Source organism: Lasioglossum baleicum, chromosome 6 (genome assembly GCF_051020765.1).
Source record: "Lasioglossum baleicum chromosome 6, iyLasBale1, whole genome shotgun sequence".
NCBI lineage: Eukaryota > Metazoa > Arthropoda > Insecta > Hymenoptera > Halictidae > Lasioglossum > Lasioglossum baleicum.
The window spans coordinates 1,034,012-1,322,369 of record NC_134934.1 but is presented as its reverse complement, the minus strand read 5'-3'; the positions used below and the strand labels follow the sequence as shown (position 1 = coordinate 1,322,369).

Here is a 288,358-nt window from a genome sequence, read left to right as displayed (position 1 = left end):
GGTTGAAGCAACTTCTGAGCCGATGATTACGAGGCCTCTTAACCACGCTCGTGAAATTGTAAAGTTGGCGGTGCGCTTTCTACCAGCGTTAACCTGCGGATTTCAATGAGCGAGGACCACCGTAGCAGCAGAGTGTGAAAATCGTGATAATTAGGGTCGCGATCCTCCATCTTCTCTTTCTCCTTCTCGCCGCGTTTATTTTCTTCGTCCCTTTTCCTCTTTGCGAGGGTAGGTACTCGGTTTCGTAGAGAGCGGAGGAGAGAAAGTTTAAAATCGAGGAAGTCACGAATGTGCGCGCAGGAATATTTTCGGGAGGTCTCGGAGTTAATTTGACGGCTGCGAGCCCTTTGGGGATGCCCATTGTTGCAAGTTGGAGTCGCGACAGTACACATTTCGCTCCTGGCCCATGGTGCTTCTGCTCTCCTTTTTACAAAGTGTTTCTTGCCGAAAGAGTTTCCTCTATTTTCTGCCCGGGGAATGTAAACTTTACAATATCAGCGGAACGCAACCGACAAAAAACTTGCAGTATTGTCTTCTATAAACACAGCCGAAAAGCACAGAGAACTTTTACGGGTGCATACCGCCTCCGTGATTTTTTATGCGTCTCATCGCAGCTGTTACGTCTCGCGAAAAACTAGCACGCTGTTTAGCAATTTATTCTTCGATTGTTGCACATGACTCGGTAAAATAGATTCTCGTACATATATGTGTATATACAGCCTGACGTTGTATAAATACCAGTATAGGATCGATGGATAATTAGCCGCAACTTCTTTTGTCCTCGCTTCTTGCAGCTTCAACCCTTCTCCGCGTTCTGGTCCATTAAACTGCTCTAATTAAGGCTCGCTTGGAACACACCGGCGCCCTAATGAACCGAATTCACGTAATTAATCGTAATGGCGTATTGTCACTTGCGACAGACATTGATAACTTCAATTATCGTGGTGGCTCTCTGAAATCCCTAAAAATTTGTCCACCAGTGCAGACAGAAATCAGCAATATTATTTGTCTGATTATGACTTCCATGTTGGCTTGTCGAAATGTCAATATGTTACTATCTATAGAAAATTAATGACACACCTGTCTGATGAATTATATGTATAATCCCAGAGGAAGACTGTGCATTTTTGTGCATTCGTCGGGCACACAAATGTTTCAAATACAAAGTAATGTGTATGTTAACATGAATTTGTTTGCAGTACTATAATATACTATGTTAATATCTATTCTGAAAATACGTTAAAATTGTATAGGAGAAAGAAGCTAATGATATTGATATGTGAAACCTGTTCGCAGGGGACGAATAAACGCATTCCGGGAGAGAACGTACACCGTGGACAAATCGTACGTTCCGCGTCGAAATTCACCGAAGGCTCGTTATAGATGGCGCGATCCAGCCGAAAGTGTTTTAATTTCGAAGCGTTTCCTTGCGAAGGCCATTGAGTACGCCATTATGATAGTCCAATTACGAGATATTGCCTCTTCGAGTTGAAGTGTTTGAGCAGCGCTGCCCGCAGTGGTTCAATAGCCACTCGAGGTAAGCTGAAGACCCTTTCACCGGTTGGAGTCCTGTCCAATCGTGAGTTATGAAACGCTAAATTTCCTAATTAATTTGCCGACGGTCGCCGCCTCTTCGGGGCCGATGCATGCCCGTCCAATTTCTTTGAAATTCGCGTGACGGCAAAATTAAACTGTTGCGAAACGATTAAAATCCGAGGTGACTGCGTAGCAATGTTTCTGTAGAATTCCCTTTAGGACCAGTAATCCTTTCAGTAAATCTGAAAGTTCCCGAGCGGAAAACAGAGTTTCATGTCATTTTATATACTTTGTATAACATGCACTTGTTTTGTGGCTACCTCGGAAAATTTCATGAAAGATAAGTACAATTAAGAATTAGGTACAGGGTGTATAAAAAGTAATGGTCAGCCGTTCTAGGGGTGAATCTACATCTCTGGATCGGTGAACATTTGTTGGTAAAATCAGTCTCACTCAGTAAAATAAGTCTCCGTACACCCTTTAAAAGAGAATAACTTTTTTGTAATTATACCAATGCGAATCATAAATATGAGGTTGCAAAATGTGAAAGAATACCTTCCATCCATTGTTATACATAAGAATATTAATCCTACATTATAAAATACGAATGTCAAGTATAGGTATGTACTTACAAATTTTTCAGAATCTTCTGTTCGCGTAGTTCAGTACCGTTTGTAGTGTCCAGTGATTGTGTAGAGAAGTGTGGTGTTTTGTTGTGCGTCATCGTTAATAAGACGTATTCGCGCTTATGGCAGTGCCCTGTTAATCCGTCGGAGGACTATTTGTTTGCGACATGTGGCTTCTTTCAAACCTTTTTTCTTCTCGATGAGTAGAAGGTATTGATGTAAAGACAAACTTTAACAACAATTTTCTACAAAAATCAAATTTTTACAAATGTCCACCGATCCAGAGGTGTAGATTCACCCCTAAGACGGATTACCATTACTTTTTAACTTCCCGATTTTATAGGGAAGTTATTGTAATGACCCCGAAAATCGAAAATCGATTTTTTAGCAGATCTTCACGTTTCATGGTCATTGCAGTCATTCTAGACTATTTTAAGCAAAATGTTCGTGTGTGTGTGTGTGTGTGTGTGTGTGTGTGTGTGCGTATGTCTGTTTCTATGGTATCAAATTTTTCGTTAACGTTTTCTGAAAAAGTAACAACGCGATCAGAATGATGAATGATGCAATCGATGTGCCCCGTCGTAACTTAGAGCTGATTAGATTTTGGTCCATATTGGTCAAGTAGTTTTTTAGATTTTTAGTTTTTTTCGAACGGAGTTGATTCTACAATGCAATTTATACGAGAGAATGGAAAGTTTCCACCGAAGAAACAAACGTAATTACACAAAAAATTTTTTTTTTCATTTTTCTTAAATTAAAAAAAATTTTTTTAATTTAAAAAAAAATTTTTTTTTTGTACCTTACGCTAATGTTTCCGCTTACAATAATCGAAAATTATCCCAATGCAAGAGTGAGTTAATCATCTCTACTCCCGAGAATACATTTTCAAAGAATATCGATGAAAGTACAAAAAAAATTTATATTACAATCTTTAAAAAAACAATCAGTTCAAAACGAATTATTAACTGAGATTAAATTGAAAATTAATATAAACAATATGATAATTATTAATAACATTAATGTTGAAAACGGATTGGTTAATGGAGCACACATGCGGAATATTAAAATTTATTACTTTTCAAGAAAATACTAAAATTCCGTCTATATTGTGGTTAGATTTTCAATTGGCCAGAGTAGGAGTGAAAGTAAGAACTCGTTATCGTGATTATATGAAAAATGCAAATATTCATCAAAATTTGCCACCAATAATAAAAATATCGAATCAAGTAAATATGTCGAGTGAGGAAAAATATCAAATCACACGTAGTCAATTTCCAGTGGTTCCTGCTGAAGCGATTACGATTCATAAAAGTCAGGGACAAACATACGAGAAAAGTATGTTTGAATTTTAAAACATCAGAAAAACGAACTTTACACATGTTGTATGTAGCACTGAGCAGAGTTTCAAAATTGAGCGGTTTATATATTTTGGGACAATTTAAATTAACAGTATCGAAGAAAACCAAGGTCAATACTGCTAACCCGGATAATGAGGAGTCGTATCGTTTGCGAAAAACTATAATAATTAAGACAATTTATTTTGCAACATCAGTACGCTATAACAAGGAACCAAGCGAGCAACGAGTCTACGATGTTCGTTTAAGGCGACGCCATATAGCAAACATCTTGATAAGTAGAAAACTATTGAATTTCCCTGAAAACGTATAATCTTCTTAAAACGTACTAAAAATAATGATAATAATATACTGCAACTAACGAATCGGGAAGTTCTTTGTGTGGCTCGTGGAGAGTCACACACCAAATCAAAAAAACATTAATAGCTATAGGTACTACTAGCCATGCGTACCACTAACCCTTTCGCAAGAGCAGTCCTATCCGCGAGCTCGCGAAGCGAGCGAGCAAAAACAACCCTACTCGCGAGCGAGCGAAGCGAGCGAGCAACAATAACCCTCTAGTTATACTTTTTATACACTCTGTACAATTAAGAATTAAATAGATGAAAAATTTGTCCAAGGATTACTTCGTCATCACTAGTTAAAATGTGAAGAACATTTATTTGACCATTGCCCAAGTGGCTTTACAGTTGAATAATAGCAAAATAATATAATAAGTGGTAGATTTAGTGTTAATCCGTCGATACAGCAGAATTTAATCTGGGGAGGAAATCGACGAAATTGAAAGTCACAAAGGCCTAGAGGTCGTCGAGAAATCCTTAGACTCGGGATCAGAGCATTCCGCAGGAGTAGAGAGTCGAAGAAGCAACAGAATTCAATTACAAAACCTTGAAACACGAGTGGACGTATTCTTGGAACTTGAAGAACGCCACGTATTTCGATGGGGAAAACGTCGAGGTGGATAACGTCGCAAAAGCTTCCGAGACAATCATGGATCACGAGTGCCTCTCCTACAATTTCGTGCGTCACTTTCAATTTCGAATCGGAAACGAGACAATCCCCGCATCGTCGCGCGCATAGTCGTAATTCCGAAATCACGACTCTCGCATTCGGCTGAAGAAATCGCGAGGTTTTCTCGAGAAAAAGGAGACAATGAATTCTAGTTGTAGGAACGAGTTTGACGTCACCGGAGCAACCTGGACAAGAGACATAATTTATTCCAGAATCGTTTAACCTCGCCTGACTTGTTATTACTATTCGCGCCGACTCGCAACGCGGCGCGGCGACCGGAAAAATTAATTTTTCGAAGGCCGAGCTCTTCGCCTCCGGTAAGTAATTATTGAACAATTTCTTGAGCTACATTTAAACGTTTCGCTGCATCGAATGCGACGAACCCGTTAAAGATCGTTCTCTCTTAATGAAAATCGGAATTATACGATTCATCGGGGACAATTTCTGTCTTCGCGGAATCTATAATACGCCGAAGAGTTTTGCAATTATTATTACAGAGGAGGGTGCAATGGGAAGTGGCCAAGGAAATCTTTTCGTTGAAAAGAAAGGTGCGAATCGAAGTTCCCCGTGACTCGAAAGCATTTTCTGGCTTTCGGTTCTTTAATATAATTGAAGGGGAAGCTATCACCGTGAACCCGTGTTTTTTACGACGGGATTCATGGTCGCCCGGTAAAAGCAGCGCGCCATTGTTCGCCGCGGAAACCGGAACTTTCATAATCAGGATGCACAAGCGAGCAATGCCGGAAATTGGCGATAAATACGGTCCGCGAAAGGCCGGGTACCGAAGAAACAGCCCGGATAAAATTACTTGCGCACGCAGCACGCGTAAGAAGCGAGACGGAATGCGCGGAATTCAATCGCGATCGCAGATTGCAACACCTGCTTTTATTGCAGGGACGGGGACAAATTGCGTTCCGCCCGGAAAGCAATGATCCTCTTCGCGGGAACTAGAACGACCAGCGTCTGCGTGTGATCAAATTGCGAGTACGAAGAACGCGACACCGCGCGCCAAACGGAACCGGTCAGAAGTACTCCCGAATCTAAATAGAAAAATATTTTTATTTCGAACTGCTCTAGCCAAGCGCACGCGCTGCTTTATCGAGTCACAAAACTGAACGGAAGTGCCGGACAGATGTAGTAACGAAAAAAACTCGGGACATTTTGCAAGGCTTTGTGCGTCGCGCCAATGTTTCGATGCGTATGATTCGCGCGTAAATAGGTATGCATCCTGGGCCGTGCCTGGCTCGGTGAAATTTTTTGGTGCCATTATTCAGTGCTATTATTTTTATACAAAAATAAAAAATACCTGTACCACATGACTAATACACTTGGTTCTTTATTCATTGTTTGAAAGTGGGAAAACTTCGTTTGTTAAATTGAAAAACTGACCCTTGCCTTGGGGCCATCCATTTTTATTATCAGGAATGCAGTTCATGCTTGGGAGCTTTAAATCGTGAAAATTCTTGTCAAACACAGGCGGTGCTGAATACAATTTACACGACTTCCGTTTACAGCGTGTAAAAATAATATTTCGGAAACATATTTTCAAATATCGATTCATTAAACCACAGATGCAATAAAAACGGTCTTCGGTCTGTATTTCAATGCTGTATGCAGACCTTTATGGTTTCACAAACAAGTTTATTGGATATAAAAATATAAATGATTGTCTATCATTTCGAATTTTTGTCGAAGCTGTTTGAAAAATGGTAGAATGAAACGCATAGCTCGAGGTCATTCATCTATTAAATTACACAAAATGCAAAACATTTTTCGATATACTTCAATATGATTCAATGTTATATGATGTCACGTAGACAATAATGCATAAGACACACAATATGAAACAAAAATTTGTCTATAATATTGCGTTGGCAAGAAAGTAATTTCCGTATGTTAACGTGAAATAGAGAGGCCAATTTTTTTTATTCAAGCAATCAATTTTAACGAATAAGATATTTTCCCTTTTGTTCGATGAGCTTTTGCCAAAAAGAATAAATAAGAAAATATTTTATTGATTAAAGCTCATCGCTTGAATAAAGAAATTCGGTTTTTTATTTCACCTTAAAATACCGAAATTACTTTCTTGCCAACCCAATACTACATCAAGCCGGAATATATTATACAAGCAAGAAGTTTTTCGGTTTTACACCGTCTAGTTTTCCTGGGATAAATTCTTGAAGAGAACTTATCTCTGCTACGATTTGCTGGGAAGACGCCCGTAAAAGACTTTTTCATTATTGTTTTAAAAAAGATAGTTTGCTGGCAGTTCAGGCTTGGAAATACAAGCAGCGAGCGCGTTAAGCACGTCAGTTATGAGCCCGCAAGTTCTTAACGAAGAATAATCGAATCAAGGATTCCCAGGCAACGTCTAAAGTTCATCGTTCTCGAATTCAAAATCCTCGAGAGATTACACACCGCGACCGCGCAGCCCCTTTAAACGTCGTCCCCTTTCTTTCCCCTATCAACCCCTCGAACCCGATGACGTACCCGTACGTCACAGTTGACGCCTTCGGAGCATCATCCCCGGATATCCGTTCTTCCGTTTCTTGCGGCCACGCCGTTAACTTTTCGAGGGTGATTATTACGGGGCTCGTCGCCCGTAGGCGACTTCGTGTTTTACCGCGTGCTCCCATAAACAAACGGACCGTGTTTATGTTGGAAATGTCGAGGGGTTGCTCTCGCCATGTACACAGGCTTGTTAAACTCCGTTTCGATTTACACGGGTATTACGCCGGCGGTGCGCGCAGATTTCAATGAAATTTAGTAGGTTTGCGGAGAACTAAGAAAACAGACGATGAATGATTGATGGCGGCGCCTACCGCTTTGATCTGCTAGCCTGCCTCTCCGGCTCCCGGCCCGTTTAAACGCGAAACACGTTTCGACGTTCTACAATTTAATTTAATTCTTCTACAATATCTTCCCCTTTACTTTTCATCTCGATCTCGATCTTTCACTTTTCGCAACATAATAAGAAAGAGAAAAATCCCGGTTGCAATTTTACAGTAATTTTGTTCGTACTCACTGAGGCTTGTTCACTGATAGGTTCGGATAGTCGAGGTTTTACTGCATCGTAGATTAAACAAGAATACATGAATCAAACGTGTCGTGTTTAGACTCATTGTGATCAGAAAACTGTCGCCGATATGTTGGTACAAGTTCCACAAAAAAATAATTCTAATTAGTCTTAACATGAAATTGGTACTGTTTCACCGACATCATACTGTTCTACTAGGAAGTAAGAGATCAAGTAACAGCGCCTGTATACACGATACCGGTGACATTTCGGTCCGGAAGTTTCCCCACAAATCGAGACTGTATTTCCACGTAAACAAGGATATCGTGTCAGATTTTTCTCAGCGCCGCATTGCGCCGAGTCCCCGAGGTTTACGAGTAATCCATCGGATCTGGAAGGCGACGAAATCAGCCTCGCCCGGCCCGGGGCGTTATGCGCGCGACGTGATTAATTAATCGCGAATGTCGTATCGAAATTTCCGAAATTGCCGGATGCAGTTTGCGTTCCGGCGGGGAGCACCTGGCGTTGTGAGTCCGCGTCGATCAACACGGAAGGGAAGTTGAAGGGTTTCGGCAAGTCGAAGGAGGCAGTCGGCGCGGCGCGGTGCGTCGCAGCAACGCGGAGCGACTCGACGTGGCTGCAGCTACGAGAATCCGGGCAGGCACGCTTAAATATTAACAGTGTACTCAACGGATACATTAGTAACGCGGGAACAACTTGTATACACACGTAGCGGAGCCAACGCTATGCGGGAGCGCTCGGATGGGCCGGGAAGGGGATGCATGGGGGATGAACGGGGGTTGGAACCGAGGTTGAACGCGCGGGATCTATTCGGTTTTACTTAACGTCTAGACGGCAGTCTGCAGCCGGTAGGCGGTCCGTTGAACGCCTTGTGACGGTCCCGGCTAACAAGAAACGTCAAAGGACCTCTCGACACGGCTTAGAAGCCGCTTTGTGCACGCTATCGGAAACGTATACGGCACAAATCGACGAACAACGCGCCGAGTAATCACGACCTTCTTTACCGCCCTATTTCACCCCCGAGCCGCCCTTGCGCGCCAACCAAATCGAAATTAAAAATTCGTAGACGCTCCACGGATTTCATCGACGCGGCGACTCGATTGATCTCCGGTCACTGGACAAAGAAACTCGAGGCCAACCTCTGTTCTCCTTCTTTTTCTCTAGCGACGCGAATCTCTTGTTTCCTTGGTCGGAATCGCGATATTGCAAATGCCAGGGAGATTGTTCTTCTTTTGACGTGAAGGACGCCAGAAATCGGCACTCTGACCGGTGGAAGAGGCATCGGCGATTTGGGGTGCGCACCCCCTAAGCATTCGAGACAAGGTGCGACACGTTTGAGCGTGATCTGTACCACTACCCTCCGTTTCTTTGGTGATCCCTGGAATCTGTAAATTGGAGAGGATTTGCGATCGGTTCCCTTTGTGCGGACGCTCTTCAGAGGAATCGTATAGAGAAACGGTTTTGAAAAGAGTATTACTATTTCATATATTTTGTGTAAAATGTGACTTTTCAAAAGTACGATATTTTATGAATTTTTCTGGTATCGGTAAAAATGATATTTATTTTTTAAATTCTATTTTTAGTCGTACAGATCCGAGAAGAATGACACGGATAAGTCTACAACGAACATAAAAGCGATTAATCCTTTATCAGTTAAACCCCTAACAGATGTACACTTTTTCATACCCGAGCCTGTGGGATCACAAAAACGTGCGGAATTTTCCCAATAAAAAGTCAAATTTTGCATGTACATCTCATTACTATTTTCACCAACGCCTCCGAATAAATTAACCAAACCAGTTCTACAGAATAAATATACATTCCAGAAACAACCTCTTCAATTTTTATCGACCTACGAAGATTTAAAAAAAGGAAATAAATTCGTTCTAACGGAGTAACAAAAGATCGCGGTGACGCTGTCATCTACACAGTATTAAAAAATAAATCCTTTCCGTTGTTCTACTCGAAAACGGGCGGAACACGATGTGCGCAATGCGGAGAGCGTCAAAACACACGAAACAAAGAATCGAGTCTACAACGCGAACGACCGTGCTCTTGCCGGTGAACGCGTGAAAATCGTGTTGCGAAACAGATGCGCTTTAAGGGATTTAAAAAAAAAATCCGTGCCTTCGATAAACATCGATACGAGGGGCAAAAATTGAATTTGCACGTTGCGGGTGACAGCGTTCGAAGCCGCGGGCGATTGTCCGCAGAACGTGGCGCATCGTCATTCACGCGGTGGCAAAATCCAGGGTTGTGTGGCAGCAGGCGTGCGGGGGTGGATCGAGAGAGAGAGAGAGAGAGAGAGAGAGAGAGAGAGGCACGGAGCAGCCTCGCAGAAAATGCCGACAAATTGCACGCAATCCTTGAATTATACAGAGGGCTTTGCATGCAGCGTACACAAGTTTCGCCGGCTACATAATTCAGTTATCATAAGCTATGCCGCTTAAGTTACAGCCACGCCAGATGTCTAAAATTGTGGTGCACGCGTGTGTATTTCGCGGCGGGCCATACACCCCCGTGCCGCGCCGGCGACGTTTCAGCTGGGGCCGCGTAATAAAACAAGCAGCCGCGCGCAGAGAATAAAATCATTGCTCCCTTTCCAAACGACACTAATTACAAGACACGAGTTTATCCTTAATCAGGCGGACGCGACGCGCGCGCCCGTTCAGACCACCCCGTTCCTACCCGGCCCAGTTTCATAATGGACATCTTTTCATCGTGCCGAAATATGAAACGCTTATGGACAGCTGGACAGCCGACGCGGTCCGCTCAGCCATTACTTTGGTTTTTCTGCCTCGTATAATTTCGTCTTCCCGCGACCCGGCTCGTTTTATCTTGTAATTAGTTTCGTGCGCTGCACACGACTACGTGCGGCCGTAATTTCGACAAAATTGACGCATAGAAATTTCCTAAATGAAAGCCTTCATTCATAAATATAGTAATCCTTAATCCTTAGTACATTGTTAAAGGCACGAGACCAAAGAACTCCTGTTGCTGCAAGAACCTTTTGCCCATCAAATCGAGTAGACCTTAATTTCCTTTCACGGTAACAGCAATTCAAGAAAAAACTACTCCACGATGGTGCATCAATCCGACTAAAACAGAGACAGTTTCTGTAAGAAACCCATGACAAATAGGGTGCAGGTCCGAAAAGCCGGGTGTCGACTCGGCAAGAAAAGAAAAGAAACAGGGGGAATTACCTAAAACGTAGCCAGACCGTGGCGAGCTCGTCGCGCCGCTCCGCTCCGCCACCGCGCCGCCGCGCCGGTGCGGTGTCGCGTCGGACTCGTCGCGATCAACTCAATTACGTTAACACACCTTCCCGTCCTTTCCAGGGGACTGCACCTGTTCCAGACCATACTTGTCTGGCGGCGTGACCCCATCCCGGGGAATATTCGGATCCAAAAGGCGGCGGAGCGACGCGCTGGCGTGTTCCTTGCAGCGGGTTCCTCGCCAAATGAGATTAAACCGGGCCGGACTGTATGTAATGCGGGTAGACGCGTCGTCGTTGCCAATAGCGGCCACGTTTTCCGGAGCGGAGAGCAGCTTCTAGGGCTCCGAGGGCCGGGGGCCACCAACGTATAAAAGTGGAAAAGATTAAAACGAGGGCGGCGGAGCCAGCTAACACGCGGGAGGGGCCGAGCTTAACGAGAGACGAACGGTTGTTTCGCGGCGCAGTCACGCAGGTACCGGGTCCGCGTTATTAATGAAATCAATACCCGTGTAACGGGTAACGATCGGCCCGCGACCTAGGCCGGTTGAAATTATTAATCCCCCTTCGTTTCTCTTTTCCACCGGGGCGGCCGATCAACTGGCAATTAGCGGAAATTCGTTCTGAACGCGTAGACGGTGGAAAAAGGCGTCGGCGACATGGTACTCAAGCGAAAACGGTCTGCGGGCTCAAAGTAACCTCGGAAAACTAATCGTTCTGTGTGGATTGGTGGTAAAGGTACGTGTCCATCTGAAAGTAAAACTATCGCGAGTTACTCTCGAGAGTCGAATTCGTCAGTGTACACGGTATTGACACTGCCAGCGGAGAGCCGCACCAAAATCTCTCGGAGAGCGAACAGTGAGTTTAAACTTCGCAAATATGTAGACACGTTCAATTTTTTCCTCGGCGAGCAACTATCAGCTACACGAACGCAATTCGTGTGACATGTACCTTAAGTTGACTTTGCATGTGTGCATAAAACATGCGTAAAGTACACTCCGGCACAAAAAGATAGCACACATCGTCTATTTTTCCTCATGTGGTACATTAAACTGAAGAAAATGAATATTTTAATATGTCAACATATTCTGACATGGCTGTACGTACAATGTACTGAATATCATCCACAATATTTGGTTCAATAGAATTTTCGAAATGGATACGTAAATATTGGGGCCTCCAAGCGGGACAAAATGATAGTAAAAATAGCAGTTTTACCTTTGTCAGTTGTGCAGAAGTTATTGAAGAGCAAATATTCATTGCAAAGAAAAATTGATAAAGTGGGTACTAGCTTCTTTCGTGCTTATTTAATAAAAGATCATACAAAAGAACATATATACATAATAACAGAATTATTAACGAACGTTAATAATTCTACTTCATTCAATAAAAATAGATAAGTTAATGAAGTTTCGTTTCATTTCATTCATATATGTTAAGAAAGACACACTAAAAATATGTGTATAAAAAATTGAATTTCTAATGTTTAATAAATAGAAATTAATTAATTTTGAAGTGTGCTATCTTTTCGTCCCGGAGTGTATACTGTAACAGTGAAAAGCCGGGTTCTTAACGTAAAACGTACCACCGCTGGCCAAATGATCGATTACGTGTTTTTCGTTGCACGATTATTGAACCCTATATGGTGATTGGGGTTCACTCCACTCGCAGAAACTATGAATTGCGTCATACAGCGACGTCCCGGCAAACTTCCAGAGGAATTAGTTCAGCTTGCGGCACCATAATGGCGCGTACGTGTCCTGGGATTCTTGCTTGACGTTTGTTCCACCGTGGTCTGGACTGGATGCGGGTTGCTGAGAACAATTGGAGGACTTCGCGCGTAGCGACAGTAACATACGAGCGAAGACAGGTTAATTGAGATCGATGGGGATGTGGACTTCTAAGTAATACTACTGTCCCGTTCAGGAATGTAAAAGTCGACCGTGAAACCCACAGAGAAATAGATTATAGAAAGCTCAAGCGCGAGCAAATATCTAAAAATTTAAATACTTACAAATCGATAAATACGTTTCTACAAATTGTGGGTAGCAACATGAGAATCAAGGTTGCAAACGTATGAATGGACTGTTCTGTAGAGTAAAATGGGGTCGAAAATTTTGGAGAAGGACAATCTTAACTCTTTTGAGGTTAGAACTTCTCGTGTGTCATCTACGGAGAGTTGACTATGCTGACCCGTGCAGAATCCCACCCCCTAGAGCGCAAGTAATTAAATAGAAATTTGCGCCGCCAATGGATCATTCCGCAAAGTGCAAGGGGACCGAAAGTTTACGCGCGAAAGGAAACAATGTATCACTCGTGTTGTCTGTTCAAATTTGAGGTCGGAGGGTGATAAATCACGGGCGGGAAGTGAACAACGTTTGAAACTATTGGTTGACTCGAGGTGGCGAATCGGGAGACCGGCTCGGCGCGGCGCGTCCAAATCCGTTCTTAGCTGTTCCATAAATTAATAAACGATCACCGATTTATTAGCGGCGGTCCGGCTGATTTGTGGGGACGCGTATGTAAGCAACGCCGATTCAGCAAACATCAGAGCGTGCGAATGATTAACTAAGCCTGGCACGGCGGGGGTGTCATGCAAATAAGCATTATGTATTCCTAGTTCATTGGGGGCCGATCATTAATATTTGTGTCCCCTGGCTCTTCTCTCTGTCTCCCCCCTTGTCTACCCCTTCCGCGTCGCCCCCAAACCTCCACCCGCAATATGTGGCTTTCAGAGGCACGTATGTTATTACCGATTGTTAATGTGCGGGGCATTATTTAAACGTGTGCATTCCCCGTCGCTCGCTGAAATCGATACAGACGAGTCGTTGTCGACGTCGATAGCTTCAGATTACCGTGAATCGATTTATACATTTGCTGCCCGCCTAGCCGAGATTTCCGAGTCGGATCTGGAACCCTCGCAGCTGACGTCGAACGCGACCAGATTGGATTATTCTGCTGCTGGAAAAAATCATAGGACCAATTAATCCTATCAGAACCCCTGATACTCCACCTAATACTATTTGAAAAATATTTAAATGTTAATAGGCCTCGGTGGTATTAAAAATACCATGGGTCTTCATCCCCTTCAACCCTTTGAACTCGAATGGCAACCCTAAAACATCACTAAAAATTCCATACCATTTTTAATCCTTTACATTTTTCACCTTCCAACGTCATTCAAGGTCATTTAGTGCCGTTCAGAATTTAACTTAGATGGAAGCACGTCCACCTAGATAACGTTTGTGACCACCATAAGAGATCTAATAAATTGCTAAACATGTAAGTGTGGTATAAACAGTATACATACTATACATCAACTGAAACTTGTAAATTCGTTGAAAACTTCTGGTTTCAGGGGTCCAAAGGGCAAATAGTCGAGTTCCAAGTATACACACGTTGATTCACCTGTATTAGTTTAGCTTAGTTTAATTAATAAATGTGTCAACTTGTTTATCAACTACTCCACTAATGAAGAACAACAATAAACACGTTGTTATCTTCATTTTCGACCAGAAAGAGATAACAGCGGAGTCCGTAGTCGATGAAAGCATTTACTGGCGACGTCATTCGGCATTAAATGATAATTTCACGCTAAATTATATTAGCCGACGCTCGACGAGAAAAATACACAGGAGATTTGATTCCTGTTTGCAGAAACAACACCAAAAATATCGTTGCCGGATAATTTCGTATAACCAGACGCATACCCGCCTCTCCTACCGCCCCACCTGCCCCCGTCCTCTTTAATTTGCGATAATTCATCCTCTACGCGGAAAAATCGGAAAGGCTGCATGTTATATTAATGCATTGTTTGCCGAACAACGGGAATATCAATTAATTTTGTACGGACGGCACGGAACGTACGCGAAATTATCGTTCTCTGTACATTATCCGTGATTCGCTCTGCCGGAAAGCAATCAGAAATAAATCCTTATATACCGGAGAACGTTCAATTAATTATTTACAATTATTAACTTCGTGTATACAGAAGGACGTATATGTCGATTCCTGATCGATCTTTAGACTTGGCCGTAATGGCTCCCATCCAATCTCAATCTCCTCCCAACAGCATTCAACTTCTTACCGACTTAACAAGCATCGAAAATTTGCAAAACACCGTCATACCGAACCCGTACATCTTTCAACCACCAGTTTTACAACAAAATTTAAAAAGAAAGACTACGTTTCGAGCTCGGGAACATTTACGAATTTAGTTGATAAAAATTCTATAAAATCAAAGACTTTGTGAACCTTTCTGTAAATTACTTTCCTCTTCGGCAGTGACATTCCTAGAAACCGTAAATATACCAATCAAAAACCGCCGCCTCTTTTAATGCTCCGCAAAGAAGCAAACAATCGAATGTCGTGAACGTGGCATTATACTAAACTGCGAAGTCGAGGCCGCGCGCAAAAACATACGATACGCGGTCGCGAGCGGAACACAAAGGCGTAACAGAAGCCGGTATATAATTCACGCTGGATCGGCAAAAAGAGCGAAAGACTTTTCTTATCGCGAATTACACGTTTAGCGTCCGCGACCGGGCCCATAAAACGGAAACAGCAGCTCGATAAATAAAAAGGGCAACGATAACGATCGCAAAGCACCGGGTTGCAGCCCGGGGGACCGGGTAGAAAAATACCCGCGATTTGCACGCAATCGGCTATGCACGGGGTCCTCCGCCTCTGCTACTGGCCTCTGCCCGTAACATTCAAAACAAACAGCGAAGAAACAAGGAATCCGACCGAGTATACATATAACAAACACCAAAATCCGACTGTTTCGTTGGTCGAAAAGAGAGCGAGAAGGACAGAGAGATCGGTGGCCGATTGATACGCTTTTTCGAGCAACAAATATATCCGAGAGCAGCGCGCACCGGCCGTAATGGCCGTCGAGAGAGCGAAGCAGAAAAAAAGTCGCGCGTTTTTCAATTACCATCACAAAGGGATTAAAAGGCGGGGAGGGGAAGTGTTTACGACGAAATGTATGCGAAACGACCGGTCGAATTTGTCTCGCTGTAAAAAATTCCGGGGCGTTTTACTTAACAATTATTTCGATTGCGCCGACAACCGGCCTCGCTCGCCCGGCCCACCGGGGCACCGGTAATTGCTTTATTTATCCAGGAGGAAGTCGCGCACGTGCGCCCTCATCCGTAAGTGTAGAATTTTAATTGGCCTTGGACCATCCAATTAATTCTATTCCGATGTTTGCAGAGCAGGCGCGCGCCGCGAATTGTCGACCGCGCCGATTCCCCCTACGACACACGTGGAAATTAGCCTCCGATCGACGTTTGATCGATCATTATTCCTGTTTGCATTCTCCGGCCATCGATTCCCACCCCCGACGAGAAATCGATTCCTTCGGGCATCCAGATCGTTTAGAAATCTGTCTAAAACACTATCTATCTACGATTAACCCTTTGCAGTCGGAGCTATTTTAACTTGAAAATTAAACATTTCTTCTGACCTAGAATAATTCCATCGTGTACAATTTTTTTCATTTTATGGATATGAAATTATTATAATACTTCATATAACACTAAAATGTGTAGTAATTGATTAGATATCAACATATTTAATAATGTAAACAATATTGTGGATAATGGTACAGCAATTTTTAGTGATGACTCAGAGTGCTGGACGTTAATCGGAATTGGTTTCTGTGTTTCTCGTCTATGTGCCGACTCGTGTGAACTTCTGCGCATTCTTTGAAGGGAGGAACTTTAATGAGATTCGCCATTATTCCTTATGGGGGTAGACTGCTTTTTCCAGGATTGCAAGGGTGCGGGTTCGCCTTCTTATTTCTCGATAACACAAACACGGAGGTTTTCAGTAGTAAAAAACGCTAGAGATACAAGACCGATCTATTTTTTCGTTTATGAAGCGTAATTTACAATATTCGAAAGCGTAATTTGCATTATTCGGAAGCATACAAATGAATATTTTCATAGTTACATGCTGCCGAATAATGCAAATTACTACGCCTCGTAAACGAAAAAATAGGACTTTTGAGGGAGATAGAACATGATTAAACATTCATAATGTATTAATATCGGATATATCATTGTATTCGGGAAAGTCTACAGAATCTTTTGCTGCAAAGGACAATTCAATATCTTTTATAATAACATCACAATATTTGTTTAAAGTTGAAAAATACGTTTTTTTCTTCGAAGTCATGTTTCTCAAAAAATGTGCGTCTAGGAGAAAACTTAAGGGCAGATTCGGAATCAGCGCGTAAAACTCTATAAGAACCACCCAGCAGTAATTGTGGAACAAAGCTGTTGGACAGTGTAATTAAATCACTATTCTTCTTCACCATGTCTTATCGTTTTGACGCACTGGTTTTTCATGTAAACAGATATAACTCATAAGACACAACGTAAATAATAGCAGTTACTTCGTATGTTACTACAGAGGATACTCTTGTATACAGATCTATATGTATACAAAATCTTTGTAAGTACACATCATTGGTATTGAGGGATATTAGAAATCTAGAGGTGTCTTATCGTTTTGCGCGGAGTGTAGATCGATCTTTTATCCAGCGTTTTGTATTATCGAGAAATGAGAAACGAGTCTGCCACCTTATAGTCGTTCGGAGCCGCGAGCTCTATTAATTAGTATCAGCCAGGTCCGGTCGGTTTCGGTTATCGATCTTTGTCGGTAAACAGGCTGTCATACCTAAACAAATCGAATAAATTGAATCATCGGCAATAAACAATTCAGCGAGATCAGTTGTGTCGCTACGGCACATTACCGTTGAACGGTACGCATAATATTTAGCCGGACGGGCGAGCTAATACAAAATTAACATTCACCGGCGTATATGTATACGTTATATGTATCCGTGAAACGACCGCTGAACAATTCGTGCCGGAAACCGCGGTCTGATTCACCGCCGGTTTCTTTTCTAAACGTCGCGCCGTCTGCGGCTCCGGGAGGGAGATTAAAAAACCATGCACAAATTCCAACAAAGCCCGGTAATTATTGACTCCGCGTAATCTCTACGACGGTTCTGCCCAGGGGGAGGGGCAGGGAGAAGGAGGATAAAGTAGGAAGGAAGGAAGGAAGGAAGGGGTCGAGCGATCAAAAGAACTGGCCGGAAAACGGAGGAACGCTCGGTTAAGTAAATCTTTTAGCTCTCCGTAGGAGCCGCAAGTATTCCGTTGTGGAGCCGTGATTTTCTCCGCGAGAGGCTGAAAATAAAAGGAGCCGCCGTCTATACATATAGTTGTACCCCGAGAAGATGGCGCGTAGAACTCATGAGGAAAGAAGAGAGGAAAAAGGGGGGTTTTGGCGGCTAGTAGCGCGTTGGGGGGTGAAAGTGGAGGAAGAAGAAGAAGAAACAGCCGAGAAATACGTGACTTTTGCTGCCGCGGGAAGACGCAACGATTTAAGTAGGACAATTTTCGCGTTCTGTTAATGGTAGGTGAAGGCTCGACTGGCTGCCTGGCTTGGCTGACTGGTTGGCTGGCTCGAGGCAGCAAGAATACCCCGAAGGAAAGTTGCGTAAAACGAGCTCGCACGGTAATGGCCAACATCGCCGTGGAAAGCTGAAGGCACACGAGTGGGTGGGCTTTTGATGTGGTCGCCTCAATGGGACTCCACATACGTCACTCGAAGTCTCGTTTACCGTGGCGCATCCCACGAGAAACGGAGCTTACCTGGCCCGGGCCACTTTGATGCTACTCCCTGCTAGCGGGTTTGTTAGGGCCGGACCACTCGTTTGATGTGGCCGGCGATATATTTGCCGTGAAATTGAACGCGCGAGCCACCGGTCTGGTGTCTTCGCGCTTTTTCCGCGAGGAAGAAGCGCCGCGGGATTACCCGGTTGTTTAGGGGCCAACAGGATATCGCGCGAGAAGCCGGCGAGATTGCCTCAGAAACGGAAATTAAATGGAACGCCGCGCACCAGAGAGACTCTTAAACGGCGACTTATTGTTACCGTTATTTAGGAAGATACTTCTAGCTGGCCGGGCCCGCGGATTGCCACCACTCGAGATCTCGCTCGAAAGCATCGTTTGGTAGTCCTCTCGGTGAGCAAGCGCCGGAGATTCGACAGCTAAACGGAGCCAACTGCGTGCTTAACTCTTTCATCGTTTCCGGGAATCGTGGGTCAAATTGGGGTCTGTTCGTTTCAAGGATTTCACTGCATTGTTGTACAGCTTCTTCCCTCTACCTGGAAGATGTGTTTCAATTCTTTCGTGAAACTGCATGATGGAATGAAATTACGCAAATGAAATTGAATGTACAATATGGAACTCAATATGAACACATATATTATTTATCATTCAGCGTACCGCGCGTTTCCTATAAATTCGAAAACAAATATGTTCCTGGAACGACAATAAACATGTTCCTGACAGTATTTGGTGTTAATAACAATATTTTACTTACACTGATGTGTAATATGGTATAAGAAACACATAAGGCATATCCGGGAGAAGTTCGAACATCCAGGAGTTCAAGAAATAAATTGTCTTATAATTTTCCTGTTTATAACACAACACACGTACAGGTCTGTAACCACATAAAAATCTTATCTACAATTACTTTAAACGAACTTCTTCCATGGCGTGAAGGAACTATCCTCGCAGTGAAAATACAGAGCCGGGGATCACGGAAAGCGAATCAAACTCGTAAAAATTCGGCCGCGTTCGTTCCCGATGATCGGCGGGTAAACGGTAAAAACGGTAAAAAAAGGTGCAACGAGGTTTAATTGACAGCTCTAACTCTCTCCAGATTAAAGGGGAGGTAGGCCAGTTTAAAAAATTACGCGAGAAATTTCTCGCTCCCGGTAGAATTACAGGGGCGATGTGATCCGCTTTCTGGAAAACGGGTCGGCACAGCACGCCAGGACGACTTTTGGAACGCGAACCAGCTCGTAATTTGAAAGAAACAATAATCGTTATCGTGCATCCGGCGAGGCTAATGGTGGGCGTTTTTATGCTGGCCGATCGACCGCTGGCGCCGTGAAATGAAATACTCGCAGCCCAGCCGCGATCCAGAAAAGGCGTCGCGATCGCGATAAACGCGGGAAGGAAGTTCCGCTCGCGGAACGGTTTCCGTTATACATGTCTCATCCGCCAGGTGTGCCGTCTGTTATCTGGGGAACTGTGTCGTTGACACCGATTCGGAGTCGTTTGGCAACCGGAGGCTATTTTTCAAATAAAATCTGAGAAACCCAAGATAAAAGATAGAAAAGTTAAAGATAAGATCGGAACGTTAATCCACGCAATGTATGAAGATCTGCTCAAATTCAGTGACGGTTTCTTCATTAGCATTAACTAGGGTGACTCTTATTTACTCCTATCAACAATTTTTGTCATAATTTCTTTTACGGCACCCCCCAGAGTTGTTCCAAATAATTAAAAAACATCTGTGCAAAGTTTGAGTGCACACTGACAACGGAAAAACGTGTCCCAAGGCGCTTAAATTAAAATAATTAATTTGAGTGGGAGAGAGAGAGGGAGAATATAAAAAAATATTTAGAGATCTCAGTGTAATGCGATTTATGCGAACCGACGCGGAACATTTTGGTTTCATAGGTGGGAACACAAGTTCCTATATCGTGACGGGAAAACAAGGTACAATTGTGAACAAAGCCCAGTTGACATCCATTTTAGATAATATGAACACTCCATTAATTCAACGATAGGTGCTGTGTAATATTGGTGTAGTCGGAATTGTTGCCACTATCGCGGATAACATAGTATTTAGTATACATATGTATGTATATCGAGGCGGGAGGGAAAGAGACCATTGTGTCGGCTCCTTTTACCAAATCTCGACCGATTGCATGCACGCCGAGAACAGACACATAACAAAATACCATTTGCCTGGGTAACCACGGAGATATCGAATTCCCGCAAAAATAATACATGCCAGGGGAAGCTGCGCTCCCTGTTATTATTGAATTATAAACCGCTTTTCCTATACGCCACGCACAATATTGCAGTACATACATATATTGTAACAGAATAATACCACTGGCAAGAATAACAGTTAATATTAGCCGGCGTTTCTACGCGCAATCTGCGTTCGTTCCCAGATGTAACATGCTCCGAATTTGCCGAAACACTTTGGGGACTGTCGGCACGGTGGTGGTCAGAGACTGCAATTTCGATTCATCAAATTCGTTGCAGGACGTAATTCGAAAACAAATCTGCTCTTTCGCGTCAGCCTGTTCAGTATGTTTCGTTGCCAGAAAAAGGAGCTGAAACATCTAAAATTCTAAACGATGTACCTGTACAAAATTCGAGACCTGGCCGTCACGTTGAAAAAATGAAAGCACTAGACCATACTTTCGTTGCTCATTCTCGACTCTAACGATATTGGTTATCGTTTTCCGATTCCGGCGCTATTTTTCCAAAGCGCCATCCGTATCCTGCAAAGTACCATTAAGCATACAACGATTAATCATCGTGGAAACTCGGAACTCGATTCTGACCAGTCTATTGTGCGATTACAATCGAATCTGAAAGTCATCCGAATTATCCACGCGATGCTCGCTCGTGTGGGGGCCGAGGGGGGCCCACGGGCCAAGCGGAAATGGCCCCCAACGAAGACAAAAACACCGCCGTAGAACGTTTTCGGCACTGCGGGGCCATTGGACGCGGGCCGCCGCGGTTCCGGGCTATTAGCCATCGAAGGGGGAGACATTCATAATAAAAAGCCATAAACCACGTCGCGTCGCGCAGGGGATGAGAAATGCCGTTGCAACACGACCGGGGAACGGAACGGAACCTGCCGGGGGGGAAGGGCGGCGCGGACGGACAATGGCGTCGAGGGGCGAGACACCGGGGGCCTTAACTGCGAGGTGGTGACACAGGTATAATAATCCGAACCGGTTGGTTACCCCCGTCGTCTGTTAAGTGGCCACAGATGGCTGAACCCACCACCTAGCGTCGTTTAGAGGCCATGATTCACGCGCGGCGAACTTTCCGGCGGACCTAATTAAGCGGAACCACTTGCGTACACGCGATCAACCGGCGATAGCCGCTTCCGGTGTCTCGGGACACCCGTCACGACGAAAATGTGTCCTTTTAGAAATCCACACGCACCTACGTGCCCCCCTGTGATAGGATCGATTGTGCGAACGTCACCGTTTCGTTGCCTGTCTTTGATTGTGGTGAGAAAAAAGTGTGTCTTGAGTTTACGGCAATGGCTGAACGTGATGGCGCATTTTAGTGGCGACAGTGGGTGTCTCTGACAGGTAGACACCTGTACCGATCGCTATTCAGGCACCTGTAGCTGAGGAAGCTTCAGGTAACTGATTTTTGCGGATAATTGAGGGATGCGAGCGTGGGAATTCCTCAGGTTGTTTCTTTCACCATTTGACTCGGATTTGGCTATTTTATGCTTTACAAAAGAGTGACTATTTTACACTATTCTATAAAAATAAGGAGAATGCGTCTATGGAAATATTCCGAAGATTAATTTTATGAGACCTCTGTAATTAGAAAAGGAAAAAAAGGACTAAAAAGTATAAAATAATTTAAATAAAAATAAATTTTTTAAAAAATATGTGTTTGAACAACGGACTAAAAAGTATAAAATAATTTTTCCTAGCCCCGTACAGGTTCCTAACCCCATACAGATTCCTAACCCCATACAGATAGTCCTGAAAATTTGTGATTGTGAATTTTTAATAGCTATGAAAATACTTGTGAGATTTAAAACGAAACGTGGGGCGCATGCAATACATACATAATTGATGCATGAATAGTTCACCCAAGTCACTAACAATTTTATGGCACTGCAAAAGCTATGAACTGTTGTGTGAGTTTTCTCAACGGCGCGGTAGCTACTCTCTACACTCCTTACTATTATCTTGCGCCCCACGTTTTTTAACCGACTTCGAAAAAGGAGAAGGTTACTCAATTCGATCTGTATGTGCCTATTTTTTTCGCTTTTTTTCTATGTATGTTCACCGATTACTCCGAGATGGATGGACCAATCAGGACGAAGCCTCCTGCATTGTGTAGGGTGTGTCTCCCGATTGGTCCCTTGAAAACAAATTTTGCATTTTTTTCATTCTTTGCACATTCATTCTGTTCTACAAATTCTGCTTGTTCCACTAAGAAGTGTGAAATAAAAAAATTTTATAAAAAAAATTAAACCGACTTGGAAAAAACGCACTGAAGAAATGCACTAGAATTATATTAATACACACGAACTTTTTAAATATAACACAATCTTTTCGGAGACGGCGCAAAATTAAAAATTTTCCAAATGACAGATGTTAACTTGGAAATCAATAGGTGGGAAGGAAAGATACATTAATACGTGAAAGCATGTAAAAGAATTTAAGAATTTTCGTAATTTCCAGTGTCGAAAATTTTCAATTTGGCGCCGCCTCCGAAAAGATTGTATTGTATTTAAGTTCGTGTGTATTTTCACACATAAATTAAATGAAAATTATTTCATACTTTTTAAAGCATTTTTTGAGTGCGTTTTTTCGAAGTCGGTTTAATTTTTTTCGTTTTAAATCTTACAAGTATTCAGGTGAATTTCAGTAAATTTTCAGGACTATCTATATGGAGTTAGGAACCTGTACGGGGCTAGGAAAAATTATTTTATACTTTTTACTCAGTTTTAAAAACGTGGTATATTAAAAATTTTTTTTATTCAAATAATTGTTTTCATGGGTAAAACAATCTAGTTAGACGAAGCGTTTCTTGAAAATACACGACAATAGCACGGCACGTGATAGTGCATCCAAACGGTGCCTCTATTGATCATTATTTAGGGACCTGTACCTGAGAAAGCATGTAAGTAAGCTATTTCCAGTGAGAGTAGAAAAACACGATTACCTGACTGGCTTTAGGTCGTATGTTTCATTATTTCACATGGATTTAGAACCTCGGTAGGTGATCTTCTTTGAACCGTGTTCCTTAGAAATGTGCAAACAGTTGCGAAAAGGTTTTACAGGGTTTTAAAGGGGATTTACAATAGAAAGAAGGCAAAGAGAAAGAAGAATGTAGGTAAATGAAAAATGCAAGGCGCACCGTTGTGCGGAACAACGGTAGAAGTTCGTACTCTTCATGGAATAGAAAATTTAGTAAGATAAAGCGTTTCTTGGAGGTAGGCAACAATGGCTGCGCGTGATGGCGCATTTAGATTGCAGAGATGGGGGCCCTAGCAGGTAAATACCTGTAGCAATCATTATTCAGGAACCTGTAATCGCGCAAGAATCGAATCCGGTGATTTCTGCTTACAACGAAAAAACACGATTATGCAAATACATACACGGAACGTTGCAACTTTGGAAACCATGGTTCGGTTGGAAATTCTTTAGAAAATACAATACAAAAGTTGCGGCAAGAAATCCGGTTTCGAAATATCAATGGTCGCCGCAAATTCTGATTTGGAAAATCGAGGGAGGAAGGGAGAGCGTGTAGCGGAGGTAAATGAAAAATGCAACTGGAATCATAACGCGGAACAGGGGGCAGAAGTTCATATTTTCAGCGGAGCGGATATCGACTGGCGAAATTGAGAAAAATCAGGGGATTGCGTTCGCCGGCGGAAGTTTATTCCGTTAGTACATATTGAACGAGGTACCGCGCGTTATGCAAATGATACTACGGTCTCTGTTACTGCGGGATTTAATTGTATCGCGTAATAATGCGCTTTGTTTAAAACGAGAAGCTATCGGCGTACATATTTCGTTGGGAATCCGGCGGTATACCCGGGCAACACAGTTTACCGCGCGATAATTCTGAAGTGTATAAGCTCTCGCGATATAACTAGTATCGATCAATTAAAGCAACGAGTGACACTTAAATATTCCGAGCCGTAATCGGGCCGAGGCGGACTCCATTTCTCGTAATGAGAATTTAATAGCTCGACCGGATTCGTTCGCAGGCCGCGGTTTCGCGCCGGCGTTTGCCACCACGAGGACGATAGCGTGAACAATCGGTACAACGAAGGTAGGCGAGCGTAACGCGAACAGTCCCAGTGGCCACATTAAATCCGAATCTTGCGATTCTTCGAGGCTCCCGTACCTCGCAAATTACGATAAAAGAAAGAAACCGGTCGACCAGGAACAATTTAACGTTTGGCAGCGGAGGAGGAGAAAAAAGACGACCGAGAAGCGAAAGGAGGCACGGACGACTCCGCGACGCGTTCCATAAATATTCATAAGGTCCTGGTTACCGAATAAATGGCGGACAAATGGCCGGGCGTGTCCGCGATACGCGAAACCGGTCCTCGTTTAAACTCTATTTGTTAAAGTGTCCCCTTCTCTGTAGAATATATCGACTGGCCAGCAGATCTCCTTGTTTTTTCCAACGTCCTCCGCCGGACATATTTGTTCCTCCGCTAATCGTGGTTTTCGACTGCAATTTTTCGCAACTTGCATGCTTCTGCGCCAATTTTTTAAATTTGGACTCATGATTCGAAGGTTCGAGTACTAAAAATCATACTTGTAGAAAGAAGCCCTTTTAAAGTGATCTATTCTCACACTGTGTCACACTATGTTATTGGAACGAAGCGAATTTATTACAGGACGCAAAGAGTTAATGAAACCAGTGAAGGATCGCCGATCTCCTTTCCATTTGGATTCACCCTAAGCGTGTGGTACGTGCGTCGAATGCCTCGTACGTATTCAAATATAGAAGATACTGATACCAGAATATATTTTTTTCATCGTGAAAGTGGAGCGAGCCTATATCAACGGCGCCGAAATCGCAGAGTTCCACATCGTTCCGCCCTTCGGAACGAATACAGGACTCAGAGGGAAACTGGTCCCTTGACCGAACGCGAGACGTGAGCGAAATCATAAAACGGTCGGCCATTTTCGAATATTAGGCCCGTGCCGAGGGGAATCCTTGGTCGGATTCCGAATGGCTCAATTCGCGAAACAGTTGTCCGAAATGCAAACGATTCGATTTCGTCGCGGTGTCCCTCGATTTTCTTTCCTGATCTCTCGTCATTAGCATAATATTTTCGATTCTGCGAGGATTTTCTATGGATATCGTAGAAACCTTATCTGCGACGGTTCACCCTGGCCGTGGCTTCAGTGTTCGAGGAGATACGTCGAAAATAATGGCGAAGGGAACTCCGATCGAGCCTCATCAACGGGTAGAGCGCGAAAGACGTGGAAGTGGCGCGCACCGTTCCTCGTTTCCGACGATAATAACCGTGTAAAGCGACGCAACTGACCGTCCCACCTCTTATTTCCACTTATCACGTTATCTTCTTTCCCATTACACGTTCTTTCCGCGCCACGTCCTATTGTTATTGTCGCTACTTAACGCCGCGTCTCGGCAGTCAGTCGGCCAGCCTGCTGTTTCCGCTACTTTGCCTCGTAGTTTCCACCCTTGAAATTGCGCTTTTATTGGTCGACGAAATTCGATGTCGTTCCGTGCTCGCCTTCGCACATCCCTGTCTTACCTTTTCGTTAACGCTCCTCGTTCGCTTGCTCTCAGGTGATCGAGAATTTCGGAAATTAGACGAGAGACCCCACTCTCGCTAGATGCTTCCCCTATACCGTGAGCTAATGCTGCTGCATTAATGAGGAAAAGAAGGTATCGACACGCTGCTGCACCTTCGTGAAACAATGGAATTACCGTAATAATACCAAACTGCATTCAATTTGCTGCACTCGGTTTGTTATAATTCTACGAAACTGTAACGTCTCCCAGTTACGCTCTTTTCCTCGTGCGCGAGGTAATGAATTTACACTATGTTCAGGAATTTTTCCGATATTTTATTTCATTGATTGAAAGTAAGCATCATTGTAAACAGCATATTCTGCTTGCTTAAAAATACACCTAGTGACAAGACTGGAGACGAAATTACCCAAAATCCGACAATTCAGTGGCACATCCGAACCAGACGTAGTCTCGGAACGTCCGCAGAGCATCACAGCGTCCCGAAATTGCCGAGTTTGCGTAAAGGCCGATTTGTGTTATCCCCACAGAGACGGAACTGTTCCGTTCAGTATAATAATACTTGAATAATACCGTTTTTGTTTAATCTCCGATATGCGTCTGTGCTGACACGATCGCATAGTCTAAACGCCTACATCTCACCGTTCCGCGTCTGTGCGGCAAATATGTATAAATCGACCTTAATTCGGACAGTTAGCGATCGCGATACAAATTTGCAGGTTTAATTTCCCGGATAAATGTGGCCATTACGGGCCGCTGAAAAATGGTTCGGTTCACGGACGACTGATCCATTGTCGAGGGACGTCCAGCGAAGCAGGAGTCGGTACGCTTATTACATAAATGGAGCCGAAGAAAGGAGCAACGTAACGGGAGCCCGGCAATATGGAATATGGACTGTGCGCTCGTTTCGTTTTTGAGCCATTCGCGTTTACTATAATAGCGAGAGGGTAAAAGGTGGTGGTTGTTGCGCACCCTATGGGACCCCAACGAGCGTCTTCCCCATTTATGTGTCAGTGATTCGCATCGGTAAATCGCGGCGATTCGTTCCGCACATGTGTCCAGATCTAATGTCCCCGGGACCGTGAAAGCTGCTTAACGCGATGATCGATACCCAGGCCCGGACGCGAAATCCGTGGAACGCGATGCATCATCACGGTGCCGACGGAATTTGGCACGCGAGGAATAAGTTGATCCACAAGCGGCGACAGGAACTGTTTCACGGAAACGGGCATCCTCGGACGTCCGGGGGTAAAACGGAACAATGCCTCCTAGAATTTTAAAAGCGAAAAGGAGAAGCCTCCGGGGCCGAGCCCCCATTTTCTCCGTTCTCGCGTGCCTCGTGAATTCTTTAACCGGCGCGGCGTGGGAGCTAATTAACAGACCCTCCAGCCCTGCGAAACTATACCGAGACGCTGGGAAACTTGTAGAAGTAATTAATAGGCTGCATCGAGCCGGAAGGCCGAGACTTTGGTTCTATTTTAGCGCAGGCTTTCCCGGAGACCGCCAACGCCGGATTTATGACACGGACATGTTCAGTGGCACTGCATTCAGCTGAACGCTGCGCTGCTGAACGGTAGGGCTGCGCAGATTGTTTAGATATTGTGTCCCATAAATTACCGGTACTTCCGCAGGTGCAGTTATTTTGGAAAGCTTTACTTTCCCATGGAATCGGAAAGCTCTGAGTTGCTTGGTGAGAGAGGCTGGTGATTAGGTACTTAAGAATGTTAGACTGAACGCGGGTTGCTAAGATTTATTGGGTTGCTGGTTAGAAAGTATTAGATTATATAAACTGCAATAAACCGCAGTGTATATGTATAAATGAATCAAGGAAGTTTATTCAGAAGCGAGAATGAACAAGCAGACAACGGTTTTCTAAACAAACTGAAATTGAACCGATCGTTTCTTGCGTGGGATAATAGATTCATTTTGTTTCTCATGTACCAAATACATTTCAACAAAAAGCAATAAAAGACGTTCAAAAGACAGTCTGAACACTGTATTTTTATTACATTCTGCAGTAGCAATATATGAAAGATTGGAGAAGGAGTGTCCAGCTGGTCAGAGAATTACGAAGTTTAGAATGATCGATATAATTTAATTGTTTTTTATCGTGGGGAACTGGCATCGAGGTGTTATCGACAGAGAAACCACGCGTTTACGCAAAACAGAATCGTATCACGGCAGTCTGCGGCCAGCCTGAAAATAATTCACATCCCTTGGGAGCCCTCCGCTAAAATTACCACGCCCGGCCGAAGTATTAAACTTGTTAAGATATTTAGAGCCCTATGGAGATTCGCCGTGAATTATGGCGTCGGGCACGCGAAGGCCTGCGTAAAATTTCAAGACTGCCACGGAACTTGATAAAAAACTTGCCGTTTCATGGAACGACGGGGCCGCGCCTAACTCGGAAAATGACGGTCACGCGAGGGATTCCCCGTTTCGTTATTTAGAAACGAGAGACCACGGACACCTGGAAAATTGAGACGCTCCGCTGGGCATTGATAAACTTACTATACACGTTTAAGTCGATCGGAAAAATACAGACATTTCTACAGATCGACGGAAACCTTTGAAATCTTTGTGAACTACATTCGGTTCACAAGAGTGCAAATGCTTGGTAATCCTCGAGGAGGTTGTAAGAACCTCTAAAGGATCACCGAACACCGGAGTCAACGTGACACAAATTGCACAGAGTGCAACGGAGCTGGGTGACGCGTCAGTCGACTCCGAGCAAATGAAATGCAAATAATAATACGAATAAATGGAAATCCGCCGGAAATGTCTTCAGCCGGTCTAAGTGGAACAATCTCTCCGCAACTTCCAGCGAACTAGCTGCAGAGGATGCGTTAAGAGGCTTGCTTCGAGTAGTAGGCAAGGAGAGGACGTGGTCGGGGAACAGGAAGAGTGAAACAAATTTTCATAATGTCGAACGCAACCAGATTTTCCGGCAGTGTTCAAGCGACGCGTTCGCGACGGAGGATGCTTCCTGAAGCATTAATCGACGTTCCACAGGGTAAAAATATGTTTAAACGGAACGACAAAAATCTTGAATTTTTAATTCGGGGAAGGAATTAAATTACCGATCTCTCGCGGCGAAACTGAATCGTATTCGAGGAAGAATCATGGTTTTGTAAAAGGAAACAGGATATTCGATGGAAATTCACCGCCAGAAAACCTGGTAATGATAAGGGTGGAAAACGCCGTGGAAGAGGTAAAACGAAGCTTGGCAGAGAGAATTTACAGCCGATCAAAGATTTCGCGATACAGGGCGTGAAAATGGGCAACGTGAATGAAATTGAATAATCTAATAACGTCTAGAGGACGAAAATAAAATGTACTTTCACTGGGGTAGAGAGGGACGGAGATGTGTGGTACGGGGTAAACTACATCGCAACGGGTATTTCCTTTTTTTTATCGACGCGCGTTCTTCCTGTGCACGCTTATAGGGAGCCTGCGTTCGACTAACCGAGGGAACGGTCCAATAAGAATCGAACGAGTTAGGAGAAGCAAATTGAAAAATTTAATAGCGTATCGGGAACGACCATGATACTGCCGTCTCCGGCTCGGAATCCTGTTTTGCGGAATGTTCTGTTGCGCCGCGGCTGGTTTCTAGACGTCGGCGAGCGAGCCACAAGAAGAATAATGAAAATTGAATATGCAGTAACTTTATAATTATCCTCTGTCATACACAGGACGCCCTGCAAGAGAGTAGTCTCGCATCAAGCCCATCCTGTTTAAACGTCCACCGAGGAGATGTTCTCCGCGCCGAGTTGTTATCCCTTTCCTCCATTCTCCCGTATTATTTTCTGCTAACAAGTAGCATTTTCTTCGAATCTCAAATCCCAAGGTGCGCATATTCATGGGCTTGATGTATCTGACCGTGTCGGCGAGGCACAACATAACCCGGTGCGTATCTCGAGACAAACTGTCATCCGGTTAAATGAAAAATCAAGAATCGATACTGCTCGGGAATCGCAAAAGCCTTCGATAAATGCAGCATACGATATATTCTATTAAAATTGACTATCACGAGTGGGATTCCAATAGCTTTGTAGTACAAGATAGTATCTGTGATACCATAGAAGACCATATACATTCGCTGCACCGACGAAGAGCTGTTGCATTGAAGCACGGGAAACGTTAAATTACCACAGCCGTAGGCGAACAGACAAAGGTGTACGTTTGTTCGCTCAAGCAATATCAATGGACAATATCAATTGCAACTCGTGGACCCACACAAACCAAATGAAGAATCATCGTATTGCAGACTGGTGAATCGGCTATTCCCTTCAAACATCAGATGCATCGCATGGTGCCGTGCTTCAAAAGCTTTTTCAGCGAGATCCGATTACAAATTTCGAGTTTACAGGTATTTCTGTTCAAGAGGTAAGTTAAACGGAATATAGAAGCTATGGATCAGGCAGTGAAAAAGGAAACACAGATCGTATTTTATGGATATGAAGTTGATATAATATCTCATACAATACGTAAATGATAATTTATTTATGACAAAAATGAGCAAAATACTTAAGGACATCAACGTATTAGTTTAAGCTTAATAGGATGATTAAAAGAAGAATACAATTTTTATTTGACTCCTGTGTCCTGCAATCAATGCGAACATTTCTTATTTTGCATAAAGATCCGCAGTCTATTAATAATGTAAAAAATATTGTGAATAATGGTACAGCAATTTTTAGTGGTGAGTCTGAGTCACCCCTCGACTGCTAAGGGTTAATGGAAGTCACTTTGCGCACAGGAAGTGTGATGAGCGACGCAACTGACCTAATAACCGTTCGACGGTCCCGTTAACTTGTATTTCGATCGAACGCATACCGTCGTTGTCAGAAGGAAGCATGATTACAGCACTGAGAGACACGCGGACGAAGGGTGAAGTGTGGAGACGAGAAAGACAGAGAGCCGAGGAAACCGCACGGGTCGCAGGTCGCGGGTAAGCGGTAAGTTTCTAACGAGAAGCATTAGCGGAGTGGACGAGGCGACATCAAATATGTAGATAGCGCTACGGGGAATTTCTCCGGAGAACAAAGTTGCTACAACGAAGCCCGGCCTCTCGGAAATAGAAGGAGGTTGGATCCCGAAGAGGCGCGGTCTGGCTCGGGCTCGGTCTCGGGCTCATGCTCGGGCTCGAGGTCTGTAGTCTGTAGTCGGGGGTAGAACGCAGGACGCGGGTCTTGTGCCTCGTCCTTGGAAGGCAGCTCGCGGCATCAGACTCCCTTGTGGTGCGCGTTTTCCCACCCTCTCTTCCACCCTCCGTACGTCGGATAATAATGGGGAAAGGCTGCCGAGGGTCCCGCACCGCCTAGCTGCAGCCGAGCACGAATTAAGTCTGCGGAAACGACGCCGCGTCTGGAATTGATTAACCTTCGCGCCGCGCGGCCCGACGAGCGTAGCTGTGCGTTTGGCACGTTGCGGATCGTGTCGATTACCGAGCCGTCTTCCACGGGGGCTAAAAGAATTCGGGGGTGGAGCAAACCTGCGGGATCCTCATTCCCCATGGAGGCTCCCTCTTCGATTTTTCTTCCACAGTCATATCTAATCCTAGCTCGTTAATACCAATTTCTCCGGTTTTATTTCGTCGAGCTGCCTCAGGAAAATATGGCGCAAGAGAGCTGGTTTAACCCTTTGCCGACAGTGTTGAATAGTAGGTTGAGGTCTTCTAATATCGAACGCATGGCGGGTGAAAAAGTGGATTGTTTAAAAATATTTTTATTCGATTGTAGAACATTTAAACTATATTCTCGAAAACATCTACCTCCTTGCAGTAGCGTTTATCATATTTCCGTGATGTTAGTGCAGAAAATTGTCTCCACATAAACGTTTTTAAAGGGAAAAGCACCGAAAAATGAAACAAATATTGCCCAATCACCGGCCAGGGTTGAACAAGTCGACTCGTATGGAGGATTGAAAGCTGCAGCAGGATTCCAGGTGATATTCGTCGCCCCGCCCCCTTCCAATAACTTCACCAGAGCAAACGCGTAACGAGATACATCGACGCAAAAATGATCCCGGTGTAACGTTAGTCGCGCGCATCCACGGCTAAAAAGCACGAGGGCGATTTCAATTCCATTCAATTGTCCATAAAACGGATCGGCGTACCGTGGCGTCCACCGGACGAATCATTTCCCCGTGCATTACGCAAATATTTCGTTGCGAAGTGTCATCGTTGAGCGGACACTATTAATTAACCAGCTCAACGCGGCAACTTTCCTCTTTAACGCTAAACCTGCCAATCATTAGGAGCACATGTCGCATTATAAAAATTACTTACAGATTAATTACCATAAAATATAAAAATATACGGTAAGACCACAAAGTGCATCATCGTTGAATATCGTATAAAACTTTGGTTATAGACATAGTAATTAGAAAAGGTGATCACGATTTCGATGAATCGCGACCATGCATTTTTAATCTGATTTATTCGCGTTGCCCCGCGCTATATAAATTACGGGAAATGAATTTGTTTCGCGACGGAGGATTGAAGGCAGTGACGTTATTTGGAAACTTTAATTAAAACTGCTGTAAGATCCAACCCCCCGCGAGCCGGCAACACCCTTTCAACTTCCGCTTTTTAATCATCCCTCCGCGCATCGGAGCGTGTACGTTAACATTCACCGACTTCAGAAATTTCTGCCGGGCTTTAGAATCCAGTCGGTGCGTCATTAAATTAACCTGTAGTGCCCGGAGCAGTATTTTATTACCGCGCGATCTTTGTGATTCACCGTGTGACCCAATTACTGCGATTTCATTAGCACAAGCGCGCGACGAAAAAGAGAACACCGCGATCTACGGGCGTCTCTTAAGATTAACTTTTCCGCTTCGAATTCCGTTTCCTATTAACCCGCCGGTTAGCTGCGTGCACTTTTACGCGGGAAACCGGAACAAATAGAATTTCACGAAGAGTCAGGGATGGTTCAACGTTCGCAGGGTTGAAATCTCGACGGTCGCGAGATTCACCTCCGCGCTCGCGTGCACGCGCGGTCCCGCGAAACCAAATTCCACGTTTTCAACCGCCACTATAAATTCCGAATGTCATTTCCTAGCTGGTGCGGTGGTGTGTCCCCGCGAACGAAAAGTTGCTCTCTGTTTAAAGGGTTAATCTAGCCCCGGTGCCAGCGGCGAGAAGTAATCATGAAAGAGAGATAGAATAACAGAACAGGAGGACCCGGGGCTTCCATTAATCAACCGGTTAGCGAATGATAATGGCGATTATTTCCCGGGGACGACTTACAATCAGGCCACGAACGTCGCAGCCCGTTACGCCAGTATTACTAACCGGGGAATAACGTCTAATCCAAAGTTGCCGGACCAGATAGCGGAATTAGTTAATATGTAAAGCAGCCGCGGCCGGAAATTCCGTGGATTCCCGGTGTCGCCGGGGCTCTCTGCCACCCGTTTCACAAGACCCTCCACTTTTCCCGTGATTTTGTTTGCATTTTAACGTTGATTCCCCTCCCCACCCCTGCCCTCGTTCCCGAACATCGCGGTCGTTAAAAATGAAACCTAGTTACCTGGGCAAACGTTACACCACCAGTATTTAACTATACATTAATCCGCGGACTGTTTCTCGGCCTGCTGCCCGCATCGACGACACGTTTTGTTCTTTTTTTTTTGCTACAGTATAAACTGCAGAATGTAAACGTTTCAACTATCACCTTTTCAACCCTCTCAATCCCCTGTATGCTGTCTAGTATACTAAAAGTTATTGTGGCTGACTAAACGACTTCGGGTAAACGATGTCCCAGGTACTTGCATCGATAAAAGTCGCAATAACCACGATAAATCTCGATTTTCCAGTTTTGTATCGTTGAATAATTTATTTCGATTTCCCGGCACATTTTTTTGCCCGTTAATGAGGCGATCAAAGTATTAATTAACAATTGCAACAGAGATTACTATTAAAATTTGATTATACCGACCGGTATTTGTCTGTAACTTGTTATATATTAATTTGAAATAGCTCGGATGAAAATCCAATAATTCGAACAATACGGAAACGCGCGGCAAAGTATACACTCGCTGGAAATTGTCCCGGAATATCGAATTACCGTGCTAAAATGTTCGTCGCCGTTCTAGATGTTTTCACTGCGGCGCGTCTGATTTGTATACAGCTTTCAATATCTTTCTTGCTTGAATTCCAAAGAGATTCAGGCGACCATAATCGGCGGTGATCATTGTTGTATTGTTTCATTATTTTATAATTTGCCATTTAGTTAAAACCGCATCATTTGTTGACTGAGAAAATGTTCTGGTGCATAATGAACTTTTGCGGACAAGTTAGATATATTATTAACCCCTTGCCCTACGATTTGTTTTACGGTTTCAACGACGGTTTACGGTTTCTAATTTCCTAGAATTGGAGAAAATTTATATCTATTGCTTGCCCCCTACATGTTTTCCAATAACTATACATTAACGAAACCAAAACACAATTTCACATCTCGGATTTAATGGAAATTAATAACATATACTGGGTGGTCCGTTTAAGTAAGGCAACCTAAATATCTCTTCAGGTTATTGCGATGCAAAAAATATTTGTTACGTAATGTGCATGGTGTCAATGGACCAAATATCCGGTAAGAATATTTTTTTCCGAAGGTCATTGTTTTCGGAGTAATCAAGGTAATCGATGTTTCTTGATGCATAACTACATTTTTTTTATTGCATCTTGTAACTGATCGAAAAATACATTCAGATATGCATAATAACATGACATTGACCTTGATCTGAAGGTAAAACTTTAATTTTCGAAGATGAAGATCGTTTCAAGGTCGTGTTGTCATAAATATCTGAATATATTTTTCGATCAGTTACACGATGCAATAAAAAAAAGTAGTTATGTATGAAAAAACATAGATGACCTTGATAACCTGAACAGATATTTAGGTGGCCTTATTTAAACGGACCACCCTGTATATTTATTAGACTCTGTTCAGAATCTTCATCACGAGGCTGACACGATATTGTAGGGTAAGGGGTTAAATCGATTATACAATGCATAGAGGACACATACATTGAAACAGGTCTAAGGAGACAGCGTTCTCTGTCGATCTTGCTTTCGCTGTCAGAGGGAGGCTAATGAAGGAACCTGGTAAATCTTATCTTTAAAGATCGGCATCGCGCGTCCCGGGAACCTTTTTAGAGCGAAACGGTGTCGTCGGAGCGTCGATGGAGGGTCGCCAGTATTTTTATACGAGCTCGTAATGTTTTCATAAAAACAGCCTCCGCAGGGCTTGCTTAGCTTACCAGTGGGGTGAAGGGCAGCGGCGGTCTTCACGAAGGGCAACGGTCAGTGACACGTATCCGCCATCAGAGGAAGTTGTCCCTCGAAAACGATCCGGCGCGGAAAACTCGGTCGAACGACGCGCGAGAATTCCCTCGCTCGCAGGTCGCCTCACAATTAGCGCGAATTCGCACGGGCGAACGTGAAAAGTGTTCACGTAGGGTGTCGAAACGCGGAAGGGCTGCGGAGAGAAGGGTGGCGTCACACGGGGGGTAGAAATGGCTCGGAGATAGAGAGAGTGAGAAAGCAAGAGAAAGGGAAAGGGATAGGGCAAGTGGCTGGTACCACGCGCTGAATCAAACTAAGCGTAACGTTTTGGGGTTACGCGAGGGGTGAAGTGTAACGAGAGTAAAGCAAGGGGAGCGAAAGGGCCGGGAAGGGACGCGGGAGGGATGGAACATGGAATCGGTGAAGTATGGTAGCCAGAAAAGGGATGCTCCTCTCAGCAGATTCCCCCATAAGACGGGGCAAAGCCACGGGGGTGAAAAGCAGATAGGAAAGAGGGCCGAACAGGAGGAAGACACGGCGAAGGGAGACTTTCGCCGGATCTTCGCCACGTCGTCAACCTGTGCGTTCCCTTGGCCGAATCGCGTGCAGCCTTGAAACGAAACCCGACACGTCAGCCGCGCCTCCACTTAACGGAATGGAATTTGTCAACGCGTCCTTCCCCGGCGGCCGTCGAATAAAATTCAAATGGGACGAGGGTCAGCGGATCGAGCGGTCGGCGACGCTTTCGCCGTGTTTTTCGCCGATGTTGACGCCCACCCCCGCGCCACATTCCCTGTCTCCTTAATGACTAATTTTCTCAAAGAGCTCTTATCCCGACAACTCTTCGTAATCCTCGAGGGCTGCAGGAAACGGAGGCCATTACGGTAGTCGCGAGTAATTGCTACTTGTTTAACCGTTCAATGGTAAATAATAATTCACCGATTTAAAGCGCCGGCGTACTTAATGGCATTAATAGAGATATTATGATTTCGTCCAAGGAGATCCAGCGCCACCGCCGCGCCGGCGCGCCGACCATGAAACCGGAACTATAATCCCAGGTTTCTTTTCTGTTAGGACAAGTCGGTAATTAGTTGTCATGCTTCATTAAATATCGCGGAATAAGTTGTACAGGCGTTCCACCGGCAAAAAGGTTGCATTAGCAACGGGAGAGATTTTCCTGTGGACGAGGGGATAAGGGGGACGGGAAACGTTAATATGGAAATAGCACGAATTCCTGACAGGTTTCCTTTTAAGCAGCGAAATCATTTTTCAAGTATTATTTTTTATAATTAAATGCTCGGCTACATCGGCCGGATTAAAGGCTCTCTTCTTTGTGCGATAATAGCTTTGGAAAATGACGTCGAGCTCTCTCCCAGTTATCTACAGGATTCTGTTGAGGGTTCTTCCGGGAACAGAAATTTTAATTAGTAGCTAGACGTCTTTACGTCGAAGCAACCGGGCGGACTATTAATTTCCATCGCCCCCTTCTCCCGCGCACAACAGACCTTTAACCTTTCGTTCTCGGCAAACAAAACCCGTCACTCCTCGACTCGGGGGAAACGGAACGGGCCGGGCCGAGGCGGCGCGGCGCGGAACGCGCCTTATTTTTTCCTGCACGCAGCCCAATATGATAATTTATGAAAGCCTGCTCGCCCCGAATCCATGAATTACCATTCGAATATCGTAAAACATAATCCGTCGCGTGTCGTCGGAGTTTCCTCGGCGAATTTATCGCGCGCTTACAAACCGAACGGATAATTTATTTGATCCCATCGTCCGCGCTAATCGCTCGCGACCGCGCTCGCCGGCGCGGCGCGGCGCGGCGCGTACACGCGTTCCTCCGGACCGGAATAAAAGAGAGAATGAACTTTTACAACTTGGGGGAACATCGTTAAAGTTCTCCCATTAAAAAGGTCCAGAATAATTGACCAGTTAAAAATCCTCGGACGGCTATTAACCGTGGAAGCTAATACAACCATGATAATTAATCTCGCTGCGAACGGAGCACAGACCGAGGAAACCAGAGAGGAAGAAGGAGGATAGGGGCGGGTAAGGAAACTCGGTCGCGGCGCACGGTCGAACAATATTTTTCAGATCATTTTCGACTTTCCGCGATCACTTCTTCTCCTTCTTCTTCATGTTCGTTCTTCTGCTGCTTCTTTCTCGTCTCTCTCTGCATTCTCTCCCCTCTCGGTTCCTGGTACAAGCATCACCGGAGCTTTTCCTCCGGGAAAGATCGATCCGAATATTCCATAGAATCCTCTATATCCGTAGACGGTAAACTACTTTCGACTCTTTTTGCCCCGGTGAAAGAAAGAAGAAGCTGGAGTTCAGCCGGCCGGAGGAGTCCAGGAAGCCGCATTCAAACCGTGGAATATATATATCCCCGCAGCTCTTTGGCATCGGGAAAACTAACGAGGGGGCATTCCAGGACTTGGCTTAAGGAAGTTTATTTTCTTAATACTGGGGCCGTGCATCAGTCTTCCGGCCGGAATCGCTGGCCCGGCATTCACCGGATTCATTACGTGGCAAGCATTCAGGGGCCATTTGATTTCTCTCCGCGACGCGGGTTGAAACTTCCACCTCCTCCACCCTACGAGACTATTCTAGAAAGGTTTTAACAGTATCGAATCCTTTATACAATTTTTCCAGGGCTGTCGACCGCGAGAACCTCCTTCGAGTAATTTTATACGAGCTGGAAACGATCCCCGCCTGCTACTACCATGCGCTGAAAGTCGACGGAAGATACCCAGAAAACTTACGATATCGTTCGAATAAATTCTCGCCGAGATCCATCTTTTATGGGGCTCTGGATCTCCGGGAAATCGATCGCAATTGCCGAGGGATTTTTCGCGAATCGCAGCGGGACTTTCGAATGGCTGTGGCCACCTTAAACTGGCTCAAGGACGATCTGCCATATCTCAAAGATCAGCTTAAGTACACCGGTGAACCAAAAAATGGGTCAGACGTATCTCTTCATTTTAAAGACAACTGTTTTGCATGAAGCGAACGAGACAGACTGCTGTGAGATGTTTTCTCATAAACCGTAGTTTCTCATTTTTACCACGCTTATAGTAGATTGCCGAGTTGTCGTTGTTGTTGTCGATGTTGTCGTTGTCGTTGTTGTATGCGTCAAATCTTGAAATCGAATTTTAAACCACTTCCCGATGAGCTAGAGACTTGAAACTTTAAACATACCTCAAAACTGCATCAAAATGCAATATTAAAAAACAAATTTTAAGAAAAACTGTGCGTCTAGGAGAAAAAAAATTTGAATATTAACCGTCACACCTCGCCCCGCGACTTTCGCTAGTAGGTCATCACGTTCAGCGATCCCCACTCCGCGCGCCAGCGCTCCCTACTCCACTACGTTAAAATGCACTAAAAAGGAGAAAATAATTTTTTGAGACATTGGTGACTATAAATAAAAGCGTGGAGCGTCCACGGATATTACGTCAATATAGTTTAGCGCTCCACGCTTTTATTTATAGTTCTCCTTTTTAGTGGATTTTAATATAAGCGTAGTTTTTATAAAAAGTTTTTTTATATATTTCTTTTAGCTTCCCAGTTTCATCTGTAGAACATTAAATAACTCTCTCCTTTTCCACCGAATTGAACACACGACTACCAGTGAAATTGAGTGTCTCTATTATCCGATTACGTTTCTCAGGCAAACAGTTTAACGTAAAGCGACGCTTCGAATTTATTGTACACATGCACGAGGATTTAACGCCTACGTCCGATTAGTTTGTATAACCGGGGCTCCACAATAGTTCGAATTAATGCGAGATCAGGAATAAAGGCAAGCCAAACAAAGGCAGCGGTCCTATTCAATTTAAATTGCCATTTCATCGAGCACATAGGAGAACTCTCGAGCAATAGTTACATCGACTCGGTGGAAATGACGGAAAAGGGAGCGGTGGCGCGGCTCCAATGACTCGGCCGTGCAATTATACCGTCTCTAAGCGTGACCTCGATTCCAGGTGCGTTTTTCCAGCGGGTAACACGGCAGGTCCGTTCCGCAGCCGCTGCGCGCGGGGATTTCGTTAAGTTTTAACGATCGCCAAGTGTAACATCGCGTTCTCCATTCCTCCGTTAACGATCGTTAAGATGAATCGGCCGGCTCGCAATAACCGGCCAGGTGATTTGCGCCATCCGTTCGCCGCCGGCATTGTCAGTCGCTCGCTGACAGAGAGAAAGAGAGGCCGGGTCGTTCGCGGGGATATCCGCGGCCCCTAATGAAAACTGTATTCGCTTTTTGTCCGTGAACGGGGCGCGAATCGCGAAGCGCCTTTGTGCCGTTTGGCCTCGTTCCGAGAGCGAACGCCTCGCGATCATTTTCCACTTCCGGTTTCGGATGGTGAGCGAGAAGAGAGGAGAGGAGAGGGTTCTGCCCTCCTCCATTGGATTATTCCGTGAGAGCCGGCCGCTGACGGGGCGAATTTCAACGATTTAGACGACTTGAAAGTTCGAAATGGAAACGCGGACGCCTGCGGTCGCTCGCCGCTGCAACTAAAATTTCATCCGATCGGGGGCAAATGCTATTCACCGCCGGAAGAAGGGTAATTCCGTTCCTGTGATAACCGTCCCCCGAAGGCCCGCCGACCGACAGCCGCGGTCACATTCGAGCCGATCCTTTTATTTCGGCATCCGCCTAAGCAGTAATTAATTTCCCGGAGTGTCGGATTTGTTTCCACCAGAACCCGGCGATCCCGGGAAACCTCCGGTAAACGTCCTTGGCCAGCGGTGTAATTCGATTCAGCGCAGCGACGCGAACGTCGCCTTTTGATACTCGAAACCGAGGAACAACGCGGCCTCCGGTTTTTAGCGAGTAGTCGAATCGATGAATGCCCGGCATTTAATACGATCGTTCGCGGACAGATTCGCGACACGATCGTGATAGATGTGTCCGTGGTATGCACGAGCTTGGAAAACCATCCACGAATACCGTCTCGAGGTGTTTGGGTAGAGTGACGTCGACGTTGTCCGCTCCATTTAACGCTCGCCTTATTGACCTTATGCTTAATATTAACGAGGCGACGCGGCCGACCGACCGGACCCGCTCTCTGGTATACACACACGCGGAATACAGAGAAACGTCGTAACTAGCCGAAGGCCGTTAACCTCCTCATTTGCAGCGCTTTGATCCGACCCTACTTTCCACTACCATCCACCGAACCCGACCACCCCTACACCCCACAAGAGCTCGAGGGATGCCAGCAACCATCGGCCCCTCGCGCGCGCGATCCGATCGATCCTCGAAATGTCCCTCTATTTCATCCTAGCTAATGCGACCGTGTGTGCCGGCAACCCGCCGCGACACGTTATAAAACGGATTCGGCCGAACGGGGATCGATTTGCATAAATAATTGGGCACATATCATCAAGACACACCCCATACCCCCTCCTCCAGCACCCGCTCAGAGCTGCCCGCCCTACGAAACCCTGACTAATTAGTACACTGTTCCCAGGGAGTGCGGCCGCATCAAGGTGATTACCAGCGATGTACGAGCGGCTCCGAAACGTCCTGGCCTAAGCGGATCAGCATCTACACGCGGAGATGAAATTCTGTGTTCGATGCATCTCATGATCGCCGGGATGTCCGCTGGTCCAGATTTTCAGGGACCGAAGAAATCGGCTGAGGTTGCCTGATAATGATGGACGCTGGGGTGAATTGGCTCTGCAAAAGTCTCCCTTCGGCATTTGGGGCAAATCCATTTTTATTCGACACATAAGCTGTGGATCTTGGAATGGGAATTGTGAAATCGGTATTTTGTAGTATGGAAAATTTAGAGACAATTTCTTTTGTTACAACACACATTTTTGAACATTCAATCACAATCATTAAACGATTCATGTAAAGTTCATCGATATACAAATGTAAATAAGAAGTACCTAGTCTCAACATTCGATTCACGAATGTCTAGCAATGTACGTGGGATAAAACGGCGCATTAACAATTAATTTCTCAGTAATACTGCGACAGATGTTCCGCAATTAATTACGTTGGCAGATAACAAAAGTTTCTACGGTACGGTTGCCGGACCGCGTTCCATGCAAACGGTATTTACAATTGCAGAGTTCTTTCGCAATTAAGCGAACGCGAAAAAGGTACTCGCCGTCTTCGCCGGACTATTCGGCGATGGCTCGTTTGTACGCGACACACCGACCCATTTACCGGAGCAGTCGTTGAATTGTTCGAGGGAACGAACGCTACCTTACGACCCTATGTTTATTTCATTCGAAACTGGGGCTCGCAATAATATGGCCCGCGGAGAAATGGCCCCCTTCCGTTTTCCCGGGGCGTCGCGCGACGTGGAGGCGTATAGAAAAGAAGAACGGGAATAAATGTGGGCTGCGAGGAACAGCCGCAAAATACTGCTTTCACCGCTTAATCCGACCGAGGCTTTCTAGTCGTCAACCGACCTTCCGTAGTTTGCAATTGAAAAACAGCCCTGCCTGCGCTGCGTGGCCTACCACGTGAAATTACCAAGAAGCTCGCGTGGCCCGGTCTCGTTTAGAGGATTTTCTCCTGGACGAGCGTGCCCCTTGTGAGCTTCAACCCTTTGGAATCGAGCCTTTGGGGCTCAGACTTCTAAAGGTTCTCCGAGCCAGAACGTTCTGACCAGTAAGGCATCCCTTGTTACGGTACAGAGCGGGGAAACCTTGTTCCCACAGAAATATCTGATCTGTGTGTGTCTCCATAAAGTTTAAAATATTCTTGCTATTTCACCGGGAGGAAATAGCATCGAATATATAGAAGATAGCATTAGAGTTGATTGACATCGTCGATAAGGTTAATATGATATGTTGAAAACTGGAGCAAAACAAGCCAAATGGAGATGGTATTTTTGTACAATTCTGACGCTGTCAGATGACTGAAAGCTGGGTTTACATCGGTCCAGTAGCATTTCAGTTCACTAGGTCGTAACTAGGATAATGAAAACGGTGTCACAAAAGGGACAAAAGTGGAAGAGGAAGCACATTGATTTTAATCAATCAAGTCGCTAATAATATGTTCACTGAAAGCAGCGTTCCAAATTCGGGATCGAAACGATTCCGTAATTAATACGCGCCTTTCAAGACACGAGGAGCGAATCAAGCCAAAAGCAAAATGCGATGGGAGTCCTTCAATCATCTTATACGATGACTGAAAATAGATGGAATAATTTTCCGTCCGTATGTATGATCGTAATACCCTGTTCGATGCTTCCGCAGCCACGGACATAGCGACACACAGCCTCGGAACATTGACGTCACCGGTATCGAGAACGAATCAAAGTAATTGGACCAATCGAGTTCGTATCTCCATCGAAATTCCGATCAGCGGGTCCAGCCTATCAAAGGTGAATCGTCGATACACATCGTCGCCGCGGTGGTCGCGCTTTGATTAATTAAAAAGAAGAACACCGCAATGGAAACACACGCGAATTACAGGCCGGGACGCGCGCAGTTTCCATCTCGCGCAACGGAGAGTTCCATTTAACGAGGCCGCGAGCTGTTTCGTGGAAGGCATTTCTCTGGCCAGGCAGGCCTATAAAAAATACAAATGAAGCCCGCCACACCGGCGGTCTATTCCCCGCGAAGAAATATGCACTGCCTCTTTCGGTTGGCTATCATCCGGGGGTGGCAGAACCGTCCCTAGAAGTCGCGGGACCCGGGACAAACCAAACTTCACTGAAAATCGACGTTCACTTCATGAAATTAAAGAAACACTGAACTATAACAGAAAATTTCTGAACTCCTGCAACTTCGTGTAAAATTGCTCATTTTGAAGGGTGAATCAATTATTTTCACATTCCCGAGTTCTGTCTTCTCGAAGTCACTCTTCTGTTACAAGTTTCTGATTCGGCGGAGTTAAAAACATTTCTTTGCACCTCCATTTTAATGGGATCTGATAAAGGTAGTATGCAATTTTCAGGAGGTCAATGTTAAGGGAAGAGTTTCATTCAAAAGATGACATTGAAATGGATGTGGAAAAAAATTGTTTAATCTCTGTGGAGTGATTTTTTCTCGAAAGTAAGCAACGATATGTTCAGGGCCCGGGACAAGTGCCCCGTTTGTTCAGCACTAAGGGCGGTACTGTGGGGTGGCGTTCGTTCCATTTGAGGGTCCGTTACCGCGCGCGAACACCTAGAACCCCCTATAAATCCCGTAATCCAGCGTGTCACGTTACGAATACGAATCCTCTCGAGCGACGCGCAGCGCCGCGACGCCTCGTCGTCCTGCGAGCCGCTCCGCGAGAAAGATTGCGCTTTTTTTATATTAGAGGGGGATCCAGGCACCCGCTGGAATCCCGACCTTACGCGTAACGTAACGCAGACAAATTACGGGCTACGACCATCCCCGTAACACCCCCGTAACACCCCCGTGGCACGTCTGCACGTGCACCGGACCGCTCCATAATTGCCGTTCTGTGTGCATACGTGTGCCGCGATAGGGTGATCACCCCCACCGGCAAAATAAAACGAATAGCTTTTAGCTTATTTATGACGCCATTTTTGGGATTGCTCGCTTAAACTTGCGGTCTATGATTTCCAACACGTGCTGGCCGAAGGGGCCGAATCGACTACGTTTAATGGCAGCCTGTTTGTTTACGAGTAATCGTGCGGTCGGGGACATTTTTAACTTTGAATATTTCAGGCCTTTACCTCCATTCAAGCTTTTTCAATATTTTCTTTCAGATACAGGTTGTTTCAAGTGTAAACGAGCATTTCTAACATCGAATAAGGATATAATTATACATCCATACAAAGTCGTGTCACCATGCTGCAATTCTAAACGTTCAAACTCTTCCCTAAAATCATGATTTTAGAAATGCATATACATATATCACTCTTACTGCGCATGGGGAGTATATTTTTGTAAAATATTAACCACCGGCGCAGCAGCTTAATTACAGGTACGACGGGAAGTTCAGCAGAGCGCGCATTACTCCATAGAAGATATTACAGCGGCGCGTTCTCTAGCAGCCATTCTAAATTTCTGGCTGCATCTTAAACCACCCCCGGCGCGCATTCCGCAACACCGAAACGACCGTGCAGAACCCGCCGGACGGAAGTATAAATAATAGAACCACACCGAGCCACGTCCAAGTTTATTTCCCCGTCAGGGATCACCTCCCTTTCGACCGGGCGACCCACCAATTATGGGGCCCGGTTTGTACGTGTGCACACACGTGAACGCACCACGAGAGTTTACCGGGCCACCCCTCGCGATGCTTCTTCCTTCCCTGTGACGTGTAATACACTTTTATGTCGCGTGCAAGAGGGGCTGCGACCCCCGTGTACCCGTGTGCCCGTATCCACCCCCGATTTGATACGCTCCAGCCTTCGGGAAATCGCCGAGTCGTTGCCTCGCCCAGATTTTTCCACCCCTTCGTCCCAACGAAAAATCTCTTCTCGCAGCAAGGAAAACTTTCCCACCCTTATTCCACCCTCTGTGATGGACACCCGCGGGAAGCTCGTAAACGACGATTTCACGGTAACGGGTCAACGGTGACCAAACCTCTTTCCCTGGGATTAGGTGAAACTCGTTAGGACAACCAATTATTTTGCAGTACAGAAATATGCAGCAATTTCTAACCTTTCCGGCATATACAGGTCTTGAATATTAAAATCGATGCAGAAAGGACGACGCAGCTCGGACCGTTTTAATATCGGAATATTCAACGGTGCTGTAGCGAACGATTAATATTATGCTTGCAGCTTGACAATCATTACCACCCCCATGTACACGCGAATTTTAGGTCACGTCGCCTCCCAGAAGTCTGCGTAATTTTATTTCGTCACCGTCTGTCCTGGTGGGCTTGACTCTGCGAAGAATTGATATAGAGAGAGATCGTGTTCCTTACTTGGTGACTCGGTGAGTGGAGTAAGAAGCTCATGGTGAAGATGTTCCTTGTTCAATTTTTAACTAGATATTGGAGTTCTTCGTTAGAACAATTAATAGACATGTTTAAAGTGAAATGTAATTTATTATTGATTCTTTACGAAGGTATTCGTTGTCGGATAGATGACCTTTCCGTTAATTATAGTTGACGATGCTTTGGCCCATTTGCAGCTTCGTTTATAAATTTTTCCAAACGTGGTGTCGATGTCACTTCTTCTAGACACGTCAATCTCCCCGTCATTCTTAATGGAACCGTCACAAATTCGAATCGCCAGAAACAGGATGATGAAATGACGATTCTGACACTCGGTCAAAATAAACCCGGGCATCGCGGTTCAAGTGTAAAATATTAAAACGGGTCTGAGCGTTGACAGGGAACAAGGTGAAGCTGCAAAACCTGTGGAGAAATGGACATACAGTATCAATAAATATTTTATTTGTACTTCTACAATTTCTTTCTTCTTCAAATGTCACAGATAATTTTTCGACGTTATTTTAGGACATGCTTGTCGGTCTTAAAAGTGTTCCCGCGATTGTTGTGAGATCCTCGGGGGTGTCGTGTCCAGGCTTGCCATATACCGCGCGTGCCAGGCCCCTTACCGCTGCGCCCCTCGCCACGCTACTACGCTGAGCTCGCCCCACTCTTCCCACTACACTGACGCGTACCGCGTGGAGCAAGCTAAGTTAACGGTACGCGTCAGTGTTAGTGGGAAGAGTGGGGCGGGCTCAGCGTAGTAGCGTGGCGAGGTGGGGCCTGGTACCGCGCGGAATATGGCAAGCCTGGTCGTGTCTCAGGAAACGAAATGGTACTACGTTTTTTTACGTGTGTGTGTGTGTACCGACATAGATTTCTTGGATAACTTTTCCAAGTGTAAACGACGATCCTAAGTAAACAACGGTGCTAAGCGGGAAATTGTTGTATTGTACTAATGCTATTCCATACCTAAGGATGATACATCGAGTATCAAACCCCAATTTAAACACCCTAATAGGGTAAGGTTGCTCAAGTCGTACCACTTGAATTTTGAACGAACTACGGCGACAACAGCACATACAACGGCAACCAAATATGCATCCGAGTCAACCAAGTTGCTTTACGTATTATTGTCTGCCATAAACCAGCCTCATTATAAATCCTGTCATCAAGTAAGTTTATTTCAATTTTCTTATAATTTTCTGCATATGTTTGGTAGTTAATCTTGCAAGTAAATTATTGATAAAATTATGTTCCTTATTAAATTTAAATTCAGTAGAATTTACATAATCGGTTGGTTCGAAACGAAATCGTATTAATTTTATTCAATGCTTCGTTATGTTTACTTCTTTTTAACTTGCGCCGTGTCTTAAGTCGTACCCATATGAGATTCCTAAGTCGTACTACCTGGTCAGTCGAAATAACGTCAACGCAGAATAAAGAAAACAAAAAATGCGGCAAATAAAAGGAACGCAGTAATTAATAAACAGGAACGTGGTAAGTTTTTAAAGATTTAGTTTATTTTACGTGAAAGCATATAGATGTTCTAGTTTCGTTATAATAAATAACAACAATATTAACACAAGTGTTTTGAACAACACATTTAATTTCTATTTATTTGATAAATCCTAAGTTTTATACGGTTTTTTTCTTAAGGGGTACGACTTGAGCAACCTTACCCTACCTTAATTTCTTTGTAGCGCGATCGACCGCCCAAGGGGGATTCCCCTAGTAGTGAGGATAAAAGAGTCACATCATCCGCATACCCGAGAGTCACATCAATCGCGGGAACGCTGTAAACAGCTTCCACTTTCACAGGTTTTTGAAGGGTCGGATGTTTCTAATAATATCCAAAATGGCGTATAAAACCTCAGTGGTATTTTCTTCTTTACGTTGATGAAAGAGATTGCAGAGGCTGTAAACATTTGAAAGCAAATGTCACAGCAAATTCTTCCGGAGCTTTCTTGAGACGTATTATTCCGTCGGTCTTGAAAGGGTCGGAATAAGTACCTCAACCTGTCAAGTAAGAGAAAGCAATTAGAGAACAGAAATCCTATTATATATCTTGCGTCGGCCGAGTGCCCGGGAGAGGGGCCGACTGATTCCCGGCGTAGTACAGTGAATAATACGAACCTAATTCGCTTCAAAACGGCCCGTAAAGGTCAGGCGGAGAGTAATTCTGCGCGCGATTCCGTATAAACAATATCGGGACTGCTCATTAGCATGATGTCTACTTAACGAAACTCTGGTATTTAACGTACTGGATGGGTAATCCGAGGGAGAGGGAGGGATGCCGTTGCAATGACCCAATTACTGCACTCGTAAAGTGCAACGGCGCGAAACGTGAGCCACATGAAAGCCGTGAACACCTGGAAACTTCGTTAGTCCCAGTCTTTCGACACGTTAAGGGGCTACGAATTCGGCCGTTCTTCCGTTGTCTCGTTCGTAATTAGTTGAGCCCCCATAATGCACGGGGATACTTGAAATATTCCGACCGGGAAATAATTATTTGTCAGATTGTTGAATTAGTCTCGGCTTCAGAAACTCGCTAATGGCGACCAGCCGACTAGACTGGCCGAAACGAAAATGCCGGACGCGTACGCCGAACGAAAATTTAATTAAATCCACCGTAAGGCTGCAGCGTTTCGGCATTTGAATCCGATCGCATTAATTCGATCGAGCAACCGGACTCTCTAAGTAATTTAATCAATACCGCCAGACTGCCCGCATTTGTATAGCCGTGAACAATTTCGGTCTTCTTCTTTATCGCTACAATGCTTTTTCGTTCGAGCTTGGCTTGGCTTTAATACTATTTCCACATTTTCATTGATAGTATTTGAATCACCTTGGTAGGCGATATTCAGACTGTACAGCTTTATGCAATGTTTTAAGGTCCAAATTGAAAGGAAGAACTTTCATTTGTGCACAACGTAAATGCATAAAGTATGTATTGTGACAAGTTGACAGAAATGAGTAAGTTGGACCGACTTCCCGACGATCCGAACTAAAATCGATTACAGAACAGAGGATGGGAAACTTTCAAGGAATCGGAAGACTGCTTTCGCAGAAGCGTTGCGCTATTTCCGGAGCCACCCCCGCAGGTTCCCTGCAATTAGCTTGTGACGCAGATCTCCGGTTGGGAGCGTCTCTGAGTGACGCACGTGGACGCGGTCCGGTCCATTCCACGTGTGGCCACCTCCATCGGCCGGGACCCATCGGCGTTTTCCGAAATTACGCCAATAACCTGTCCGATATAATGTCCAACTTCGTCGTATTAATTAACCGGGGCAACAACGCCTGGGAACCGTGACTCGGTCTGCGAAGGTACATAGAATCTCGATTGAATTACCAAACGCCGATACCCGGGCTGGTCCGATGAATAATGCACGAGCTGATATTTCATCCAACAACAAACGCCGTTATTCCGTCGTTATTCTTGCCGTCTGGCTGGCTGTTTCACCGGGGACCGGGGCCCGTGGCTTTTCAAGTCTCCACCCTAGTGTGCCGTGGGAGAGACACGGGGCCCCATAGCCCACCCCCTTGGTACAATCGAATTGAAATCGACAGATCGCAGACACCCCTGAAGAGGAGGCGTGCACTGCGGATTACGCGACGAAATTTATGTTTTTCGCGAAGCCTCGCGTGCCCCGCGTGCCCTGAACGATAACTTTCTTGAACGCGTGAGCCATGTGCTGGCTTTGTGGCCCTGGCTTATCATATTTGTACACATCCCTCTGCTAAGCCTGACAAATGGGCCAACAGGCTACTCGTTATTGCCGAGTCCGTCTTTATCGGACCGAAGCGCGTTTTAAAGATGGCGGGCTTGATAGGACTGCAAGATTCGGGGTGAGAACGTTGTACGAGAGCGGGCGGGATTAACTGTTCAAGGTCGGTTTTCCCATGGTTCCGGGACATCTGGAAGATGAGAGATAGGGGTAGTTTTTAGTGGCCTTGGGGAATGGGAGGTTTAACGAGGTTGGAGCCGCTGGGTCGACATTTGAGGAAAGGGGATGATGAGGAGCAGTCTGCGGAGTTGCATGAACATAAAAATTGTCTGCGACCCAAATAAAAGTGTCATTCTTTCTTTGATCATTTCGACAAGATCAAAACTATACGATTGGACATATAAAAAAAGTTGAAAATTTTTGGTCCCCCCAAAGCGAAGTTTAATCTGACCAAATAATGACAACAAGTCTGTGACACGTGTCACGTCCAGTGATTCAGCCGTTAATAATAATATAATTGATAAAATCAATCATGTATAATTCATGACACATATTTTCTGAATTTCTTTTCATGCTTGCTCTAATAATTATGTACGAGAAACAAAATATCAAATATTATAATTGATAATTAATGTCGATAATGTTTATCTTCAATTAAAATCTTTCAAATTAAACTTCAAATCTTTAACACGTCCACCTCAGGACGTAACACACGCGATGATACACCTGCGGACAGCGCATTGTATCAAAGCAGCTTCACTTGCGTATAATAGACGGATATCTCGCTGGAAAGCTATGAGCCACCGAAATAGCGGAACTGTCGATGTCACCTGCTGGTCGCTGATCGTGTTTCGCGGCTGATGTGATATCAATAAAACGTGACGGTTCGTTTGGTAAATTATAGACACTCGGCGGCGGCAGTGGTAACGGATGTCGTTGAAATTTTCACCGCAGCCGCGGCTGGTAATAAGATATAACGATGTATAATGCAACCCCCTAATGAACCGGCGCGTTTGTTAATTAAAGTATCGTGCGAGCGCGCGAGCGCGGGCACGTTAAACGCGAGACTTGTTTGTCCGCGGGACGATGATTTTCATTCTGTCTATTCTAGGGTGAAAGATTACTTTTATCAGAGGCGCGGCTATTTCCAGCGATAAAAGGGCTTTAGTCTGGAAAGCAGGCGGCTTATTTTAGCGTTAATGTGGTTCCTATCGATTTCCGTGCCAGGCGGCCGCGACGCGGAAGTTACGGCCGTTATTTTTATCGATGCCAGCGGAATTACGTGACTGACCATACCGTCGCGTCGGTTTGCTCACCTATTCGTCCAGTTTGGTGTCTATCGATCCGCTGATGGGAAGAAGATCGTGCCAATGTCGGCGCTAATTACTGCGGAACTGGCTACTAAGTTATTTAGCTTACACGTGCCGCCGTGGGGAGCCCGTATCTGCTCCTGTCCGCTGGGATGGACTCGAATAAAGATGGACTCTGATTGTGAGTAACTGCACCCTGATGCATTCCGAGGAACGCTGAAAAGCAAGTTTATCCGCTTCCTAAATAATCATCGAAACTGCACGAACGATTTCTCCGATGAAATCGTTGCTCGTTAATTAAAGGGGAAAAATACTGTATCAATAAAAATAGGTATACTTTCAAAATTTTTGCCAAGCAAGAATTGCGAGTAAAAATATTTTTTATTCATTAAACATTTAAAATCCGCCATGTAACGCCTAGTAAAACATTTTCAACCGAATTTAACCATTCGTGATTAAAATATCTAGAATCGTAGTCGCGATTTTTATGAAATATTAGCATCATTAAATAATTCCTTTTGGAACACGAAAAATGCTCCAGAAGTCCAGGAGAGCGACCGATAACTTTCGTAGGATCAACGACAGCGATACAGCTCGCGATATTACTGGTTATCGAGCGTGTACTCGGAAACGCAACGAAATTTCGTGGCAGGGACTACAAATCCTCTTCTTTCGAGAAGCAACTGGAACCAGGTTGACAACGAGGTAACCCGACGACGCCCGACGAATACCTGGGTGGCTCGAGCTTCCGGCAGATCCTGCAAACCTCGAAATTGCCTACTTTCAACCATCTTCCCCCTGGAGGAGACGAATGGAGGACCGTAACGGAGCAGACAGCCGGACTAATACCGCCCGCTTTACCGTCTCGGTGGAACTCGTCCTAATGGAAACCCGGGACACACGGAATCCCAGCTTTGACTAATTTATTTGTCGATGGTCCGGCGACTCGTGCACGCGGACACGACGGTTGGCCGAGTCTTTGTCTTAACGATCAGATGCTCGGTTGATTCCGACTAATTTCAGAGGCGGTGTCTCATCCCCGCGACGAGGATGTTGCATCAAATTTGAGACCTTTTGCTTACACTTGATTTCAGACAAATCTGCAAAGTACCCCATTCTGTAGATTTTACATTTGACTCCAGAGAAATTTGCAAGATACTTAATTTCGTGCATCGAATCAAAGTTATTTTTAATGCTGTTTGAGTGTACTGCTTAATTTAAGAAAAAAGTTATGGTAGGAAGTAGTTGAATTTGGATTGGCTAACATGTCAGACCTGGTTCATAATTTGTAGTTCATTAGTACCGCAAACAACACGGCAAACATTTCAGCATAACGTTTTGTAAAATGAACTAGTGGAGGCACGGTAATCGATAAAGTGATATATGATAACTTTGTAATTGTGTTTGCAGAGTTATTTGCAATCTCCAATGGTGGAAAATTATGGGTAACACTAAAGTATTTATTTTAATCAAGAGCTCCGACAACGATATACAATACTTCTGCACACAGCACAACATCAGGTGGACTGTGATTACAAATTATAATTATGAAACAGCCTCTCTAAAGATATCACTTCTGTAAGGTGGAGTGGGGTAAGTTTTGCAAAGTTGGACTTTAAACTGATGTATTTTCAGTTTGGTATGTAAAAACTTAACGTTCTTGGTATCAAACTCTTGCCACAGTTATTACTGATGAATTAGTATTACGTAGGATTCTAATTTTGCTTGAAAATTATCATTTTGATAGGATATTGTACAAAGTGTCAACCAGGACGCATTGGCCCCGAAAATGAGGCAAGTCCGTCTCTGAGAGTTAAAAATGCTTTCGAACCTTGTTTCAAGTGCTACGGGACAAGACAAGAATTATTATAAAGACTGCTACAAAATGTTTTTTATTGCATTAAATACATTGTTCAGTTTTATAGTTACCAATACAGTACGGACTTACCCCACCGTGATAGTACGGACGTGCCCCGTGTAGTAATATTTACGGGGCAAGTGCATCTTAGTGTTTTTCTCAATACATTTTAAAAAATACAATAAAAACGATTTATTTAATGTAAACCTACATCAGTATTCGTTGTACTTACCTAAAATAACAATACAGAATATGTTAATAACTTGTAAACTATTGCACGTTCAGGATATCCTCAAAGTTGTACGTGTACCTCGCACGTGACTGTTTGGCAACTTAAATCAACAGAATTTTATTCTTAGGCGACATCTGTGTCGAATAGTTCATGCTAACTTATACTACATTAATAAATACAAGCTAGAGAAATTTCGATCATATTAGAATAAAAATAACCAATTAACGGACTTGTTCTGTAGACGGACTTACCCACTCCACCTTACATCATTTTAAACATGGCTTTTATTATAAAAGTAATTTGACTATTTCCAAGTAAACTGCGATATTGTGGACGTCGCGACCACAAAATAGGGGTTGCTAGTCAACAATCTTGAAAAAAATGGACGAAAATCGAGTTGACCATGGAAGAATCGTGGATCCATTAGGTCTGTGTCAGAATGGTTCCCTGGTGGGCCGGTGTACGCCAATCATTTCATCCGGCAGCGTCATCCCTCTGCCACCCCCTTTGATCCTGACAGTGGCTGATACACTCGGGCAGATAGCCCCGATTCCCTTAACGCGGTCAGGATCGTGGGGGTTGAGTGTTCTCCGACGGCATCGGTCAGACGATGATGCCGCGGGATCATTCACGGGCTGCGTGATTGATAAAGCGCGGCGAGGTTTGATAAACACGAGCGTTAAGCGTGCGCCAGCGCCGGCGATAAATCAGAAATGTTTTCGAGAGGCGGAGAAGAGAGAGAAAGCGAGAGAAGAGCTGCGGGAACGACGCGGATATCGGTGTTTTCGCGTGTTTCCTGTTTCTCCACGGTTTTATTGGGCGCCGATTCGCCGGCACGGCGGCGCACCGCTCTTCGACGTAATTGCTGTGAGAAATGGAAGATGCACGGCGAGATGCACCCTCGAACGATAAGCATCGAAAGCTTTCGCTTTTTCCACCTTGTTTACAATTGTCGACAATAAGCTTGTACTGTGATTAGAACGATCTCCACGGACAGTTAAGCTCTCGCTGTTATGAAGATTGCGAAATGCCAGCCTCGTACCAGGGTTAATATTTTATAGAGTTTGAATTTTCGGTCTATGTGCAGAGCATTCTATTTGTTCGGTACTTGCGAAAACTGTGTCGGATTGACGCGAGAGCGGGGCGAGGGTTAAAATTGTTCGGAAAATGTGAATCCGATGCAGTTTTACCGATCTTTAACCGGGAGTATGAATATTAAATGCGAGTTTGGAAGCCGGTGTCCGCGATTACGCCGGATCCTACTCGAGGCAGCTCGGGTTCTCGATTTCAACGATCTTTCGGGCCGGCGCGGTGCGGCGGCGGCGCGGCGTCGCTAAGCTTCCGGCAATTTCGCTCGATTATTCCGCGCGGCGTGTGTCTGGCAGGTGACGGTGCGAATTGTTCCGGCGTCGAAGGCGTTTTTTCCGTCGGCGCGGCGCGGCGTGGAGGGACAAAAACATTCGCCGGTGTTTTCATTAAATCGTTGCCGTTCCGCTCGACAAAAATTGAGCTCTTCGGCCAGCTGTTCGGCCCTCGTGTTGTAACAACCCGTTCGCTCGCGAGCACGGGCTCGCGTTAATTGTGAGCGGTGCTGGCCCCGTCGGACAGGGGAGAAAAAGTGTGCCAGCGGCGCACGAGAAACAAAATCGTTTTCATTTCACGCGCTAATAAAACTCGTATCATATATTCGTGTTAACGAATCGGTGAACGCCGTCTGCGGGAAATTGCCGTCGATACGGTTACAATCGATACCGAGGAAAATATCGGAGGAAAAACACTTTTCCGATGCAGCCGGCTGATACGCGTGTACGTGTGCTCGCGCTCCGCTCCGATCCGTCGAGGGACCGAGACCCGCTAAAATCTTTAACGCTTGTTACATTTTTTACGACCTAACACAATGAAAACGCAGATGAAAGGAACGGTACGAGACTCGAAAATCCGCCGGGGAAACAAGGAGGGTGGATCCTTGAATATCGCGGGTATGGAGGAAAACCTTACAATATTATTAATTCAAGTTTCCTTCGGTATCAGCATCTTGCGGTTGAATTTGAAGAATATGCTCCTGATCCTTCGGGAGGGAAGACTTCGAAGGGGGTTGCTACCCCATGGGTTGTAAATGCGGGATTCCTTTCAACTACATCTTAATGAATGCCAGCCAGTGCTTCCTCGTTAGGGATTCCATCCAAACAGACACTGTTCCGGCTAGTTTTCAGTCGTTATATTTAATGATTCGGGCGGAACATAATGTTCCTGCGTTTTTTAATTCCTTAGCCAGGGAAAAAGTTCCAGACACTAAGAGTCATGTAATGTTAATGACACAGATTCAATACTCGGAATTGTTCAACTTTATACCACTTTCTCCTTATTTTCTCACTTTCTTCTTATTTTGCCACGATTCAACGAGATATTTGATGGTTCTATCACCTCCAAACTTGCATACGAATCACAATCCAGAAATAACATAGCGAGATATTGTCGCCTTACCTGGCGACGCGAAGCACAGAGTTCTTTGCAAGACCGTGTACATCGGGGGTGGCCAACCTTCGGCATACCATGCCCAAATGTTAACAACGAGATCAGATGCGCCATACAACTCAAGCACTTTTTCTACCTTCTTACGTTCATTGTTGCGGTTGGAAAATAGGAATAGGGGTAGGATCTGCTTCGGTTAGGGGAAGAAAAGAGATAATTCAAACACGCAACTAAATTAATTAACTTAAGCCAGTTAAAAAGACACACATCCATTGGAGCACCAATCTACAATAGTGAGAAATGATCTTTTGGACGAGAAGGCGATCGCTGTCATGAACACCCCAATTCCCATCCTTATAATTGTAAACTGTCAAACAATTGCGACGAATTGATGAGTAAGAAGGCTGTATAAATTCAACTGAGAGCTCCCAGGTGTTGAAAATATGAAGATGGATTCAGTTATGGCGCCTACTTCAAAAGAAGAAGTATAGGCGCAAAGATCCAATGCGCCACTTGTAATCATCCAATGCGCCACAGGTTGGCCACTCCTGGTGTACCTAGTTACAGATGCCTAATTCCGCGTCCACAAAGAACGAGATGTAACAAACGAAGAGGGGTTCAGAGCAGAAGAGTATCGCTTCATTAATATCCATAATTGGTTCTGAAGCGACCGCAGGGTCCGCGCGAATGGCACAATGAAAATTCAAAGCCGCGTCGCCGAGCGCAACAAAGTACAACGCGGTGCAACACGACGGCTCGCAGATTCATATGGCCGTACAATACCCGGTCGAATGAGAATTTAATTAATATAATGCATCCGGATCAGGACGAAGATATCCCGTTGGCGGCGGATACGACGCCTGCGGCCGGGTTTTCGATCGGACGAACGAGATGGATCCTCCGGTTCGGGCTCGTGTAAGTCTATAAATCTGGGGGTATGCGACTATGCACCACACGCATCTTCAGCGTACGGGCATCGTGCCGGTGCGGCGTTTCTATGTACCACGTTTATCCCAGATTAACTACACGCTGCGGGGCTTGCTGCTTCTGCTGTCGATCCGACCGGAGCGGCGGAACTCGCCGCGTGTTATGTGTGTCTGCAGCCCCGTGTGTTCCCTTGCGAAAAAAAAACCAACAGCGAAAAGAAAGAGGACCAGCTTCAGACGCGAATGGTGCGGAGGAGAAGGAAAAGGCGCATCGATACGCCTGTTGATGCTCGATGCAACGGTGATACGCGTACACGCCGCGCCACTCTCTTTGTCCACAGCGTTTCCCTTTCGAGCGTGTGTTACGGTTCCCTACCCGATGAAACGCCGAGTTACCAAGCAGACTCGCTACCGAGGGTTATTGATACGCTTTCAGCGGACAGAAAGCAGCCTCTCCGCGTCTTTTCAACCACCAAGGATCGGCGCGGCGCCGATGGGATGGAAAAGTGACGGCCCCAGGTCGAATTCGAAGAGTTTTCCGAGATGGATCGCGTTTTGCGTGGCTGGTAGCGAGGTGGAAATTGTTCGGGATGATTCTTCAGGCCTGTGAATACTGGTGGATGTTCATTTTTAAAGATATGAATTGGTTGATGCTGTTTGCTCGATTAGAGAAACGCGGCAACTTTTCCTACCGGAAACATGCTCAACACTTTGAGCATTACTGAGGGTGACTCGATTGTCAATAAGTTGAGTCAGGGAATAAGAGGCTCTCGTATTGAGTTTGCCAGTCTACTAATCAACACAGCAAGTATAGGATCACTCACGCATGATGTACATAATAGTAAACATGCTCATCCAAATACCAGCCAGAAGGAGATCAATCCATTAGCCTTGAACGAAAATATCGATCGACATGGCACATAATTAAATTTAGTATACAGGGTGATCCGTTTAAATAAGGCCACCTAAATATCTAATTATCAAGGTAATCGATGTTTTTTAATACGTAACTACATTTTTTTTAATTCCATCGTGTAACTGATCGAAAAATACATTCAGATATTTATGATAAGATGACCTTGAAATGACCTTAATCTTAAAAAATTTTTACCTTCAGATCAAGGTCAATGTCATATTATGCATACATATCTGAATATATTTTTCGATCAGTTACACGATGTAATAAAAAATAAATGTAGTTATGTGTTTTGATACATAATGTGATGTTCTTTGAAACATCGATGACCTTAATAACTCCGAAAATATGACCTTCGGAAAAAAATATTCTTGCCAGATATTTGGTCCATTGACACCATGCATATTACGTAACAAATATTCTTTGCATCACAATAACCTGAAGGGATATTTAGGTGGCCTTGCTTAAACGGACCGCCCTGTATAATTCCCGACAAAGTGTATAAAATTAACTTGACTATCTTTATATTATTACATTATTACACAATAAATATATAATATATTATTACAATAAATCGTGAAATTGTAAAAATCACACGACGCGAGATGTGAAAAGAGCTTGTACACTGTTGCAACGAGAAAAAGCCTTCACAATGTTGGAAGCACCGCGGACAATCTCCAACTTCTGATCCCGTATTCCCAAAAGAGACGCTTCCCATTTGTAAGATCGTGCTGGCGGTTTCATTTTCTCTTATCCGCTTAATTTTTCATCCGCTCTAACGAATACCGCACGCGCCCCTAAATAATTCAGACGGTCCCGGACAAGCCGGTGCACCGCGAATTATTAAAATTTTCCAGATTAGGCGAGTTCCACGGGTGACCGCGCTGTCGAGAGCAATAGGCGGAAACGTCCCGGTCGAAAAGAGGAACGGGGACGAATGCGGAGCGCGGAAGATTTGTGGCCGGGGCGGCGATATTTATTACGGGCAGCCGAGTCATCTGTAAACATAAAATAACCAGGTGCATCGTGTGCACCGTGTGCAGTTCTCGGTCCCTATTGCAGCGCGCGCGTCGCGTCTGGCCGAACTTCAATTTCCTTTGAGCCGCGTGGCCGGGGCCGGTCCCGGGAATTTGTCAAAATGAAATATCCAAATCCCCGTGTATATTAAAATATTCCCCGGAACCACGAAGATGGTAGCCGCGTTACACGGCATTAGTGCTTTGATATCGCGCGGCCGAATGCGACTCGCGTTCGCACGCCTAACCCTTTTACGCGAAACCAGACGTGCGGCCCGTCTGCATGTCGCTACGAACGAGAACGGATAATGGCGACGCACTTTCATTTAGCTAGCCGTTTCATGAGCGGCGGACTATCCCGAACTGTTATATTTTCGCGCAGCAACGCATTCTTGTCCCCATTTAATTGCTACCTCCCATGTTTTGTGTCGTTTCGGGCATCTGCGCTGTTTAGCCAACTAGTATAAAGACGAGTCTTGTCGGCGAATTTTAGAGAGCTCTGCGAACCGTCGAGTCGCATCGCGTTAAATGAGGTGTTCGTTCTGTTCTGCGATTGAGTTGGAAACTAAGAAATAAACAAACGACACGTCGGTTGAAAAATCAACCCTTAAGAAGATTATTGTATACAGGGCCGTTCGTATAATAGCATCTTTTGGGCCCTGTACAAACATGTACCTCACTCATCTGCCTTCAAAGTACAAGTATTGTAGAAGTTCTGTAACTGTGCTTTGTGAAGCTGGCCATGGTGTTCTCTTTTGTTGCAGACTATGTCTCTGAGAAGAGAATTACCGATGAGATTATTCCATTCCGTCTGGTCCCAGAGTGGACAGATCCCGTGTAGAACGAGCTCAGCACCACTGCCTGAATGATGAAACACCGTAATGAAGAATTCCGTGAGAAGTTCGTGGAAGTAGCATATCAAAGAAGCACGGATCATAAATATTTCACACAAAGACCGGGACATCGCGAGGTATATGTAATATCGGAATGATGTATGTCGCATTCACGTGTAATATATGCTCTTACATCGACCTTAAACGGTATATTTGCTTAAACTATTCGTAGACTTTACGCCTTTACGCCATGCGTCACGACGGAAACATTTTCTACGCCGATGAACGATGCTGAGGAACTGCTGTAGGAAAACCATGCTCTGCGTGGAAACAGTCTGATTTAGTCTGATTAATACTCTCTGGTGGCAATGGATAAATGTAGGAACACACTACTATCACGTCACGTAAAAACAAGTGAAAAATCAAGTAATTTCATCCCCTTCAAGGAAGTACATTTTTGGCACATCCTGTATATATATTATTATTTCTTCTGCATGTAACGTGATAGTAGTGTATTCGAACTCATTTATGCTTGGCCGGAAAATGAACATAATCGCGTTCGAAAATATTTCCAATCGGTGCCTGAATTCTTAATAATAAAGCTACGAGTGCAACGCGCTGCACTTTCGGCGACAATTGTACTATCTAACTTTCATTAACCGATAATATAAATACTCCTACGACTTCGATAACAATATCAATAACGTGTGTATGTCTCTAAACGATCCTCTATCATGGCACGTTGCTACGGAATAATGTAACGCCGTCGACGATTAACTGCTACCGGAAACAAACGGGGCTGATACAATTAACGGACTAAATAGGTTCGCTAGCGTGACGCGGCAATACTGTGCAAATACCTGAGTATATAATCGTCTGGTTTCTCCGTGCCGGGAGACATCGTGCAGTCCGGGGACTGCTTGACTCATCGTAGACGACAGATAACGCGGCGAACACGCCAATGATAGCCGTAACAGGCAGCAATGAGGAATAATTAAACGCGTTAAAAATTCATTAAACGACTACGCCCACGCGGCGGGAGGCGAAACGCGTTCGGGCCGTGCCTTATCTCCGTCGGGGCGTCGAACACAGGATATACGACGGAATTATCGGGTTCTTCGGCGCGCAGTCGACGGGGGTGGCTGAACAATGAGTCGTCGACCCGACGGACGAGTCAATTTTACGGGGAATTGATCTACGGCCTCGCCCGTTTTAAACCGTGCGGCAGAAACACAGCGATTGCCTTTTTTCCGTTTTCTTCTCCTCCTCATTCTTTTTCTCTCTTGCTTACGAAGTTTTCACGCGTTTCAATGCTTTCGAGGTCGACGAATAGTCGCTTCGGGAACTCCTGAAAGCTTCCCCGACCACCCACGCCGTCGTTCCTTCTGCATTGAACGCGTCCCGATGCATCCAGTACCGTCCTAAGATGGCGAATCCAGCGCGTCCTGTTTCAGCTGCGGCTTCCCGATGTTCTCCGCCTCCCACACTGTGTCCGGAAGTTTCGTTCCCAAAGTTTCCGGGAATATCAGAGACAGCAGTCCCGCGGACAGGCCCATACAGCCGAAAAGAATAAGCGGCAGTGCCGGCATGATTTGTGCCTGCGCATCAAACGAACTGCGTTAGAAAAGGGGAAGAGGACATTGCCTCCTCGAGCGAGGCGCGGGCAAGGAGTCTCGCGAGAATCGCGATTTTTCATCCAAGCAGGATGAAGTTAACCCGAGATATTTCCTGCGATGACACTTCTCTCGGTGCCATCCTTCGCGAGACCCTCCGTCTCTAACATTTTTGTTTGATTGTCTTATAACGGCGGACACAATTTGTCGAATTAAAGTATGAAACGAAAATAAATGAGAACGAGTGGAGGACATTTTGTGCAATCAGATTTGTTAGATTAAAATAGATAAAGCACACATAAAGTACCAGTTTCCAATAATGGGTAAATCGAGCTGAGATGAAAAGCTTTTGGATAAAGTCTAACGTGTCAGTTTCGAATAATGGGTATATCGAGCTGGAACTAACAGGTTAATGTTTTGCGAAAAGGCAGAGGGACGTTTCGTAAAGTTTTCGGTGTGCGACGCTCTTTGATGTTTGAAATACAGCCTCGAGCAACAAGCGGTTACTGTTCCTATTGGCTCTACGATGTAGACTCTTGTGGTGGCCGACTTACCAAAAGAGGAGTTTGCGGTGACAATATTGACCCCATGCGGCCGGTCATGCTGCAAATTCCAAGAAGGGAGTGTCTCATGTTCGTGGGGAACAGCTCCGCCGTGTAAATGTAAACCGTGGAAAAGGACATCGTGATGCACCATTTCCCTCCCATGTACAAAATCAGAGGGATGAAGCTCCAGGAGCCTGGAAAGACAAATCACCGCCATCTTTCACCATGTACATCCTACCCGCAAAGATCGTTTGAACGTCCCGTAACAGTTTAATGCGATTAAACGTTGAGTAAATAATGGAATACTTTTAATCGATATTTACCTGAGGGCACGAATTGTATCGCGAGGCAGAAGACCCCGCTCAATAGGAACGACGAGGACAAAGTGATCTTGCGACCCACGTAATCGGTCATGAACCAAGTCAGGAAATAGGCTGGGATCTCAACGATGGCGACTAGTATGAAATTCGTGTATTTGTCGCCTGCAAAGGCCACCGAGTTTAACGACAAGCCGTAGTAGACGAAAGTGTTCGTCAGCCAGCAGAACGAACAGGCCAACAACCTCGTCATCATCACAGAGCTGCCCAGAATCTGCATGTACGGACTCTTCTTCTCCGAGGCTAATTGCTCCGTCTGAAAGAGCGATCGATCATCTATCTTTAGAATTTTTATGAATTAAAATAGCTGACATTCTAAGAGATAACTGATCGATATTATCGCACCTTCTCGGTCTTCACCATGTTCAACTCCTTGAACTCTCCGATCGCCTCGTCGGTGATACGCAGCCCATTCAGGCGCGCCATTTTCCGATAGATGCTCTCGACCTTATCCTGCCTCCCGTTGGCCAGTAGCCACCTTGAAAACGGGGCATCATCAGGTGTATTGTGTACGTTTTTCTACGTTTATTTCGAAGGGGGATACGAGTATAGAGTAACTATACACCGATCATAACCTACGAGCGTACAATAGAAAATCACGTTTTTGCGAAAACTCTGCTGTATCCTAAATACTATGCAGCTCGGCGAACGGGGAACGATTTCGTATCGAGCCGGCTGTTAATTAGAGCCGTCGACCCAATCAACGGGAATACACCGGTGACGTCAAAGAGCCGGTTAATTGGCCGGATGTCGCGGTAACAACGACGACTTCGCCAGTCGTTACGGGGAGTGGATCGTTTTGAGATCGTTAACGAGGCCCGCGGGCAATGGGAATTAAATAGTCGCCGTGGAAATTACCTGACTGATTCCGGGATCAAGAAGGGCATCAAGAAGGCGAGCAACGCCGGCCCGTACACCAGCCGCAGGATCAGGCGCCAGGATCTCGTCCACATCGCGATCAATCCCAGCAACACTTCACCAACCGCGAACAGGCAGCTGGTAATCGTGCTGGCTAAAACTCGGCCCTTCACTCCGGCCATTTCCATACCTGAAAATCAACGCGATTCCTCCGCATTAACACCTCCGTAAACAGTCTTCGAACAAACTTTTCTAAAATGAAACTTTTTTATGAGAAATGCTAATGTTTAATAGGTCCAGACTACAAGATGCAGTTGCAGTGTGTTTCTTTAGCTAGATAAGAAGTCTGCCGGTCCACCATCTTGTCAGAGACAATCACTTCAGTACTTTGAATGACGATTATGCAATAATTGCAAGCGAAAATCGTTCTGTAAGCGAACAATTAAATCAAGAACAAGTGAATTTAGTGACACGTGGCGGCTCAGAATAGTAAGGGAATATATCTACATATTTCCCTGTATTTATATGTATAGTATGAAGGATTGGTCCGCTATCTTGTCGGTCTCAAGGAGGCAGTTCTTTAACCAATATCGGACGAAAAACTTCCCGCCGGTTAATGATTGAAAGGGGAATAAGGAAATAGTGCCGCAGGTGATCCTAATGGGGATGATTTGCAATAGGAGTTGGCTCGGTGTTTTTCGATATCGAGGCGCAGCCGGCTCGTGTGCGGGTCGACACGTGAAACATGGCCGTTATTTATATCAACATTATTCACGTCGAACATCTTCCCTTACTTTGCTTCGTTATTAACTCACCTAAAATAAATCCAGCGCTGTAGATACCAGCCCCGACAGTCGCGTCGATAAATTCGCACGCGAGGAACATCCAATAATTCACGGAGAAGGAATGTATCAGGCCGCTGATTCCGCTCAGGAACGTGGTGAGCGTCAAAATCGTACGTCTACCGTATCTGGAAAATAACACCCGACGGATGAATAAACAGCCGGTGTTCGTCGGCATTGGCACGCCTCGTTTTTATTGCTCGAGAGTGAGTGAGTGAGTGAGTGAGAGAAAGAAAGAGTCTCACTGACGTGTGACAGACTATCGACAACGTAGTTCGATCCGTCAACGAACACCGAGAAAAGTATTCTCCGCTCCCGGGAGAAGATACTTTTTACGGATGGTGCCTGTGGGAATTGTTTTAAAACGAATCGTTAATGTCCTCCGCGATCTCGAGTCGGCTCCCAACAATTTGTAACTTTGAAGGATCGTCACGGAGCTCACGGGGCTCGTCGAAAAGTACAATCTCGAGCACCAGCCGAATCCGAATTGGAAATTGTAGGCCACCAGCAGGAAAGTTTATTCCGGGTAAGCTCGCCGAGCTTCCTCGGGACCAAGTTTATTACTCGCGGAAGCGCTGGCTTCCACGAGTGTGTTTCCAGTGTACGACCACGTCGGTTTCGAGCTACGGTTTGTACAATTTTTAGCTGGCAACTGCGAGCTCGCTGTTGGAACAAAGGCTAGACTCCGTTTGCGACATGGTCACTTTCGTTTTTTAGTTTGATCAGCTTCGGTGACGCATTCATCTTGCACACGGTCATCAGATTGTTTGGTTACAGTTTAGAAGTGAGTGTTATTGAACGCACTGCTGCACGATTCAGGTGGTTATAGTCAAGTATAAGATGCGCAATAATATTTTGAATGTGATTAAAACCAGCTGTGTTCTTGCTGCAAGAATAATCAAGGGAGACAATCATTGAGGCATGATCTATGCGGATCTTGCATGAAAATTTCTTTTTCCAACCGGAAGGCTTTTTGTGTATACTTAAGGCTAGAACTACTGAGCTCAAAACGAGACCGATGTATATTCCTTTACTAGAATAATTTGAATCAGTGTTTTCCACTATTTCTACAACGGTTCGAAGCGTCTCCAGGGTGGATGAAGACTGCGCCTGGCTTCAGGGACCATTTCATCGATCGAACGTTGTTAGCAACCAGATCCGGAGGAGGAATCCCATTTCCTGGACCGCGATCCTTGCCCGGGCAAGACTAATTAAGAGCCCCGGTCCGTTCCGGTGATTATTTCTCACCTGTCGGACACGTATCCGGCGAAGATCAGTCCGACGAATTGGCCGACGTTATTTATCGTGCCTACCAACGTGAGCTTCCATCGGTTCGCGTCACAGGTCAGACCCCACTGTAACACCGTGGAAACAAAGGAAAAGCATGAGTCACCTGCTGTAACCAGTCCACCTGTAGCCTCTGCAAACAGGATCCTCCGTGGAATACGATCTTACCTCGCTGAGTATCGTGTTCTCCGACGGATCGTAGACCCACGAGTCGCATTTACGAGTCACGTTGCTGAAAGACTGATTGGTGCACTGGCCGGTATGGTTTTTGACCGCGTAACGAGCACACTTCGACATCTCCGAGATGTCCGGCACCGAATCGACGACCCATGGCACGTCGAACCTGGTGTTGTTCGCATCTTCGCACTCTGGCACCAGACACCTGTGCACAAGATTATTCATTAAGCTGTGTTCGCGTTAAGGTAGCAAGGAACTTTTTGTCGACCTTTGTTGCTCAGTGTTCCTAATCGTTTGCCACGGACACTAACTTGTAGAGGTGTTTTATCCATGTTGAAGCAACAGATTCAATAGGTCGTCATTAATTTACCAACGTTTTTTTCCAATTTGTATAAACGCATAAACCTCACAGTCTAATGACTTACTAACAGATAAACGACACCTTTAAGACTCTGTACGCTTGATAAATGCGGACCTAGAACATCTGCTTCAAGGTATCGATCCTATTGTACCAATAATGGGAATACAGACTGGAGACTGTCTTTCCCTCATCTTTACCGCTCCCAGACAACAAGCGACGTTTCTTACTGGCCAAACATAGGAACATCAACAATTGCTAGTTGTTTTACTTCAGTATGGACATCTCTCTATAGACGCATCTCGCCGCCACCGTCTCGGTTGTGTTTAAGCCGATTAATAGGCTGTTGGTCGTTAACGACGGAAAATAAGCCGATTAATAAATTGCCGGTGGGCGAGCTATTGATTGATGCATTAAATTTTCTCGCGTCAGGTCGCCCCATGAATTCGGGCCAGTGCTTATACCAATGCTCGCAGAGTACCTTTAATATGCATGAGCAAGACCGGGTGCCGACATTATGACGTAACTATCGAACTGTGTTAATGTTTTCATCGAGATGCTCTTGAATACTGTTCCCCGGGAACTCGTGCCTTCAAACTTTTACCAGAAAAGAATTTCCTACTGCGTGAAGCACAGCGTTGGCGAGGCATGGATTTTTGAAACCGCGTTAAATAAGTAACTCAAGATTCCATAGTGGCACGTAACTATGGCCACAGCAATAAAGCAATTACTTTTACGAGCCATCGATCACACAATCGACCGTCCGATCAGCACGGTCTGTGCGGCGCGGCGCGGCGCGCGCGCTCGATCCCGCCTCGTACATCTTGGCTAGATCGTGATCGATCGTGTTCAAAGCGAGGAACCATTGTTTGTAAGCATCTCGTGTACGTACAAGCGAAATCGCGGACAAAGGAGCGGATGCTCACGGCAGATTACGAAAAGTGGCAGACTAATCAGCATGCCATCTAAAAAAACCGACGTTACCTGTATTTAACTTCGCCGGCTGTGAACACGTAAGCAAGCGTGAATCCTGCTGACAAGAACAGAGGCAAGCTGATTATCGAGAACATGATCATTTGATAGTATCCGAAACGATCCACGTCCTGCTTCCCGCTCTGGTCTCCCTTCTCCCCTACAAAAGACAGATTTCCGACGATCACCGATAAGCGAGATATTCCCAGGCGCGAGGGTAATCCTATTCATCGTACATAATAACGGGTCCGGGGGAAGCAAACGAGGGGGGAGGCCACGAAAAAAAGGCGAGAACGAGAGGGAAGAGAGCGAGATAAAAATGGAAAAACGGACGATGGAAGTGGGCGGGTCGCGGGGAAACCGATCGAGCTCGATAAAGTCGAAATTGGGTCGATCGTAAAACTCTTAATCCACCGATCAGATTCCGCCGGTGGAAATTGAAGCCCTCCCCGTTGACACGCGATATTTTACCCGTCGCGAAAAATAGAAGCGGTTAGGCCGCGAACGCGAACGGTTTCGATCTTCGCGTGCACGTAATCGTGATCGATAATTTCCTCCTAAATCACGCGCCCATTTTACGACCGGCCATCCGCCAGGTAATTACACCGGCGGGCATCAATTTCCCGTATCCGTCATCGCCGAAACGAAGATTCTCTTTCTACCTCCCCAGGGGAGGGGCTGCTCTTGCTGCAGTTTCAGCTTGCTACCGCGGCATTGTCACGTTTCGGCTCACCGGCGGGATTAACTTCCCTATAATCGGATCGAAGTCAATTACTCGCTCAAGGACACTTTCCCCATCGGCTCGAGCTAGACCAGGTTTTGATTTCGTCGACGTCCGTGGATTATTTTCGACCCCCCTGATGCACGTGATTGGAGAAACCCGGGGTCGAGAGCTAGTTTGAATCTAGGGGTGTTCATTTTTTCATCGGTCACGTGAGACTTTGACGTAATTGACTGGTGAAGTGAAGATTAATTCTTGATTTGATTACCTGCATGCTGGGAACAGATAGAGGGTTGATTTGACGTGCTTTAATTTAATGGTGTGGCAACAAAGTTTTTCCTTCTGTGATGGATTCTTCAATTTTGCAGTTGACTTTGCTTTGATTTTATTAAATTTGTGTTAAATTAATACAGAGATTTTTCTGTAAACGAAGAGATCGTGTTCGCGCTTTTGAGCTTTCGAAGAGCTTTTAGAACATTCTCACTTAATAAGCTATCTGTGAACGTTCGTTTTCAGTTATGTATTTCTTCATGCAAAATAGTTCACTGAAAGCTACCAATTTTTGTTCGAAGTAACAACTGACTACATACTTAAGTTCGTCCTCCATTATCCTATCAAGCAAAATAGCACGGTGAAACCTGGCAATTTTTGTTCTCAGCAACGGCCTCTTATGCCGATGAGAAAAACACGAACACTGACAATTGTATATAATGGAATTTTAATTTCATTGCTGCACCAAGGAAAAACTTTGTTGCCAGTCTAATAGAGCACATGATCCTCTTCGTATAGAATGAAGCATGTCTACGTCCCCAAATAGATCCCACGATCATTTTAATCAGAAGTTCCCTCCAGAGAAAACACCAGATGTACAAATTAATTCGTGCCACTCACAGTTAACCCCTTGCACTATAACATCGGAGTCAGACTTGTGATGAGGATTTCGAACAGAATCCAATAACATGTTACTTATTTCCGTTAAACTAAAATAAAATTCTATTTTGTTGTAGTGGATATACAGCCTTTGGAGAATATACAGAGATATGATATACATAAGCTTTCTTTTCTTCTAGGTACTTAATCTCTCTGTCTCTATATATAATAATATAATAATATAATATACAGGGTGTTCGATTGAAAACTTTCCAGCCGAATATCTCGGAAAGTATGAAAGATATTAAAAAAGTGTAAAACGCGTGTCCAAGGATTTCGAGGGGGAAAGAGGGGGCCAGTATCAGCTTTTTATTTGGGTGGCGTTTTCTAGGTCATTTGAAGGTCAACTTTGTTTTTTCAAATGGAAACCTATATTTTTTATTATGGGACCTTATGGTACGTAAAAAGACCAACAATTTTCTTAGGATACTTTTTCTTATCCGCACACTAATTTCGGAGATATTTAAAGAGAAGTAGATAACAATTTTTTGTTAAATGAAGATCTTTTGTACTTCCAACATGATGGTGCTCCCCCGCATTACACGTTACCAGTTCGCCAGTGGTTAAACAATCGATTCCCACTAAGATGGATCGGTAGAAGAGGTGTTATTGAGTGGCCACCAAGATCACCAGATCTAACTCCAGTCGACTTCTTTTTGTGGGGACACTTAAAGTCTGTTGTTTATAAAACACAACCAGAAAGCGTCAACGATTTGCGTCGCAGAATTGTACAGGAATGTAGAGCTATTCCAACAGATATCTTCAAAAATGTTCGTTCAGAATTTGAGAATCGTCTGTATTATTGTTTAGAAAACAACGGAGAAAATTTTGAAAATTTGTTATAGTTATAAAGACATTATAACTTTTTCGCAGTATAAGTATGACTTGCTCTACTTCTCTTTAAATATCTCCGAAACTAGTGAGCGGATAAAAAAAGTTTCCTACGAAAATTGCTGGCACTTTTACGTACAGTAAGATTCCATAATAAAATATATCGGTTTCCATTTGAAAAAACAAAGTTGACCTTCAAATCACCTTGAAGAAGCCACTCAAATAAAAAGCTGATACTGATACCCCCTCCTTCCCCTACGAAATCATTGGACACGAGTTTTACACTTTGTTTATATCTTTCATACTTTTCGAGATATTCGGCTGAAAAGTTGGCAAATGAACACCCTGTATACATATAATAAAATCGTGTCTGCCTGTCTATTTGTGACGGCATCAACTGAGAACAGCTGAACGTAGAAAGCTGCGGTTTAGACGCAGCGTTTCTTCGAGAAGGTTTAGGAGAAATCCGCATTCGAAAAAGTCCATTCGTTCAAAAGTTGTGACGTCATTAGTGACCAGAGACAACTTTTTCGCCCCCTTTTGGACACGTTTCTACTTATAACTATTTGTTATTGCACATGGACGAAGTCGCAGATACAGCTAGTTACTAATAAATGAAGCAAGTGCCACGAATGAATCAGTACACCTAACAATTCACTCGAGCTGATTAAAACGTTCGGCGAAGGCCTAATCATTCGCGATTGGCTCATCACGTTCATTATTCAAACAAGTTTGCCGGGTGTCCGCGTTTCTCTGACCCGAGCCCGGAGAAAACGGAAACCGCTCGCCCCCGTCCCACGGGGGCGCGTCTCGCGGCGATATCGGCACCGGTGATTAGCTCGAGTTACGGCTAATCAACGGGCTTGTGGGTGTACATCGCATTTAGTTTAAGCAAATGGTACCGGTTTGAAAATGTCGAGGATGGGTTGGAGGAACGCGCGTGGATTATCCGAGGTAATCACCGCGGTTGCATACCTCTGGCGCCATCCTTGGGCTTCGGTGCGGTGGTGGCCGGAGCATCGTCGCTCGAGCAGAAAAGCTTCATGCTGTCCTCCTCGTCGCCCCTGAGGCTGCGGACATAGAGATTTGAAAATTATGCCGGTTCACGGGCGACCACACCTCGTTGATCAGGGTAGAATCGCCGTTCGATCCTTTGCACGCGGAAACCGCTCGGCATTACATAAGTCGACATTACGGGTTGTCTCGCGCTTTTACTGGACGAAAGTCGGTGAACAGGCTCGAACCTATCCGAGACCGGTTTCGCTTTCTCAAAACCGGTGTCGCGAGCGGAAGTCGCTTGGATGACCGACCGCCGCGGCGGAAGTTCGCGATACGAACGCGGAATAATCAGTGACACGGCGGGCAGAGTGCAACGATAACAAGGCCTGGCCTGCATCGGACGCGTGACTGCGCCGTGATCGCGAACGATTCGCGACTAATGCCGATTTTCCGGCTCCGATCGGTCACGGTCGATTCGCCGGCGAGAAACCGCGAGCCGATTGTCGACGTTGACGCGTTGTGTCGTGTCCCGGCGCGGCGTGACGCATTTGTTATGATATAATTGATGCCGTCGCTAGACAGCTCGATCCGCGGCATGCGACAATCCGCGACAGCCGGAAATGCACAGCTCTGGTCTGTTTTCGATCCGGATTTCAGGGTCCGCTGCAGGCGTCGCGTCGCGGAGAAAGACGTCGGAAGTACTTCTGCGGACGTCGCCGGCCTTCTGTCGCGAATGCCATTGACTTTCTAGTACGAGGAGACTCATTCAGAAAGTGTGGCACGTCGAGCACGATTTTCTTATGCGAACCGCGCGCGAGGATTCACGAGGTCCCACCATCCGTTTGGTATCTTCGCGCGATGACGAGACCAGCTGCCCTTCGACTTATTTCACGATGAGGACATACGGCTAACTGGTGAGTGCTAGACTTACGAACCTTGGTTCTACTCTGCAATTTAAAGAGACACCAGAACTTCTCTTGTTTAAAAAATGTTCTGAATTTCATGTAACGCAATAATTGCATGAAAATGTGATGAGCTTAGATTGGTTGGAGCAGGTCCTTTCAGAAAATAGACAGCAATTATATAATTCTGTACCTCTTATTGACACGCTGGTAACGTCGCAGTAGATTTGCAATTATTATTTACAAGAAAAAGAGTCTGTATGTGTCGATGTCTGATGTTTCGCTGCTGTCGCACTCGTGTCTCCGAAAGAAAGAATTCAATGAACGTATTCCTCTTCCGAAAACCGGGATTCTACTGAGACCGCAACAATGCTGAAGACGTTTTGCGTTTCAACCACAGGTAAATCAACAGGAAACAGGCTGAGAACCCGAGCACACGTCGCCGTAAATCGTAGCTTTATTATAATTTATCGCTGTTCCCGGTCTCCTTCCGTTTCCCACCGCGAATAGACAGCGGCGATTAGCGTAGGTACGCGAACGATTCGTGCCCGACCAGAGTCTGTACCGCTAGAAAATCCCGGTGTTCTTGCTCGTTTACTAATTTCTGGTCTCTAGCATAGTCCCAGCTTCTCCGTAACCATTATACTCTAACCGAGAGAGAGAGAGAGAGAGAGAGAGAGAGAGACGTGCGGACGTAACATGATAATTTCTGGTGATACGAGACGCTGCTGGCCAAGTGTGTAAAAATGCCAGAAATCGAGTACAGAGAACCGGATGATGGCGATAGTGCAGCTTCCATCGTACTTCGTCCTTCGCGTGCAATTTCTCGAGGCCCAGTGCCCGGCAAATTAACATACATTAACGTTTTAAGCAGACTCCCCCGCTTAGGGAATTTTAGTTCCTCGATAAATACGCGGACAGTGTCTTGTTACCGAAATGTTCTCCTGTTCTACGTTCGTTAACTTGGATAACGAGGATGGCCAACGACATTCGTGACGTGATATGTGTACAGTAGCGAGCATATTAACACTGGCACGGCCATCGGTGGGTCTTTTTAGACTCAGGTACATCCATACTAATGATTAAGTGAAAATTATTATTTAATTTGTATATTCCGTAATGTATAAAGTGATTCTAGGATCTGGGACAAGTTCTGCTCTTTTTTAAATAAAAACTTTTTCAAAATTCGAGAGAACGATTGTAACACCATCTTGATCGATGCTCTTGCCAAAAATATACGAAAACATCGAAGAAGACACACAGCATCGAAACCACGATTCAGACACGTGAACAGGTCACAGAAACGGTTCCAGGAAAACGTCGACGGAACAGGAAGACGGTCGCGCAAAACTCGGAAGAATGTTAAATGTGCCAAACCGTGAGACTGATGTACAGGGTGTTCACGCTATTACCAGCCAGCGCTTTTCTTGTAAATAGTAGTGCTGATTTTATATGCAACACAATGGTGTATGTAACTTTTTTGTGTTTATACTATTTTGTTAGACATGCAGGTGACCTTCAATTTTTTTAATGGAATGAGGTATCTTTTAATACATCAATATAAAAAAGTACTAACCTATGTATGTCGAAAAATTAGTTGCTCAGGAGATATTTCAATTTAAATAATTGTAAAACACCATTACTGTCTATATATTTACTAGTGTAACGTCTTAGTACGACAGATATAAACTACTAACTTTTCGACATACATAGGTCAGTACTTTTTTATAACGAATGTGCAGCTGCATCGATTGATGTATTAAAAAATACCTCATTCCATTTAAAAAAATGAAGGTGACCTTCATATCTCTTAAAAAAATTACTTAAAAACAAATATTATTTTGTTATCGCATGAGCCCCATTTTACCATTCAACTTTGTCCTGCAGACATTTTATGTATCTTTAAAAACAACAGAGATATTTGAGGTGGCAACGTTAAGTGACTCACCCTGTATTATACGAGAATGAAGGAACGAAATTCTTTCAACCGCGTCTTACACATCCTCCGTCGAAGTGGTGTCTCGGTCGAACGGGGACATCGATGAAAATGTTACAAACCAAGCGAAGCTAAGGAGGCGGCGAACAATTACAATTGAATAGGATTGTCCACCTTGAAACGCGATCCAGTTTAAGTGATCAATTGCTACTATCAAGTTAAACGGCGGCGTCTAATCGCGTGGCTTCTTAATTCGCCACGTAGAATCCGAGGCTGGCCGGTGTTTCTCGTTCGAACCGGACAAACGATTGTCCTCTGAACCGCGGGTCGGACCTTTGATCGACGGTGCCGCGATCCCGGGGCGGGATTGCAGACGGATTAATCATGATTACGGTTACGCGGGCATTAATCGGACCCGTGGAGCAGCGTCGCCGCACCAGGGAGTCATTCACCTGAGTCTGGCCGGGCAAACGAGCGACGGGGATATCGGTTCTCCGCGACCACTTCCGGTCACCTGACGGTGGGGTCACCTGGCGAGGTCCACGCACGGCTCACTAGTACCTCCGTCGGAAACTGCACTCACGGGACCACTACGTCCGAAACACCGTGGTCCTGACGGAATCAGACGCGCGAACAGGTGTCTACGAGGTGGCTACACCATCTTCGAACCACAAACTGGATGACGAACTTGCTGATTCTTGAGAGCGAGAGAGAGAGAGAGAGAGATCGAACACTAGCACTGTTTACCAAAGAATCACGAACTGACGACGCGTGCCACGCAGATACATGACCGTCGCCGACCTGTTGCCTTCCTGCTGCAGCAACTGTCTTTGAAGGTAAACGTATGCCAACACTACGCTATCCTCGATGACCAAGGGAAGCGTGGGGGAAGCAAAACAAACGGAGGGGGTAGGGTCGGTCCTTCTTAAGTTCCGGACCCGACCATCGACTGACACTCGCTCGACCGGCCGCGCAGATGACTCTCAGACCCGCCATTTCGAATCGAACGCTAAATCTAATACGTTTATAGATCTATATTACATGATACCTTATTATTTAATCGTTTTTAAAAGTCACTGGTTCACAGCCGAGGATTTCTTAATATTCACTCCGGATGACGCACATACGAGTTTTTACATTCTTCGCAATACTGTCGTAAAATATGTAGATATAGGAAACGTTACAAATGCTCCCGTTTCTGTTGAGATATGTCATAATTAAACTTCGGATTTTATGCATTTCTGACAAAAATGGACACGTACGATTTAAAGCAGTGGACATGTTAAAAATATTCAAGGACATCAAGGTATTAGTTTCAGTTTAATAGGATCATTAAAAGAAGAATACAATTTTTATCTAACTCCTGTGCTCTGCAATCAATGCGAACATTTTTTATTTTGCATAAAGATCGGCAGTCTAGTTTTAATACATGCTTCAAGAGTTAGTCGCATTAATTGGTTTTTCGTAACATAACTGTTACTTCGCGAAGTACGACTAATTAGTCCTCACGTGCGTCGGAAAGGACCCGTTGCGAACGTGTCAACACTATTTCTAACGCGGTTTTATTTTGTACCTATTTTGACTTAGTTTTTTCATATAAAATCACCTCCTTTTCGATAGTACCACTGGTTTACCGATCATCCTGTATATTCGAAGAAACAGATTGATCGAATAATTTTAATTCTGTAAGTTGAAATAAAGTGGCCGGACTTGAACGAAAAATAGAGGACAATTGTTTCCACTTGTGAACCATCCTCTGAAATATTGCGCAAAATGATAGCGTAAACTCAGCGCATTCTATGAACGGCTTCACTTAATCTAGTGCGGCTAATTTATTATTAATGAGGCGTTTTAAAATTTAAACGCGAAATACAGCAAATATTGCGAATGGCCGATGGCGAACGATTATGATAAAATGATGCAGCGAAGCTAAATGATCCACGAAATTTTGTTCTCTTCCGAAGTGGAATTGAGTGTTAATAATTCTTATTTTCGCTCGGATATTCGCAGGAATAATAATTATTAAAACAAGGCATTTGAATAACGCGGCGCGAGTATGCCGATACAAAGATTCGCGTCAGCCTTTAAACAAGTAGTGAACTTCGACTTCACGAATGAATATCGGCATTCTTCTGCGCTGTAGAAAAAAATTGTTTAATGCTGATTTCATGGAGATTAATTCGCCACGAAAGTGGCGGTTTAGGAATAGACTAGACGTGTCATTGAACATTGCGCTATGACATTTCAAGCGCGCGAAACATGCAGTTTTCGAAGTGATCTCAATTTTCTTCGACCATTAGCTAGATGCGTGTTATCTCGCGTCTGACCATGATCGAGTCTCGACAGTGATTTAGCCTATATCCACCGATTCCTGGAAGACCTGTTCTTAGTCCGTATTCGTTTAAAGTTTTCTTCGCGCGCGCGCTCCGCAAGTATGTCAATGCTGCAACGCGACGTGCAATTGCTATACATGGGATGTGAGTCAAGAATCGGAAGATTTGGAGCCGTAGGCTTTGTAAACCATTCGTTGACATTCTCGATTAGTATTCCAGATGTACAAACGAGTACGAATTTGTAATGATTCAACATCCTTATTGGCGGAGCCAATATTTGCTCCGATCTTTGGAAAATTTTTCCGAATCTCCCGCAGCGTTTAACAGAGTACGACTCTGGTAAAACATTTTCTGAAGAAAATTTTTTAACAACTACGATAAATCTAAGCTTTTATGATCTCATTCAGCAATCAGCGTGATAGTAGTCTGAAGAGCAAAGCTGTAGTTTTTCAGAGCGTTTATTTGTGACGCAGGAAATTAGAAAATTGCGAAAAATGACCGCTGCCGGGGTAATTGGAGAACATTGGACAGATTACAGGGTATTAGCATAAATATACGATGCGGAAGTTAAATTTTCTGTTTTTTCTTTTCCAATTACCAAAAATGAAAATTAAATTCTCCGGTGCAAAGTCAAACGAGCTACAATTAGCCGGATGAAAAGCGTTTTTCAGTAACCGTTTCCATCGGCACGGCAAAAATTTCATCGATACCGGGACGATTGCGTTACGTAAAAATATTATCGAGGCGTGCCTCACGGTTTACCGGGTTTGCTGAATATTTACTAAAATTCCGCGTTTCGAGCGTAACATTTGCAACGACTGAATGAGCGTTCGCCTAACAAGGCGGTGATCAATCCCGGCAACGAGCATTATTTATTGCCGCTCCTTAACTATGTGCTCGTTGCGCGAACTATCGCGATAGTTAAGACACTTTATTATTGTTACAGCATTTATTCCTCTTGTCCTGTTGCGATCCGCCCGAAAAGAATGCGTGGAATCCCCGCGATTGATGAGTCGCTTTGTAATCTTCGCCTCGTTGCATAATTTCTTCGGGAGAAACATTATTCTATCCAATGCAACACATTCCTTTCACCGGTGACGTTCACTTCGTGCTCTCCGAGTTCTTTTACTTCAATTTGATCAAGGTCAGTCCACATTTTTCCTCAATCAATCGAAAGCAATTAAAAACACATTTTTCATTCATTTGAAAATCGTTTCGAATTACGGTAAGGTATTTTGATTGACTGCCTTCAGTGATCTTTGGCGATCAATGAGAGAAGATTTTCTTTGCGAATTTTATCGAACCGTGCTCGATAGTTCGAAAGACCTGGAAACAAAGCGGGCGAACGCGTTGTTGGCGAACTGTTGGCCCGATAAAACTTCAGTAATAGTGCTCTAAAAATACTGATCGGCGAAGTATAACGGCCTCGAGTCAGCGCATCGCGAGTTATAACGTCCTGCCTGCAACACGGATTCGAGTTTCGTTTCCGATTTTCCGCCGAAACCGGCGGCCGTTTCATTATGCCCGATTGGCTGAAGCAGATTTCCCGTGAAACGCAACAGATAACGCCATACAGTCTAGATAAGACGGGCGAACGTAATACGGCGTATAACACGCGCGTATTTTGTCTCGTTCGGTTCATCGAAAACAACCAGGGAAAAATCAAATAAAACTGGTTTACACCGGCTTAGACCGGATACCACAGCTTAGTTGCAACTAGCGCTGGTTTATTGTTCCATGGCGTATATATACGTGACTGGCTGATACGGAAAAGTTGGTCTCGCGTGATCGAACGATAGGAAAGTGCCATTTCCATCGCTCCGATCGGCCAAAATAATCCGAGGAACCTATTCCTAGAGATTCCAACAATTTGTACCAATTTGAACTGTATGCACACGTTAGTCTCGTTTGCGGTTGGAAACACTGCTTTATCGTTTCGGCGAGTCATCCCACTGGATAATTTCGTATTACTTTAATACGCGAGATGAAAATGTTATCTGCTTCCTGTAATGACAGATTGAAACTTCCTCGCGCCGAATATTTCAGTGACTCATTCGAGCCTGTTCAAATAAGCAACTCTTTCATTATCTTTGCATGACTGCCGACTATGGATTACTCCATTTCGCGTCACTCGGAAGCTGTGCATTATTCACTTCGTTTTATCCATAGGATTCCATTTTCGATTCTAGATGATGGTATTACGGCAGAACAGATATTCAAACAATTTTACAATAGATTCTCCAATAGAATCGCATTAGAATAAATCATAGAACATCGAATGATCGCGATCTATTTTACGTACGTTTTATTAAATCGGAGATAATCGTATCGATCTGTCAATAAACCGCCGGTCAGCCGGAAGTAAAACTTGTTGTACATTTGAAATGCGCACGATTTAAAAATCCGGTTGCATATGCTATCGATACGCAACGTTGGCTTCAAGTTACAGATACACTGGTTTTTTATTTATCGTGATGACTGCATGTTCGTAATCTCGATACTCCGATACTCGCGGATACTTCTCGCGGAGATAATTGAAAAATAGGACAAAAATGGACCTTGAGGCTTCGCGTTGCTCTTTTTTTTGTCGCGTGGTCGAGAGGCCTCTCAGACAAACAGCACGGAATCGTGTTATGTAAATATCTGAATGGATACAAGTGATAACTAGCGTATAAAAAGCACTCGACCGAGCGATATGTATCATTCGGATCGGAACACCTTCGCGTCTTATTAAAGATTCGTCTAATCGCCGATAACCGTTTCGTAATTAGTGCTCTTCGCTCGAGCGTGAATTCGCGCTCGCTTCCTGACGTCGATGTATTTTGTTAGTAAATTATCTCTTAACTCAATTATCGTGCCAATTATCTCTAAACTGCGGTTTTTTTACCTCGAACGTGAACGTTCGAGCATCGTTACTTCCATTATGTTAAATCGTGAATTAACTCCGTGTTTCTACACTATATTTCCTGCGATGGAACAGAATATACATACACATACTCGCGTTACTTATATAATTTTCATTGTTTTCGACTGTCCTTTTCTATCAAACGAAAATTCTCGAGCCGGTGGGCTCTCCTATTGTTCTAAGCGCAAGGACTCCGCAATATAATGTGTGCGACATCGTTTAATTGCGAGTTTTCCGAGTCCCCCGTATCAAACAGGAATCTGTTAGGATCGGATTGTGAAACGGCACGCTAGAATATTTAATATAGCACGTACATGAGAGTGCGCGCGAGTCATTGATGCTTGATTCAACTCCGAATAAACGGGTGGACAGGCATTTTCGTGATCGAGAGCAGTGACAATAGAGAAGTCGAAAATCAAGGGGAAGAAATTGTTTGTCGTCGGACAACGGAGAAGAACAGAATGTAAGGAGGTCGGCAATTGTTCGCTGCGCAAATGTTTGTCCACTGTTCCCGGTCGTCGAATTAAATAACTCCCGTGACTCGAATGAAAAAGCGAGTCCCAGCCAGAAGTGGAAGAAAAATAATACAGACGATATAGTGGACGTTATCGTGGCCATTGAAGAGCTGCCCTCATTATGCGAAACGACGAGCTGTTTGCACGACGATAAACCACATTTGTTGGAGATTTACACGGACTCGAAGACCGTTCTATTAATCGTTCCACGATGATTGCTTTCCAGAATATAAGCTTCCTTTTTTCTGTACAAACAGGCCTATCTTCCACTTAAACAATGATGATTCATCTTCGAAAACACCGTCCGATTATTCAGACGTCGCACAGTAGTCTATTTGTCCTGAAAAAGTGGAAAAACTATTTTAGCGTTGTTTATACGCTTAAGGTTATGATATATCGTTGGATTCGTCTTAAGATCATCTACAACATTATGAAATCGAAAAACATTTTAGCATTTGAAAAATCAAATTCACCTCAATTTTTTGTAAAAAAATTTTTTTCCAACTTTCATATATTGAAATTTGTAGACGTCGGAATACTGTTCCTCTTTTGTTCGAAACCTTTTTTCCTCAGATCATCGAGAACCCATGAAAAAACGTGGCGATAGTGGAATATTTTAACTGTCACTTTCAAGCCTTATAACTTGAAAAATATTTAAGGGTCGTGATGTTCTGTAAGTTACAAACTATAACTTTGAGTATCGCGCATCCAATTATTAAACCTGCTGGTTGGTTTGTGTTTAACACATTATCCGACGGCGATTATTTCCTCATTTTTCGTAAGGATTTTTCATACATTCTAAAAATGTATACAATGTTCCCTTGTGTTAATAACCTCGGCAAATTGTTATAACGTGTTAGCCAGTTAATTTACTGCGCTCTTTTATCAACGAGAGCGAAGAGCAACGAGGGTAATGCACGGAAATCATCGGAAACGGGTGTTTATAAATAAAAACGCGCCTCGCGACGGCCAAAGATTCTCAATAGCGATGAAACTAACTTCATCCTGCCGGTTATTCAGTTTGCCCGGTCTCACCCCACCGGACGAAAATTAATCTAAGCGAACAAAAGCCGTGACGGCGGCGCAGAGACTTTGTACCGACGCGGGTAAGTTAGTCACGTATCGAGGCTGCCACGAACTTGGTATTTCTGAGCGTGATTCGCATTCGTACACATTCTAGGGGCCTTGCGATTTTTCACGGCCCCGCGATGCATCGAGTAAGTAACGGTGAGGACGCTGCGCTGGCGGGGGGCTCAGGATTCGATAATCATTCAGCTGTTAGGCTCGGGGACGTTGAAATTCTGTAAAAACCATCCTGACGTAATAGATTGAGTCTGTTTATTCTTATTACTAGATTTTGAACTTCAATACACCGCACTTTATATAAATGAATCAACGAAATTTATTCAGAAGCGAGAAAGGCACAAGCAAAACACATCGTTACAGTTTGAAAGGAACTCGTCAAGTGAGGGACGATCCCATGAACAAGCAGACAACGGTTTTATAAACAAACTGAAATTGAACCGATCGTTCCTTGTGCGAGATAATAGATTCATTTTGTTTCTCATGTGCGAAATACGTTTCAACAATTACTATCCATTTACTGTAACAAGGGCGCGAAGAAGAAAATTATTGACGAGAAAGATTTGTATCATGAAAAAATAATAAACAAATTATAAAAAATATGTAAGGGTGCGTAGAAAGAAAGGAAAATTATTGGTCATGAGCGTTCGTGTCGCAGGGGGGGAAACCACCAGAAATACACAAATAAGAAAGAATAGATGTATATGTAGAAAACAAGAGAAATTGTTAATATTTGGATCGTACAAAATATAAGTCAAACTGTTTACACACGTGTTAAACTCGACAGTACATATCGACAGATGAGTAGACATTATTGGCGTTGCTGAAGATTCGATTGTTCCAATCGAGTGATTCACGCGGGAAACGATATGCAAATTTCTGGATGCTATATTAATATTAAATTCCTCGATGATTGATGAATACGGACAAGGTTTGAGTACTTCGCTGTCAAATAAACAGTCAAACATTGTACATACGTCTATTTTACACACGTTTTGCGCACGCACGCACGCAATGCTGATAAATCTGAACTAAATATCCAAGTATGTAAAAGGAGTTAAATGTTCTTTCTGACCAACACAGGCCTGCTAACCAAGCACTAAACAAATCTCGATTAGTATCGTAGCCAAATTTCGAGGCTCCGTGAATTTGCTTTGCCATTATACCTCGCTGACTAATCCTAGCAACTGTTTAACGCTGTCTCAAACCCGACCTTCGAATTGTTTGCGGAATTTTAAAGCCTGTTTGTGGGTCTTGGGATTCGTGTTCTCATAACCATAGCAATTAGCGCAACGGTTTCTCGCACCACCGAACGAAATGTCCGACAACTGCGAGCGTGATCGATGATTCAGTCGGCATGAGAACTATGACGAGTCTCCGGAGGCGAGACGACGATTCGAATGCCTAGGGTGAAAGGAACAGTAATTTCCGGGAATACCCGAAGCCGTGTACTTTCAGTAAAATCATTTGCCGCTCTGTTACAAAATAGTAATCGATTATTAATCCAAGTTTCGCCAGCCCCAACTAACACGTCATAGGATTCTGATTCTGCGAAATGGAATCGATTGAGAAATTACTGTCAGTAGATGCAAATTTAGATAAGACGGCGCGCGTAAGAGTTCATTGAGGAGTTAATCGATCATTCGTTCAGCAAGAGTCAAGATGCTTCTTCTTAGATATGTAAAGTGCTGATCAGTAGAACAATTTCTTCTGCAAGATTTTACGTTCTGTGTCACGGTACATTTTATTTTTGAATTTGTGCCCGTAATTATGAAAGTGATCCAAGTCAAAATTTAAAAACAAATGAGTTTATCAATTATTTCACATCACGTTATTTCAAACTAAATTAATTCAATGTAAGTTTTACGATATTGTCAAAAAAGAACCGTAAGATAGTGCTTGTTATTTCAACATTATGTATAGATATTTAAATATCTCGAAACAGAAAATATTTGACTCAGACCACTTTCATAATTATGAGCACATTTATCATCTCCAATGAAAGTGGTCAATTTACGAACTGGATAGACAGAGAAGCTTTACGAAATGATTTATTAGTTTACGGTAAGATGATGGCCGTGCACCCCCCGAACTCACAAATAAGTACAAGAGATTAAAAACAAACAGTGCTTCACGAAGAAGACCAATTCGATATCCTCGATATTATCCGCGCGTCTGTGTTTCACTGCGACACCATCCCGCGCCATTACTGTCTTATCCTCATTACGCGTGTCGCTGTCTTCCGTTCGCCGAACACTTTACGCCATCAAGGAACTCTAATGAACCCGCGCCCCTCGACACCCTCCGCTTTAATTGCTTTTTAACGTTCGACAGTACTGTAAGTTCGAGAACAACGTTCGTCGCAACCGAGCTGCTAATAAAATCTTTCATAATGAAATATTTAAAAAACGATTGTTTATTGCCATGTTAAGTGGACGACACCGGGAACGAGCGTAAAACGACACGCCACTAATGGAAACGGCTTTTTAATGTTTTTCGTGTCCGGGGCGCGGCGCATTCGGAAGTAAATAAAATGAAAATTAACAGCGCGATCAAGGGGGCGCGCTTGTGAAATATTAGAGGATCGTTAAAAGTTTAAAAGCGGGCAGTGTTCGAGATGCTCTTCCGTGACCGGTCATTACAGATAAATAAAATAAATACGCGGAATTTGAACGGAACAGCGCAGCGGTGGGGTTCGTGATCGATAAAGGGTCCAGGAGTTATGCGGGAACGATCGGTCCACCATTTTCTTTGGGGTCGTCTACGATCCATCGGAGGGATTCTGCGGTGCATCGCAACATAATCCTCGCCAATTATTTTCTTGCCCCGTTCATTCGCTCATCCCCCGGGCTCGCGCGCGCGCGCTCGCTCGCTCGCTATAATTACTAATTCACAGTATCGCGATCGCTCGTCGAAAAAAAGAACGGCTCGGTCGTTAGTCGCAGACCGATCTCGAGCTACGTCGGATAAAGACATCGACCGGCACACGAACCGGCGCGGCGGCGCATAATACTCTTTTTGCCCGGGAGTCGTCCTGGTAACGCTTTATTAGCGTCGCGTGGTCGATTAAGCGCTTATGTGTACACGTATCGCGAGCTCGTGTTTTATAAAAGAGAAAACCAACTGAGAGATAAAAAGGAACACGCAGCCGCGGCGAGCTCCGTCTGTGACGGCTGATAAGTATTCACTCACGCGCGCGCGCTCGTCGATCATGCCGCATATGTATAGTACAACGGCCCCATTATGCGATCTACGATCGAAGATTTAACACTAAACCTACCAAGCACTAAAAACAAATTTATCGAATTTATTTGGATTTCGTGCGATTTTAATCATAATGTGTGCTTAAATATTGAATCGTGAATAATCTGAAAAATTTTCAGTGGAAACCTTTTCATAAATTCACTAATTGTAAAATAGAAAATCTCAAAACGGTCATTTGACCGGTAATGATAGGTTTAGTGTTAAGTGTTAAGGCTCGAATATTTTACGCCCTTTGATTGATGCTCTTCTCCCGTTCCACGAGAAAAACAATTAACCCTCGAATGCTCTACTTTTTGATTTTGATACTGTCTAATTTCGTATTCGTCTCTGATCTTCTTGCTCTTTTATACATTATGCATCAACTTCAGATGGAAAGAAAGAAAGCACAGCATCGTGATCTCTCGTCAACAGCTCCCGATAAAGATCTACGCGATCAATTGACGAGTTGGAGAATATTCTCGCGATCCGATCATGATCGTCACGTGCGCGCTATCGTTTCGTAAGCTTTTATGCTATTTACATATTTAATATCGAGCAACATTTTGTCGCCTCGTGTTGCCTTCTTTTTCTTTTACTCGGTAAAAAAAGAAGAAAACAACAAGAGGCGACAAAAAGTTTCTCGATGTTGCTTCAGTGTAGAAGTAGCTTAACATTCGCCCAACACACCGATCTTACAAGTGTCTGAAGTAAACAGCTATAAAAAGACAGAAAAACAATTCTTTCACGCTTCTTTGTGAAAAACATCGTTAAATAATCTGATAAAGAAGCAATACTTTTTATGTTGCAGTATTCGATTACAGCGAATAAGTCGAAGATTCATGCATTTGTGATTGTAAGACAAAGAATTACTTTCTCTCTTGCCAGAGTATAAATATAATTCGGAATTTCTTCACAGGCGGTCACAGAGATTACATAGTACGGTGTTGAAATTGCAAGTTACCGAGGATCTACAACCTGAACAGCACAGGAGCAAGGAGAATACCCGGGATTGTTTGTAATAATATCTACATTCATACGGATTGTACGTGCTCGGCAACTCACGATCTCTGCGCTGTATCTGCTGATCTGCGTATGCCTAATGAATCGCGAAAGGTGCGAAGCAAGTTCGAATTCCGGGGTTCGCGCGACTTGAACGCAAGGTCCGCGAACTCGCGCGACAACCAGCAGACTTTCGCGAGTCGTGGAATCTGGGGCCCGATGAAAAACTCGTCGTTACGAATTACTTACATTCGAGAGCCCATTCTAGACCCCATGATGTCGCCGTGCCGCTGCCGCCGTACAGAAACTCTTTTTCTCTAATGCACTCTCGGTGCAGGGCGAGTCGTAGCGAGATGTGGCGAGTCAAGGCGAGTCGAGACTGATGGGACCCGTTAAAGCGGAAAAATGTTCCCCTCCGTGGATGCCGTCGAAGCCGGTGTCGACGACTCGCCTCGGCTCCGGGCCACTCTCCTTTGTCCTATATTCACAGCTCCGCGGAGAGCTTCGGAGACACTCGAAAGTTTGTCGGTGCTTAGTCACACGAACTGCACAAGTTTCTGCTCCCGCGCTAAGTAGGAGGAGGACTGATGTGTGCAACCGGGCGGTGAACGACGAAAAGCTGGGGGAGAGACGAGGCCGTCGTCGTCGGCCAACGCGACGTCTCCAACGCGGGTTTTTCTCGGCTCTTCTCCTTATCTGGATTATCATTAAAGTTCGGCTCGACCACTGGCCGTCCCGACGAGCCGAGACACCAACCGCGATTGCCAATTTTTCGTTTTCGCCTATCCTCGCACCCGGACCATCTCCTTCCTCTTCTTCTTCATCTTCTTCTGCGAGGACGTCATATAGCTACCGTTCCTCTTCCTCTCACTCCCTCTCCCTGTTTGGCTCTTTCACTCTTTCTACCTCTCTCTCTCTCTCTTCCTTCCCTCACCGCCTCCTTGAAAATCGGGACAGATAACGACCGCCGATTTGGTACACGCGGTCCCGCCACCGAGCTGATAAACAGCCCGGCGCGACCACGATCAGAACTGATTAATCACTCTTTTCGACACCGCGAACTACACCCGCGATCCAGCCAGCCTGATAACGATGACGGACTGCAATCCTAACGATCCACCGACGAGCATCCTTTAGCATGCTTGTCTACGAGCACTCTATTAACGGCTGATATGCGGCTCGATCGCATACAATACGGTATTCTCGGTTCGATAACCGACACCTCGACAGCTCATGGTAAATAATAGAATGTGAACAACGCTAAACAATTTCACGATCGCGGGCAGATGTGTTCCCGCGTTTGATATCGATCTGCCGGAATCGACAAATCATTGATTCTTCTGGCGCTCCGCCGTGTGTTCGTTGAACATCCTGCGTCAACTACCGTTGAGACGGTCGTTGACAAATAGACTACGAATTTAATACATTTGCGATGAAAATCAACCCTTCGCGGGCAAATACCGGTTTATCGTAGTAAAAGAATTGTTATTCTCAATTAACACCAAACAGATTTTTCCTAACTTTAACACTAACATTTAACTCTTCGGTAGATAATCTTGATTTATTTAAAAAATGTGTGTATATTAAATTATCAGTACAATAGGGAAAGGTCCGGAAAGAAGTAATAAGTGAAACACGGAAAATAAAGATATTTGTAGCATTTTGTAATGGATGCATCAGAAGGATGCAACATTTTACTTTTACATGAGGGACTATTTCGGGAATTTTTAATTGTAGGTCATTGCCTCTGCACGAAACTGACTTATCAGTACAGACAAGATTATAGCTCAGGATGGCGACACGATTTACTAATCGAATCATCTTATCATCCAATCAATTGTCAAACATTTTTATAATCTGATCGCGATTGATTTATAATTGTTCATATATTTGTTTAGGAAGGTGTTGCAATAATTTATTAAAATTACATACCTTCATTTTCTTACAGAATTAAGAAAAATACGTCACAGAAAAATTTTACAAGGAAGATAACCGGTATCAATAAATAAATATTACGTATTATTTTTTTTTTCTAAATACTAAACAATCGTGTATCTAACACCGTGTGCTTTTAAAAAACCGCGCTCTTTTATTTTAGTTCGTTAACGAGTCGCTGTAGGGCGCAACGAGAAAAAGAAACACTGATGTTTCTTATCTACAATGGTAGAGCTTTCATGGTTTATGGGATGAATAATGGTTCATTGTGTCGCGCGTCAACGGTGTTGATTAATTTTTCGTAGTACGATTACATCGCGATTATTTCGTTCGATTTTAAATGAAAATAATGATCGTATAGTGCCGTTGATCGGTCCCGTGAAAAATATTCGGTCCACAATGCCTTGACGAAAAGCGCATCAACGCCGGACCAAGTTGCATCTATTTCATAAACAAGTTGTCTTCCGTTTGACAGGGCTTCCCTAAACAAAAATATCGAGAAAACGTACCAGAATGTCTGCCACGGAAACTACTGTGATTTTCGCGAAACTGGAAGCACTGAAGGACATCAAGTATAAACATTTAACCTTTTTTATTCTAAAAGTTTGTAGAGTTAACCCTCACGTGATCTAATAAAATAAGATCCGCAGTCTAAGAATTACGAATTGCAATGAGCACAGAATTTCTAGAACAATATGATAACTTAAAAAACACACATGGTCTCTTTGCACATTTAATAATTACATCCTGAGGGGAATTCAATATCTGTATCATAAATTGATAAGTGTATCTCTATGCTACCTTATCATGAAGAAGGAAATATCTAATAATTGTCCGTAACTTGTGTTTGTTTAGGTCGAAGACCCTCCAGCTGGAAAAAATGAAACAAAGGATCCTACAAGAAGTGGAACAGACTGAACAAGAAGAGAAATGCTTGTTGGAATACAAACAGGAAATGGACCTCCTTATGCAAGAGAAAATGGCACATGTAGAGGAATTACGGCAAATACATGCTGACATTAATGCGGTAAGATTAGATATAGATCTGTCGATGTACTTGAGGAAATGAAAGGTATAATTGTTTATATAACTGTTCCAGATGGAGGCTGTAATTAAGCAGGCAGAAGAAGCCAGAAACAAAGCCAGGGAGACTGCAAAATTGATTCATAATAATGATTATCAACCCTTGAAACACGACATCGACCGTATGCGCAGAGAATTCCTTGGACTGGAAAGGTTACCAGAACTATACGAAACAGAATCGGATCTTATTTCGCCAGAGTAAGTATATTAATCTCCTAAATGTTACTTAAGGAAGGAGCTTGATACGGAATATTGAAACCTTGTGATTTTTTTCTTGTGGAACACTGTTTTGAATTATAGTATAGTAATTTTTAGTGGGGCCTTGGTAGAGACAGTCGAATGGAAAGGGTTAAAGTTGGTAAACCAGGCTTCCCCCTTAAGACGATATGCAACCTTGAAAGTCTAAATGAAATGAATTTCTTTTCAAGAACAATATTATCTAAAGTTAGACATTTATGGTGTAGATGGTTTGTTCGCAGTTACTTTGACCGTCCTATGCAAAAGGCTGAATGGAGAGTGGAAGTGCGGGGTGAAGATCTGTTACCTCCACTCACTTTACACCATCCTGGTCATCCAGGTGGTTCCACACCTTTCCTTGCCCCTCAACCCCTTCAAGGTCCAAGTAAACCAGAACCAAGACCATTACCCCCAGCACCAGGTCCACCTGCTGCAACATTCAGGTACCTCTGGTATATCTCAATTTTATATTATATTTTTATCTAACAAAGCATGCAAATACTAATCCCTACTGTAAAGTAATACACGAATCACTTCTGTCAAAAAATCGCAACAGTTCTTATTAGACTGCGGATTTTATGCATTTATAGTAAAAATGACCTACTAAAATTATTAAAGAAAGTAAGAAATTCATAAGCGGCTCCTAATTCGTACAATAGATGCCGACAATTTTTATTGCACAAAAATCCGCAGTCTAGTTCTTATCAATTGGGAACAACGATACATAACAGAAATACATAAATGCAGTACAACGTACTCCTTCTTCCTCTATATTTCCTCTTTTTGTTTCCAGGCAACAACCACCTCCAATGAAATCGTGTTTATCGTGCCATCAACAAATTCATAGAAACGCCCCAATTTGTCCCCTTTGTAAAGCTAAATCTCGATCCCGCAATCCTAAAAAACCAAAGAAGAAAGACTAACTGTAAAGTGTAAGTGTTATTTAAGTAAGGTGTCAGCATTCGTGTCGTTTAGTTTTAAGGGTATACGTTAACAATTCTTTCCGTTCGTAATTTCTAACAATTCCGCAATCGCGTATGTAATTTACGACTTCGTTTTGTAGCTCTTTCCATGAATCTTTATTCGTATTTCTTTTTTACAATATTTATATAAGCAGTGTAGACAAATACAAGTGATAAACAATTGAAACTTTCAATAATAGATATTAATAAACTGAGTACGTTTTGTGACCTTTTTTTTAATGTGTGCTTCAAAATTCTTATGATCACTGGAAACAATCAAAATATAACACTCCTGCTTTTTTATATATATTTTTCTCTCGAGATTGTTCAATGTGCACACATTGCACATCATATTTCAATTTCGGCAAGAGGAATATGCATAGATTGTTTTAACAACAAAATATCCTATTAAGTAAAATTCATTGCAATTGTTTGCTAGCATGGCTGAACAATAACTCTGTAGAAGCTCATTCCATTTTGATAAGTACATTCGAGCACGAATGTTTAATGGAAGTCATTTGAATTCTTTTACATTTGATATTAATAAATTCGTGTAAATATCAGTCTTTACTGTTACAAGTATTTTTCTAGACTTTAAGGCAAGGGTATGAGCAACTTTCATATAATTATCTACATAATATTCATAACATACGTAGCCCTTTTAATATGTTCAAAAAGCTAAAAAATCTTTTGTACTTATTATATCAATATCATACCATAATCCCTCTAAAACGCGACAATCTCATTTCATTTCGGTATACGATGCTAACATAAATAAGAATTTCTCATCATTTATCTAAAACCTTTCGTCATCCTCTCCATACACCTCCATTCATTTTACATTTATTTGTTAATAGTTTTTTTACATATTCATCCTTGCGAGATATGTATGAAAAAACGTGTAAATATTCATAAAAAATATCGTATTTCGTATAGTATCAGTATTTTTCACCAACAATTGCAGTCACGCATAAATCCTTATATACATTATATATATGTATTTAAAAAAGATAAAATTGCACAAAAAAATATATGACTAATGCTACACCTTCTCACATTCCGCGTTTATATTAATTCTTTCAATATCGTTCGTTGCTCGAGCATCATTAGATTTAAGATGCACCAATGGAATTTCTGCATCACGTTTCGTTTCATCTTTTGAAGTAAGTTTAGGAGGTACTAAACGCTTGTCCACGATTTGTAACCACAACATAGATAATATTAACATTAGACCAGTGACACCAAAAGTATGGTACGTTCCATAACGTGTGTAAATCACGCTAACAAATACTGGACCTAAAACACGAGATGCGCATCCCGCACCTGTCATAAAACCCATCCAAACACCTTGTGGTCGTGGTCCTAATACTTTACTGAAGATCGTTTGTATTAAGGTAACCCCCAACGGGTAGCCTATGGTGGTGAAACCATAGCCAATAAAAAATTGTGTGACTGTGAGTTGAGGTGTGTAAAGACACCACTCTTGAGTACTAGGGCACCCTAAGGCTTCTGTTGCATTGATATCTGTTGTACCATTATCGAATACTGTAACATTAATAAAAATTCATGGAAAATTATTTTATATGAGAACTTGAATTTTTAATTTCGCACTTACGTGGTTCGTACGCGATTGGCGGTGGATCCGGTCCCCACGGGATGTATAATATCCTCCCAATTATCATCAAGAAAAATCCACCCCACAGCATCACCTTGCGTTCATTGAATCTAATAACATTCAAATAATAGATGAAACATGTCGCTTACAAAATGTTCAGTTTCTATAAAATATCCATACCTTTTACACAGTGGTTCGATCATAACAAATGTAATGCAAGATACAATAGCACCAACGCTCATTAATAGACCCATATAATACAAAGACTCTTTCTTTGACCAACCAAATTGATCCATAGTTAAGGAAGTACCCAGCCTAATAAGAAGGTAAACAAATGTTGAACAAAATAAAGAAAACGGAAAATGGAAATGGAAAGGATCATTATACTAACGTTTCGAGAAGGACGAAATTAAATACCAAGACGAAGAATGCACAAATTAATGTCCAATTCGCTAGATAATCAGGTTTTACAGACTTCAATGTTTCCTCTTCTGCGGTTTATGCAACGACCATTCGGTTAGTTGACTAGAATCTATTTCTACTTACAGTATATACGCTACTTAATTAAAGTAATTTTTACCTGTCGATCTTCCTTGAGATTTCATAGCTTCGCGTAAGGCAATCCTATGCTCCTTAAAATTCCATGGAAGAAACAATGAAAAATTAAGAATTCCCATTATCACATTTATCCAACCAGTCATAGTATACATATTAAAAGGTATATTTATAAAATAGAAACCATGTTCGCCAAGAGGTGTGACTGCGGCTTGCAATCCGGGACCTACCACAAATCCCAGTACCTAATAAATGAGATTATACGATCAATCGCATAGAACTATGCACAAAGTACTACAAACAAAATACTAGTAAGTTACATTACCTGTGCAAGAGATACCATAGAAACCGCATGTGTTCTTTCTACAAATTTTGTAGCTGCAGAAAGGTAAGACCTTGCTGCTGCAATATTGGCTACAAATAAAATAATGGTATATTTAATTGTAATATATGAAATGTTAAATTTCTAGCATAAACCAAGTTACTGCTCAATTCTAGTTTTTGTATGTTAATCTCTAGACACATTAATTTGCATGAGCTTCCACGGTCTAAGTATAAAGCACAATGTGCACAGTAATTATAATATCAGAACTAAAGAAAATATTAACCAGAACTAACTCCGACCAAGAATCTAGCAGCTATCATGTACATTTTCTTATCGCCTGGCAATATTTCAAGGACACTGTACAATCCTGATGCAAATGTAAAAAGAGCTAGCGTTGTTAAAAGAGGTAATCTTATAGAACCCCTTTTATCTCCCCACCATCCTACAAAGGGGGAAAATAACATTTGCGCCAAAGGATTTGCTGCAACAACATATCCCATAAACTCTTTGCCTGCATTTTTGTCCAACTGCAATGCAAATACATCATTACATATAATAATATGTGAATCAAGTTTGATATGGCTCCAGTCGTGGATCAGCATGATATTCGGTGTAGTACAGTCATGCGTAGCTTAACAAGTGTAGCACTAAAAGTTTCTCATTATTGTCTTGGAAACCACAAAGTTCTCCCACTACTTCAAGTATCATGTTAATCGATGACCAGAGCCGTAAACCAGGACAATAAAAGGGTATATATACTTTATCAAGATATGGCCATACTCCAGTCAATATAATACTGAATCCAAGAGACATAAGGAACATAGTAAAATAAATTGCATTGATACTCCTCCATCGTTCCTTTCTCTCAGCGACAGTTTCTAGATCATCATCCGTAGGAACAGTGGACCTATAATGTTATATATAATTACCTTAAAGTTATAAAAATGTATATGCATAGCAATATTTTTGTTTTGTCGTACCTTTTAGCACGTAATTTCTTGATCCAATCCATTAAAAATAATCATACAAAGCTTATATGCTTAATAAAATATATTGTATTTATTTTAATTATAAATTTTAATGTCTTTATATTAACATTAGTGTATCCTAGTGATAGTGCAGTAAGTCTAAAAGAAGGAAGAACAAAGTACAACTTCTTAATATAGCACATTGAAAACAAATTCCATGAATCTGTATATTTCATATTGTATAATTTATTCTATATTACAGGTACTTGCCAACTTGTGATGTATAAACCAGCCATGCTGCGATTGTCTCCTGTGAGTTCGAGTATGAGTGTCTTTTTGGTTTATTACATTCTGATCTCTTTCCTTGCGTGATTTTAAAAAATTCACTAAATAGACTTTACGAGCGTGTAGACTGTTGATTATAATACAACGAGTACGATTGCTCTGTGACACATTAATCGCGAAATATGTATCTATATAAAATCAAATTTGAGCCACTTTTCTAACAGCTTTGTATTTACACAGAAAGATAGAAGATATTGCAAAATTATACTCACCACTGAGAAAATACGTTACTACAAGACTTGGTTCAATTGAGATAAATAAGTGTGAATGAGCTAGTCAGATGTATTGCAAACAAAATTTATTTGAACGCAGCATTTTACAACTGATAAATATCTTCAAAAGTCCGCGCACATGCATGCCTTGCCAATTAATGATTGCACGAACTCTGCGTCACTGAGAATATTTACTGTGTTTATCCATAACACACTCGTGCATGTTTAATTATGAATAGCAGCCCGTGATAGCAGCACAGCATTGATCACTCATTACATATATAAACGCAATTCTCAATTGACGTAGCCCGTAGCCTGCGTGCACGAGCTGTAAATACACTCTTCGATCCGTTCACTTTGAGCGGCCACTGCTTTATTTCACCGAAACAAAACTTCGATTACGCGAATTCATCGGGGGACAAACAATTTATTATAAACGGATAATCTATCCAATTCTCTCCCCACTATCTATGATTTTTCGTTCGCGTTCAGTTCAGATATGTGAATTCTATCAAACATTTACTGATATAGCAATACGATTCGAACCTTCCGACTTTCGAGACGGGTTTGTGGAAATATGAATAACTTTGTGTTATTTAACGAATTAATTATACGTTCACTTGGGCGTCAATACGTTTTAACTTATGTAAACTGTTTTACCAGCTTTTATACATTCATTGGAAAAAGTATATATGTACATATGTAAATATAAGTACATCTCTTTCTGTAAATAAATTGTAATCGCGCTCCACTAAAATAATCTTTGTTCAGGCCAAACGGTACAGCAGAAACGCCTTCTGTCTTTGTTCCATCGAATTTAATTATACACCGGACGGAGACAAAAGATATACGTTTCAACAGACAAAAGAAACACATGTTTCCTGTCCACATTGCAACAGCTGATTATCTCATGTCGTAGTTGTGTTTACTCATGTGTGTACACAACTATTTATTAATGCTCATGTATTTATATCTGCTGTCTTGCAAAAATATCTAAACCGGGTCGTGTGACATAAAATGTCGAATTTCTTATTGGTCGTTCAAGCAATTAATTGTGTATTGTCAATTAAAAAGGTAATCCGATATTTCATACAACACGTTCGAATATTTCATTTGCACTTATGCTTTTCGTCATTTTAAGTACTCGTGATCGAAAGAAACATCCTTATTGATATGTAGCTAGATAATTTCAATTACAATTAGATAAATGATCACAAAAAACAAATACATTAAATCTAGACACAACGGACAATAAAATTATATTAATATTTTCAAATGACAAGATATGTTGGTGTTGTCACAAACATTTTATTTTACAGTTTTGTATAATGTGTCAGTCTATGTACAAAATAAAACGCAGCCGTTCGATGAAACGATTGTTAATATTGTTTATAACGACGTTGTCTTTTCTCGTATCTACCCCATCCATCTTTGTTTCTATCATTATTACGTCTATCCCAAGAATTATTCCGTCTTCCATGGCCTTGATTTTGTGACCAATCATCCTGTGATCTTCGAGGTTTATTGTGCCAAGGATCCATAATTGGTGGGGTTATCAATTCCATATTTTTAACTTTTATAAACTCACTATCTTCTTCTGTAAATCGATTTTCAAATTCATTCTCACATTCTTCCAAAAATTTCTTTTGTTCTTCTGATATATTTATGCTTCCCATGCTTGGTTCCATTATTATACTCGTTATAACACTGATAGAATGTGTAAACAATGACTGCAAGCTTCTTATCTCCCTTGTGTTTAATTAAATAATTTTATTCGTGTGTCATATCCATCTGAAATTATAAATAAAAGAAGTTTTAATAAATTTGAACTAAAATCACCTCTTATGAACGTATATTAAAAACAATACCGATTTCTTCCTGTGTAGACCAAGTTGAACAATGTCAAGAATTTTTTAACCACAAAAAATAATATAGCTTCCTGAATTAATATCCTTGCTGAATAGGAAGACGTTGCATATACTATTATCAATAATGCGTAATGAATACTGTGAGCATTACATATTTTGAATAAACATTAATGGCATACCATAATGTCAACTATGTCAACCATTTTCTCACATGAAATACATCAATTCTTGTAACCAATGAGATATGTACATACTTAGACATTTTTTAAGTATGTACTTATAAATGTGATTAAATAATAAAATACATACAGAAATTTATAAAATGTTTACATGTGTTGTTCAGTTAAGAAAGTTTACATTAAAATCCACATTAACCAAATATAAACAGAAATGAATAACAAAAAATAGAGGGAGCTATGAGCTATCTCTTATAGTAAATAGTGGTAAACTAACCTATCCTGGACAGAAACAAAATTGTATGATTAGGGGGAGTCCACAAGAATATAAAATAACAGAAACAACAGAGAATTTAGGAACACTGGAAAGTGTTGCGATATATGAGTCATAGAGTCATAACATGCTCTTATTTCAAATCGCGAACCACCAATCATAAAACATATTCTAAATACTTTTGTTTGAACCCTACAAAATTAAAAGCACAGAAAGGTAGCGGTGGAGAACTATCGATGGTACTATTTATAAAAATGTATATCTGGATATCTTTGCTGGTATTATCAGAGATATTCTCTCTGGTATTATCACCACTATCAGCAGAGAATATCCTCTTTTTATCAGTCACCTCACGATACTATGGTGCCGCTATCATAGACTTATAGAGGGGAGAGATTCGCCCAATGAAAATGGGGAGTGCGTAGGGAGTGAGAGTTGACTGGCTCGCTGCGCCCCCACCAACTATCGGTGTGCGAGTGAGATAGATATACAACCAGCCGCCATGGCAGGCTTCAACGCTTCGTATATATAAATAGACAGGCCGCACAGTCTATCTCTGTAAGTTTATGGCCGCAATCCTGCCAATCTAAAGGAATATTTTTGATAATTTTTGTGTTGAAGTATCAGAAGTATGCAGAACAAGAAGTATCCAGACAGCACAGTCTGCCCGAGCCTACCGCCGGACCCAGCTAGCCGAGCCCCAGCCTGACACGTTACGGGCTAACGCAATGCTTGGCTCAGCGTTGAGACCAAATCAGGACGATTTAGCCTGGCCCCTGTGCACAAAAGGGCGCGATTTTCACCTGCCGGGGGCTCGAGCCCAGAGCCTGACGGCCGGGCTGGGATTCAGCCTGTTTTTGAGAGGGCAGCACGGTATCACACTAATGTGGCCAATCAGTGCTTCAACTTTTCTCGCGCATGCGCGACACAGGGCGGGTCGCATCAATGTGGCAGTACTTTGCAAATGCGTAGCAGTCTCCCTTGTTACCGTCAAAAGTATAATAAGTTAATAAATAAGACCTTTGAGGGCGATTGCTGCCTAGATTGACCTTTATCTGGCGTTTTTGACTACTGAAAAAACCCGTGTTTGTATTATCACGCAATGAGTACGCGAATCCCGCACCCTTGCAATCTTGCAAATCGGCTGAATCCTAGCCCGGCCGGCAGGCCCTGGGCTCGAGCCCTCGGCAGGTGAAAATCGCGCCATGCACAGGTGCCAGGCTGAAACCGAGCCGGTGTGCCGTCGGGGATGTTACGTGTGCGCTATGGGGACGCAACATGAATTCGGAGTGGAAAAATCGACCGCTTTTAGTAAGACGGGCTGGGCCGGGAATTCCGGCAGGAGCGGTCGGGCTCCGGGACTAGGAGGACCAGAAGGACCAGGGACTAACCAGGGGCTGACCGCTGACCAGGGATCATCTAGAACTACCTTGGCCTCCCTTCAACATTTTTTTTGGCACCTCCAACCGCCAACCAACAATTCTGTCCTTCATCTGGTCATTCAACGAACACCGCGCGATAAGTATTATGTCTAATATTCTTCAACGCTTCCTTTGTTCACCCTTGACCCATCTTCAACAATATATTCTGTGTTTCAACTGTTCATTCAACGAACACCATCAATTATTATTTCTAATATTCTAATTGGAATTTCGTAAGAACTCCTAGTATCTTCCAAGTAGTGGATAACATCGAGCTAATAGCTGCACACTTCGAATTTGCGTTAATATTGTACACTAGAATGTAAGACATGCTAGATGTAAGAACAAATGTATTGAAAGATTTTCAATAAAGATCTTTGAAATAATATCTACTTATAATTATTTCAAACCTATATACATAGATACCCTGATCTGAAATACGACGGAAGCCGTCCTGAGCCATAGACTTATAACGGAACAAAACTGTACGATTTAATTAACGCAAACTTATTAAATAAATATGATAAATTGATAAAATATCTTATATATTATATCTTATATCTTATATATATCATAAAACAATAAATGTTTTAACAAATTAGATGGGCTGAATATTTCTTGCGTTTTTCTTTACTCGAGGAATAAGAGATCTACCTTGAAAAATAACTTTTTACACAATATCAAGGATTATTATTTATTTGTTTATGTATGAAGAATGTAGGTAACAAGTTACAGTAAAATGCAATGAAAATGATAAGACTGCATGTTGTATATTACTATAAAGTTATTAAATTAAAACGAAAATTCTCTCTGTTGTTTTTTCGTGTGCTTTATTCGGTGTGTGTTAATTGCTTCTAGTTTTATACTAATAGCTCACAACACGTTGTATTCAAACTATTTCTCGTTCGCCGAATTACATATTGTCGAAATGACAACTATCTATCTAACTACAACGATCTACTGGACCGAAAGCAGGACAGTGAAATAGGAAAATGCTGTTCTCATTATCTGAAATAAACATGTCTGTAATCGTAGACTGAGAATCGACGATAAGGAAAGACAATTTGATCGATTACCATCGAATATCCTTCGTAACTAGCAGTATATAGACTTAGTATGCGCAATATAAGCTCTTTCGAAGAGTTCAGCATTATGAAATTGACCAGTTTCCTTTCATGCAGCGGTATATTGTACCACTCCGAAGAGTATCTGCGTTATCAAATTTTCAAATTGTTAGTAATTCTTATGTGATAATTAGACTTCGGATTTTATGCATTTATAGTAAAAATGACTAGATGCAATTCACAGCAGGGTCAGATTACAAGAATTTAAGAGTTCTAATGTATAAGTCATAGCTTATTAAAATTATTAAAGGAACAATGAAATTTTGGTAATCGTGCATAAAGGGCCCACCTCACCGATTTTGATAAAATTTAAATATGTTGTAAAACTCAACATTCTGAACAACTTTTTCCTATACATGTAACCGCCGCGCCGCTCATGTAACCGCTCAGTGTCAGGCCGGCACGATCACGCATACGAAAATCCGGAAGTAGTCTTTCAAAATTGGAAGCTCACCTTATATGTGCATCACCGTATATAGAACTCACAACGTGTTTACAAAAAACATAAACAGAAAATAGATTTTTCGGGTTGTCCGCTAAGAAACATTGTGTGGGTGTGTGTGGTGTCGTCGTAATATAATATGTACTCATTCTTCATCATCATATGATTTCAAAATCGATCGTTCGACGATCGTAGTGATATATCTGTAGAAACAGTTGACGAGCGGTCGCATCATGCTGACGCGTATGCGCATACGCACAGTATGCACGTATAGGCAATATTGAATGTAGTAGTAGCTGCAGTTTTTCGCAAATATCTCAAAAACTAAGGCTGAGCGGCGATTACATGTATAGGAAAAAGTTGTTCAAAATCTTCACCCTGACAACATATTAAAAAATCATCGAAATCGGTGAGGTGGGACCTTTTATACACAATTACCGAAATTTCTCTTCTGCAGTCTTATGATAATTATTCGTTATCATGAATTCAATTCAATTTCCGTGTGCACTTACGCTGCATCAAAAAGGTAATGGCTGGTGTTTGACACCCTTTGACCAGCATGATTACCCAGGAATAACATTATTATATGCGCCACGATGATTAAGAATGGAGCCACTGTTTCGTCAAACTTTCCTTGCGTAATCGCCATAAATATCTGTCACACAACAAAAACAGTTTCACCGCTTTTTCTATTTGACAGGAATATTTAGTAGACATTTGAAAATTAATTTTCTGATACTGGTAACTCAATTCTAACTTATACTTACACGGCATAGATTCAAAGAGAAGGAAACGATAGCCGTTGCAATCGTCACTATATACGATAATCCTAAATCCTGTGTACAAGCTGCCATGATCCTTCGTTGGCGAATTCGTAGTATTTGCATGTGTTCGCGAAAGATAGATGAATGAAGCATGTAATAAAATGGTCATTAAATACATGGTAACGGCGTTGTCTTAATGTCTTCATCATATTGTATAAATGTATATTTAGGATACCAACGACATAGCTTTATAATGTAGTTCCAGTGCTGGACCAACATCTACTTTTAATGGGGTAGGCGATCTTGAACAATCGTTGACTGTCTTTTTAATTTTGTAGCTGAATGCAGAGTTATTTCAGTTACATTTTATTTCGATTACACTCATAATTCGCGTAATTATATAGCAATTAAATTAAGTGAATTGCTCTAATTACGTAATGCAATGTTATTCAAATACTGTGTATATGTATTTAAATTAGCACAACTTTGGCCGAAAGAATAACAAATTTTTATCGATACAGTAAATCCTCTATAAACGAAAAAGCCTCGAGGTTCGTTTGCAAAGTTCGTAGACGGGCATTATTTTTTTGAGCTTCAAAGGCCGAGCCAAACGTAGAGAAGGACAACGCGTGTAAAGAAAGACCGCGCGCGGCCAAAGCGACTGATTGTGAGACTCTCTGTGTCTCTTTCTTTCCCATACGCTGTCCTTAATTGCGTTCGAAACGTTCATCGTCAATTAAACCACTAAATACAGTTGAAATGATATCGTATTTGGTCTTATCTTAATAAGAAAAATGCCACTAATATATTGGCGAAAGTTTCATAAGAAAATAAGTAATAATATATATAAAAAAATTGTTATATTGATATTACATTGTGGGGACGCACGGGCCTTTGAACTGTGCCGGCGACTGCGACTCTCCGCGTCGCATTAGTAGTGGTTCACACCGATATATGCACCCGAGCCGAGATCAGATTACTGCAGTGGAGGGGACATTTTTTTGCGTTTATTGTGTACGGCCTTTTGCGTTTATAGAGGATTTACTGTACTCCCTTTTGTTGCTCGAAGAATTTTACATCCGATGCAGAGTTCGTCAGCGACTAATTGGTTTCATGCAGTTTTGTGAAAAGAATAAAACATGCAGCAAGTAGTATTTGAATAGTGCGAAAGAAGGAAATATACCAGGCGATTTTAAGTAATCCGCATATGTGATGACAAATGACGGACAGCGATGTTTCCGTACCGAGTATGCAAAATATACCAACTCCATATACAAACATAATTTGGAAGCATACGAGAGTGGTCTTAATGCTCTGCTGGGTGAAATAAAATCCAAAATAACGAAGATAAGCGACTTGATGTTTTGGCTGTGTTATTATGGGAATAAATGCCAGGTACAGCCCGACCACTGTGAAAATCACTACACCTGCAGTTGAGAACTATATCTGATTAACTGATTCTGTTTTAGACTAAATTTTGCAAGAATCGAGGGAGGGAAACTTTACTCGGAAACTGTGAAGGAAAGAGATTGACCCTTGTATTCTGAATTCTTTTAAACATTTTAATGCGCGTGCGGTCAAATATGTTTTCATCCACGGTATCGAAAAGTAATATATTTGGCAATTGTCCTTACGTATATAATAGTAATATATGAGTTTTGCTTGATCTACTTCTTCTAGAAATAATTTCATTTCGTCCGTATTTTTCCATTTCACGAAATCGTCCCCCATCTCCTGGTAGATTCTATACATCTGACGGCGCGTACAAAAATATTCATTTAACAACTACAGCAAATACGGCAACGTTTAATTGTTCTGTTACTTACTGTTTTACTTGCACTTAGGTAAGCCAAGTACCGTACAGAGAACAATATCATTGGACCACTGAACGACAGCGTCGATAGCACACTATCCAACGAGAATTCTACGTTGGCCAACGTGCTATACTGAAAAATATTTCGACTATAGTTAATTGCAATTCTTATTTTATATTATGCAATTTCGTTTCACAAACGACGGCATGCAGATTTATTGTTCGGTGTCGCGTGAAACTGCTACAGTGAAGAAAACTTACGAAAATTCAAGAATGTTAAACGGAAAGAAAAAAACAATAATTCTTTTTATCGTCGGTTAAATAATCATGAATTGTATGAACGTGCAATTCGTATTAATTTTTCAATCATTTAAACGATTCGGAAATGTGTTCGTAACAAGTTCCCTAAAAATGATGAATAATTTAAAAACTAATTGTTAAAAGATAATATATCGTCTTGTTTGGCTACGTGTCATTTGAAATAATCACATGTTAGTAGATTTGAACAGTCAAATAGTTTTTGGAAAAGTGATTGAATTGTTGATAAACTATTATTTGATAATAATTGATTTGATTTAAACCAAAGCCAAATTAACACAAATTTGTTATATGAGGAAACATTTCGGTAACGCTCTATACATATATCTTATTTCGAATAAAATGTGCTCAACCCTGGTATATATCATAACTTTTATCACCTGGATCGCAATACAGAGGAATGTAGTCGCATTGTAAACGACCCCTTTGACCCGATACAGGAAAATATTTTGTGGTTCAGGGACTGGCCACAATCCGCAAAAATTCTGCAGGTTATACAAGTTGCTGTAGATCGCTTTGAACTCTTCCATCTTGGCCGGTAGTGAAACATCAACTGCACCGGTAAGCACAACTTTATATTTCGAACTGCTCGCCGAGAACCTTGCTTTATTGACACCCTGTTAAAGGATAGGTGATAAGACAGCCGTCTGTCGTAAGACAGCTAATAATACACTCGGAAATAAGTTCTGGTGTCACTTGCACCCTTCCTTTATAGAAATGTTAATAGCTGAGGGACCGTAGGGGAATAGACGTGCGAATGAACCGTATGATTAAGGGGAACCTGGTTTACAAAGATCAAATTTCCGATATTTCCCCCCGCATCAATCGATAGTACTACTTATCAAAAATATATTCTTGAAGTTGTAGAGCGAAATTCGAGTTTCACGCATGATGTACATATACGGACGCGGAGCGAGAGCCCGTGTCGTGCTCCTGTGTGTGTGTGTGTGTGTGTTTCGAACCCTTGCACAGGGTTTCAGGCTCGCCAGATGTCTGTCGGAGTAGCAATGAGTAGCTATGATTAACGTTTATAATTTATGGGTAGGGAGTCCCAACTACATATAGGGACGTATTCTAGGTACAAAGGGACTTTTGAGAAGAGCAACCTGTTTCACGGTTATTGTCTTTAATATTCGGTTTGTGTAGACGTGCCTGAAATCTATCTGAAAAGGAAGAGTGAAAACGTGCATCGAGATATTTTCGTGGAATTAGATACACGAGAAAAGACAACGAGAATGGAGAGGCTCGGACAGCTCATAGGCTGCTACAAATGCAACAGAACAAGTTCAATGAGGAAGCAGAAGGGTTGCCTCATGGGCCTGGTATAGCAGAATGGTCTCTGACTGCTGTAAGTTTTCAATAATTATAACTTTTGAAATGAAAACTTCTTTAGCCGTACTGCGTACACAATTGCTGGTCAGTGAATGAGCCTGATCTTTCATGCTCCGAGGTGAAACGCTACTGGGGTAAACTCGGAGCAGTCGATAGAAGTTTCTACTTCGGTCGTACGGTCTTGTGCGCACAGTATTTTTTGTATCGAAAATCCCCAGGGTATTTTAGTTAAATAATACTTAACCTCTGTTGATGAACTAAAAACATTCAATAACGAATTAAGTTATACATGTTTTTTTTGCATAAATAAGTCGATATTTTTCCGAATCGCCACTAGATAGGAAAATGTGAACTAGCCGATGTCCCACATCGATGTGTCACAGCGTACTAATGTCCAATGTGGCATAGCATAGTCTATGCAAGATGTGATTTGTGGAGCAGATTCACAGATCGATGACTTTTCGATCGACATCCGAAGGTAGCTGACAGTGATTGTGGTTCCTAAAAAGTCCTTCCTCTTTGTTTGTTAGGCGTGCGAATGAGTGCGCTGTTGGATCTACCTTGGTTTAAAATAAAATCAAAGTTACAAGTAGACCGTGTATTGATGCAATGAAAACAGTTTAAAGAATTAGAAGACAATTTAAGGATGCCGATATAGGGTGCGGCCGGACGGGTGGTACAACCAAGCAAAGGGTGATACTACATGTAAAAATAAGTCGAAAAAAGGAATAACATTTTTTTGTTTCACGCTTCACACACATTTTCGAGAGAATCGAGTTTGAAAATGCAGCGGATACACGTCTAACGCGTCTGACCATGATTAACCAATTCTACTTTGTGCATATACTAAAGCACGCGAACCTGGCGGAAGTTTACACTCGGTTTTCTCGAAAATGAAGTGTCGAACGAATAAAAAAATATATAAAAAAAACTTTTTAAAAACCACGCTTATATTAAAATGAACTAAAAAAGAGGAAATAATTTTTTTCCTGGTTCCCCAAAAATTTAATATAAACTTAAATAAAATCATGACATTAGTCACTATAAAAATAAAAGCGTGAGGTGCTAAACTATATTGACGTAATCTTCGTGGGCGCTCCACGCTTTTATTTTTATAGTCACTAATGTCATGATTTTCTTTAAAATATTAAATTTTTGGGAGAACCAGGAAAAAAATTATTTTTTCTTTTTTAGTGCATTTTAATATAAGCGTGGTTTTCAAAAAGTTTTTTTTTATATATTTTTTTATTTTCTACTTTTTAGTCTTTTTTAAATGGAACGCAGGATATAGTAATACTGCTATGAAATAGTAAGATATGGAAATACGCGAAATAGAGTGAGGGGATGACACCGAGAGAGACGTCTCTTGATGGAGTCTGAAATTGTTCGAAATGGAACTGAATGAACGGGACACCACACTGACTGAGCTCCTTCGGTGCGAAATGGGTCAGTAGAGTGGGGATGAGTCGGAGTAGAAACGCGTAGTGGAATAGGGAGCGCTGGCGCGCGGAGTGGGGATTGCTGAACGTGATGACGTACTACCGAGCGTCGCGCGGCGAGGTGTGATGGTTAATATTTAAATATCTTTTTCTTCTAGACGCACAGTTTTTTTAAAAATTTGTTTTTTAATATTGCATTGTCATCCAGTTCTGAGGTATGTTTAAAGTTTCAAGTCTCTAGTACATCGAGAAGTGGTTTAAAATTCGATTACAATATTTGACGCATCCAACGACACAGCAAGCTAATATAAGCGTGGTAAAAAAATGTTATTCCTTTTTTTCGACTTATCTTTACATGTAGTATCACCCCCTGCTCGGTTGTACCACCCATCCCGGCCACACCCTGTATTATTTTCAATTAAGGGGGCAGACTCGTTTCCAGGATTGCAAGGGGTGCGGGATGTGCCTTCTCATTTCTCGATAATGCAAAGATGGGGTTCTTCAGTAGTCAAAAGCGCTAAATACGAGATCAATCTGGGCCGCAATCACCCTCAAAAGTCCTTTTTTACGTTCACGAGGCGTAATTTGCATTATTGCACGCAGCATGGAGCTGTCGCATTTGTGGAGCTGTTCGAATAATGCAAATTACTTAAAAGTAAAGCAAACGTAAAAATAGGACTTTTGGGGGCGATTGTGACCTACATTGATCTTTTATCTAGTGCTTCTGACTACTGAAAAACCCCATCTGTGCATTATCGAGAAATGAGAAGGCGCATCCCGCACCCTTGCAATACTGGAAACGAGACTACGCCATTAAGATCATTCAATAAAAAAGGAAACTTGAAGCTTTCTGCTTCTTGCAACTGATCCAAACAATTTTTACTTTACATAAAGATCCGCAGTTCAGTTACTTCCTTTTGTTACTGTTTCATTTTATTTTCATTGTACATTAATAGTGACATTTCTTACCCATCCTGAATCGTCTGTAATTTTGATTTGTACTTCTTTGCTGCTACAAAATGTTCAAATTTCGCTGTATTAAATATTCTCGACGTAACAATTACGATTACTATTCCGTTGCTTCGCAATGGTCTAGTCACTCTAATGGACCGAATAGAGGACAGTGAAATATGAAAATGACGTACTGATCATCTGAAATAAAAAGTTTTGTAAGCTAGGATTATTTCAATCGATACATATTAAGCACTGAGAATTGTTTTTCAATTTTGTTGCCCACAGTGCAAAGGGTTAAAACGAGAAAATATGACGATTTACCATCGAGCAGCCTTCGTAACCTGCAGTGTATAAGCTCAGAAAGCTGCACTCCATCTCTTTTGCAGACCTCATCATAATAAAAAGTACCAGTTTTCTCGCATTCAGCGGTATGTAGTACCAAAACGAATTGTATCTGTGTTATTAAATTTTCATCTTATTACATCTCTGGGACACCCCCATTAAAAAAAGGAAAATGTTGAATCCGACAAACCATTCGATATATCATAATTTCAAGTTATTGAAAATCGTATTAAAATAAAAGTATAAAAAGTTATTGAAAAATGAAATTTTCGTTTGGTCGAGATTTGCACCCACGTTGCATTAAAAACCTCAAGGCTGGTATTCGTCACTGTCTGTGCGCAATGATTACCCAAGAATATCATCATCACGTGTGACAAGATGATTAGGAAGGGGACCACTGCTTCGTCCAAGTGGTTCGTCTCCACAAGCACCAGAAAAATCTGTCGCATACCAAAAACAGTTTGACTACTTTTCCTATTTCGCAGGATGTTTAGTAGACTTTCCAAATTTCATTTGTCGATTCTGGTCAGTTAATTCCAACGATATACTTACACGGCATAGATTCAAAGAGAAGGAAACGACTGCCGTTCCAATCGTCACTAGATACGATAGTCCTAAATCCTGTGATATAGAATCGAGCATTCTTTGTTGACGAATCCATATTCACGAACAATATATATGCAAGATAAATGAAACATTTAATAAGGTAATTAAGTACGTAATAAGAACGCCGTCTTAATGTCTATATGAAGATACCAACTCGATAGCGCGCAAGTGTAGCTTTATAGCTGGAGCAATGTTTACTGTTTCTTGAGTGGTTGATTTTGCCACGTTGTTAATCGCTGTTGTAATTTTGTAGCTGCGGAAATAATTATCAACGAAAAAGTCAGGAGCAGGCTTGCCATATTCCCCGGGAACCAGGCCCCTTACCGCTGCGCCCCTCGCCCAGCTGAGCCGCTGAGCCCGCCCCACTCTTCCCACTACACTGACGCGTACCGCGTGGAGTAAGCTAAGTTAGCGGTACGCGTCAGTGTTAGTGGGAAGAGTGGGGCGGGCTCAGCGGCTCAGCTGGGCGAGGGGCGCAGCGGTAAGGGGCCTGGTTCCCGGGGAATATGGCAACCATGGTCAGGAGGCGAAACGTAAAACAGTCGAACAATTGAATAAATTTAAGAATATCAGTATATGCAGTTTTGTTAAAAAAAAAAATGAATAAAAGAATAAGTAAGCGATGATATCCAACAAGTAATTTTGAATCGTAAGAGATGTATGTATTGAAAAATGAAATGTAGAATTGAACAAATTGTGGATTTTTTAGAAACAAATCGTGACACACTAAACAGTTAAACCTCATCAAAATTCATGCAATCCCGGTCGCGCGAATGATTCGTCGAACGATAAATAAATCCTTACAACGAAAATATTATTGAAACTATACCTTGTGACTTTAAGTAATCCGCATAAGTGATGGCAACAGACACTCATCGATACTTCCGTACCGAGTACGCAAAATATACCAACTACAAATACAAACAAAATAAGAAAGCATACACAAGTGGTGTTAATGTTTGACTCGGTGTAATAAAATCCGAAATAACGAAGGTACGCAGCTTGATGTTTTCGCTGTGCTAATATAGGAATCATGGCTAGGCCCATCGATATCGCCGTAAAGCTTACTAGACCTAAAGTCGGAAATCGTTTCTCATTAATTGATTCTGTTTCAGAGTCGTTCTCAGAGTCGCCAGATTAAGACTTGTTCCCCACTCTACCTTCCTTTTCTACAGAGTTGTGCGAATTTACATACATTGTGATTGAATTACGTAATTTAATTATATTGTATTTTATATACACAGTAGTTGAGTTACATTGTAACTGCTAGGGATGTGCGAGTACTCGATATATTCGAGTACTCGAATTTCGAGTTGAGTAATTACTCGGTCTGTCGAGCCAAGTCGAGCGTTTAAATTTTTCGAGCTACTTGAAATCGTCGAACTGTTTGCAAAAAATGCGAGCTACTTGAAAATATCAAACGGCTCGAATATTCCAGCCCTCGTAAAACTTCGATCTCCTTGAAAATTAATTTTTAGCTCGAAATTTTTCCAATTACTCGAATACAGTAAAGTAAAGTAAAGTCGCGGTTCTTGTTAAACAGCCTGTTCTGCACGGTCAACTACGCGTGTTACGCACGGCAACTCGAAAGCTAAAGATCTGTTCGAGCTGAATATTCAGTTTCGAGTAGATCAAAGTTTTACGAGGGCTCGAATATTCAAGCCGTTTGATTTTTTCAAGTAGCTCGCATTTTTTGCAAACAGTTCGACGATTTCAAGTAGCTCGGAAAAATCAAACGCCCGACTCGGCTCGATCAATCAAATCGAGTTTAGCTCAGCTCGTAAATAACGGGTACATACTCGCACACTCCTAGTAATTGCATTACATAACTCGAACCATTCACTTAATTTAATTACTAATTATGCGAGTCATAAGTGAAATCGAAATACAATGTAATTGAAATCGAATATAATAGGAATACGATATAATAATAACAAGTGTAGCCATTTTTTGTAAATGAATGGATTGGATCAGGGAATGCTGGACAGACAGGATTTATATTTTCGATTAGGGTTATGGGTACAGGAGGCGAGGTAAATAAAATCATTCAAACGTTCGAATTACAAATCGCAAACATTCTTCCTCTGTCAGAATTCACACGTATACTCTGGCTAGGTTCCGTGGTACTCGAATCGCAACTCGTAGACACGAATCGCGTCACGTCGTGCAGCATCTCGTAGAGTGAACTTGTTAGTGAGATCGGGCTGAAGTTCCCCTTCGTATCAAAGTCAACCATATAGATTCCGCGAGTTCGGTTTAAAATCTATTAGGCATTCGTAAAGTTGCTCCAAGACCCTGCATTGCCAGTGCGTCAACATAGGTAATAATACTTTCTTTCATGCCATCTTATTCAGTCGCGACACACACACACACACACACAATTACACAATTGTAACTTATTCTCTTACAATGAGAATATATTTGTGTTTATTCGTGCTAATCACTTAACCCATTATTATTGTTCTAAAATCCTAATCTAGTAATTGAACGTTCCCACATGATACAATCTTACCGCTGGGGTTGTATCAATTAAATTATACTAGTTGCGAGATCTACTAACAATCCTAGCGACTCCCTGATTACGCATCAGGTTCGTTCGCGACATTCCAATCGTCCAAACAGAGATTTATCCAACCTAGTGGCTCCCCAATTTCCTATTGGGTTCGTCCGCGCTGTTCTACAACCTCCTAGCAGCCTAGAAAAAGCCTCTGTATCTAGGAAAACTTATTTTATACTTTTTAGTCCGTCTTAAAAACGTGGTATATTAAACATTTCTTTTTATTTAAATCATTGTTTTCTTCTCTTTATTTTTCATTTTTTTATTGCTTCCGGTAATCAAGCGTGTGTGTATTGTGTATGCGTGAGCGCCGCGCCGATGCGACGGTATTGCGACCGCGGCATATCAAAAACAAACACGGACGGTTGCGAGAACGAACAGCGGGCGTTGAGGCCGTTTACCTCAACGTACGAAAATTCAAATGAACTAAATATGTAGATCTAGAAGTTCTGAGCTATGTTTAAAGTTTCAAGTCTCTAGCTCTTCGGGAAGTTAGTTTAAAATCAATTGCAAAATTTGTACCGAACAGACAAACAAACAAACAAACAGACAAGAAAACGAGTTAATAAAAACGTTGTAAAAATAACATTTTTTTGTTTGACGCTTCGTTTTCGAGAAGATTGAGTTTGAAAATGCAGCGAAGACACGTGCTATTGCATAGAAATCGTCTGACCATGATAAACCAATTGTACTTTGTGCATAAACTAAAGCACGCGTATCTCGCGGAACTTTTTTCGAGAACGATTTTTCCGGAAATGAAGCGTCAAACGAAAAAATGTTATTCCTTTTTTTTCGACTTATTTTTACATGTAGTATCACCCCCTGCTCGGTTGTACCACCCTTCCGGCCACACCCTGTATGCAGGGTAAGTCCGAAGAGGAACAAAACACCTAAATATCTCCGTTACTTTTCGTTGTACAAAAAAACTTCTTAGGACAAAGTTACACTGTTTGAAAGGCCACATGTAACGGTGTAAGGGAAAAAATTTTCAAGGTAATTTTTTTACAAGATTTCTCAAAAACTAAAAGCGACCCCTCTATATTGGAAAAGGAAAAAGTTGTTAAAAATGTCAATATCTATAACATATTTTTATCAAAATCGGAGTAGGCAGACCTTTTCTGTATAATTACTATTTAATTGAATGAGAGACCAAAATTACAAATTACATTGAATTAGTTGAATGAAGCGATTGAATTTGAAATTATGAAATAATTGAATACGGTGTAATTGAATTACTTTGAAATTATAATTCGATTATAATTCAACACAACTCTGCCTTTCTACGACGCTACACCCACGCTTCCGCCACGGCCAGGTCACATGACGCGTTTCGTCTCTGTCGTGTATGCGTCACTATGTCACGTGACTGATCCGATATTGGCAGAGAGAGGGTAACTGTATTCCCCCCAATTCGCGAGTCAATTCCCCTAATCTGGCGACTCTGCTTGTTCTCACGAGAAAAGTACAGTGTTCCCGCGATTGTTGTGAGTTGTGTAAACCTCGGGGGTATCGAGTTTCAGAAAACGAAATGGTACTAAGTTTTTTTACGTGTGCCGAACATAGATTCCTTGGATAATTTTTCAAAGTGTAAACGAAGGTCCTGGGTAAACAACGGTGCTAAGCGGGAAATTGTTGTATTGTACTATACTTGGGCCCAAATAAGAAGGTACATGTTCTGCGCATGTTGTTGCGCGTCAGCCATAAAATTGATGGCGTCAGCCAATTATCGCGTGGTCGGCGAAATACGAGTAGAAGGATTATCCAATGAACGAGTTCCGTTAGAGTCATATGTGCAATAGAGTCTTAAATTCGTCGGCTAGTAAGTACCTTCTTATTTGGGCTCAAGCATAATGCTACTCCATACCTGAGAATGATACATCAGGTATCATGAAACCCCAATTTAAACATCCTAATACCTTAATTTCTTTGTAGCGCGATCGACCGCACAAGTGGGAGCCCCCTAGTAGTGGGGATAAAAAAGTCACATTATCCGCATACCAGAAAGTCACATCAATCGCGGGAACACTGTATTTCTGTATGAGAGGATGATCTTGTAAAGCCGGAACAGAAAAAGATTGATCTTCGTATTTTATTTTTAATATTTTCTTCTTCGACAGAGTTCGCATATAGGTATCGTGCGGTTAAATATTTTTCCATTCACAGCATTCGAGAAAAAGATATTTGTCAATTGTCCTTACGAAAATAGTAGTAATACAAGACATTCCCTTTCTTTAAATATTCATTTAACATATCCATCTCAATCGTATTTTTCCATGTTACGAAATCGTTTTGTACGGCTATAAAGAGTTTCCGTATCTGTCGTCGGATACAGAAATATTCATAACATTACAACGATGCTGTTCAACCGCGATTATACTAGTGCTTAATTAATCTGCTACTTACTGTCGATAATGCGAAAACGAAAGACATGTATCGTACAAAGAACAATACCATTGGCCCGCTGAATGACATCGTCGATAGCACATTTTCCAACGTGAGCTCTACCGTGAACAACGTCTTATACTGAAAAATATTTCGACGATGAATTTTATACAGAAATTATTTTATGCAATTCTATATTCCACAAACGGGGGCATGCAGCTGCATATCTGTTAAAAATTATTCGTATAAGAAGACTGTATTTATTGTTAGACCATATATCCCAGAACATAATGCTAGAAATATTTCGTGGTTATAAATTATATGAAAAATACATACTGGAAAAGGTGACGGGAATAGAAAAAGACAACAATTCTGAGGATTTAACAAACCCAATCCATGGATTCGGGAATTAAATAAGTATTAATTGTGTATACAGGGTGTACCCGTTAAGTTATGTCACCATTTTTTAAGCATTCCGGTAGTGCAATTAAAAAATGCTTTAGACAAAAGTTTGTCAATACTTGTTCGCATATTCTTAAATCTGAAAAAATGCTTTTTACGTAAAAAAGTAAAGGTCACCTTGACTTTTTTAAATGGCACCACGTGCTTTGGACATCATAGGATTGTTGCTGACGTCGTCGAGACGAATTTAACATTATACTATGTATTATTATTATACTATGACCTTGAAATTACCTCAAACTCGAAAATTTTGTGCAAACGTAACTTTAATAAAAAATTATTTCTTATTTCTACAGAGCTCCGCTCTTTATATTAGACTTTTCGTTGTCGCCATAATTAGGGCGTCTCGGTTTATGTTATTACATGCAGTTGTTATGCGATTATGAAGTTCTTGAACATTATTGAGTGTTGTGTCGTACACAACAGATTGCAGATATCCTCAACGATAAAAATCCAACGGAGACAGATCTGGAGAACGTGGTGGCCAACGAATTGGACCATACGTTCCTATTTCATTTAAAAAGGTCAAGGTGACCTTTACTTTTTTACGTAAAAAGCATTTTTTTAGATTTAAGAATATGCGAACATGTAGCTCACTAAGTACTGACAAACTTTTGTCTAAAACATTTTTTATTTGCACCACCGGAAATGCCTAAAAAATGGTGACATAACTTAACGGGTACACCCTATACATATATAAATAATATCAATCACCTTCATTTTTTAATAATTTAAACGATACAGAAATGTATTCTTGCCAAGTATAATAAGCATCGCGTCGTTTATCACCTGAATCACCAAACATGCAACTGTAGCCGCAGGGATGAAGATTCGCTTGACCATCATTTGGAAAGCGAATTGAGAATCGTGGATAGGCCATAGTCCGGTGAAATACAGCAGCCGATATATACCATCGTGGATCTCTTTGAACTCTTTCATATCGACCGAGAGCAAACGGAGGACTGCGTTGGGAAGTGCTACTGAAAAATCTAGACTCAAGTACGCTATCTTTTGTTCGTGCTCCGTTAACAGTGCCACCGGGAACACTATGTCCGGTGCATACTTATAAATAATGCGTTCGGAAAGGACATTCCGATGTCGCGCAAGTTCGATACCATCCGGTGTAGTTCGAGTAAAGTCTTATTATCGCTTCAAGCGGCGGAATTGCTGACATACTATGCTATACTTAGCGAGTTGAGGAGGGTGACAATTTCGTTCGCGATTTCTTTTGTTATAGGTATCTCCGCAGCACGAGGCATGTAAAAAAAAGTGAACGGAGGGTCTGGCAGAAATTTCTGTCGCCAAGACCTGTCTGTCGAAGTACGGACGTGCGCAAGAAGGAAGTACGCGTGCATTAAATGGGAAAAATACAAATTCGTCTTTTTACGTAACGTTGCAATCGAAGACCGTCCCCTTAGCGCCTAGTAGCAGTGAAAGTCTCGCGATGGATGAAATTCGAGATGCGAATACTGTAAAAGAGATACTCCTGAGGCTCCTCTGGAACCGAGGCCTCCTTGACAACGCTCATTCTCCAGGTACAGGAGAGTGGCGGAGAAAAACCGTTTCCACAAGAAGACCACGGTGAAATAACGACAGGACTCATCCGCTTTCGATACATCCGATACTATCGGTCAGCAGTTAACCACGAATCCGATACAGGTCAGATGGCTATGAAATCACGCGTTCCTCAACTGTAACGCGGAATAACACTGTTCAACTCTTTCCCCTACATTTCAACAACCAGTAGCCGATAGATTACGGATTTTATGCATGCATAATAAATACGAACCAATATATTATATTTTCAATTTATTAACACGTTGACTGCCATGTCGGTCATACCTGGGTGACACAGTTCTTCGTCTAGAAACATTATTTCCGTTTATAATACAGTTGCTTAAATTAAACTTCATTACTTGTACGATCTTAAAGAGTTCAAGAGGCGATCACTGCAGTAATCAGCTTTTATATGTAGCAGAATGTAGCTGCTGTGTCTCGCAATCGATGCAGACAATTTTTATTTTCCACAAAGATGCGCGTTAATGCGGTTCAACGCGAATCCGAAAGTCGTTTTTTGACTTCAGAGACATTTGAAATAGGATTCATACTTTCAACTTGCGGTATGTTTTCCGCTTTAACGGTTCAAGTTGTGCAAATGATTTTTTACGTAAAATATTTTTGTAACATTTGCAATAACAACTGTTTAATAACAGCAACAACAATGAATAAACATTTGTAATCGTAAGATTGTGAGCATGTTTGAATAATTGCGTTATTGGCGGGGAGAACGGCGAAGACGCAACGCTTGCACCACTCTTTTTAATTGGACATTCGAATTCGAAGGAGATTCGTGTACGATTCGTTTGGATCGGCCGACTGTATCAATTTTTGTATAATTTCGCGTGGCTCTGTTCGCGCGATCGCTTTCCAATGTGCGGGGCAATACCGAAATCGTTGTTTGCTTTTGCGTGAATGGCGATTTCGTTCGTTTTATCTATCGCTAATCTTCACAATTGACCTATTTCTTTCCAACTGACTTGACGGGCCCCCGCCGTATCCGATATCTTTGCCTGATCTTACAGGGAAATACAAAAGTAAAAAGTTTCGCGACACAAGAGGTGGTGTGCGGCCGCGGCGTTAGAAAGGCGTGTCGATGCAGCACGTGGCGTGCAATTGTATGACACGAACACATGTGAAATCCAGTTGGCCGGGATGCGGTACCCCAGGAAATGACTCGGCTCGGTATAAAAGGGGGTGTATTCTGTCGTTTTTGCAACAGTTTCGATCGTGAAGCACATCGCAACCATCATGAATACCTTCGTAAGTCATTCGCATCGGCTGAATTCACACCACGAATTAACCCTTGTCCGGTCGATCTTTTCATGTCTCTCTATCAACGACAGTAAGGGCACATCATTTTTCAAGTCTTATTTATGAACGGACTGCGGAGCTTTGTGCAAAATCTAAATTGTCCGAGTCATTTTACCTTTTAATAAGTTCACCGAATCCACATCTCATGGGTAACAATATTCTGAAATTCTTTTAAGAAAATTTAAAGAAAATTAATAACGTACACATTTATTAGGCTCTGTTCAAAATCTTCATCATCAGTCTGACTTGTTAATATGCGGCAAGGGGTTAATTTATTAACACTATTTATTTTTGTCATAAATGCATAAAATCTACAGTTCATATTTAATGAAGAGATAAAGACGAATTATTATGAAATAAATTGTACATTTTATTTGTGCCTTTTTGATACGTATTTTATTGATTTTATAATGGTCATTCTAAGCTAAATTTTTACGATGATCGCAAACTTGCGTTTCTATTTGTGTCTTGTTAGACGTTACTTGTTCGTCGTTTACATGTTAGGCCACAATGTTTCCTTCCTCGAATTTTGAAATTTTATAAACTCTTTCGCAATGGCTATGTAGGATTTAAATTTATTCACACCATATGTGCTCAGGAGGACAGCTTATAGGTTTCATTAGGCGTACAAAATTATCGGAAAATCTGAAGATAATTTTCGCCATATACTTGGATAGTAGACCCTAATGCACAGTGTGCTCATAATAATGAAGGAAGCAGGTCGTGTATTGTGCAACTTCCTTGCAGATTGTTCTCGCTATCATCGCCCTGGCGTGCCCCATCTACGGCCAGGAAGAGAAGCACCTTGAAAAAAGAGGCATCAGCCTTGGAGGATATGGAGGATCTGGCTTAAGCTCCGGAGGAGGTTACGGAGGAGGTAAAACGCCATTTTATTCAGATATTATCGCGTTATACTTAACGTCCACCCTAACAAATCCTATTTTATTAATCTCTCGGAGCTCCTTTAATTAATTTTCTACTCTTCAGCTCCTGGCTCCTACGCCTTCTTCTTTGAGATATTACACGGTGACTTTAGATCTTACGCCGATTTCATAATGTCGGTGCACTCGAACCATTTTTATAGTGGAGTGCAACTGTCACCGCCTGGAAAATTACATAATATGCGGTTCTCGTTAGCTGTTCGTGGTTAGTTTCGTATGAACGAGTCATTCTTCTCGGCTTATTATTATTCTACATGACTAGTACAAACCGCGGTGCACTGATCTAGAACCATTTAATTGTTCTATTTCTATCATATCAGTGACAAATGATTTTGACGTTCTGCTTTCGATAAGAACTTGAAAGCTGCAACAGTTGTGGTCTGTTTTGCAAAAGGAGATATTCGAAGCCAGGATAGAATCAACAGGAAAAAAACTATTACATCACCATTCGAAACGATATTTATCCATTAAATTCATTTGTATTGAATGGTTACAGATTTTTAAAAAAATCTTCAGAAATGTAGCGAGATAATAATATAGGTTACTTAAATATATTTACGTTATAACTAATTGTTACTACGAATATGAATAGAGCCACGACGACTGTAATAGTCTATTTAAAGATTAATAAGTGGACAATGCAGGTGTACATGCAAGTGTACATTTTTTGGAATTCTCTGTAGCGACTAGAATAAAATAAATGTTTAAATTACCAATTGGTCCTGTTGTATTTAAAAAAGAAATATCGCTGAGGTTTAAGGGGGTAGTCTACCCTCGATTTGTAACTAGAAAATTACTAGAATATTACTAGAAAAATGGCTCGAAACATGGGTTTGCGCGCTGTCGGTTTTCGTCCTTATTTGAGCAAAGTTTGGGCTGAGTGAGGGCTTATTCTAAAGAGGAAGGTTAAACACACTGCGCCCTGGTTACGAGGTTAACGAGATTATGTTTATAACTAATAATATGAGGGCCCAAAGTAGAGAAAAAATCTAGGAAAAAAAACCAGCACATTTCAATGCATTTTTCTGTCTCCAAAAGACTTTATGACTTATGAGATGACCAGGGCGCAGCGCGTTGAACCTTCCTCTTTAGAATGAGCCCTCACACAGCCCAAACTTTGCTGAAATAAGGACAAAAACCGACAGCGCGCAGACCCACTTTTTCGGACCCAAAATCTAGTAAGATCCTAGTAAATAGCAAATATCTAGCAAATAACTAGAATCTTACCAGATTTTCGATCGAAAAAGTGGGTCTGCGCGCTGTCGGTTTTTGTCCTTATTTGAGCAAAGTTTGGGCTGGGTGAGGGCTCATTCTAAAGAGGAAGGTTCAACGCGCTGCGCCCTGGTCATCTCATAAGTCATAAAGTCTTTTGGAGACAGAAAAATGCATTGAAATGTGCTGGTTTTTTTTCCTAGATTTTTTCTCTACTTTGGGCCCTCATATTATTAGTTATAAACATAATCTCGTTAACCTCGTAACCAGAGCGCAGTGTGTTTAACCTTCCTCTTTAGAATAAGCCCTCACTCAGCCCAAACTTTGCTCAAATAAGGACGAAAACCGACAGCGCGCAAACCCATGTTTCGAGCCATTTTTCTAGTAATATTCTAGTTCCTTTCTAGTTACAAATCGAGGGTAGACTAGCCCCTTAATATTTCACTATATCGAGGTTCGAGGTTCAAAGGTACTATGAGTATATAACATTTGCAGTTGGTTAATTAATATTGTGTTGGTGTTAGGTCTTTCTGGTGGATATGGTGGCGGTCTTTCTGGTGGACACTCCATTGGACTCTCCGGTGGATATGGCGGCGGTCTTTCTGGTGGACACTCCATTGGCCTGTCTGGCGGATATGGTGGTGGACTCTCGGGCGGATATGGGGGTGGAATCTCCTCCGGCGGATACGGAGGTGGACTCTCTGGTGGATACGGTGGTGGAATCTCCTCTGGTGGATACGGTAGACGTGGATGGTAAAAACAGCAGTATTCGTCGATGCTGACATGCAACGGTGCCCCTATGAGTTCTACTATAATTTTCTAATATACTTGTCAAATATATGTGAATTTTTATACTGATGTTTTCTATGTACAATAAATTTTAATACTTTTTCATTGCTGGTTCATTTTATTCGTTTCTCCTTTTTATTGCATTTTACTGTAATTTGTTACCTAAATTTTTCATACATATGATACAATGTGGCATACTAGGGTTGTTACAAATAATTAAAAAAAGATCTGTGCAAAGTTTGAGTACCCACAGTCTTCTAGAAGACGATAAGAGATAATGAAACCACTCTTCAATTTTCAAATTTCAAAAAGAATCTATGGATTTTGGTCCGATGATTTTCTCAATTTTTTCCCAAACCGTTTGTTTTACGAAAAAAGTAATACGACATAAGAGACTCGTCCAGATCTACAGGTTCTGTCTAACACATATTTCGACGGGTTAAATAGTTCGGAAGATTTTCGAGACAAACGATTTTATGTGTGTGTGTGTGTGTGTGTGTGTGTGTGAGCATTAAATTATTTTAATATTTAATAGAGTTTTGGGGCGCGTCTTCCCGTTATCCGATCGAGCTCAAACTTACAATTAGCACAGATTTTGTTCTGAATTATTTGGAACAACTTTGGGGTGTGTCGTGAAAGATGACAGAAATCTTTGAAGAAGAGGGGATAGAAATGTCCGTTCTAGAAACAAACATTGTATGTATCAGGGTGTCTCAGCTAAAGGAAGCCACCTAAATATCTCCTTTATTTTTAATGGCATAAAAAATATTTATAGCATAATTTAAATGGTATCAAAGAAGGAATATCATAGAATATAGAAGAGCAATTTTTTTGCCCGGCTATTTTTTCATAGTTTTTTCAAGGTCATCGTTATTTTTATCAGGAAAACTTTTTTTTTACTCCATCGAAAGTTTCGATGGAAAGTCCAATTAGAATATTAGAAATAATAATTGATAGTGTTCGTTGATTGAACAGTTGAAAGACAGGATTGTTGAAGGTGGGCCAAGGGAAAATAAAGGAAGCTTTGAAGAATATTAGAATCTGATTAGATATCATAATCCATTGTGTTCGTTGAAGGAACAGTTAGAAGACGTGATTGTTGAAGGTGGGCTAAGGGAAGACCAGGGAAGACAAAGGAAGCGTTGAAGAATATTAGAAATAGAACTTACCGGTATTCGTTGAGTGAACAGTTGAAGGACAGAATTGTTGAAGGTGCCAGAAACCCAGAAACAAAATGGACCATCAAAATGTACCAACAGTAGTTAGATTTATCTTCACTTACCCAGCGAGTGAAATGAATGCAGAGGAGTTTTGCGAGAATGGCGTAGGTAGTACGGTGGCGCTAGTTGTCATATGAACCTGTGTATGGAAATCCGGTACCTTCTGTATTTGTGAAAAGTTTATTAATTGTAAAAAAGTAATTTAAAAGTGTCAGTCATGAACGTTTTAGCTAGAAGTATAGTGAACGTAACTCGATCGTTCTTGGGAAATTCTATCAATAGTATGTTAATCTTGTCACATTAATTGTACATTTACCATCATAACCTATAAACTAACCTCTTCATATGTAGAAAACGAAGATATTGTGAATATTTTTGTTTCTACGATTTTCATAATATCCATAATTATGATTAAGTAATATGGAATATTTAAAGAGCATCAATGTTGTACTGTTAACAACATATAATTCGTTTTAGAGCATAATTGTACCAATAAACTTGAGATACGGTTTTGGTCTAAATATATCTTGTATAATAATTATTTATACAGCTATTAAACAATTAATGTTTTTAGCAATTGTACAGAAGTTTAATGAAATTATAAATTTATGTTTGATTTGTTGCAGATAACCAATCACAATTATTACGGCTGTGTGTAAACCCTAATGTTCAAGGTAGTTATTGTTTGAATGTACAGTTACTGTTTTGATAAATATACGTATTTCTCATTTTCAGGTGGAAGTCTATTAAATGCCACAAAATCGTGTATTGGAAACATATTCCAAGGTAAGGCTTTTATACCACTAGAATACATTAATATAAGTTAAAAGTTGCAGATGTTATTTAAATATATTGAATACTATATTTATATAATTAGTTTTACTTTGATGCACTGAAATCGCATTTCATTTCATCTTCATTTTCACTGAAGATGCATTTGTTTCTCTTTTAAAAATGATTATACTTTATATATCAACCTATATCTGATGACCTGCAACAAATTTTGATTAACAATGCAGTCTGTACTTTAACTTAACATACAATTTACATGCTGTGTCGATAATTTTCATTCATCAAATAGTAGTCACAGATAATGATATAAAAAAATACATCATTTTGTGCACACAGTGTACACTAGTATATTCTACAATAAAAGTAAACTATTCTAATTTCGATTTCATGTTCATACAACATTCAACTATAACATTGTATCTGTGTATATTTATTTATTTCCTTTTATATTGATTATCCATTGCTATTGTATTTTAACTACATCTCAAACATACAGTGGGTGTACAAAGTATTTGTACACTTTCTAAAAACGAATAACTTTTTCAAAATTGGACCCAACAGCTTGAGCTTTTTTGAGACGTTAGAAGGATTAGTTTACCAATTTTTTTTTAATTTTTATTGGTTGCAATTGCGAAGGAAAAAGTACATGTATTGTACGAAGTTTCATTGACATGATACATATACTGGGTGCGGCCGAATAATATGTACTAGCGGGCACGAGGTGGTTCCTTATGAAAAAATAAGAACAAAATATGGAATAAAATTTTTTCATTTAAAGCTTAGTTTTCGAGAAAATCGAGTTTGAAAATCCTATTCGTACGTATGCTGTTAGGGCTCGATGAACCGTAACTTACCCGTAACAGCATACATACGAATAGGATTTTTAAACTCGATTTTTTCGAAAACTAAGCTTTAAATGAAAAAATTTTATTCCATATTTTGTTCTTATTTTTTCATAAGAAACCACCTCGTGCCCGCTAGTACATGTTATTCGGCCGCACCCTGTATACTATGACCATGCAATTCAAAATCTTTGAATTTACGGTTTGCGATTCATTTACATCGCAGATTCTTACAATTTTGGCTAGTTTCAATCAATTATATTTCATAACAACCTTGATCGATTTCGATGAAATTTTGTATATGTCTATAACTTACTTAGACCTACACATGTAAAAAATTTAAAAATCGTGACCTTTACTTTTTCTTTGCAGTTGCAACTAATAACAATTAAAACAAATTTATTACACTTTATTTACATTCTAACGTCTCACACAAACTCGTGCTGTTGGCTCCAATTTTGAAAAATATACGTTTTTAAAAGGTGTGCAATTCTTACCCACTGCCCAACGCTAGTATTAACAAATAGGTTTCTAAGACATCGCTCAAAATTCCCCAATAAAACGTAGAACCTAAATTGAAGCAACGGAAGGAGCCGCACTGGCCTATTTACGTGAAATCGTGCGAAATTTCGTCCTCGGGTTGTTTGCGTTTCCCATAAGCGCAACAAGCCGGGACAATGGTCAATCGGGAATTCGAGTGACATCTCAAGTTTCCATAAGCCTTTTCGACAGATTCGTATCTCTGCCGAGCAAATGCGGCAAAAGGGGTTGTCGGACTAAAAAGGGACCACAGCCACGGTCTCTGGTATTCTTCTTCGCGAAAATGCGCGTGGCTCGCAAAAGCGCACGCAGTCTTCCTACCTCTTTGATCCCCAGCGCGACCAAAAGAGACCTCAAAATGCAAAAAGGGATTCGGCCACACCGCAAGAAGGAACATCAATGGGGTGAGCAGGGCTTTCCACGGGCAATGCCCGAAAATCGCTGGGAATCGAAGGGGGTGACGTGTCCATTTGCGGTTGACCAGTTGTCAGAGGCGATCTGTGATGGATACAGCCTGTTGTAAGACTGTTATCCCCGTTTTCTCGTTTCTCACCACCATAGAATGTTCTTCTGCCCATACTCTCGTTGAATCATTATCGATCCGTCGCCAATTTTCACTTATTTTCGTTGCTACATATCTATTTAGATCACCTCGCGTCATACAACATTTAAATCTTACGTTGTGCCTTTCTTTATATTTTCCACTCGTTACTTTCTATTTTATTTCCAGCGGTTCATTGACCCCTTCTTCTAAGATCCCGTGGGAGAAATTATTAAAATTAATGCGAATTTTCTATAAAAAAAAGTATTTAATATTCATTTCCGAAACTTCGTTTTTCTCGATGCCTTACCGAATGGTCCAACGGCATTTTTGACCATCCTACCTGGCTGTACCCTTTAACCAAAATCCGGAACAGTACTCCGAAAAGTGTTCGATTTCGCGTGGAATGGCCCAAAAGATAATTTCCAAAATGCGCATCGTTCGAATCTGCTTGCTAGGACGCAATTCTTGTAACTAAGTCGTGAAATCGTTCTGCACACCTCACACAGGTAGCATAATTGGTGGAACCCTGTAATCGCGTCTTAATTGCGCAAAATTTGCAAACACACAGTCTTGCGGAACCGAGATAAGACGTGCGGTTTACCGGACGGTGAAGCTTGGCTACGTGAATGCGACAAAGGCGTAACCGCAACGTCGAAAATTTTCGCAATGTAATCTTGCGCATTGATCTGCGGAGAAAGGGGTTGCCTTCCGTGTATAATAGGTTCTGCTGGTCTCTTGCCTTAGTTAAGTCCGAGTTAGGTCGGATTAGCAGCGGCAGGCCTGGACATCTGTCGTATTGACGGACGGTGGTCAGCCAGATCTCGAAATGAACAACAATGGTAGCCTCGTCTAAGAGATGCTGGTGAATCATGGACGCGTATGAACCAGCCGGGCCTGAATGTCGAGAAATTGTCATGTCATCTTCAACGTTTCACTTAAAGTACGTCCAGACGCTGACACGTTCGTTTCCAGCCACGAATTTTTTTCTTTGACACCGTGCACGATCGATTCCGTCATGGAACGTTCGTTCATTCGATTTTCATTAAATATTCCTCCATTGTGCAACAGTACATTGAAAAATTGACACACGTTTTATCGACGCTGAAGTACGCCATAGTTACCGTTAGATGTTCGAGAAATTGAAGGTTTCGCTTGAAAAAGGAAATTATTTTACGTAGTAAGGACGACCATTATATGATAGTATTTATTTAACAAATTGTTCAGAGCTTCTTTACATCCATCCTGTGATCTGATCATTTCATAAATTTTTAACATTTCCTATTCATTCAAGAATTTTTGTTTCGTTACGCGTGTTCACTAATTTCTTTCTTTGTGCAAAGCACAAGTTTTGGTTTATTGTCTAACATAAGAATTTAATAGAAATGTGTGAGACTGGGTAACCAAAGTTTGTAATAACACAGGTTATTTTTTTATATTAATAAAATAATAAAATAAAATAATTAAGAATAACACAGGATATTTATGTTTCCGTAAAATCTATTTACAACTACTTGAAAATTTCTTGATTTGTGCAAGCATAATCTAGGAATAATGTTACATACGTGGTTATAAGTGATCTAATTGTAAGTCATATATTTCTTATTTCGAGATATTTAAAGGAAAAGGATATTAACACTAAGTGAATTCTATATAATGTCATATCGTAAACATTACATTGAATTAATTTAGTTTAAAATAATATGATGTGAAATAACTGATAAACTCGTTTTTTTTTTAATTTTGACGTAGACCAGTGTCATAATTATAGGCATATATGCGGTAATCAATATTTTGCAACGTTGCAAACGTGGCCGTAAACATTCGTTCGAGCGCGATCTCATGGGTCGTGGACGCTCGGTGAAAGGGTGGGTGGATAGAGGCTCGCAACAATGTTGCTTAATAAGCTTATGCACGCTCGAGCGAGAAAGGACTGCTTTCGCCGGTCGGCTTGCAGATGTCAAGCGTCCGTCATATTTGATATTCCACCGACGGAGACCCTCTTTTCTTAGGTTCGTAAGATTATTTGCGAAAGAGTTTCCAGTTTCCCGGTACCGTTACCGCGCAGTGGGCCGCCTATTTTCCCTCAGCTCTGCTCACAATGCCCTTGACTAGGACACGATAGCCCCAGGGGACTCTCTAGTTTTCAATCTAGGACTCCTCCACAAGTTTCGGCCTCCTCTACCCCGTTTATCTTGCAATTTTACGCGAAAATTCAACTTCGACGCCAATCTCTACGAGCAGAGAATTGCTATCCATTGATACTCGGCAATGTTTTATAGGTAGATGCGATAGTTGCAAATAGAGCTTGCAATCCCGCAGAGTGGGATCCCGCAAGATGAACTATTTCGATGTTGCATTGATTCGACTACTCTATTCGACCTACAAGTGTTGTTTTATGTTTTGAACATTTTTCAGATTCTGATTTAACTAAAGTTATATTCACAGACAGCTCGTTTATATGCAGTTCGTTCTAAACAATTTTTACCTTTTCTTAACTTCCTTAACTTTATTAATAAATTAAAAACCGAAAACTTCACCAACATTTTGGTAAAGGAAAAAATTCTTCCGATTCACTTCAGCAAATATTATATCGTATCGTATACATATTATATCCCAGAACACAGGAGCGAAATAAAATAGCCAGCGGATCTTTTTGCAAAATAGAAATTTTATATCTGACTTGCAACAGACTGAGGTGAAATAAAAATTTAATTTCTTTCCTAATACGTTTTATAGGTCTCCCCTTTAGGATATTGATACTTATTCGACAAATGCTGCCTTAAAGCAATGTTTCACAATTGAAAATCGTCATCGTGGAACTGCAATTAGGCTGGAGTCGTTGCATAACCGTAGAACTCCCAGTGAAAACTCAATTGTTCCAATTCACCTATTGCTTTCCCTTTGCGAACACGTTTGGTCGAAGATGATAGTATAGATTCGATATCGTCTCTTTAATGTATAATTAATTGGTTGAAATGATTTAAGTACAAATTTACAGCAATTTTGAAGCTTCTTTTCGATGCAGCACGGTCATGTAAAAGCAGATCAAGTGATCCTATGTTTTTGTTTTGTAATGAGCCAGGCTTCGATCAGAAGAGATTCGGATCGTCCTTAGGAAGAATGCACCGCCTCAATAAATTAGTTAAAAAGAAACGGGAACCGAAGAGGCCCTTGGACGGGAAACCATTCGCGAAGGGCGTAATTATAAAGACTGTCATCAGGAAACCAAAGAAACCGAATTCTGCGAATCGAAAGTGCGTCATTGTTCGACTGACCACTGGCAAAGAAATGACTGCTTACGTGCCTGGTATGTATACGGAAGATATAAGAAATTTGAGTTCACGTAGATCCCCAAAATATTTTGTGTCTGATTTCTACAATTTGTTACACGCGATTTTTTTTACAGGAATTGGCCACAATCTTCAAGAGCATAACGTGGTGCTGTGTAAAGTGGGAAAATTGCAAGATACTCCGGGTGTTCGGATAAAATGCGTTCGTGGAAAATATGATTTGCCTCATGTCGTGAAGAAAACGACGTAATTGTATAATCGCGCGAACGCGTCGAATAAAATATATCCGTCTCCCTATTAACACTGCAATATTATATATAATATTAGTTTATGAAAATGACCGTATTCATTCTTCACACACAAATTGTACAAAGTTAGGAATAGTTGTCCATATTATTTTCAATATAAAATTGCTTCATTTTCTACTGGATCGGAACGCAGGAAGAATTTGTTGCACATTCTTCTTTCTCATAGCCAGTTGTTCAAGGGTGAATAATTCTTTCCACTTTCTAAATTCTGAACGAAGTTTAACCCTTTGCAGTCGGAAATACTTTAACTCGAAAATTAAAACATTTCTTGCGACCTAGAATAATTCTATTCTACAATATATCATTTTCTTCATTTTGTGGACATGAAATTGGATATTGGATAATCTAAATAATATTTTGAATAATTGTATAGTAAGTTTTAGTGACTCTGACTGACTCTGAGTCGCCACTCGAGTGCTAAGGGTTAATATTCAGAACCAATCCAAATTATGGATATTATTGTAAAGGAACAAAAATACTATTGCTTCGAAACAATGTGATTCGAAACTCTCATGAAGTTGTAGAAGACGAGGAAGTGCGAGTTGCGAAGTTGAGATTATTTGTGAAATTCGACGCTGTAGTCATTGCGCCTGGCCGAGAACGATGAAGGGTTTGCCGGGTCACGGTCTCTCGGATCTAGCGCCCCACAAATTGCGGCCTTTTGACACACATTTTCGGACGAGGTGGCGGCTATTCCACACCGTCCGTTTACCGTTAGCTGGACCAGAGAACGCGGACACATTGTGTCCCGATAGATCGGGATGTCACAATGCAGAAAGGGTCCTGGTACAGCCCCCTTCTTTGGACATTATTACGGAAGGGTTGGCCGCGAGACCTTCCTGCATCTGCACCCTGCATCCACCCACGTGGCCACTGGCTATTGACCATATGACATGCTGACCAACATCCCGATGTTTTGAAGAGACTGGCTCTCAACCTGGATCTTTCGCTGCGACGAAAATACTTTTAAACCTCCGGTTATACTAATTACAGCTTTTTATAATATATAATTATCTGAATATCAATAATACAAAAATAGAATTTCATGTTGATTTAAAAGAGATGATCAGCCACCATACTTAACACGAAACCTACCTCGAGGGGTCAAATGACCCATTTTAGATTTTAATTTGACAATTATTCAAATTGTAAAGATGTTTTCATGTGGGAATTTATTGAATATATTTTTGACTCCAGTATATATTATATGTAGTAAAAATCGCACAAAATATAAATAAATTTAATCTTGTTATTTTTATAAAATACTATACACATCAGTCACTTTTGATGGTCGGTAGGTTTAGTGTTAATGGACACGCTTGCTGGTATGTTCTTTTGTATGTGCCACAAATGCATAAAAATCTACATATAGTCTATTGGGGAACAATACAAATTCGTGAAATCAAACGAAATGAGAACCAGGACGAGATTCTCAGGATCTCTTCAGAACACAGCAATCCACGTCAGATCCTAATCATTTCGAGTCCAATCCCCGGACCAACGAACTGATCGGTTCATCAGTTTGATGCATTTCGAATTTCGTTAGGATGCAAGAGTTTAAATTGTAAGGACTGCAAAGCTGCAACATTTATTCTTTGAAAACACGTTGAAGGACTACTTGTCCGTTACTCGTAAAGAAGTCCCCTAAAGAAAGTGCAATTGCTTTAATCCGTATACAACGGGGGCCCAAGGTAAACGGAAAGTGGACTTTTACCTCGCAGCCGAGAAGGGTCGTTAACTAATTTAAAACGTTTTCGAAGTCAGGCAAAGTTAATCCGTTACACCATAACCGAGTTTTCGTTAATCCAACGAGCCCCCACCATCGAGTCCGTCCGTTGTAAAAGATTTGGCCGTAGGAGAACGTTCTTGTCATAAAAATCGTTCTTTCCGAAAGAGTCTACAGAAAAGTTCGGCTGCTTTTATTGCATCGGAGCATCTCCATACCTGTCTCCAGACAAGGAACGCGTTTACAACTCATTTTATTCTGAATGCTGTCGGAAAAACCCCGTGGAACCGGTTTCTTTATTACGGTTTTCCGCAATAATGACGACCTCGTTGTCGATTACATTTCGCCCAGAGAAATTGCCTTCACTCGACTCAACGTACAATTTTTGTCCTTGTTCATTAGCTGGCCTAGTATGTAGTCGAGTCCCCTTAGCGAGTGAGCTGACCGTGTGAACAAAAAAAGAAATAAAAATTTCAAACAAAGGTGGCAGACCTGGCCGACACAGCAAAGAGGTACACCTGTAATTTTAGAATGCTCATAAACAGGCCCACGGTGTTTCTTTCCGTGGAAAGACACTCGGGCAAAAGAGAATGGCCGTGGGCGTGGATGAAGACCGAAGACCGAGCGGAACTGCTACACAAAAATGCAGAAATCTGCGGGACAAACGTCGAACTCTTTCCGAAGAGCTCTCAAACAAATAGCGTGTATACGCTTTCCAAGCCCGCTCTTAGAGTTTCTCAACTCTTTACCGAACAGCTTAGTAATCGGACACCAAGCTGCTCCAGGAAGTTTTGTCCCCAAGCTGTCGCTTGTCTGGGTTAGGCTTGCGATGCTTTGCTGTTTTGTGAAACGAGAGGTTAAACTGCATTTCTTATGTGGGGAAAATTTTCTTTTAAATGTGCGACGAACCATTCTGTTTCCGAATTGGGATAGAATCGTCGTAAATTTTAGTGCAAAATGAGACATGCTGTAACCCTTTATTTCCTGTAAGACTTACTTCTTCAAATTACGAAGAAAAATATTCTACAGTGTTTGGGGGGGTTGATAAAACAGTATAAATGTCTGCGATTTTAATAAAACCATTGGTGAACCTTTCGATGTGTGAAGCCCTCACAGATTTGAATGATTTTTGGATATGTGCCATAGAACTCAACATTTTGAACAACTTTTTCCTTTGCATAGATCGTGGCGGTCGGCTTTAGTTTCCGAGATATTCGAAAAAAATTTAATCTTGAATCAATTGTTTATTGAATACATTGAAAAGCTCTCGTTGAGAAAGTTCTCGATTTCTGAGGAAACAATTTGTACTGTACACAGTGCCACAAGGTACGAAGAGTGTACATACACAATGCCGGATCACAACAGACGAGTTTCCTCCCAGAAAACAATTTTTCTCACAGGTCGGCGCCGATATCTGATCTTTGTGGCGAATAAGACGTATCGGCAAGGTTGTTTACTGAGAAAGGTATTCACACGGAAGGTGAAGCGCAGCGTTGAATGCCGTGTTGCTATTGTAAAGAGAGCACTCGGTCAAGGAATATAATTTCATTCCCGAAGATCGGACCAAGGGCGTGTCCAGACAGCCTCCGAGGAAGAGAAAGGGTTTCCCGCGGTAGAAGGCGTGCGCGGACAACACCGGAAATAAGCAGATATCGAAAGTCTGTTGGCAAAACTTGCCCGGTGGTCTCGGCCGCAAGATAAATCGAAAAGTAATTGCTCTTGGTGACACTCGTTCTCGGACGTCTTAATGTGCTTTCTTCGGCCATTGCATTTCACCCTCCCTTTCCTTTTCTTGTAAACGTTCTCGGCAGCTATGGTGTCGGATATTAAAAGAGTTGATGTCCGTTCGTCCTGGGGCGACTCGACCTCCCGCCATGAGGTCCTTCTGGTAAATAAATAATTTGTACGGGTTGGGCACACCGGAAATATCGATTTTCCTCCATTAGCATAAAAACCATTTGAAGACGACCATTCCTGTTCGACGCTGTATTTTAGATTTAGATAGTTCTCATTGGTTTAGAATCGATAAGTTATTGTGACCGTTAAACGTATTATATTAAGAAAATTTTTTATTGCAATTTCTTTAGCTGCATGGCGAGTATTTTTCTAAAACCAAAATTGAAAAGTCTGTTTAATCGAATACGTTGGTGGAATTGAACGTCTTAAGTTCCCGAGTTGTGGGACCGATTTATTGAGGACATTTGGTTCGTAGCTAGTATACTGTTATGTCTTTTGTGCGAGGTTATCTTAACGGGAGGAAAAGGAAAAGAAAAACGATTGTCACCATTAACGAACAGTTCGCACAGAACTCGAGGGTTTTTATTGCACGTTATGGGGTGACTGTACCTTCTACCTGCGTTTTACCACACCAACCGCTTAATACGGAACCATTCCGCCTTTTTAATGAACGCCACACAATGTCTATTTATATGTACGTTATGACCATTCCCAGTCCAGTCCCAGTCCCTTTTTATTTCTAATGGGAATCCTATGAACGGGCACTCTCCGACCAGTACCTACAGTAATCTTTTTAACTGGGAATGACTTAATTCGCCTTGGGAGATTCATAATTGAAAGATCATTCTGCTAAATGATTAAGCTTAGATATTAACAGTATGTTTCCTATTTTTGAAGACGAAAGATTCGATTGAGGAATTTATTTTTAAACGATTGAGAGTGCAGAACTATTTGTTCTGCTTTTTAAAAGACGACTGAGGGTGTAGAACTATTTCTTCTGTTTTCTAAATGACCACTGAGGGTGTAAAACTATTTCTGCTGTCTTTTAAAAGATGACTGAGGTTGTAGAACTATCTCTTCTTTCTTTAAAGACAGAATTGTGTCTTTCTTTTTCAAACGACGATTAAGGGAGTGCAGGTATGTACAATGAGACAATACTCGGCATTTTCAAACCGCCATCCCTTAGACCCCAAAAGCAATTTCATTTCAAGGAAACTAGGAGCATTGTCGATTATTACTTTTAACCGGGCCACCATATTCCGTTCGCAGTTTGCCGTTCCGTAAACGTTTCGGGAAGGGTCTCAAGGTTGAGGTACATTTACGTTCACGCCGAATGTCTGACAAATTTGCCGACATTATTCATCGCACGGTGGTCGTAAATGGAAACATTGCGTAAATTCGATTCCACGAAGCTCGCTGTTGTCATCGAATGTTATGGAATTGCGGGACTCCGCTAGGGACAACCGATTTATTCTATGTTGTTTCTAAATATAGCTTTCTATTGGTGAGTTGCGTTATCTCACGTTGAACGCAAACAGTCCGACTGAAGTCCTTATAATGCGAAATAATGAATGGAGCACGATTGAATTCTAGTGAAAAACGAATTGAGGATGGAGTCTGTAAAAATTTTAGGTTCAGCGTTGTGACGATGATAATACGAAACGTATGGAGTGTCTCATGCCTCCGAGAATTGACGGAAAAGTCTACGCCTTTCCGCGATTGGTTTCGTAGGGAGACGGATTGGCCGCAACGGAGCAATTGATTTCATCGGCGCCGTGAATTGAGTCGTTTCCACGGCAAATCATCGCGAGGATTTTGCATCGCGTACCGTTACTTCGTTTGTGTGCGCTTCTGTGGGTTCTCGGGCAGATGGAAATGCGGCGTGGGGCATTCATCTGTCGTCGGCCGACGTCCACGGGAAAAATCGCAAATAACGGGTTGCGGTCCGCCCTGCACCATAGAAATCTGGGTTATGTGGCCAAAAGAGCAAAAATTTGTATACACAGGACAGGAGGCGGTGCGGGTGAATGACGACGGGGTTGGTTTTCTATGGCGGGCACGCCGTTTTAACGGGGCCCGGAGCGAAAGACTAAATTTGGCGTGATCTCGGGACGAAGACATAATGAGACGTCTCTACTATCGCGCATAACTGTACCTTTCGCCTTCCCATCGATGCCCTTTCCCTTTTCCTACGTTTCCCACACTCGTTTCTTAACATTTTTATACATCAAAAAATGAACGAGAAGCTCCGATCGCATTCCCCTTGAAATATGTTGTCAAGATTGATCAAACGACCAACGTAGGTGGAGACAGACGTCTTACGAAAATTAATCGCGCTAATGCCCTCAGATTTTACCATTTCCAGCCGTGTAACAACGGGATCTTATTCAGTTAAAACATGTCGTTTTTACTCGTTAACTCCGGATTACATGTTCAGTCTCGGCAAGCTGCAGACTTAAGGGACAATAGCTGAAATCGAGGATACAAACAAGACTAAAGTAAATCTGGTTAGTGTTTCGGTATTATAATCGCAAAGCCCATCCTTTCCCAGAGGAAGATAGGTACAAGACAATGGGCATCGATGGTGGACGGATTTGAAACCACAATTCGGTTGGGTTTCACTGTAACCGATGTACAGGGTGTACTAAAAGACGTTGTCACTTTACATACCGATAGGTATTTAGTATTTCATATTTGTTTTAAGTACAAAGTTCACCATTGTGGAATTCTTTATAATACTGCTTAACACACGCAGTTGTTGAAACAAAGCCATTAGCCAGCATATGCCAGAGACAGGAGACTCATCTTTCGGCGCGACGGGATGTGGAGGTCCATATGTTGTCCATCCGTAACGAGCTAAGACTGACGAAGATCCATCAACGGCAACGACCCCGAAAGTGCAAGCTGTACGTAGTCCCTCTTTTCACCTTTCTGCGATGAACTTAAATTATTTCGCAGATTTTACTTGGCGACAACGCTTTCGCCAATTGATTTATGGATACTTTACGCAAATTCCGCAACTCTTTCATCGTCGATCGTAAATCATGTGATGCCGGTCAGAAACAATGGGGCTGCACGGAGTAACTACGGGAAATAGTGAAGGAAAGGCCCACGAAAGGGTTATGCAGAGATTCTATGTAGTTCTCGTCTAAATGGAAAGACACCCCGCCGTTGGAGACATGTCCGAAACTTACGGCAACCGTTTCGACGGAAGTGAACGTCCTTTTGCACGGGTACGGACTTCGCAGAACGTACCCAAAGGATTTAGTGTGCTAACCGGTAACTGGATTCTTCGTTGTCCTGGAGCCACGGTCACTACCGAAGGGATTAATTTAACTGTATTTGATTGTTCCAGGTCAAGAAGTTGTCGCAATCAACTCATGGGATTGACAAAAGGTCCGAATTGCAGCGACAGGTACGGTAGTTCTCAGCCATCGGGTACTATAAATCCAGACGCAACACCGTACGGACACACCCCGTTCCGTCTAGGTACCAATCTGTTGTTCATTGGAACATTTAAACTTTTATCTATGTAGGCCAGGGTTGTTCATCCTTTGTATTTCATCAACACTTCTCGGACACCATTCGTGTTAATGGTAATGTGTTTCCGTACAACTTGGGTGCAATTTCCGTACAATTTCCGTATTTCATTGTGTATTCATTTCCTAGGTGTAAGGTATAAGTAAGTGGACGTCATCAAAAGTTGCACTAACATTTTGTTTGTCACAGTGTAGCTAATAGAAGTACTTGTTCGGGTCTGGTCGGGACACGAAAATTAGTGATACTCGGGAAACCGAAAATTTTTATTGATCGGAGACCCGAATGACATAAAATTTCCCGCCCACTCGTAGTAACTAATATTCGAACATATACGCAAACAACAATGTAACTTCTTGCGTTCTATAACAAAGAAATAACAAAAACGAATATTTACTCCCACAATTTATGAAATTAACAAAAACAACTGACGACAGATTTGGGCATTAATCGATTAAAATTTTAATAAAGATTGATTGATTAATGTGTACGATTAAAAAAGGTAATCATTGAAAAATCGACGATTGATGAAGTTAATCGTCCATCGTTGATTAAAAAAAAGCACGTACACAGAGTTTGTATTATAGACCAAATGACAATACACCTAAACTCAGTCTACATTTTTTCCAAATATAGTGGTATTCAATATTGATACATTGTGAATGTTTAAACATGTTCAAACAATCATTAATGGCGGAGAGACATCACTGTTGCACCAATTTTTGAAGATATTTTTCAGTTTATCTGAAAAAATAAGGGTCCAGCGTAAAATCAAACTATATCACGCGATAGAGCAGACTTTTATCTTGAGAAACCCTCCTTTGAAGTTTGCAACGTCGATGATTTTATCGATCCAGAAAGCAAAATATCTTCACCCGACATGCGTTGCATACGTATCCCATCGATCATGTCGATATGTACAGTGAACTATCAAAGTATTTGAAATTTGGAAAAAAAACGACCTGACTTTTTTCAGCAATTAGAAGATTTGATTTACCAAATGACATGCAAAAAAGATTTTGAAAAAATTGCAATTGCTAAGAATTATTATACATGAGAAAGTAAAAGAGCTTTTTTATTAGAGCCCGTAATGAAAATTTAGAATATGCGTTTTGTAGATGTATGTTAGCTATACACATGCTGCAAATTTCATCTAAATCGGTTGAAGCAGAAAAAAACGACACGCATCGGAAGATGTAACAATCTGTGAATTTTGAGCAGAAACTGACCAAAAATCGCGAAAAACTATGATTTTCACCACATTTAACCACTCGTAGCTCTTGTGTATGTTAATCGACTTTGATGAAATTTTCAGCATATGTACATATAACTAACATAGATCTACAAAATATATATTTTAAATTTTCACATTAAGGGCCCAAATAAAAAAGTTTTAGAAAATGCTTTTTTTATTTTTACATGCAACCTTGGTTAAAGTTGTAAAATGCACCTTATAGTATTTTGCCTACAATCCCGATGAATTACTATTTTTGAAAAAAATTTTGTTCACATCCTGTAGTAAACTAATTGCTCTAGCTTCCCAAAAACGTTCAAATCGTATAGTACACTATTAAAAAAGTAATCGTCTTTTTTAGAGCGTCCGAATATTAATTCGAGTAATTGTAGGTACAAAATTGCGTTTGTTTAATGTCACTGCTTTCATATGCAACATCCCAAAGCAAATTCGATTAACGCGTTTTCGAGAACTTCTCTTTCTTACTGTATTATTGTATGTGTAGTAAGAGATCTAGTGATTCTTCTATAAAATACGACATATCATTTTCAATTCGCCCTTTAGTGCATTTTCAATGTACTAACTTTAATGCATTTTTACATGTAAAATATAAAAAAGAAATTTAACATGAAAGGGGACTGACTCGAACCCACTGCCACACCACTATGTACTTGGTAAGAAAGTGAACCAAACTGACATTTTACAGTTATGAAACTTTAATTACAAATATCGCGAGAACTATAGAGTGTCTGCCCCTATAATGTATTTTCGTAATCAGGAGAACGAGAGATCTATAACTCTGTAAAATCTCAACTAAATTCGTGACGACAAGGCTTCGCAGTGTCCTTTAAGGTGCCGGCCCTATCCCGGCGCCATAGCACGCTATGCTCATCAACAAAACCGCTCCCCACCCTTTTTCAAAGGGACCTCCTACCCCCAGTTCAGGGGATGGTTGGTATATAAGCGATCACCCTCTCTTCTCTTACCGATATTGGCCTTAGCTGTACGAGTGCGATTTACCCAAAAACTGTGAGACCGTCGCCCTCTAAGTGTGTCTTTCCCGTAGCTTGATTTTGGTTGACAATCACGGGGAACGAATACGGATCCGCGGTAGTACGAGTTAGTGTTGTGATACAAGTGACCGGTGCCTCACCTTGGATTAATAATTAGGTAACTGTTTGATCCTGTTTATCTTCGCAGTTGATCCGCGAACGCAGAAGTACGCGAACTTGCGTCATTGCTGAACGATGTTCCGTCGGACACGTTCTAAAAGTTTCGATCTATGATGTAGTTTTACCTTATCTAATATCAGACTGACAATGAGACAATTCTGAAGTCTCTTCACGCTTTCTACGATTCCAAAAGAGCTCATCATGAGCCCAAGTTCGTTTAACATTAAACTTACCACGATTAAATGACCGGTTTTCTATTCTGCATTTGTTGAATCTATAAAAGTGCATTAATAGAAAATGGAATAAATGACCTTGTTCAAGCGTATATCGTAATAGAAATAACGGACAATCTAAATAAATTTAGTGTAGTTATATTTAAAAGGTAACATTCACCAGGTACTTTTAATGCTTGGTAGATTTAGTGTGGACCGCCGCTTCCGGCGATCTTCAGCGTGTAATTATTGAACTGCGGATCTTTATGCAAAATAAATAAAAAGTGTCTGCATAAATTGCACAACATAGGAGCCAAATCTTTTTAATCTGTTCACTGCTTTAAATTGCACATACTCAGTTTTGCTATAAATGCATAAAATCCGCAGTCTAGTAATTATCAAATTTGCAATCGGTCAACGCACCGTGCCCTTTAAAATGCGTGATGGGTAATTGTTTATTGTCCTTTTCAGACGGTAGATAACAGCGAAATGGAAGGCTACATCGAGCCGTTAGAGAACACCATGCAGGCGCTGGACTTCACCTACTCTGTGAAGAGAACAGAATTGTCGGAGCCTCCGATTTTGGACCTTTCCTGTAAAAAGAACCTCTCGAGGACGTCGCACGAGTCTGTGTCCTGCGAATCGAGATCAAATTCGCCTGTCAGCAGCGAGAAACAATCGGAGGGTAAACAGACGTCCGGCTTCGAGTCCGAAGAGGACCTTCTCAAGAGTCGTTTCGAGGGTCGGACGTTCATGGTGACGCCTCCGTCGGAATCCGATTCGCCTAAGAAGAACAAGTACGAAACGATCTACAAGTGCTCCAACGTGACAGATAGAAACGTGATCGGTCAGTTCGATAGGTTTCCGGTGCTGCCGATGACTGTGCCGATTCCGATGGTGCCTGGCGTTATTCCGGCGCTGTTCACGTCAAATCATGACACAGAACTGAGTTTGATGGTTGGAACTTCAGCTACGTCGACGACATCCTCGACCACCAGTGGAAAAGACTCAAGACCGATAAGCCCGGAACTGAGTAAGAAAACACCTAGGCCCTTCAAGGCTTACCCCAAGGATCCTCTGTCTTTCAGCATAGCCTCAGGCGATCAGATTTACGATCCGAATTCGAACGAGGCATACTCAGACTTCAGAAAAAGAATGCTAGAGTCTGTTAAGCGGTCGAATGAAACTACTAACACCAAAATGAGACGCGTTAGCAAAAGTCCAACTCTACCAACCAGCACTGTCGACGAGAAGGACGCTGCCTACTGGGAAAGAAGGAGGAAGAACAACGAAGCTGCGAAAAGGTCCAGGGATGCAAGAAGAGCAAAAGAGGACGAAATTGCTATCAGGGCAGCTTTTCTTGAACAGGAGAATATAAAGTTGAGATATGAACTGGTTGCCTTGAGGAACGAGACGGCGAAGCTCAGATGTATGGTTTATACGACATAGTGCGCATTTTATACGAAATTAGTGTCTTGGTACTTTGTTTAGTTAGTCTATTCGGTCAATTATTTTTTTTTATTTTTGATCACTTAGTACATTTCGGTTGCGCGAAGAAAGGTATGTTGATTGACTTTCCTGTTGGAGCATTTGGATCTATGAAACTGCGTTGACGTCTTTTTATTATATAAAATCATTCTGTTACGCAAAAACTCCGAGTGGCGAAGCGACGCGGGGGTTGGTGAATGAAGCGAACAGGGGGCGGAACCCCCTAGTAAAGTTCAGATGTATATGGTTTATACGACCTAGGGCACTTTTTATACAAAACTAGTTTGTTGGTATTTTTTTTAATTAGTCTATTCGGTCAATTATATTTTCTTCTATTTCTGATCACTTAGTAGATTTCGGATGCGCGAAGGAAGATAATTTGATTGAGTTTTCTGTTGGAGGATTTGGATTCATGAACCTGCATTGATGTCTTTCTACAAGTTTTGCACTGCAAATTCACCCTTTTGCAAATCAATTTCACCTTTTTGCAAATCAAATTCAGCCTTTTACAAAGCAATTGCAAAGCATCTCCCTTGAGTTCAGAAGTTCAGACAATACGCTTCAATAAAAACATATGTACTATCGTTTAAAAAATTTGTTTAAATGATAGACATTGTGTAGACACTGTTTTTATGACGTATTTGACGTACATCTTTGCAATAGATAAAATTTTACATTTCTTAACAATTAATTTACATTTGAATTGATTTGTTTTACAAAAACTTACTTAAAAGTACTTTATTTGCAAAAGGCTGAATTCGATTTGCAAAAGGGTGAATTTGATTTGTAAAAGGATGAATTTGATTTGTAAAAGGATGAAACTGGTTGTCAAAAGGGTGAAATTGATTTGCAAAAATTTGACTTGTTAAAGGGTGAATTTGGAGTGCATAACCTGTATTATATAAAATAGTTCTGTGGTTGTCAGGAAGAAACGCCGCATGTCACATATTTTCACTTTCGAGATATTGTCATTTAAAGTTTTTACCACTAATGCTTTGATATTAGGTCATCGGTTAAATTGCATTATTTTTTTGAGTCTTTCGAATTTATTTCCATAACTTTTTTCTGGTCAATACGTAAATCCTATTCTGTAAAGTTCAATTAATGCATAAACTCAAATTTTTTAAAATTGTGACGTGGCGTTTTTCCTGAAAACCACAGAGTTCTGTTAAAATATCACGAACAAGCAAAGAAGTGTGAGCAGGTGCATTATCGTGGTGCAAAAGCTATGAATTGTTCCTCCAAGAACTATCGCAGATCGTACCAAAATACATGTAACTTTCTCGAAAGCTGACAATAGACTAAACATATCGAATACGACAATCAAATGCACAGACACTTTTCAGAGCACACCTCTTATTTTGCAAAACGGGTTTTTGAGAAGATAGCGTGGATGGAAATTGTTTTCGTTACGTGAGCCCACGTGCTATCACGTTACCTACACATACACATCACATGAACTCACGTGACGTGTAGTAATGTCTTTTTACCTCAATGAAAATTGTGCGAAATCAACTATCTCGTATGAGCTTTACCATAGTATAAGTATGTAAAGATTCTCGTTTGACAATGTTGGGTGTGCTTTAACAGCGGAAGTATTTATAAACAACAACGAAAGTAAACAACAATCGAATTAGTTGAAAGAATGTGTGTATTGAGTAAAATAGTCGGAAGTATGTAAATAAACAAAGATATAGTATTACTAGTATTAATACAAGCGAGTATTTTAAGCTACACTTTGTACATACGTTGTTATGATATTTAAGATATATTTATAGTAAAGGAAACCCTTTTTTGATTGGAATGTTTATATAATTTCTTTTCTTTCTCAAATTCCTCGCAAAAGTTCACCAATATTTTTAGCTGACAGTATCATGTAGGCAACGATTCAGCCAAGTCCATCATAGTCTCTGTTTCCAAGACATTCTTCTCACTGCCCTGATTTTTAGTAAGCGCTTTTGTGTATGACTTTTGTACTTGTCGAGGTACGAAAAATAAACACTGTGAACTTTCAACAGAATTCGAAGCAGCTGGTTGATTGTCATTAACATTAGAATTTACTGGGACGGTAGTCATTGCTGCAGCAGTGAACATTTTATTCTTTTGATTTCTATTTAATTGTGGTTTCGTAGGTTTTGACTGTTTCCTTTCATGCTTCGGCTCCTCTACCTCCATTTTGTCTTGTGGTTCTTTTTTCATAGAACGAGGAGTATTATCATAGCGAAAATTTTTAGGAAACTTATGGACACTAGTACAGTGATCCCTTCTCTCTACTGAATTCTTAAACTTTAGATCGCATTCAGAAACATAACATTGGTACTATAAAGAAGTAAAAATATTAATAAGAGCACTGACATATGTACAATACTAAAATTTATATAAATACCATTGACTGCTTTGCAGATAAAACTTGGAAGAAACTGTCATGAGTTTCTTGAATATGAATATCTAACAATCTTGGATTCGGTAAAGATTTTGTACATTCTGCACAAACGTAACGGTGATTAGTGTTATAGTGCATTTCAAAGTCTACTAACGTTTTAAACGTGGCTTTACAACCAGTGGCATAACAGGGGAATTCTTTTATACTGAAATAAACAATGATAAAGTTAGGTTATGTCAATGTTACGTGACTTTTTTAAATAATCGTAAAAAATAAAAAGCATTTATTTACACGTCGTGACATAACTCTTCGTCGTCCTCAACGGTGACACCTTTTCGTTGGAAAATCTTGCAAACCCGGTATGAATCTTCGAAAAATGGATCATCTATGGATCTTAACCCAACACCTACGTTTTGTAAAAATTCCTCCATTTTTCTAATAATATATAACACACAATAACACTTATACTAAAATACAAAATAAATTACTTATTAACGCACTACTTTAACTTTATTCATATAAAAGAAAACAATCAAGCTTTTCGACATATGTACTGTCAACACAACAACATCGCGACAGTGACGCGCTCTGTTCGATTTCACGATAACTCAAATCGAGAACTATCGATGTCGTCGCGAGAGAATCGAAAATTATTATTTCAAATTTTGAATTGATGCTGTTTAAATGAGAACAAAGTTGGTAAGTAAAATATATTTCCTTTCTACACAACATTAAAATTTAGTATTGTGCATTTTTTATTATTAATCTTAATCACTTTGAGCTTTCGGTCGTGCTAACATCGTATACTGATATCAGTAAATTATTACAATAATTTAAATAGTGAAACGAGAGAGGATAGATAGTATATTCACGTAATGAAAGTAATTTATTCCAAAAGCAAACGAGTCTTCAAATTTTCTAGAATTTCGGACATCTTGTTCTCCAGTTCGCTACGCTTCTGCATTTCGTCTCTTCTGTCCTGTAACATAATTACAACACAAGAAACTATAGTGGCAATCAATACATAGAAACATGAATGCAGTACAATTTTAGGGGAATAATTGATCAATGGAAATAATTACCTAGAAAAAAAGTACATTCATTTTTGTTTTGTTTTACGAAAATTCAGTACTATCCAATAAATTAGAATTGATAATGTATTAAAAAGTTATTCGACAAGTGACGATATACATAAATAACGAAGCTTATGTTAACGTAATTTTACATAAATACAATAATAATACATAAATTCAGAATTGCCCTTGAATTGACCTCAATATCTCAATGTTCCATAACAACATACATACCCATTAATCGCAGGACACTTTCAACAAACATCGGCACATCTAATTGTTACAACATGCGAACATAATCAACGTAACCCATCGGCCTGCTAAGTTCGACTTTTTGTCCTAAAATGTCCGCGTCGTGCGTGCCAGTCGAGTAACTTCCGTCTGCGACTTTCTCGCCTCTGTTTTCCGGTTCACTGGGATATTTCGTGAAACTTTCGGCATGCCGATAGGCGTCCTGTCGCGGTGCAATAATGCCGATCGCTCTTTCGTTATCCACTTTTTCAGCGAGCTGGTAATTCATCGCGGGAAAATGGAAATAACCTGGCGCTGGTCTCTCGAACGTCGGTGGCACAAAACCTGGCATAACCACCTGAAATTCTCGTGCATTCTGATCAGTCATCTTTGAATTATCCACAGGAGATCTCTCGGTAAAATAACTTTCTAAAACAGGCTCAATTTTTTCGGTGCTGCGCTTCAATCCCTCGAACTTATTCGAGAACAAACCTGGTGTGTGCTGTTGAGTTGAACGCACCACTTCGATGTTAGGTCGTTCGGTGGCCAAATAGTTGTCACTTGTGGTATATTTATACCGATCCCAGTGGTCCGTTGTTTCTGCACTCTGTGGAACACGTCGTCGAGATTCTTTCGCGCCTGCAACTTCAGATTGCGTGCGATTCTCTCGGTTGACCGATTCAGCAGACTGTCTTGAGGAGACTGTGTGAGGTTTCAGACCTTCCTTGAACTTCTCGTAAGAGTTATTCTTAGAAGAACCTCGACTTCTCTGACCTGGACTCTGTGCAGTCGTATGTCTTTCAATTTTCTGGACCTCTTTGATCCTTTCATTACGAGTCTCAACTTTCCGAACAGCAAACGGAGATTTAACGTATCTGCGATCCAGTTTGCCTGGAGCAACGTCTGTTTGAATTGTACCATCCAGAACGAAGTCGAACGGAGGTGGCCACAGTTGGAAATCCTTCTGCTCGCCTTCGTGAAGCTTCTTCGGCAACTGTCTATCCAGAATACTCGGTTTCGGCTTCAGGTTCTCCTTCTTCGGACTTCTCGATTCTTTGCTTTGAACCTTCTTGCTATCTCTGCTAGCCACCTTGATTCTACTTGGCTTTTCGATCGTAGCGAGTCTGGCCTTTGCTTTCTTTACCTCTTCAGGGGCGGACACGTACCGAGCAGGCACGATCAGAGGCATGAAGCTGCTATAATTCACTTCTTCCCTCGACTTTTGATCATCTAATATAGACCGATTTTTTCCACTGGGCAAGAATTTGTCAGGTAACTTATCTGTCCTGTCGGACAAGTCTTTCTCAATGTTCCTCTCGTCGTCTTTCCTCTTGGTGTCTCCATCGTCCTCCAAACTGTACTCTTCATACTTATTCCTCGCTGAAAGATCGACCTCTTCCCTCTTCTCACCACTCTCGTCTTCGTTCTCCTTGGACCGCGAATAATCCTCTTCCTTCAGATTCTCCCTGGAACCTTGACTACCCGGCACCGTATACAAGCTACTATCCTTGAACTGATTGAAGAAGTTAGCAAACCCGTCGTTCAACTCGCTGCTGTTCAGTAGCTCTCCGTAACTATTCCTTAGCTGTTCGGGCCACTGGTGTTCATGATCTCCGGTAATGGGCAGCGGTTCATTGAACTGAACATTGGTATAATTATCACTGGCCGGGAAGTCCTCTTGCTGCCTAAACGGTTTCTGATCCTCATAGTCGCGAATGTCTTTGTCTTCCTGCGACTCGTTAGGTCTCTTGACGTGATCCTGATAGCTTTCCGAGGAACCATCCTCTTCCGCCGAAGAGTAGGTATCGCTGTAGCTGTCTTTCTCCTTCTCAATGCATCTGGTGTCCTCATCCTCTTTCCCGTGGTTCCACCGACCATCCTCGTTACTATAATCATCGTCCCTCACGCGGTTCCTGTATCGTTCCTGCTGCCTCAGCTTCTCAGCATGCTCGGCCTGTTTGCGTTCCAGCTCGGCCAGTCTCTCCTCGTATTCCTTCTTCCATGGCGGTTCACTCGTGGAAGCGAAACCGACCGGTACCCGCGACGATTTCACTTCCTGTACGCTTTGGATCGGTCGACTCTCTATCCTCTGCTTCACCGAACTCGCGTTTTGTCTGTTCACCATTTCCTGCTGCCCGCGAACGGGCACATACCGAATGGGAACCGTTGGCGGATAAGACAGCTTGATGTCTTGCGGAGGAATCTCTGGCAGCGGCGGCTGTGGCATCACTGGCAAGGGGATGTTCACCAAAAGCGGCGCCAATGGACGCCTGATGTCCACAGGCGGCTCCGTGGATGTCGGAGATGTTGCGTTCGCCATGGGACCTGTACCATTGCTGGTCCCATGGAAAACCTGCTCGTACTCCTGCAACTGACTCAGCAGACTGCCATTGTTCCCGAAGTTCAGGACTCCCGTGAACCGGATCGTCTCTCGCTGCCTGGGCGATGCTGTTGTCGAAGAGGATTCATTGGCTCCCTGTTGCGTTTCGTTAGCTGACAGCGCGATTACCGTGGGTGGCTCTGAATTGGGCAACGAGGCTACTTGAATGGGACTCACGTCGTAACCGAAAACCTGCGCCAGTCCTGTAAGAATCAGACCCAGGGCCCGCTTGTCCCGCGGATTGCTCTCATCCAGGTACAACTGGAGCTTCTCGGGATCGAACGATTGCGAGCTGTTCCAAGTCGGATCCTCTTCGGCAGCGAGCGAGCGCGATAAGCACAGAAAACACAGAGCATAGAAAGTCCTAAGTTTCATGGTTGAGGACACTTTCTATCAGGAAGTTGTACACTTTATGCACTGGTGTTGGACGGTCACTGTGCCATTTTCGGGAAACGTAATTCCTCGTGTCGCGAACTCTTTGAGAGTCTACATTTTATGCGATTGGTGCCAGTCTCTTTCAATTGACGGTTCAGTTTTGATCGTAACGGTGGCGTTTAGAGGTGATTATCGATGAAGACTAATGAGAATTGAGCGAACAGTTCCATCACGTGTTGAACAACCGCGTGATCCAGCGCGCAGCACCATCAAACTTCGCCAGCCACCGGGAACTGTCTGCCGACTGTCTCGCTGAAACGTCGTTAAACAAAGCGCGCGCAAAGTGGGGGCGAATTTTTGCATAACCTCGGAAAGAAATGTCGAGTTTCTCCTCAATTGCACAGACCTGCCCGCTGATTTGCGACAACTGAAGCGGCACGGCGCGCACCGCGGGAAAGAAACGCCGGGGAACACCACAGAATCAGACACGTTTCTTTTGGACAAGCACAATAGATTCTAGGCCGGTTTAATTGCATGCGTATTCCCGGGGACGTAATTAGAGAAGGCGACCTTAATGAAGCGAGAGCACGAGCTATCACGCAGTTGCCAATTATTTTCGACTTTCCTGCACGCGACCGGTTTATCAAATTTTGGTGAACTGCGACGAGGTATCGCCCTCTCCTAATTACCTTCGGCTTTGCTGCGCACGGTGGCGAATACTGCAGCTTATTAGCGACCTTTGGTTTTAATAAAATCGTGTGTAAAATTGGGTGATTGTGTTGGGAATTATTCTGCGCTGAAGGATTTAAAAATATTTCTTGTGACAAAAAAATGGAAGGAATACAGGAAATTCGTTTGAACGAATTGATTACTCTCGAAAATGTTTGTCCCACCGCTTTGATGAACAGCTCACTTTTTTGTAGCCTATTATCTCCATTCTCCAACTAGTTTCGCAATAGCTGATCGTGCGAATACGCTTTTTACCCGCTGCAATTGGCAGTGACAAAGAATGTCGTATGAAATTCGCCATTCAGACTCGAATCTTTTCTTCAGAGGATAGAAAAATGCCTGGACAAATTTCTCTTTCATTTAGTATATGGATTTTACGAACGGGAATGTACCGATTGTTTCGCAATATAGGAAATGAGCCTATTAATGGCATCCACGAGGAAGAATTTAATCGACCGACGCGGGAGAGAGAGAGAGCCTAGTGAAAATAAATATACATACACTGAACAACACACGCACGCGAAATTGTTCACCCGACGAGAGACAGTTTCGATCAGCAGGATCGTTGCGAAAGGGGATCGCTCGAACGGCAACGACGGTTCAGTTACAGTAATGGAATCGAAATACCTATTTGCGGAATATTTGCCAATTCGCGACGCAGCGTTACGAACAATCGGTCGAATCAAGTTTAGATGTTTACCGTGGCGTGGCTTTCATAAGTATGTCGATTATGTCACCTGTTCTCCACCCAGAGAAAGTTCGAACAAACGGTGTCGCGTCGATTTCCTGGACTGGTGTTGACAAAAACCTCCTTAAGAGGACAATTGCACTGCTGACACAAGAGAGGGGGAAAGAAAAAATCCGCGGATTTAACGAAGTTTCCAGTCGCGAAACCGTCCAGGAAAAGGGCCCGTTTTTATGTAACCACCAGTTCCTGCTCGCGGTCTGTCGTGACCCCGGGAATGGTGCTGCCGTTCCAAATCTTTGTCCGATCGACTGGCATGTCGGTAATTGCTTAATTACTTTGGCAAGATAATTGCAGGACGCGCGAAACGCTGCAAATTGCGTGCCGCTTTTGGGAACTTTCTCAGGAATATTATTTTCATTATGCTCGGAAACAATGCAAGATTTAAATATTATGGTAGCGAAACAGCTTCGGAACATTGCGGAGATTAGTTTACAATGGCGCGGTTGCATTGTCGGCGCATATCTAACTTCTGATGCATGTTGAACGTTCTTCTTGCTGACTCTCGTTATTAAATATCTGCGAGATAAATCTGATGGTAGTCGGAGAGTCAATCCATTACCATAAATAATAGAAATGGAGAAGACTCGATCAACTACGGGAGGGAACTTTGCATTTAATGTACAGTTCAGTGACAACAGAATCCTCAGCGAAATTGTGGTGCTATAAGAAATCTCAACTTGATAATTGGATAGAGGTTCACTAGAAGAACTTGTATTACCTCGAAGAAGAAATTATTGGCACCAAAGGAAGTTTCTCCAATTAAATGCGAGACATCCAATTAGCAAACGATCAATCACTCATTACGAGCACAGCGATTATGATGCTGTCTAGACCGAGGCACTAGGCAACGGAGTTGTAGTATAAAATCCTCGATTAAAATCGCAACCAGGCCTTCTCTGCAGACAACAATGGAGCTCGCGCGTCTGCGTTTCAAGCAAGGACCGCAGTTAGAACTCACCCGAAAACATGTTCCGCATACATATGATCCCGCAGGCAGAAACCAGACGAATGTATCGTCGGCGCCTGTTGTTACGTGGCTCGGCAACCCTATAAATGGAAACTGTATCGGGAACTCGTCAATCGGGGAATTAGAAAATAGTAGTGGACCCGGTGGCTGGGCATACATAACGCCACGGACGATTTCCATAGGGTGGCGGGTATAAAAGAACCGTCCACCCCATGGACCACCACAGTGCAATCCGTGAGCCAGGCTTAACCATGAATCTTCTGGTAAGGCACGATTCTAGCAGAGCTATCGATACGGTGTTTCACAGTGTTTCGCTGAAAGTTTGGTGTTATGGTGATCATGTTTCCAGTCGCTGCTATTGTTGCTCGCTTTCGCCTTCGGCGCGTGTGCCACTGTGCCCGAAAAGCTGACCAGCGAGAACGAGGCTCCTGAACAGGTGGCAGTTGAGACTCAGCCGCAGGTGAATCCTCAGGACGAGGCCGGCGATAAGAAGGTAGCTAAGAGAAGCTACGGCTGGGGACCGTGGGGCTATGGAGGATATAGCTACGGATGGCCTTGGTACGTACACCTTTGCGATGAAAGAGGTTGCAGAGATTCCTTCGGAAAGGACACGCCTAGTCAGATCTAGGTTGAAGAGGTAGCCTAGTTATACCAAAGAACCTCAACAACGAATGATTTTAGAAAGAATCTCGGCAGCAAAATGGGTTAATCAGACTCTCTAGGATTTCGAGGATGTCTTCAAGTGCTTACGAGTTTTGATTTTAGGTACGGCTATGGCCACGGATGGTACCCTGGATGGTACCCCGGATGGCCTCTGTTTTATGGCCACGGTTATGGCGGCTATGGTGGATACCGTGGTTACGGTGGTCATGGTGGCTGGTACAAAGGATGGTAAATAGAAGATCGAGTCGTCAGCTTCATAAATGTATATCACTATATCTCTGATACTTGTGTTACTAAGACTGAATATTATACTAAACCGTGGTATTTTGAAGAGTGCCTCGAGATGTTGTCATTGTTGATCCTGAATGAAATAAAGTGAAAAGTAATTCGGAATTATTCGATGTTTTCTTTTGTACGTTTTCCGAATGGCCGTTTTGTCGCTTTGCATTCAGGGAGAGACGGCGAGAGATAATTGAAGAGGTCAGTGGATGAATATTGTAATAAGTAAGAACTTGGTGAATTTTTGAGAAAATAGGCTTTAAATTTATTAGGATGCACAACATGTTCTACCAGGCGGAAGTCTACATTTCTTAAAAAATGTCACTTAATATATGTTCATCCACTAAGTACTTCAATTATAAATTTACGAGTAATTGTTTAATGATTAACGTCCGTAGATGTAAGTTCACCGTGCTATGTAAATCTAACTGAAGATTCTCGATGGGCAGAATAAATAATAAATAGCAGGAGATGAGTTATTTAATTTTGTACATACCCTCAGACGCTTTTTTATGTAGTTGGCCAATATTTCTTCGCACTCGGTCAGATTTCTATCCGTATCCTGTGAAAAATATATAGATATTGCACGGTACAAAGTGATTATCCTACTATCGTGAATCAACCTTCAAGATGTTCGTCAGCTCCTTGATCTTCTGCAGCTTAGCATGCTGTTCTTCCGTGGAAGTATCACACACCGGATTCGAATTCGTTGCGTACATTGCAAAATGGGACGAGGAGCGTTTTACTTTTTCTGCTTTCACGGCAGAAATCCATAACACTTGTCGTTCGTCGAGACATTCCGTATAGACCTGATATGCGGCATATTGTTGCCTAGATACGGATGGAACAACACAAGAAGTATCGGATATTCCTTGTGGTTTTCCAAGGCAATCTTACTTTAATACGATGAATGAATTAATTAATTTAAGAATTAATAGATGTGTGAATGAATGTAATGAAATCGTTATATCGCCCGTTTTTTACAGATTGTTGTTATCAAAAATTCTGGCCTGGCTGCAATTGGTATTGAGGAATGTTTCATTACCATCGTTGGTATAGAATATCTATTGTTTTTATTGTATAGATGAAATATCATCGTTGGGGGGGGGGGGGGGGTGATATTCATAGCCGTATTTGAAAATCAAAATTAATCTTCAAATTGTTGAGATTTGTTTTTATAGAGATTACGGAAGGAATTATTTGCTAGGGATTTTTAGCGACGTCGGTATGTCAGAGTGTGTAAAACGTGACCCCATAACACGGGAGCAATCTGACTTTTTCGCTACCTTCTGGAGATTTTTTGATAGCCTTCTTGACGTCCTTGTTGTGCCGTGTTGGCGTTCTTTTTCATGTGTCATTGTTGAGCTTTCTCGTGGCTTTTATCGATTTTATGCCTCGATTTAGTACCCTTTACTCCTTTTGCAGTGACTTTTTGTCACAACATTGTCGGAACATGTTTCTATATTTCTAGAAACTTGAATTCAGCTATATGATCAGCTATATGATCAGCTATATGATTAAGGAGTTGTAAGAGCGGAGCTTGTTAAAATTATCCTGTAAACGCGACAAAATTAAATTGTCACAATTCGAATTTCGCGGGGACGATGATTTCACCTGTCGCTGCGCTGATCGATAGTTGCCGCGATTTCTCGGTACGACATTTTCTCGCTAGATGGAAGATATTAGGATTCTCAGTGAAATAATATCAAAAATTAGTCAACGCCTCAACATTTTCCTTAAAATTCTTTATTCATCCCAATTATGTACCTAAATTTAATTTGAATAACGCTTGAGAATACTTCACAGTACATTTTTAATAAATCGTCTAAATTAAAAGTAATCGGATTGTTGCATCTTCTATCCTTCATTTTTTGTGTCTATCTTTAAATTTTCTAAATATATTCCAATCCTAAGTCTAAGCGAAAAATCAAACAAATGATCGATAATGTAGAAAGTCTACAGAGCTGATAATGCAGGAATGTTCGAATTTGGGGAATTTTTACGCTTTGAAGTTTGCACCGGAGTTTTCCGTCACCGAGTGACGTCACGGTGTTCGAAGCTCTCGAGCGTTCCTAGCGGCAGTTCACGAAAGTACGTTCACTCGATAGAACGACTGTCGTCTGGTGCACGACGAGCTTCAAGCAATATGGCGAAGTGTGTCATGGGCTCGGTGAGACGTAGTGTCGTTTGAAAAGATGAAAGGTTCGCGGTATGGGTTGAGAATAATGTAGCGCTATGAAGATCGTGTGAATAATCTATTTGTGTATAAAAAAGCATCGAGCAGTTCCTTGTGATCGGGATATACAGTGCGCGTTACCGGTGTGAAATCATGGCTACGGATAAAATAAAGGTTGCCGTACGGGTTCGGCCGTTCAATCGCAGAGGTACGTACCCGTTCAAGCATCCCTACAAATAACCCGAAAAGGTTGGACCGAGCACGGTCACGCGTTCGGGAGCAGTTCTTGTTATCCAGCGGCTTCGGTTTCGAAATCGTCGATTCTATCGCGTTAAAACCGCGCTGTCGTTTTGACAGTGTGTGATTTTTTTCTATTCTCTCATTGTCTCGTCCGAACCAGATGGTGTTTTCACCTGCCGCGCGATATTCAAGCTCGTTTATCGTATTCCATGTCCTCATCTCGCTCTCGGATCGGTCCTCGATAAAAAGGAAGCGTGGCGAAGACGAACACTTTGGTAGCCCCCTTCGACCAGCCAGTTCTCTAGTGTTTACTAGTTCAGTCCGTCTCTCTCTTTCTCTCTCTTTCCGGCTCTCTTTCCCTCTCCCTCTCTTTTGCTCCTCTGTCCGAAATACGGATTCTGCCGTGTCTCGGCCTCGGCTGTCGTCGCGTTGTCCCTCGTCCTGCCATGATCCTCCTCGACGGCGTGGACCCTAACGCTCGTCTGTTGAAATCCCCGAATGATAAAACGTTCTCCTCCGTTTCTCGCGAGCTGTAACCACTCGCAAACCCGCGTGACAAAGAACAAACATGTGACTAAAATGCCAGCGAGTATGACGTTACTCGCTGCGACCTTCGGACATCGAGTAGCATTCGATCGGGCACACGCGCGATCGAAACCAATCGATCTGTCAGCGCAAATCTCGATCGATTCGACTAAGACACGCTTCTTGGTGTTGTACAAAAATTCATCATTTTTCTACGGTGCAGATCGAATTATGCTCAGTATTACATCGAACACAAGCGTGATTGACGAGTTATGTCGTCATGTCTTAATTATGTCATGTCGTTAATAGGTTAGCCCGGGACTAGGCAGGATAACCTAGACCTACACAAAAGTGTTAATGTAGACCCAATTGTATGCAACATCGAATTTAACACGAGCGTAATCGATGAGTTTTAGGCTAGCTAAGGTGTTAGGCCAGGTTTAATGATTATTCGGCCACTTTCTGTGTCTAGGAAAATTAGTGACACAAGAATGACAGTCTGCTATACTACTTTAGTCTGCGAAGCCCATTCGTGCTGCTATTTTTATATTATTATAGTAGAATTATCTTTTGATGTTACTAATACGTTACGCATACCAGCGAATCGCAGCTATGGTCGTTGAGTTCTTGGACAGATTGTAAACGCTTATCGAATATATCGAACGATCTGTCAGTTGAATACGATCGATTCGAGAAACCTGTGCCATCGATATTTGTATCGTACTTCTATTTAAACCTGACTAGGATTTAAAAGATGATCATTTTAAAAATTCCATTTAAGCAAAATATAAATAACAAGAGATACATAAAAATGCAGTTGAAAATAGAAAAATTGTAAGATTTAAATGAATTGCAAACCTTAAATGCAAAGATTTTCACATCTTACAATGCCCATATCTTTTATGCGTCAACCGATTTCAATGAAACTTTCTACATTTATACAACTTACTTAGATTTACAAAATACATGTTTTAAACTTTCATTCCAGGCACAGATGAAAAATTAAAAAATCGTGACCTTTACTGTTTTATTCGCAATTGCAACCAATAACAATAAAAAAATTATTTACACATTTATTATACATTATACATTAGTTAGTAAACTAATCCTTCTGACGTCTCAAAAAAACTAAAACTGGAGGGTCTAATTTAAAAAGTGTACGAATATTTTGTACACCCACTGTGTAAGAATGGCCCGAGGCGAAGGTTAAATCGGAAATGGTCGAAATAATATTTTGCTAGACACGGTATCGCTGTTTACGAAGATGCGCCGCAGACGATTGCCGTGACGATAAGGCCGCGCGGTTGCGAACTTTGAATCAATTTTTTTCCGCCGGTTCTACCTGTTTAGCAGGACAAGAAATGGCAACTGTCGACGCGTTGCTTCACGTGACACGTTTCGCGTATTGACGCGTACGCCTGTCGTCGGCTGTTTTGACGTAATTCGCGAGCGAGACGGCACCGCGCCGCACACGGTTTACTATCGGAGTATAGTTAGCTCGCCCGCTGATAAAGAAAACGTCATTAACGCCGCCATTGCCAATACCGCGACTTTTACGCGCCGATTCAGTGTCAATCCGCGGTTTCCGGGAAATGCGATCAAATCGCGGAGCTAACGCTAATTACACTCGTTTCCTTTCTAACGAGGCGAGTCGCGTTAATCACTTCAAATCATTATCATTAAATTGACACTAACAATGCAGTTACAACTATAATTCAATCGAGAGCGGAGATTTCACTGCAAACATTTCGGAGCTGTAGAACAAATTGTCTTTTCCTTTTCTAATACATATAACAGGTGCAGTTCAAGTTATCGAATTTTGTAAGTAGAATTTTTCAATCAATAATCTAATTTTCTTAGAATCAGGCGCGAGTTTTTATAGTAAATTTTAGCACTTGCAGCCACAGATCGATCTCTGCAATTCGAGGCTGATCACGCTCAGAAACCAGAAAATCACCTCGCGACCTCCCTTTGTGAGCGTTAGACGCATCATTACGCATACAATCGGCAGTACAATGGCAACAGTGTACCACACGTTGCTACGATAATGTTCATCTAATCATTGTGCGAGTAATCGGTTACCTGCGTGCATATTTCCCCTAACAATTTTCCATCTTCTCTCATAAAAATATTGCATCCTTTCAATACCTTCGACTCGCCTTCGCAAAATGAGAAATTATGCGAGAACTTCGAGAGATTGATGTCTCAAACTTATGTGAGAAATTTAATATTACACCACGAAGAATGTTACCTTTTTAGAATAGAAATTAATAGCAAGAAGAATTCGATATCGAAGCTTCGAAAATTCCCGGTGGACTTTAATATGAAAATTGATAGACTCGATTCGGTCGGCCACGCAAAGTTCGTTAATGTTAATGAAGCGGCGTTGTATCGCCGGAATTTGGAATCGAGACGGTGAAATACCCAATGTAAGCATTTCATTCGGTCGTAATGGACACCGGAAATGAAGCTATCCGATCCATTTTCGAGGAAAGAACGTGGAAAATAATGTGCCGGTCGGGCGGAGCGTGGCCGGCTTCGTTTTCAATCGGCAACGAAATGGAAATCGATATCGGCGAACGGGTTCGAGAGAAACCCGGACTCGATCGGGATCGACGGCGCGAAGGTTTCATGCAGTTTAAAGCAGCTGCACGGAGTATCGAGCGACACGTTTATTGGCCAATATTTCCCCGATTTCCCTGCGATATATCGGGGAGTCGTGCCGGTCCCTAGCCGGCCGCATTAAAAATAAAATTACGGAAACCAGTGCCGTAACGTCGACGTTTATTTTTCGTTCGTCGCGGGTCTCTCTGTGGGAAACGCCGCGCGCCACGCTGCCGTGAAAACAAATACATAACACCACCGTCATATAAATCCGAAAATTATCCAGCGAACGTAGATTCTCTCCTGGTTCCAGTCGGAATGGTCCATTTATCGACAAGTTCCAAATAAATAGAAGCTGGTATTTCCACCGCGGGAGCTTGTATAAATAAACGGTTTGGTACCTACAGAAATCCTGGGAAATCAACGTCGAATCAAATCTCATTTTGATTTTAATGAATTGCGTCTGTAGGAACAAGAAGGCAGATTATTACACAGTCCTTTCATGCACACTCTATGTAAACAGAAGTTAGCTACAAGTATGGTATTAGTAAATACATATATATGTATCGGATTCCCATGGAGCTGCAGCTCGGGATGTAGCAAATGTAAAAACTATATACAATACATATATAAAGCTCGACTAAGAACGCTAACAAGAATACGCGCCCCTTCCCTCAATTCTTTGCAGCTCTCTTTCTAAATTCAAGTTCGAGTCGTTTCACCTGCGCTGCGACCCATTGCTTGGACCTCCAGCCGGGTGCGCACATGACCTACATTTCAGTCATCATCAAATGCAATCCTGGTAACGTTGTTACTGCGACGACGACGCGGCAGAGAGAAATGGCAATGAGTCGGAAGGTGTGGTGGACCTTGCTTTCTTTTCTCCGTTGGCCCGCCTGTTCAGTGGCCATTGTCTTTCGCGGCTCGGCTTGCTCGCGGAATTAGTCCCGTTCTAATTACTCGTTGAACGTGGTGCCATCAAACATATTTTAAGGACGATTTGTCCACAACTGCGTCAAATGTATTCTATGTTTCTGTCAGTTATTCTGACTGCAGTTTTGTGGGATACGTGCTTTGAATTAGGGAAATGTTTAGCAGGAGGAATAATTTCTCGGAAGCCCGGCGAGCAATTTCCCTATTTTCGCGAACGTGTACCTGGGATGATGGGCATCGATGCGTGACCTATAGTCGCCTTTGAGTTGCAAAAAGCGGTCAACGGTGTCCGACCATAGTCACCTTTAGCGAACCGAGGGGGTTAAATCGTAGCAGCGAGAAATTAGCGTCGATTGGTGCGGCGCAGCATGGCGGCAATGCTCGGATAACTTGGATTACCAACAGGCACCGCTATTCAGAGCCAGAAGCGCACTTTCCCCGATAATTAATCGCCGTCGCCGGATAATTAAGGAAATAAAAGTGAGTCGAGTGGAAGCGTTCGAGCGAAGTATCGATTACCTCCGGGATCCGCGCGCTATAGTCTTCGGAGGCCGTCGCGCCGGAGCGATTCGCGTCGTATCGACGTAGCGCAACGCGTCGCTAATTTGCGAACGGTTGCGCGAAAAGAACGAGAACACGCGCACACCACTTGTCGCAGGAAACCTGTAAATTTTTCATTAACACCGCCGACGCGACGTTCCGCTTCCGTCCTCGATCGCGAGATCCTCACCGGTTCCAGCGCTTCTGAAATTATTTTTTAATGAATCCAATTAACCGGTAACTCTGCCGCTTTCGATATTTGGCTTTCGCCGGGCTCCGGAGACCTGGAGAATTTCATGAACAGAATACACGGAACATTGTGGAAATTCGCATTTCCATGGATTAACATGAAACCGTTGGAAGGCTGCGGAAATTCGCTTTTTCTCCACGGGATTTTACGGAATTAAAACTAAAACGGATTATCTCGTCTGATGGGAACATCTGATTCTTCTCCGCTTTGCAAGATTGTGGTTTTTTATTTTTGGAGTCTCTGCGTAATGGGTTCTTGATCTACAGTCATTTTCATACTCATGTGAACTTTATGCTCATGTTATATAATAGTTGAATAAATTAATTAGATCTCAAAATAATCTGCACAAAATGCACAAAAATTTGCGCTTTGGTGGCAGCAGTCGCGATCATCGGGGGAAACGAGGGACTAATGGGGGTTCGACAAAAGATCGTTAGGGTCTGCGACGTAGAGGTCCCAAGGAGGACTGATTTACGGTAAAACGAAAGTGTTAACGAGATCCATGGGACCGCGAAGGTTCCGCGTGCAGATTTTCCCAGACGAGATGAGAACGATCGCGAAAGTTTTTGATCGTAGTATACGCGGGGGACGCGATCGGTAGCTTTGAACTCGCGGAAACCTTCCTCGGGATCCTTGGCCCAGATTTTCACACGTGATCGAACGCCTGGTCAGCAGTTCCACGTAATCGAGGTATCTGAATGCACGTCGACACACTATTGTCGCGATAGGATGCGATAACGGGCGAGGCAGACAGGCTGCTGGATGCAAAGGCGTTTCGTTTTGGACGTCGTTCGGGTTCGAGACAGAAAGAAGATTCGATTTTCGATCGTGGCGGATGGGAGAACGACCTTTGACTGACGTCCGACATCGTTCTGGAATTGAATCCGCGAAAAACCGGTGGAGAGAACGTAAAATTCCTTCATGGTTCACTCCACGGGAACAGCACTTCTGCAACGTTTCCTTCCTTTTTGTTCGGTGGCGAGCATTTTCCAAAAGGATTTTACTATTATCGGAATTTACTGCTTCCGGTGAAACTGATGTCCGTCATTCGTCGGCAGGGAGATAGCAATTGAAATGACGGTGGTTGAACGACTGATATACTCTTATTTTTACTCCCTGTAGAACAGGAAGTTTGCTTTTCTTGACTCAGTAGAAACGACCTTCCAAAATGGTGTTACTATTATTCGAATTTGCTACTTGGGTTGAAACTGATGTCTGGAAACAAAGTCCACAATGTATTATGGTGTGGAGAAATCATCGTGTGTCCAACAGCTTACAAGGGCTGATGATTAGGAAATGTTCGCGCGACAGATATAACGTCCACTAGTCACGAACCAGAGGGCAAAAAATTTTGCTAGTCGTGCACGTTACTTGGACAATGAATAACTCGAAAACGTCATAACCGTATGTCACGCTGGGCTATCATAAATCGATTGATTTCGACCTCGGCCGCAACCTCGATTTTCTGTTTTTACACGTGTACACACACCCTCGTTGTTTAAAAGTCTGATATCGGCACTTTGTACAGGCTGACCTAGAGTGGAACTGAAACTACTACCCTTGCGAAGAGGTCACTAATGTTTCAAGGAAAATTTTGTCTTACACTCGAGTATCTTTTATTTCATTCCTATTCAAATGATCTCGATTTTTTGTTAAACATTTCCGTGAGTTTAGCACTCTTTTTTTACGCCATTCACATTTTGATTGCTTTTAATTCAGTCAATTTAAAAATTAGTAAAAATTAACGAGTGCTTTAACTGCACTTCAATGCATTAAACGTGTCAACCTTCTGTTAATATATGAAACCATACTAAAGTGAAGTGGGGTAAGTGCGCACTAGTTTTTGTAAAGTTGGGCTTTAGACTGATGTATTTTCAGTCTGGTATGTAAAAACTTAACCCTCTTGGTATCAAACTCTTGCCACAGTTATTACTGGTGAATTAGAATTATGTAGGATTCTAATTTTGCTTGAAAATTATCATTTTGATAGGATATTGTACGAAGTGTCAACTACTTGTTTCAAGTGCTACGGGGCAAGAAAAAAATGATTAACAAGTCTGCTATAAAATGCTTCTTATTGCATTAAATTATATTGTTTAGTTTTATAGTTATCCATTTTTAAACAAAGAACTCAATAAATAAAAAAAAATACACTAAAAACGGTTTATTTAATGCAAACCTACATCAATATTTTTTGTACTTACCTAAAATAATAACACAGAATATATTAATAACTTGTAAACTATTGCACGTTCAGGGTAATCTCAAAGTTGTACGTGTATCTCTCATGTGACTGTTTGGCATTGGTTGATTTAAGCGAGGAAAACACCTTTATTCTTGGGCGACACCTATGTCGATAGTTCATACTAACTTATACTACATTATTAAATACAAGCTAGAGAAATTTCGTTCAAATCATAATAAAAATAACCAGTTAGGGTAACTGCACCAGTGAATGAACATTTAAGAAATTGTTCAGGAAGATATTTTATTTTAAAAAAAATATGTGAATCACAGGAATCTCATATATGCCAAACGGCTCCCTATACTTCATTTGTCAAAAATAAATGAACACAAATAAAGTGAAATTCTTATTATTTTTCTTTATTAAACGTTAAATAAAAAATATAAAAAATACCAGTCAATGAACACTATATTCTAGTACCAATATATTCTTACTATATTCTTTCTATTGTACCAATAGGAATACAGCTACGAAAAAGAGTCATATATTCAATTGGCCCAAGAGTCATTATCGCTACTATGCCGTGCGGCTTAAAATTTGTTGAAATATACAAAAGCGTTCATTTACTGGTGCCCGTTTACTCACTGGTGCAGTTACCCTAATACACTTGCTTCGTTTACGCGCTTACCCCACTCCACCTTACCACAGAAAAGTCACGAATTCCTCAAATGTAACGCTTATATAAAAATCGTAACCATTCTTTATCAGACCCGAAAGAGATGTTGCTGAATAAATTCTTGCCGACAATGATAGGTGATTAAATGACTCGCTCGGCAGAAATTATTTGCATACAAGTGCAAGCAGCTAGAAAGATCTTTACCGGCAGCAACGCAGTTATAGGTGTACATTTCGAATTACCCATAACGCCGATCTAATTACGTGTGAACGATAACGGTAAAATCGTTAAGCTGGCCGACTTATTACGGTAATTGAGTTTAATTTAAGCGAACACGCTCGTCTTGTTGAAATTCTTTCTGTCTTTGTGCAATTACTCGGTCACCGGTGTTGTTTCAGCTCTTCCCTTCCACTCGGCCGCGGTTTCGCGTTTAATTTCCTGCTCTACGTGTTCCCGTAAAATTTTTATTCTCCGATCTTTCCCCGCCTGCCTCTTTGCCACTCGTTCCTTTAATTGCCTAAATGCGTTTTTAGCTGCTTTCCTGTTTTCATCGCCGCATTACAATCCGCTTTTACGGCTCGTCCTCGCGGCCCCGTTTAATGAAATTCGCCGCTTTTATGTTCGACACCATTTTTGCGATTATAGGCGCGGCTGATCGTGCTCGGCGAAATTTGAATTAGAAATCCGAGATATTCCGGGCGGAACGGGACTGAAAAATTTCAATTTGTCCGATCCGATTCGCTCGGAAATGGGGAATTAGGAAAAAGAAAAATGGACATGTTGAATTGGAGATCGAGGGGTTAAAGCAACGAGATTCTACGGAAATTGAATTCTCTATTTCTGATTAATGATGATCTACCTCGTGATTGGTGAGCTCAGCAACATTTCAAAATGGGAACTGAAGGAAATAAATCAAGATAGCTAAATATTGTATTTACTTCCTGTCTTTTCTAATCTTGAAGTCAGTACAATAAAAATCAAACTTGGACATTTGGAATTGTAAACCGGGGAAGTAAAACAACGAAATACGGAAATTGAACTGTTTTTGTGATTAATGATGATCCACATCGCCATTGGAGAGTGCAGGGCCGTTTCGAAACGGAAATTGAAGGAAATAAGTCAGGATAGACAAGTATTTGCTTTGAATCGATTTACCTAAATTGGAAGTCGCGCGACTGCGAAAGTTCTTCTTCTGTTTTCGCTGATATTCCGCGATATCATTAGAAAGTTCGATGGAATTATTCAGTGAGAAATGGTGTTTAAAAAATTCGACGTACTTTTACAATATACTAAAAGTTTTCTAAATGAGTTTAAGGATTTTGTCTAAAGGAGAAACGATAAATATCTTTCTCCGAATTTTCTTCGATTTCCTTTGGCCAGCAGGATTCTATAATTGGAGATACGTATGAACTGAATAATTTTAATTACGCCCTCGAGGCGATCTCTGGCAGACGTTTCGTCGAAACTTCGTTGTTCGGCGAACGACAGCATCGCCTCAAGTGGCGTTAAAAAATAACACGGCACTTCAGCTCAAGATGGGGGCAAATATTCTCTCGGTGCAGCCGCGGTCCAAAAATACAAACAACGATTCGGGGGTTGGGCAGCGTCGACACAGCCGCGTTATCGAGCTACGGAGCTCGTTCCGTTCCAACCTTTACCTAAATACGTTGCCAGATAACATGATTCGCTCGTTTTGACCAGTATCAGCACCTTCAGAAAAATTGGAACAATTGTGGTCTCTCTAATTCCGTTCGATCAAGTCAATTTTTCAGTATACCCAGTATTATGTGAAAATACGATCTGAAATCGCGTGAAGAGGCTTCTATTGCGAATAACATTGTGTCGTTCGTTTTGTCAGCGTACAGATCGAGAGATCGTTCGTCTATCGCGCGCGCCACCCCGTGGATCATCGGTGGAGGATGATGGAGCGATAGTCGTTGCACGCGCTACCAGAATCACGATACACAGATCGCGGCGATGATAAACGCCGGTCGGTGCCGTGGCTCGATAACTGTCAGGTTACACGCTCGACGATCGCACGTACACGGCCCGGGGTTACACATTACAAGCGTGTATCGTGGGAGGACAGCTTCAAAGCGCAGTAACGTGGGAGGGCAGAGCGCGGATCGATAACGCGGGGAAGATGGTGTCCACAAAGTAGACCGACGAATTACACGTTCATCACCGAGCAGGGAGAGAGAGAGAGAGAGAGAGCGAGAGAGACGCTCTTGACGCTGAATAAATCACGCGAGTCGATGAATTATCACCAGACGTTAGGGGCCCTGCTTATACCAGATGTGTTCGCCTGCAACGAGACCGGTCATTTCCTCGAGAGAGACACCCGGTGCATCGTAGACAACGGTCAATTCGTCGATTACACGCTTGAATGGATAGACATCTGCAGACGAACACGCTCGTTTGACAACGAACCGTCGTAAATAAGCTGCCGATGATTTATCTTCACTTTCGGATAGTATGGCGTGGCCACCGCGCCGTGCGTGATAAGCGGATTGCGGTTCTTTATGCAAATCTGCATCTTCATGCTTTGATGATCATGTTGGAATCGTAGAAGAATTTCGATAGTTCAGTGTACAATGTTCGGAGTAAGGTGAAAGGCTATGGTTGATCGAATTTGTACGATTGCTGAATATTTAAAAAAGTATTCGACGCCACTGAAAATATTCTCAGACTGTTCTTTCCACTTTAAACTCTCGAGGTTGCCTGGTCTTCGTTCAGATCCGAGCCAGCTCGGAACACCTGTCTACCTGCCACCGTAGTCGGGTCCAAAGAAAACGAAAAAGCAGTTTACTTAACACTTCCAATGCGTTTTTGACGATCTAAAACTCGCCCCAACGCGAATTAAAAAAATTTTTTTCGTGAAATCTAAATATTACCTTTCTGGAAATCACTTTTATGAAATACATTTTTTTTTCTCAAAAATTTTGAGCGGAAGTCACTAGGTCCGTTTGTCAGTTTCAGAACTGACTCGCGTGGTAAAGTTGTTCTTAAGTCAGTTCCAGAACTGATCCGCATTGAACGTGTTAAGGCTCGCTTCACGAATCGGTAGCATGCGTCGAGATTTCCTGAACAAACGGAGGAAAAATTCCGCGACAGGGAAATGTTCGTTTCTTGAGGATTATAATCTCCACCTTACTTTAAAGTTGCTTCGAACCACGTTAACCATGCGACTGATCAGCGAATGGAACAACGAAGAATTACTGTAGAATCTTAAAGAAATAAATAGAAATACACCATACGAATTAGCCGATTGAACCCTAGCAAATCAGATAGAGCAATCCATGAATTATGTGGAGAGAGGATGAGACGATCATTTCTTCCAGACTCACCCGATACGGGTCGCAGAGCCGCTTATAAAAGCAACACCGTCTGATGTTAGCAGCAGCATGATACTGCACCTACTTTCTTATTTATAATCTTCTTTTACCTACATCGATAAAAGAGAAACGACCCGGCAGCCAATGAAACGCGACGGAATGATATCCACCGACGCGAACAAGAGGCGGGAATGTTTATTGCAACATTTCGGTTGGCCAACAGCGAAGCAGAGTCCGCCGTTCGACAGAAACGAACGATTTGTCCTGCCAAAATCAAGATCCTGCGGCTTTGTTCCTCGTTGCCGAAGAATTCCGCCGTTACGAGGCCAATTAATACGTTCCATTAGAGAGGTCCCGTTTCAATTTTCATTAGCTGTTCGACGATTCCTTCGGGTTCGATATCGTACCGCCGTTTGCGGAGGAGGGGCGGCGAGTGGTTCTTTCAGTTAATTAGAGCCCGAGGACGGTTCTTTGGTTTTGTCCGTAGACCCGCGAAACGGTGTAATTTTCTTCGTCTGATGTTCCCGGCCGCGGCCGTTCCACGGCACCGACGACCGTAATTTTCTTTGTTTTTTCTTCCTGCTTTTCGGTCGAGGGTGCAGCGAAATTAAATGATTATAATTCTAGTGAAACTGGAACGTTAACAGTGCGCGGGCGAAAAAATGGAGGACGTTAACGCGAATAATTCTTTCCTGGTTTGCTTGACGCGCTCGTTAGGAGGCTGCGAGTAATCGAGCGTTTACGGCGATCACTGGAGCATGCGAAACTCGCGAGTTGCTATCAATCGAATCGGCAAAGACGTGCATTTCATTGTATAATCGTATTATCTTCATGATAATCGAGTGATTACCGCAGACTGTTACTAAGGGTCCATTCCGTTGCACGCATAATGCGCATACACTGTATAGTGTAGTATAAGAGTCTCTATGCATACACTATACAGTGTATGCGCATTATGCGTGCAACGGAATGGACCCTAAGTGTTGCCGATGACATTAATCACCGGTGAGGATCAGAGAAACAAATATCGGTGTAATAGAACGGAAAATAAAATCGCAACGAAATCAAGCCGCGGAGCTCGCCTGAAACGCGCGATCTGCAAATCAAATTTTTTGGAGCGTGATCGGGGGCATTCGAACCGCCAGGTGACGTTCGGTTTTCAATTATACGCGACCCAGAAGCCGCCAGGACGGATAAAAAGGATTTTAATATCGGCGACGTGTGTTTCCTGCTCAAAGTTTCTTGCGCGGTTATTACGCAGCAGATAAGATGCTCGTCGTCAATCAAGATAACTGATCGCCGTTTATCCTTACCTCCCCACCTTTGCACGGCTAGATAGCCATGATCAGCGCGGCGACACGTACACGCGACAAAGGTAATTAAAACGGCCGAAGGCGCCATCGGTGTGCGTGGGCACGCACGACAAGTCGTCGTACGCTAGTGATCGCTCGCTCGCTCGTGCGTAAGCTCCTCGTCAATGAACATCGCCGATCGTGTCAATGAACGGAAATCGATAAAGATCGCGTGACTTTTCAGTCTGAGGCGGTCCACGAAAGCACTCGCCGTGATTTACAGCGCGGTAAAGCCTCGAACTACTCGATCACTTCATAAAAACAAGATGATGTTCCATTTGATTTGAACTTGCTCTTTATTTCCTTCCAGTGTACTTACGGTGTGCACATACAGGTTTCGATGTGTCTATAAATGCATACAAAACTGATTCACATTGGATTATCTTTCTATTATTTTTTTGAACTGCGTTTCTGAACGAGGCGGAAATTGGAACGTAATACGGACACTGCAGGTGTAACGAGGATTGCAAGAATGATTCGAAGCAATGTGAAATTACAAGTGGATAAATATGGATTACACCGTCGAGGCCGATGACGCCACCCACCCTGGCGTCAAAATCTAGAAAGGGTTGTAACTTTTGATTGAAAAGGGATACCGACTCGCGAATTTTTTTTAAATCATATAAAAACCTATATTATCATATAACCTGTCTTGCATTTCGACTCATGCATTTATATTTTGCGCGAGGCAAATATTTTTGTGAGTATCGAACAGAGAATTTGAAAGAATCGGCACCAGAGGAAAACTGATCCGTGGTCACCGAGCGCATCGAGTCATGAATGAGCACAGGTTACGCGCTATCGATCCGATTGGCCGAGCAGGTTGCCGATGCGTTTGAATAAAGTTAAGGCGAGCGGTCGCTTAGCGTGGATTTACCGCCTCATGCGATTACGTATGCGCGCGGACGTTGAATGTTACGAGCGTTATGACTCGTGACTGTCGTAAGACTGTCATAAGACCTTATGCATGGCTTCTCTACATGCTCGCATGCTCCTTCACCCTCCTGCTCATTTTATTCCCGCTCGAATGGATCGCATCGATCACCTTGTTGTCCACTCCTCTTTTATTTCATGTAGCTACATCGACTTTTCCCAATTTTTTTCTTTTTCTCGGCGTATAATGCACACGCATCCCCTTTTTGCCGATCTTTTTTTGCCAGCGTAAACACCTTTTTGCAAACATTTTTCCCTCCGCGCTAACGACCGGTATCACGCGTGACTCTGTTATATTGTCTCCTACAACGTCTTCTGTTCTTTGTTATCGTGTGCATTCTAGACGTCTCCTTTATGGACGACTCATTGTTTATAAATTCCATTCACGCCGTTTAATGTTTGAATTGCTCGTCAATTCTATTCATGGTTCTTTGACTCTCGTATACGACAATATTCTTTACTTATTCTTCTCGATGTCGTTGAACGACCATCTGTTAAACTCTTTTTCAACTAATCTGGAAATCTGACTCTACACAACGGTGACTTGCGCACAATAAATAGAAGACGGATGGTAGTAAACAGAAAGAAACGATAAAATACATGTGAACATAGATATCGCTACAAATTGTGAAGCTACAGCAGTAAAATACGAATCAACGGTGCACGTAACTCCACGCGATCCTTTAGATCATAAATAAAAACGTGGTAAAATCGACAGAAACGTTTCACTTCGACGGCACTCTCGAAGCTAAATCAATTCTACTGAGCGTAGAAATATTTACTCGAAAATTGGGATTTTAGCGAATCTGGATAATATTACGTTATTTTTAAAGGGATGAACGCGAAGGGGGAGTTTTTAATACAATCTATCGAGCTTCCGACAAGGCTGCTTCTGCGATCGATTCAATCGATCCATAGCGACGCGACGCTTTGTTTCAATAATTCGCGTGCCGGCGTGTTTATTCGCAAACAGTTGTTGCGTGATACGATTAGACGGGGGTGTGGATGTAACCAGCGTTGGAACTCGTACGGCTTCTTTTGTTTCCTGCTCATTCGTTCCGTGGTTCCATCTCTACTCTCGGTAAACTACCAGCAATGTATTGTACTTACATACATTCATTTTTTCGAAATATTCAGAGAAATAAAAACGAGCATTACTGCTGAGCAATGTGGAATTTATTGCACGGAGTGAAACTGAGGGGTTGGAACGGTATATGGACGCTGTAGACGTGACAAGGAAAAGAAAATTCATACGAAGAAATGTGAAATTACAAGGGGATAAATGTGGTTTACACCATCAAGACCGATGAGACCACCCTGGCGTCAAAACCTACGAAGGGCTGTAACTTTCCATGGAAAATCATTGTTTTTCCATTATTAATTATCGCTGAAATTTTCTGCTGGGGTATCGGAGTATCGCAATATCCTGCAACGGGATCTCATTATTATTCACAGGGAACGATACGAGATTTTCTAGTAAATCTCGGGCGTGTTCTTCGACGATCGACAATTCATTTGGCGGCTGCGTCGTAACGCGCCGCCTGAATAATGTCGGGCCACTGTTCGGTTTGTTCTGGGCTTATAATTAAATAAATCCCCTTGAGCATACAATGCATATTCAGTGGTAAACTGGGTACGTCAACAAGAACGGGTGATCGAACTCCCGGCCACGTTAGTTACGTTAGAACACAATCGTTTCAGAAGAGTCGGAGACTTTATTGTTATGTGCCTCTCTCGACACGAGAGATTAAAGTTCAGAATTATGTTGTTCCACAGAATGTTCAATTTAATATTTGATAATGTAATCATGTGTATCTCTGTACTTTATACAGAATTAAGATGTTTTATGGCGACTTTTTATTCTAGAAAATTATTTGATAGATTTCTAGCAAAGCAGGTGTTAAGGTATGTAGGTGTATAGAATTTTCTTGTCAATTAGTTTCTAATTGCCAGTCGATGAATAAACGAAAAAATATGAGGAGGTATACTTTAGTACGGAAAAAACTTGAAGAGATGGTCGTAACCTATATTGTAATAATCACCTTTTTCATGATGTTTGTAAAATATATATTTATAGGCGACAGACGGCGCACTGCGGTCTCGCCTTGTAAATTCTGTTTATACGTTCCATTATGCATGAACTCGAGATTCCATTACGTGCGCGGCGATGTCCGGTTCAAGTATGAAATTCGCCAGGAAAAAGCGTCGAGATACTGAACTGGTTTTCGCGTGGATGAAGCCTGATTAAGCGAGCAATTTTAACTTTTAATTAGATTGGTCGATGACACAATCCAATATTTTTACATAAATTTGTATCCCGACACCGAGAGGTATGTGTTAATAAAACAATATGGAATTCGAATTGACTTCTGTGAATTATTCAGCTATTTGGAAACCCACGCTGGAATTCCATGCTATTTGTTTCCTTTTTCGTAAAATCTGTATGCAGTGGCTATAAAATGTTTCTGTACATTTGTGAATATAAAAATTGGTTCATTGTAAAATTACTGTATATTTTATACCTTCAAAATTCAATGTGTATTGTTGAAAATTTTGTCAACCACTGCATATTTAAAGAATCGAATGATGGGCAAGATCCTAAGGCACGATTTTCTTGATCAAAAAATCATTACTTGCAACCTGTGAAGTTTTAGGTTGTTTTTTTCTGTCGATATTTAATTTTTGGAGTCCGCGTCGCGAATTTTAGATAATTTAGGCTGATATCTCGTGATTCGGAATTGTCTGGAAATGGATGGAGCATTTTGGAAACTTGTCTTGTTAACTGCGCATTGTACAATTTTAATCCTTGTGTACCGTTCGAGTAATTGCTCTACACACAAACGAGAAAACGGTTGATCGTGTTCTAATTTTCGCAATAGCCCTGAACACCCGCCATCAACGTTCCCAGTTGATTGGACTAACACAATTTATGTTTCAGAGCTGGAACTCGGTACACAATGCGTCGTCGAAATGTCCGCACAGCAAACCATCTTGCAGCATCCCACCACGATGGACAAAATCGAACGGTGAGCGATGTTCTACTTTGATTTGCACGCCGCCGAAATCCACAGGGTGTCGAATCGGCAATTCATCATTATAGCTTACGATTATTCATGCACGGATTAATTGAGGCGAGGATGTATCACGTCATTCTAATATTAAGTGCCTATTTTCCAAATTTTTCGGTTCACCAACACCGACATCGCTTAAAAATGGATCTCGTAATATCTCGAAGCAGTCCAAATTATCTCGAAAATAATGGTAGACCGTAATCATTTTATAGAATTGCAAACTGCCGAGGAGTAGTTTTTAATCATTTTGATTAAGAGCGATTCTGGTCACTAATTACTTTTAAACGTCTCGATTTGTCAAGAAGTAAATTACTATCTATCATCAGCTGTAATTTCATTTTTCCACGTCGGCTCGCCCACTCCCTGAGTGCGCCGCCAATTTAGCGATGCACTTTGTTATATGCACCGAATCATAAAATTCTAATATCGTACTTCCGAGCTTAGCGAACAAAACGTTAGACCGCTATTCTCAGTTATGAAAAATAAATTTCGATTCACTCTTTATCTTTCCATTAGCCACGTTTATTAAACGAACAACAATTTTGTTTAGCAAATTCGCGGAAAGTTATGTTTCCCGAGTTCGGTAGACAACTAATAGACAATCAAGGCTGCCGAAGTTAATTCTAACAGATTGACACGCGCAAGTTCAAGGCTGAAACTCGCGGCACATTGTAAATATTAATTTACAGCGGGAATTTACGTGTTGACGTGGACAGCGAGCTGTCGGCTCCTCGTACGTTAGATAATTAAAACGCACGGTCTTATCGCGACGGTTGATAACGATTACGTTGGTGTTCGAGGCGTCCATGGAACGCGGCGGAAAATTTGCGAAACATCGCCGATACTCTCTTCTCCTCGATGCTGCCATACTGAATTGTTCCTAACCAGCTGGAAGAAGGGCGCTTTGTATCCTCTCGCAGGGTTTACACGAAACGCGAGTGTAATTGCAACGCTGCTGCTGCAGAAATTATTATTTCTTTCTATATATAATCATGTAATCATAAAATATTAAATTTTTCTATCTATTCCGACACTAATTTTATAGCAAAAGAAATTTTGAACTAATTGCTTAAAATTTTGGGGAAAAATATTATCAATCATTTAACTGGATTCGGTATTTTATGGAGAACAAGGAAAGAAATTATTTTCTCCTCCTTAGTGCATTTTAATATAAGCGTGGTTTATAAAAAGTTCTTTTTATATATTTTTTTTTATTATAAATACAGAAAATCCTCAGTCCGACTATCAGTGTTGCTCGATTTCCATGACAGGTAGCGTGTAGGTCTTGAAGGCTGGAGTCGCTTTGATCCGCTAAATAATATTTTTCAAATAAGTTCCACGATCCTTCTTTCCGCAGGCTTTGTGGGCCGAATAATGGAGGCTCGTCGAGAATTTTCGCGGGAGAAGGTGCGGGCGCGCGCGTGTGTGTATGTTCATGAGGAAGTTTTGAAAGAGCGCAAGGCTCGGGGGGTGAAACAGCTCAAGTGCAGCAGCATCCCCCGCGTCACAGGCTGACGTCGAAGATCGATACACTCATCGGGAGGACGTCGTAACGTTGCCTCTAGCTCCCCGGAGACGACACGGGAACGGTGTTTCAGAGGCGAAACGTTTTGTCTCGCGCCCGTCGAACTTGGTTATTGCATAATTGAATGATTCTCGGGGATACTATTCATGCGGGTTGCAGTGCGGCCGACGCTCGAATTATTCAGCGAGTCGGCTCGCCATCGAATGACAATCGAATCGGATCGCTGTCGGTTCGACAGTCATCGGACGATGATTGCCTCTGATCAGGTTATATCGGGAATATCGTTGAGACAATGCTGTTCGCAATCTACATTTTTCATCTCTAAGTCGTTCTACGAAAGAGCCTTTTTGTACCTAGAACCTGTCTTAATAGATTGCACCGTTGCAATCATATCCTGTCGACGAACTACACGTTTCTTGATTGCCTGACGTTCATTTCTATGTAAATTTAGGACCTTTGTGCGAAATAAAATTGCCATGATGCAGGTAGAAAGACAATTCAAATCAGTGGTGCGAGAAGCGAACTTTGAAATTCCAAGTCTCTTTTGGAAAATCAGTTGAGCAGTCATAAGAAGGTTGAAGATGTTAAGAATGGTATGGGTATGGCTGTGGGGTTTCTAACAGAAAAGGAACTTCTGCAGATCCTATAGTCATCAGAAAGTGCTGAGATGGCACCAATAAGGCAATTTGCCAGTGCTGTGAGAAGCAAACTTTGAAATTGGAAGTTTCTCTCTTTTAGAAATCCCAGTTGATCAGCTGTAAGCAAGTTTGAGATGTTAAAGACATTATAGGTCCGAATCCCAACAGAAAATGAACTTTTTGTGGATTCTATGCATGTATAGTGATAAAAAGTGGTAAGATAGCATCAGCAAGACAATTTGCCAGCGGTGTGTCGTAGCTTCTTTTACGAGTAACCAGTTGACTGAGGATTATTGGTGCGCAGACTGGCAACAGTACCTGCTATTTATGGTCCAGGTGAGTTTGCTGGCTGCGCTGTATCGTTGGCCCGAAGCAAAACGGCGCCGAGCCGAGCAAGATACACAAAGCAGGTCGCCTCTCGTCGTTATTTCTCGGCACGTGATCCTTCGGACGCCTCGCTACCTCGCCGAACTTCCCTATCTGCTTAAACTTTTGCGAAACTTAACAGGCTGCCCCGGTTTTTGTCCCAATTCGCTGGCTCTTGGTGTTCTTCGCAACCGAAGTCGACGCCGGACACATGAATCTTACAGCAGCCAGGAGAGATAGAAAGTCCTGGACAGGTTGCCAGCCTGGCATACATTAGTGTTAACGTTTTCGTGTTAACGTTTTGCCGGGAAGCATCATTAATCTTTCATGGTCTGAATCCGGTGCGGTCTTCAGAACGGGGCTCGATTAAAATGAATCACTTGTGCACCATGGTGATCATCTTGATCAGACAACGATTCTTTGCGCGTGCCGCGAAGTATAATAAGCATCGGTTACGTCTGTGAGCATGGCTGCAGTCTGAATAACACGGACTTAACTTTATCTACGAAAAAATCATCTAATTCGTTCAGTGCGCTTTTCAGCGAACTTTCAATTCCTTGGGAATTGTTAACTGGAACGCACACGTTTATAAAAATTCATGTTGTTGAAGATTACAGCTGGTTAACAGAACGTATTACCACACTACGTCGATTTGAAGAATTGCAAAGAAAATCAAAACGCTCCATACTGAAATCCAGCGAAACTCCTACGCGATAAGAATCAGTTAGGGGATCATACTGCTATAATTTCCGGGTCTAATTCCGTTAAACACTCGAAGTTGTTAGTATAGTTATCGGGTCGACGTATCCTGAAATCAGTATAATCGCGCGAGTTTTCCGTAGCTGTAACGAATGGCCGAGCTTTCCGGAAACTGTTTCCCTGTGGCTGGCCGATTACTCACGCTTAAGTATCCCACGTGCTAATTACCAGCCAACAAGTGCAAGAGACACGGCCGGAGGAGGGCCGCATGTACTATATGTAAGCCCGCATTCTGTTCGTGACTTCAGATATGATAAACAGCCGGCTAGAAAAACAGCTCGCGATTATTAAGTACGCGCGTGCGATGGCTCGTTACAGCCGAGACCTTGCCATCGCGAATAGTAGCTGACGATCAGTAGTAATGGCTACAAACGAGCAACGAACAAGCTTCCTCCACTTGTCCAACAATTTTCCCAGCCCGTTAGTCCTTAGTTAACACGTTGAACGTCGCGAGTGTCATCGGTGACCGACGCTATGGAATTACTTAAAACTGATCGTCATAAAAATAATGCTAAACTATTAATCCTGCCATTAACTGGATTGTAGTATAGGGTGAAAACTTGATTGTCAAGCAACCAAACAATCCTTATTAATATTAGATTCGGTGTAACGTACATCCAAAACGAAAAGTCTAAATTGGCCTCTAGTTTAGCCTAATTGTAAGATGGCAGTTTTCTCTCTCGGCCCGAACTCTCCGGTCCGTGAAGTGTTAACGAGCGGCGACGTCTCTTTCAAGTCCGACCAGACGATTTTGATGATGTTGTCGACGCGAGTTGTCGCCGGCCAGCGAAAATTTCGCCAAATATTTGCCAACCACCCGGAGGGGAGACAGATCATTTCAAAGGGAGACGACGGATTCAAATATTGGTGCAGCGAATGGAGTTTATTGTCCGTTCATGGTGCGCGCCGGAATTGGGTCAGGTATCGGGAACGCGAGTTTCCTGCCTGTTAGGATGCAATTTACTGTTTTGTTAACGATCGAACGGATTGCTGCGAACCTGCAGATTGAAATGTTCCCTTCTCTGTCTCTCTCTCGCGCCTTCTCCTACTTCGACTGCTCCTCGTCGTTTCTTGCTCTTACTCCGTGTGCCATCGATTAGTCCCCTAAACCCGTTTCGCCCAGCTTTCATGAATCCATCTGTGTCACGGACGATCCCGTTGTTTTCGTTGTCGTAAAACGAAGGGAGCAGACGCGCCGGAAACTCGTCGGATCGTCGATGTCTCTCATTTTTAAAGGCCCTGGGCGCCACGCCGAAGCACGGGATGCTTCCTCGACGTGTTCGCAGCCAGCTTATTATGAAAACGGGCCACCCTTGAAGTTCCTGGCCCATTTTGACCTAATATCTCTAACAACGCGTTCGCGTTCAAATTTCAGCTTCCGGCAGATTCGTCGAATTGTGGACAATATTTCAGAGAAATCTAGCATAGTGCAGATTCTCCTTCGGCGGGGTGAGAAAATCGATTTTTATGACACCTTCTACTCCTTGCCTTGAAATGCCGTCTCAGAGACGCCAAACTTGGTTCTTTTGAATTTTCCACCATGACATTTCACATTAATTTTATTTCCCGTCATGCGTAGGCACTCTATTCATTAAGTGCGTGTTCAGTGTATTAAAGCGTTCTTCAAATATCCACAACCTTGTTATTCCCACGTATCTGAACAAATCCTTCGGATGCGTGTTTCCAGAAAATGCCGAAGAAAAATTTGTTCTAGCCCAGAAGACCCCTTAAATTATTCCGCCATTGAAGATGTCGGTTCCGCGTCCAGCTCGCAGCCCACGCTCACATTTCCAGAGCTGGAGAACTGGAAAAAGGGGAATCGGGCCTCTCTGGAAAGCACACCTCGCAAAAGCTTCAGCGCGCTGACCCACTTCAGAGGAAATTTTATTCCCCGCTCGATTATCCGCGACGCGTGCCAGATTCGAATCGTCGACGCGGATAGGTCAAACGTTCCATAATTTATCGAAACGCACACAGTACACGGCACGTACCGACCGGGTAAATATTTTCGAGAATACTCGCGACGCCCCGAGATCGTAATAAATGTGGCGATCCGTGCTTCTAGCTTGACTAACCAATTTCCTCGTTTATTAGGTGCTTATCGCTCTCACCGGTCGATCAAAGTATCGTCGCGTTCGGTAGTTTCGTTTTTCGTGGGAGTGCGGCATTACGTGGCACATTGTTGCTAGGTTCGATTTCTGTCCACTTCATTGAAATACATGTGCTGTTTTCACAACATTCAAGATTTATGTCATTAAAACTTGTTATCAAATATTGATACACGGATTGTTAGGTTTGTTCTAAGAGTGCAAGTTAAAAAAAGTAGTATATGTAGTACATGATATAACCTGGATTGTTTTGCAATAGATACTTCATTAACACTAAACCTACCACTGCCGGTAAAATAACCGGTCTCAGATTTTCAATTTTGTAATTATTGAAATGATGACGGTGCTCACATGGAAATTGATTCGACAAATTTATTTATCCAAGCACGTATTTCAAATAAAAATTGCACAAAATCTAAATAAACAGAGCCTTGTCATTTTTATCAAATGAAACATTTTAATCGCTTTCAGCGCTCGGTAGTTTTAGTGTTAAGGTAAAAACGATATAAGGAAAATGAAAATCTTGTGATCAAACTAGTATTGGCACAACGTAGAGTAGTTCTGTCCAACCTCTGCGTCGTTTTCTCCACTACTTAAAATGCCACGCAATGATGGGGGAACGTAACCTCCCACCACAGCGGAATCAAGAAGTGGGAGAACGGTCCAAAGTAGGCTCGCGGGCCGCGAGTTGGACATGTCTGACGTAGAAAATCGAGAACGTTGCTGATCACACGTTGCATGGAGCGATGGTTTGTCATCTTGATTGTCGAAAAGTGAACGCTACTGAATATCGAATTGTTAATACTATTATACAATTATCTAAGCTATAATGTAAAGTAAGAGCTTGATTACCAACTAATGGAGATTCTCATTAGTAAGTGATAAAAGAAGACACCATTACCGCGATTGCAGCGCGCACGATTCAAGCATTGTTGCGTAAGAACGTTTGGTAATATTTCGAAAAAGGTAATTTATGCACGGGAATGACTCAGAATGGTCGGCTTTATGGTAGTCACGTATGCTGATATTTATCGTGGCCGGGGAACATTAAACGCGCCAGGTGTTGTATAACACGCATCATTTTCGAACAATATTTTATCAAAACGAATTCCAGGTGTGACCACAGAGTAATCCAACAAGAAAATTCTGTAGACGATTCTACCATTAGTCATTAGATTAGTCATGGAATACTATTGGAACACGCGAGTCTATGATTGCAATCAGAGTTGTTACGAAACGCTTGCGAACCGGGTGAAAACAAACGGAGACGTTCGTTTGGGTGAACCTTGTGTTTTTCGGAGCGCAGAAGAAATCGGTTTGATTTAGGCACATAGGACTTGTACAAGATCTGGGAGACTGTCAAGTGTCTTCTATCTGTTCATTTGTTTGTAAGAAATGATTTTATTGATTACTGCCTGTAAAAATTGCAAGACACGAGAGTCCAAAATAAAAATCTCCATTTTTAAATAATTTCAAGAAGCTAATGCTTATAAACTTTCGACTGTTCCAAATTTCTTTTCACTAATTTTTCTCATAAGTGCACGAGACGTAAAGTAGGAGTTGCAGATTTTAGGTTATTTATTAAGATTTGCGTGTTTGACCGTTTCTCAGAAGTATGTAGACACAGGAAACCGGAGAGATGAATTATGTACTCGCCATAGAAAAAGGTGGAACCGCGAAAGAAATTATATGTATCGTGTGATAACAGTGATAAGTTATGGAAGATCTTGGTAACTCGTGGAAGGATTAAATATTGTCTTCAAGGTATTTCCGGAATTTATGGTCTCGCTCAAGGTTAGCCAACTCCTGCGATATTTTTCCGCGCTGAACTACCGCGAGCTACCTTCGGTTGTTCTTTGTGAAAGTTGAACGCGAGCGACGTATACAACTATGCTCTTACAATACGTTACATCAAATGCGTTCCTGCAACTTTTTTCTTTACGCCTCGCGGCGAAAACGCGTTAGAAAGTGATATAACTTGTGCACACGGTACATAACAATGAGAGAAACGGTAAAACTTTTATCCACCTCAAATTAAACATTTCTACTTAGAGTCAATAACAAATATTTTTCTTTCTTTCTTCAGACAAATGTAGATTGAACTTGCAGTACCTAATCCGGTTAATGCAAGTTTCATGCTTGTACTGCGAACCCTATGAATTTTTCCGACCTAAGAAGTCATTTCCAGTAAAGTGAGGCAATAATTTCTTTTGGGGTTGTTATCCAACCCTTGCACGTACGGGAGAGAAACGGGCGTCAGAAAATCTATTGAGCTAACCTTTAAACCTCTATATGCTCCTTGGAAGTAGTTGTACAAAAGATCCTAGGATAAAATTCCACCAAAAACTCCTTTAAAGTAACAAATTGTGTATCACTTATGATCCCAGGATTTATAATATAGTTTGAAGAAATTGTGTCAATTCTACACGAGAGACGCCTCATTCCATTTTACAGAATTCATAAAGTTAATTAGTTGCGTTTCCATCACTGTGATTTTCCACCATCCTGCGAATTCGACATCAAGGGCCAGCTTAAGCCGTAGAAACGGGGGACTAAAGGTAGACGAGGGTTAAAAGAGATGCATCCCTCGCGCATCAAAAGGTCGAGAGAGATTTTGAGCGGCGTGTTGATACGGTGGTCATTGAGGATCTTGCAGCGTTAGCATTTCCACAATTTCCAGGCGATAGGGGAACGTGTGTCGGTTAATCGTCACCGGTTCCAGCGTTAAACATACGGTGACTAACCGGCATTGAAAAGCTCGTCGGAGTCGCGGCGATAAATAATCGTTCTTTGTCGCGTCGCGTCGTCTCGTTCTCATTTTTACTGCTCGATGGCACAGCGTCCCGCGCACAAAAGCCCCTTTCCGGATAGTATCTCGTTCGATGTATGGGCTCATTGTGACTCATTCACTTCCGAGGCCTCGATACAAACGTGTGTCTCCTTTTTCTTTCTTTCCTCTTCTCTCTCTCTCTTTTTTCGTTGCACCACGGTGGCTCCTTACGGTCGCACGGGCTCGACAAAGAGTGTTGCCAACCAACACGCGGAAACATCGTTCCGGGGAGCGTGTACGACTGGAATTGCGCACCCTCTCACGAAATACTTGAATACGTGAGTTTTTTGCGCGAACTTTCGAGAGCCATCCCTCTCCCGCTTCGACGACGATACTATACACGTACGAGCTTTCTATGCCGAACAATACCGCGCGCGGATCACTCTTCAGAGGCCGTTAACACGTTGCCGTGAGTTCGCGAATTTTTACTTCGAATCCGCTTCCGCTGGGAGTCAATTTGTTTCTCTCCGAAGTGAGTGCTCGTTGATTCTTCCAGGTTCTTGATGAGCGACAATGTTCTTTTAGGCGGAAAAGTATTTATTATCTAGTGTGTCCCATTTCAGAGTGGATATTCGAGTGCATCTTTCATTTTTAACACGTTCACTGACGTGTTGCTCGTATATGGGCAGTGGAATTATTTGTTCGGATTTAAAAATGAATTTTTACGCTAATATACAGAGTGTACGATTACTGTCATACTAAGACATTAGCGTTTATTTACTAGTGTAACGTCTGATTGTTAGTACGACAGTAATGCTGTTTTAGAATTATTTAAATTGAAATATCTCCTGAACTACTAACTTTTTGACATACATATATAGGTTAGTACCTTTTTATAACGAATATCCAGCTTCATCGATTGATGTATTAAAAAATAACTCATTCCATTTAAAAAAAATGAAGGTGACCTTCATATCTCTAAAAAAATTACATAAAAACAAAAATTTTTTTGTTGTCATATACATATGTATATGAGCCCCATTTTACCACTCAACTTTGTCCTTCAGACATTTGACGTATCTTTAAAAACAACAAAGATATTTGAGGTGGGAACGTTAGGTGACTCACCCTGTATTCGGTGCATCACATTTTGAGATCTGCAAAATGCAAGAGCATTGAAGTGTACTCGGTAACATATGCATATGTTACCTTTTCAGTTTTTATTTAATTGAGTGGCTGCTGGATTGGCAGCCAAAGGATTGCAATTTCAATTGTGGAAGTTTCTGCACGATAGGAATGCACAAAGCTCGCACTACATCAACGTTATCATAACAACGAATTAAATTAAATCGAAAGTACTCTGAAATTAAACTGTATTGATACCTTGTTTAACGAATCCCTTGGTTTCGACAGAGTTTCGATAAAACGATGCCAATTCCCGATCGTTCACAACAAACGATCTCGAGCACTATTTAAATCGAATAACAAACGTTTTAGGCGTTTCGAGCGAAAATGGTGCAGGTTTACAAAGAACCATTGTGGTGAAACGATCTGTATCGAACGCTACTGACACACGTAAATACTGAGTCATTAAACAAAGGGGAACAAAGGTCTAAACCGCAACATTTTTAGGTTCGGCGGGCCGGGTAGCAAACACGAAGATATTTCCATGGGTAATTTTACTCAAAGAGCAAAAAAAAAACAGGTTCAACATTTTTTTTATTAGGAAGTGACCGTAGTTTGCCGACCCATGGTCTAAACGATCGACGCTAGATACATTTTTACACGTCATAGAAAAGTGTGTGTAGCCTGTTCAATTTTAAACGTTCGAGAGGAAGAGATCAAACATTTTAAGTGTTTTAATTTCTGTTTCTTAACGGGACATTAATGTGGACTATTTCTTAACGAAACACGAACGGGAATTGTTTCCGAACAACACACTGATCATGTCTCCGATAGCATTCGGAGTGCCATTACAACGGGGAACAGGATTCAGGGTCCAGCCCGGAATGGAATATCATTAAGAAATTTTATTGGTCGAGATTGCGGCCACTCCGGGACTCGAAACGCAGTTATTACTTCGGATAATTTCTTTCCATCGATCTGAGAAACAACCGAGCATGGGCTGAAAATGGCAAGCGTGTGCATACTAACAGTACAGCCGCGCCAATAACGCCGGGCTTTTATTGCGAACCTCAACTCAGCACTCGCCGGTGTCAGTAAATCGTTCCTCGCGACCATAAACTGTCTAGGTCTGTGTCTTTTACGGCGAAAAGTTGATCGCAATGAACGCTGTCGCTGCCAAATATTCGTAGAAGGAACACCGGAGTTCTGTCGACGTTTATTCGGGTCCTGCTCGAAAACGTCTGACTTAATCGAAGATCCCTAAACTTCACTGAGCAGAATTAGACTTGTCTTGTCAATCATTTTGATCTTGGGTCAAATGATAATAGGACTCTTCCTGAAGGTACAGTTAAAATGTCAAGTCGATCGGTCCAGTATTTTTTTCTCGATCATGCGAATTGGATGCGAATTGGATGCGAAGACGCTCTTCCGAGCCACGTACGCTTAGTTAATAATTTCGAGAATATAGTGAATGATAATTCAAGCGTTCACACAGTTGTTAGTGAAGGGTTAATCTACGAGATTCTATAAGAAAAGTAATTCAACTCTAACCGCGTTATTAGATTCCGCGAGCTGGAGGTGACGTTTGCTCCGAGTCGGCAGCGCAAATAGAGACTCCGGTTGACGTTTCCCTCTCTCGTGTACCTAACCGCCGACGGATATTGCACGGCGAGTCGGTTTACAGTCCTCCTGGCAATGGCGGATACTTATTAACGCTTTTTCAGAAAACCGGCGTCCCCGAGGAAATTGTCTTCGATAGCGAAAGGATTGTCTCCGCAGAAAATATACTGGACTCATTTGTCGACTGTACAATTTACTTTTCGAGATTTATCTGCTGTGATAGGTTATCAGTGGACTGTAGATCTTCGTGCAAAATAAATATTGTCTGGATCAATCGTAAGAAACAGAAGCGAAATGAAAATGCGCCTCCTCTTCGAATCATCTGAGAATGCATCGAAAACAATATAATTCAATTTTCTTCACAGTTTATCATGAATGCATGAAATCCGCAGTCTACTGATCAGCGTCAACACCTTAAGTTTAAGGGGGCATGCCCCGCAATGGAGGGAATAGGCAATTTTCTTAGATCAAAGCTTTACGGAATACGTATTGCCCGCTCATGACATACTGTATCTCCCGGCGCGTGTTTATAGAAAAAAGAGTTTAATACAGTGTATTAAAAAAACATTCAACTTCTCTACATTTTTCTGTTGCGAAGTAAAAGTTTGTTTATTCGAAAGGATTTAAATATAGCAGGATTTCAATCACGTTTATTCGTTGACTTTCCGAGGATCGAGGACGTTGTAAATATCGCAGTGGGATACATGCGATACATCGAAAGCGGCCAGGCCAAGTAAAAGTTTTCCCGGGCGGCGCGGCGCAGCAACGGGAAAAACTTCCCACGAATCCATTACGCAAAGATTTCACTATAGTCGTGTGTAACAGCGTTCGGTATTTTGCTGGGCGACCTCGCGACGAAGTTTGAGGGATTCTCGGAGATCGCGGCCAGGTCTGTCAGATCTTATCTGCAAGAAAGCTGTTACTCCAGTTTTCTTCTCGCGACGGTATCGCATATTGCCCGAGCAACGATCCGACAACGTCTAATAACCAGCGATAATATCGGCTAATAGAAAATCGATAAGCAGAAGAAGGGATCTTATCTCGAGTGAGGAAACTCTGCCAACGACGAATATCGCGAGCGGCAATTTAGCCGCGGGCTTTTTCAGCAATGAACATCGCTAGAGATCACGAAACAGGATGATGCATTTCGAGCATTTAGTACCTTTTTGCAGAAAGTTGTAAACTGCATCGACCAGTATAATGAAAACGTTCATAATTTTATTTTAGAAAGCAAAGTTGATCTTCATGTGCAACGACCTTAACACTAAACCTACCACTACCGGTGAAATGACCGGTTTTATATTTTTCATCTTACAATTATTGAAATTATGAAGGTGCTTACATGGAAATTGATTCGATATATTTCTTTATCCATTTTTAAACTGAAAGTGAATAGTTCGGCCAACTCGAAAAATTTTTCAACCTCATAGAAAATTGAGAGACCGTTCGTCAACGCGTCGTCCCCGTTTCTCTCGCAACCGAACTTTCTACGATCTCCGTGCATGCTCACGTCGAAAATCATAATTTCTTTTTTCCAAGCGTCTTAACCCCTTGATCCGTCAGACCCGGCATAAATGTTGCCAGCGAGTTTAGACTTTCACGGCTTATGATCGGAGAAAGTTGTCGCTTTTGGAGCACGCCGAGGAGCTCGCCATGCGTAGAGAACTTGGAAATTGAATCGTCCGGGGAACAAGTATTCCCTTCGTTCCCAGTTCACGTTGTCTAGGATGTCTGTTCGTCTTCATTATGCGATTCAATTTCGCTAGAAGTTCCCGCTGGGTGGAATGCCAACGATGAGATGAGTTCGCGTTATTCCTTCCGTTTTCTTTTCTCCGGCGAATTTTAGAGGACACTCGTTGCGACTAGTCCTCTCTGGAGGAATTCCTTGTTCGTTCCGACGATTGCGTTAGTTCGTCAAATTGGACCGAAAACAATTCATTCTGCGAGCGCTCGGATAAATGCTCGTGAGTCTTGCTGCTCCTTTAAAAACATTTCATTTGATTCGGAGACGATCTTTGCAGATATCTTTGCCATTTAGATGCATAAAGTATGCTCCTTCAGCTATTAAGGATGTTGAAGAAGCTTATTGATATGTATAGCATGTCCTAACAATATGGTACCACTTGATACAGTTCAAAGTAGAAGGTCCAATTTCTACATCGTTGATGCGAGTCTGCGGGCAGGTTAATTTTCCGCAAGCGTGTAAATAAAATTATCCTATAATTAATAGCGGACCGTTCGGAGTACTGCTAAGTCGCGCAATAATTGCGTTGCCAGCTGCGAGAACGCTAACACAGGTAAGCGATTAGCACGAGACCGTGGAGCATCGTGGCCCGAAGGTGTGCAGAACCGTTACAGAGAGTCAGCAGGCTGAAAGGTACACTCGAGTCTGTTCAGAGGACCGGTTCGCCGGGGTAACAAGCTCGGAGCGTTGAAAAATCGCACAGAACGCGAGCTCTTGGTAATTCGCAGCGAAAAAATCCGTGACGACGGTGGATTGTTTGCCGACGTTGCAAAGAATTAAACACAGCGCCCTGAAGAGAAGACCGGCTTGACGATAACAGACAGTATAGAGAATGGCGAAAAGCCGGTGGATAGGATCAGAGGCCGAGAGAGAAGAGGCGGAATAAGGTTTAAGGTAAAAGAGCTACCGACCGAGAAGGAAACACCGGCGTCCTTCAATCCTGACGTTCTCGTCCTCGACCTGGGGAAAAGCCCGCATTAGATGTCCTTTCCACCCCCGCACCACCTTCGCCTTCCTCTTCTACACCGGCTGGCCTGCTTTCCATCGCCGCAAATCTCGTTCGTACCCCTTTTACCGCGGCTACCTCGACGGAAGTAATGAAGATAAGGAACAGAGAGGGAAAGGGAGCAGCGGAGACGAGCCGCGTTTATAGGGGATCCCTTCGGAAAGTCCTCTGATAAACGACCGATATTGGCCGCGCACCTGGCTGAGCTCCTCGCGAAACGATTGTAGAGCTTGGACCTCGAAAATACGATCGTTTCGATGGCTATCTGCTGGTATTTCTGATCGTGAGGGACCCTGATCCCATTGAAAATCGTTTACGGTTCGAGCTTCGAACGGTTCGAGTGCTCTTCTAATTCTGTTTCACTGATGCGAAGCGTTCTCTTTCTATGAGCGCGTGTGCTGGGAGTTGTGTCGACATGATTCTGTGATTGTATCATGGCAGTCTTACTGGCTGTTTTATTTCTGTTTTATTGTTAGTTACTGCTGTAGGAACGGAGAGGACAGATCTTCTTGTCTTTGGCAGGATCTATTTGGTTCGGGTTGATTCTATTTGGATCCAGTTAGTTCTGGGTGGTTCTATTTAGTTCTGGCTCGTTCTAGTTAGCTCCGGGAGGTTGCAATTAGTTCTGGGTGGTTTTCTGTTTAGTTCTGGCTGATTCTGACGACCCTGGCGGTTCTAGTTAGCCCTGGCTGATACCGAAAGCTAAATATAAAATCGTTCTTGAGAAGATGATCGTATTAAAGAAATGAAAATGTGAAGGGGTTGAAGAAGATCGACAGAATGCGGCAGGGTAAAAATATACCAACAACACAACACATCTTCTAACATTTGACAATCTATTCGGTTCCATAATTTATAATACTTGCCTTCCACGCGGTTCTGCAAAGCTCACCTTTTAAGCACATTTTCCTCCGAGTGGAGTCGATCCAGAAATGTTTCAGTCGTTGGAGCTTTGCTTCTCGTCAAGCAATTCATTTTCTCGTTTCCGCTTTCCATCCTCTGGTTTGGCCCCCATAATTCTCGATCAACCATCACGGGAACGGCGCGGCACAGTGGTAGCTACCTGCGGGAGAATTTCGCCTCGAGGTCAGCGAAACGTCGAAAATCCTGATGTTTACCCGGGTCAGCTGGCTCAAGACGATTATGCTCGTTGCTCCCCGAGATATTTCGCGTGCCCGACGTTCGGAGAAGCTCTCGGCTTCGGGATATATCCGTTCCTTCAGGATTCGATCCGACGTTAGGTCCAGCTACGAGCGGATTATCACGAGCGGATTTCCTCGTTATACATCTTGCCCGGTTAGATCTCCGTGCGCATGTAAATGCGGCTAGCCGGGGAAAAAGCACCTAACCCGACCTCGCGGATCGATGGAATTTTAACATTTCGAGTGGCTTTCCTCCTCGTATCTGATTCACTAGCAATCAGAGGAAGTGTCTGAGGAAAGCTCTTCCCCGTCTTCTATTTCTTCTTGCTCCTCCTCTTCTTCTTCTTCTCCTTCTCCTCCTCGTTCTTCGTGGTTTTCATCTTCTACAACGGGGATCCAATGAAATGCTTTTCCCGTACATATATTTCCCGCACTGGAATTTTAACGCCGCAAATGCGATTCAACGACGACTCTGAGTTCCTTATGCTGGAACGTGTTTCTCTATTTCATCCCTTCGCTGAAGAGGGTCGCACGTGATCCGGGATAATGTCACGTATTACAGCGGGAAATGTCCGTCTTTAGATTTATATTAAAATTGGCGGCGGAATATAAATTGTGTGTACAGTAAATTCCCAGGTTCGTGTTTAATTTGACGAAAAGTGACGCGAGCTAATATTTTATTCTGCCATAGCCTTCTAAAAATTATTACACGCGGTTGACCTTCGTGTGTAGCGACCTTAAACTACAGGACTTCAATCTGCAACGTTTTTCGATGTCAAAGGAGACCTTCGTGTGCAACGACTTTAAAACACACGACTTTTACTTGCAACATTTTTTGATACCATCAACAGTCTGGTAGACACTTCAGGAAATTGATTTAAACATGTCACCCTCGGTTCTGCTCGCGAGAAATGCAAATGGTACTCCCGAAGAACTGACTTGCGAGGAACAAGGAGTTTAATTTGAAATTAAAATTTCACGGCTCGTATTAACTTTCTCATTAAGTTAATATTCTTTTGTGTTCCATTGAATTTTAATCCGGTCGTTTCATATAGCCCGTCCAATTTTCCTTAACGCGGTGGCTGAAAATTCGCTCGACTGAAGCCGCTTCCTAAACGGGAGGAAAAAGCAACGCGAAAGTTACGCTTTTAACATTAAACGAGGCAGAAAAGGAAGATTTCGGTTTCGCCTCTGCCTAACGGCGAATGACACGCTGCTGATGACCTACTTGCGAACAGGATCGTCATTATTTACAACGAACCGCTTCGAAAAGGTGAGGTATTAAAAATATCGATTGTTGCCCCGAATGCGTCGCCGCTAATTAAACTCGGAGACAATCTCCCGCAGCGACGCGCGGGACAGTAATTAAAACGCGAGCCGGAACACCGTCTGGCTGCTGCGATTGTCTCGTTTCTCGACTCACTAACGACGAACGTGTCATTTTATTACTGCATACAAACAAGGTCTCGTTGGCGAAAGCTGCGTCTTCTTATGGATCAGTTTTTTCTGTAATTATCGTCAACTTTTTTTATGATGTTGGAAAGCAATTCTCGCGACTATAAACTAACATTTTTAAAGTCGTGAGTAATGTAAAACATTCTTAAATTATTTTTATTTATTTATTTTAGTTATATAAACGCATAAAATCCGCAGTCTAGTTATAACACTTTGACTTCAGTTAGAACGATGCAAAAATTTCTTTTGTTCGCTATAAGGTTTCTTCTCTGGTGGATTCGCGAGCAGTATTCCGCTTACTGCTTTTGATACATATGGTTGTTCAAGTATTTTAAAGACTTGCCGGTGCTTTAAATTAATAAAATTCCACAGGCTGGTAATTACATTAATGAAATGCAAGATTTAATACGTGACTAGATAATATGTGCATAACGTATTCTCTTAACATTTAGAACATGTTCAAACTTACAAAATATGCTTGGCTGATAAAATATACTAAAATATTTCAAATAAAAAATTCTACCTACATGGACTTCATTTTTGTCGCATTCTGTATGAGAAACGTTTTATAAAATACCGTATTTAACTGTGGAGATTGTCATAAAAATGAAGGATGAGGTGTTTCGAGTTTAACGTAAATATTTCCAGCGTCCGGATTTTTTTAGGATGAAAAATTGACCTTTCGCGAACCTGTCGCTCCGCCATTTCTCGTTTGAAGAGAGTGATTTTTCATGAGAAGGAGATAGCTACGGCCTTCGTGTCCTAGGGGATACAGATGGCGCGACCTTATTTTACGCACGACGGAATAGTTTGCGCGTTCCGTATAGATCAAAGCTGGATTGAGAACGATCGTGAAACCCTAGAATGGTCTCGCGTCCGCGGACCTATCTAACGCCTATGGTTAATTTCCTAGAATAAGGAAGGCCGTCATGCCGATGATCGTCGGGGATCAGCGATGACTGCGGTAAATCAGTCGGCTGCGGCACTCCGTGGCAGTTATAGCCTCTAAAAGCCTTGACAGAATTATACGACGCGAGATTACAGTGGAGTTTAGCACCGGTTTAGTTTATTTTCAACTCTAGTTTCAGCGAAGTGCTTTTACAGTTTCTTGATCTCTTAAAGCTGAACAGGTAAAATTTATTCGATAGACATGAAAGCTTTAGTCTTTCTCGACTGGTAATATATTTTGTATTAGGTTGCTGGATATGAAGATAAGTTAGAAAAACTAGTTTGATAGTATCTTAAATAGTAAATAGTAAATAATCCTATTTATTTTTTTTAAAGTGTGCGTACAACTTTAAAAATAAAATATTTTATTTGACGCAGTAATTTTTGAGAATAGTATTCGAAAATAGTATTTTTTATTTTAAGAATATTTTTATTTCAACGACGCAAAAAGTAAAATATTCTATTTCGTGGTTCAGATTGTTAAAATAGAGATATTTTAGTTTGTGGTTCAGACTGTTAAAATGAAAATATTTCATTTTCGAAATTGTATATCTTATTTAAGATACTATTTTCTGTAATAAAAATAACTTCGCATTGAGTGCAGTATGTAATTGGAATCGAAACAAACTTTCGGGACAACCTAATATAAGAACTTGATATAAAAGGATGTTCTCAGACACGAGAATAAGTACTAATCCAGGCACGGAATTCCGAACAATATCTGGTATTGTTAAGATACTAGAAAAGTTTATATTTGTGAAGATGAGGAGACGAATGGTTCGGAGTCACGAGAAAGAATGATTTTCGCTGCGCGGCGCAAGGACGAGCAGGTCTCGAGGCAGGAGACTGAGTACTTAACGTTGGAAGCGCGCGCGAGATGATCGAGTGGCTTCCAAAGGATTCCTATATTTACGCGGACCGTGATCCGTGGTTCTCATTTACAAGCCATTTTCCGTGTCATTCCGTGGATATCAATGGAACATTTCCCGAGGGTTCGCGCTGGTTTAATCTCGAAGCGGAAGAACCTTGCGCCGGAGCCGAGAGAGGGCCGCATTTTGTTGAAGCGAGTCCGATGCTGCAGGATCCTCATTCGTTCAACATATTGAAACTCCCACCTGCCACCCGTAAGCTCCGCAGCCGCGCCGCGCCGCTCCCTTGCCGTTAAATTAACGTCAAGCCCTGCCGGTATTTAGGCCAACGACGGGTCCGTCTCCCTGTTTTCTAAGCGAGACTGATAATGAATAGTCTCGACGCTGCCGGCCCCCGATCGAACACCGAGAAAATCATTCGTCCCCGATACAGCTGCGTCACTTCCTTTCTGCATCTTCAGATAACCCTCTGGGCCTTTTCAAACAACCGATCCTTTTGCAAAACCGTAACTGCTGTATCTATCAAGATGTAATTTAATCGTTTAGCACCTTGCGCTAGGAGGAGATACACTAAACTCTTTCATGCCGAATGATGGGACAAATTTCTTAATCAAACATGTTTATAAAAATAAGAAGTCTGAATGTCTCAAAAATGTTGTACTTGCTTGCAAGAGATGTATATCAATGCCAATGCCACGCTTAGCGGGACCTGTCCTCCGATTGGTTCGTGTTTTTCGTTAATAACTCCTGAACGAAGCCGCGGAGGACATTTTCGTAAAGGTTTTTCATTATTAGGTCTTCGCCACACGAATGTTCCTGCATCATCACCGGTTCCAATGCATACACGTGACTCATCACTGAATATGTATTACTTCATACCAGTCCGTCACTGTGCAATTTGCATGGTCCCTACACCACTGTAACCGTGTTCCCTCTTATGCTTTTCTGTTAGGAAAGATTTCGTTTTAGCTTTTTGGAATGCAAAATCAATCTCGTGTAGACGATTTCTAACAGTACGATCTGAAACATTTTGTGCCCACAGTATATTTACCTGTTTCGAAGTCAATCGTCTCGTGTTTTTAACAATGCTACGGAACTTCCTATCGTCTCGTTTACACGTTGCACAAGGACGACCACATTTCTTGCGGTTTATTACACTTCCCGTTTCTTCATACTTCTTCTTTAAGTCACTGATAGTGCTTTGGCTGCATCCTATGATCCTTGCCACCTTTCTTTGAGTATTACCCTCCTTGAGGGGCTCAATTATTCTCAACTTTATATCGTTTGTATACAACTTACGTCTGTACTGAATGGAATAGTACTACGAACTGATATTTCAGACATGATTACCTTGTATTTACGTTTTTTTTTGGTGTCCTCTTATGTTTACGTTTAACTTTTACGCTTCTATCATTCAAGGAGCTTCTACCGTTCTACTGATTCGAGTCGTGATCGGAAACTTTCTTCCAGCAGTTGTATTAATCGGAAATTTTTTTCCGTGTAACAATTTGTTTATTTTCTCGTTTCTTTGTTATAATAAATGGAAGCTCATTTCTAGAAGAGCATACGAGAGAACTGCTTAAAAGTCGAAGGAAAATTATATCGATACAATATGTCGAAAAATATTTTTGACGAAATTTTGATACGAATCGCCGCTTTCGTGTTAGTTAACAGGATAACTGGAAAGCCCATTTTCGTTACGAGAGAAGCGAATCGCCAAATACTTTCGAACTTCGTACCAACCCTCAGCCCCGTATATCAATTTTGAGTGTACATCCATTCAGCCCCAGATTGCTCGCAGCCCTCTTTTCAGGGAAGACGTCGGAGGGTTCCGGAACTTACAAAATATCTTCCGGAAACTTGCGTCAGTTCCCTGCTGGTGACGTCGAGCGAAAGATGGAACTTTCGCCCGTCGATAACAGGGAAAGTTCGATTGAACGCGTCAGGAGTCTACGCTTCAGCTCTGCGTGTCTCCACGATTCCTCTCGGGGTGCGAACTTTGCTTTAACCCTTTGTTGATCGTGTCTAAAAAGGATGTAACCCCAAAAAATCTTAAAACAAAATTAATGATGGTTTATGAAACTAGAGGCTTCTAGCTTTGAAATCAGTCCTTTATTATTGTATGATCATTTTTCTACAAAACTATCACAGTTCAAATACATTTTTCGAGAATCAGGTGTGTAGCGTTAAAATGCTTCTTGGATCCATTTAAGAAATCAATATTTCTCAACATTTACGAAATAAATTGAGGGATGATCGACGGGTAAATAGGGTAGATTCTGTGAAAAAAGACGGCAAGCAAATTATTGGAATTTCGTTTAAAGAGCCAAGTCTCGGTGGTGTCGCAACAGAACAACTATGCCGCAAGTGGTTAAGGTGTTTAGGTGTCCCGACACGGTTGTTCGGGGGTGTTTTCTCGGGAAAGCAAGACGCGGGAGATGAAAGGCCAGGAGTGGGGCGCAATATGTAGAACGGCCGGTGAAATATTGCACGTTGCGAAACGCGGGAACGTGAATTAGAAGATAAGACCGAGGATGCTGTGGGCATTCCTCGTCGGAAATTCTCCCCTGAAGAAACAATATTGCGCCGTTACTCACCGGTACGGCGCCTGGGCTCCCTGGCATCGAAACAATTCCATTTTGCCGCGATGGCTAAGTTTTAATTTCTTGATGCATCGCTGCACGCCCGCGCTCGTTTCGCGCCGATTTTTCGCGAAAGAACTGTAGTCATTGGGCTCGACTTGCCTACTCGTCCTTCTTCTGTGATTCTTTTAATTATACCATCCGTAGGAAATATTCGGTGGAAATCGTGATGGTGATTGCTGAATGAATTATTTTGGAGTATATCAAATATGAAAGATAGTACATACTCTGTACATGTTAGCGAAATATGGAGTAAGAATGAATGATATTAATTTGTCTTGTTGCGCGCAAAATAAAAATTCTCCGCATCTGTTACAAGAAACAAGAGCTATTTAAAAGTTTTTTCACTTCTTGAATAATATTAACAGCTTGCCTACTCGAAATTTGGGAATTCTGTCCTTCTTCTGTGATTCTTTTTATTATACCACCCATAGAAAATATTCGGTGGAAATTGTGAAGGTGATTGCTGAACGAATTATTTTGGAGTATATTAAATATGAAAGATACTCTTTACACACACACACACATGTTAGAGAAATATGGAGTAAGATTGACTTAAGAGTTTGTTCACTCTTCTTGAATAATATAATATTAATGGGTCGAAAATAATATAACATTGTTTTTAAACGCTCCGAATTTATTTACTACTTAAATTACACCTATTAATTTTGTTACGGATGCATAAAATCCGCTGTCTAGTGGTAAAATAAGATTGTCGTGATTTTATAAAATTTTGTTCGTATCTGTTCGAAATTATGCTTGGAATAAGAATTTAATCGAAATAAATTGTTAATGTAACGAACTAACTAAGATTATTGCGATCGTATAAATGTCTGTTCGAGTCTGATTCAAATGCTGGTTGGATCGATCATACTCCACTTGCCCGAATAGCTCAGTCGGTAGAGCATCAGACTTTTAATCTGAGGGTCCAGGGTTCGAGTCCCTGTTTGGGCGGTTTTTTTTTCTCTTGGAAATACTCCATATTTTTTTACGACATTTTGGAGTAATAACGTTAGATCAGATTTTGAATAATTTTTTGCAACGGAAATAAAATATTGTGTCGTTTCGCAAAAATATCGTTCAAGTGAGGCACAATTTATGCACTCGAGCTGCCGCGTGGCATTATCTTGGATGGAAAAATACAAGGTAGCAGCAAAATGAAAACACGCTACAAAGACCACCGCTATTACGGTGTGGCGCTAAAAAAGAATATGATTTCGTGTTGTACACAGAGTGCGAGTACTCAAGAGGCATATGTGCTGGCCTCTAGTCACGAAAGGCTTAATTGGTATGACTCTTTGAACTACGGCAATGCGGTAATGATTAGAGTGCAGATATTTATGTAAATACGTATTCGCGTAAAATATGTTGAATACTTTAGAACCGGAGAGGAATCCATACTTTCTGGACTCTGGTTGTGAGCTTAAAAATCAGCGAATGTAAAGAAGAATTTTATATTTTGTAGCGCTCCAAATAGTTTAATTAGCAATTTATACTAGTCGAGAATATTTTTAGAGGATAAAATTGTTTATACACTAAATGTATAATACTTTTGATAGACACAAATTTATTCATATAGTATATTATAACTGTAATATTTTCAGTTTATGAAATTATTCGTATACAGTAATACTGATTCGTAAATATGCCAATCGGAGTCAAATGATTTCAATTAAATCAAGTTTTCAGTGGTATATTATAAGCTTGGTTTAATATTTTACTGAATTACTTTAGTACCAAGAAAAATGATTACATATTTTGCATGACCGTCCAATAATTCCCCATTCTCAAAAAACCCGAGGAAAAATATAAAAAAATAATTTAATCGTTCTCCAGACCTCTAGAGCGTATAAACGATTTAAACGCTCGTTTCCTTGCATTCGCTCCCCTCGAACGTAGCTTTAAACGTTCCGCGAGATTCATTGGAGCAGGATTACTTGTTTACCGATTACGAGCATCGCATTTATAATTCGCCCGGCGTAGTAGAAGCGATTTTCCAGAGAGGAGGCTTTATGGAGCTTTTTCGCAACGTTTCCACACGGTTTCTTCGGTCTCTCTGCGTTTAACTATTAAATTCTCCATCAACGTGGAGGCATGGTTTCAAGTCTTCTGCGCACTCCCGGTCTCTCTTTCTCTCTTCTCCTCTCGTTCTCGGACAATGCCGGCGTGAAAAAAGCTCTCCTCGGATCCGTATCGTCAGTAAACTCAGCCACGTGTCAGTAACAAAGGTCCACGAGCGGAAGAAATCGTGGAACGCCACTCTAAAACGGAAGCTGTAAAAGCGGTAACAGCGAGGAGCAAACGGAGCGATGAAATATGAAGCCGGACACGCGCGAGCCAGTCAATGAGCACCGTGGAAGAAAAAAAGAACGAACGAGGGATGGAGGTCCGATCTTTGTTCGTTCCTCTTTTCTCTCTTCGTCTTTGGAATCCGCGGTCTTTTCAGATCCGGAGACAAAAGACGCTCGGCGGTTGTCGGCCGATCACAATTCGGACCGAACGGGTGCAACTTGCTGAAGAATGTACCCGGTATTTCACTTGTCTTATCCGTTTTATGAAAACGCAGAACTTCCAGCACGAATTTAAAATTCTGCTGCCGAGATTGCCTTCATTTTCTACAGCAATGGCACATTTTTGATTCTTTAAATGCGACGGGTTTGAGTAAAAGCGTTGAATAATTCCATTTGTACTGCATTTTTGTTCCATTCACTGAGACTTTCGGGTAAACTCTTCAATATTAAATTCATCGACAAAAACATTAATTTTGAATTGAGTAAGAATAGAACAAGAGGAAGAACCGGTGGTGTCAACATTCTCGTAATTATCAGATCTCTAAGGTTTATACGTTGCGCTAACGATAAAGAGTTTGGAAAAACGGTGTCACGCGAAATGGGTTAAGAGCGGAAACCTAATAATTGGCAAATCGCATGTCTGTCCTTTCAAATACAAAATTGGAAGACCATTAACACCTTCGCCAGTCCGTCGACCTGGAATTCCTTTTCGGGTAATCGAGAACTAGGATTGGACCTAAGCCAGAGTTCGCGCAGCAAGTTTCCAAATGATGTAACGCGCCGGGGAACTGTATCAAAGAACGGAAAAGTGTGTTCCTCGTTCGGAGCTGGGTCTCTACGAAAATAAAAGAATCAGGCTAACTCGAGTCTCTTCTCTTAATTAGACCTACTCTCCGCCGAACTCATTATCAAACTTAGACCGGAGAAAATAAAGAACGGAGTGTACACAGAGAGTGGACACAAAAGCCGAGAAGAAAGGGCGCGGGAATCGGTTGACAAACGTTGTTAATCAAATCCTACGAGATAGTGGCAACAAAGTGTGTCGCGCATAGTACATTGTTGTAAATAATAATGTAACATGAACATTGTTGTAAAATAATGCTTGATGGTCATAATGCCGCTTGAAAAGTGATTTGAAAAATATACATATTCCAATAAAGCAATTCTTTGGTTACGAAAACGAGTGTCAGAACGTCAGAACAAGAACAAGAAAAATTCCAGAGCGTCGTGCAGGGTTAACACATCTGAGATTGGTTTGAATGACAGGTTTTAAAAATTGCACCACGTAAAAATCGTAGTTTGCCCACCTGTGCAGTGAGTGTACCATCCAATCTCGTCGCCTCGGCATCTCCATCCCCGAAAGCACGTTCCGTTTCGCAAGCGTGAAAGGAGGCGTTGTGTCGCGGGATGGAGGAGATCGATGCCTGAGGCATTCAGTCTGCATCAGCATTGTCTGGTGGTCGGGCGTGGGAGTCGGCAACGAAAACAGTGCTTTGCACGGCCGTGTCTAAAATTAGAATATTCTAAAACGCGACAAGCAGCGTGGCCTTTTGTTCACCGACAAAGTAACAAACTCGCCTCGTGACACACAAAGACCCTCTGTTCCTCTTTCTCGACTTTCCCTGGCGCCTGTAGCGAGAACTTTTAGACCGGGTCCTGGCTCGGGGAGTCTGTAGGACTCCGTAGGCTCCCTTTGCAAGGGCCTAGGGAAGCGAGGAGACCTGTAAAACCGTCTCCGAACCAACGCGCCGCGCCGTTTCCCCGGAGATACCCCTATGGCTGGCTTCTGGACGGGTTCCGCCGTTGAAAAGCTTCCCGGAGACAATGGGACGGTCGCAGAAATTGACCTCGCCGCTTCGACGAGCCTTTATCTCGCCGACGCGCGACGGCCTGAAGAAAGTCGGCATAATGGCGCTATGCGAACGGGAGACACCGGGTGCGGGGGTGGGCAAAACGGAGACAATAGTCGAGGAGACAGAGGACACGGATGGAGACAAACCGAGGCTGGTTCCCTAACCGGCGGCTTTCCTCCAGTTCTTTTTCTTCCTCGTGCTCCAGTTTTCACAGTTACCATCCCCTATTCCCGGACACGCCCGGGCCACTTGACACGCGTGCTAAGTGCCACGAACGCACTTGGCCCCCCACCCCTCCTTGCTACTGTCAAAGCCATCAGCCCTCAGTCCATCGGGTACCCTAAGGCCAACCCTGTCACAGATACCGGTCGCGAGCAAACCAGCACGTTACATCGCCTAGGAATGGAGTCATCGATCCTTCCACCCCTTTCTGCTCAGCCGCCGAGAGACCCTAATGAGTGTTACCCTTACGTTGATTAACATCAGTACGATCGGCTATCTCGCGGTCGCGTCGTCGCAGACCGGAGCGGCGCGACGTCTTCGCGCTAACGAGCACTCGGATCAAGCGCCTCTACAGATCGGACACTCGAAACGCTCGAGGATACAGCTGTATGATGCAAAAGGGGATTATCGGTGTCGAGAAGGCTGGTGGTTCTGGGTGGACGAAAATTGCGGTGGAGGGCGATGTTAACTACCCTAGCGGAGGGAGATGATGCCCTTTTTCCAAGGGATGGGTGATTTATTTAGCGGACTTTCATAAATGTACCGGTGTCACGAAGACCATAATTATTTTGCTATGTGTGCCCATAATTATGAAAGTGGTCCAAGTCAAAATTAGAAACAAAATGAGTTTATTAATTTCACATCACATTATTTTAAACTGATAGATACTGCTTGTTATTTCAACATTATATTGAATTCATTTAGTGTTAATATCCTTTTCCTTTAAATATCTCGAAACAAGAAATATGTACATGACTTAGACCACTTTCATAAATATTAAAGTAGTTAGAAAATGAGATTGAAAGGGTACACCCCGTTATTGACATAAGAGTTAAGTGTCTGAGTATATGTCTATCGCTAGCAAATTGAATTGTCTGCTAGAAGCTAACGAGAGCGTAAACCCTCATTCTCCTTGCTTGGGCGTTAATGGCGTTTCAGGGCGAAATTAACCATCCTACTGAAAGGAGGTGCTGTCCTTTTTATTTTGACGGTGATCCTCGTTTTCTTGTCTTGGTCGTTCAGCACTAAAAAGTGAATATTGCGCTTCTTTAGACAGTGTAGAAGGTATGTTGCAGTGCCAGAACGAGATACGAATTTTACAAATTCGTGTTTGGGATTGTAGAGCATAAAACACGAGTGCGAGGCAGACATCTTTCATACTTCAGAAAGATTTTGTTCGCAGTTTGAAGACGAGCTTTTGGAGTTTGCCCAAGATCGTAAAACATGTGTCAAGTCACATTCCGGTTTCATTAGAAAAATCACTGTCCCAGAATGCCGTTTTGTGGATAATGGAAACGGTAACCTAGCACCTTTTAAACACGATCTTTGTTATCTACCATCGTGTCACTTAATGGATAACAACCAGCTAGTGAAGTATTGATCGAGGATTCCTAGACACTGATAAGGCCTAGATAAGGAACAGAGAGCTGTTAGTCATTAAGTGTTGGGAGTGTTGGAACGATTACACTCTGCTAAACGACGAAATTGATTCTGAACAAATCAAACAAATTTTTCGATGTTGCAAAACTTGGTAAATTTTCTAAACAATTTCGTTTGCTTTCAAAATTGTTGTTTACCTGAGAAATATGGAATTCTGGACTGAATAATTTCTTTTATGAAATAAATTGTGAAAATAATTCTGTTCTCTTGGTAAGTAATATTGTTCTTTTTAGGAAAATTGCACGCCCACGGAGAGAATTTAATAAATTGAAAGTTGAAGGGTGAGCGAGTTTCAGGAAAGCAATTCATTTTGCATAAGCAATAAATTTTGGTGAACATTCTCCATAATTCCGTCTTCCGTCCAGTAATATTCTAGTTTCCGTGGAAACGATGTTAACCCTGAGAACCATCGGATAAATCGAAAGCCGAAGATGTATGCAGGTTTGAAATTGAGTCAAAAGGAGGGAGGACGTCGTAAACAGAACCATTTTGAAAGAGAGTAGTCTTGAATCCACCGAGCTGAAAAGTGGCACACACAAGAGTCCTCCCCCCTCTCCCGGCCGCGAGCTGGATCAATAAATGTTAATAGAAGAGCCCGTCCTTTTCAACGCGGAATTTAATTATTTCCGTGTGTATAAATAATAGAAATATTGCTTCGGCTATTCTCTCTCTGTTCACCCCAAACCGATGGGAATCGATTAGTGGGAAGTATTTAGTGCGCGCAACAGGCGTTCAAGGTTCTCGACATTATTCACTTAGCAATGGTGGTATTAATAATAACTTTATGGAAAGTGATAAAAATAAGAAAGAAAGTGGAGCGCAGAGTGCATTATACTTAATAATGTAACTTGACCTCTCCGTTACTTCTCCAAATATAAAGCTTTCCCGAAGGACTGCCGTTTCAAAGACAGATCGTTATCGGCCGAAGAAGATCAATCTTTAACACTCCTCCGCTTGGCAACAATTCTCTTTTCGTTGTTATTATTAATTGTTATCTATCGCGTCTATTTCTGAAACTAACAATGTAAAATATTTGCATGAGAAATTTTTAAGCGAAATTGTTTACCGAATTTCATATTACAACAAGAACTGTCCAACATCTGGATAAATACAATTTTGCCATTCCTACAAAGCGATATACAACAGTCGAGTCTAGTGCTCGAGAAGTTCAAGCATCAATAAGCTACGACAATTTCGAAAGAGTCTCTGTGAAAAGCAGCGGCAGCTCGGTGACAAAGACGAGCAAAAATTTCGACGACTCGAGGGTGCTTAGATTTTCAAAGACAACTCGGCCCGACATGAGTGGATCGAAGTGACCAACGTCGAGCAGGAAAAACTTTTGATCCAGGGGAACGAAGACAAATGGTGCCCGGAAGTATCCTCGAGCCTCCGATCGGAAGAATGGAGAGTCTCGGAAGAAAGGGGAGAAAAGCAGAATGCATCGATCGTCCCGAAACTGAAGTGTCCTCCGATAATGAGCGCATCCTCCTCGAAAGGAACGGCCGTCGATCTATATTTTTTTCGTCGTCGTCATCGCGCGAAATCCAACGGAGAAAAAAGACGATCATAAAAGGCTCCGCACTCTGGAAATGTTATTTCCGCTGAAGGGGTTCGTGACTGTCTTTCATTGGCCCTAGGGAGTATCGTCCTTGGAACGGAATCAGGCTTCCTCTCCGACGTGTAGCTGAATAAACTTTCCAATCCCTCACGTGTCGGCCGACCCGAAGATTTTCTGCTACGTGTTTCCATCTGGCAACGACACGATGCAATTTTTATCGAGCGCGGTCCATCATTTTTATTCGCTGCGACTGACCCAGTGTATCAGGAGTTACGTTCGAGATTTTTCGAACTGACTTTTCTCCTGATTTTCTTACATCTTTAAATCTATGCTGGTTTCAGTCACGAAAAAATTTTTCAATGTTCGTGTTCACGATTTGAATGTACAGCATTTTCGAGAAAACTGAAGTTGAAATGAAGCAAACTCATGTTCATTGTATGTCTATATTTACTTCGATGCTTAAATGTCGACAGAATAGAGAGGAATATCATTAATTTTCTCAACTGATGCTGTTTGAACTCCTCATTACCGACTCGATATAATATGTCGAGGGATTAATTCTCTAAATTTATCCTCAATTTAATACATTGAGTGGAATGGTATAATCGAGCAAAATGGTCCCTGAAGTCGTGTTAAATTGTCGTGTAATTCCATTAGCTTGAACCGAATGATTTCGTATTTTTGTTTGGTTCCTGTCACTCACGGAAATAAATATCAAAGAATTACATAGAAGAATATCGAGTTATAATGTGTTACAATTGTTACGCGAATAACCCGTCCCGCTGAATGATTTAATATTTTAAAAAATCCAATGGAAGTGCTGGTGATATTTATTCAAATGTATGCGAGCTGGGATGGAAATGCAAATGACGTCAGCTTTAGAGAACACCAGTGGAAAAGAAAAGTTGAATGAGACCTCGGAGATTTCGCGTCTTCTGAGTAATCATCTTCGCAATCGACCGTACATAAAACATCGCTGCCACTGGCTAATGAAATATTTATTCCATAATTAGTAGCCGGCAGAGCGTTCGTAATGTCCTCCACATAAATAACGTCCGTTTCTCTTCTTCAGATAAATTGGAGAACCCACCACACATTGATCATCCAACTTTATACTGCTCTATGAGATCTCAGGGAATCACTACGAATTTATCACGGGTGATGGAATTGTTATTATTAATTGTATAATATAAAATTTGGTTAGCAGCTGAAAAATGCAAGACGAAGAATTTTTATTTCATTAAATCAATTACTTCGATTTTAGAGGATTCTCGAGATTTTGACAAAGTGTTAAATATTACCGAACAGTCCCAAAATCGAATTAATAAAAGCACGTCGGATTTACTTAAAATCTGCGCCGCACTACGTCATCGATTTATTTTGCTCGTGTACGGCTTCAACAGGATTTATTGAAAAATCGAGCCGGGCGTATGAATCAGACTAGAATGATTTCAATTCGAGAGGATTTGTTCTTCGATCCGAGATTTTCCGGGATAGAGTCCGAATTGTTCCCGGGAACGATAATTCGAGGCACGATTAATCCTTATTCGATAACCGCTGTCAACGTATCAACGAATTAACGCCACCGGTTAATTAAGCTTGTCCGTATGCGAAACAGCTGTTCTGCATTCGCTGGCTGCGAGCCATTCGTTATCGAACCGGCCAGGCCGAGCCGGGCCGGGCCGTTCGTCGACCGCCTCATTATACTCGCATTAGAAGCGTAATTTTCTTTCCGTCCTACGCTACCATCTATCGGTTACCGTCACCGGCTTAATTACTCGTTATCGCGTCTTATTAATCAGTCGGATGATCCGTCCTGATTGCGCCGCGATTAGAATAATTCCCCTGGGGACGATGTTAGCCTGATCTTCCTACGTTGCGCTGTCGTGATTCTACATGATATCCCTGGACTGGTTTGACGTTTGTTCTCTAAACGACGCAACTTCAGAATGGTACCTCGACTGGTAGACTGTGGAACAGAATTTGAGTGTAATAATTATTCGTTCCAACTTATTCAAATTGTAAAAGACAGAATAAATTTTCTATGTGGCTCCAGTTTGGGGCAATCGATGCATGGAATTTTTATTTTGCATAATCTCCAGTAAAGTGGAAGCACTCGTCTCAGGGGAGGGTGATAATTCATTAGTCACCGTTTAAGATGTAGCAGGTGTGTACACGATGATGGAAATAATTTCCATAAAATTCATAAAAAGAAAATTGTTCACTGATACTGCCTAATGAATGTACGCGTTTCCTTGTATTTAAAAAATATATAAAAAAATATTTTTTTTAACCACGCTTATATTAAAATGCACTAAAAAGGAGAATATAATTTTTTTAGACATTAGTGACTATAAATAAAAGCGTGGAGCGCTAAACTATATTGACGTAATCTTCGTGGGCGCTCCACGCTTTTATTTATTGTCACTAATGTCTAAAAAAATTATTTCCTCCTTTTTAGTGCATTTTAATATAAGCGTGATTTTTAAAAAGTTTTTTTATATATTTTTTATTTTCTACCTTTTTGTCTTTTTTAAATGGAACGCAAGATATAGTAATACTGGTATGAAATAGTAAGATATAGAAACGCAATATATGGAAATACGCGAGATAGAATGAGGGGATGATTCCGAGAGGCTCCTTCGATGCGAAGTGGGCCAGTGGAGTGGGGATCAGTCGGAATGGGAACACGTAGTGGAGTAGGGAGCGCTGACGAGCGGAGTGGGGATCGCTGAACGTGATGACGTACTACCGAGCGTCGCGCGGCGAGGTGTGACGTTAATATTTAAATATCTTTTTCTCCTAGACGCACAGTTTTTTCCGATTTGATACTTGCGCTTCGCTTTGGTCTTCTTACTCGACGTTCCTTCCGTCTTGATCTTGGCTAAACTGCTGTCTGTTTCGATAATGATTTGTGTGATCCGATTTGCAAGAAATTATTTAACTGTATTATTCCAGTACTTTTTGTTATTTCGAAAGTTTTTGGCGAGCATTATTAGTAGATTGTGTAGAAAATCGTTCGTTGCTTTAGCGAGTATAGTACAGTAATTAACGTCTTTATCTAAGAAGACATTTTGAGCATGTTAATCAGATTTCGACTTTTTCAAAAAGAAATAATGTATCGCAGAGAGCATGCGAGACCCGCTGCATTCTCTCAGCCACGGTCGATAATCGATTCAACTTCTTAAAAGTTTTCCCGGATAGGGTGAACTTTAACCCCATAGCTCGACTCATTGAAATTCATAGGGAAATATTTCAGGGAACAACTTTATCCCCCGGCTCGTTGCTCCTATGAAAAAACGCGAGCTCGTGAACTAAATGAATCGTGGTGGATACAAGATTTTCTACTTTGGCGTCGCGCGTCATTCCGCTCGGTACACTGCGAATTTTCATAATTTTCGCTTCTCCGATCTATTTGTTTTATCCTAACGTTAATAAAAATGGGGAAAATTTTGGCCCTTTTTCCCAATTATACATAGCTGCATCTCATTTTAATAATTTTTTTTTATAAAACTTCAATTTATCGTGTATGTGTTACGTTCTTCTCAGTGGATTTTTTTTAGAATTACTTAGATGTCAATAATGTTGAGAGATGTCCATGTTTTGAAAAAAAAATTCTGGTCCCGCGGCTAGTTTCATTGTGCCTGAAATGGTGGCACGGGCGATCTATGTATGTACTTACGGAGGATCGAGGCAGTCCAGAAGCAGCGTCCCTTTCAGCAATGTCGGCAGCGCTATCAAGTGGCTCCCATATGTCGGGGGTTGTAGCGAGGGAAAAATACTCGAGGCGAGAACACTTTCCACCGGTCGAGTTTCCCGGGCAAAGACAATGATCCCGCAAGGGTGGGGATCGATAGTCCGCGATCGATCCCACCACCCAAGTGATCCACGATCCCGTAGTACATAGTCTCGCTACGCTACGGAGACTCGGGCTGCGTCGAGGCTATTACACACTTCAGTTCGAGCATTCGAACGTTGTTTGTTATTTCGCCGAGTCGTGCAGTTACTTATACACTCGCCTTGTTGTGTCTGCAAACGGGACCTCTGCTGGCTAACGACAGCATTTCTACGCGACCGTTTATTAACTCTTACCGTTGCTAACACTGTGCCGTTTTCTTTATCGCAATTTTCACTGCCAATGCATTTTCTCCAAACACAATTTCAATCCTAAATTGTCGATTTTTGAATAATTCTTGATATTTAACCCTTTGCAGTCGGAGCTATTTTAACTGGAAAATTAAACATTTCTTCCGGCCTAGAATAATTGCTGTTCTACGTGCATTCTCTTCGTTATTTTTACTAAAACACACGATCGTAATTGGAATTGATCATTACACTGCGGATTTTGTGTGTTTAGAATAAAAATGAGTACGCAAAATGCAAAAATGAATTTTAACTTTAAAATTACACATTTCTTCCGGCTTCGAATAACTTCATAGTATATGATTCTTTTCATTTTATGGATATGGAATTGATATATATAGTACCTCATACACAATACTGAAATGTCTAGTAATATTTAATTAGCCCTTTAATTACACGATCAAAAAAATATGTATTTAGTGCCGTTCGTTACCGTCTTCAAAGAATCTGTACCATCCTCGAACACGTTCCTCCTCTTTTCCCATTTTTTTCTCCCGCCTCTGTCAAGCTTCCCTCTTAACATCGTTTCAAAGTTCGCCGATGGGAAAGTAGATCGAAGCGTTGGAACGCAATCAGCGCGCGATGAATAATTAATTTCTGTAATACGCTTTCGCCGCGGGGACAAAAATTCGCACGATTAATTATACATACGAACTGTGGCTTTTTCTTCTTTTTTTTCCTCTCTTGTTTTTATTTCAGAAGCAATTCAAAGGAGAGCACGCGAACTCGAAGCCACTCGAGCCATTCATGGGCTCGGATATCGGTAATTTGATCGAATCGAATCGAGTGTATCTTTTATTCGCGAGCGAGACCTGGAAGAAATTTCCGATTTAATATCGCCGTTCGAAGTTCTGCGATTTATTGCGTCGTTGAATGGTCGATGATCATTCGTTACTACCGCTGTTGGAGGTGTGCCTAAAAAATATTGGCTAATTGAATTGTAAATGTTGCGGAAATTCATGCATCTCAGCCTTTTTTTGTCTAAAAGTTATATCTAAATGTGACACGTTCAATTCGACACCGTGTATTAGGGGCGGATCAAGACAAGTGGCGGCCCTAAGCGGTCCAAAATTTCGCACACCCCCTCCCCCTTCCTCCAAAAAAAGTTTCAAGAAAATTCTCATTAAGTCATAAGCAAGAAAAGAAAAGTAATAAAAAATTCCATACAGGGCAACCTAGAGGCCACAAACTTGACATTTTGATTTCAGAATTGTTCGATTATTTTATCAGGGGTCCTACACTGAATGACCTTTTTTTACCAAAAATATCTGTTACCGGTAGCCAGCCCTGTTATACCATTTTACAAGCTAAACATTCTCTGCTCCAAGCGCGGGGCCCTAAGCGGCCACTTTGTCCGTCCCTGTCCTATACACAGTTAGGAGCAAAACTGATCACACACAGTTTAAATCACACAGAATAGCTGTTTTATGAATAGACCAAACGACTTCAATTTCTCTGTGAGGCTAGAAGAAATTAGTTTAGTAAATGACATCTAAAAAATATATTGAAAAAATGCATTTGGTCGTTATTGTGAAAAACAATAGTAAAAATTGATTTTTACGACTTTTTTAGCTGGCCCGATATCGAAAATTTAAAAGATGTGTTTGGTCAACTCGTATAAATTATATACGCTTCGAAAATTTCATTGAAATAGGTTAATTGGTTCACAAGTTATAAACGATCAAAAGTGGTAAGTGGTTTGCTCCTAACTGTATAATTATGAGAAAGTATTTTTATTACATTATTGATAGTTCTTTAAAATTCTAACAGCTTCGAGAAACAATTTGTTGCTTATTACTACACATTTGTTGTCGGTACTTTAAAATGATGTAATACTAACATCTGATTCTTTATGTTGCAGGTAAGGGACTAATCATTTTCTCTTCTTCTCTGGTTAAGAATCGAGAGCCAGGAAAACATAAATACAAAATGGCAGCCGTAAGTAAGTAAACAGAATAAAAATGGAGTACACAAATTGAATATTGCTGAAACTTTCTTTTACATAATGCAAACAATCATTTCATCGCATCTTCTCCTGCCGAGAGATTCACACTCATTCATTCGAGCAGACCGAAAATATATTTGTTCGTGATTTTTGTAAAAGCGTGGCGTCGAGCAATTTTTGAATACATACTTTAAATAACAAATGTACTTGAAAAGGGAATGCATGTTTCACGTTAGTTTATGCAGCTGCGAGTATATGCGCAAGCAGAAATCGCACGCAATGGTAAATCTCTCGGAAAATGGCACCGTTTCAGTCGGTATAAACTCGTTTCCACGTTTCGCCAGCTAAATTCAACAATAGTCTCGCGCTCGCTGCGTGTCCTCTACGCGAACGATTTTAATCGTTTCGTCATTTTGCGTCGCGAAAACTCGCGGCCGAATTATCACTTCCGCCGGGCGGAAATTGCGCCGAACACAATACCAATCGGCGCACGGTAGCTCGCGTCGCCGATAATCATCGTAAATTGACGATAATTCTGCCGCAAACGCCGGGAAACTCCGGGAAAGCCCCGCACTTCGATCGATTTCGAACGGGGTTCACAAACTCATGAAAAACCGGATGGATCGATACAAACTTCCTGCCTTTGGCATGAGTAACTTCAATTTTCTTTACAGAACAAAATCAAATGTCGGGGTGTGCGTTTAACTGAGTTTTTAACTTTATTCTATTTTTGAGTATACCCACCGTTACGAGAATTCCCAAGATGGAAAGATATTTATTTAATTCCTGAAAATTTTAGCATATTAATTAATATCGAATAAAATCGTTTATTATTATGATCGAAATCGCAAACAATTTCAGCGGTTTCTTTTAACGCTCGATAATTCTTGCGATAACAATTATTATTATTATTATTATTTATTATGAACGGACCGAGGTCCATTTACACAAATGTTTACAGTAGAACCAAGACAATTATCACTAAATCTTCCACGTTTACGCAATTTCACGTTTTCACAATCCAGCATCAAGAGCGCGAAATAAAATAGAAATTTCTTGCCTGTGATAATCGTTTTAATTAGATAATCAGGTGTCAAGAGAATCAGGTGTAAATGCTCAAGATTCGTAATCTAATCATTATCGGTGAACGCAATTGTCTAGCTGTGGGTCGCATTGACACAGACTTCGCCGATATATCGTTTTCACCGACGTGAATTCATTGGAACCAGGTTCGACTGACGTCACTACTAACCGACAACAATATTGATCAACAGCAACTCCGAAAGTCGTGCATACACAGTCACCGACTTGTTCATATCGTCACCGGTAATTCCAGGAACTGCCGATAGTTCTCTTTTTTTAGCTGGCTCGTGTATGAACGGTGGTAGGAAAGAGACAAGAACGTTAACAAAGAACGTCAACCAACTATTTACTTTTTACTTGGCTTCGCAGAATTTTACAGGGTTCGCGAAACAATAATAGACACCTCGTGTCGTTACAGAGAAAACTTTTGACGTGAGGGTTGCTACCCTTAAACAATGAAGTATTTGCTACTAGAATTAGCACGAGAAATTTTAGTAAATTATAATGTAAAAGCACCACTAATTGACCTCGTGTCGGTAGTTGACCATTTTTCAGGAAAACATGAAAAATAATGTTTCTGGACGTAATAATCGTTCGAAAACGCCGCGGTAGATAAATATAGCTTGTCATATTAATTATGAACAAGCAAACCACGAAACGTTTACCTACTCTGTTCCTGAATTAGATTTTATACTGTTTTACTTGTAATTTGTACTAATCGTTGCAAGTAAACGATATCCAGAGTTGGGCAAACATTTTGTTTAAATAAAAATTTCGAATAAAATGGGGTTTTTCTGAACCGTAATCAGACGGCGCGAGAGCCCGATTTTCCCGGAAATAATTTCGTCCGAGGCGGAACTACGAACCGGAACACCCGGAGTCCGTCGCGAAAGTATGAAAAATTTCGAGGTCGGTCTTAAAACTCTGGCGACACTCGTAAACGTAATTATCTGGGGTGAAGAAAAGGAGAGAAACACGGCGGGAGCTCTACTTTCACGATGTGCGCCGTGATTAGGGTGTAATTACTGGTGGCACGGCTCGGTGGACGAAAAAATCATCGGGTTCTTCGCCCCTGTTCCACGCGTTTTTCCGAGAGCCTGTACTTTTTCGCCGGCTCTATCGAACTTCTTGCTCTCTAATACCTTCTGAAGTCTGTCGTTCTCGGATGAGAATTTCTTCGAAGATTTAGAACGGCGACGACAATTTTCATTTCAAGCCAACAAGTCGCTCCGAGTAGCGGTAGAAATTTTTCAATTTATTTTTTAATATATGTATCTTTTTTATTTATTTTTTGTATTACATTGTTTCACTACAAACTTTTCTTTTTAATATAAACTGATGGTGCAACCATAATCATTTCAAACAGCTCAAAACTGCTACAAAGTGGATAGATTTTAATAGAAATTTTCAACGCGCTTTTCGATACTAATTCGCCCCTTTCTTAGTTACATTACCGTATCGGAGACACCCCGTATGCTTTAATAAAAATACGATAACGCAAAAATAGACTGATTAAAATAGCCTAGAAATTACGGAGGCGATTTATAAAATTCTTTCCAACAGTTTATGTACTTATCCGTACTAAAATACTTCTCTGCTATCTGAAAATACGCTGAAACGTATAAAAAGTAATAGTCATCCGTTCTAGGGGTGAATGTACAGTACAATTAAATTTCGTTTGTCTCTGTGTGGACTGCATTAGTAGGCTTTTGTCTATACGTATAATTCTACACAATCAAATTTTGCAAGAACTTGCAAGAACAGCTTATATCTCAATAACTATTTGTTTGCGACATGTGGCTCCGTTCAAACTTTTTCTCTTCTCGATGAGTAGAATGTACTGATGTAAAAACAAACTTTAACAACAATTTTCCTTGTTGTAAACAATTTTGCGGCAAGTTTCCTTTACAAATGTCTTGTATCTTTTTTGTTCTACTTTTTATACACCCTGTACAGTACAGGTTACCCTTGGTTCGCCGACAACCCATTTCACCGACACTGTTTGACCGACAGTAACTTCCGTCGACACGGTCAAGTCGTTGACACATATTTTCATCGACAGTCCGTGTTTAACCACAGGTTTGAGTTCATTATTCATATCGCTTTAATTTCATTACTTGATATTTGTGTAATTATTGTACAATTCTGTTATGTTTTGTAGTCTACATATGTACATTCGTAGCATTCGTTCTGTTTATTCACATTTTATATATATGTATTTACACAATTATGTTCGACATTAAATGAAATATTATGATTTTTTATTAATTTGTGTATACCTATTAATGAAGTTTGTTTATTTGAGGAAATTCTGATTAATAAAATAGCAATAAAAACTTTGATCTAAATAACAATGATAATAACGATTAATCTACATTAGCAAATACACGAATTTGGTGTCAGTGGAAATGACTGAACTCAAACTGGTCGCTAAAGATGTACTGTCGATGAAAACACATGTCTACGATTTGACCGTATCGATGAAAACATAGTGTTAACGAAAGTTGTTTAAGTTGTGTCGATGAAAACAGTGTCGGTGAAATGGGTTGTCGACGAACCAAGGGTAACCCGTACGATACACTTGCTTTGTCTCCGAACGCACGAACCGCCGAAAAAGAATTTGCACTCGCGATTATCTCTTTCGCCGCTATTTCCATAACGAAATCACGAGTTCGTTTTCCACGATTTCAATCAGGTTTATCGCACCGTAAATAATTGATTTGCGCAACGGGCTTCCACCGGTTTCCACAGCGAATTTCCCCTTTTCTTCTCGTCCGAGTCTGCTAAGCAGGTCACAGTCCGGTCATTCCGCATGCGACCATTTCACGGTTAAACTAAACGTTAAATAACAGACTGTTACGACGACTCCTGGCAACTCGCGTATGCGCCTAATCGCCGAGCAATGATTACGCGGCTCTTTTTTTGCGCATACTTTTACACGCTTGACTTTCCACGGTGATTGTCGTCGTCGTTCGGGACGGGCTCGTCCGCGCCGTGTTTACATGGCTAAATACATTCGCGAATGAAAGACAAACATCGCGAGCAAATAGCTGTAAAACAATTTTAACCGGGAAACTGTAATTCCTTACCGCGAACGAGGTACCCGCAAAAATTGTGCTCCATTGTTTCACGGCAAATCGTCGGAACTGTCTTCGAAAATTACTGTTCAATTGTGGCTCGTTTATTATGTAATTATGGCTCGGGGACAAAGTTTATTATGATATAATGATAGAGTCGAATTTACGTTAAAGGACAACGCATCGCTTTAGGGGTTGGTTTCACCCCCTCCAAGAAATGTTTCTTCTGAAAAAATTATTCTATCAGATGATTGCATAAGTTGGTGCCCGATTTTAAAATGAAATTCGATGGTTAAATTTTAAAGAGTACAGCTTTATTAATCAATTATATAGTCAACATTCTTTTCTGCAATTAGAAAATATAAAATTATGTAGTCACCATTCTTTTCTGCAATTAGAAAATATAAAATTATATAGTCACCATTCTTTTCTACAATTAGAAAAAAGAATTATATTGTCACCACTCTTTTCTATTATAAAATTATATGGTCGCCATTCTTTTCTACAATTAGAAAAGAACATCATCTATGAATGATGAACATCCATGAAAAGCGGGCACGACCTTATCGAATTATCTAAAATATACTACATTGTATGTTACATATGAACTAGGTTTGTTTAACGCTTTGCATTGATTGCATTGATTGCAATGATTCACTTATTATATGAAATAAATAAATGTCTGCAATAAAAATCAATTGAAGTGTTTAAGAATTACGTTTAGCATTTTTTTTTGTCTATCTCAGTTTGTTTACCAAGCGATTTTGAATTTTAATTACGCCATAATGGGTATAATAACATCAATTACGTCGTACATTTACATTCGCTTCACAATGAATATTCATTATGAAAATATCTCTCGGTTAAATGTTCAAAGTCGCAACGTTTTTCATTGATGTCTGAGAAGGACGACTGTAGATAGTGCATAAGCAAATGTTCAGAAAACGAATGTTGCCTTGAAATTGTTCATTCTGTTGTGATCTTTAATTGAACACTTTACACTTAATGTTTTTACACTTTGCTCAAATGTAGAAGCAATCTTTAAACAAATTACGACATCGTAATTTCGTAAATGTAGTATTACACAAGTAAACAGATGATTGGGTCAGAAAAGATCCAGGAACGTAAGAGGGTGATTGGCCTCCATTTGAACGAGACCGGACCGCCATTCCGCAAATTGCCATTTCTGTATCAAACAATTTGCTTTCCCGTTGAAGTTTAATGACTGTCGAGGGCTCGGATCGATACGCGGACAATTAGAAAGCGGAAAACAGACACATCTGGAGAATTACAGCGTAAACGCATCTCGATGTCGAGGCGTCGACTTAATCGACTCTTTGCCAGTGTGCAACGCTGGTTCCTGTTGGCGAGGGTGGTTCCGGGGGGAATTCGGCGAGGGTGGCCGGCAGAGACTGAATTAATTTCACGGTAGAACGAGATTGGAAACTCGGAGAAGAGTCCGTAGGCTTCTCGCTGTCCCACGGCCCCTGGGTTCCGCCAATTTTCTCGAAATCCGAATTCGCTTGACTCGTCGCGGGCTGCTGCACCGTCGTGAGACTCTTGCCGCGTGGAAAACTCCGGGAAATATGGGTCAACAAGTCTCTACGCTCGGCTCCCTTATTACACAACCCATTGTGGATAATGTCGATATTATTATTTATACACGGTGTGTTCTGGGAATCACGCTGCCAACCAACTCGAAGATGTTGAACTGAATTCGTTCACTTTCGAACCTTCTCTAAAAAAACACATCTGCGTTGCGGTGTAAAAGTTTATTCGACTACTAGAAAGTACTTTGAAAATATTTAGTTGATAAAGTCGCTACCGGCAAGCATTTACACAACTTTTGTTAGCCCTTGACAGTTGAGGGGTGACTTAGCTTCACCACCACTTAAATGAGTTGGTATCTATGTAATCAATTACTACAGGTTTAACTACTATATGAGGTGTTATATCAATCTCATATCCATAAAACGAAAAAAATCATATACAATGGAGTTATTCTAGGTCGGAAGAAATGTTTAATTTTCTAATTAAAATAGATCCGACTTGCAAGGGTTAATATTCTGGTACCTGGAAGTACTTAACCCTCATACGCTTCTGAAAAATAGTTGCATAAAAGAGACTGGGATGATAAATTCATCCATTTTTCTTCTACACGATAAGTAGGCAAATTACGTTTTATTTGTCACATTTTAAAGAAATACATCTCACAACATAGACATAAAGGGATCAATAATTACACAGTATGTGAAATAAGTAAATGGGTGAATTTTAGGAACGTATAAGGGTTAGAGATAGGTGATCGATAAAAGTGGCGCGTAAAAGTTCATACACACAAAAATTTCGTTCATAAAAATCGTTCTTGAAAGTACATAAAGAAATTCCATTCATACATGGAGGTGTATATAAAAAAATGTAATTTATACAAATCGTTCTTGAAAGTACATACAGAAATGTCATTCATAAAAATGATCCAGGAGGATGATCAGGAGCATTCGATGAGACAGTCCTCATTGTCAGACTAATAGGAGGTATCTTCTGATCAGCTCCTCGCGCAAAGTGCGGTTAATCGTGACCTAGGAAGTTTTGGTTGGCAGCGGGATCAGAGCACAGTTTATTTGTCATCGAAGTCGCGGAATTGGACCGTAAGCAGCGCAGAGGCCAGAGGAGAGGATTAGGGACGCTTTGTCGCGCGTTCCGCGTCTCTGCGAATCGTTTTTCGCATCGATCGTCGGCGAGCGGCTCGCCGCGCCGCGCTGCGCGCCGAGGAAGATCGATCGCGAATCCGGTCACGTAGCCGGCGTTGTAATGATCGCAGGCAGCAGGGACAATCGCCGGAAGAAGCATGCTTGTAACACTTTGTCGCTTTGTCCCCCGGTGTCAATTCTAAAGAGTCACTCCGGCGTTATGTCACTCGCAGCCCCTTCCGTTTTGCCTTTGGGAGTCCAGTGTTTTTTTTTTCTTTTCGGGCCGCCCGATCGGCTTTTCCCATCGCTTGTACCGATGAACAGCACTCCATTATTTTCTGAATAAACGCGCCCCGGATATATAAAGCTGGATGCATTTCTTATGCCATGCCGGACTAAATGAAACCCGCGGTTTCGCCGTCGACGTCGTCTACCCGTCCCGGGAGGAAATTAATTTTTAAACCGGGCACGAAACGATTCTACCGTCGTTCCTGACGTGGTTTCGTTAATGGCTGTGCTAACAACCCGTCTGCTGCATTATACAAGCATTTGCGAACGTGTGCGCACGTCTGTTCAATTTTAGAGGTTCAACGGGGAGTACAGATTTCAGCCGCTTTGTGAGAAATTGGGCGAATTTATTGCGGGACGCAGGAGTAGCAAGAAAATCTGGCGGTTACTTCGACGAATTTAAGAATTCACATTTTTATTATGCAGTAACATTTTGTCTGTCGATACAAATATGAAAGAATTGATATCTACACCTAATAGTTGTGAAAGAACTCGCGCGAGGAAATATCGGTGCAACTCCTTGGATCCCAAAAATGGGTTCGTGAGAATGCAAATGGAGAAGTGGTCGCCTAATCGTGCGATTTCCATCTACCGCGACACCGTTGGGATGCAAATCGCTCGGATCTCACCGGAAGTTCTCGCGGTTCGGGAAAATGATGGTAGAAAGGCGGACTTCCGGTCGCCCTCGCGAGCAGAGTTGAACGGGTCGGCGGAATATCGGTGAGAAAAAGGGATCGTCGCATTTAATCTTCACAAGAGAGATCGGCTGGAAAGCCTCGCGTATTCATGCTCCTTTTGACGGGCTCGCACACGCCCACGCCCACATATGTACTGTCTCTCTCTCTCTCTCTCTCTCTCTCTCTCTCTCTCTCACACACACACACACCGGATATCGTTCCGCGGTCTGAAGAATTCTTCGTTTTTCACGAGCGCATCCACATCCCCTACTCCGCCACACTCCGGAGACTTTCCAAACCGGGGCTTTTCAGCCGCGGGACGGGAAAATAATTCCATTTAATTTGCATAACTCGAGTCGGCTCGAATACGCGCCTCGCGTGTGCCCTCTCCGCTCCGCGAACTTTAGCCCCTTTCACGGACCACTCGAAAACCACCCTGTATTTTGCGAACGTTTACGTCGACTGCGAACTCTGGGGAATCAAACGACACGTATTTTTCGAGTGCCGGTCGCATCGAAGACTTTACCTGTGAAATTGATACGTTTACACATTCGAGTCGTACACCAGGATCATTTCATCAATTGGGCTGTTTCTTCAGATATAGATATTAATCTCTGCGTTCGCGATGCATCCTTTGGTATATCTATTTTTTCTTCAATATATAATTCACTAATTACTTACAAACCAATTTGATGATTTTTATTTTGAGAGCAGCTTGTTACAGCAGATACTTCAATGAACCATTTATAAAATTGAAGAATTTCTTAAAGGATTTTAATCGGGTACCTCACGCTATCTATCATGCAAAAATGTTTTCTTCTTGTTCTTTAATGTTTTAACTGTGGCGTCGACTTAATCTCTTTTTGCAGCGGTTTTTCTCATTTATTCAATTCGTTCGACCGCGAGAGAGGTTGGCGCTGGGAGGGCGAAGACAAATTATTCCATTTGTACGGCAACGCCGGCAAAATGGGTTGCAAATTCCTCGCGGTCTCGGCTCGCTTGTCGCGAGTCTCGCGACATTCCCGGAATCGTGGAAATTACCAGGGAGTCCCGCGTTCCAACGGGCTTTCGATTTTTCCGGGGTCGAAGGAGACAGAGTGCGAAAGCGTGTAACCGGCGCTCGAGAGAGTTCAGCTCTGCTCTGCTCCGCTCCGCTCTGCTCGCTTGCGAGCATTGGCCAGGAAATCCGTTGAGCGGTCGACTTCTACACTCGATGAAGCTTATACGCACGACACCGGTGAAACCTAGTAGAACGCGCCGCTGCTTGAGCATGAGAGTTATGGCCTGTTGTGGTAGAGTAGGCGACTCTGAGGAACAAGTAGAATTTTATCCGGTAGGTTTCTTTAACGTCTTGTATCGACAGCGACTCGTTTGTTTCCGCGAAACTGTCTACAAGAAAAATTATCCGTTCAGTCAATGGGAAAGCACAGAAAATGTGCCTTCAACATTTGTTGATTATTTCTGTGGTTGTTAGCAAGAACGCTGCATGTCACATACTTTCAGTTTCGAGATACATATTTCCATGTAAAATTTTGATCACTAATTCTGAACATAGGACATCGGTTGAATTGCATTATTTTCTTGAGCCTTTCGAATTTGTTTTCACGCCTTTTTCTGGTAAATACGTAAGTCCTATACTCTACAGATTTAATGTTGGCAATTTACAGGCGCATCTATCTGCTACTAAACTAACTCCTTAGAAAACAGAAACTGCCGATAGAGAAAGAAGGCTATTTGTCTGCAAAGAACCGAATAAAACCTCGAAACAGAAAACGTAACAGAACAGATCCGCAAAAGCCACGGGGTTCGGAATCTCGCAGACCTCTTCCCCGATCAAAAGCCTCTCCGGGCAAATCCCTCAAATGGTCCGCCGGAGAATTTCCGGCCCATTTTATCGCGGCCCTTAATCCAACGGAGCAAGAAACATGCTCTGCCCGTTGGCGAAAAATACTCTGCCTCCGCCGAACTTGCGGAAAGGTTGACCCACATTGCGACACCGTTTAAATTCTTCGCTCGAATAAATTTCCTTCTCGCAGGGGTGGCCCCGTATCGCGGGAGGTCGGTAGTGGAGGTGGGGTATACCTTCGCAGTCTTATCGGCGGTGGTCCCGTGCCTCCTGGCCGAATCCAGGACGCTCTACTTTCCTGCTGGGAAACGATACCCACCACCGAAAAGCCTCTATCTCGAGCGCTCCGGGGTATTGAATTCTAACGACGGAGAATTATCGGCTCGAATCGCACCTTTACCGTACCCCGAATATCCCTAGATTGCCTCCCGTGCACCCCTTGTACCTCCGAAGACACTCTGTCACATCTAGATCGGCCTGTCGATTGGAAAAGTGGCAGTCCCGGGCGTCTGCTCGCGATAAGCCACCTTCTGTCGATTTGCTTAGGCGCCTCTCGAGTCCCTTTGTCGACGATACATGTTTTATCGGCCGAACTCGATTGCTCGAATTCCTTCGGTGGAGTATGATGAAACGGGAGACAAGATTACTTCGACCGTTTTGGAAAAATCTATTACGAGCAGTTTTAGTTAAGAAGGTAACTTAAGTGAAAACATCGGTACCAGGATCGGTTGAGTAAAGATTTTGAAGATTGTTTAATTGTTGCTTCGAACTATCAGCAATATACAGGGTGTTTCGTTTATCTTTGAACGGAAATATCTCGTGACGCACTGAAGTTACGAAAAAAATTTGTGTACAAAAATTGTTCGGTATGAAGGGTAGAATCATATAGTCTAATTTTTTTGAGGACTAGAATAGTGGGGAGGGGGTATTTTAAAGTCAAATTAAGTTTTTCAAATGGAATGTCCTATTTTTTATATCATAGATATGTAATAATATCTCGATAATATCTCGTTAATATATAATAATAATATCTCGATAATATCTCGTTAACTATTAGGTTTAGGACATATGAAGGTCAACACGTTTATACTCAGAATTTGATACTCTATCGATCTAATGGTCTAAAAAATAGGACATTCCATTTAAAAAACTTAATTTGACTTTGAAGTCCCCCCGTCCCACATTTTAGTTCTCATACCGAACAATTTTTGTAAACAAATTTTTTTCGTAACTTCAGTGCGTCACGAGATATTTCCGTTGAAAGATAAACGAAACACCCTGTATGAAAGTTAGCTTTGAGAGCGCAGGTAGAGAAATGGAGGTCAGCGCCGCGCCGCGACGCGACGGTTCTCGAACCTCGGCGCGTCAATCTCTGCAACAATTGTCACAGCAATATCGAGCAAACAATGGGATATGGAGCAACGTGGGATTCGAGATTATCGCGTCCGAGGAATCGATATCTAATGCTTCCGGCTTCGATAAACGTCGACAGTGATTCGTACCCTAATTCGTGACACGACGTCGCACGTCTCCTCCCTCCCCTGACCGAAGAAAAGGCAGCGCGGGGGAAGGAGTGGTGTGTCAATCGTGTCCCTGGGCGGTTCGTGGAAAATTCGCAGGCCCTGAATCACTCAGGAAATACAATTTACTGAGCCGCTCCTCGGCACGAAAGTGGAGCAAATCGAGTGTCGTGAAAATGTCAGCCTCTTCATGTCTTCCTTCTATTGCCGCGCGTCGGACACCGGTCACGTTGCAAATTCGGCCGTGAATCGTATTTTAAAGCCCCCTCATTCCCCCGTGTCTTGGGACGGCCGTGTTCTGCGATGCGTTCTGGATGCACGCCATATACGCTCCTGGATCCGTTGCGCAATCGAACGCGATGGGGAAGCGTCGATTAATTGCGATATGAATGTCTCTGAGCCCACTTTGGACACTTCTCCATTTTTATTTTCAGTGCTTGTACTGTTCATAATGTTGGTAATCTTCTGGTGAAATTTTGCAATTGCATTCTTCGCAACTATTTCTAATCTTCTTCTTCTTTTGCTTTTTATACATTTGTAATAACAATAGGAGGGTGTAATTTCAAATAATAAAAAGATTAAGAGAATCTTCAAATATGGTTATACTTCATCTGACGGCGCCAACAAGTTTCTACTGTTTTTTATTTATACAATTATATAGATTTCGATAAGAAAATGCCAAAAATCCAAATTTTAATGTTAGCAATTCACTGGTTCAAAAGTTATGCATGTTTAAAGTTCAGCGATTTTTAGCATTTTCGCCAGGTAAGGGTGCCACCATATTGGTATGAACGAGCGTCTCTAGACCAGTCCTTCTCTATTCATGACGTACTCAGCACGAATTTTAGGTGTAAGGTTCGATAAAAGGGTTGCGAATCCAATTTGTCCGAATTTTTATGTCTATCAACAAGTTATCATCGCGTTACTGTTCCTAAGACGCCACGCAACTTTGCAATTCAAAGTACAGTTTTATCTGTAATAGTTTCCGAAACAGCCTCGAGGGTAGCAATATTCGGAGGGCGTTCACCCCCCCTAAACTTGACTCTCCGCGGCTTAAAAGGGAACACCTCTTATTTTTCGCTGTTCTAAAAACATGCGAAGTTTCGCGAGAATCGCGAAAGGTCGATTTTCCTTCTCGAAAATACTTTTAGCTGGAGCCATTAGACTAAATCAGATGATGCAGCTCAGTTGCGAGATACATGCAAAATAATTTACCCCTTCCAGCGTGATTTGTAGAATGTTTTACAGCTGTTAAAACAATATAATTTTCTTAATAAACTAAATTAAAAATAATTTTTTCGGATTTCAAAGACGACGTTTCCCGGTTCGATTCCAGATTGATTAACGAGACAATAAGCCGTTTATGGCAACCTGTCGCCCAGGTAGCGTCGGACGACGAAACGGTGCTTGAAAACCGGCCGAGTCGCGGAATTGCGTACGCTAATTAAGAATCTGGGTTAATTACGCGGCAGGTGGAAAGGAGCCGAGTCGAACTTCCGCGCGTGCGGGTTTCTGCCGGTAGATAGATCCTGAAAAAAGCTTCTTCGCCGAAAACGCAGCTCTCCGACGGCTAATGGAAACGCAAATCTCGCCGAGTTCGTGCTCGCTTTTAACGCGACTCACTTTCAGAAGCCGCCGTAATCGAATCCGAGACGAAACGAAGCGATTGGCTGCTGCGTTGACACGCGAGTAGCTACGGGGATTTCGTTATCGGGCTGATTATGGATCTCCACAGCATTTTTTCACTTTTCCAGGCTCGTATCGAGTGTACGCGACGCTTACATAATACAGATTATTGGAACTAATGGCTTTCGCGAGGTTCTCATTTGTTGTGAAGTCAACTCTCCTATTTTTAATAAATTAGTATTCCATCACGTTCACGTTCATTCCGTTGACATTCTCTTTCTCCTCGATCTAGAGTGATTCATTTACTGCTAATGACTAGACTGCGATTTCATGCATTTATGAGATAAACAAGTTGGTGCAATTTAAACTGTTACGTCCTAGGATGCACGCTTTTAGTGATAATATTAAGTTAAATATTTATATCGAGGATAAAACGCAGTTTTGAACCTATCTGCATTCACCGGCTTCAGTTCGGGTAATTGAGGATTTCGCAAGTTTAATTGGCTTTGGTGGTGGATTTATGTCATAGAAATCGAAATCAGGCATTAAAAATTATTTGAAAGTTGATTTGATAACAAACTAATAAGATTATATTTTAAACAACAAATTCCGGATACATAGAGTTATTATGGTATTATTATTATAAGTTGTTAGTGTTTACAGTAGGCAGAGTTGGGCATTCATCGATTAAAATTTTAATCATGATTGTTTGATTCATGTGTACGATTTAAAAAAAGAGAAATCGAAAAATCGACGATTGATTCAATCCATTGATGAAGTTAATCGTCAATCGTTGCTTAAACAAAGAAATCATCGAAAAATTGACGATCGATTCAATCAATTGATGAAGTTAATGAAGTCAATCGTTGATTAAAACAAGAAGTCATCGAAAAAAAACATAAATGCGGTCTCCTAATGAATAATGCGACGAATATTAGTCTTTTGGTTGTGGATAACCGTCGGTGGAATAAAATGAACTATATTGTAGTGTAAGATGCAAACTTCATTATCAAGTAACTAGTAATAATTATTAATAACTGGACTGTGTGGATGTTTTAAGACTTGTGTCCCCACTTAACCTATTCACCCACGTTTCTGGAGACTCTGCCTACTAGCAGGCGATCGACAAACCGTTAACGCGTTAATCACAGCTGTCAATTTCGCAATTACACGCGAGCAGGGTGCACTGCGAATTTCGATTAACGAATCGCTTTAATCAACACTGGTAACGTAATAGAGAGACACAGTATAACAGAGGGAGGCTTCTCGGAGACAGTTGATAGTTACCGTGGAAGTTCCGTGAACGCTTTGTGTGCTTAAGAAACAAAATTTGCGTCGCGGATTCGAGCAACACAGCTGTTCAATCGGCGAATCGGCGCGCTGCAAAAACACCGAGTATTTTTCTTTGTGCGACTCGAGCTTTTCCCGTTGCCGCTGCCGGTGCGGTGTGCATTGTTCGGATGAAATTGTGTTTGTCTTTGATCAAAGATAGCCCGTCGACAACGCGCGTTTTCTGCGTTTGCTTTCTGATAGGTGCTCTCCGATAAACCCGCGGCCGGATAAACTGCTGTCGGTGAATCTTTCATGATCGTTGAAACTCTCGTTGATCAACCGCGAATCTTGTATTCAACGGTTGATTTTATGTAAAAGTATTTGGGACCGTCCACAGTTTAAAATTTCAAGAATTAAATTTTCATTCAATCAGAATTAATTGAGACAATCGTTTCTAATATAATTCATGATAAAATGTATAATTTGAAAGGTAGTGTTCTATAAATCTCTTGATGACTTTGTATTTGGTTAGACATTTCATTTCGGACGGTTCTGTATAACAAGCTCTTTGCGGTTCGAAGGTTGGGAGAGGTCGAAAGTACTTCATCCATTTCAACGAAAGTATTTCGTTGATTCAGACGAAAGCATTATGTTCGGCAGCGCGTCTGGCGAATATTTTATAGGAGACGTGGATTGGACGCGTATCGTGCGTGCCAACGCAATTTCCTAAGTGACTCATTCTTGCTGATTCAACGCTCGGATAGCGTGCGGTTGCGATATGCTTCGTGTCTCCTGTAGCAAAAAAAATATGGCACGAAAAATAGCGAATTTTATTCTGCTAATAACACAGTTAGCGTCGCTTTAATATTTTTAACACGGTTACTGACATATTATCAAAAATACAAACGCAAACTACATATTCTATAAACTGCAAGATATAGTGAATATAGTGAAAATCGTGACTAAAATTATAAATTTATATTAAATATTTCGAACCAGGAAGAGGTGTGCGAAAAATTGTTTGAATCATCGGTTATTTCTTGTACGAGGAAAGTTGTAAAAATATTAATCTCTGCGATAAAATGATTTTTCTTAATTGATGTGATATGTACACTTATCTAAACGGAACATACAGCCTTTTAAAATTAACTGCTCTTTGATAGGCCAAATAACACTCCGTACAGGGAATGATAACAATATCTTCAATGATTATGTATCTGTTGAAATCCTTCCTATTCACTTTTCCTCTAAATTGTCTCTCGTTGCCTCGTCCTAACAAAACGATTCAAAATTCGCTGATGTAAAAGGTGATTATTAATTCGAGAGTAAGATCAATGAACTATCAAGGTAAACGGTTATTTTTCGATATTTTTTTATTCATATTGATGAGTTTCGCATTAAAACAATCAAAGTCACGAAGTTTCGGGTAAATTTGCTTACAAATAACAGAACAGTATAACTTATTTCGGGAAAATATATACTTACCTGAAAAACTGTGTTGGTTTTGCGATGATTAACGAGACACCCGGTACGTGGAAGGTCGGTCGCCAAGAAAAACTGCATAATATAGCCGATATCGTTTCTCGTTCTCGGTCCCTCGCTTTTTCTACGGTTATCCTGACCCGAGCGGGTCATCCCATATCGCCGAATGGAAATCCTTTAATATCAGGAGATTGAGTACGCGGCTTAAACCCCGACCAAGACCGCCTACGCTGAATAACCCTGAGCTGCGACGCCGCGCCGCTCCAACCATAGGCTCCGCCATGAGCTTTGCCACGGACGATTCCTCTTTTATCTGGCGTTAAATGAAATTTTTCACCGGAAAGGGATCCTTCGGGTAAGCCTGACAGTCGTTGATCAATGCGATCACCTTGTGGCCGCAATCTGTTACCCTTTAATGCGACGAGCACGCGATCCAGGTAATTTAGTCGCTGCTGTAACTTAATTTGATTAGACACTAATCTTTATAAACGATCTCACACGTTCACTTTGCTTTGGGAAGTACATACATATTGGGTAGTTAATCAGTGACATCATCTGGACACTCAATTCCTGAAATTTATTTTTCTTTTTCCAGTATTAAAGACTTCGATATATGCTCTGGTCCTGTGAGAAAGGTATTGTTCGATCTCGAGCAGACCGAACGTGAGAATTAGACATGGTCGGCTGCAATATCTTGAGACACTCCACGCGACGGTCTCGGAATTATTTGGATGTCATCGGACACCACTTCGGGACCTCCGTGAACGAAGCCCTTCACAGGGCAATCTTAGCCAAACAAACACTAATTCATCGTAGCCAAAACACACAGTTTCACTAAAGCACACTCTCACTCCGACGACTAAAACACATACCACCCACTCACCAATTAGAATTCATTTAGTCACCCCGTACAGTTAACAGTGAGGAGCTAAGAAAACACAGAAGTTCACCTTGACTAACTAACACTTTCTGAAGGTACATAAGTGGCCATTATACAAAGATAGTCACGTGCAATTTTTGATAAAATGGGCTACTTCATTGAATTTTCACGCCAAAATAATAACGGGTCTTCTTTCGGTTCTAAATATTGTGATTTTAGATAATTTTCCACTTCTAACATAGCCGACGATGAGCTAGGTTTTTTTATTCAGAGAATTTCCGGTACGATATTCGTAAAAGTTTCGAATCTGTTCGACCAAGATTCGAATATACTTGCAAGTATTAGTTCCGTTTACCACAGTATTTGTAAAGGGTTTAAAACTGTCTGGCATAGGTTCAAGTATACTTATTCTGTTTTCCGAAGTACTTATAGAGAGTTCGAATTCAATCAATCAAAGTTCGAACCTGTTTGCGAGGTACTTGATCCCATCCCTAATAGCCACTGCTTTAAATTGTACATGTCCATTTTTGTGATAAATGCATAAAATCCGCAGTCTAGTAATAACAAAGGGAGCGGCGTGGCACAGGCTGACACCTGCTACTACAGCCAACGGATAAACGAATAGGCATACGCGACACGATACAGAAAATTAGAACTCAAAAACAGCTCGAACCGTTTTCAACTAGCTTGTATACTATGTACCATCTTGACCGAAACCTTAAGAACGTTGTACACGAGGTCTGATCAAAAAATTCCAGGGCTGTTCAAAAATTGCGCGTCAACGGAAGGTCGGACTGTGGTGCAATTGGTTTAAATGTCTAGCCCTAACCTTCCTGAAGACGATCGAGTTTGCAAAATTTCGATAACCATCTTGATTGCAAATCTACAGCTGTTTCAGTGAAACAAGATATTTGTTCAGCGATTTTATGATGAATGAAAAAGAAGAACAACACATTTGTGTGAAATTGAAACAAATATTCATGGAAACTTTTCAAATGTTACAGTAGGCTTTCGGGGATAAAAGTTTGAACGAAAGGTCGAACATCATCTGCAGACAATCCTCGTTCGGGATTTGCGATATCTCGGAGGCTTCAATATTTCACAAACATCCACGTGTGAAAATGGTGAATCTATGGTTAAGGGTTGGATTTAAGTGTTACAGTTAGGGGTGCAAATTCTGTTCTTTTTAATCCTTCTGGAAACTTAATATTCTTTTTTAATCGACAGTGCTTCAACTGTGAAGGGTGAGTATAATTCTTGAAATTGGGGTGGGGAAAGCTCATCCAGTAGAATATCTTGGAAACCCAATTTTTCTTTAATCCATTGTGGTCTACGTTGAAGGGGTGGGAATAATTTGTAAAGTTTGACGGTAGAAAATCTGTAAAACTATTCTCGAAGTTCGTAAGAAGATCTGTTCAATAGAATATCTTGGAATTTCACTTATTCTTGAATCGATGACGGTCTACGTTTAAGGGGTGGAGAAAATTCTGGATGCCCCTCGGGATGCAATATATTTTTTTCTACAAAACGACCTCCATCTCGCTGGTGCATTAAATCGTCTATATAACAACTACCTTACAATGCTTTATAAAAGACATTTTTTAACAAAGTCTCTATTGAAAATTGCATAAAGTTTTCACTGTGAAGAAATAATCGTACAAAAAAATTGTTAATCGATCAAGAACTCGCAGTCCGAAGATGCTAATATAGTCACAGAATGTTTGCCCGGAGTTTCAAGCCCGATGGAACAAAACCCAGCCACTCGTACCGAGCAATCTGATAAGAGGCCGAAGAAAAAAGTCTCTATTCGACCGGAAGTGGAAACATTCAGCTTCATCGCGTCGATTCGTCCCGAGTTGGTCCGAGATTCTGCGCGTCTTTGCTCGGAAGTGGCTGGCAGCAGTTCATACCGAGAACAATGCCAAAGGCCAGCTTCTTGTATATATGTATTTTAAACGGGAGTTCACTGCACCGGGCCAAAAAGAAGGCTAGGCCACCTGAGGGTAGCAAGATGTTTCCCGTGTCTCTCCTTCTGTCTCTCTCCTTCACTCCCTCTTCGTGTGTACACACGGAAGTGCCAGTGGACGTACGGCTGTTTGCCTTTGCATCCATCAAAGTCACGCCCCGATGTGAATGGCCCTTTTTCTGTGGATGCATCGGATTCCGATTGAATCCCTGTAGAAACCATTCGGGAAATTCGACGTGTATTTATTTAACTGCGCGAAGACAAGAAAAAAAAGATTGTCCGGGAAATGTGTTTTCTGGAAATTTCGATCCTCCGAATCTGGAAATACGGTAAAGTTTTGTTCTAAGAAAAACCCTTGGGTCCGGCCTGTTTCTAAGGTCTACAATTTTTTGATGACCTCGACAAACGTAGAAAACGTCACTACGTCATCCATCCTTGGAACACTGGTTGCCCAGACCAGAATTAAACCACTCAATACAGTTTAATGTCATTTTAATCAGAAAATGCCAGAAATAAGTTGGTGATGAACTATGTTTAATTAATATTCGGTTGTAAAGAAAGAAATGCAGGATTTTTGTTTTGTTCCTTCGTTTTAATTACAATTTTATACCAATAAATATTTACCTTACTTTAATGAGTTATATGTAATTTGAAAGCTTGTTTTACGCTCTATTTAATTATGCTTTTGATATTTAATTTTATTCAAATTTTTATCAAATCATTTGGCTTTTATTTCAAGATGTCAAAACGCGATTTTCGCATTATTTTTTTCTATGAGTTCAAACTAGGCCGAAGTGCCGCTCAAGCAGCTCGGAATATCAATGAAGTATGGGGCGAAGGTAATAGTTTGAACTCATAAAAAAAATAATGCGAAAATCGCGTTCTGACATTCTCAAATAAAATATAATTTAATAAAAATTTTAATAAAATGAAATATCAAAAGCATAATTAAATAGAGCGTAAAACAAGCTTTAAAATGACATACGACTCATTAAATTAAGGTAAATATTTATTGGTACAAAATTCCAATAAAAACAAAGGAACAAAAATCCTGCATTTCTTTCATTGCAATCTACAAAATACATTGCAAGAAGAGCCAGCTTTGCGGAGAGACACTCCCATTTTGAATGACCGACAGTGCGCACCGTGAAGTGGGTCCGACAAGATGGCGAGCGTGGATGACCGCCAGTAGGCGAACAATTGTCTTCATGGAACTTCGATGTCCTCGTGAATGAAGAGCTAATTGAATTGGAAGGTCTCCAGGGTGATGCCTGAGGACATTCACTCCTGTCGCGCGGACGCGGGCGGTCGGGTTCTCTCTCTCGCTCTCTCTCTTAATATCGTGTGCTATAATAAAGTAAATTCGCTTGTAATTATTGTACGATCGTAACAAACTACAGACAGCGACATTTTCTAATATTCCAATATGTCTAGCAATACATTCTCGATTTATTTCAACATCTCACGAACCAACAATCAACACACTCGAGTTCGAAATTATTAACGAGTTGTGCAAGCAGGAAAACCTATATTAAAAAATTGCATAATCATGAAAACGTAAACAAAGGGTTTTAGGGGCAGGAGAACGCAAATGAAAAATTATACAAGCAGGAAAATACATAATTAAAAAATGGTACAGTTATGAAGACATAAATAAAAGATTGTAGGAGCACGGTAGTGTACATTAAAAATTGAACGAGCAGGAGAACATGAATAAAAAATTGTGGCAGCACGAAAACGTAAATTCCCCGAGGCAAGGAAGATTGCGTTCGCATCGATCAGACGAACGGTTCTCTCGTTCTCGGAACGGTTTGAAAAGTTTCGTTGATCGCAGCTTCCGGCTGCGAATCGGGTCCGTCGTGCTCTCTCGATCATGATCGTCTTAATGACCAATGCTCGCTGCATCCTCGGCCACGCTTGGACCGCATAGGCGGGTCATCCCTCACGTGACGTCGAATTCAATTTACCGTAAGGCAATCGTCGGCGGCATCGCCATGAAAGCCTGCGGAGCTGACGTCCGATGCATAGATCATAGATCCATGCGATGCGATCGAAGTGGGAGGGCGCTCGCTGCGCAGATCTCTAACCTCATAAATCCAGTGTGCGATGCGCCGGTGCAGCCTTAACTTCACTGCACCTGACCTCTGACCTTTCGCTGCGCGGGATTTTATTGAATTCTCGCTTGCTCTCCCTCCCCTCTCTTCCTTTCTCCCACTATTTTTCCTCTCTGTTCCGTGCGCTCCCGACGGGGTGAGGACCGTGAACAATTTTCGGCTGGATTGTTTCCGATTTAATTCCCGGCGAATCCCCTGAACAGAACCGAATTGGTGACGCCTTCCACTTTTCTGCATCGAGAACGTCCACGCGGAAAATGATATTACCGCTGCAAAACTGCACGAGCTGGCACAATGATTGACGTTTAATCGTTTTCGTCTTGTTGGACACCCTTGTCAGTGATCAGTGATTCACCAATTTCTGTAGAAGTCTGCTCGATGATTTTCCTGCTGGCAGTTTGCTCGAGCAATTGGTAGAGTCGGTGAGAGAGTTTATGAAATGACAGTAATTAAGAATTCTTTTAGTCTGTTCGTAAGTCTGTTGAACTTTTGTGTACTGTTTATTTATGGAGAGGTTATATTTATCTTGACTCTACATCTGGTTCAATTAAATGTATCAACAACAAATTTTTCTGGGACGACTTTTAAATGCACACGAGGACTGGTTTTCGTTCGAATGGAACGGCGTACTATTTTTTGCGTAGCTCTCGTCGAACTTTATTTGTTTGAAACGTTTCTTTTTTATTTTGTGTATGAAGCTCCGGCAAGTGTATTCCATAAAATTGATTGCGACCACTGTATTTTACAAACTTCGTCCAAATTGAAACTGACAAACTTTAAACAATTGAGATTAGAACAAATCCAGAATGATTCGTCGAGAATCAATTGAATATATATTGAAACTGTTTGAAAATATTTTTTCAAAATATTTCATCGCCAGCAGAATTTTAGAGAGCACCTCTGAAACACAACATAAACGACAGTGATACAGTCTGGAACATTTCCAAGCGACGAAATAAACTGTAAAATAAAATCTTTTCATGGACGCATTAATTGCCGCGGTTATTATAATTTCGAATTCGCTCACTCGTTATACGAATTTTTCAGCGAGCATCGAAATTTCATCAGGAAACAGGTTTGATCATAGAGGATACACGGCTAGGAGATAAAATAAACGTATCGTCTCGCATTTCAACCCCGAACCGGAAGATTTTTTGGTGGCGGTTCCGGTCGCTGCTAGCTGCGGATCGCTGATCCAGCAGCGCGTCTGGATCGCAGCCAAGCGTGCAGAGATCCAAAGCCCGAAGCTAACGATTGTTGCTCAACGCGAGGCGGACACGCGAGAAAGCGAAATTCGCTGATTACCGTGAAAACAGAGGAGAGTCCTTGTTATCGCGTGAAATCGAGCTGCGTGGCGGATGGGGTGCGACACGACGCGACGCTGAGGGAGGGGGGAGGGCAAAAATTCGCGTGACTCGCGGTGCTTCCGCCAGCTCGCGTGTGCGGCTCGTGTTTCACTATGTCGACGATGCGTCGCGAACATCTCTCTGTGTTGCGAATTTCCAAGACCTCGAGGCACTCGCGAATTCGGAAATGCATGCAAGAGGCGAACGAACCGGAATACTACGTCAGAGCTCGTGATCACGAGCTGCAACTTCTCTTTCGCGGGCAATTATCATTGCTCTTTTGTTTGCGTCGCTCGATCGCCGCACCGTGGTCCTTTCCATTGATTTAGCTGACCAAAATTATTCCTAACATTTAATGGTCCCAGAAGATATACAATCAAAAGATATAAAATTGTTGGAAGTATAATCAATACTTGCCTGCAAAACTTTCATACTTGAAACATATAAAAACTGTCTCATCGAATTTTAAGTTGCAGTGATTAAAACGTCTTCATCATCAAAAATGTCGTAGAAGAGAAAAGAAAATTTATATTTCTTGTATGACTACATTTAGTTAAATGCTTAAATATTAATTACAAACCAGTCAAATTTTATTTCATCTATGAAGGAACATATAACATTCATATTTGTTATTCTTTGTTAAGATCTGCATGACGAGTCTGACTCGTTAAAATACGGCAAGGGGTTAATAGCAAAACAAGTATGTACTATGAAAACTCTCTAACTTTCGATAAAGTACAGCACTTCACGAGTGCCTGAATGATAAAAAAATATTAGTATATTGTCCCCCATATATTAAAATTAAACTATAGCAAGCAATAAACATTTTACACTTTAGGTAAAATTTGTGAAATCGACTTTTGACCAGTTAAATCACTGGAAAGGACTACTGTGCGCCGAGTGCGTCGGATTAAATCAATTTGATGAGCCTCCTTGTGTTTTACGATTGGAAATTGTGTAAACGAGCAGAAGCTGTTCAGTTCGCGCGGTCTTTCGGAGATGAAGCTTCGTTGATGTTATTTAAAAAACGCTGTCTTTTTTACAATTTACAATTTTTATACAATTTTACTAACCGGATGAAACAAGAAACAGCGCGAAATTTCACACAATACCTCTTAATCGAACATCCTTCAGAAAATCTTGCGCGACAAGGGCTGGCAGTGACCAATCGAATTATCCATCTCCCTTATCTCGAAGGCGGCGGGTCCCCAGAAGCTTCCGCTCGATGCTCCAGAAATATCCGCTTGTCACGTGTGTGTCTTTCAACAGCGAAAACCAGTGAACAAACGCAAAGCACTAGTTTGGAAAGCCGGCACAATGGCTCGTTTGCATAGACATTGTTCGGCGGCTAGCGTGGGCAAGTAGCGTCGTGAAAATGTATAGCAGTTTCTCAAAGATTTCCGTGCTCCTTTCCCTCCCTCTGTTCTTTTTCTCTCGGGCGTCAAAGAGGGAGGCTTTGAAAGCATCAGAAGGCAACCGAAGAGACATCGCAAGGTGTTCCTTCTCCACGGCGAGCGGTCTCTCTCTCTCTCTCTCTCTCTCTCTCTTTGTGCGTGTGTCAAGTATCTGATCTCTCCTTCATCGTCGAGCGGCTCCTGGCCGCGTGCCAATCCCTTGCTACAGACTAATATGTACCCCCCGGTCCTATAAGTCGGCGAGCACTCGGGAATCGAACCTCGTTTCTTCGGCTTCTGATTACATATTGCACGGTAGCTGCTTTGTCCGGCCACTGGCCACGTCGGGATTCAATTTGTGTCGGTGCTCATGTTCCGCGACGATCGATCCCCTCGACATTGACGATGAACGATCGCCGACTGCGACGGATCCATGCGACCGAATTAGCCCCCGTGCGTTACGCGACCAGCGTCAGGCCCGTTCCTTCAATTTCAGGAAAATTCACCGTATAGACCGTAGCTCCGCGTCCTTTGACAGCTTAATCTTTGCAAGTCCTATTATGTATCAGCTTAACCCTTTGCTGTCGGAGCTATTTTAACTTGAAAATTAAACATTTCTTCCGACCTAGAGCTGACCTGTATATGATTTTATTCATTTTATGGATGTGAAAGTGTAGTACATAATTGATTGGATACCAACATACTTAACCCTTAACACTCGAGTGACGACTCGTAGACGCCGCTAATAATTCTTATACCATTGTTCAAAATATTTTTTCCATTATTAAATTTGTATTCAGTAAATTACTAAACGTATGCGTTTTTAATTAAATTAAGAAAATCATATAAAATGAAAATATTTCAGAGCGGAAGAAAAATTCGGTTTTCGAATTAGAATAGCTCCGAGTGCAAAGGGTTAATAATGTAAACAATATTGTGTTTAATAGTACAGCAATTTTTAGTGCTGACTCTGAGTCAAGGGTTAACTTTTACAAAGTCCGTCTTCCTCTCTATATCTTTCCTGTGAAGATTTCGAGCTGTAGTTGTATATTTCATTTTAAAAAGTTCAATTTAAAAGTAGCATCTTTTTGTTTCAGAGCTTTCTCGAGTCCGTATGTCTCCATCATCCAGTTTTTTTCTATCTAGACATTGCGCAGTATTTCCTCCGCGTACTTATCATTAGAGGAAGCTGTGAACCAATTTGATTAGACTTTTACGATTTCAATGCGTCCAGCTAATCGAGCTCGATCCGCCGATATCTATAAACACTGTCAACTAACTAAACGGTTTCCAGGTCGACCTCGAACGCGTAATATTTTATTGAAAACAAAGATATATTTGCTTGAATTGCTCGGTCCTTTGTGCAATTCGAGTCTCCAATGAATCGCACATTCGCAGGCGAAAAACACTCGACGGCTGCTTACCCCGGCCTCGATCGATTAAAACGGACTTGACGCGGCTATTATCTCTACCTACTACCTGTTACGCTTTTTGTTTCGACTCTCTGCCCGGCTCCAGACACCCCGTCGGAATAATTAAAAATGGCCGTTCCAGTTCCCAATTAACCATTCGAGACTTCAGTCGGCCATTGAACAGCGCTCGTCCGCGACTGAACGCATTGTACGCTGGTAATATCGTGTATAAAATGGTTGCGTTAATTGCGCTGAAATAGAACGCCGCTCTTTTCCGTGTCGGTGTGTACGCGCCTGTGTGTGTGTGTGTGTGTGTCCACGTTCACATGAACGTGTACGTATGTCCACAGTGGACGTACACAGGCGTTCACGAATGATTCGTGCTGCTTATGACACGGTAACTTATAGTTCGTGTTGTACGAATCAGTTACAGTTCCTTATCTTTCGAAACCATCAATAATTCATATCTTTGCCATTATACAATCTTTATCTTTTCTCGTTAATAATTCATACTTTTACCCCACTTCTAACGCAGCACGCGCTCATCAATCAAACATTGTCCGTCATCAAAAAGTCGGTACGCATAATCGCGAAAAATCTGTACTGTCAGCTTGGAGGGCTCGTGCCCGATTATCTATTCTAGAAAGCGCATCTTCTTATTATTATGTTGCCATTGAACGGACCAACAGAAATTTATCAAATGTTTACTATAGATAGATGATAATTGATGGACGACCCTGTACAAAAGCGTACAGCTTGCAATGTTTAAAGTTACAAATAAAATGTTCTCAAAAAACATTTTCTACAAACATACTAGTAATCCATATCTTCATAATGGTTGTCTCATGGTCAAACTATTTTTGCAAATCGAAGAAAATGTAAAAAATTTTTCGCATCAGACGCGATCGAGAATATTTTCGAGATATTTCACCACAAGAATACACTGATCGGATCGTAACGTTTCCGATGGAAGAGACGACCACGTTACATAAAAATGGCGACCCAGTCGATGAGAGGGACCGAAGTTGTAAAAATCTGGGAACGAGTTACAGAGCGATAACGAACGCTCGCGGAGTCGTAAACGAAAGTTCGAAGATTCCCGGGGCAAGAGTAGAATTCTCGGCGCGGCGGCCGGTTAGAAATTTACTAGAATCGGAAGTTACGCGGTGGAAAACGTCCCTGAAAAACGCCGGCATCGACCGTCGCGTCGACGGCCGCGATACAACTTCTACCGTTCATCCTTTATTCATAAGCGCGTGCAATATTAAAAACCGGCCCGCAGAACTTTCGCCGTTTCGCTTGATGGTATCGTAACGACCGATTCCGCTCGCGGACAACAAGAGAACCCCGACAACCGCCTCGCGATACCTATTTCGCCGCTCTTTTCACCGGGATTCATACCGTGGAAACTTGACAAATCGTTCGCGGGAGATTGTGGAATCGAGTCGGCAATCGTCGACGCGGGAAATCGGTCGCGAAACAACGTTCGAACCGATTGTTTCAGATTTTTCTCAATCATTCTCGCGAGCTTTTAACGACTCGATGCGAGGGTCAATTCGCGCGACGATAATCGTTCTTTGATCTTTTCCCTCCCTCTGTTCTTCGATCCTTTTTATTCTCCATTGGATCCGTGCGTTGTAAGAGCCTTTTTCACGCACTGAGTTTCTTTTATTTAACAGGAACATGTACTCGTAACGCATTCCAAGGAATCTTAACCTTCTCTCTGTGTATGGCGTGCAAAAAAACCCGAGGCTGATAAAAACCGAAATCAAAATTGTTATCCGAGATATGTTTCCTTAAGTATTGTATGCTTACCTTTTAAAGATTCTTTACATTTTGCTTAAAAAATGTGTGAGGCCCAATTACACCCCTGTGTGTGTGCACGGTTACCGTGAGAATAGCAGTACAGTAAATAAATAATAAATAAGAATATCCCCCCCCCCCAACCCTCTTAGTAATCTGATCTCGGCTCGGTATATCGATGTGAACCTATAATTATACTCATTAATATTTAATCTTTTTTATTTATTATTAGTCATTTTTTTATGAAACTATCATCAATATATTCGTGGCATTTTTCTGATTAAAAGAAGCTACCGAACACTATATAATTTCAACTGTATCTAGTGGTTTAATTGACGATGAACGTTTCGAACGCAATGAAGGACAGCGTATGGGTAAGAAAGAGACGCGGAGAGTCGCAGTCGATTCGGCCACGCGCGGTCTCTCTTTACACGCGCTGTACTTCTCTACGGTAGGCTCGGCCTTTGAAGCTCAAAAAATAGCTACCCTGTACGGTAGATGCGACCAAATACCCCCGAGGCTGATGCGTCCATAGAGGATTTACTGTACACAGAGAAAAGGTTAACACTAATAGGACGATTCCATGAAAATCGAGAAGCAAAATTATTAAGGACACGATAAGTAAAAAATTGAGGTTATTTCAAGTTTATTTGATATTTAGCTATCTCTAACAAGGCTGAGCATTAGAGTTTCGCAAACGCGCAGCGAACGGCAATTAAAAGGACGAAATCGCACGAATCGAATCGACGCGACGCAGCGGAGGAATCGATATGGCGAACTGGAAATTATTCTGGAGGCCAGGCCGACTTTCTACGGTTCGGATGCAAATTGGGGAAAAGGCGGAGGGTTGGCGAGCGTCCCAGCAGGCGGCGGATGTACAAGGCGAACAGTGAATCGGGGCTTTAACGAAGGTAAACTTAATTAAGGCGGTTGTCACTGGCGCGGCATGGCAGAGGCTGCGTAGGTCGAGAGCCAACCGTTGGACCCGTTGTAGTCAATAAATCGGGGATTTCGCTCGTGTAATATCGCAGACGGTTTAGCCCTCGGCCAGCGGAACTGTCCAGTGAACCCGTGTGAACCGTTTTATGTCCGCTCGTGCACGCCGGTTGAATGATTCTTGCCGGACCGGCCATATATCCTCCGTGTTACGACCGATACGAATTATTGCGGCTCTGTACAACGAACTTTCATTCGTTACTTTCAAGCGGACCGTCCAGCCAACAGGTTGAGCTACTACAAAATGAGATATTGTTATACAAATCATCTTCTCGTATTTATTTGTTCTTCTTTGTTGGCTTCAGTCTAGGAAAAAAGTTCTCGTTCTGAATCTGAACACATTACATACTTGGAGCTGAAAAAGATGCTCGAACCCAAAAATGCAAAATGTTTATTTATTTTCCCGGAAGAACCACAGTCTACCAATGAGATACTAACCCGTTAAATTCAAATTGAATATGCTAGGAATTTATTAATTGATTTTCTTAGAACAGTGTTTCGCCCATAAAGATAGTCGAACGTAAAGGGAGCTTATAAAAGTGATCGGTCCCAAAAAGCCCGCAAAATGACGGCTGAAATGTCCGCTGAAAATGGGAATCCCCGAATAAGTGGAACGATGAGTCACCCTAAGTTTGGAACGACGGTCGTGAGACGTCGTCGGCCCGAATACAAGCAATTACGTCGTACCGTTATAACCCAGTTACACCGTCTGGCCACCTGTACACCTTTACTACTGACGGGGTCTGACCACCGCACCGCAGAGCCTCGCGTGCCGAAGGCCGCTGGAGCTCCTCGTCCATATAGCGTTCTCTGCGGGGGTGTGTTCCCGTGTACACAGGGTGTTAATAAAAGACCAGAGGTCCCCTTTCGTAAGGTCACCAATCTACTGGGTGAGTCATCGCGTTCGTTATCGCCTTGAGAGTATCGCTCGGAACAGCCGCAGACTGTTTCATAGTTCTAATGCCATGAAACTCATCAGGGTTGAGTGATCGATCCCTTGCTGGCCGGTGGTGAATTACCTCTTATGACTCATGATTTCTTTAGCAGCTGTGCCTGTCGCAGTCACTTAATAAGTTACTGGAACTTTCCGAAAAATAGTCATTTTTCAGAATGCTTTCGGCATTCAATGGTTTATTTTGCGACCAGCATCACAAAGAAACAGAAATTTTTTGAGAAATTCTTGTTGTTTGGCGTTTTTTTTTTTAATAAAAGAAAGTGCAGAGCACTTTACCCACTCGGAACTATGGATAATTAGAGTTAAATATTGGGAATAAATCACAAAAACCGGACGAACTTATTTGCCAACCCAATAGTTAAACAGTGGCCCATGCAGGGGTGCAGAAGTGTCGGAAGAGAATTTGTTGGTTCGTTTTCGCGGAAAGGTTAAAAGATTTTGTGAGGTTTGTCGAAGAAAATACGTCAGGATGGCCTATTAAATCACAGTTTCGAGGACACACCCTGTAGCTAGATGGTCGAAGGGCTTTCGTCACGCGATGGTCAGCCTGGTGCCCTCCCCCCCACCCTTGTCCTGGTCCGAGGGGGGCACGGTCCCGATTAAAACGGAGTATCGAGCGGCCTACGTTTCCTTCGCATACAAGTCCGCGGATCCGCAGCGTGCTAGAAACACGGAAACGGATCTGGTCGACGGTGTACCGGTGCTCGGCCCAATTTGCGTGTGCCAAGTGTTTCCGTGATCCCCGCCGGTGTGCCTTCGATCATTTTTTCGTGGTCCCGATCCTTTTTCAGGGGGTGAACGAACCCCACTGTCGTTCACGCGAGCCTATCTACCATCGGGACCCGGCGAGGTTCCAACTTTGGCAACGAACGTATCTTTCTTCTCTGCTTCGTTACGCAAGAAGCCTTTTGCCCGATTCTCAACGTGTTGCGGTGGTTCAAGGTTCGCCAATTCACGTTTTTATTGACGAATTTGTTAGCTACACAGTTTCGTTGTTTTTAGCATGTATATATATATATATGTAATACAGATTAAAAATTGTCGCGCTGGTACACACGAAAGACGCGCAGTGCGCTTGTTTAATAAATAGAGGATTTGATATTTCCACGAGTAAAAGGTGAAATAGAATACAGTGGAAAAATAAAAAGAATTTTAGTGCATCGATGCATTCTCGTCAACGTATCAAAATTATTAAAGATGCAAGCAGATTTCTATTCGATCCATGTGTTAATGCTACATTATCAACTAATATGTGCAATACTGGCATTTTAAAAAACTTGATTTACCGAAGTAAAATTTCTCTTTTTTTACCACGTTTTTATTAAATCTTAGTACATACTCGATATAGCTTACGCAATAGCAAATAAGCTACTCTCTCTCTCTCTCTCACTCTCTCAGGTGGTTTCAATAAGCTGACAATAAGATTTCGGTTGTATAAGGAGATTCGGTTTAGAATTTTATGGAGGTATTTCAATGCGATAAATGCATAAAGTTCCGCACTCGGCTCTCACGAGTAGCACATAATTCTTGATCCAGTCTCCGTAATGAATTTTGACTGCGGTGTGCTACGGTGGACTGAATTTTATTAGAATCTGTCAATCTGTGGAAAGTCTTCAGAAACTAATTCAATTTTGTGAGATTTTTACAGAAGAAACTTCCTATTTTAACAAGTGAAATAAGTTTTAGATTTTATTCTTTGTGTTTCCATTGACGACATTTTCCATCCTTCTTACTTTGGTTTTTTTTTTAACTTTCGAAATGTCCAATGAAGTTTTAAAAATTACAGTACGATCAATTTTCCGCTACGTTGACGAATCAACGCGTTCGAAGCTGCCTCCACTCGACTCGCAATAAAAACGGGGCGAGAGTTTGTCGAATCAATTCGATGGCCGTCGCCAGCGTTTATTTTATCTTCTGATAGAGATCATAAAGAGCGCTTGGAAGCGGGTCGAAGAAAGTAGCCCGTGATTTCGAGATTTCCTCGAGTTATTTTCGAGGAAGTATTTCACTTTCGTGATGTACCAGCGCGACGGAGAACGTTTTTATTGTTCGATTATTCTTCGACGGTGATTGGGATCGTCTCTGATCCTCTCCATCAGTTTTGTAATTGGAATTAAAAAAGGAACTGATGAAAATATTGCCTCGAGCGGGTACAACGTGTATCGATCGAACGGATGATCATACATTTATTCGACAGAAATAAACGGGCCACTTGGTCCTTAAGTGGGTGTATCGAACAATATGCAGACTTTTGCCAACTATATTTGATCGATCCTGCTCAATTGGGCTGCCTGAGACTGGAGTAACTCGCACAATCTTCCATAAATTGTTGCTGGAAAGAACAACGCCTTTTCAACATATAATTTACCATGTTTTGTATCTTCATTGTAAACAAAAAATAATAATTTACGTGGAAATTACAAAAATAATCGCAGTTTCGTTTTCTGTAACGTTACAAATCAATCAATGTCTCTATTCCACTTAATCGTTTAAACATTTTAAAAAGTCAAAATCAAGTTTCTCTTCGCACTGCATATAATGACAATTATGACAGAGTTACTAATTTTTCTTGGTTCTTTAAAACACGAGTACAGTTTCATAATATTATTATTTATTTCTTTCTATCATTGCCTTGTTTGTTAACTGCGGATGAGCTCCGAGCTCGTTCGAGTCACCCGAAGATTTTGAATTTGCAATTCCCCGGCGCATTCTCGCAAGTTATCGACAATAGAAGTGATCGGTAGGTAGTTGCGGCAGCGACTCGCTTATGGCCCGAGCCAACGTCACAACTTCGCAGAATCTCGTCGCGCAACTATGTGCCAACAATACTGACATTATTCTCCGGAAACTTTTCTATCGGCTGTCTAATCGGCACTCCTCGACGGTCTCGGCCCGCGTAATTATGCAAATCGGCCGTAACCCGCACGGCCGCCATTGTTGTCCGGATTTAAGGCGGCGTTAGAACCCGGCACAGTCGAAACTTCCGGTCTCGTTGCATCCCCGCAAAACACCTCCCTCCACCCTCGGTAATCCTGGCAAACTCTCGAGAGGAGACGTCTCTTGGCACGTTCGAGAGAGCTCGGCGTGCGACGCGATCGAAAAAGTTTTATCGGCCGAGACCGATCCGCCGCGTCGCGTCGCGTCGCGTCGGTAAGGCGAATCGGTATCCCGCGACGGGTTTTATGAACTTTCTGGGACGGTGCATCGATTACGGTGCACGTCCCCCTCGTTTATACAGAGACATGCTGTCGCGGCTGCAGTCTATCTCATAACGAACTGTAGAGATGGTCTGACTTTACCGACTTTTGACGCGTTAATCGATAATTATTTTATTTGACAAATCCCCCTGCTCTTGCGTTAGGTGCATTTTTCATTGTTTTGACGAACTCCCTAATTTTCGTTGTTTTTTTTTTGTAAGAATTTTTGTGTAAGAATTCTTGGCACCTGATACAATTCCGAAATAAAACAATTATGTTCCTGCAGTGGGTGCAAGGAGTATTTGTACACAAAACAGAAGAACCTGCGATTTAAATGAATCGCAAACCCTAAATTCAAAGATTTTTACATCTTAAGGTGGGATCGCCTTTGCGCGTCTGGACGCAGCGTTTTGTTATACATACTCTATTCGTCGTAGCTCTCAGCTGTGCCTCCGGACGCACAGTTTGCGTTCCTATGATGCGATTTGGTATGTCTTTCCTTGTATTTCACTTGCGAAGAAAAGCGAAAGAACATCGCCCAAACTCAAACGCGTGCGTCGATCGATTTACGATATGTGTTCGACGCATACGTTTGCGTTTGTATTTTCGCTTCGAGACCTCTGAATGTTGCGCCAGACCGAAACGCATGTGTTTGTCGACCCACAGCTTCAGAATACTTTTCGGACTACTGTTTCGGATTTTTTTTTGATATGTTGTAATCTGTAATGATATATAAACGTACCCCAAACAATTTTTCGAAATCTTAAAAATTGCCCGGACACTCCGAAGACGTCAGTGATCTATTGTTTGTCAGTCAAGCCTCGCCTGGTGAAATCGCAACGTTGTTCCGCGGCGTTACCGCGAGCTAAACGTTCCAGTTTTTTTTTCACCAGCCCGGAAAACCGATGGAAACTGATTACTCGGGGAGAAAATGCGACGGGAAATCAATATCAGGGGCCGATGCGTATAACGCCCAGCCGTCGTATCCAACGACTTCGGATCTTTTGACGTTTGAGACAGGGTCGTGCTCGAATATCCAGGACAAGAGGAAATCACTTTCATTCCCAGGGAGCTGGCATACGTGCTTCCGCCATCGCGAAACCGAGCTCGTTCAATAATTCGCGGAAAAAACGACGCCCTTTTCGCCGCCGCGAAGTTCAACAGATATTTCTTGGCTCGGAAGATCAACTATCCAAAGTTCTCTATGAAAAATCAAACAGAGAGTGATTTATAAATCCACAATTTGCCAAACTCTTCCAGCTCGCTGTTTTTAAAATTTGTACAGAAACCACTTAATCACACAACTATTTCTTCCAACAAAACTTCCAAGCGAAACTGTACAATCATTTTGCACGTTTAAAATTAATAATAAAGGAAATAACTTGATTAAAAGCGCTGAGACTGTAGCTCACATTAAGAAATTGTGTGGCAAAGTAAAACGAAAGGAAACGCCGCGCAAGTGTTCTCGAATCTGAACGTTCCGTAGCCAGTTTTAATTTCGGGTTCTTTAACGGTCGTTAATTATAAGATTATTAAGCCGGCATTGTTCATTCTTATCTCGCGTTACAAAGACGGTCTTTCCGGTGGAACTTCTAAGACAGAATTAATTCCGTTTCATTGTCAGTGCAAACAGGGGCCGCCATTAATTTCTCAGCAACACATTTCAGAAACCTGCCCTCGCACGTTCCCCCGAGACGCAATGCTGGAATTAATATCTAGAATCCTTTTAGCGGCGAAAGGGTTGATTTGCAGCCCTCCTACTCGATGATTCTTTCATTAGGGAAGCCCCAGATGCCTATAAATCGATCTTGAAAAATATCCGTGATTACTCATATAATGTTATTGTCTCTCGCGGGGAGCTCTTGGGATCCTAGCTATGTACTACGACGAAGCAGTGTCATCCTCAATTAATATGCATTGTGGACAATTATGGGAAAAATTGCAAGAACAACTGCGATTGTATTGCGTTATCCGCATCTCTATGTGTATACGGAAACATTGTTTAGAAATTACTTCAACACAAAATTTAATTTTATTACCACTCCATCCAGGGAGGTTATTTAATGATCCTTTTAAATTCTGTTAATTCGTTCGAAGTATTTAATAATTTCATTATCATTTAAAAAAATATTTGTAAGCTTCATTTTGGTGTAACACTAAACCTACCGAGCTTTAAAAGTAGCCAGGATATGTTGCCTTATAATAAAATATATATAAAAAAAACTTTTTAACAACCACGCTTATATTAAAATGCACTGAAAAGGAGAAAATAATTTTTTTCCTGGTTCTCCATAAAATACCGAATCCAGTTAAATGATTAATAATATTTTTCCCCAATGTTTTAAGCAATTAGTTCAAAATTTCTCCTGTTATAAAATTAGTGTCGGAATAGATGGAAAAATTTAATATAAATTTAAATAAAATCATGACATTAGTGACTATAAAAATAAAAGCGTAGACCGCTACACTATATTGACGTAATCTTCGCTTTTGTAATCACGCTTTTATTTTCATAGTCACTAATGTCATGATTTTATTTAAATTTATATTAAATTTTTCCATCTATTCCGACACTCATTTTATAACAGAAGAAATTTTGAATTAATTGCTTAGAACTTTGGGGAAAAATATTATTAATCATTTAACTAGATTCGATATTTTATGAAGAACCAGGAGAAAAATTATTTTTTCTTTTTCAGTGCATTTTAATATAAGCGTGGTATTTAAAGTTTTTTCTTTATATATTTTATTTTCTATTTTTATTGTCATCGGAAGCAAGTGTGTGTACAAAATTTCAGCAAGATTGGACTGTGGGAAGAGCTTTAAAATTCGATTACATGATTTTATGCATACAACAACACGGCAAATTAATATAAGCGTGGTAAAAATAACAAGATTAAATTTATTTGAACTTTTTACCTCGAAAGTATCTTTATAATTTCAATGATTGTGAAATAAAAAATCCGGTCAAGTGTATTGTTTAAATGGCAATATCAGAACTCTATTTCTGCGTACCTGTGTACCTTTTTAAATTGACAATATCGCCACCGTATTAATTGAGTCTCCCACCTTTTATCTGTTGCAGAAGCAAGCCAAAAACATTCGCGTTCGATCATTGTTTTCACTCATTGGACCCGGCCGCGGACAACTTCGCGAGTCAGGACGTGGTGTTCGACGCTCTGGGCCGCGACATTTTGGACAATGCGTTCCAGGGTTACAACGCTTGCATTTTCGCTTACGGACAAACCGGTAAGTACGATCGTTAATTGTCTTCTTCGCACGCGAACTGTCGCAGGACAGATGGTGCGAGCCGAGGGACAGTGATTTTATACGAAACGGTAAGTAGAATGTCTATGTATACTGGGTGATTCGAGCAACTGGGTCGGAACTATAGCTCCTAACGGAGTTGGAAACAAAATTATACACGAAACTTTCGCAAGGTACATTTGTCAGTCTATTCGTTCTGTTACTTATTTATGGACATTGATCTCTTGGATCACTCGAGTTCAAACGGTGCTAAATTCTAAAATTGACGCCCCGACTGTTCACTTCATATCGAGTTCGAAATGGAGTCAACGATATAGAATATCTATTTAAAATTAACAACGCATGAGAATATATTTTTTTTCTAATAGGACGAGATTCTTTTTGTAAATATTTTCAGATCAGAAAATAATACCGTATCTCGTGGTAGTACTTTTTTCTTATTTAAGGGTAACGGCATCAGTTAAGGGCCGGCTGGCGTCTTGAGATATAAAGGTTAAGGGTGGAGTAGTAACGACATCAATTAAGAGAGAAGAATAATAACGCTGTAGGCCGTGATAACTGAAATTTATTATAATGCCGTGGGCTGTAATTTAGACTCCGGCCGAGACAGCAGGGTGCGGAAGCGGAAAGGTTAAGGGTTAATTGTGCCTGAGAAAAGAACAACGCCGACTTATGATCAAGATAAACAATTAGAAACGCTTCGCCGACTAAAGTTTTCCGAATATCGCGAATATTTATAAAATCAAATTTCCCCAACGTTAAAACAAGACTAAATTAACCCTTCGTACTCGAGTGGTGACTCACAAGGGAAGGACCCCAAGTGTCCGACTTCGATTTTGATAATTTGTTGTGAGACGATGGTATATGAATCCCTAATGATGTCCGCAAAATATTAGGTGTAGCTACTCAATAGTTTTAAAGATATAAACAATTGAACTTTCACGCAACTTGCTTACACGGCTAATGGAACTTCGGAAACTTCAGCTGCAAATCATGGTATATCAACAAGGTATGAAAGTTTAATTGTTTATATCTTTAAAACTATTGAGTAACTACACCTAATATTTTGCAGACATCATTAGGGATCCATATACCATCGCCTCATAAAAAATTATCAAAATCGAAGTCGGACACTTGGGGTCCTTCCCTTCTCAGAGTCACCACTAAAAATTGCTGTAGCATTATTCACAATATTGTTCACGTTATTAAATATGTCGGTATCGAATCAATGACTACACATTGAAATATTGCATGAGCTATTATATCAATTTCATATCGATAAAATTACAAAAATCATAAGGAAATATTCTAGGTCGGAACCAATGTTTAATTTTCGTGTTAAAATAGATGTTAAAATGATATCACATATTTGCAAAGAGAAGCTTTTTACCAAAGATAAGATACCAGTTGGGAGGATAGAAAATTCATGGATTCCAGTACCAGTTATAGCGTCTAGACTCTAGAGCATAGACCTACGATCATGCATCTTTCATCGGCATCAATGTCTCGTATCTAAGATCCACTGTCGCGGAAGTTCTTGCAATCCTTTACTTATAGATCGCCATGTATATTCATCATGTATATCTTATAGTAGATTATCAAGTAGAACCTGAACAATTGGAAGACTTATCGATCTCATTGTCAGAGCTTATCCAGCATCCCCCATTCGTTCGCGGCGACATTTATTTCTCCTGATAAGAGTGTAACGTAGTTACCATCTCCCCGCAGCGCAGTTTAACGCCGCAAATAACGCAATTAGAGAGGTCAGCGTCGATGAACGTCCACGGTTGATCTTACACGAGACATTGACCCAAGCGCGTCGCGACACCGAGCGTCTCTTCGCCTCTTTGCTCGTTGTGTCGCGACCCTCGCGGGGGGCGGGCAACGGTTTCACCCGGTGAGAAAAAAAACAGATAGTCAGATTATGCACTTCTAAAGGCTCTCGCATCTTGCCGATGCACTTAGCCGCTCGCTTGGTATCGGCCGAATCGGATTTAACCTCCCCGTATTCGTCATCCTCTCAAGCGCTTAGGCTCGAGGAGACGATGTCTTACGCGGAAATAGAAGATAAGAAATGCTAAGCTTGTTAACCGGGGGTTGAAGAAATAGCGGAGTCGATCGAGGGTTAACCATCCGCGGTCTTCATGTTCGAGAAGCGTTTGCTCTCCTGCTTCATTACGCCGTTCGATAGCGGAGGTCAATTAACCCTTTCATCCCTGAAGCATGCACGCCGATGGCCGGGAGTGCTGGATCAGGGTTCACGATCGGTCGAGGAGAATTTATAGTATTTTTAATGATCCTAGTTCGTTTGAGCTATAAGTAGACCGCGGATCTTTATGCAGAATAAAATGTCTCCATGTTAATTTTAAGATACGGAAAATGTAAATGTACTTTCAATCGTTTTCAACACTCGAAGATAATGCAACAGCATCCGCGAAATTTCAGCAATAATAATGAACTTCGTCGAAGTAGCATCGTTTGAAAAATTTTGATATTCTTCAAGTATTTATTTTGTAATGGCACGACTTTTTGTAGAACGTATCTTCCAAATATACATAGTTATCACAGCGAGGAGCTGGTTCATCGCAATTTTCCCGAACGACCAAAAAACTCAGCCCGAAGACCGCGGGATTACCATAAAAAGAAATAAATGTGCAAATACAAATTAGTCCAAAATGGAGGGTACACCGGTTATCGTAACAACGAGACGCTCGTTAAAACAAGAATTTCCGTGGCGCCGCGAACCATCCCTCGAACATTATAGGAATGATCGCTGTTTTCCCGGTATTCTCTCCCCTTGAATTTGATTTTCCGCATTGACGAGAAATACGTATGAATTTGTTCCAGGGTCTGGGAAATCGTACACGATGATGGGTAGCGGCGAGCACAAGGGCATAATACCGCGACTGTGCGACAACCTATTCGACATGATCGCGAAACAGCAGAGCTCGGAGCTCACCTACAAAGTGGAGGTCTCCTATATGGAGATCTACAACGAGAAGGTGCACGATCTGTTGGATCCGAAGCCGAACAAACAGTCGCTGAAGGTCAGGGAGCACAATGTCCTGGGGCCCTACGTCGACGGGCTCAGTCAACTCGCCGTCACGTCGTTCCAGGTACTCTAATCTGGCTATGATCACGGTCCAATATTGCACAACGTGCAATTTTTAATCCAAAATGTCCTCTGGGAGTATTATACAGTCACTATTCGATCTAAGAAAAACGAATATCCCCTCCACCGCGGGGCATACTCCGCGAGGGGTCAAGAATTTTTTTTTTTAGTTTTAAATAGATTTTTAGTATTAAAATGAAACAAATATTTGACAATTGAAGGGGTGGATGGGTAAAGGCGTCAAGTTTGTTTTCTGTAAAAGAGTTTTCAACAAAATATGTTGTCCTTTTTTGATAAATGAAGATAATTATTATCTTTTTTTGTATTAGAGATTAACCATAACCATATATATATATGTATATATTTGTAATTGATTTGTGTTATTATCTTCATCCATCGAAAAAGGACAACATAACTCGCTAAAAACTCTTTTACAGAAAACAAACAATTTGTTACTGGACACCTCTATCCATCCACCCCTTCAATTATTTGTTCGAGTTTGATTTTTGAGTAGATTTAATTAAAAACGATTTGCGGCATGTGGTATGCTTGAAGCAGTTTGGGTAGATGGTAAAGCGAGGATCTCTTATCAAGCAGAAGGCATCGTTTATCAAGCGGTGACATCGTTCGCTGCCCAAAATTCTACCGAGAGAAGACTATAATTGTGTGTCGGGAGCAGAGAGAGGCGATTTTCCTTTATTTATCACCTGTTTCGACCGGTGATTGGCACGGCTCCAAAGTGAAACCGTTATGATCAATATCTGTCGCTGGTGTGCTTCGATTTTGGTTGCGACACGTTCTACGATTCCGGCCGAATGTAGAATTACGCTGTCCAATTTTTTCGCAATTTTAATCTGTCGTGACTGATGACGAAATTTTAACTACCACAAATCACCTGTCCGCGGCGTCGATGCAATTATTCTTCGAGCAACGAGACACGATCTTTTTTCTCCTGGTATCGGCGTTCTACGTTACACATTCGCTAATGAGCTTCAAATAACGAGGCAATTCATTATACAAATAGAGATCGAATTTCTGAACAATTTCTGTCCCTCTTTCGCGATACCAAAATAATTTATGCATTCATACAAATCTGACTTTTGTCGTTGATACAGCTGCATTACAGAGTGCATAATTATTCAGAGGGAATATTTAAGTTTTTAATCAATTTACAAATTCATCCTAAAAATACTCGATTCTTCGGGAGTGAAGATAAAATTGCCGATCAATTTAGATTTCCTTTTTGACTTTAAAGGAATTTAACGCGTCACAAGTGTGGCTCTTATCTGTATTCAATTTCTGAATTAATTCACAAATCCTATTTCCCTCGAGGACAGAAATCTCAATCATGCTAAAGAAACGCGCTCCGATGTCGATCGAACACTTCTTCAATTAATGGGACAGTCGTTCGATAACAATCGACGATTCTTCGGTAACAGTGTGATGTTTACGTCGCGATAACAGAATTATAACAGTTATAAAGTAGCCCCCCGTCTGGTATCGATTGCATTGCTCGGCGAGTAACGAGACAATTATTGCTGCGCACTGAGCAACCTTAGCAAATTGATTGAACCGTCACGATCACGATCGGTCTGAATCAAATGGCTTCCACCGATCGTTCGGCCGAGGTACGATCATTAAACGGACGGAGGTAATGATACACGATCCTTTCAGAAAGTAAAATCAGGTCGTTTTACATACGGCGCGGCGGCTGCCTCTTTTATGCAACAAACACGTTTCGCGCATACCAGTAACGCGTGATAACTCTCGATTGGCTCTGTCCAGCTGAAAACTCACGCACTCGCGTCTCTTCTCGACTTTTTTTCAAATCGTCTAATCGTTGCGTCCTTTCTCCAAATTAAACGGATAGATATTTTTAACAGAAACATAAACAATTCGTCCGTTTACAAAATATTAACTTCCATCTTTCCAAATTTCAAATTTAACTTTTTTCGAACTTATTATTGGACTGCGGATCTTTATGCGTTTACGGCTCATGGAAATGTTAAAAAAATGCCAAAATATGAAATTCAATGGAATTCAGTACGATTTTTATTTGTTTTTTATCTACAAATGCCGTTCCCATTAAAAGAAGGATTTCATTTCATTCCACTTCCTAAAAATTTGTCTATAAAAATTGAAAATTGCATAAACATCCGCAGTCTACTTATTATGTATGGAGAATTTTAGAAAGGTCCTAGCACGATGCTTTGTGATTCTGAGTAAACATTGTGCCACTTAAGGGGTTAAGAAAAATAAGTGCCAGATATTTGTGGAGAATTTTTGGAGGATTAATGGCTAGCAGAATTGAGTAGAAACTTACTGTTGGTTTTTTCCAGGATATTGACAATCTGATGGCGGAGGGCAACAAATCGCGGACGGTGGCGGCGACGAACATGAATTCGGAAAGCTCCCGTTCGCATGCCGTTTTCTCCGTCATACTGACGCAGACGTTGACGGACACGAAAAGCGGCGTCAGCGGGGAGAAAGTCTCCCGGATGAGCTTAGTGGACTTAGCAGGGAGCGAAAGGGCTGTGAAAACTGGGGCAGTGGGCGATAGGCTTAAAGAAGGAAGCAATATAAACAAGTAAAGATACTCTCCCTCCCCTTTCTGAATTGCATATCTCCGGTTAACATCCGTGCTGGATCCCCAACGTCAGCTGAAACAACCGATTATACTGGCTTCCCGAACATTTGTTTCTGGAAGACCATAACAGTGTGACCATGAGAATATTCCTACGGGAAACGAGAAAGGAGTATATATTCCGAGTGGCTTTCGTGGCGGCTGGCAGTCGGCCATTTTGAGGGTGTTAATAATTTTTACGGGCATTTTGATAGCGGCTTACTAGCGACCATTTTGTGAACTGCTATTGGACATTTTGACGACAGCTAGATGTTTTTTATTTTAGTGGCAGCTAGCTATCCGATACTTTTATGATCACTGGAAGCTGTTTGCGTGGATTGTGATTTTTTGTCGGCCATTTTTGACGTTGACTTTTGTCTTTTATAACACTGGAACTATCAGATCAATTATTCAGATAAATTTCAGATTTTTTATGTTTCGCAATTACTGCAATTATAAGGTTGCAGTTTATTTTTGTTTGAATATCACAATGTTCGAGAAAATTTTTGATTAACAGGTTGATGCAATTTTTATGAGGCACACTATTCATAAGCCTAGTGTTAATGACATTGAGGATTCAGCTTCAAATAGTTTTCCGAAACAAAATTTTTCTTAATGTGACACATATAATATCTTAAGTAATTCAGGCTACTTCAAATTCGAATTTCACATCTATTAACTTAATTGCTGCACCTGATTCGTCTCCGAGTATTTTGTAGTAAAATTTAAAAATACTTTTAAATATCATTGTATTCAACTGAATAATAAAATATTGAATACATCGCAAGTGCTAGATGAAATATTAATCGAGCACTTTCAGAAATTGGGTAGCGAGCGCTTAAGTTGCACACACAAGTATCCGGATGTCTTATGAACTTCGTAGCAAACTGTTGTGCGAGGGATGTTTGAGGATGTTCGGTTCCTTTTGAAGCAGCCTGTAAGTGCTCGATCTGGGGATACACGAGGGACAAATATTTGCAGATCCCTAACGACGTTGGGTCTAGTCATTTCGAAGCTGGCGGATCAGAATTCCGGAAGCAATAAGAATAAGGACAAATTCGTGCCGTACAGAGACTCTGTTTTAACGTGGCTGCTGAAGGTATTCTGCAACATTCTTATCTTACTACGTTTTTACTGATAAAATCTTCAAAACATTTATTTCAACTCAACGGTTCACTGTCACAAACATTCAAAGTATGCATATTTCAAATATTCCAATTTCTAATCTCATGGCTATACAAATTCGAATCCAAAATTTTCAAATGTCCAAAATTTTAATTTCAAAGCTCCCAGCTATGCAAATCCCAAGTCCGAACTTCTAAATACTCTAATTTCAAATGTTCAAACATTAGACAATACTATCAGACGCTAAGATGTTCAATCAGAAAATTAATTAGTCAATAAAAATTAATAAAATATGTTACCACAAACTGCCATAGAGAACCGCAGAATAATTCTTGATCTGATCACCGAGAACAAAACCACTGGCAGTCGAGTTTCAAGTACGAAAAATTGAAATTCTGTTCCAGAAATTTGTTTGATTTTCGAATAACCGTCGTTAAATTGGAGTAGAGGGATTAATGGTAGGGTCTCGTATGCGGTCTCGCGTGTGAAAATATTGTTGTTTCGATTTTAGGATAACCTTGGCGGCAACAGTAAAACTGTAATGGTGGCTACTATATCACCGGCGGCGGACAATTACGAGGAAACGCTTTCCACCCTCCGATACGCGGACAGAGCGAAGAGGATCGTTAATCACGCGGTGGTCAACGAGGATCCGAACGCAAGAATTATTCGAGAACTGAGGCAGGAGGTGGAGACCCTGAAAGAGATGCTGCTGCACGCGACTGTAAGACTATTCGCTCTTTGTAAACACGGAACCGTTGACTTTGCGCAAACTCCTCGTCGCAAAAGCGCCGGATCCTATCTGAATCTTACTCGGATTGCCCCGGCGGCCGCGCTACAAACTTTCCTCTTCTGTAAATAAAGATGAAATTCGGTCACGAAGAAGATATCGGACGCCACGATAAGGGGAAAACGATTATTGACTCGCTATAGCGCGTCGTTCGTTCATAGCTTAGAGCTCTAAAGATGGCTCGCGAGAAAACAATAAGATATTAAGTAAGCCCGATAGAAATTTTCTTCGCAACTGGAGTTCTTAATTGGAGGATGAAGTTTCTCATCTCTAATTTGAACAATGAGTCCCTAGAAATTTGAATTAATATAGGTTCTCGAATAATAAATTCGGGCAACAGAATAGCGCGCAGCCGGAGCGTTAGAAACTTGAGTAATAAAGTCTCTGATAATTATTAATCGATAAAGTTTAACCCGGAATGTTTTCTTAACGAAGTATCGGATACCCTGAGTACCCTATTGCCAGTTTTAATCTATCCAATCTTTGGAGACAAGTTTGATTTTTGTATGGGATTCGACGATCGAAGTCACGCGAGGTGAACGTTCTAAGGATGAGACAGATCTAAATAGGACATAATAACGAATGGACCTATTTTCTTCTCGACTTGGTTAATTAATTACGAGAAGCTGTTAGTCTAGTGATCACCGGAGCATTAATTTCTTCGGCTAATCCCGCAATTCTCTGACCCTCTTCTGTTGCGGAATGTGCAGGGATCGATAGTGGGCCAACAACGCACAGACATAACGGAGAAGTTGTCGGAGTCGGAACGACTGATGAAGGTGATGTCGCAGACGTGGGAGGAGAAGCTGGTGAAGACCGAGAGGCTGCAGCACGAAAGGCAACAAGCCTTGGAGAAAATGGGGATCAGCGTGCAGGCTTCCGGTATCCAAGTCGAAAAGAACAAGTACTACCTTGTGAATCTCAACGACGATCCCAGCTTAAACGAGTTATTGGTGTATTACCTGAAGGTACTCTACGATGACTGATCGTTCTGCGAAACAACGTGCTCGCTGCTTTCTAATATTTATCAAAGTATAAGCCCCTGGCTCGACTTTTCTTCTTCTCCTTTATCGTGTGCCTATGTTTAGTATTAGATGATTGCATAAATTCTTTTCTGCAATTAGAAAAGAATGGTGATTATATAATCGATTAATGAAGCTGTATTCTTTAAAATTTAACCATTGAATTTAATTGTCAAATCGGACACGAAACTATGCAATCTGATACAATGGCTAATGGCTAAGTATTCCCAATAAAAGAATAGTATTCCATTTCAATTGAAAAGAGGCAAAGTAGCGTCATCCACGGCGAACTCGACATCCTCAGGTAAAAAATCATTTTTTATGTGAAACCCTAGGAAAGGACACTGGTGGGCGGTCGATCAGCGAAAACGGATCAGGATATTCAGCTGCACGGTTTGGGTATCTTGCCCGAGCACTGTGTGATCACGATAGAAGAATCAGGATTGTATATGACGCCGTTGCACGGTGCTAGGTGTTTCGTGAACGGCACACAGGTCGTCGAAAAAACGCCTCTGTTACACGGCGACAGGATCGTCTGGGGAAATCATCATTTCTTCCGGGTGAACTGTCCCAGGAGCGCAACAGGTACGATCGAGCTCCGGTACCAAGCCGATCCGAGCTTCTCTATCGGAAGCTGTAATTGGAATTTTAAGAAATTACCGGTTGATTATCTCTCGAGGAATAATCGTGTATCTCTCTCGCTCTCTGTGTGTTCGCAGCGATCAACAGCGAGCCGCAGACACCCGCGCAGAATATCGATTACAACTTCGCGAGGGAAGAGCTGATGCTTAACGAGCTGTCGAACGATCCGATACAGAGGGCCATCGCGAGACTCGAGAAACAGCACGAGGAGGACAAACAGGTGCGGCTACTGGCAGTGTTTGAACCAGGGACAGTGTTTGAACAGTTTATTTTCTGGAAGTCGTTCATCATCAACTTCTTCAATTTTATGCCTTTGATGCATCAGAGACAAATTTGATAAAATTGCTAAAATATATAGCCATTTCTGAAAGTTCTTTGAACCTTTGTCATTCGGTAGTGTTAAGCATAATTGCTAAAATTTATTTTAAATAGAGCAATTTAAGCACCAGTTAAGTGTTTAGTCTACCACAAAAATAAGACGCGAAACGTAGTTTTCACTAAGGCTGGGAACACTAAGCCTTGTTACATTGGTTACTTAGAGGTACTTAATAAATATCGAATATCCAAGCCCAGAGTTTATGGGTCGAAAAGTTAGCCCACTGCTGAATAAACTAAGGTGAACGTCTCGCCATTAATTGAGGCTTTGAAGACAAAGCTACAGATCCCTGGAAGCGTGCATGATTTTGAATGGAGTGTTGTTCAGCAAGATGTGGAATGCAAACGATATGTTAACAAGGGCTTTTCATTGATCAAAAGGTCGCGCTGGAGAAGCAGAGGCAAGAGTACGAACGCCAGTTCCAGCAGCTACGCAACATCTTGTCCCCGTCGACACCCTATTCACCGTATGTACCCTACGATCCTCTAAGAGGCAGTCAAAGCGGCAAGTTGCCAGCCTGCACACCGACCACGCAAATGCGCGTCGAGAAATGGGCCCAGGAGAGGGACGAGATGTTCAAGAGGAGCTTAGGTCAATTAAAGGCGGACATCTTGAAAGCCAACTCTCTAGTGCAGGAGGCGAACTTCTTGGCAGAAGAAATGGGCAAGCAAACAAAATTCAGCGTCACCCTGCAGATCCCTCCGAATAACTTGAGTCCGAACAGAAAGGTATTGTTCAATTCGCCAGATTGTAATCGCTGCAATCTAAACAGTGTATCGATTAAAGAATTACAGCTGCAATTATCTGTCTTGAATTTTATCATTGATTTAATGATTATTGAAGTTCTGTTTCGTATATTCTAATTGTTTTCGCTCCTGTATTGTGTTTTGTAGATGGAAAGAATCAGATTGCGGATTTTGCGTTCTGTAAATAATGGGAATTAAATGTTTGGGTTCCGTTGAGGTTAAAAAAACTTTTTCTAAGTTAAAAGTGCCTCATTTATGTATTACTTTTGTCTTTTCGAAATATTCTCTATAAGAGTATAAATCGACATAAAAATCGGCAGTCTGTGCTAAAGTTTACTAAAAGTTAACACTAGAACTACCCTACGCTAATAGTAACTGGTTTTAGTATGTAAAAATTGGGAGACTATTTAGTTGATTTAGCAACATTTGGGTTATGGCATCCACCCGAGTTAATAGATTTACTTGATCGTAAATAATTGAAATAGATTTCACTTGTAATCGTGAAATCAAATCCCGTCGTTCGACGGATTCAGTAGTTCCAGTGCTAATGTGGTCTTTTATTAAAACATTATGATGTGTTTCTTTTTTTAGTTGAGTCGTTTTAAGTTCGTATTTATTATTTCCACGTATTTTCAGTTGGCTTTTCTTGTGTTTATTTATTTGTGCCCGTTCTGCTTTCGCACTCTTCGGTAAGCAGAGTGTATTTTTCCAGCGGGGCGCGTTCGTCAGCGAGCCCGCGATCTTAGTTAAAAGGAAAAAAATGGGTAGTCAGGTGTGGTCGATGGAGAAATTAGGGAACAAATTGGTCGACATGCGAGAGATGTACGAAGAATGGAAGGATCCGAATAACTGTCAACGATCACCTCCCATGAAGGTGAGTATTTATAAACAATCATCAGGAAGCCAGTCGGTCATTGAATCATTAATTTGCACAAATCAATCATAAATAGTATTAGAGTCACACGAAGGCCATAGAATTGAAGTTTTTAGATTGACCTTGACTCTCATCATTCATAAACAAATGTGACCTTTTGGTTCAACCAGGACGAAGTACCAGGGAAGTCGCAAGACCCTTTCTACGAGTCGCAGGAGAACCATAATCTAATTGGCGTTGCGAACATATTCCTGGAGGTCCTGTTCCACGACGTCCGGTTAGACTATCATACACCGATCATCAGCCAACAGGGAGAAGTCGCTGGACGACTGCAGGTCGAGATCAGCCGTATATCCGGCCACTTTCCTCAAGATCGGATGTGCGAGGCAGCGTCGGAGTCTTCGGCCGATTCGACCTCTTCCGAGCCCGAGGACTATTCCGGCTCGAGTCACATAACTTGTCGCGTCACGATAAAACAAGCGACCGGTTTGCCGCTGTCGTTGAGTCACTACGTGTTCTGTCAGTACATGTTCTGCGGGCACCCTGAACCCATCGTGGTCCCAGCCGTGGACAATTCCGAAGAGATGAACGCAAACTGCCAGGCTGGCCAGAGAGACTCTTTGGCGTTCAAGTTCAATCACACGAACGACTTTATCGTGCCCGTTACGGAAGAGTTCATGGAACATTGTGCTGGTAAAGAATTCCTTTCGTTGCACCGTTACTTTGTAATCAAAGACAATGATTACAATGGATAATGTTCTTTGGTTTTCCTCCTGCAGAGGGTGCCTTGAGTATAGAAGTGTGGGGCCACCGAAGCGCAGGATTTTCGCGGAGCAAACCCGGCTGGGAAGTCGAGCAACAGCTGGCCAAAGCTAGATCTTTGGCCGATCGATGGTCCGAGTTGACGAGGAAGATCGAACTGTGGGTAGAGGTCCAAGAACTGAACGAACAAGGAGAATATGCGCCCGTAGAAGTATCTGTAAAACGAAGCACGTGGACGGGTAAGAATTTGTCTATCAAACTCTTATTCTATAGACTTGTTCAACTATCCAAGCTACCCAGCCTCTTATCACACCACAAAATAGTAATTTGTACATAATTTGCGCGGTTAATTCATTCCAGCGCATTTCGCGTAATTCGAATAGTGTCTAAGCGCCACCGCTGAAAGGTTATTAATACGATCTGCTTTGTACATACCATATGTATGTACTCATTTGAAAGGAAAATTCAAATTAACCAACTATGTTTATGGAAATTTATCACTCATAAATAGCTGAATGCCTACGTTGTACGCCAGGGAGTTCCAACTTGTTCCGCTCCGAGAACCGCCAGGTCCCCACCATTAGTCAAACATCTCTCCACTACTACGTACAGCCTCCACTACGTAGAGTTAGTGGGGCGGTACGGGAACAGGGACGAAGTTCTACGGCAACGATGAAGTCTAAAAGTGGGGGAAGTACCTAAGCGGGGAAGGAGCCGCATGTTGGAACTCCCTGCTGTGCAAAAGCAAACAGTTATCTTCGCTTCTGTCGCATACGTACAGAAAGCTCCCGTTCTGAAAATCAATGATCGAATTTAACTGTTCGGGATTGGTTTTCTGATTCGCTACTAAGAATCTGCGTATCTATGAATCCGCGTAAGTCGAGGGTTAACTGTAGTAACTTCAGTAACTGATTTAAATTGTTACAGGCTCCTCTAGCGATGCAAACTCAGCATTCTCCGCAGGCGGGATTTACCAGCTGCGACAGGGTCAACAGCGGCGGATACAAGTTCGCGTGAAACCAGTACAAAATTCTGGAACACTGCCGATCATTTGCCAGTCGATAATAAGCGTGGCAGTCGGTAGCGTGTCAGTTAGGAATCGCCTTCAGATTCCATTGGACAGTTACCAGGATGAGGACCTGAGCATACTGAGAGATAAATGGAGCGATGCCTTAAAGAGGAGGAAACAGTACTTGGACCAACAGATACAGAAACTTATTAACAAACAAGGTACAGAGAGTCTATTCGTGCAATAGTTAATTACAGATTATAGTACTTTATTTTGGTGGCAATATACGTAACGTAAACCTTTTGTACAGACAAAACGGAGCAAGACATGGAACGTGAACAGAGCCTGGTGGAACAGTGGGTCAGTATGACGGATGAACGGAATGCAGTTTTGTTTCCTGCCGCAGGATCAGGTATACCTGGCGCACCTGCTGATTGGAACCCTCCGCCAGGCATGGAGCTGCACATACCTGTTCTATTCCTTGATCTCAATGGTACGGTACAACCTTTTGTCATCCATCCCTCATTTTTCAATAATCAACTTTGTAAACTCCTTGAAAAGTGAAGCTAAAGATGAGATTATCGAAATGTTACAGCCGATGATCTCTCAACCCATCAGTCTGGGGAAGAAGTTTCTGTAACTGGGATGAATTCTATCTTACCCAAGGAGCACGGCAATAAATTCTACAATCTGCCAATCATTCGACGCATTGAGAAAGACGTTTGTGCAATCGCTGCTTGGGACTCTAGTATACACGACAATATACATCTGAACAAAGTTACAGATGGTGAGTAAAGAAGGATCGAAAAGAGATCGAAAAATAAAGATTTTAATTATCTTCTATTATATTCTATTAAGAATTAGATATAAAAAATATGAATCTCAAGAGTGTGAGATATCTAAATTTTATAATGGACTCGTGTTTCAGCAAACGAGAGGGTGTTCTTGATCGTGAAAACGACAGTTAGGCTGTCGCATCCGGCGCCGATGGACCTCGTGCTACGTAAACGACTGAATCTGAACATTTACAAAAGGCAGAGCATCAGGGACAGAATATTTAAAAAGATCGTCGGCACCGATTGCGAGACCCAAACAGGCGTCACCTACGAGGTAGTGTCTAATATACCAAAGGCCAGCGAGGAGCTGGAAGATCGCGAGAGTTTGGCACAGATTGCTGCCAGCGGGGAAGACAACAGCCTCTGCGATGGTGAAACGTACATCGGTGAGCCAATATAAATCATTCACTGCTTTATAGTAGCCCTCATCTCCTAAATAATTTCATTTTACAAATTGTGTAATCTTGTAGAAAAATCCACAGTTTTATAATGTTTTAAAGACAGTCGTTTTCTTCAGGATGTCTGTGGATCCTGAAATTAATTCTTCATAAGTGACCCAGTTCATTTGTCAATGGTGAGATTCACGCATAGTGTTTCTGTTTAGAAAAATACACGCGCGGTGTCTCGGCGGTGGAAAGTATCCTAACTCTAGACCGATTACGACAAAATGTTGCCGTGAAAGAGTTGCTGCAAGCACAAGGCCAACCATTGATGCGCAAGACTGCAAGCGTACCCAACTTCTCGCAGGTACTACTGCCCCTCCGACGTCTTGGACGCACTGTATGCTTTTCGTTTCATTTCTTTTTTTCCGTTTTGATTTTATTTTGCCGTATTCTATTATTGGAATATGGTCTTTGTTTCTTTTGATGCTGATTTTTAGCTCGAAACTAGAAACTCTTTTGTAGTTACGATTTTAGAGTAAAAAAGTTTTACTGTTTCTTCAGTTATACAATTGGAAGCTTTTTGGCAAGAAAATTATAGTTTTCACGATCACCAATAGCATACCAATCTCTACATATATTCAAATCATTTTTATCATAGTGTACACCACTAATTCATGGTTTCGATCATCAGCAGAATTATACTTTAATTATATTGGATGATTGCAAAAGTTCGTACTCGATTTAGCTCGTGACCTTTTTTAAAAATGAACATCTAATTCTACGAAAAAGGAAATCAGGTTGTAAAATGTTCGGAGGCAATTGTAGAAAATAGTGGTGACTATATAATTGATTAACGAAACTGTTACTTTTAAATATAACTTTTAAAATAACTTTTGCAATCATCTAATATTTCATTCATTCCACCAAGTCCTGGTTAAGGCCATCGCTTATGATTGCTGAGTCGCATAAAGTTCAACAAATTATTAACATTACTTGCACTCGGTGGCATGAATTGTAGTTGTAGAATTTTTGCAGCAATCCAGAGATACCAAGAGCATTTTTTAAACGAAGTCCATTTTGAATAAAGAATAAAGAACGCGTCGTATACTATTTTCTTGAATGTATTATACGTCATGAATGCTTCCAGATCATGAGATCCGACACCTCGATGGACTCTCTAAATGTTACCCGTTCCGAAAGCGTTACGGATCTTAACAGCGAGCTGAGTGGAATACTGCATTCTCGTCGAGCATCTACCGGCCACACAAGAAACGACGAAAACTTCGTAACCACGCCATCAAAACCGTTCGGAATCGGTAAGCACACTTCAAGCTTGATCAATCTTCCTATTAGAGACTCCGAAACACCGAACTCATCAATGTTACCATTCTATGATTTCCTAATCGTTTTAATCACCTATAGTCGCTCACAAAAGCGTTTCCACACGAAAACTAAGTTTATTCAAATGAATTTTTTTGATCTTTTGATAGCATTTCTACGTAAAACGATTGCATGTAAAGTTCTTACACATCGAATTCCCTTGTCCAAGATCTTTACTTTAATTTTATAATCCTATTACGAGATCGATCGAGTTAAATTGAATAAATTTACCCTGAATTAACACTTTTGTAGGCTGCTGTACGTGTTACAATTTCATAATTAAATAAAGGCTATTTTATAATTCATAGCGCAAGAAATAATTCTACAGTTTTTAAGTGATACAGAATAGTTATAGAGTTTAATTTCATGTCTGGCTATGGTTGACCTATTCTACTTGCTGCTGTAATATCTCCATTTCGTCCAATGGACTTACTTCTATCGTTACTTTTTGTAGAGTGATTTTGTGTCGTGAATTATAAAGTCGCCTATATAATTTATACATCAGATATGCAATCAAATGTATTGTAGAATATTATTTACGAAATCATAGAAGGTCCAAGATCGAGATCTAATCGGTACACAAAAGAAGAGAAAAGCTAAAAGAGAAAAGAAATCGATCGAATCTGAACCGAGGATTTATTTTTGAATTGTTCAACACGAGATTCACTCATACATGTCATTCTATCATCCATTAGTTGACTATTCGTTTTGTAGTAATCCATTTTATCGAACTGTATCGTCTCGATTACAATTTACATATTATATTATAATATATGCATCTTAATTTCTCGAATCGTTTTTTGGCAACATGGTATTAATACTGTTACTGTTGTTCATAATAACTTCCTTTAACAATATCCAACTGGTACTACCATAAGTACGCCAACAAAAAGGTAATTCTGACGATTTTCCCGCAAGAGGAAATTCTACTTCTTCTTTTTCACTATATTTTCGTTTGGTTTTTACGTTGTTCCGTTTCTCTTTTTTGATACGCTCTGCAAGCATACGATTTTTGGCCATGACGTTGAATACATTAGCGAACCTAGCGAGACAGTTTCTTTTTTATTTTCACAGAATCGTTTTGTTCGACGTTCTTCTTTTGGTTCTACATTCTTGTTCCTGTTACATAGGTAGTTGTTGCGCTGCGGCGACCGTTTGCTCTCTGTTCGACGCAGAGCTTGCTACCGACGTCGGATTTTTTGCTAAATGGATTGCTACGTCACCCGCGAACTTAACAGATCGATCTTTACGTTCGATTATTTACTTTTCTACCGCCCCCTATACATTCGTTTTTCTTTATTTTTCTTTATCGTCTCTTTTCCGTTGGAATCCTCACAAGTTTTTTGTGCGAGTTCATCACTTTGTTCTAATGGATGCAACAACTTAGTTCGCTTTCGACTACCGATTGAATTATTCAAACGACGCTTTTGATCAATCTTAATGGCACTGTGTTCGACAACCTTAGCCCTTAGATGAAACATTTATATATACTATATATATATATACATATATACATATATTGTATATATAAACGGTTTTACAATTATTTATCACGTTCACTTTGCCTTGATTCCGCTTTCTTCGATTACATTCGACCGAGGAATCTATGATCCGTTTCTGAAATGTGGCTTATGCAGTGTTTTTTGATATTATATACATATATACCTATATATCACCTTGCCATGATAGTCACTTTACGATTTTGGTATTGGATATGTTCATTATTTTGTTCTATATTGAAAGAGAACCATACTTCATCTCTGTTCTCTCGTTTCCTCCGTTTTTTCTTACCTTTTTTTCGATTACGATTCATGTCATCCTTCATTAGCGTTTCCCTCTATACTGTCTCGACTGATTCTTCTAACTGTAAGTTATCGGTGATGATTGCACTTCTTACAGATTTGATTTTCAATTGTTCTAATTTCCATCTTCGAGAAGATCGCGCTAAAAGAGATTCACGAGACAGTACGGGGGGAAATGATCGTCACTTAGAACAGACACGATCAACATTCTCTCACTGTCCTTAAAAATGTTTGGTAATATCGATCTCCCCCTGTTAGCAACTACCACGACACTGGAACTTCGTATTATTATATTTACAGCTTCTATCATATTGTTATGTCACCACCGCTATGTTCAACTTTTTCGCACAGTTCCTCCGATCTGTTAAACAGAGACAAACGAACAAACGAATAACATAGCAAGTAACCGTACAAGCATTTATAGAGAATCGTGGCCACGGATTCTTCGTGGCACGAGGAGAGTTGAGCATGGTACGAAACCCAGTTTCTCAGATCCGCCTAGCGTTTTAGCAGCGACACTTAAGCTCCACCACTTATAACGCAGTATCTGAGGCTGTTTAACGTAACTCGAGGGGATGGCGAAATGTGGACCTCGAGGAACACGGTGTCAGGCGAATTTTCATTAAAAATGCTACTTCCGATGGTGAAACTGTGTGCCTCAAGAAATGTTGAACAACGAGATCATTGTCGATGTAAAAAGATTGTTCTATAATAACATTTATTTTCAATTCGTACAATTGCTTTCCTAACTAGTACAATCATTTTTCTTTTGATAAATAGTCTACACGATCATGCACAATGTACAGATTTATTTTCTTAGAGAAATCAAAACACTTCAAAAGTCTAGCTTCTAGACTTTTCCAAATCTCAATAATTTTTTAATTCTTTTTATGAACTCAGTGTGCTTCTATCAGGAAGGATTTAATTTATTGGATGAACTGATTCACTGTGTAGTTTTCTATTAAGAAAATTTACCCGACATTGATGGAGTGTATACATGCACAGGGTCGAAGAGAATAATAGCTATCGCAAATAGTGTTTTTTAAATAAAATTTTGAAGGCACGGTGTCCCCTTGAACGACTGCGATCTGCCAACCCCTCGAAACTAGCGAGTCCTGTAGCAAAATTGACCGAACGTTGTTTTCTCTTGGACTAATTAATGTATGCAACTTATCTGTTCCTCTGTTTAACACTACGTCTACTACTTCTACAACTATTTCGGCCCACGCAAGGCTCCATTCTGAACTCAGGTAAAATGGAGTCTTGATTGATATTTACTTGATGCCGTTACAGGCAGTGACGATTAGTATACATATGTCTCGTGAGTGGTTGAGTCTGTCTGTTGTTTAGTTATAACCCGTTTGCCTCGGTGTGTCGGCATTATTATTATTTGTGATATTGGCAATGTTCAGAACCAGAATCCTGCCCCCTCTACCGACATCGTTCAATCATTTCGTAGCATCATAACCGCCCCCCCCCCCCCGAGAAACCTTTCATTCGGATCGAGAAAGAGACCACACTGATCCGTAGTTGACTGTCATCTTGTTTTAATTCTTCAGCTGCTTAGCACTCATGGATCATGGTGTAATTCAATTTACGTACACTGAAAAGCTATGTTTTGGAACGACATCGAGAACACGATCTTATATTTTCCAGACTGACACGCTATTACACTTTAGTATGCAGAGCTGGGCAATAATGAATTTAGTTAACATCTAAAAACATAAAAAATTAAGATATATACGACTAACATTTCAACCTTCTACGTTGCAGGGCTGATCATACAAACATTGATAAAATTTGAAATATTATTACTATTATGCAAACCTTTCAATAAAATACTGGATGTACAAATTAACATTTTCATTTTAGAAGTGCAAATTTCAATTCAATTAACATTGTCCAGTTCCGTGATGCACGCAGAGTCGCCAGACCAGGGGAATTGACTCGAATTGAGGGGAAGAATGTTACCCCCTCTCTCTCTCTCTCTCTCTCTCTCTCTCTCTCTCTCTCTCTCTGCCAGTATCGGATTAAGGGGGTAGACTCGTTTTTCCAGGATTGCAAGGGTGCGGAAGGAGCGTTCTCATTTTTCGATAGTACAAAGATAGGGTTTTCAGTAGTCGAAAACTATTTTTTCGTTTACGAGGTATAATTTGCATTATTCGCTAGCAGAGTTGTGCAGAATTACAATTGAATTACTCCAGGAATTATAATTACAAACTAATTCAATTACATTGTAATTCAGTTATATTGTAATTTATAATTCAGATCTTCATTCAATTAAATTACAATGTAATTCGTAATTGGAATTGCGTACAATTATAAAATACATTGTAATGTAATTACATTAATTACGAATAATTAAATTAGAATTACGATGTAATTAAATTAAAATTAAAAATTAAAGAATGATAAAGAAATAGGTAAGAAGAGGTGTGTTGAAAAATCCATGTGTAGGTTTCAAACAGAAGGAATTTATTATTTATAAATTTATAATATCTGAACTAACTTCTGCGTTACACATTTTTTAAATTTCAACCATATTGAAATAGCGTTACGCATTATGAACGAGGACGAGGAATAGAAACTACGCCGCACAGACAGCAAACAAGTATATGAAAGAAAAACATAAAAATATATCGCACTTCTTCAAAGTTCTGGGCTATAATTTGGAGAGCTGTATTTCAATTATATTATATTTCAATTATATTCTATTTCAATTACACATCTGATTAAAATACTTAGTAATTGAATTGATTGTAAGGTTTGAATGATGTAATTGAAATACAATGTAATTCAATTGCGTAATTGAATTAGAACAACACTGTTCGGAAGCATACAGCTGCGCATGTAGCTATTTTCATAAAGCTGCGACAACTACATGATTCCGAATAATTCAAATTACGCCACGTAAACGTAAAAATAGGACTTTTGAGGGCGACTGCGGCCTAGATTGCTCTTTTGTCTAGCGCTTTTGACTACTGAAAAACCCTATCTTTGCATTATCATGAAATGACGATAAACCTCCCGCACCCTTGCAATTCTGGAAACGAGTTTCCCCCTTTAATCACGTGACATTGTCGGAAGTAGAAGAGGAACGAACGGCAGAGTGGGGAGACGAGTCTTAATCTGGCGACTCCAAGTGTACGGACAAATCGACAATCGTTCAAGACAACATTTCTCAGGGAAACTCGATTCATTGCGAGTCCCATCACCAACACAAAACGCAGCTTACCAATGACCGATAGATGAAAGAGAGTGGTGAATACGTAGCAATGCGAGCATTTAACGGATCCCCGCGCTTCAGTAATTACAATAAAGCTTTGAGGAACGCCGCTAACTATATCTGTCTCCGCCGTATGCATTCTAGTTCTGAAGATTGCTGACGCACTTCTACCTAGATTTGTTTGAACGCTGTTTATTTGCGTGAGCGATGTTACTTCCGCCCCGTTCTATGGATTATTGCATGCGAATGCGTCCCTTGTGTTTACCCTAGCATCGGCAAGTTTGTTCATTGAGTAGTCTATATCCTTCTTTGTTGCACTTTGCGCAACTGTCGCTGTATGTAGGACCGCGGATGTTTATGAATTGCAATGATTACGAATCGCAAGTGAATGGACTTGTGCACTCGACATACTGTTTGTTAAGCTATCTGTCTGTCTTCTTGTTAGATCTCTTGATGGTAATAATGGTGGCTTTATCGCACACCCTTCACAATGTGTGTTCAGAGTCAAATAAAAGTAGAAATATTTCTTGGAATTCGGTGAATTTGTAAATTGATCAGAAAGATCATTTGTTCAGATTTTACACGATTTTTATATTAATTTCTTATTTGTCAATAGTACTTTGTATGTATTGTAAAAATAATAAGACTCGATTTATACTCATTGTTCGATCAATTTAAGGGAGTCATACTTACAACATCGTTCGATCCAATATTTTCCTGCTATTGTTGTGTCTGACATGTTAGACTGAATGTGTACAATAAAGACGCCATTATTATTACTATTATTAACACTGAAACTACCAGGTGAGTTAAAACGATGACCATCCCCTATCCTATTGAAATAGTATTGGAATCTTCAGAAATGTTTTCGTTAAGAATGATCGAACAATTTCGATCAGAAATTCGTCAGAAACGAATTGACCATAAAATTGCGAATGTGAATCCGAAAGGTAGTTGCAGCGTTAAAATGCGACTGAACGCAAACTCGCATAAGCATCCGCAGTTTAGCGAGTATCACGCCAGAGGCCAGCGAACGAAATAGCCTAATCTCGCTCCAGTCTTTTAAGTCACCGTGCACAGAGATCATTCTTTCACCGGCACCGTTTTCCGTTCACTCTGTTACATATATTATCCTCACTTTGTTCGCAAAACGCGAACGCATGGAACTTTCTTGAGAAACTTGTGTCGAGCGAGTGAAAGAACACGTTTTTTTTTTCTCTCCACCCATCTAGAGATAGAGAACGATTTCCGCAATAGTTGATCGAGCACCGATGATTCGTTCGAACCGATCGCGTTCGACGAATGATCGACTGTATTCTAACACCGTATTCGAATCGGCGCCAAATTCTTTAAGGAAAACAACCGCGAATCACGACGAGATGAAAAGAGAAGGACACTGTTCGATTCGCGGCGAATCGAAACGAGAGTCGAGTCGCTTCTGTCGAGTGTATTTTTTTTCCTACAATTTTTCTTTTTTCGTTTACGTTTTACTGTTTCCACCTGTGAATGTGCTGTTGAGCAATATTTTAGAAACAGACGTAGGTTTATTGTATCATATTATATGTGTACATATACTTATACATATACATATACATAGGTATTTATATATTGATAGGATTAATGATGATTTAGGTGGACCCACTTCTGAGAAACAGTTTGAACAATGTTTTTCGATTCAATGGAGACTCGTCACCTGCGAAGTTGACAATTTATCGATCGTTGGATACACGTTTGTACAAACTTATGCAATGAGATTGAGATTACATTGAATTTTTTTCTTGAATAACGTAGTAGCATTTATCTCGTTAATTTTTATTAATTAGCCTTTGGTAGATTTTGGACATAAATATACAAAATGCTATGAAAATATGGGTTTTTTTTATAATTGCAAAAACCATTAGTATCAATCAGATACATTTCGTTCGAAATGAGCAAATTAGTCAGGTGTGAATAATTCAATGATTTCACTAAATTGTAAGAATGCCTGCTTCTACAAACGATTAAGATAATAAATATCAGCTGAAATATGCAAGCATGCAGCTCGACGAATACGCTACAAACTCTTTCAGGATAAAAATACGAATAAATACAATCTAAGAGAGGAAAGCTTAAATTGTTTCTCAAAAGACTGCAGAAAAGGGAGACTCTTGCCTGCAAACAGAACCGAAGCGGACTCGCAGAAAGATACAAAGAGGATTCAAAGATTCGAACGCCCCGGCTGAGAGTTCCCTTTTCTCCACAGAGAGAATTAGTTTAAAGTCAACCGGAGAACGTCCGACCAGCCAGCCAGTTTTCGAATAACGTAGACAACGAGAATCGGTTGTTACGAAATAGCGACTAGTGATGCATGGAATTGTCGTTTTCGAAGTTAGTCAAGCATGCTCTAGAATCTCGCTAGTACCGTCGCGATCTAACGAGAACCAAAAATCTGTTGGAGACACCAAGAGCCATTGACTTTAAACTAATCGCTGTTGTTTAATATATTTTTCCAACGAATCTACAATGCACTACTATCCAGAAGAAAGAATCGCTAACAATATTGCGATTGAACGAGCTAGTTGATTACGTGCATTTTGGATTCGTGACAAAATGGCGAGTTAGAATACTCCGGCCGTCGAGTCGGTGCAAAAAAGAAAAAGAAATCGAATTTGATTATTATCGGAACGGGACCAACAAATTCGGCCGAACCACGCCATTTTCTCTATCCCGCCCGCGAACTTTGTACATTGTTCGACGTGACTGTGTACTTGGATGGATAATTGATTGTTTCCGTCGATGATCGTCGGTCACCGGGAATCTGTATACCTCTTGTTGACTGGTTTTTCTCTCTCACTGTCCGGTGTTTTCAGGCATGATTTCAATGACTGTGTTCGAAAGCCTGTTGCGAAAGACAAGCTCTAACAATGGCTCGCCATTCAGAGGAGAGGAGAACGTAGTGTGTTTATATACATATATACATACATATATATATATATATATATATATAACTTTTTTTTATAGTCATTCGACCAGACTCTTAACAAGAGTGCCGTGTAATCAGTACGTCTGTATCTCCTTTCAGCGAGACCAACTTTCCTGAATCTGAACCTGAATCTCAACTCATTGACACGTCTGCAACAATCCACCTCTGCCAAGTGTAGGTGACACTCGCCGTTTGGACGATCTTTCAAACTGACTCCGCCAAATCTACGTAGGAACTTCGATCCTATTTTTCGAAACGGAATCGGAAGAAAGACTAGATTCTCCGATGCTTGATCGGCACAAGACAAACCAACAGACAACGTCTTCTTTGTTGAGAATATTAAACGAAGAATTTCACGTGAACTTCGTTTTCCAATTGGCTGTGCTAGGCTAGAGTAACAAGAAGAAACCTTTCTTTTTGACTGAAAAATTCGTTCGATTAAAAATAATGCAGAAATCAATGTAAAATTCATTGATCGCGACACAGGAGAAATTATAAATCGTGAATTCGACCGAAACGATAATGCAAAATAACGAATCGAATCTGTAGCTTTGTTGAGCATCTGAACGTAAAATTTAATGTAGATTTCTGTTTTTATTGATTCTACTATAAAGAAAGGGAAAAACTCCTTTCTTTGGCTGAAAAATTCATTCTGTTGAAAACAACGTAGAAATACATGAAAGAGTCACGACGAATGGCTCATTGATCTTAAAAAAAAAACGAATTATAAATCACAAAAAGGTTTTCACAACTTTATAGAAAGTTTAAACTTCTAGTTTCATTCGCCAGTCTACAAAAAAAAGAATAATTTCTTTCAATGAAATCCGTTTCATTAAAAATAATTGAAACTATTAAAACAGTAGTACTCAACGAAGAAGAGCACTTGTGAGATGGTAGAATGTAAAATCGGCATATTGCGAGGGATCAATTTAAACGGAGTTTGAAAGAGTCCATACGATCATTCTCGTAGTGATTAGTAGAGTCTTTGGTTTCCTTACTCCTTAGTTCGACCATTTTACGTAGTGTATAGGTAATAGACACTGTGTTCGAACCGTAATACACATAATTTTCGTAAACTATTCTTTTCGTTTGTTATCAGAGACAGTGGTAGTATACTGTACTATTTATTTTATTCTTTTTTTTCGTTTTTCTCTCTCTCTCTCTCTCTCTCTCTCTCTTAATTGGAATCGCAGCCACGCTGCGCGAAACGCGCAGCGCGTAGCTCCGTATGTGTTCGATGTTTTCTATCGCTTTACAATAATTGGTACCTACTACGGCTCTGTTTTTATGTTTACTTGAGGCTGCCTTATATTCCACGTATGCGCTTCCTCTTCTGATACCCTGACACTATATATTGCAACACTGGCTCGCATACCGAATTAAACGATACCTTTATCTACACTGAACATCGACTATTGAGTGGTCCGGCGTTTATGGTATATCCCACGAATGTATTTCAAATGCCATCACACTAAACTATTCGAATAAACAATATTTATACCATAAGAATAAAACCACCTGACCACTTAAGGGTTGACAGACACGGAACCATGTGAAATATAGTCGACGAGTGTCTTGGAAAGGGATCCACTGAACTACGCGAGCGAAGATACCGCAGATTAATGTTACCGGGTGTGCTGTGTCCGGTGGTGAAGTCGAGGAGATGATTTTACGTGCAAAAACGAATCGAAAGTGTAGAACAAAGTTTTTTCTGCTCGGAGCTTCGTTCTTGAGAAAACTGAGCTTGCAGGTTTGCACTGCGAAGCTGACAAAGTTGGTGTAAGTAGAATGCGCCAGTGATGACGCCAGTCGACCATCGTTAGTGTTATGAAGATTCCATAGGAAATTATTTTTTAATGATTCGTTCATGTACTAAGTAAAATTAAATTCCTTTCATTCAGAGTAAAATGGAAAAGAAATGTTTTAACGCGGAAACATTTGCTCTGGAAGGTAGATTAACAGAAAACTGTTAAAAAATGATACACCGGAACTTCTTCATTGTACCAATGTCCTAATCGAATGTCTCGAAAGCTGAGCTCCGAAGGGAAAGATATTGTACTAACCGTTCCATTGGTTTTTTCTCTATGGAATCACCTCCATGCCGGTTGGCCAATCCATTCGATGGGGGAAAGACAGTCGGATACGTGGAATATATATATATTCTTCTCCGTTTTTGTTATTTTTAGGAACAGCATGGGTCCTTTGTTCGATATTTTGTAATCACAAATCTGTATCAGAACCGACCTGGCACCTTTAGTGTTCTCATCGACCCGGTTACGTAGAATGTATGTCGAAAAAAACCCACGCAGAGAAGCAACGATCGTGAACTAGAAACGAGGACAAACATTGTTGTAAAGTATCGATAAAAAGAACGAAAGCAATAAAAAGGAGTAAAAAAGCAAAAGAGACAGAACAAGAGTTTTGTCTAATAAATGTGGCCAGATCGGCCCTGATATTCAAACGCAATCACACTTGTGGACTTCCGTTTGCAATAGCCGAGCGTCTCGCTGATTGAACGGTGTTTATTTTAGCATCTCCAAACATGGTGGGTACTAAGCTGAGTCTACGGATGACCACACTGCACGAGGAGACGTCGAACGTTGGGAACCAGCTGCCTTCGCCTATCCATGACGAAGAGGAGGAGAAGAGCGATGCTGATTACTCCGAGTACGATTCCTACCAGGTAGTACACGTTCTTCGGCCTTAACTACCACTGCGGACACCGAACGTGATCACTCGCAAATGAAATACCCGAGCATCCCCACCTTTAACTGGCAAAATCTAATTCTATCTGTTACTTATTATTATTCAGTTAGAGTGATTGATAAGGTGCGTACTCTTAAAAATTTTTTTTGGAGATCAGCTTGGGTACTTCCTTGTTAGAGTGATTTTCTACTAATTTCTTCTGTCGAGTCTCTAAAGATGTGCCCGCGTAGCTTCGACTCTTATCATATGGTTTTGAAGCTAGGCTTCTCCTAGAAACATTTAAAATTGTGTGGCAAAGCCAAGTGAATGAGGAGACGGCTTAAGGAGGTAGACCCGTTTCCAGGATTGCAAGGGATGGGCCTTTTCATTTTTCGATAATGCAATGATGGGGTGTTTCAGTAGTCAAATCGTTAGATAAAAGATCAGTGTAGACCGCAGTCGCCTTCAAAAGTCCTATTTTTATGAAAATAGCTACATGCGCAGCTTGATACTTTCGAATAATGCAAAGTACGCCTCGTACACGTAAAAATAGGAATTTTGAGGGCGACTGTGGCCTTTTTTTGTATTTGTTAAGGATGATGGAAAAAATGCATTTGCGCACACCTCTGAAGGGGGTAGGGTGGGGCTCAGGGGATCGGATGGTCGAGGATCCCCCACTACCCACTAAAAAAGCTATCACCCAGGACTTATGCCCTTTTCTCCCACATCTACAGGCTCGTATGTGGAGCGGCCGGGGCCCCGCTTTGATGTACGAGCTAAGCCTACGCCTGTTCCTGTCTATCATTGAGGGCGTCTGTGGCCCAGATTGATCTTTTATCTAGCGGTTTTGACTGCCGAAAAATCCCATCTTTGTATTATCGAGAAACGAGAAGGAAACGAGACTACCCCCTTAAGATTTCACGCAATGCTATCACATTTTTATCGTTTTTTAAACATTGCCTGGTTTTTTGAACGCTGGTTTTTGAGCTGTTACTTGGACGCGTCTGATCTTAAGATGGCTCGCAGAAGCGATTAGTGCAATTTAATCAGCCGCTCAGGCATCGTTATGCACATAGTCACTGTAAAAGCGCCTTGTTCGATAAGCGGAGCGCGGCTCGTTGGTCAGACAATACTGAAAAGCATATCACACACGATTACGTTCAGGCAACGGCGAAACCAGTAAAACCACTAACTTCTTCACGCACACTGGATTCTCTCGTCGAACTTCAATCGACGAAGATCAACACGCCAAGCATGAGCAGCAGTGGTTACGGTTCGCAAGCCGTGTCTACGACCAATCTGACGTCCGAGGACTCGTTGTCGGTGAAATCGATCAGCGTGGACGAAACCCCGGACCTGGAATATCGGAATCTGCTGGACTCGAAGAAGCCTGAGCGTATGGACAGCTCTTTGGTCGAGGAAACACCTGAGGAGTACTTGGGCGAGGTGTCTGCGGCGCTAGACAACCTGAACATGATGGGCAACAGTTGTAACGAGGGTTAGTTGCAATATAAATTTATTATATAATTTATAAAATGAATTTTCAACAGAATCGACGATTTAATGATTAATTTTTAGAAGATTTATTGGTGTAATTGGCTAGTTCACATTGTTCTTATTGCGATTCAGAACGTACCAGGAAGAATTTAGAAGAAACTGCTTACGTGGACCCGGACATAGACAGTCCAGTCTCCTCGACGAAGAGCGATAGCGATATGAACAGCAGCATAGCGCACTCTAATAACATTCAGAAGAAAGATACGACCCATCAGGCACTGAGCAATCGAAGGAAAAGCGACATGGAGATCAGTCAGACTTCTAATTCTGGAGAGGACAGTCCATTCGAGGGCAGCTCGGTTGTCCATACAAAATTACCACCGGGCAAGGTAACGTAATTATTCTACTACTACTTGCTTTGCTTGTGAGTCGATAATAATGATCATGGTTTGGTAATGCGTAGGTGGTGCGTCGAAGAAAAGCGTCTACGACTACAGGAAGGCCTAGCAGTTCTCAGCACAGGGCTTCATTCCCCATGGTCCGTCCACAGCTCTCGGAGAGCAAAGCTGCAGCGCGACTGGAACAATCGATGCAACCTAACATGCCCTACGAGAACGGTGACAATAGCTCCTCTGAACGAATCGACGGTACGCCATCGTTCTACCATAGATATTCTCGAACAATTGAACCGTTCTACTGTCTTAGCGTTTTCTTCGTTCAATAGCTACAATCAATTTATTAGGTTCGAGGGAAAGTTCTGTCGTATTTTATATAAGCAGGTAATTTTGCTGGTAAATCAAAAACACATGCTGCTAGCGGAGTCATTGGGAAACAGGAATTGACAGGTTATCTGAAAGATGGCAACAAGTTATTATATCATTGAATAATATTAAACATATATTTTTAAAAATTGATTCAAATGTTTTCCTGAAAATACGCGACAGAACTTTCCCTCCAATATAACCTACCATCTAGGTTCTAACTGTCATACTTTCTATCACAACAGATGACGTGAGCGACAAAAGTTCAGCTTTCGGTTCGAGGCACGATTTAAGCAGAGTCGAAACACCACTACCAGATTGGGTGGTGGTTGGTGAATCGGTACTGGTTCGTCCACACAGCTATTCCGGCGTCATAGCGTATGTGGGCCCGACAGAGTTTGCTTCTGGGTCGTGGATAGGCGTCGAATTGGACGCCCCAACTGGTAAGATCATACTGTCATCACAGAGTGCTTATGAAGACTATAATGGGCACAGTCGATGTATGAGCTAAATGGAAACGTGCTGTCCATGTTACAGGTAAAAACGATGGTGCTGTGAACGGCCATAGGTACTTCTCGTGTCGACCGAAGTGCGGTATTTTCGTCAAAGTGGACAAATTAATTCGAGACAAACGAGGCAGAGCACTTAGGAACTACACTTTCACCCTTCCTCAGTCTGCACCGATGCGCAGAAGCGTTAGCAGAGGTGAGAACAATATTTGAATGTCTTATTACTTAATTTAACAAGCCAATCGCGAGAGATATAAAAGTACAATCGAATTCAATATCATTTTTACTTCAATGTTGACATAGGGTCAGCTAGGTTCAAGCGAATAATTTTGCCAATGAAGAAAAAGGTGCCTAAAGATCTTGTTTCAAATATTAATTCTCTTAGAATATGTTTGCTGATGTCCCTGAAGATGATTTGTTAGTTCATGGGGGAATTGGTGCTGCCGTAAAGAAATTCATTAAGTAATCTAGCTGTGGATTTTGAGGAACTATGAAATACTTGGGTAATGCGTGAACATTGGACAAATAATGTTGAACGTTATTTCAACGTTTCAGGCGAGGGTCTACATTCCTTGCACCGAACTCGGAGCCGAGGCGAAGGTCTCTCAACAACAGGCACACGATCCTCACCACGGGGCAAGTAAAAACCGGATCACACCCGCTTCACCGTAACTTCGTTCTACTATAAGCCACTAAAATAATCCTAAAGAAAAAAAATTGCTACATGCCTATGAATATGTGTAGCAGCAGTGTTTCAGTCCCTTAGACGTTAGGGCAGCTAATGGATTACTAATAACTTCTAACTATTACTTGAGATATTAGGTCATTTAATGTGTATCACACAAAAAGGCATGGGAGATACGGCCGAAGCACCGCGAGAGGAAAAACAGCAGCCGCGTTGGCCGGGGAAGATCATGCTGAAACGAAAAAAAGCATTAGTATGTCTACTTCGCATTTTAGTAGAATAGAGGAAAGAAAGACGAAAACAAACAAACGATAAAAAAAATCACAAAAAAGAAGAAGAAGAGGATGATGATGATGATAATGATGATGATGATTTTGATGAAGACGAAGAAGAACGAAAGAGAACAAACAAATCGTCGATACACAAAAAAGATGATAAGCTGGGCGTCAGTTCTCCCGAGTTTTCTTTTCTTCGCCGACGAGCTGACGCGATGCTTTCGAGCGGATTCTGTTCAAGCATTCCACAATCTTTTACTTTTAAACGACTGGGATTCGAATCAGCCATTTGAAACGTTGTACGTAGGACGAGGAGAGCGTCACGGTTCTTTCTTTATTCTCTGTTTAGTTCGCTCGATGCAATGAATTGTACATTGTCTAGAAGGGAAAAAGACGAAGACGGAAGTCGATTTAACTACGATTCCCGCAATCAACGCCGTCGTCCTTGACCCTCGCGTCGCGTCAAGGACGATGTCCAGCGGTTCAATGATTATTCCGACAGCGGTGAAAGCATCCGATCGCACCCACTGAATCCAAAAATGAAAATCCAACCGAGTCGGCCATTAACATTCTCGTAGAATCGTCGGCCGAGCGGTATTACACACAAGAACACAAATACACACAAACAGAAACACACTCAGTCAGTCCATACAGACATAAAATAAAAAACACACTCTCCCGAATTACCCGGGTAATTCGTATCGTGGAGACGTGCTACCGGAAACTGCGAGGAGATCCGAGGAAATCCTTCGAGTACGATTTACCGCGTCGTGTAGATTATTTAAAGATTTTATATGTATACAATTGTTTCATATATTGTATTTTTTTAGCGAAATCTGTTAAGTTCCTTTTTATTGTAACATACATCCTTTCTCTCTGTTTCTATCTCTATCTCTCTATATCTAGCTACCTATCTAGCTATTGTTGTGTTATCGCGCGACCGTAAATTAATTTATAATACATACGATACAATATGTATAAAACACGCGAGCCAGACCGTTGGTTAGGCGACTCGCGGCGATCACGTTCTTTTCCCCACGGGGTGCAACGCGCGTGTGGTGTATAGAAGTTGCAATACTAGGTTCGTAAGTTCTTCTTCCTTGCTTTCGCCCTACCTTGTTTCTCGTTTCCTCGTTTCAGGCGGCGGACAGTTGGAAAAAGAACGAGCTTCGTTCGTCGTTCGCGTTCCGTTTTTCGCGGCGGTTTTCGCAGGCTGTTTTCGGAAGCCGCCATCTCTGATCACGCGTACACGAAGAGAACACGCTACCACACAGACACGTACACAATAAATCATATATATATATATATATATATATATATATATATATATATATATATATATATATACAATATATATTTGATACATTTCGACGCGATTTGCTCAGCGCGGGTGACTCGATCTACGTGCGTGCCCCGGATTACTGCGAGTCCGGGGTGCAAAAATCATCCTCCCTCCCCTCCCTCGAAACAAGTCATCAAGTCCCAAGGCGAGAGATCGAAGATGACCGGGAAGCTCGATCGTGCGTTTTTTTCCGCGAGCTTCGGAGACGAGAGCGGAAAACGAGCGACGGTGAAAAGCGATTTGACGATTCCAGGATTCTTGTGATCGTGAGAGAACGTTTTTTCGCCCGAAACTGTGAACCACACACACAACAACTTCTGTCCAATTAGAACAATACTAAAAAAAATTCGCTACCAATTACGAACGTATTATACGTGTACGTAATATTTATTGAATATAAAGTAAACAAGAACTCAACTGCGCCGCGAGGTTTTCCCGCACGATCCGGCGACCATAATCTGCGACTATGGCGACCGTGGACTCGCCTCACGTGTGTCTTGCGATTGCGAATCTTGCGAGAGAACAGAGACGCGATCGTCGATGGGGAAACGTCGCGACCGCAAGCCTTCTGTCCATTTTGTGGTAATCAAGGTTTAATTAACGACGAAAGAAATTAAGACTCACAAATGTCACGGTGATGCTACATGCCTGCCCGGCAGATTAATAAAAATTTTCGTTTCAGACACGTTGTGTTACCTGTATGTTTTTTCTTTTTTTTTTTTGTTGGTTTACTTGTTTGTTTTTGTCGAGGTTGGTTCTATCGAATGGAGCCCCCGTTCGCGTTCTTATCGAACACCTGCGACTGATTTACGAAATGTTCCGATCTGCGCGAGAGTTCGTCGAGAAATTTCCAAAATACATTTTGTTTTCTTTCGTTTTCTGGGTCACTGATTTTCTCGGGTTCGTTATTACTGTTGTTTGTTTTCCTGGTTGATTTTTCGATTCGATTTTCCTCGGAACTACAGATGAGCATCTAGCACTGACGGAGCTTACACAGCCTATTCCATCCCACGATAAGACAATGTCCATTTTTATCGTTACAATTATCTACTGATAATCGTTCGCAACTATACTTTTTACCCTAACGGATTCTAGAATAATATTTTCGACCAATCGGTTTTACGAATGTCTCTGGAAGACTTCCGAGTTTGACATTATCGAATAGATTTGTGAAACTGCTGCAGCCGGAGACGGTCTAAGTTCCGAAAAAAAAGGTGGTGAGGAAACGATCAATTGACACGAGGTCGCACGGGTCCATTTTTATTCCAGTGTATGAACAAGTACCGGGGGCGCTCTTGTAATCTAATCGATTCTCCTAACCGAGGCTGTGAGACTAATCTTTTGCTGTCCTTACGCTGGCTACCCTCGTTTTCTACCCCCTTTGCATTGCTGATAACGCGCGCAGCTATCACCCATGCATTTGAAAACGATGTTTCCCGAACAAATCGTCGGGCTGATCGTGACAGAAATGAACCTAAACTAAATCAACTCTTTTTTTATTATTTTGTTTTTCGTGTAACTGACCAAGGAACATTTCTATATTCAGTTTATAGTTTTACTAAGTTCTCCAATCTTTGAGAAGATAAGTGCTACGAATTGACTTAAATTCATAAATTCATTCAATGTCGATAATTATAAATAATCAATTATTTATTTCATACTATGTATAAGCATTTCTTAAGGGAACGATTTACAAGTGATATTAAGAGAAGTAAGTTCAGATACGAGGTGCTTTTTTGGGCATTCTGTCACCAGCTCCTCGATCATGCGAGCATGAGACCAGAATTACCTTGAATTATGAGAGACTGTAAGAACGTGCGTAATGATTGAAGTGCGCCTCGTTTTTGTGAAACCATGCGCAGTGAATCAGGACAGTGATCAATGCTACGATTGTGTTCCGGGCTAAGTGACTAGTTCGTCTTAATTAATTTTTTGATGGAGCTTGTATCCTCTCTGATTTAATCAAATATGTTAGAAGAATGTGTGTAATATGTTGTAGTTCTTAATTTAATACTACTTTTTATAATTGAGGTTACTTGAGTTTGGTCTTTCAAATTCTTGTACGATTTCGCAATTCAACAATTTCAGTTTTTCTAGTGGTATTTTCGATCTATGTACTTAAAAAACTGATTTATATAAAATTGATTGAATTTGTTTTTATCGTTGATGCTTATCCTGATTCACTGCACCGTTTCATAACAACTCGTTGCCCACGTTTCACCATCAAATAACTTCAGAAGCATCCCTCCACTATGCATTTAAAGCGTCAATGGATAGCGACCAAAAGATGACTGAGGATTCACTGTCAGTCCGCCATATTTAACCAACACACATTCCAGTAAATTAAGAATCGATCTACGTGAATATTTTCGAAACGATATAACAATAAACATTGCGTATCAAATATCGAGCTGCGATCTACGAAAAGGCTATTTTTCCACTCGAATAAAACACAGTGGCGTTTCTAAAATAAAAAATAAGTCTATCGCTAATACCCATTGCGTGTTTATTTTTACAATCGAGTCAATATTTTTTAATACTCGTGTCACTTCTAAAATAAATAAATTAAACTCTCGTTCGAAGCGAAAGATCAAACTGTACTCGAGTCTTACCGTGTCCATTACGATAAATGATAAAAGAACGTTCGTATGTTTGGTATACATCTAAGTAAATAAATAATAGCAACTTGATATTTGATCATGCTCTGGTTTTCAACATTCCTCGAGACTCTTGACCGCTATCCGCAGAGCCTGCATTCCCCAGTGTCGTCAATTAACGCGAGCAACGTAATATTGAATTCGGAACTCTTCTGAAAACGCTTGACGGTGAGAGACTGTTCGAAAAGATCATCGCTAAATACATTTAAAGAACATTTTAGAAGAAAAAAAATGAATAAAAAGCAAATGAAAACTCACGTATATATGTATATGTATAACGTAAGCAAGTCCGAGATCGGTGTTATATTTTAATGTAATGTAAAGAAACAAAAAAAAAATGCGTCAAGAAAAGTACGGAAAAGATACGAGGATATAACGAGCAAGTTAATAAAGAGAAAAGAGGAGAGACAAGGAACGTATATATGCGCGCGGAGGAATCATCAAAAGAACACACATTACACACACATACCCACACGCTGGTACTTAGACGTTTATCGACACAGTATGAAAGATGCAGAAGAAGATGATGAAGATGAAGAAGAAACAAAAAAAAAACGTAGCACGACGTGCACCCAGAAAAGCTTCACGACTTTGAGCCCCCTACCTCTGGACCCATCACCGAATCATCCCTACTCCCCGTTTACTGTTAATCGTGTTGAACGATACACCGAGACACCGACATTGTACATTTCCCAAGAAAACAAAAGAGTTACGAATCAGTCTGTTGGCCCGACCAAACGAGCATTTTGTCGACGTTGCGGCTTTCGTTCATTGTACCTTAACCGGGCCCCCGGTCCGAGGAACGATGTGTTCCCAGCTTTTACCGACGCTTCTTTGCTACGAATGAAAATTATTGTTTATCGTTTCAATTCGAATTCGATTCCAGTGAAATTCTCTAGCGTTGAGTTGGCGCGAGTGCGACCGTGTCATTTTTCCGACGTTGTAATTGGTTTATCGAGGGTTCTGTTGTTCAGATCGACTTAAGTACCGGTACTCGATACACAGAATTCTTGAATACCGACACTCGGGATATGTTTGAGTCAGTTATGGCACCTAAATACCGGTATTCAATGCGACAGAATACTCAAATCTTGTACTCGGTACACTCGTGCACACGAATGCCGGTACTCGAAATGTTGTGACACTAAATGTCAGTACTCAATGCACGAATATGCTGAAATACCGGTACTCAGTACATCCGACTACTTGAATACTGGTAATCGACACATAAAAATACACGGAAATGAGTACGTAATTTATCATAGTGCTGAAATATCGATACTCACAATCAGTGCATCAAAGGATTCAATGCATTACGGAAATATTTGAGTACCGGTACTTGGTACACTGCAACATTCCAAATAGCTGTGCTCAACATTGTTCTCATACTCTGACGAACCCACAGAGGTTACTAAAGTTGCAATGATTTTTCGCCGGGATGATTTACGTGCGAACGCGTTTGATCGATCATTAGCAGGATTTAGCATGAGTTGCCGGTAGCATTTAATATCGAAATGATCGCTGGCGGTCGAACGAGATACGGGAAGATGATCGTTCCAAACGATCGGGGACCCGAACGCTGTAACGACGTAGAAAACACCTGTTCGGATGAGCAGTGGAGAAATTAGTAAGAGAACGATTGATAACTAGATTATAAGGACTTTGGGAATTCTCTGTAGATCCGTAGATCGCTGTGTCACTCGCTCCGGTACTAGGTGACCGGAAATAGGAAAGCCTATTTTTGCATTGCGTGATTAAAGGCAGAAAACCTGTTTAGAGTCAGTTCCCATTCAACTGATGTCTATTCGGGCGATGTCTTATGTAAGACTATGGGACGGTGCAAGGACGATCCGCGGGATGCACCGGCGCGGCGTGTTCGCTGCACATAATACAAGAAAGCAAGATCGCGTGATCGAATTCGATGTTCTCACTTTAATCGCGATCATCCGAACCGCATACCGTTTGCTCTTTCACATTCCACGGATATCTCGCCCCTTGACGGACGCGCGCGCACGGCAGATCAACGATTTGCTATGCGACTCCAGGGCGTTTTGCCTCATCGATTACGGTAACAATGTCGTGGAATGTCGCAAAATTAATATTGAGTTCATTCGGTAATATGTACCGCGAAAGTGTCAGGTTATTCGAAAGGAAGAAAATACCTGAAGAGTATTTTCAATAAATCATTCAAATTGAAAATGATTTTTGCAGTAAAAACGAACCGATATGGTTCTACGAGGATAATAATGTGTACTAGAGTGTTTGTAAACTTTGTTTGATATTGTGATATATTATATTTTACTCTTTCTATATTTTAAGTCTTTTCTTCAACTACTAAAAATGTATACATAAAGCTTGCACTATTAAAGCTCCCAGCTCATTAATTACTAAAAGTAATACTAAATTGATCAATATTGTTGAAAGTGATTGCAGAGTATCGTAAGGCACAATGGGACCGGACTTGCACCGTGCCAGCATAGCTCTGATAAATGGCTTCGAGCGCGGTTGCCATTAAAGACCGTGTTTGATTTCTCGCATATTCAAAGGTATTCGAATAGATTGGAAAACTGAAATATCAGAAGTTCTTGTCTCGATGTAATTTCAAAGCTTGCAGTGTTGTTATTGGAATCCGATGGAAATTTGTCGCGGGTAGATCGTGCTATGTAGGATCGGTGATCGCGATCGAAGCCATCGATCCAGCGGGTGTGTAAAGTAAGGATAAGATAGAACAGAGGCGCTTAGGCGACTTTTATTTCGTGTTACGCATAGTGGAACGATTAAACGGCGAGCGTCGCGTCGCCTCGGCGGAGATTCAAATTTCCTCTAGAGAACGTAGAACAATGATTGGCTAGCGGTCAGATTAGCGTCGCACGTTTCCAACGCGCTGGTGCTATAGAGAACACCTTTTTCGATCGAACGCGATCGTTTCCCCTTCCTCTCATTAAGGGTTGATGGATCGAAGGCGGGAACGGTCACAGCGAAGAAGGAACGCGTTCGCATTAGGGTCGCGCGGAAGGTTTGTTGCGTTTCGTGAAACGGTGACGAAACTGGAGTTCTAAGACTTTCAAATCATTTATTTGCATCGATGAAAATTTACCATTCTTTGTTTATCCCTCGGTGATCAAGTAGTCTTCTCAGCGTAGTAAACTAATTTCTCTTTATTCGAAGCATTGATTAATGTAATTGTTGATCACTCGACTCTCTGATTTACACCGTAATAAAGATTTTCCATTCAACTGATTAAATAAGAATATCATTCTGAAGTTGAGGTAAAATGTTCTGTCGTTGATTCATTAACGATTAGATGCAGATTCAAGATTATATAATTAAAGTACTCATACCAGTAAACATCCTCGTTAGTGAAAGAAGAATACTGCCTTTACGTTCGATTTTCTGGAAAAGTTTGTTTCGCTGAATTTTATAGAATAACTAACGTCTTCTAATCATCCCAGAGGTTTCTATGAAAGCAACAGACCTTTCGCTCTAATTGCACATCTTATTTATCGCTCGTTAGGGACTCGCGTTGCAATCGAACAGATTTTCCGCTGATTCAACGGACACTCGTTTTCTTTTATACACGGAAGAGAGCCAGTTTCATCGTCACGCAGCTTCGAACGTTTGTAATTTTCGATTGTTTCCGTTCACACAATAATACGGCGACACCTTTTCAGCCACTTTTTCAACCGAACGAATTTGCATACACGTATAGACGCGCATCCGATCGCGAGCGAACGCACCATTGGCACACAGGCGTGTTTAGCGACGAGGAATAATTAAGAGGAAAGAAAAACGACGGAAAAAAATACTGTCAGTATAATAATAAAGAAAAAAAAACATTAGCTAGGGAGTATATTCCATGTAATACCTTCTGAGTGGAGGCTAATCATCTTCGTTTCGTTTCCATTGTAGCGGCGAACAAAACTCTGTAGGGAATCGCGCGGAGAGCACTTACGTTTTCCTTTTTCTCGATCTCGTAGGCCATCTTTAAAGGCTGAAAATAAAACAAGAAAAAACAATGAATCGTCGTCGGAGTACGCCGGAACTGTGTCGTAAACCGAGAGATGAATTACCGTGTAATAGTATTATTTTGTAAGCAGTCAATAATATTAATATAATTATCGGAAGTAAGCTAATGACCGTATAAACCAATCCACCCACCCACGCCCTCCCTCCCTCCCCCCACCCTCTTCAACCTCCCCCCCCCCCCTCGCCCAATTCAAGAAGAAAAAAAACGACAAAAAAATAACGTATGAAGAATGGGAAAAAATTCATGTATTCGTTTTCGTAAGCTCGTCTCGTCTCGAGAGTACCTATACCTCTATTGTTAAATATTATACATACTGCGATACTTGCATAGAAGGCTAATACGAGTATGACTTTGAACATAAGGTGTGTACATTTTAATTTTTATGAATATAATAAAAATATAATTTAATGTTCTGTCTGGTGCGTGCTGCTGTTTCATCCTCTTTCCTAAACTCGAACATTCATTGCTTGACATTAGAGTAAGATGAAACAAGTTGTACTGAATTATTGTAGAATATATTGTATGTATAGGGTACGCGCCAACAATTTACTGTTTGCAGCTACTGCAGTTCGCATAAAAATCATTCAACTGGAAAATAAGGTAAGGACAGTGATTAATAAAATAAATTAGAAATGGCCAATAGAGTACAAGTTCGCGTTACAAGTTTAAAAGCAGTATCGCAATTTCTTGAAACGATCCTCGAGAACGAATAAAGAACGGAACCTGAATTGGTAACCTTCGGAGGGTATATTGACATCTCTGTGGAGTGGAGGCTCGTTTGCAACAATAAAAATTATTATTTAAGAAACCATCCAGCTTCTTCTGTTGACTTTGCGCGCGCCGCTGTTTGACATCCGCTTTTTGAAACGTTCGATCTTCTGGTCTCGGCATACCGATCGCAAATACTACCGAAAGAAACGAAGTGGAAAAATTTCTGCAACGTGATCGTACGCTCGATTATCATAAATGTTAACGCGAATAACGTCGCGACTTCCGGTGACAATAGACGCTTCCTTTGTCGAGTGAGGAAGAAAAGACAAAGTACATACATACACCTGGTGACAATGATTCACATGCGATTTTTCAACCTGACGCAGAAACAATGCTGCATGATCAAGTCGAAATATTAGTGGGTCTTCAAAAATATATTTTATCGAATCGCAGCTGTGTGTTAGGTAATTATAAAATTTATGATTCTGCAACTTTGTTTTAATTATGTACTTCAAAATTCCGCGGAAATTGTTCCGAGATTTAGATCTTACTTTTGGAGAAATCGTGTTAAAAATATTACATTTATAATTTTCAACCGGTAAGTACGTACAAAATACTTGTACCGTGGAACGGGTCTGCCAGAGGAAATTTTTCTTCGGATCCAGTTTTCCTGGAATAGCCGGGAAGAATACCACTTTCCATAATCGCAATTATCTCCGACCGCAAAGCTGCACGGCGACTTGCAGCACACCCTGTATCCATTTCGCGACGAGTACGTGGGCTTGAACTAAACGAGCAGTGCGTGTGCGCGTCCGTGTCCGTCTGCGTGTGCACGGGACTCACGTGTTTGCTTACACGTGCGTCGCGCATATGGGCGTGAGGCACGCTCGCCCAATTTAAATATAATAGGATGACTCCTGTGGGAATGTCGGTGACACCGAGGCAAGGATTCCAAGGTCCTTTTTGTCCCGTGGACGAGAACCAACAGCGCCGAGAGAAAGAAAGAAAGGAAGAGAAAAAGTATCAAGAGCGAGATGCACGCGAGAGATGCACGCTCGAGTGCACGAACGTGAGTGCACTCGAGGGTCTTTTTCATTCGCGCGGCAGACCGACATATCGCCGGGACAAGATGTCTGTGATTAATACGCCACTTCAACGACCCTTTCAGTCGTTGTTTGCTTCGCGGACACCGCACCGCGTCGCCAATCCGTGGATCCCCGTAATCGTCGCTGCGCTTTACCTTGGTGCACGTAAATCGTCGACTACATAATAAATACAGTCTGTCGTCGGGTTACGTGTTCGCCGAGGTTCCACAATTAATTGCGGCGCTAGACAATAGAGGACGGCTGAGACATATTGTTAGAAAGACTCGAACTTGATTGGAGAGATTCGAGCACGGATTTCACCTTCTCTCTGCGTACGGGATGCAAATGCACCCGACAAAAACGGAAGTGAGATGGAAAATGGAAAATTTTCATATCTTTCGTAGAAACACTATATGTGATATAGTATTTGATATTTTCTATGTATCGTATACACTTATCTTTCAGAAATCAATAAAATTTCATTTTCCTCCAAAAATGCACGGGGTCCAATTACCCCACTGCACACATAGACACAGAGAAGGTAACATCCTGCGGGATCTTTTGTTTGGATCTCAGCAAATTTATTATAGCTAGACTGCGGCTTTTATGCATTTATGATAAAAATGATTTAAAGACACCAGTGTATTAGTTTCAGTTTATTAAGATAATTAAATGACGAAAGAAATTTTTATTTGACACCTGTGTCTTGCAAACAACACAAACATTTTTTATTTGCATAAAGATCCGCAGTCTAACTATAGCAAATTGTCGCGGAGCTGAGCCGGTAGCAAACGGCAAAAATCCGAGCAGGCGAGGGCGAGAGGTGAACGCACGCGACCCAAGAGGTTTCGTAGATCGCGGCCGGGTGCGGGGATCATCGATTTTCGCCAGAATTCCGAGAATCGGCCCAGCCATTGACATTCAGCAGCCGCGGGACCATTGCTCGGATGTAACGCATGCCTTCGTTTGCTTTCACGTCATGGCCGTGCACGCGGGGCGTAAGACCTCTCTCTCCCTCTCTCTCTCTCTCTCTCTCTCTCTCTCTCTCTCTCTCTCTCTCTCTCTCTCTCTCTCTCTCTCTCTGCCATTCCCCTTTTTCATTTCTTTCGATGTTCCTGCCGACACGAGAGCGTGTACACACGCGTCGAGCGTGTCTCTGGGCGCCCAGCGGGAGACCCGTTCCGAACGCCATGGGATCAGTGAACTTCCCCATGGCCAGCACGGCCCGAATCGTTCGTGCTTCCCTTTGTAAATCATCCGTGAACCATATACTCATACCCTTCGAGCCACCATAGCGATACCGATCTCTGGGTGGATCGTTTGTCCGCGCACGCGACAAAAGAGGAAAAGGAGAACGCCCCGAGGAAGAAAAAGGGTAGCGGGGACCCATTCGCACTTTGTCACCATACCGATGCAACGACGTGGCCCGGCCACAGGATGCATAAATCACCGGGGATGACTATCCGACCGATGTTCAGCAACGGTGATTCAGAATCCGTTGCTGATCGGTATTCGATCGCTTGTACTCGGTGGCCCATACAAGGAACGTGCCGGTTTTCGGGTGCGATGACACCACGGGGCTCCAGTAAACACACCGCAATTGCCCATTGTTACGGAAATTTACGCGATTGTTAATTTTTTGTACTAGTCTGCTGCTCTCTTTAATTGACTGGGGCCACAGGTGTGATGTTATTTAGGAACCTGTTGTTGCAGGAGGAAGATGAACTCACTCGTCATCTCTGTTTGACAATCGGTTTCAACTTTCTCACTTATTTAGCAGAATCGTGAGAGAATATTCGTGCAAAAAAATAGTATTAGATTCTCTATGTGCTACTGTAAATGAGTTTTCCTCAGGTGTACATGTATTGCAAACAAAACCGCAAGCAAAAGTGTGGCCTAAACGGAGGTTCGCCAAGCAAGCCCTTCTGGTATCACAATACGGATGGTTTCCACGAATCGACGTCGCGTTTCCTCGTAAAGACACCGGGCCAGATGAAAGAAAAATGTCCGCGGGCGCCAACCCCACGGTGCATTCTAATGCCACGAATGCATTTATGCGTTGTGCACGCCGCGACGCGCCCTGTCCTTTATTTTCTGCTGGTTTATCGCCAGCCACACGCGTGTCGGACACGAATCCTCCCGGCGTTCCTCCTTTTATTATTGTTATTGTCGGGCCTCTCAGCACCGCGTTAAATACAAATCTTGTCGATGCGACGTACAATCGGGCGACTCACTGGCGAAACACCAGGGACGTCGAACGTGCCCTCGGGAAAACGTGAAACGAGTCGTAGCCTCGTTGTTTTGCAGCGGGTGTGGCACGTTGACATGACCAGCGCACGTGTACGATGTTGTTGTTCCAACGGCGGTATGCCAACACCGCAAAAACAACGCGATTGCTGACTTTTTTCGCATTATTTCACTGTGAACCCCGTTGCCGATCGATTGGGCGCTGTATTTCGCTTTATAGAATTGAGAATGAAACAGTTCAACATTAAAATCTAACCATCCATTTTCTGCCGATTGAGTCAGATCACCAGCTGTTCCAAGGGCTAACGTGAAATTCAAATAATAGTTTGAGTTAAGAGAAAATTTAATAACAATTTTACTTTAAACTTAATTTTCAAGGAATTTCTTAAGGGAAATTCAAGAATAATGTAATTTGTGTTCAGAAGAACTACCATCGGAAATACAATTAAACAAATTGATAAACGAGGCGGCTGTAAATGATTCCCGGCGTCGCGTCGTCCTATATACAAGTTCGTCCTATATACATAATAAAGTACAAAATTGTTCATGCCAAACAATTTTTGTAGAAAAATTTTTTTCGTAACTTCAGTGCGTCACAAGATATTTCCGTTATCAGATAAACGAAACACCCTGTATAATTGCAAAAAATGTCCATTCTCCAAGTTAGTGTGAAGTGGAAATGGATAAAATATCACTGTAGGATCTATTGCGTGTTTTGGCAAGCTTACGAGGGTTGAAACTGTCAGAAATAACAGGTTAGATCTTTATGCGCGTATAAAGAGTTAACGACACGGTTCTTTACTCTGGAAGAAAGGTTCGGGTACAGGTAACGTTATTTTTAAGTTTCTCGAGCAGTGTGGGTGGTTTGATATTGCGATCACGATAGGGACGCTGAGAATAGGAAACGTTCCTGATCCGGCCGCGGCGCGGGTGCGGGTACATGTGCCTCGGGGACTGTACCTACCGTTTGCATATAAAAATTAGATATGCCATAGACGATTTCTGTATGAAACGTTGAATTATTCAAGGGATTTCCCGATCCGCAAGGTCGGTATCGCGGTTCGTCGCGTTACTGGAATCCCTTCGTGCTTTTCGAAATGCCGCAGGCACGCTCGAAAAACCTTCGTCCAGAATGGACGGACAGATCTCTGGACTATGTTGAGTCTCGTTCATTTGCGATGGTTCGAGACCAAGGAAAGTCGCAAGGAACGTATTCATTAACAGACTCGCGCTCTTGTAGACACCGTTTCCCTTTTAGCGAATTTGGTTGAAAAGGCTTCAACAGTTTCTTGGATGTCAAAAGTGGATCATCTGCGCGCAGACTCGGCAAGAACTGTAAATTAACAAGATTAATTCAATTATTAAGAGACTCAAGGTTGGGATCGAAATGTCTATTTTTCATAATGCAATAAACTTTGTAAAACGTACATCGATTGACGCTTACACAAAAATTGATTTCTTTCGTCAAGGATTTCGTCACATTAACGTGCTGCTGCGAATAAAATTGCAACACATCCTTTTGTAACAATTGTCTTAGCACACTTTTTCTAGGAACAATCCAACCTGAAAATCTTGGTTTTAACGAAACGATATGTACGACTAAAATTTTTAATCGTTTAAGAACGAATGGCGACACTAAGACTATACATCTAATTCCCGAAGCTGCAACCACATAATTCAATCGTGCTGGTAACGAGAGATCAGTGCATATCGTTCAATGAAAATACGACAATTTTGAAATGAATTTTGGTTCGCTGATTCTTACATCAGTTTTAACATCTCGAATTATACGCTGTTGTTTTTCCTATGAATTTCTTAAGCGATCAAACATTTACAAACTGTTAGCAGTGTAAATTATGTAACGGAGCTTATTCGATTAAAGTCGCAGCAATAGCGAAGCGCAAGTTACATCACGGGACCGAACTGGACCGTGAAATTAGAAATTCGGACCTAAGAAAAGACAGAAAAGACATCGCGCGACAGGTTGCGGCAACGATCGTCTGTGAAAGCGTGATCCCAATGCAATTGCTTTACACTTGATCGCCTTGTAAACACCGTTCCCATCGAGGAGTGAATACTAATCGAAACTTCTGCTCGATCTCGCGGAATCCCAACGAATTTTACCGTTCACCCCGTACCAGAATACTACCGAAATGAAAATACTGTCAGCTTCCTAAGCAAAAAAATAAAAACCATGTACTTTCTCGTGACAGGTTCGATCGTGTAATTCTACTATTTTACCACGTTTTTATTAGCTCACTTTCTTGTCTGTCTGTTCGGTACAAATTTTGCAATTGATTTTAAACTAACTTCCCGATGAGCTAGAGACTTGAAATTTTAAACATCGCTCAGAACTGGATGACAATGCAATATTTAAAAGAAATTTTTTAAAAAGCCTATGCGTTTAGGAGATATAAACTATTAGATTTAACCGTTACACCTCCCCGCGCGATGCTCGGTAGTACGCGATCGCGTTCAGCGATCCCCATTCCGCGCGGCAGCGCTCCCTACTCCACTATGCGTTCCCACTCTGACTCATCCCCACTCCACTGACCCGCATCGCACCGAACGAGCTCAGTGCAGTGCAGGCGCGAGAAAACAATAACGTATCTATTATTGCGTAGCAGAGCCGCCAGAGCCCTGAGGCAGTTATATTGGCGGGGATGTACCGAAATAATCTTACCGGACAAAAAGACTCCAGGACGTGTCCTACGAGTTACAAAATATACACAAATACACTTGTAATACTTTCATTTTACAGATCACGATCGAAATGAATTTTGCGTCTTCCGTCGTCCACGTTAAGAGGACAGATTCAGGAGTCCTCGAAGCTTTTCAAAAAAATGCGCTATCTGATCGCGAGATCGATCGGACTTCAGGGTGACGGAGTCATTAATTCGTTCTGGGTATCCGCAGATTGAATTTAGAGTGGCCGGTCGCATTGAGAGCATGCACATGATCGAGGCGAGTCGAGCGACTTCCTACTGGCACCCGTTTCCAGCCGCTTCCGTCATTCGATCGCATAAATCCGCGATGCAAGTGAACGCAGGCACGTGCCTACGTGATCGTATTTATCGAACGGTCAACCAAATACTCGGAAACGTGTTTCCACCTGGCTTTTCCATATCGCCGCCACTGGGCACTCGCGTAACGTGTGGAACATGTGCTGCTGATTAATCGGGAATTATTTTATTATTAAATCGGTGCGGCTTGTCTCTAGTGTGACCTTTTAGCAAAGTTTCGAACGATTACGGAACTTCGTACATGCATTTTTAAAAAGTTGTCAGGACCCATCCATGAGGAGTACACACAGAGTTAGGCAAAAATTTTATTTAAATAAAATTTTTACCCAACTCTGAGTACACATACATAAGCATGAGGAAGTATAAGATTCCCCATAAAATTATTAAGAAAAGATTTGAATGTTTGTGCAATTCCTGTACCTAGCAATTGATGTAGATAATTTTTATTGTGCATTAAAATCCACAACATAATAATTATATTTTATGATACGTAGCTGTGTGACACTGTGTGTAACATAAAAATGATATCCTGGGAGGATTTCAGTAAATTGCATACAATTCTCTCCCACTTTACATCCACTTTTCCTATTGTACGTGATTCACTCTCGTTCTTTCATTCCCTTTCTCCATCCAGCCATTTACTTCCAATCATTTCACTTATTTCCGATTCCCTTTTGAAAAGAATAAAAGAAAAATTGTATGTGTCGTATTATTCCACGTTAAGAGTAACGCCTGTGGTTGTGTAACAATAGAAATCATCCATAATGGTTTCACGCGATTTTTTCCATAATTAGTTACTGGACTGCTCGATCTCTCTGTACATTTCCATTTTACTAAAAGATTCGTGAAAATTTGCGAACTGATTATTACAATTAACTAAACAAGTGATGAAGAAAATGTTTATTTTATATAAAAAAACCCCAGTCTTCACAGATAACATTTATCTGACATTAATCAACAAATAATTATAATAGTATGCTGATACTGCAAGCTCAAGTATGAAGTCATATATGGATTGTGCTAATGCTAAATAAAATTTCAGTGATTCATATTTAACTATTAATAACTGAAGATGACGAATGCTGCGAGCACAACTAATGTGCATTGCAAAAACAACATTTGTAATCTACGGTATAATTAATCTTCAAGATGTCGAATAAAAGATTCGATTTTAAAGTAAAGCTGCAGCTGATTAATTGTGAAGATCATGAATTACGTTACGCAACAGAGTTGGGCAAAAATTTAATCAACGATTGACGAATAATGAAATTTCTACTTCAATCGTTAATCGCAATTAACAATTAATCTCCTAGTTTAGTCGTTAATTGTGGTTAAAGATTAGATACTTATAAATCGTTAATTGCGGTTAACGATTAAATACGTATTAATCGTTAATTGGGAATAACGATTACCATACATTCCTTTCAATTGTGATCGTCAATCGGATAATTGATTAATGATTAACTGCTGAAACTTCGAAATGAAATATGAAATAAAAACTGTATGAATACTGAAAAAAATGTAAATGTAAACCGAGTTTTTGTTGAGATATATTTCTGTCAATTCTCCGTTTCCACTCTCTGTCTCTATCTCCCTCCTTATTACAATTTATGGATAGACCGTATGGCGATTAACTTCATCACTCGATTGAATCTGTCTGCGATTTTTCAATGATTTCTTCGTTTAATCAACGGTTGACGATTAACTTCATCAATCGATTGAATCAACCGCGAATTTTTCGTAGATTACTTTTTTAATCGTATATATTAATCAATCAATCTTGATTAAAATCTTAATCGATTAATGCCCAACTTTGGTACATTGTACACCTAATGAACCATGCGCGATCTCTAAACCCCAACTTTCTGTAATAAATAAATTACTTGGAACTCTTTTTAGCTCGCAGAATATGTATATCGATTGCTAATCAAAAAACAAAAGACACAGAATATTTATGGTTGCTCCAAGAGTCACTCTGCCATATCATTAAGTAGAAATCGCGGCTCTCGGGTCCAGCAACGATCCGCAAACAGGAGCTGATTCAAGCTCGACCATCGTCGATAAGAATCGCTTCTCCGCGATCCTAATTAAATAGTCGATCGAGCCTGAGTCATTGATCGCCGATTCTCCGCAGACGACGAATTCCTCGTCGTGTAAGATTCCTAAACGATCGACGCAATCCGATCGAGGAGAGATAGAGACGCACACAGAGTCAGCAACTCATTAAGAACGAAATCTTCCATGGAAAAGGAAAAGAAGAAGCTAGGAGAGGCTGGCGTGAGTCATTCATTGACTGTCGGACAATTTCTGAAGCCGCTAAATAGTGACGTATTCTTCAGACATACTGCCTAACTATTTAGCAGACCGAAAATCCAAAATTTTAGCTTCCGAATCGTTCTTGGCTTTTGATACATCAGAAACAATTCTAAGATACTCATTAAAATTCCAACTTTGATATGAACCTGTACTTTTTCATCAACTGTTTAAAGGAATATTTTAAATAAACAGTGAATGAAGCTTCGGTCACGACTACTTAAATTTCTCCAATAAATGGAGAAGTTTATATTGATTTTCTTTATTCGCCAAGAATATTGAGGACGCAAGGTTTTGTTTGAAACGACGCCCCAACAGGCTGAAGAGGCGAGAGTCTTCGAGGACAGCGGAAAATGACGTTTTTTTAAACAAATCATGATTGACGAAACAACATTGCAGCCGAAGGATGCAGAGAAATTAGTGGAGCATGTCATAGATGCGCACCGTCCGGTGGCCTTTGCTCGCGGATCATCGCTATGCATTTCAATCGAACGGAAAAGGGAAATGCAACCGCGTCTTGGAACCTTGCGCATAATTATGGCCGGGCCAATTCCGTGCATGGGAATTATTTATTTACTGGTCCGATTTCCGTCTACACGAAACGGAAGGACGAGCGCGATGACGTCCGACGCTCGTGAAGATCTACAATGATAAAGAGACGATCAGATTAAACACAGGACACGTCCCGATGATGCTGCGATGCTTTTAATACCATGTGACGAAATCGCTTAACCCTTATGTAGCCAACCAAAATGTATAGATTATTCAAAACCTTTTGTATTTAACATATTGGGTTGGCAAGAAAGTAATTTCGGTATTTTAAGGTGAAATAGAGTCCAATTATTTTGTTCGTGCTATGAACTTTAATGAATATTTTCCCTTTTGTTCGATGAATTTTTGCCAAAAAGAATAAATAAGAAAATATTTTATTGATTAAAATTCATCGCTTGAATAAAGAAATGCGGTTTTACTTCACCTTAAAGTACCGAAATTACTTTCTTGCCAACCCAATATTTGCAGAAATTCTCATTTTAAAACTATAAATTAATATACATATTAGCGAGCAAAGAATGGACATGCAGAGAAGCTTCGTAATATTTTTAGAGGAACATTAACAAATTGTTGAGAGAAATGTAGTAAATGGGTATCCGGTTATCCGGTTGGCTACACAAGGCTACACAGTTTTGCCTGTCTGTAACTGCAAAATAAGTCGTAGCACACGCTACGATTAATGCAGACAATTTTCATTTCATATATAAATCAATAGTTCAATGATCAAAAAGTAGAACAGAAGATGTTTTGTGGAGCTATGAAGTTTGGAGAGAGAGATCAGAATTTTCGGATGACGAGAGTCCTCGCGATCGAGGAGAAATCAACGTACAGTTACTCGAATTAATATTCGGACGATCTAAAAAAGACGACTACTTTTTAAATATTGTACTATACAATTTGAACTTTTTTGGGAAGCTAGAGCAATTAGTTTACTACAGGATGTGAAAAGAAATTTTTTGAAAACCTACAATTGGTCGGAATTGTAGAGAAACTACTAAAAGTTGCATTTTACATTAGTAAAATACAAAATACTAAAAGTTGAATAGAGAGATCTACAAAACGTATTTTTTTATAATTTTCAATGTAGGACCACATAAAAAATTTGTAAAATGCAACTTCTAGTATTTTTTCTACAATTCCGATCAATTCCAAAATTTTTGAAAATAATTTTTTTCACATCCTGTAGTAAACTAATTGCTCTAACTTCCCAAAAGAGTTCACATTTTATAGTGCAATATTAAAAAAGTTATCGTCTTTTTTAGAGCGTCCGAATATTAATTCGAGTAACTGTATAGAAATGGGAATATGTATTTCCGCAGCGATTCATGTGACGCACGTGCTCGTGTTGCTTTCGCTCATGCTAAGCCAAGGAATTTCCATAAATTAGACGACCGCCTGATGGAGAACGTCTGCCCGTGCCCGGGCTTTCTGCCGCTCGACCAATTACTTAATTGTAACAGATTTCCTGCCGACGCAATTGCGACCGCACGGGCGGACTAGATTTCTCGCTATGATAAGCAGGCGCGTTCTCGTGCGAACGCCTTGTAATTTCCCGATGATGACGATGGGAAACGTCTCGGACGGCTTCTTTTTTTCGCGAACCGAACGCACATGCCTAGTTAAGACGATCTCCCACCGCGGATTTCCAGCGACTACAATTCATCCTGATCTTGATCCCAGCGCGATCGTTTTGCCAAACTTTTCCTACGAGGATCTGGAAAATTTTTTATTTCAGACTAAAAGAATTGGGAAAGATATGTCCGCTTATTAAAATCATTAAAGAAAGAATGAAAGATTTTTATTTTGCATAAGGGTCCACAGTCTATAGTAATAACACTAAAGTTCTAACGAGAATTTATAGTGTTTTTATTCCCGTTTTGTGACAAGGTTTTTAATCGGAGGTTTCTAACAGGATTTATTAATTTGAGGAGAAAGGGAACGATTATTCTCATCGAACTGCGAGCAAAGTCCCGCAAATGGTGACTGCGTCAGATGCGAAACTCGAACCCGAGGATCAGCAACGTTATCTTTAATGAGAATCATTTGGAAACCTGTTCTACAACGACGACGGGGACCAGTTCCATAACACGGGACCACTTTTGCCGTAAAGAGGATAGTTTTCCGAGAAATCCGTGAGATAGTTCGACGTATCCCGATGACCTAATCTGTTCGCGTTCAAATTTCCCCTGCAGCGAAAGAACCAGTTATGCAGATTTGATCGAGTTTCCAATGAGGACGAACTGCGTCTTGTTTTTCGGAGAAGATGAATGGTCAAATCTCCGACTTCTTTGGAAAACCAATAAGAAAGGCAGAAAAATTTAATTACGAAAAATTTTGCTCACTAGAAAAATACAAAGGATTAAAACTGAAAAGACATCGAATTTTTCTCAGTATCAGATGTAAGACGAATTTTAAAAGGCTGGGAATGTTTATATGCATACTTTTGTGGACTGAGTGATGGAAACAAAAAATTACACTGTACATTCTCTAAAATAATAGGACACGATTGAATTTTGTTATTTCGATACTATCAAATATTTTTCAAAATCGTATTGAAACTATATATATATATATATATAAATAGAGAAAATAAAATTCTTCTTTGCTCCAGGTACACAACAGTCAACCATAAATATATAAATATACATGCACGGTGTACGAGTGTCGAAGTAAATCATTTTTATCAAGCGTTTACACGTTACTATTAAAAAATGTTATCTACGATTCCCTACCAACGAGTTGACTCACTTTTAAGGGAAAATGCCGCTGGTGGCAGTGATGCATGGACACCAGAGCTCATTACAGTTCGTTTCCGCGGCAAATCCGTACCGATCGGATCGTCCATGAATAATATTACAGAAACGGACCCTCCTCCGATGCATAATTGAGTTACTTGTTGCACGGCAACAATCACCGATAATTCCATCGATTATTCCAGCCTCGTGTACGATTCACAAAAAGAAGCACCTTTCCTCGTTTCAGGAAATTCTTGAATCATGTAACAGGTTACTCCTCGATTACGTAAACAATTCACTTTTCGACAAGTAACGAAACAATAGAGGAAGAAATCCTTAGGTCTTATTACCGTAATTCAATGTCTCACAAATGTGATCCTTTTTGTCCCCGTTTCCTGTGCGTCAGAACACCAATTCATTCTTATGCTAATTGCAAACTGTGAACATTCGCAGAGGTTCAAGAAATACTTTATATATCTTTTACTGAGGATTCTATGCATTTATAAAAACGTTATGAAAAAACGTTAGACGGATTAATACTTTTATATTCGCTGCAACTGATTGAAATTAGCAAAAAAAGAAAAACATTTTTATTTCGGTACTGTTTCTTATCGATTTAGACAATTTTTATTTCGCAAAATTTTGTCATAGGAGGACTGGGTATACAAACGATTTCACGAGCCCTTGTCACGCGATTACCTTGAACAAGGGAAAAAATAACGACAGCGAGTGAGAATGAGTCTGCAGATCGATAGACGATTAGAGTTAGGGGCGAGAAAACGGGGTTGGCTCTGGGATGATGTATGGGCGTGGCCAGCCCTGTAGATCTGGCCTGATGTCTTTGTTGGACCCCAAAATCGATTTTTTTTCTTTCTGTCTGTGCGATTTCTCGACGCCCACGCCCTTTGCTCACAGTGAATGTCCTTTTCGGAGAATGTTATCTCGCTATGAGGGCCAATATATCTTGCCCAATTTGTGACAGGTTACCATCACGTTACACGGCTATAATGGCTCTCCTAATAGATGTTAATTTTATACCTGTACACTCAGTACAATAAGTCTCCGTACACCCTTTAAAACAGAATAACTTTTTTATAATTATACCACATGACCTGATGTTTCGTAAGCAATTAGAAGCATTGGTTCTTTTTTATTTGGGCCCTTAATAAATATTTAAAATATATGTTTTGTAGATCTATAGTAATTACACACCTGCTGAAAATTTCATCGAAACCGATTGACATACACACGACGTACAAGCGGTTAAAAGTGGTGAAAATACGACTTTTGATCAGAATCGTACATCTATCGATCCGTGTCGTTTTTTCCTGCGTCAACCGATTTCGATGAAATTTTCAGCATTTGTTCAACTAACATAGATCTACAAATAAAAAAATATTTTAAATTTTCATTAGGGACCCAAATAAAAAAGTTTTAAAAGGTGCCTTTTTTATTTTTGCATGCAACCTTGTAAATTGTAATTTTTAGAAAATATTTTTGCACATCATTCAGTAAACCAATGCTTCTAATTTTTCTTATGAAACATCAGGTCATTTGGTGTAATTATAAAAAAGTTATTCTGTTTTAATGGGTGTACGGAGACTTATTTTGCTGAGTGTAGATATTTTACCGCGCTTTTATTAACTCGCTTTCTTGTCTGTCTGTTTATTTGTTCAGTGCAAATTTCGCAATTGATTTTAAACTAACTTCCCGATGAGCTAGAGACTTGAAATTTTAAACATAGCTCAGAACTGGATGACAATGCAATATTAACTCGCTTTCTTCTCTGTCTGTTCGTTATTAAAGCATAGAGGCACTTTGTTTGGAAAATCAATATTAGATCCAGTTGACAAAGCGAAAAGCGCAATCTGCACCTTATCTCGCTAACCTAAGTCTACTGGCCACGTTTTTGGGTCCTCCCCATGTGTAGGGGTGACTGGGCCGCGTGTATTGCTTATATACTTACTACTTACTTGACCCTTCAACACTGGGACTTTACGTTACGGTCTATTGAATCTGTGAGGCTAAATTGAATGAATAAGTCATGAAACCTTCTCTACTTGTGTTTATTACTATTGTCATATGTTGGCTGCAGATTGGTCCTCTAAAAAAGAAATAAAATAAAAAGAAACTACTGAAAAACTACCAGATGTCGACCGTCCCATAAAGTCATTCCCAGGGTCCTTGCCTTAGCAGACAAAATTCGCGAGAATTTAAGAAAAATTTCTGAATCTCGTAGAATGTTTAAACGTTTGACAACTCGAATTAGAGGTGGTACTTTATCGTAGGGACACTTTGATTCAAAAGGAGAACGAGAGCACATGGAAAAAATTATTTAAATAAAAGAAATTGTTTAATATACCATGTTTTTAAGACGGACTAAAAAGTATAATATAATTTTTCCTAGCACCATACAGATAGTCCTGAAAATTTGTGATCGTGAATTGAAACTCCAAAAGCACAACAACTACGAAATTTGTATTTTCTATCTCAATTGCAACTAACAAGAATCAGAGAAAAATTTTCTGCCCGCCTGTTATGATTTTAAGAAGTCGAATGTAACCTGTAGGTACATGCATAAAATTTGCTGTCTAATATAATTGTTGTACTAATAGTAAAGATATAACGCTGGTTGCACCGTAAGACAGTCAAAGACACTTACTGATTACTTACAACTTGCCTGAGAAATAGTACAAACTTCCATAAAAACGAAGTAATCGGAAAAAAACCGGTGTCAACTGATCCTTATCGCATAAATCGTGACTTTCTTAAGTACAGGGATAAATGGGAAACTCCTCTGGCGAAGAATGCGGAGAAGAAACAAGAGCAAAGTAAACAGATTTCACGAGAAACATGATCGGGAACCGTGAAGGAAACTGATTCTAAGAGGAACAGAGAATGGGGGCTCCGCGGCACGTGTCGCGAAGATATGATAAAGCCTGAGAATTAATTCTTTTGCACGTTTCCGGAAATATAATTATTTCTCGGTTGACGTCGAATCGGATCTCGACGAAAAGTCGAACAAAGGCTCGACTGAAAATACTGCGAGTTTTCTTCGAAAGAAAACATCTCGATTAATCCTGAAATGAACGATTTTCACATGATTTTCACAGAAATACAGACGATGAGATTGTAAACCGCCACGTAGGTAGATCGTAGAGCACCCAGTACGTCGCGTCGAATGAAAATCGGCGGAACGTGGCGTAAAGAGAGACAAAGAGACAGAAAGATGGCTCTCTCGTTGTTTTGTTCACGGTTGAAAAGGGAAAAGGTTGCGGGCTTCGTTTTTCAGCTGACCCACGTGACCCCCGGGGACAGCATCGTCATCTCAGAATGCATTTGCATTAATTCGGTCCTAAGCCTATTTGAATGCAGCGGGACCGTGGTCGTAATCGTATCTGGACCGTCTTGCAGAAAGGACGAGCACAAAAGCCAACGCAGATCACGAAAATTAGCGGATAAATCAATTTCGGCGAACAGGGCTCGGTCCTATCCACATGGGAACACCCCCACGAAAGAAAACTGCGGTGCATCCAGATCGTTCAAATGATATTAAATCCCTTCGAATAAAGAATGTATTAGATCTCTTTCGTTCGTAACTCGTTTTACATTCGTAGGGTGTGCTTGTGCAGAGAAATGTAAAAAAACTTCGGAATTCTGTTCGCCGTTTTCTTCTACTTCTAATGGTACGAATAGAAATCATTTGATTACTTTGCATAAAAGTTTAGCATATTTTAACATATTTGGTCGTGCATGTTTGAGAAGATTCTACAGAATCAACCAGTGGTTCCTCGAGTTCGGTTTCCATATGGGTCGCGTTCCTTTCGAATGGGTACGCTTTCATTCATGACGCTCACCCCCGCCCCTGTCGCGCGTCGCGTCGTCGCGTCGTCTCGCTCAGATTTCTGCTCGAAACCCGAAAACCTTGCGTTCCAAGAAAAATGAAATCGACGACCACTTGTTGATAGAGCATGGAGCCATAATCGCAGCTTCCGGACGCGTTGCGTGCTCGGTTCCACGTGCCACGTGTTCGCATTCGAGTCACGTGTAACGATTCCGCGATTTTGCGTACAACTAATGGTCCAGGGAGTCCCAAGAGATGGGAGATTATTTTTGGGAACTGGGCGAAATCAGACCTGCACAGAATTGCATTTTTATTCCGCAGGAATTTCATTCTCGGAACTGGACCCGACGCTAACCGGAATTCTGAATAAATTTGAAGACCACTGTTCAACACTTTTAACGATATTAGTAAAAGGTCTGAATAAAATAGTACTCGATACATTAGGACAGAAATTCATTTCTAGTATCGCAGAAACAATGGAGTTATCAAGAATGTTGATAATGACTCCGTTCCTGGTTCAAACGGAGATATCCTGACATTTCGAAACCTCCTCCTGGACTAAGTCTAAGAAAGACTGCTTCACGGAAACTTTTTCGTAAATAAAACAGAAATCACGTTCGCGGCGGACACGCAGAGGTACAAACAAAATGTATCGCAATCTAATTCGTGCTCGAACAATATCGTCCTGTTTGGTTCTCAGTAGCCAATCGACAACAATATGTAACTTGATCGAGCGTAGGAGTGGGGATGTAGTTTCCTTTGTTTTGTTATTATTTTGTCCAAATTTCTAAGAACTGATTATCTCGTCAGTTGATGTTTGTTTTACTGGAAATACCTGTAACAAAGTAATCTATATCTCCCTGATTTCTATGAATCTTTTGTAGATAGTAGCTGAAAGTAAAATAGTATAATCAATGTCGTTTTAATTTGCTGACAAACAAACTGCGGAATTTTACGTGACATAAAAATTGTGTTAATTTCAAGTTGCGGAATGTACGTAGATATTTGTTTTCTATAACAGGTCCGTAACAATTTATTAATTCAAAAGCAAATAATTTAGAAAATTTCAAAAACAAAATTGTTTTCTTCTTTTATGATAAAATAAAATTGCAAAATATCGTGTTTCAGAGCAGAATTGGAAAGTTTCGCAATGCAAGCGTCGGAGAATGACTCGCGCGAGTCGAATTCGTACGAAGGATCAAGGAAATAGCGGCGCGGTGCAGGATCGCCAAACAATTTGTGAATCAGCCGGGTTTCTAAGCCTCCTTCGGTTCCCGGTAACTCTTTTTGCGATGCCGACGACCGCAAGCTTCGTTCTGAATCGGGATCGCTGCACGCACCCCGAATGCAAATGAATATCTGCCGACGGGTGACTAACTATCAACCCGATTCAACTTGGCTGGCCTGTGATCTTTTTATGATTTACGTCCGGGCTATGTTATTTATCATTACGATGAATCTAATGAAATCAGAATGAGTCAAATGGAAATCAGAATTTCATTGTATGCGTGGGAACCAATTGAATGTGTCGAATTAACTATCCAACTGGCCCAAGAACCGCACATTCAATGGAAATAAGAAGTTTATATGATTAAGATATTTCTATAAATGTCGTTTCATAAGAATTTTTAAACTTAATAATATGTATTCCTGAGATTTTCTTTGTTTCGTACAGTGGACGTCTCTTTGCGCGATTGACGAATAATGAACGCTTAAAATGGAACCTGATTTCTACGCTCGGACGGCTAAATTATCAACAGGGATTGAAACAAAGTAAATGACCACGAAAAACCGGTTTTCGCAACTGTGCTCGCCACGATGAAACAGTGTTTTACGTATCTGTTGCGCGGATCAAGCAAAACCGTTTGTGCATCGTGTCCAAAGCGACGGATTTCAGCAACTCTTCGCGGTTCGCCGTGTATAAATTATGTCAACGCGGCTATCTGCACGATTGTATAAATGTGAGAAAAAGTATAAAACCCTGGAGATTTCTCCTAAAACCGGAATACTGTATCTCT

The 288,358-nt window shown here is 41.6% G+C and overlaps 11 protein-coding genes and 1 non-coding gene across 39 annotated transcripts; 7 read left to right on the top strand and 5 right to left on the bottom strand.

Annotated features, from left to right (window-relative positions):
- Window positions 1-59,445: 59,445 nt before the first annotated feature.
- LOC143209238 (organic cation transporter protein) lies at window positions 59,446-84,130 on the bottom strand. 6 transcript variants are annotated; one of them, XM_076424607.1, is made up of 12 exons: window positions 83,298-84,130; window positions 72,718-78,394; window positions 69,109-69,203; window positions 65,664-65,811; window positions 64,313-64,526; window positions 64,106-64,212; window positions 62,831-62,985; window positions 62,016-62,205; window positions 61,503-61,635; window positions 61,104-61,413; window positions 60,790-60,974; window positions 59,446-60,220 (listed from the first exon to the last, which is right to left on the bottom strand). In XM_076424607.1, the coding sequence occupies exons 2-12, from the start codon at window positions 72,756-72,758 to the stop codon at window positions 60,044-60,046; spliced, it is 1,755 nt and encodes a 584-aa protein (XP_076280722.1). In that variant the 5' UTR covers window positions 72,759-78,394; window positions 83,298-84,130; the 3' UTR covers window positions 59,446-60,043. The 6 variants fall into 6 exon arrangements, with proteins under 6 accessions (XP_076280722.1, XP_076280723.1, XP_076280724.1 ...); XM_076424608.1 differs by lacking the exon at window positions 83,298-84,130 and having other exon boundaries at window positions 72,718-78,063; window positions 78,197-83,277; XM_076424609.1 differs by lacking the exon at window positions 72,718-78,394 and having other exon boundaries at window positions 83,298-84,125.
- LOC143209241 (zinc finger C4H2 domain-containing protein) lies at window positions 70,028-87,483 on the top strand. 6 transcript variants are annotated; one of them, XM_076424621.1, is made up of 5 exons: window positions 70,028-70,046; window positions 85,839-86,010; window positions 86,083-86,264; window positions 86,531-86,755; window positions 87,097-87,483. In XM_076424621.1, exons 2-5 carry the CDS (start codon window positions 85,864-85,866, stop codon window positions 87,224-87,226), a joined length of 684 nt encoding a protein of 227 aa, XP_076280736.1. In that variant the 5' UTR covers window positions 70,028-70,046; window positions 85,839-85,863; the 3' UTR covers window positions 87,227-87,483. The 6 variants fall into 6 exon arrangements, with proteins under 6 accessions (XP_076280736.1, XP_076280735.1, XP_076280734.1 ...); XM_076424620.1 differs by lacking the exon at window positions 70,028-70,046 and adding an exon at window positions 72,662-72,806; XM_076424619.1 differs by lacking the exon at window positions 70,028-70,046 and adding an exon at window positions 85,210-85,555 and having other exon boundaries at window positions 86,546-86,746.
- Window positions 87,484-88,307: 824 nt separating this feature from the next.
- Cln7 (CLN7/MFS domain-containing 8) lies at window positions 88,308-92,179 on the bottom strand. Of its 2 annotated transcripts, none has more exons than XM_076424613.1 (11): window positions 91,286-92,179; window positions 90,999-91,201; window positions 90,741-90,887; window positions 90,520-90,667; window positions 90,044-90,287; window positions 89,761-89,849; window positions 89,461-89,680; window positions 89,272-89,371; window positions 89,061-89,195; window positions 88,881-88,990; window positions 88,308-88,810 (listed from the first exon to the last, which is right to left on the bottom strand). In XM_076424613.1, the coding sequence occupies exons 3-11, from the start codon at window positions 90,770-90,772 to the stop codon at window positions 88,308-88,310; spliced, it is 1,581 nt and encodes a 526-aa protein (XP_076280728.1). In that variant the 5' UTR covers window positions 90,773-90,887; window positions 90,999-91,201; window positions 91,286-92,179. The 2 variants fall into 2 exon arrangements, with proteins under 2 accessions (XP_076280728.1, XP_076280730.1); XM_076424615.1 differs by having other exon boundaries at window positions 90,999-91,172.
- A 3,802-nt stretch (window positions 92,180-95,981) lies between these two features.
- Window positions 95,982-97,444, bottom strand: LOC143209899 (uncharacterized). Its single transcript, XM_076426197.1, has 4 exons — window positions 97,358-97,444; window positions 97,103-97,245; window positions 96,101-96,233; window positions 95,982-96,032 (listed from the first exon to the last, which is right to left on the bottom strand). Exons 1-4 carry the CDS (start codon window positions 97,442-97,444, stop codon window positions 95,982-95,984), a joined length of 414 nt encoding a protein of 137 aa, XP_076282312.1.
- Window positions 97,445-112,263: 14,819 nt separating this feature from the next.
- LOC143209853 (uncharacterized) lies at window positions 112,264-115,477 on the top strand. The gene is made up of 3 exons (XM_076426089.1): window positions 112,264-112,379; window positions 113,178-113,307; window positions 115,108-115,477. Exons 1-3 carry the CDS (start codon window positions 112,368-112,370, stop codon window positions 115,338-115,340), a joined length of 375 nt encoding a protein of 124 aa, XP_076282204.1. The 5' UTR covers window positions 112,264-112,367; the 3' UTR covers window positions 115,341-115,477.
- A 1,221-nt stretch (window positions 115,478-116,698) lies between these two features.
- On the top strand, window positions 116,699-122,937 carry Tko (30S ribosomal protein S12 technical knockout). The gene is made up of 5 exons (XM_076426087.1): window positions 116,699-116,873; window positions 117,219-117,266; window positions 117,328-117,378; window positions 122,393-122,617; window positions 122,717-122,937. The coding sequence occupies exons 1-5, from the start codon at window positions 116,810-116,812 to the stop codon at window positions 122,848-122,850; spliced, it is 522 nt and encodes a 173-aa protein (XP_076282202.1). The 5' UTR covers window positions 116,699-116,809; the 3' UTR covers window positions 122,851-122,937.
- Window positions 122,938-128,399: 5,462 nt separating this feature from the next.
- On the top strand, window positions 128,400-135,677 carry Gt (transcription factor giant). Of its 8 annotated transcripts, none has more exons than XM_076426085.1 (3): window positions 128,400-129,650; window positions 129,727-129,786; window positions 132,998-135,677. In XM_076426085.1, exon 3 carries the CDS (start codon window positions 133,016-133,018, stop codon window positions 133,973-133,975), a length of 960 nt encoding a protein of 319 aa, XP_076282200.1. In that variant the 5' UTR covers window positions 128,400-129,650; window positions 129,727-129,786; window positions 132,998-133,015; the 3' UTR covers window positions 133,976-135,677. The 8 variants fall into 8 exon arrangements, with proteins under 8 accessions (XP_076282200.1, XP_076282198.1, XP_076282193.1 ...); XM_076426083.1 differs by adding an exon at window positions 132,209-132,312 and having other exon boundaries at window positions 128,400-129,860; XM_076426078.1 differs by having other exon boundaries at window positions 128,400-129,047; window positions 129,127-135,677.
- On the bottom strand, window positions 135,648-136,982 carry L(2)k10201 (zinc finger protein 511 lethal (2) k10201). The gene is made up of 3 exons (XM_076426086.1): window positions 136,689-136,982; window positions 136,401-136,602; window positions 135,648-136,333 (listed from the first exon to the last, which is right to left on the bottom strand). Exons 1-3 carry the CDS (start codon window positions 136,826-136,828, stop codon window positions 135,887-135,889), a joined length of 789 nt encoding a protein of 262 aa, XP_076282201.1. The 5' UTR covers window positions 136,829-136,982; the 3' UTR covers window positions 135,648-135,886.
- Window positions 136,983-137,110: 128 nt separating this feature from the next.
- On the bottom strand, window positions 137,111-144,266 carry LOC143209845 (uncharacterized). Its single transcript, XM_076426065.1, has 2 exons — window positions 137,705-144,266; window positions 137,111-137,376 (listed from the first exon to the last, which is right to left on the bottom strand). Exon 1 carries the CDS (start codon window positions 140,454-140,456, stop codon window positions 137,751-137,753), a length of 2,706 nt encoding a protein of 901 aa, XP_076282180.1. The 5' UTR covers window positions 140,457-144,266; the 3' UTR covers window positions 137,111-137,376; window positions 137,705-137,750.
- On the top strand, window positions 142,278-144,449 carry LOC143209852 (uncharacterized). The gene is made up of 3 exons (XM_076426088.1): window positions 142,278-143,163; window positions 143,250-143,458; window positions 143,666-144,449. The coding sequence occupies exons 1-3, from the start codon at window positions 143,113-143,115 to the stop codon at window positions 143,793-143,795; spliced, it is 390 nt and encodes a 129-aa protein (XP_076282203.1). The 5' UTR covers window positions 142,278-143,112; the 3' UTR covers window positions 143,796-144,449.
- Window positions 144,450-145,922: 1,473 nt separating this feature from the next.
- Window positions 145,923-270,243, top strand: LOC143209844 (kinesin-like protein KIF13A). 10 transcript variants are annotated; one of them, XM_076426061.1, is made up of 29 exons: window positions 145,923-146,226; window positions 162,530-162,617; window positions 231,541-231,704; window positions 234,570-234,838; window positions 237,174-237,421; window positions 238,439-238,556; window positions 239,094-239,306; window positions 240,083-240,340; window positions 240,730-240,979; window positions 241,114-241,256; window positions 241,793-242,140; window positions 242,856-243,032; window positions 243,203-243,725; window positions 243,812-244,033; window positions 244,722-245,024; window positions 245,114-245,296; window positions 245,399-245,590; window positions 245,732-246,025; window positions 246,244-246,419; window positions 247,170-247,338; window positions 250,437-250,454; window positions 255,492-255,566; window positions 257,924-258,075; window positions 259,317-259,575; window positions 259,707-259,963; window positions 260,038-260,221; window positions 260,581-260,778; window positions 260,873-261,040; window positions 261,400-270,243. In XM_076426061.1, the coding sequence occupies exons 1-29, from the start codon at window positions 146,172-146,174 to the stop codon at window positions 261,486-261,488; spliced, it is 5,793 nt and encodes a 1,930-aa protein (XP_076282176.1). In that variant the 5' UTR covers window positions 145,923-146,171; the 3' UTR covers window positions 261,489-270,243. The 10 variants fall into 10 exon arrangements, with proteins under 10 accessions (XP_076282176.1, XP_076282169.1, XP_076282170.1 ...); XM_076426054.1 differs by having other exon boundaries at window positions 259,242-259,575; XM_076426055.1 differs by lacking the exon at window positions 250,437-250,454 and adding an exon at window positions 248,281-248,295 and having other exon boundaries at window positions 259,242-259,575.
- Window positions 184,261-184,333, top strand: Trnak-uuu (transfer RNA lysine (anticodon UUU)). Its single transcript has one exon. It is a non-coding gene; the product is annotated as a tRNA-Lys (tRNA).
- Window positions 270,244-288,358: the final 18,115 nt, after the last annotated feature.

Bases quoted from the DNA above. Each gene is read 5' to 3' on its own strand.
- LOC143209238 (XM_076424607.1), bottom strand. From the start codon at position 72,758: ATGTATCTGCGTGGCACGCGTCGTCAGTTCGTGATTCTTTG. The intron at 61,636-62,015 runs GTAATTTCCACG...CCCGTTTTCAAG, and splicing joins TTGATCCCGGAATCAGTCAG to GTGGCTACTGGCCAACGGGA. The intron at 60,975-61,103 runs GTAAATATCGAT...TTGTCTTTCCAG, and splicing joins GATACAATTCGTGCCCTCAG to GCTCCTGGAGCTTCATCCCT.
- LOC143209241 (XM_076424616.1), top strand. From the start codon at position 85,497: ATGTCTGCCACGGAAACTACTGTGATTTTCGCGAAACTGGAAGCACTG. The intron at 86,265-86,530 runs GTAAGTATATTA...TTTATGGTGTAG, and splicing joins TCGGATCTTATTTCGCCAGA to ATGGTTTGTTCGCAGTTACT. The intron at 86,756-87,096 runs GTATATCTCAAT...TTTTGTTTCCAG, and splicing joins GCAACATTCAGGTACCTCTG to GCAACAACCACCTCCAATGA.
- Cln7 (XM_076424613.1), bottom strand. From the start codon at position 90,772: ATGGATTGGATCAAGAAATTACGTGCTAAAAG. The intron at 89,196-89,271 runs GTTAGTATAATG...CCTTCTTATTAG, and splicing joins AATTTCGTCCTTCTCGAAAC to GCTGGGTACTTCCTTAACTA. The intron at 88,991-89,060 runs GTATGGATATTT...GAATGTTATTAG, and splicing joins ATCGAACCACTGTGTAAAAG to ATTCAATGAACGCAAGGTGA.
- LOC143209899 (XM_076426197.1), bottom strand. From the start codon at position 97,444: ATGGCAGCTTGTACACAGGATTTAGGATTATCGTATATAGTGACGATT. The intron at 97,246-97,357 runs GTAAGTATAAGT...GTTGTGTGACAG, and splicing joins TCTCTTTGAATCTATGCCGT to ATATTTATGGCGATTACGCA. The intron at 96,234-97,102 runs GTAAGTGCACAC...TTGATAACGCAG, and splicing joins CATTACCTTTTTGATGCAGC to ATACTCTTCGGAGTGGTACA.
- LOC143209853 (XM_076426089.1), top strand. The intron at 113,308-115,107 runs GTAAAACGCCAT...TGTTGGTGTTAG, and splicing joins CGGAGGAGGTTACGGAGGAG to GTCTTTCTGGTGGATATGGT.
- Tko (XM_076426087.1), top strand. From the start codon at position 116,810: ATGAACGTTTTAGCTAGAAGTATAGTGAACGTAACTCGATCGTTCTTG. The intron at 116,874-117,218 runs GTATGTTAATCT...GATTTGTTGCAG, and splicing joins CTTGGGAAATTCTATCAATA to ATAACCAATCACAATTATTA. The intron at 117,267-117,327 runs GTAGTTATTGTT...TCTCATTTTCAG, and splicing joins TGTAAACCCTAATGTTCAAG to GTGGAAGTCTATTAAATGCC.
- Gt (XM_076426078.1), top strand. From the start codon at position 133,016: ATGGAAGGCTACATCGAGCCGTTAGAGAACACCATGCAGGCGCTGGAC.
- LOC143209845 (XM_076426065.1), bottom strand. From the start codon at position 140,456: ATGAAACTTAGGACTTTCTATGCTCTGTGTTTTCTGTGCTTATCGCGC.
- LOC143209852 (XM_076426088.1), top strand. From the start codon at position 143,113: ATGGACCACCACAGTGCAATCCGTGAGCCAGGCTTAACCATGAATCTT. The intron at 143,164-143,249 runs GTAAGGCACGAT...TCATGTTTCCAG, and splicing joins GCTTAACCATGAATCTTCTG to TCGCTGCTATTGTTGCTCGC. The intron at 143,459-143,665 runs GTACGTACACCT...TTTTGATTTTAG, and splicing joins TATAGCTACGGATGGCCTTG to GTACGGCTATGGCCACGGAT.
- LOC143209844 (XM_076426054.1), top strand. From the start codon at position 146,172: ATGGCTACGGATAAAATAAAGGTTGCCGTACGGGTTCGGCCGTTCAAT. The intron at 237,422-238,438 runs GTAAAGATACTC...AAATATTTGCAG, and splicing joins GAAGGAAGCAATATAAACAA to ATCCCTAACGACGTTGGGTC. The intron at 241,257-241,792 runs GTGCGGCTACTG...ATTGATCAAAAG, and splicing joins AGCACGAGGAGGACAAACAG to GTCGCGCTGGAGAAGCAGAG.